General features: G+C 42.9%; 2 protein-coding genes and 1 long non-coding RNA gene across 13 annotated transcripts; all 3 read right to left on the bottom strand.

The window, feature by feature from the left end:
* Positions 1–42005: 42005 nt before the first annotated feature.
* LOC112263372 (transmembrane protein 161B) lies at positions 42006–81787 on the bottom strand. The gene is made up of 12 exons (XM_042330675.1): positions 81563–81787; positions 51371–51474; positions 50223–50306; positions 49094–49191; positions 48743–48899; positions 46674–46825; positions 46212–46272; positions 45930–46070; positions 44259–44372; positions 43732–43906; positions 43513–43609; positions 42006–43402 (listed from the first exon to the last, which is right to left on the bottom strand). Exons 1-12 carry the CDS (start codon positions 81563–81565, stop codon positions 43119–43121), a joined length of 1470 nt encoding a protein of 489 aa, XP_042186609.1. The 5' UTR covers positions 81566–81787; the 3' UTR covers positions 42006–43118.
* Positions 81788–107274: 25487 nt separating this feature from the next.
* Positions 107275–178207, bottom strand: LOC112263370. Of its 3 annotated transcripts, none has more exons than XR_002955482.2 (4): positions 178122–178207; positions 148256–148346; positions 117202–117279; positions 107275–107730 (listed from the first exon to the last, which is right to left on the bottom strand). It is a non-coding gene; the product is annotated as an uncharacterized LOC112263370 (long non-coding RNA). The 3 variants fall into 3 exon arrangements; XR_002955480.2 differs by lacking the exon at positions 178122–178207 and adding an exon at positions 176908–177411; XR_002955481.2 differs by lacking the exon at positions 178122–178207 and adding an exon at positions 173958–174216.
* Positions 178208–184104: 5897 nt separating this feature from the next.
* On the bottom strand, positions 184105–281198 carry mef2cb (myocyte enhancer factor 2cb). Of its 9 annotated transcripts, none has more exons than XM_042330672.1 (11): positions 280956–281198; positions 241293–241482; positions 224836–225039; positions 207148–207291; positions 206869–207006; positions 203176–203353; positions 202387–202434; positions 190294–190469; positions 188882–189011; positions 188084–188219; positions 184105–187851 (listed from the first exon to the last, which is right to left on the bottom strand). In XM_042330672.1, exons 2-11 carry the CDS (start codon positions 241344–241346, stop codon positions 187509–187511), a joined length of 1551 nt encoding a protein of 516 aa, XP_042186606.1. In that variant the 5' UTR covers positions 241347–241482; positions 280956–281198; the 3' UTR covers positions 184105–187508. The 9 variants fall into 9 exon arrangements, with proteins under 9 accessions (XP_042186606.1, XP_024295291.1, XP_024295290.1 ...); XM_024439523.2 differs by lacking the exon at positions 280956–281198 and adding an exon at positions 268867–269332 and having other exon boundaries at positions 203176–203350; XM_024439522.2 differs by lacking the exon at positions 280956–281198 and adding an exon at positions 268867–269331.
* Between the last annotated feature and the right edge of the window lie 7160 nt (positions 281199–288358).

Genomic DNA, 288358 nt, shown 5'->3' with positions numbered 1-288358 from the left:
ACTGAAATTGTGATACAGTGAATTATAAGTGAAATAATCTATCTGTAAACAATTGTTGGAATATTTACTTGTGTCATGCACAAAGTAGATGCCGTAACCGACTTGCCAAAACCATATTTTGTTAACAAGATATTTGTGAAGAGGTTGAAAAAATAGTTTTAATGACTCCAACGTAAGTGTATGTAAACTTCTGACTTCAACTGTACATAATATGACATTTGAAATGTCTTTATTCTTTTGGAACTTCTGTGAGTGTAATGTTTACTGTTCATTTCTTTATTGTTTCTTTCTCTCTTTTGTTTATTACTTCTACTTCACTTGCTTTGGCAATGTTAACATATGTTCCCCATGCCAATAAAGCCCCTGAACTAAACTGGAGAGAGAGAGAGAGAGAGAGAGAGAGAGAGAGAGAGAGAGAGAGAGAGAGAGAGAGAGAGAGAGAGAATTCAACCCTTTATAGTGGAGGGGTCACTATGGGCTGCCATTGTAAAGCTAAGAGCTGACCTGAAAATATTGTATCTGAAGACAGACTGTTCTATACATACATTTGGGCTTATACTGAAGAAGAAAAAACACAAGGGTCTAGTGGGGAAAATGAGGTGACAATTAGATTGAGCAGTAGGTGGTGGGCTGGAGTGGAAAGGCGTGAGGTGAGAGGGATGAAGGGCGGAGAGGACAGAGATGGGAAGGGGTGGGGCCCATGGAAACAGGTACACTTGACAGTTTGTGGTTTGGGCGAGGGATCAGCCGAGAGGTGCAACACGTGAGAGATGATGAAAGAAGATGAAAGGTTTGCGTCCGAGAGGTTCTCCTTTTAATCAGGGGCCCTGTGGAGAGAGCACTGCTGCCTGTGGTCCTGCGGCCGCTGCTACCCACTGTCATGCTAATGAAAGGGTCTTGGGGTGTGAATGGAGGGAGCTAGCTTGTTACCAGAGTGCAAATAAATGCATGCGATAGAGGTGTGAGGGGTTTTACTGGTTTATTCAGATCCTCACTAACTTTTGCTGAAGCAGCATAAAATACGAGATGTAACAAAACACTGATACACTGACAGACAAGAACACTCTACTCAGCCAACTGGATGCAGTCTATCACAGTGCCATCCGTTTTGTCACCAAAGCCCCATATACCACCCACCACTGCGACCTGTATGCGCTCGTCAACTGGCCCTCACTACATATCCGTCGCCAGACCCACTGGCTCCAGGTCATCTATAAGTCTTCGCTAGGTAAAGCTCCGCCTTATCTCAGCTCACTGGTCACGATAACAACACCCACCCGTAGCATGCGTTCCAGCAGGTACAGTATATCTCACTGGTCATCCCCAAAGCCAACACCCCCTTTGGCCGCCTTTCCTTCCAGTTCTCTGCTGCCAATGACTGGAACGAATTGCAAAAATCGCTGAAGTTAGAGACTTATATTCTCCCTCACTAACTTTAAACATCAGCTATCTGAGCAGCTAACCGATCGCTGCAGCTGTACACAGCCCATCTGTAAATAGCCCGTCCAATCTACCTACCTCATCCCCATGTTGTTTTTATGTGTGTGTGTGTGTGAGTGTGTGTGTGTGTGTGTGTGTGTGTGTGTGTGTGTGTGTGTGTGTGTGTGTGTGTGTGTGTGTGTGTGTGTGTGTGTGTGTGTGTGTGTGTGTGTGTGTGTGTGTGTGTGGGGGGTATGTGTGTGTGTGTGTGTGTGTGTGTAGCGGCAGGGTTTTGAAGCATGGGGATGAGTGGGATGTGAGGATTAGGTATGTAATAGTGGCCCAGCTGCAAAGTGTGATAAACCATGATGAATAAATATTCCTGTCTGATAGAGCGGTTGTTCATGTAATTGTTGACAAGCTGAGACACAACCTTCCACCATAAAAATAACCTTTGACCATCGTTAATAGGGCATATTTTTGGGATTCTTCAACCAATGTAATTGTCCTGGTTAAATTAGGATATTCTAGGGCGAAAATAACTATCATTATAGGGTTGAAATACTATGGTTGGCAGCTATTTTGTTCCATTATATAGCATTATGGCATCCTAGGGATTCATTGGAGTCATCCAATACATGTTCTTCACTACAATTCTTGATCAGTACAATGGGAAGGCACCTCCCCCTGACAAAAGTTAACCACCACTTCATAAAACCCTTACCAAAAAACAGCCCAGTACAGCCTGTCAGACAGATTCTCATGTCAGTAGTATTCACTGCAGCAAAAGGCTATTCTCATACCTCTAGGCTGGCAGGACGTTTGGCCGGAAGACACCTCTCTGGCCGCAGGCGCAGCATATGGCAAATTTGATCATACAGCAAATCTGACCATAACTCTATCCTCCGGATTCCTGCTTACAAGCAAAAACTCAATCAGGAAGTACCAGTGACGGGTTCAATACGGAAGTAGTCTGATGAAGTGGATGCTAAGCTACAGAATGTTTCGCTAACACATGTTCAAGGATTCGTCCGATAACATTGAGGAGTTTAACACATCCGTCACGGGCTTCGTTTGTGCTCCCAAGTGGTGCAACGGTCTAAGGTACTGCCTCTTAGTGATAGAGGTGTCACTACAGACCCTGGTTCAATTCCAGGCTGTATCACAACCGGCCGTGATTGGGAGACCCATACTGCCCTCCCAAGCAAAAAAGGCAGTAACTCCTCATAGTGTGGAACTGAGAAAAATGGCTTCAAAGTTTCTTAATTGTCCAGCCAAATTAATTCTAGGGATATCATTGGAGATGTAGTGATCTGTTGCCTTACTACGAGTAAATGTTTTATTCATGTTGACCCTGACCTCGGACATGACCTTTGACCCTTAAACGGCAGTTACTGCCTTCTTCCTTGGCATGATATGTTATAAATTGCAGGGTAATACCAAAGCAAAGGGCCGTATCTGCCATTTTCATTTGTTAGTTTACTATACTTCTCATTTATGCTATTAATAAAAGAGCAGTGTAATGACTGACAGTGTAACAGAGATGAAACTGCATCCTTTGTGTGTCTTCCACTAAGATACCAGTTGCATTTACATAGCGATGTAGGTTCTGCGTCAGTCACATCACATACGGTGTTTGACAAGTAGCCCATGTCTTGTTATAAGAATAAATGTGAAAAGCAGCCCTGCAATTGTTTGAATTACATGAAATGATTACCTGTCTTGTAATATATAATGATGGAACATGATAGAAGTATGACATAGGGTAATACCAATTATTTTAAAAATACCATGAGATTGCTAATAAAAATATTTTATTTTTATTTTTTCAAATGACACTTGAATAAATAAATAACAGCTTTAAGAAAACATTTTAAACATATTGACATGTTCATATTCATAAGAGGACACAAATGACATTCAGCTACAATTGCTAAAATGTGAAAAGCTACATTTAATTTTTCAGTAACATTTCACTTTTTAAGTAAAACTTCTTCAGTGCTCTTCCATATCACTCCTCATCCTCAGCAATGCTGTTCACACCCAAGGTGTGACCGGGATCAGAGGACACATCTTGGTGATTATGTCCATCTTCTTGGACTCTTCTATCCCTCTTGTGTATCTAACGTCGAGGGTGTCTCTAGAGTGACTTTCTTCATGATAAAGTCAAGCTCTGTGAAGTCCTTTTTTTCAGGGGAGATTTTGTAGAAGAGGCTCCTGGATCCACGCCTCACCTTGATCTCAGCCATCTCTGCCAGCTTTGGTGCCGCTGCCTTCTTCAGCTTGACGAATGAATGGCCAGCTTTCCATGCCAGGATGTTTTCCCTTTTAATTTCAACCACCTCCACCTTGCCTGGCGACCACATGGAGGAAGTCCCCAAAGTTGTTCCCCGAAGTCGTACACCACACCTCCAGGTCGAGATTTAATTTCCTGTTCCACACCATGATGAAAACTGTCTGCACTCATGAAGGTGTGTCCCGGCTCGAAAAACTTGAGGGTGATGTCCTGCATCAAATTTGAGTCAGCATTGACAACACTCACCAGTGATGTTAGGAGGCACCAGTTTTTGTTTTGAGAAGTGCAGTAATCCACCCAATACATGGCTTGCTTCACATCCCTCTCTCTCTCCAGTGCTGTTACGTAAGATGAAGTAATCTCCTCTGCCTCCAGAACAGCTGTTCCTTCATGCCATACAGCTGAGATTGTTTTCTTCTTCTTTTGAAACTTCTTTCCAACGGTGGCGATTCTTCTTGTGAACACTGCTGTTTTCACACCTGGCATGCGAGGGAGCATGGCGACTTTCTGCATATCAACGTTCCTCACAGACCAGTCCTCAGGCCAATCTTTCTATGCATCAGTCTGGTAATGGCTTCTGCTCTGCCCTGCAGACTTCTTATGTTCCTCATATTTCCTACATTGCATGCAATCGGGGTTGGTGATGGTGAATTCAGGTGCTGCATGGCTGTGGTCTTGGCAGGCTTGGGTTTCCATGGCCTCATTCTCCCTGTGCTCCATCTTCAGAAGATGACCCTGCACCAAACAGAGTTTGCACTCCTCCTCCCCAAGCTTCACAAGGCTGATGTCCTTTCCCTTTATTGCATTTCGATGCGTTTGTAACTGCAGCTGGCATCTTTGTTCTTCTCCTTGTGGTCATTGTGCATGAACCAAATATTGACATCATTTGGGAACGTGTGTGGCATGCTCTCGTCTGTAGTGGCTGATTTTGGGATGAAAGGACTCAACGTGTTGCAGGATTGGATTCATGTTCAATCAGAACCGCTCTGGTTTGGAAAGTGGTACCGAAACGACCTGCTGCGTCGACTGTCAGCGCCAGCAGTGATATTTGTCTTAGATTGCTGTGCCACCATGTGGAAGATCCATGACCTCTTCTCTTTATACTTCATCTCCCAATACCTTCCCATATTTCCTTTTGCCTACCCTCTGAAATATTCCTAGTACATTCCCTCTTGCATTTGGGACCACATGGCTTACCCATTGGTGGAATTTGGGATTTCTTGTTTTATAGTCGGTCTGGAGTTGTGTCCACGGGCTCAGCTGCCACTTGGAACATTGGAACATCCAACTCTGAACGTGGATGATAATCCTCATTATCATCATCGGCAATTGATTTCTCATCTACTAGACGGATGTCTGAACTTCCGGCGCCGACAGAGATGGCCGCCTCGCTTCGCGTTCCTAGGAAACTATGCAGTTTTTTTTTTTTTTTTACGTGTTATTTTTTACATTAGTACCCCAGGTCATCTTAGGTTTCATTACATACAGTCGAGAAGAACTACTGAATATAAGATCAGTGTCAACTCACCATCAGTATGACAAAGAATATGATTTTCACGAAGCGGATCCTGTGTTCTGCCTTTCAACCAGGACAACGGAATGGATCCCAGCCGGTGACCCAAAAAAACGACGCCGTAAAAGAGGGAAACGAGGCGGTCTTCTGGTCAGACTCCGGAGACGGGCACATCGTGCACCACTCCCTAGCATTCTTCTCGCCAATGTCCAGTCTCTTGACAACAAGGTTGATGAAATCCGAGCAAGGGTAGCATTCCAGAGGGACATCAGAGACTGTAACGTTCTTTAATTCACGGAAACATGGCTCACTGGAGAGACGCTATCGGAGGCGGTGCAGCCAGCGGGTTTCTCCACGCATCGCGCCGAAAGAAACAAACATCTTTCTGGTAAGAAGAGGGGCGGGGGCGTATGCCTTATGGCTAACGAGACGTGGTGTGATCACAGAAATATACAGGATGTCAAATCCTTCTGTTCACCTGATTTAGAATTCCTCACAATCAAATGTAGACCGCATTATCTACCAAGAGAATTCTCTTCGATTATAATCACAGCCGTATATATTCCCCCGTATATATTCCCCCAAGCAAACTGGAATCTCTACATCCTGAGGCTGCATTCATTGTAGCTGGGGATTTTCACAAGGCTAATCTGAAAACAAGACTCCCTAAATTGTATCAGCATATCGATTGCGCGACTAGGGCTGAAAAAACCTTGGATCATTGTTACTCTAACTTCCGCGACGCATATAAGGCCCTGCCCCGCCCTCCTTTCGGAAAAGCTGACCACGACTCCATTTTGCTGATCCCTGCCTACAGACAGAAACTAAAACAAGAAGCTCCCACGCTGAGGTCTGTCCAACGCTGGTCCGACCAAGCTGATTCCACACTCCAAGACTGCTTCCATCACGTGGACTGGGATATGTTTCGTATTGCGTCAGATAACAACATTGACGAATACGCTGATTCGGTGTGCGAGTTCATTAGAACGTGCGTTGAAGATATCGTTCCCATAGCAACGATTAAGACATTCCCTAACCAGAAACCGTGGATTGATGGCAGCATTCGCGTGAAACTGAAAGCGCGAACCACTGCTTTTAATCAGGGCAAGGTGACTGGTAACATGACCGAATACAAACAGTGCAGCTATTCCCTCCGCAAGGCTATCAAACAAGCTAAGCGTCAGTACAGAGACAAAGTAGAATCTCAATTTAACGGCTCAGACGCAAGAGGTATGTGGCAGGGTCTACAGTCAATCACGGACTACAAGAAGAAAACCAGCCCAGTCACGGACCAGGATGTCTTGCTCCCAGGCAGACTAAATAACTTTTTTGCCCGCTTTGAGGACAATACAGTGCCACTGACACGGCCTGCAACGAAAACATGCGAACTCTCCTTCACTGCAGCCGAGGTGAGTAAAACATTTAAACGTGTTAACCCTCGCAAGGCTGCAGGCCCAGACGGCATCCCCAGCCGCGCCCTCAGAGCATGCGCAGACCAGCTGGCCGGTGTGTTCACGGACATATTCAATCAATCCCTATACCAGTCTGCTGTTCCCACATGCTTCAAGAGGGCCATCATTGTTCCTGTTCCCAAGAAAGCTAAGGTAACTGAGCTAAACGACTACCGCCCGTAGCACTCACTTCCGTCATCATGAAGTGCTTTGAGAGACGAGTCAAGGACCATATCACCTCCACCCTACCTGACACCCTAGACCCACTCCAATTTGCTTACCGCCCAAATAGGTCCACAGACGATGCAATCTCAACCACACTGCACACTGCCCTAACCCATCTGGACAAGAGGAATACCTATGTGAGAATGCTGTTCATCGACTACAGCTCGGCATTCAACACCATAGTACCCTCCAAGCTCGTCATCAAGCTCGAGACCCTGGGTCTCGACCCCGCCCTGTGCAACTGGGTACTGGACTTCCTGACGGGCCGCCCCCAGGTGGTGAGGGTAGGCAACAACATCTCCACCCCGCTGATCCTCAACACTAGGGCCCCACAAGGGTGCGTTCTGAGCCCTCTCCTGTACTCCCTGTTCACCCACGACTGCGTGGCCACGCACGCCTCCAACTCAATCATCAAGTTTGCGGACGACACAACAGTGGTAGGCTTGATTACCAACAACGACGAGATGGCCTACAGGGAGGAGGTGAGGGCCCTCGGAGTGTGGTGTCAGGAAAATAACCTCACACTCAACGTCAACAAAACTAAGGAGATGATTGTGGACTTCAGGAAACAGCAGAGGGAACACCCCCCTATCCACATCGATGGAACAGTAGTGGAGAGGGTAGTAAGTTTTAAGTTCCTCGGCATACACATCACAGACAAACTGAATTGGTCCACTCACACAGACAGCATCGTGAAGAAGGCGCAGCAGCGCCTCTTCAACCTCAGGAGGCTGAAGAAATTCGGCTTGTCACCAAAAGCACTCACAAACTTCTACAGATGCACAATCGAGAGCATCCTGGCGGGCTGTATCACCGCCTGGTACGGCAACTGCTCCGCCCACAACTGCAAGGCTCTCCAGAGGGTAGTGAGGTCTGCACAACGCATCACCGGGGGCAAACTACCTGCCCTCCAGGACACCTACACCACCCGATGTTACAGGAAGGCCATAAAGATCATCAAGGACAACAACCACCCAAGCCACTGCCTGTTTACCCAGCTATCATCCAGAAGGCGAGGTCAGTACATGTGCATCAAAGCTGGGGCCGAGAGACTGAAAAACAGCTTCTATCTGAAGCCATCAGACTGCTAAATAGCCACCACTAACATTGAGTGGCTGCTGCCAACACACTGACTCAACTCCAGCCACTTTAAAAATGGGAATTGATGGGAAATGATGTAAAATATATCACTAGCCACTTTAAACAATGCTACCTAATATAATGTTTACATACCCTACATTATTCATCTCATATGTATACGTATATACTGTACACTATATCATCTACTGCATCCTTATGTAATACATGTATCACTAGCCACTTTAACTATGCCACTTTGTTTACATACTCATCTCATATGTATATACTGTACTCGATACCATCTACTGTATCTTGCCTAAGCTGCTCTGTACCATCACTCATTCATATATCTTTATGTACATATTCTTTATCTCCTTACACTGTGTATAAGACAGTAATTTTTTTTGTTGGAATTGTTAGTTAGATTACTTGTTGGATTATTACTGCATTGTCAGAACTAGAAGCACAAGCATTTCGCTACACTCGCATTAACATCTGCTAACCATGTGTATGTGACAAATACAATTTGATTTGATTTGATTTGATTTGAGGAGTCTATCTCTTCAGATAGTGTTGACACTGTGACTTCAGTTGAAGGGGGCAGATCAGGAATCTTTGTTGGGATGTGGCCCTCAAACTCGACTGCAATAAATAGAGCAAATAATCAGGGACGTGCATCCTAATGATTCTATTCTGAAACGGATGATAATAATTAATAGTGACATTTTGTGATGTGCAAACATACGATCATAATCCTTTTCAGGTATTCTATAATATAGGATATAATCAATGTTGATTTTATCTTGTGCAAACATTATCATAATCATTTTCACTGTCATAATTCAGTTCATCTATTAATTTCATACCTGCTCCCAAAAAGGCTCTTAAATTTGCATCTTTATTTCCAAATATATACAAATTGCATGGATGGACATTGACAGGAATAAAACCTAGTACTGACATGGTTGTACTGTCCTAATGCACCCTCACATGGCAGCTTTGATCCACATAGATACTAAATCATCCAGGGATTGGGACCACAGGGATTGGTGGAAGTCATTTTGGCTAAATGTTTTTTCCGCATTCATGTAATGATGGCACTGAAGCAGACACACTGAGCACACGTTTGGCATGCCAAAGCTTGTTGTACTAATTACATATGCCACCAACGAAGCTTATGGATACAATTTGGGATTTTAACTTTCCTGACCGGGACAGTCACGCAATACTGGAATATAAAAGAAAACCAGAAACCCTGAACATGTGAGTAGACATATTATTAATGAGCTAGCAATGCTGTGTGTGTGCTCAACCGGAAAACGAGTGTGCGTGGCTTTTCAGTATGGGGTGCACGTCCAACTGACCGTCAGCTGGCTAGAGATCGTGTGTGTGTGTGTGGTGTAATGTTACTGATTCAAATAACCCATGAATGTCAGAATACAATTATAGGGATTATATTAATTCTAGGTATAATAGATTGAATCTAGTATAAACTGCTACAGAGAGCGAAATCACACCGGAACAGCTGTTGATCTCATGCATGGTTCAGTGTTGCTTACCTCAAAGCAAGCAAAGAAGGCATTTAACTCGTCTTGTAGGCTTGCTTCACTGTTTGGCTCACGTTTCCCTTTGTAATCACATTTCCCTTAGTCAACACAGGACTAAGATCTAATCCTACTACGCCGGCTCTGATGCTTGTCGGATGTGGCAGGGCTTGCAAACTTTCACAGATTACAAAGGGAAACGTGAGCCACCCAGTGAAGCAAGCCTACAAGATGAGTTAAATGCCTTCTATGCTTGCTTTGAGGTAAGCAACACTGAACCATGCATGAGATCAATAGCTGTACCGGCCAACTGTGTGATTTCGCTCTCTGCAGCCGATGTGAGTAAGACCTTTAAACAGGTTAACACTCACAATGCTGCGGGGCCAAGTGGATTACCAAATCAAATCACATTTATTTGTCACATACACATGGTTAGCAGATGTTAATACGATTGTAGCGAAATGCTTGTGCTTCTAGTTCCAACAGTGAAGTAATGTCTAACAAGTAATCTAACAATTCCCCAACAACAACCTAATACACACAAATCTAAAGGGGTGAATGAGAATGTGTACATATAAGTATATGGATGAGCGATGGCCGAGCGGCATAGGCAAGGTGCAATAGATTGTATAAAATACAGTATATACATGTGATATGAGTAATGTAGGATATGTAAACTTTATTAAAGTGGCATTATTTAGAGTGGCATTGTATAAAGTGACTAGTGATCTATTTATTAAAGTGGCCAGTGACTGGGTCTCAATGTAGGCAGCAGCCTATCTGAGTTAGTGATTGCTTTTTAGTTGTCTGATGGCCTTGAGATAGAAGCTGTTTTTCAGTCTCTCAGTCCCAGCTTTGATGGACCTGTACTGACCTCACCTTCTGGATGGTAACGGTGTGAACAGGCAGTGGCTCGGGTGGTTGATGTCCTTGATGATCTTTTTGGCCTTCCTATGACATTGGGTGCGGTTGGTGTCCTGGAGGGGAGGTAGTTTTCCCCGGTGATGCGTTGTGCAGACCGCACCACCCTCTGGAGAGCTTTGTGGTTGAGGGTGGTGCAGTTGCCGTACCATGTTGTGACACAGCCCGACAGGATGCTCTCGATTGTGCATCTGTAAAAGTTAGTCAGGGTTTGGGGTGACAAGCCAAATTTCTTCAGCCTCCTGAGGTTAAAGAGGCACTGTTGCACCTTCTTCACCACACTGTGTGGGTGGGTGGACCATTTTAGTTAGTCTGTGATGTGTACGCCTAGGAACTTAAAAATTTCCACCATCTCCACTGCTGTCCCTTCGATGTGGATAGGGGGGTGCTCCATCTGAAGTCCATGATCACCTACATTGTTTTGTTGACATTGAGTGAGAGGTTGTTTTCCTGACACCACACTCCGAGTGCCCTCACCTCCTCCCTGTAGGCTGTCTTGTCGTTGTTGGTAATCAAGCCCACTACTGTTGTGTCGTCTGCAAACGTAATGATTGTGTTGGAGGTGTGCATGGCCACAAAGTCAAGGGTGAGCAGGGAGAACATGAGGGGGCTGAGCATGCAACCTTGTGGGGCCCCAGTGTTGAGGGTCAGCGAAGATATTGATGTTGTTTCCTACCATCACCACCTGGGGGTGGCCTGTCAGAAAGACCAGGACCCAATTGCACAGGGCAAGGTTGATACCCAGGGCCTCCAGCTTGATGATGAGCTATGATAAACTATGGTGTTGAATGCTGAGCTGTAGTCAATGAACAGCATACTTACATACTGTAGGTATTCCTTTTGTCCAGATGGGATAGGGCAGTGTGCAGTGTGATGGCGATTGCGTCGTCTGTGGACCTGTTGGGGCAGTATGCAAGTGCGCCTAAGGTGACCAATTAGGTGGAGGTGATATGATCCTTGACCAGTCTCTCAAAGCACTTCATGATGATAGAAGTGAGTGCTACGGGGAGGTAACAAGTTAGTTCAGTTATCTTTGCCTTCTTGGGTACAGGAGCAATAGTAGCCATCTTGAAGCATGTAGGGACAACAGACTGGGATAGGGAGCAATTAAATATGTCCGTAAACACACCAGCCAGCTGGTCTGTGCATGCTCTGAGGACACGGCTAGGGATGCCGTCTGTGCCAGTAGCCTTGCGAGGGTTAACACAGTTAAATGTTTTACTCACGTCAGCCATGAAGAAGGAGGGGGGCAGTCCTTGATAGAGGGCTGCGACGGTGGCACTGTGTTATCCTCAAAACGGACAAAAAGGTGTTTCGTTTGTCTATAATTGTGATGTCTGTGTCCGTGACTGGTTCTCTTTTTGTAGATTGTAATTTCCTGTAGACCATGCCACATAGGTCTCGTGTCTGAGCCGTTCAATTGCGACTCCACCTTGTCCCTGTACTGGCATTTCGCTTGTTTGTTTGTCTTGCTGAGGGAATAACTACATTGTTTATATTCAGTCGTATTCCCAGACCAGTAGGAGCAAGATAGTGGTCATGGTGGTCGGATTGCCAAAGGGAGGGCGGGGGAGGGCTTTGTATCCATCGCGGAGGTTAGAGTAGCAGTGGTCGAGGTTCTTGCCCGTGTGTTTAGCGCAATCAATATGCTGGTGGAATTTAGGTAGCCTTGTTCTCAAATTAGCTTTTTTTTAAATCCCTAGCTACAATAAATGCAGCCTCAGGATATATGGTTTCCAGTTTGCATATAGTACAGTTCCTTGATGACCGTCTTGGTGTCTGCTTGAGGGGGAATGCACAGCTGTGACTATAAATGACGAGAATTCTCTTGGTAGGTAAAATGGCCTGCAATTGATTGTAAGAAATTCTAGTTTGGGTGAGCAGAAGGAGTTGAGTTCCTGTATATTGTTATGATTACACCATGAGTTGCTAATCATAAAACATACACCCCGCCCTTCCTCTTCCTAGAGAGGTGTTTATCTCTGTTTGTGCTATGCATGTGGAAGCTCGGCGGCTGAACCGATTCCAACAACATATCCCGAGAGAGCTATGTTTCTGTAAAGCAGAGAATGTTACAATCCCTGATGTCTCACTGGAAGGCAACCCTTGCTTGAATTTCGTCTACCTTGTTGTCAAGAGACTGGACATTGGCTAGTTGTATACTCGGGAGTGGTGGGCGATGTGCCCATCTACGAAGCCTGACCAGGTGGCTGCTTCATCTGCCCCTTCTGCGGCGCTGTTGTTTTGGGTCGACAACTGGAATTAGATCCATTGTCTTGGTCAGTGGTCAGAACAGAGGATCCGCTTCGGGAAAGTCGTATTCCTGGTCATAATGTTGGTAAGTTGACGTTGACGCAAACTCAGGATAAAGGAGAGGTTGGAAATGTTAGTGAAGGCACTTGCCAGCCTATCAATGCATGCTCTGTCTGAAATACCTATATGTTTCAAGCAGACCACCATAGTTCCTGTGCCCAAGAATGGCAAGGTATCCTCTAAAAATGCCTATCGCCCCGTAGCACTCACATCTGTAGCCATGAAACACTGGTCATGGTTCACATCAACACTATCATTCCAGACACCCTGGACCCACTCCAATTCGCATACCACCCCAATAGATCCACAGATCTCTTTTACACCTATGTGGGAATATTGTTCATTGACTACAGCTTAGCATTCAACACCATAGTGCACTGCAAACTCATTTCTAAGCTCAGGACCCTGGGACTGAACACCTCCCTCTGCAACTGGATCCTGGACTTCCTGACGGGCCACCCCCAAGTGGTGAGGGTAGGCAACCTTTCCCTCAATGTCACTAAGACAAACAAGCTGATTGTGGACTACAGGAAACAGAGGACCGAGCATATCCCCATCCACATCAATGGGGCTGTAGTGGAGCTGGTCGAGAGCTTTAAGTTCCTCTGTGTCCACATCACTAAGGAATTAACATGGTCCACACACACCAGCACAGTTGTGAAGAAGGCACGACAACGTCTCTTCTCCTTCAGGAGGCTGAAAAGACTTGGCATGGGCCCTCAGATCCTCAAACAGTTCTAAAGCTGTTCTACAGCTGCACCATCACCGCTTGGTGGGGCAGCTACTTGGCATCCGACCACAAGGCGCTACAGAGGGTAATGTGTATGGCCCAGTACATTACTGGGGCTGAGGTCCCTGCCATCCAGGACCTCTATACCAGGAAGGCCCTAAAAATTGTCAAAGACTCCAGCCAGCCAAGTCATAGACTGTTTTCTCTGCTACCGCACGACAAGGAGTACCTACGCACCAAGTCGGGAACCAACAGGATACTGAACAGCTTCTACCCCCAAGCCATAAGACTGCTAAATAGCTAACCAAATATCTACCAGGACTTTCTGCATTGACCCCCCCCCCCTTTACACTAACTGTTTTGACTCATCTCATACGCTGCTGCTACTGCTTATTATATATATCTTTTTGCTTAGTCACTTTACCCCTACCTATATATACATATCTACCTCATTTACCTCGTACCCCTGCAAATCACCTCAGGACTTGTACCACGTGTATATAGCCAAGTTATCGTTACTCATTGTGTATTTATTGCTTGTGTTATAATCTTTTGATTATTGTTGTATTTTACAAATAAAATTAGTTTTGACTTGATTTTGATTTGGCCATAGGCCACACCATTGTCTGAGCCAGTCGTGTCGGGTTGGTCGAGTGGAGGGACAGCATTGTTGCACGTGTCATCCAGACTGAAAGGGTAAAAGAGAGGGCCAATGGGGTGCACAGCCTTCCAAACAGCCCGTGACTTCTCCCACAGACCTCTGTCTCATCTGTACCCTCCCACTCCACAAAAACATGGGTGTACGGAACTTGATCAATGTCACTAGCTTTCACAGGGAACATCTATATTTTGTTTTTTACTAGTATGCTATCGATCTCATTACCATGTCTAATGTGGTACGTGCGAATAGTGTTCATATAATGGTTCAAATATCTGGACATTTTTCTTGAAATGTCAAACTACTGCCTTTGATAAAAAGGAAATGATTTATAAAAGTTGACACTGCCACATCAAAATGAGTATGTCTCTCATAGGGAATTACACAGTGCACTGATGTTCTGTGCTACAAAATGATGTTCCTCTTTTCTATTTGGCAGTCCATACATGGAAACTGTTGCGCTATATTTATAAAACTGTCTTTTACTAATTGTGTCACAATATCAACAAACATACTGTCAAAAATATCTAATGCAGCTCTCTGAAAAATGTACTCAAATTTAGTTCTAGTTTTTACATCTCCACTCAACTGACTTTAATTTCCACCCCTTCTGCCTTCTTGGACCACAGAGATTTGTATCGCAAAAAAAATGCTATGAACATTTTTTATTTGCCATTTAGACATTTTAAATACATACATTTTCCCATAGTCTTAAACTGCGTAAGTATTGCATATTTAGTTATGTGGATGCCCATAACCATACAGGGTAGGGGCGGCTTTTTGCACCTGCATGTTTCGAAGGTCCATGTATGTTAAGGGGAAGCAAGTGTCCCCTCTGCATTCCCAACAACAAACTACAAAACACAAGCTATAAAATACAAAATAACAACCCCATCATAGGTCTCTGTTTTGGATAATGCTGAGCCATTTGAGGTCCCTACATTTTGTTCTTTCTCTACAACCTATATTCTCCGGTAAAGTGCCTCGAATGGTTGCACAGCCTTTGGCCAAGATAACTCCACAACAAATGATTATTGTAGCCATCAATGAGCTTGCTGCACCTTTCTACTGGCAATTTGGCAAACTTTTCAGCAGCAAACCGCTGCAATTCTTCAATGTTTTAAGGGGTGACCTCCACCAACTACGGTTTTCAGCTCTCACCATAGGTTATGCATGTGATTCAGATCTGAACTCTTAGATGCCCACTCCAGAACAGTCCAGCGCTTCCTATTTTTAACCATTCCAGTGGGCTTTGATGTATGTTTGGGGTTGTTGTCCTGTTGGAAGACCAACATCCTTCAACAGAGACACAGTTCTTGGAATCTGTGTTGAATATCCAAAACCCCTTGATAATCTGCTAATTTCATAATTCCTTGTGAACATTCAAGGCCTCCATTACTCCATTACCAGGGGCAGCAAAGCAACCCCACAGCATTATCTAACCTGCTTTGCTGCCCCTGATACTGGAGGTCTTGAACATCCGCAAGGTTGTGGGTCTTCCAGCAGGACAACGACCTCAAACACACATCAAAAGCACCCTGGAATAGTTCAAGAAGAAACACTGGATTGTTCTGGAGTGTCCAGGGAAGAGTCTAGATCTGAATCACATCAAAATACTATGGTGAGAGCTGAGAACAGCAGTTGGTGGAGGACACCCCTCAAACGTTGAAGAATGAGAGCAGTTGTGGTTGAAGAGTGGGTCAAATTGCTATAGAAAGGTGCAACAAGCTCACTGATGGCTACAAGAAGCATTTGTCTGCAGTTATCTTAGCCAAAGGCTGTGCAACCAAGTCTTGGCTCTACGATGCTAAAACTTTTGTCCTTGCCATTTGTCTTCTGTATTTTTTCAGTTTCAACTTCTTTTAGAAGAAATAGGGAATGATTTAAGAAAAGTGCAAGTGTAACAATATATTTGTACATACATTTATGAAATACAGTGAGTCATCTTTATTTGCCTTAGAAGGTCAAAACACTCAATTCACATAGGCTGATTGCATTAAGATGTTCATTATCAATGTTCAATAAGCGCTGTAGTATTTTTGGGAAAAGATGAAAAAAATTCTCAATCAGGTCCAACATTATTGGCACCCTTGATAAAGATGAGCAAAAAAGACTTGTATAAAATAAATAATACAAATACTGAGTTATATAGTATGCTCCAAAAGAAATAGGAAAAATAGGAAATTCTGCTTATAAAATTGCTCAGAGAATGACTTTTTGCTTAAGAGGATTTTCATCATTGATACCAGCCCTCACCATTATCACACTAAATATTCATATCGTAGCATTGACTTAATCTCTTTGAATTGCATTTTTAAATGCTTTTCACAGAGAATATTAGATAGAACCGCACATGTAACTACATTTTCTTAAACTCTCTCTCACTTTCATTGGCCTTAAGTTGTCTGTGTTTGAATCCAAATGTCAAAGAGATTTTGAGGTAAAAATGGAAATAGGGCGAGTGTGGGAGAAAGTGAGAGGGGGGACATAAGAGGGAAGATTAGACTGTTTAGAAGGTAGGCGTGAACCTGAAAAGCAGGTCAACCCTATAATGTGCCAATTTAGAGGGAGGATCATTAGAGGCATTTACCATGACTTTTCCCTACACTCTAGTCCTCTGGTAATTACACTGTAGGTCCCTCTCAAGTGCGTTGAAGAAAATGGTGGAGATCCTATAAAAGCCCACTTAGAATACAGTGCATCCAGAGAGGAAGCCAAGGTTGTTATTACATCACTTTGGGATGCATAAGGATCTCCATTATACCTGTAGAGTGAATAGATGGGTAGAGAAGAGGAGAGAAGAAGATGGAGATTTTCATACTGGCAGCCCTGAACCATATTTTATTCCATTGTTTCTTTCTCGGAACAGAAGTGCAGGATACGGTATGAATGACAGCATGGGTGATGAATGTTGACGTGAGGACCTGCTTTACATTTCCACTAATTGCTCTGCCTTGCTTGGTCCTGGCACGTTTGTAAAAGGTGGTGAAAGGCGCTTTTTTAGGGTCGAGCGAGGGGTCAGTGAATTGGGGGAAAGGTGGGGGTTGAAGAGGAGGAGGAGGAGGAGGAGGCGCCTCAGTGCTCTTGATAAACTCAAGTGAAGGACAGAGAGGTGAAGACCTAGCTTGTAGTTCTCTGTAGCTCGATGTCTTAAACACCCATAGTAAATCTGTCCACAGTTAAAGCATCATACATCGCTAGTATGTTTTTGGTGTGGATAGGACATCATCTGCATTCTATCAGGTAGTCCTGTCAATGACGCAAGCATAGAGAGATGGTTGAAGAAGACAAACTACGGCCATGTTAGAAATCGACAAAGAAGACAGGGAACAGGAACGGTATTATACACTGGCAGACGTGTCACGGATTTTGATTCACGTTGTGCTGGAAAGCCCTAAGACTGGAAAAAATCCTGGGTTAGGAAAAAAAAAAACTATCTTTGCTGATGCTATTTTAATTAAATAGTTGCTAGGTTACACAGAGAAAGACGACAGGGGTAGGTAGGTGGTGGGACAGGCGCCTGGTGAGGGGGGTGGGGGTAGTAGTGGTGGGGGAGAGGGAGGAGTTTGTTTGAGGAGGGGACATGTCCCTGAACCATGAACACACATCCCTTTGTCACACCCAGTCTATAATAAGGATTTCAAATGCGAGACGTATTGACATGAAGTACAGTGAGTGATTTTATGCTCTCTCTCTATTTCTCTCCCTCCTTTCTCCCTTTCGCTCTCTCCCCCATCTCTCTCTTTCTTTAATTTCTCTCACAGATCAGAGGAAGGGGGAATGCCCCCTTTTATCTTGGGGACAGTGGTTTTCACCTCCACCGGTGACTTACTGGGGGCTGATGCTCTCGTTTCACCCTGGGATACCAGACGATGGCGGATGCCTCTGGCCCACGTACCCTGGCAACCATTCCTGGAGCCAGACAAGCCTTGCCCACACAGCCCCCCTCTCCAGCCCTCTACCCCCTACCCCTTTAGTCGAGCAGTCCTCATCCCTCTAGCCAACCACCCAACGTCCCCAGTCTGCGTCCAGGGCTCTGGCCACACATAAACCCGAGACAGGTCTCTGATGGATGGGGCTGGCTGGAGAAAGGAGAGAGGCCCTTGATGTTGGAAATAAATCTGACAGGCCCTATTGGAAAGGGCCAGGCCTAATCTTTCCCAGCAACTCTGTAGACTAAGGCTTATTCCTTTTCTTGTTCTGTAGCCTTCCCTCTCTTTATTAACCCTCCCTCCCTCTGTCCATCCTTCTCTTCGTCCATGTCTACAGAGATAATGCTGTAATTTACTTTCAAGCATTGTGGAACATGAATGATAGTGGCTTTTTTCAACATAGTACACATTAGCCTTTAACAGATAATAGCCTACTGGTAAGAGGAATAAATAAAACATTTGTGGTCACAATTGCTAGGTGCTAAAAGTGAAATAATTCTTATTATTTCATAAGATTCCAAACAGATACTGATAAAAGGTGGTCTGGTCCATCTTCTTTTCAAAGGTACTTTGCTTTTATTTTTCATATTCATGGGTAAAGTATGGACGTATAAAGACAATTAAGCAACGCCTTTCCCATTACTCTGTATAGTGCCTTTAGAAAGTATTCATCTGCTTGACTTATTCCAAATTGTGTTGTGTTACAGCCTGAATTCAAAAATGGATTGAAGTTGACACAATAACACAAAATGACATTTTCTCAAATATATTGAAAATGAAATACAGAAATATCTCATTTACTAAACATTCACACCCCTGGGTCAATACTTTGTAGAAGTCTCTCTGGGTACGTCTCCAGGAGCTTTCCACACCTGTAATGTACAACATTTGCCCATTATTATTTTCAGAATTCTTCAAGCTCGGTGAAATGAGTTGTTCATTATTATTATTTTTATTTTTTTCACCTTTATTTAACCAGGTAGGCCAGTTGAGAACAAGTTCTGATTTACAACTGGGACCTGGCCAAGACAAAGCAAAGCAGTGCGACAAAAAACAACAACACAGAGTTACACGTGAGATAAACAAAAGTACAGGCAATAACACAATAGAAACATCTATATACAGTGTGTGCAAATGGAGTAAGGAGGTAAGGCAAAAATGAGTAATTACAATTTAGCAATTTAACACTGGAGTGATAGATGTGCAGATGATAATGTGCAAGTAGAAATACTGGTGAGCAAAAGAGCAAAAAAAATGTCAATTAAAAACAATATGGGGATGAGGTAGGTAGTTGGATGGGCTATTTAGAGATGGGCTGTGTTAATCATTGCTAGACAACCATTTTCAGGTCTTTCCATAGATTGTCAAGTAGATTTAAGTCAAAACTGTAACTTGGCCACTCAGGAACATTCACTGTGTAGATTTGACCTTGTGTTTTAGGTTATTGTCCTGCTGAAAGGTGATTTCATCCCCCAGTGTCTGAATCAGGATTTTACCTGTGCTCTATTACATATATTTTTAATCCTGAAAAACTTCCCAGTCCTTAACAATTACAAGCATACCCATAACATGATGCAGCCACCACTATGCTTGAAAATATAGAGTAGTACTCAGTAATGTGTTGTATTGGATTTGACCCCAAACATAACACTTTGTATTCAGGACAAAAAGTTTATTTCTTTGTCAAATGTTTAGCAGTTTTTCTTTAGAGCCTTGTTGCAAACAGGATGCATGTTTTGGGGTAGTTTTATTCTGTACCTGTGTCACGTTCACTGTCTTCAAACTCCCTGTTATAAATGAGCCAAGGCGCAGCGTGCATGTAATTCCACATCTTTAATAAAGTGAAACCTTCGCAAATAACAGGGACACAGAAACCGAACGTGACGCAACCGTGGCGCACACAAACACACACAGAGGTGGGAAAAGGCTGCCTAAGTATGATTCCCAATCAGAGACAACGATAGACAGCTGCCTCTGATTGGGAACCATACACGGCCAACAAAGAAACAGACAAACTAGAATGCCCACCCAAATCACACCCTGACCTAACCAAATAGAGAAATAAAAAGGCTCTCTACAGTCAGGATGTGACAACCTGCTTCCGTCTTTTCACTCTGTCAATTAGCTTAGCATTGTTGAGTAACTACAATGTTATTGATCCATCCTCAGTTTTCTCCAATCACAGCCAGTAAACTCTGTTTTTAAGTGACCATTGGCCTTATGGTGAAATCCCTGAGTGGTTTCCTTCTTCTCCTGCAACAAGGATCCCTGTGTCTTTGTAGTGACTAACCCCTTTGTAGTGACATTCACAAAGGGATATTCAATGTCTGCATTTTTTTTAAATCAACCAATAGGTGCCCTTTGCAAGGCATTGGAAAACCTCCCTGGTCTTTGTGGTTGAATCTGTGTTTGAAATTCACTGCTTGGCTGAGGGAAATTATAGATAATTGTATGTTCAAAAACATGTCATACACTATTATTGCACCCCGAGTGAGTCCATGCAACTTAATATGTGACTTGTCAAACAAATGTTTACTACTGAACGTATTTAGGCTTGCCATAACTAAGGGGTTGAATATATTTTTGACTCAAGCCATTTCAGCTTTTCATTATAATTTGTTTAAAAAAAATCAAAAACATAATTCCACTTTGAGAAATAAAGTGGGGCGGCAGTGTAGCCAAGCGTTGGACCAGTAACCGAAAGGTTGTAAGTTCAAATCCCCAAGCTGACAAGGTACAAATCTGTCGTTCTGCCCCTGAACAGGCAGTTAACCCACTGTTCCTAGGCCGTCATTGAAAATAAGAATTTGTTCTTAACTGACTCGCCTAGTTAAATACAGGTCAAATTGACATTATGGGGTATTGTGTGTAATCTATTTTAAATCCAGGCTGTAAAAAAATTTGAAAAAAAGTCAAGGGGTGTGAATACTTTCTGAAGGCACTGTAGGTAGGTCTCCTAAGTGTGTACACATGTGTAACTGACTGTAAAGAAACACATTGAATATAGTTATGACACACACACACCTGTCAACATTAAGTGCTTTGAGAGGCTGGTCATGGCCCACATCAAGGCCAGCTTGCCAGACAATATGGACCCATTCAAATTTGCCTACCATTCCAACAGATTCACGGAAGATGCCATCTCCATTGCTATTCATTGACTAGAGTTCAGCATTCAACATATTTTTTTCCCTCTAAACTTGTCACCAAGCTCAGGGCTCTGTGTCTCGAAATCACCGTCTGCAACTGAATCCTGGAATTATTGTCGGGCAGGCCACAAGCTGTGGGGATTGGCAACAACACCTCCCCCAGTCTTAGAAAAAAAGGTTCCAAAAGGGTTCTGCGGCTGTCTTCATAGGAGATCCTTTTTGTTTCCAGATAGAACCCTTTTGTGTTCCATGTAGAACCCTCTCTGGAAAGGGTATTACATGGAACCCAAAAGGGTTCAACCTGGAACCAAAAGGGGTTCTTAAAAGGATACTCCTATAGGGACAGAACCCTTTTTGGTTCTAGATATCGCCTTTTTATCTTCTTGAGAGTGTAACTCTCAAGACTGGTGCCCCGCATGGATGTGTCCTCAGCCCACTGCTGTACTCCCTGTTCACCCATGACTGCGTGGCAAAGCACAACACCAACTCCATCATCAAGTTTGTTGACAACACCACGGTCGTAGGACTTCAGGAACCAGGGAGGAGGACACGCCCCAATCCACATCGACGGGACTGCGGTGCAACATCATCAAGGACCCCGCTCACCCCAGCCACGGACTATTCACTCCGTTACCATCTGGCTGACAGACCTCCGGACTCAGAGACAGTTTTTACCCACAAGCCATCAGACTACTGAATTCTTGAACTGAGCTCCCTGCACCTTAACACACATGAACTAACTCACACACAAACACACACACACCCTACACACGCTCCATTATTGCTGCAACTGTACACCTATTCATATTACTGCAAAATGTCTATTTATTATTGCACAATCTATTGCACAATTCCCCGGCATATGTGTACATATCCTACTTTAATTAGTTTGAGTGCCTCCTTGTATTATATTTTAGCTACACTTGATCCTATTTCTCATTCATTCATTCATGTATTTTTTGTACCCTTTTATTAACTTAATCACTTTCCCTTTGTTGTCACTTATCAGTAGGGGAACATGTAAGTAAGCATTTTGTTGCATTGTGTACTCCATGTTTATCATGTGTACACCTTGTTCCTCAATTAAATGTTTTGAGCTTATGCCGCGACCGTTTGTGGTAGATTGTGGCAGGTTGTGGTAAATTGCGTCATTCTGTCATTGTACCACACTACACAAGGGGCAGTTAGAACGCTGATCTGTCGGTAGTCTAAACTGTGGCACAAATGAATGAATCGAGGTGTGAATGTTTCAGTCCGAGAGTCTCTCTTCTCTGGCACTATAGTCCTGCATCTGGCAAAAATTTAAATTAGCTGGCATGTGGTGCCGGAGTTGAGAGAAAACTTGGGTAAATAGAATTGCGCAATTACACTTGACATGATGATTTCTTTTTAAATAGACACGGTGGGCTTTTGGTTTTTCTCCCTCTAAAAACAGAAATAAATCATTCTAAATAACAAACTGGCTTTATTTACCACCGTGTGAAAGAGTGATAGCCCCTCTACATAAAGTGAGTTTCTGAAAGAGTCCTTCTTTGCTGATGTGAAGAAGAAACTGGGAAACAGGTTGCCCATATTTTCAAGACCAGAGCTACTATTTAGTAGGCTATTTCGCAGCATTAAGCTATATTTGTCAGCATAAAGCTGAGTAACTCGCTGATTTGTGGCTTTGAATCAAAATACCAACATTCTTTCTGATAGTTTTTAATAAAGAAATGTTTTGACAAAATTAACCTACTCATGTTGTGTATGTTCAATTATTTGTGACATTGTGGTTACAATGAAGAATGTAAACAAAATAAATGGAATAAATCCTATTCATAATGAATAATCAGATGCGTGTTGCAAACATATAATTTGTACTTATTTCATTTTTAGACAATACAAAACATACACATACAAACGACAATTGCATCACACCTGCCCATAACGAATAAACAAACTTGATCTTGAACACACATGGTCAACAGCATATCCACAGCAGTGGTTTGGTTTTGCATGCATCGTCCAACGTATTGCTATAGCAGAGGTTTAGCCTTGCGGGCAGTGCAGGAATCCGAGTGTCTGTCCGCTGGCCTGGCCAGACCCAGTCTCCCCTGGGAGCCTCCATTGATTCCACTGAATGGCCCTAATGACCTAAGTTACTCCCAGGCCGCCATTTGTCTAACAGGTAACATGAAGAGGTCAGAGGTCAGGTCAATGTGGATGTCAATATGTGACCTCTTAAGAGACAAAATCAAATCACAACAATAACTCTAAAGCAGGACCTTATTCACGCTCATCAAACAGACTCATTCATTCTCAACGATACTAACAACCTCTTCACAAGTTACATTTATATGTGTATATTTTGCTGCATAATTGCCCAGATTAATTCCATAATATACAGCTAACTGCCAAAATAAAGGAAACACCAACATAAAGAATCTCCCATAAGTGTTCAATTGGGTTGATATCTGGTAACTGAGATGGCGATGACATATGATTTAGATAATGTTCATGCTCATCAAGTCATTAAGTGACCACTCATGCCCTGTGGATGGGGGCATTGTCATTCTATTGGGCGAAATAGCCATGGTAGCCCAAATAATGGCCTGCCCAGCCAGCATTTCTATACATGACCCTAAGCATGATGGGATGTATATCGCTTAATTAACTCAGGAACCACACCTGTGTGGAAGCACCTGCTTTCAATATACTTTGTATCCATCATTTACTCAAGTATTTCCATTATTGTGCACTTAGCTGTATATTGATCCATGAAAGAGTTTATATGTGTTTAATATCCTCTATATGATGAGATTCTATTGTTCTCAATCTAATTTAAATGTAATTTCCTGATAGTATAGTATAAATTGTCTTAATGAGGAACATAGCTTGATTTTCAGGAACTGTGTGGAAGGGCTGGGGGTGTAGCACTCCGTGAATGTATTGTTCATCATCAGCCTTAATGAAATATTGTGATGCACAATAATGCAGATATCAGCTGAGTGTGTGTGTGTGTGTGTGTGTGTGTGTGTGTGTGTGTGTGTGTGTGTGTGTGTGTGTGTGTGTGTGTGTGTGTGTGTGTGTGTGTGTGTGTGTGTGTGTGTGTGTGTGTGTGTGTGTGTGTGTGTGTGTGTGAGGCCCAGGGTTTCGGAGGTTCAATTAGTGGTGTTGCACATTATATCAATCTATCACAGAGTCTAAATCTTATCAAACCAAAATGCAATCCAGGGACCAATATTTAATTGAATTGGGAAAGATTACTTATTGGGTAGACTTTTTTCCCCACTCTCTTCGATGCACAGCAATGTAATGATAGCACAACAGGCCAATGGATGAGGACAGCGGTCACAATCTGTCAGTCATGCTGATGTTCCATGTGTGACACTAATATCGTGTGATGCATTTCAAATCACAGACACCCTCATTGCACATCCCTATAAACTACAGCAGAATTTCAGGCTATTCCACCCCTTACTATCATGATTGGAACTTGAAAGAAATAGAAGTGCGGTACCATTGCTGAATAGAAACCATGATCTTACGCTTAAAAAATATAGATTTGCATTCGTCACCTGGTTCTGTTGGATATGAATGCTTTAATAAGCTGCTTTCTCACTGGACAATCCAGCGCAGTTCTCTCCATGGACACTAGGGGGAAGTCAACCCTGTTTCTTCATAAATGAGGAGATCCCTATAAGTGATCAAACCTGATGAAAAATATCAATTGATTGGCATTGACTTTGACGTTGTGTTTCCACTTGGTGCAACAATTCAGTGTCAATCTGATTTCCGGGTGATCCTTTGTAATATAAAAGTCTAATGTAAAGCCCTATGTTTGTCCTACTGTACTTACATTATCTGTATAAAATGTCCTGTACAGAAGGATAAACTACCAGATCTAACAGCTATCATGTTTTTATTTTGAAAACCACATTTGCTGTAGCTGTGTTTTATAATCTTTCATCATTTTATCACTTCACTGATTCCTCACACACACGCACGCTCACACGCACACACACACACACACAGATATGTTTTATACTTGTGAGGACTTTTGGGGATTAACAATTTATGCCCATTCAAAATCCTATTTTCCCTAAACCTAACCCTAACCCTTAACCTAACTTTAATTCTAATCCTAACCCTAACCCTAAACCAAACCTCTAAGCCTAAAATAGCCTTTTTCCTATGGGGACCGTAGAAATGTACCCACTTGCCAAAACCTAACAAATAAAACCTAAATCTAAACCCAACCCGACTAACCGTAAATTGAACCCTAAGCCTAAACCTAACCCCAAAGCCTAAAATAGCCTTTTTACAAGTGAGAACTGACACAATGTCCTCACTTCTCAGAATTTTTGTTGATTTACTATTCTTGTGGTACTCAAAAAGTATAGTAAAACTTGTACACACACACACACACACACACACACACGTTTGTTTTACTGTCCTTGTGGGGATCGAACAACTGATTCCCATTCAAAATCGTATTTTCTCTAACACCTAACCCTAACCTTAACACCACACCTCTAACTCTAAACTTAAGAAAAAAATTAAGTTTGGTGTGGCGATAAGAATAAAATGACATTCGGTGTGGTAATACAGAGATTCATACTTTTTTATAAACACTTAGCTATACGTTTGATATTTCCTGTCTCTGACCTGAGTATAAGCATGTCAAACTCCTCTATTTTGGAGTCGGATGTGGAAATGGATAGTAAAAGCCATAAAATGTGAGACCTGTGACATGTTCATTGCAGTCAAACAGGAAGAGGATACTTACCTATATACTTGTGATAAACGCAAACAGCTCCGTGCCTCAAAGGGCCAGGATCATTGAGCTACTAGAGGAGAACAGGGTCCTAAGAGAACATCACGCTCTGGCTAAGGAGACTTCAAGACTGCATGCTATTTTTGATGCGACAATTCTAAATGACCGAGGGGAAATTCTGGGTGCTCTACGAGATTGGGCTCCTCTGCAGTAGCTACTGTGGATACTACCTTGGACCACTTTCACATCCCACCGACAAGAACCAGAGATCTACTGCATTTTCTTCTACACCATCAGAAGTAAAGTGGAATCGAGTTAGAAGGAAGAGATGAGGACGATTCCAATGAATTTTCCCCCTCCCACTCGTTCAGACCTACGGCTCCCTAACCGTTTTTCGGCTCTGAGCCTCCTGACTTCACTGGGGCCCTCTGTCAAATGACCTACTCCGCCCCCCCACGCCCTTCCCACTCAACCTCTGATCCTGGGTTGCTGAGCCAACCACGCCCCCTTCATACATCAGCCATCCAGGATCTCTGGCTCTGGGAATCCACGACCCCTCCTCCCAAGGTAGCCATCGTCGGGAGTTCCATTGTCCGGGATGTGGTGGTTGTTGGGGCAAAGACTTTCTGCTTCCCTGAAGCCAGGGTGTGTGACATTACCGGGAGCTTACGGCCATCCTAGACTGAAATCCGGAGCTGCACACGGTGGTCATGCATGCCAGTACTAACAACATCAGGCTGCGGCAATGAGGGGAGTTGAGACAGGATTTCTAAAACCTGAGGGAAAGGCTATTGGCTACCGACAAGCTGATTATCTTTTCTGGCACTATCCCTACACACGATCGTTGAGTTGAAAGAGCGAATTTATTGTCAATTTCGACTTATTCTGAGAACGTCCTCAGTTCTTAAAAAAGGACAGCATGCACCCGAATAGGATAGGAGCTAGGATGCTGAGTGCTAATATTGAAGAAAACATTTATTATGGGATATCAGTCCTTACCCTCAACAGGTAACCCGAATTGACTCTTGTTCGAGGCATAGGCTTAAAGGTTCCGTTCTGGGCAATCTCTAAGTATCTATTCCAATTCAAGCCAACCGCATGGTATTAACTAGTAGGGGGTTACCTGCTGAACATGGCATGCTTGTATTAGAATATCCGTCTGATCTGAAATCCCACAGCTGCGGCCTTGAACTGATTCGTGTAAAAGCCAGAAGTTTGAATTCGAAAATGTATTTTATTGTAAACCAATAAGGACATTTTGGTTGTAACTGAATATTGGTTAAAGAAGTCTGTGCCAGACTCTGACGTGTATCTGACTGGTTATAATGTTTTGTGATCTGATACAGTCTGCAGAGGAGTGGGTGTCGCCTTATACATACAGAGCAACTTAAATGTGGTAATGGATACAGAAACCTCTGTCCCTAAGCAATTTGAATGTCTAGTCCTAAATGTGGGACCACCTGATGCTACCCGAATTTATCACCCTCCCTCGGACTCCATATGTGCTCTGAGTCTCGATTGGTTGATGACAGCATCTGGATGGGCTGAAAGATATTTGTACTGAGCTAAATCTAATTTAGCTGAGAACTAAACTAACTCACCCCAACTTTCAACACCCTGAAAAATCTAATCTTGTAGATATTATTCCAGCAAATGCCCCTCATAAGTTTACAGCCAATGGAATATTTGCCAATGAGTTCAGTGACCGTTGTCCCGTTGCCTTCATAAGAGGTGTTAAAATGCCTAAATCTCGCTCATTATTACAAAAATACATTTTAGGAATTTGAACCCTTTTACAAATATGATCACATGTTTGTGATCATTGTTGAGTATTCCATGCAGCGTACTATCGCAAATATGTGATTGGAACAGTAGCAAAAGAACGTATGATGCAACAGACGTATCTGAAAAGCATCTAAACAATGTTTTGTACTGATGTTAAATAAAGGCTTTATTCCTCAATTTCACATTTTATTGTAAAACATAAATGCAAACTTAACTTCATCATCCAAACAGCACACGGAACACAACCACAGCCAAACTCATTCCATAAACCTGTCTAAATAACAGGTTGCATTTAAAAAAAAAACTAAACATACAAGTATTCAGACCCATTGACTTTTTCCAAAATTTGTTACATTACAGCCTTATTCTAAAATTGAAAAAATATTTTTTCCCCCTCATCAATCTACAGACAATACCCCATAATGACAAAGTCAAAACATGAAATATCATATTTACATAATTATTCAGACCGTTTGCTATGAGACTCGAAAGGGAAGTGACCAAGAACCCGATGGTCACACTGAAAGAGCTCCAGAGTTCCTCTGTGGAGATGGGAGAACTATCCAGAAGGACAACCATCTCTGCAGCACTCCACCAATCAAGTCAAATGTATTTATTAAGCCCTTCGTACATCAGCTGATATCTCAAAGTGCTGTACAGAAACCCAGCCTAAAACCCCAAACAGCAAGCAATGCAGGTGTAGAAGCACGGTGGCTAGGAAAAACTCCCTAGAAAGGTCAAAACCTAGGAAGAAACCTAGAGAGGAACCAGGCTATGAGGGTTGGCCAGTCCTCTTCTGGCTGTGACGGGTGGAGATTATAACAGAACGTGGGCAAGATGTTCAAATGTTCATAAATGACCAGCATGGTCAAATAATTATAATCACAGTAGTTGTCGAGGGTGCAGCAAGTCAGCTCCTCAGGAGTAAATGTCAGTTGGCTTTTCATAGCCGATCATTAAGAGTATCTCTACCACTCCTGCTGTCTATAGAGAGTTGAAAAAAGCAGGTCTGGGACAGGTAGCACATCCGGTGAACAGGTCAGGGTTCCATAGCCGCAGGCAGAACAGTTGAAACTGGAGCAGCAGCACGGCCAGGTGGACTGAGGACAGCAAGGAGTCATCATGCCAGGTAGTCCTGAGGCATGGTCCTAGGGCTCAGGTCCTCCGAGAGAGAAATAAAGAGAGAAAGAGTATGAGAGAGAGCATACTTAAATTCACACAGGCCACCGGATATGACAGGAGAAGTACTCCAGATATAACAAACTGACCCTAGCCCCCCGACACATAAACTACTGCAGCATAAATACTGGAGGCTGAGACAGGAGGGGTCAGGAGACACTGTGGCCCCATCCGATGATACCCCCGGGCAGGGCCAAACAGGAAGGATATAACCCCACCCACTTTGCCAACGCACAGCCACCACACCACTAGAGGGAAAACTTCAACCACCCACTTACCATCCTGAGACAAGGCCGGGTATAGCCCACAAAGATCTCCGCCACAGCACAACCCAAGGCGGGGGGGCGCCAACCCAGACAGGAAGATCACATCAGTGACTCCACCCACTCAAGTGACGCACCGCTCCTAGGGACGGCATGAAAGAGCACCAGTAAGCCAGTGACTCAGCCCCTGTAATAGGGTTAGAGGCAGAGTCTCCCAGTGGTAAGGGGGGAACCGGACAGGCAGAGACAGCAAGGGCGGTTCGTTGCTCCAGAGCCTTTCCGTTCACCTTCACACTCCTGGGCCAGACTACACTCAATCATATGATCCACTGAATAGATGAGTCTTTAGTAAAGACTTAAAGGTTGAGACTGAGTCTGCGTCTCTCACATGGATAGGCAGACCATTCCATAAAAATGGAGCTCTATAGGAGAAAGCCCTGCCTCCAGCTGTTTGCTTAGAAATTCTAGGGACAATTAGGAGGCCTGTGTCTTGTGACCGTAGCGTACGTGTAGGTATGTACGGCAGGACCAAATCAGAGAGATAGGTAGGAGCAAGTCCATGTAATGCTTTGTAGGTTAGCAGTAAAACCTTGAAATCAGCCCTTGCCTTGACATGAAGCCAGTGTAGGGAGGCTAGCACTGGAGTAATATGATAAAAATGTTTGGTTCTAGTCAGGATGTATTTAGTGCTTTATCCGGGTAGCCGGAAAGTAGAGCATTGCAGTAGTCTAACCTAGAAGTAACAAAAGCATGGATTAATTTTTCTGCCTCATTTTTGGACAGAAAGTTTCTGATTAATTTCAATGTTACGTAGATGGAAAAAAGCTGTCCTTGAAACAGTCTTGATATGTTCGTCAAAAGAGAGATCATGGTCCAGAGTAACGCCGAGGTCCTTCAGTTTTATTTGAGACGACTGTACAACCATCAAGATTAATTGTCAGATTCAACAGAAGATCTCTTTGTTTCTTGGTGCCTAGAAAAGCATCTCTGTTTTGTCTGAGTTTAAAAGTAGAAAGTTTGCAGCCATCCACTTCCTTATGTCTGAAACACAGGCTTCTAGCGAGGGCAATTTTGGGGCTTCACCATGTTTCATTGAAATGTACAGCTGTGTGTCATCCGCATAGCAGTGAAAGTTAACATTATATTTTCGAATGACATCCCCAAGAGGTAAAATATATAGTGAAAACAATGGTGGTCCTAAAACGGAACCTTGAGGAACACAGAAATTTACAGTTGATTTGTCAGAGGACAAACCATTCACAGAGACAAACTGATATCTTTGCGACAGATAAGATCTAAACCAGGCCAGAACTCGTCCGTGTAGACCAATTTGGGTTTCCAATCTCTCCAAAAGAATGTGGTGATCGATGGTATCAAAAGCAGCACTAAGGTCTAGGAGCACGAAGACAGATGCAGAGCCTCGGTCTGATGCCATTAAAAAGTAATTTACCACCTTCACAAGTGCAGTCTCAGTGCTATGATGGGGTCTAAAACCAGACTGAAGCATTTCGTATACATTGTTTGTCTTCAGGAAGGCAGTAAGTTGCTGCGCAACAGCCTTTTCTAACATTTTTGAGAGGAATGGAAGATTCGATATAGGCCGATAGTTTTTTATATTTTCTGGGTCAAGGTTTGGGCTTTTTCAAGAGAGGCTTTATTACTGCCACTTTTAGTGAGTTTGGTACACATCCGGTGGATAGAGAGCCGTTTATTATGTTCAACATAGGAGGGCCAAGCACAGGAAGCAGCTATTTCAGTAGTTTAGTTGGAATAGGGTCCAGTATGCAGCTTGAAGGTTTAGAGGCCATGATTATTTTCATCATTGTGTCAAGAGATATAGTACTAAAACACTTGAGCGTCTCTCTTGATCCTAGGTCCTGGGAGAGTTGTGCAGACTCAGGACAACTGAGCTTTTAATAGCCATTCACTTTAGCTGGCCACCTGTTTGAAAGGATAAACTCTGAAAAGTCATCTCATCCCACTAGAGGGAGTCCTGTAGTCACCTCAGAGCAGATTGTAGAGAATGATGCACTAACAGACTCGGTTGCAACACTCACTACCGAGTTCCAAACTGCCTCTGGAAGCAACATCAGCACAAGAACTGTTTGTTGGGAGCTTCATGAAGTGGGTTTCCATGGCCGAGCAGCCACACACAAGCCTAAGATTACCATGCGCAATGCCAAGTGTCGGCTGAAGTGGTGTAAAGCTTGCCGCCATTGGACACTGGAGCAGTGGAAACACATTCTATGGAGTGATGAATCATGCTTCACCATCTGGCAGTCCGACAGATAAATCTGAGTTTAGCGGAAGCCAGGAGATTGCTACCTGCCCCAATGCATAGTACCAACTGTAAAGTTTGTTGGAGGAGAAGTAATGGTCTGGGGTGTTTTCCTGGTTCGGGCTAGTCCCTTTAGTTCCAGTGAAGAGAAATCTTAATGATACAGCATACAATTACATTCTAGACAATTCTGTGCTTCCAACTTTGTGGCGCTTTCCTGTTTTAGCATGACAATGCCCCCATGCAGAAAGTGACATCCATAAAGAAATGGTTTGTTTATATAGGTGTAGAAGAACTTGACTGGCCTGCACAGAGCCTTGACCTCAACCCCATCGAACACCTTTGTCATGAATTGTCATGACAAATTGATCTTGCCTCTCCCTAAATATCAAGGAGCCAGATTGTACAGTCAACTTTCCTGACAGTTCTTGACTATGGTGACACCATTTACCAGATTGCAGCAGCCCCTACTCTTAAACCTTTGGATACCGTCTACCATTGTATCACTGGTGACAGTTTAAATACTCACCACTATATCCTGTATCAAAAGTTTGGCTGGTCATCATTAAAGTCCCCTAGATTGATTCATTGCTCACTTTTTGTTAGCAAAGCCCTACTACAAGCTTCCAACTTAGCTAACTTTTAAAAAAAGGGGCGGGGTACTTACCTAAATTGGTTCTTAAAGTGTAAAAACAAAAAAGTGTAAAAACATGAGATACCAAACCTGCTCACAGAGTTGGTTAACTCTTGAGGTTCCTCGGGTCTCCACCAAACTAGGTAAATCTGCTTTTAGTTTTAATGCATCTCATTCCTGGAACCAACTGCAAAATACACTGCAATTGGATGCTCTGGTGCTGCTCGGGCATTTAAAAATATTGATAGCGCAACTACTTTCTGAGGAATGTGGCAGTTTTTTGTTTGTTTGTGTTTGCTGTATTTTAGTTTGTTTTTGCACAATATCTGATTTTGATGTGATTTTATCTTGTGAATTGTATATGCAGGTCTCCCTTGCAAAAGAGACCTTTGTCTCAATGGTGACTCTGTTTAAGTTAAATAAAGGTAAAATTAACCCTAACTCCTAACCCTAATTAGACTTTTTCCTGTGGGGACCGGCAAAATGTCCACACTTGTCCGAATTGTCCTTGCTTTATTATCCTTGTGAGGACTTCTGGTCCACACAAGGATAGTAAAACAAAAAACAAACACACACACACACACACACACACATTCAGAAAGGAAACGACTAATTAAAGGCTGTGCTAGAATGCACCATGGAGACCGCAGAGGAGCAATATTCATCTCAATGTGAATTGATGTAAGAGCACTGTTGATTACGAGGAGAGCAGCCAGCCATTTCATATCGCTATGAGGAGCCAGCACAACCCAAAATTCATTCATGACTAGATGTAGATTTATTTTGCCCGTGAAGGGAGAAAAATCGTTATTTTCCCATCTTTGCTTGTTTCTGACGGATCACACAGTGTCCTCTCACTGATGTTATGTGCCCCCCCTCACACAAACACATACCCACGCAGGGCCAGCAATAGCCTTTTGGGGGCCCCAACCAAAATCAATGGGGGCCACCTGGAGTTCAGGTCCCTGGGCACCTGCCATGCATAATCAGTTGGTATTCGGCTATGATAACAACAAGTTTAGATTGCTGGCTAGACTAACTGACCAATCTACAAACTGACATAACAAGAGAAAAACTGCTGTTCCGCAACCAAATGTCGAAATTCCACCTTCTGTATTCTAATATTTTAACTCGCAAAAGTTGGTTGAGACCCCGACTGAGTTTATTTTATTTTGTTGATGTTAGGGGGGCCCGTAGCGATCATGTACACATGACACACACACACACACACACACACACACAGAGAGCTCAACAATGACCACTGCACTTGACCATTAAAGAGAGTCTGACTGAGTGTCCCCCAAACGAACCCTTTGACTTCTGTTTGTCAGATAGGAATACACTCAAACAACAATTTCAGTGGACACATTAACGGAGGATAGTTTGGATAGGAGGACCTCATGATTCACAATATCAAAGGCCTTTATAAGATCCAATAAGAAAAGGTTTTGAAAGATCATACACAGCAAATCCCCAGGTCCTAAATTGCATTTTTGTGTGCATGTTCTGCAGACCAACATCCCCCTCCCTCCCCCACTTGCCTACTACATTTACTATGGACAAAGATGTTCTATTATCTTGACAAGATAGTCAAGTGACTGCTCTAACAATGGAAGTATATGTCCTCAAAGATGGAAGGCATGCAGGAGGAGGCGAGTTCAGGTGGGACCATTCTAGCCAAAGAGGGCAGATACGCCTGTGAGTTCCCGAAATGTCACGTGTGTCCACTTATATCAGAGCATTCGTAACAACCTCACCTTCACGAAACTTCTATCCGATCAAATAAGCTTTGTGGCAAATTAGCAATTATTTTTTGTTGTTGGCCATATTCGAAACTTTCTCAATGACATTCATACAAAATTTCCTCACTTCCTGGTCTTACTTTTGTGGATAGATTTTGACAGTAAACCCTCTCTCTTCGCCTCTTCCTCTCTGCTATGGAGCACTGTTTAAAACCACCATGCAGTATTTTTGTATGTCTAATGAATCACTGTTTGTTTATTTCATGAAAACATCTGTTTCCCTGAGCCTCCTATTGACATTGAAATTCTCAGTCTGATTGTGTGGGCGTGTCAATATGAATTTAAATACATTTACATACACAGCCCTGATTGGTGGATAGGATCGTCTAGACCAGGGCTGCCCAACCCTCTTCCTGTAGCGCTACCATCCTGTAGTGTTTCAGTCCAACCCTAATTTAACACACCTGATTCTACTAATTAGCTGCTCAATAAAACCTTAAATAGCTGATCAGAACTGCTAAATTAGGGTTGGACTGAAAACCTACAGGAAAGTAGATCTCCTAGAAGAGGGTTGGGCAGCCCTGATCTAGACTGTATTTTCCCCCACTTACCCTTCAAAGTAGGAGGATACAAATCAAAGATAACTGGTCATTGGTCAGAATAATCAGATCAGATTGTGACGTTTGGATCTGGGCTAACCAGACTGAAATTCAAGGCATTTTTTCAAATAGCTCTTACACAAAAAGGGCATTAGCATAATTTTCACAATTTCAGAGTGTTATTTCAACCTCATAGTGTGGATGTTTGATTTTTAAAACCTGGAAAAGCACATTTTTAACTGCACTGCCTCTTTATGGTCATGTTTGGTGTATATAAGCTTGTGGCTACTGGTGTTACTGACATTACCATACCATTCACAGATTGTTCAGACTGTAGTATTCCTTTTGATGTTCACTCTCAGTAGCACAATATGTTTTAGGAATCTTTTTTTGAAACATTGCAAATATTCTGGCCAAGATATTTTGTCTATCTTTAGTCAAATGTGATACAAGGGAGTATGTGGGTCTTATTTGTGTACATAACTTAGGTAAGATGAGATGGTAAGGTACACCAAATCAAACGAATTCAGTCTATACCCTGCTTCAAATGATAATGATTTTGCAAATAGACTACAGGTTTGAGAAAACAAAAGCTGTTGCTGGGCTCAAGCTATAAAAATGGTATGTGTGATCTGCCCTTGATTTCATTGACGGCCCTTTCGGCAGGCCACGTTTTTTCCTTGTCCCAAATCTGAAGTAGAATTGCTAATATTCTATAAAAACAGATCAGAGGCTTCCAGGGAAATGTTATGTCCTCTTTTGGGCCATTCAATCCGCAAGGTCAGGTCATTGATGGAGTAGCTCCTCTTCATTGCTACTAGTTCTCACAATCCCAATAACACAATGGTGGAATTCCTATTCTCCATCAGACAGAGAGCTAGCGATTAAAGGGACACCTCTCCAGAAGGTTCTGTCATTCTTGCTGCGGAATAGGGTGGTGGGGGTCTGGAGGGGTACGCCAAACCCCCCAAAGGGGTGCTCTGCGGCCCTCTGTAGAGAAACAGACTGGTCTGAATAGGCCCCTCTCAAGGGAAAGAAAGGAACCTCTCCAGAGGTTTGTTTTGAGATCCTGCCTCTGAAATGAATGTATTGGCCCAGTTTCTCCTGTTCTGTTCATATGGAATATGGACAATGGCACTCACAGGCTTTATTATAGCTCCTCTGCACTATCCAATGAATGCCTCATAATGCTTGAGTTGGATGAGAATGACCCCCCGGTCCTACAACACACCACCCCACCCCAACAACGGAGGACAGGCAAAGCAAATCAATAGATTGATTTAGCCAATTTCAGGTAATACAAGGACTTCCAATTAGTCTAACGTGACATTCTGGGCTAAATCAAAATATAGGATGACAAAACTATATTGAACACCATATCTTGAGCATCTGGTTTACAATGAAGTAGAACATGTGTTTCTCAAACGTGACTAGTTTGAGGCCTTGGAACACAAAGTAATCTAGAGTGAGAGGCTTATCAGACCAATGAATTTATCAATGTACTTGACAGGCTGGCGCTGACCTTGTGAGGACCAAACCTGGACTGAGCCAGAAGGGACCAAAACATCTTGAATAACAAGGCCACTTACTAAAGTACATTTCTTTATTTACTTCTGTTTAACTATGCAACAGTACAATGTTGTTGCTATTAACTGTGGCCAGGTTACACATGCTACTGTAACAGTAACAGTTGCAGAGTTGTCTCAGTTGGTTAAAGTCTGCCCCGCCATCTGGACAACCCCTGAGCTAAATAAAAGCAGGGGCGTAGTGTTATTATGCAAACTAACAGTAATTATACTGTATGTATTACACTGAAAAAAAATATAACATGTAGTGTTGGTCCCATGTTTCATGAGCTGAAATAAAAGATCCCAGAGATTTTCCATACACCAAAAAAAGCTTATTTCTCTCAGATTTTGAGCTCACTTTTGTTTACGTCAGTATTTCTCATTTGTCAAGATAATCCATCCACCTGACAGGTGTGGCATTTCTAAAATATGATTAAACAGCATGATCATTACACGGGTGCACCTTGTGCTGGAGACAATAAAAGGCCACTAAAATGGGCAGTTTTGTAACATTACACAATGCCACAGATGTCTCAAGTTGAGGGAGCGTGCAATTGGCATGCGGACTGCAAGAAAGTGCCCCATGGTAGCGGTGGGAATTTGGTATGGACAACGAACACAATTGCATTTTATTGACGCTAATTTGAATGCACAGAGATACCGTGGCAAGATCCTGAGGCCCATTGTCGCGCCATTCATCCACCGCAATCAACTCATGTTTCAGCATGATAATGCACAGCCCCATGTCACAAGGATCTGTACACAATTCCGTGAAGATGAAAATGTCCCAGTTCTTCCACGGCCTGCATACTCACCAGACATATCACTCTTTGAGCATGTGTGGGACGTTCTGGATCGACAGCGTTTTTCCAGTTCCCGCCAATATTCAGCAACTTCGCACAGCCTCTGAGTAGTGGAACAACATTCCACAATCAACTGCCTGATCAACTCTATGCGAAAGACATGTGTCATGCTGCATGAGGCAAAATGTGGTCACACCAGATACTGACTGGTTTTCTGATCCACTCAAATCAAATCAAATTTTATTTGTCACATACACATGGTTAGCAGATGTTAATGCGAGTGTAGCGAAATGCTTGTGCTTCTAGTTCCGACAATGCAGTAATAACGAGCAAGTAATCTAACTAACAATTCCAAAAAAACTACTGTCTTATACACAGTGTAAGGGGATAAAGAATATGTACATAAGGATATATGAATGAGTGATGGTACAGAGCAGCATAGGCAAGATACAGTAGATGATATCGAGTACAGTATATACATATGAGATGAGTATGTAAACCAAGTGGCGTAGTTAAAGTGGCTAGTGATACATGTATTACATAAGGATGCAGTCGATGATATAGAGTACAGTATCAACGTATGCATATGAGATGAACAATGTAGGGTAAGTAACATTATGTAAGGTAGCATTGTTTAAAGTGGCTAGTGATATATTTACATCATTTCCCATCAATTCCCATGATTAAAGTGGCTGGAGTAGAGTCAGTGTCATTGACAGTGTGTTGGCAGTAGCCACTCAATGTTAGTGGTGGCTGTTTAACAGTCTGATGGCCTTGAGATAGAAGCTGTTTTTCAGTCTCTCGGTCCCAGCTTTGATGCACCTCTACTGACCTCGCCTTCTGGATGACAGCGGGGTGAACAGGCAGTGGCTCGGGTGGTTGATGTCCTTGATGATCTTTATGGCCTTCCTGTAGCATCGGGTGGTGTAGGTGTCCTGGAGGGCAGGTAGTTTGCCCCGGTGATGCGTTGTGCAGACCTCACTACCCTCTGGAGAGCCTTACGGTTGAGGGCGGTGCAGTTGCCATACCAGGCGGTGATACAGCCCGCCAGGATGCTCTCGATTGTGCATCTGTAGAAGTTTGTGAGTGCTTTTGGTGACAAGCCAAATTTCTTCAGCCTCCTGAGGTTGAAGAGGCGCTGCTGCGCCTTCCTCACGATGCTGTCTGTGTGAGTGGACCAATTCAGTTTGTCTGTGATGTGTATGCCGAGGAACTTAAAACTTGCTACCCTCTCCACTACTGTTCCATCGATGTGGATGGGGGGGTGTTCCCTCTGCTGTTTCCTTAAGTCCACAATCATCTCCTTAGTTTTGTTGACGTTGAGTGTGAGGTTATTTTCCTGACACCACACTCCGAGGGCCCTCACCTCCTCCCTGTAGGCCGTCTCGTCGTTGTTGGTAATCAAGCCTACCACTGTTGTGTCGTCCGCAAACTTGATGATTGATTTGGAGGCGTGCATGGCCACGCAGTCGTGGGTGAACAGGGAGTACAGGAGAGGGCTCAGAACGCACCCTTGTGGGGCCCCAGTGTTGAGGATCAGCGGGGAGGAGATGTTGTTGCCTACCCTCACCACCTGGGGGCGGCCCGTCAGGAAGTCCAGTACCCAGTTGCACAGGGCGGGGTCGAGACCCAGGGTCTCGAGCTTGATGACGAGCTTGGAGGGTACTATGGTGTTGAATGCCTAGCTGTAGTCGATGAACAGCCTTCTCACATAGGTATTCCTCTTGTCCAGATGGGTTAGGGCAGTGTGCAGTGTGGTTGAGATTGCATCGTCTGTGGACCTATTTGGGCGGTAAGCAAATTGGAGTGGGTCAAGGGTGTCAGGTAGGGTGGAGGTGATATGGTCCTTGACTAGTCTCTCAAAGCACTTCATGATGACGGATGTGACCGGATGTGACTCCCTTACCTTTAAGGTATCTGTGACCAACAGATGCATATCTGTATTCCCAGTCATGTGAAATCCATAGATTAGGACCTAATGAATTTATTTCAATTGACCGATTTCCTTTTATGAACTGTAACTCAGTAAAATCTTACACATTGTTACATGTTGTGTTTATATTTTTGTTCAGAATATATTCATCTGGCACTTTTCATTATGGTTTTAAAAACACTCAAAATTGTATGGATGTAACTCATCCCATCCATGGCCAATGTTTAGGTCTACCTGGGTTGTGCACGGCAGCCTTTTTGGATTGACAATAACAGGGTGAGCCTTAACACATTGGGCACGTTCCACTGCCCAGGCATTGCTAATGAATAGATAGGCATTTTAAGTATCAGCTAACTACATCATACGTTATAGAACTCTGTCAATCGATGACGTGGCACACAACCATTGGTTGAGGGCTGCAACGTCTGAGCAGGGGAACACAACCATTGACTGACTGTCATCGCAATGCCTCGACAGAGGGGTTGACAGAGGGAGGGACAAGACAAGGACACATTACACAGTCTTTTGGAAGGCACCGTTTCTGAAGTTGTCCAACATGTGTGTTGTACTGAACACTACCTAACAATACTGAAAGACTAGGAGAAAATTAAAACTGTAGCTAATGTTTTGCACTGGTAACATATGGATTATTAGGAGTCTGGACACTATATTCTCATGTGGCCTCATTTTAACACTTGTCCATTGGCAAATTTCTGCATTAGCTGTCGAGAACAGGTGCCATATGCCATGCCTATGGTGGGTAAAGTGGGTCCTTCCTGCAATGTCCACACCTCTGATGCGGAAAGCTCAAGTGAACAGCAGTCTAAAAAGGTCCTCACTAATATTTCAGAACAAACCTGTTCAAAATGTTTTTAAAAAATTAGATAATAAAGACTTGAATGTAACCCTCAAGCTGAGTAACTATTTGTAACAGTCACGCAACCTATGGGGCCTCTGGGATAATAAGCCTCTGGGCCAATAAAATAGCTTTTCCTTGTGCAGTATTTCATCCCGGCCAATTATCAACCAGTAAGTCAGTAAATAAAAAGTATTGAGATCAAAACCAAATTCCAAAACACATGGTAATGATTGGAATTTATTAAAGACAAACTAAACCAGAAAAAAATAAATACATGGAGGAATAGTAATACTTAACTAAATAAAACACTAAAGTGGTGACAGACAAGGCAAACAACACCTTTTTGGCCAATGGATTGTAAAAGTATCCCAGCTACTTTTGACATATCAGGGGAAATATATATCTAAAAAAGATGTGATTTGTCTTGTACACATTTCTGAACTGATTGAAAACATCATAGTCCAATAATACAATGTTTGGTGTTAAGATTATAATATTTTTTACAGGCCCCCAAATATATTGAACTTAAAACCCAGTTTCCGAGTGGGTAGGGAGGATGTGGGCGGGTGGAGGGAGATGGGTCAGGGTTAGCTTTATATTCTTTTAGTTGATTGTTTTAGTGCTTGTAACCCCCCTCTGAAAAAGAAAAAATGACAAAACTAAATAAGTTGGTCACAAAAGAAAACATGGTGTTCAGAGGTAAAAAAAGAATCTTCTGTTGACCTAATCACGAGGCATAGGGCTAGGAATAGGAGCCAAGTGCAGTCATTAACCGTTGAGGGTACAAATTAAAATCACATACCAATAATTTATCACAAAGAAACATCTGAAATTAGGCAGGATTGATACATTCATAGTGTGCATACTCTCCACCTTTCAAATAAATAAGAACAAGTGAAGACTTTTGACCGCTCTTTAAAAGCTTGAAATGGGCACGGTCTAACGTACTCGACATCCAAAAACATACCGTACGAGTCAAAAGTTTGGACACGCCTACTCGTGGAATGGTTTTTCTGAAGTTTTGCTATTTTCTACATTGTAGAATGGCAAAGACATCAAAACTATGAAATAACACATGGAATCATGTAGTAAACAAAAAAGTGAGAAACAAATCAAAATATATTTTATATTTGAGATTCTTCAAAGTAGCCACCCTTTGCAGTGAACAGCTCAAATAAGCAAAGAGAAACGACAAGCCATCATTACTTTAAGACAAAGGTCAGTCAATCCGGGAACATTTCAAGAAAGCCTCTCCGAGTCCTTACAGGAGTTGCGGCGATGAGACAAGACTAACTACCAATTGAATACCACAAAATTGGGGAGAAAAAGGGGTAAAAGTGTTTTTTAAATATATACAAGGTTCCATTGCAAAAACTATCAAGCGCTATGATAAAACTGGCTCTCATGAGGATCGCCACAGGAATGGAAGACCCAGAGTTACCTCTGCTGCAGAGGATAAGTTCATTAGAGTTAACTGCACCTCGGATTGCAGCCAAAACAAATGCTTCACAGAGTTCAAGTAACAGACACATCTCAACATCAACTGTTCAGAGGAGACTGCGTGAATCAGGCCTTCATGGTCAAATTGCTGCAAACAAACCACTACTAAAAGGACACCAATAATAAGAAGAGACTTGCTTGGTCCAAGAAACATGAGCAACGGATATTAGAACGGTGGAAATCTGTCCTTGGTCTAATGAGTCCAAATTTGCATGGTAGGACTATCATTTGTTTTTGAACAGGACAATGACCCAACACACTTCCAGGCTGTGTAAGGGCCATTTGACCAAGAAGGAGTGATGGAGTGCTGCATCAGATGACCTGGCCTCCACAATCACCCAACCTCAACCCAATTGAGATGGTTTGGGATGAGTTGGACCACAGAGTGATGGAAAAGCAGCCAACAAGTGCTCAGCATATGTGGGAACTCCCTCTGGATGGTTGGAAAATCATTCCAGGTGAAGGTGGTTGAGAGAATGCCAAGAGTGTGCAAAGCTGTCATCAAAGCATGAGGTGGCGACCTTGAAGAATATGAAATATATTTTGATTTGTTTAACACTTATTTTGTTATTACATGATTCCATGTGTTATCTCATAGTTTTGATGTCGTCACTATTATTCTACAATGTAGAAAATTGTAAGAATAAAGAAAAACCCTTGAATGAGTAGGTGTGTCCAACTTTTCACTGGTACTGTATCTATGTTTAGCTTTCTTAATGAACCATTAAATGAACTGTTTGACAAAGTTCTGGCTAATTGACCGTGCTTTGTAGTATACCACTCTGTCCAGACAACTGTTCTTTACTCCTGAACGGGCTGGACAATTATCCCTGTGTTTGAGCTTGTGACTATGTGTGTGTGTGTGTGTGTGTGTGTGTGTGAGAGAGAGTGTCAGTAAGCCTATGAAAGTCTGTACATATACACTTGTGCATATCTTGTTCTGAGTACACACTTGTGCTCTATTGGTTCCTCATGGGGACTCTGAAGACAGAAGGCCGCATTGTTGCTGTAAAACTATCAGTCATCAAATCTTACAGCCCACTGGAGGGGTCACTCTTACTTGGCAGCTCTTTCAAATAAAAACACATTTCTAAATTCACAATTTGATCCATGAAACAAAAACAGAAGACCTAAAAATGGTAGTTTCCCTACTGGCTCTACAAGGGGTGGACGGGGACAGGGGAGGGTGGAGGAAAGAGGCTGTAGCTTACAATTGGCATTTGACTTGACACTTCTCCTATTGATCAAAATGCCCTTTTAGTTGTACACCAACCTAACAGCAGGGATCTTACTCACATTCACACGTACCATTCCCTTGACCAAGGCCTGTGTGTTGCTTCCCTCCCTGACTGTCGTCACAACTGGTCAGAAGGGGCACACGTTTCTCTCAGCTCTTCCAGTATGGCTCAGTTTGTACCAGGGACAGTAAAGGGGGGATAAAATATTTCAGAAATCATAAGGAACGTACATTTAAAAACCCATGTTCGTCCTTGGTAGCCAGTTAGACATATTTAAATTTAACAGTTTCAAGTGACGGGATCTCAGCAGGGACTCTCCCAGTGAGGTGTCCCCTCCTTCTCCAGTAGGACAAGCATCGCAGTGGTGACCTCTTATTGGCTGCTTTAGTTCACACATCCCTTTACAACATTCACAGCCCCCCACCACCACCACCGCAAGGTTCTCTGCTGCTCTGTTTAAGACTGTACGCACATAAATATTACCATTACTCTCATTTATATTAGTGTCTTTTTGTTAAGGATTTATGAATCCTGCTCTCAAAATAAAAAGGTAGTAAAAGTCAAGTTAAGAGTCATCCATGAAGGAAGCACTGGGGGGTGAACCAGGGGTTCTCTGCAGATATGGTCATGAGTGACGTGGCTGTGGGAGAGGAGAAGGGTTGTCCTTAGAGCCCTGCCCCACACAGTCGTTTCTGAACGGGGCTGGAACAGAGCCCAGTGGGACACCACCCTGACCCTGGGGGAATGCTGCTATGCCGCCATGAGATACTGGTGGTAGAAGAGGCCGAAGATGGAGGTGGAAAAGAGGCAGGCAGCGATCCACCAGGTGAGGAAGGAGAGGAGGCCACGGAAAAGCAGGGGGGTGAACACTGTTCGCAGGCCCCCGAGGGCCACCGACAGCTGGACCACCGATGCCTGGGCCACCACAGCCAGCCCTGGAGCTGCAGTTGCTACTGCAACCACAGCAGGGTCAGAGTTAATCTCCATTGGGCAGGGGAGGTCTTCCTCAGAGTACACCCCCCATGAGTGTCCACCTATAACACAAAGAGTAGGGTGCTACATTAGCAGTGGTGGACTAATGACGGCTGCTAAATGGTTCAATGTAATATATGAGCAATAATTTCTGATGATGTGCCAAACTCACCTAAGGTTTTTAGCAGGAAGGTTGTATGCAGCAACATCACCAAGGGTGCCACATACTGCAGTGCGATTACACATAGGTAGTAGAAAACACGGGCCACCTTGGGGGAAAAAAAAAAAAAAGTACTCCCTGTCAAGAGGTACTCTTAAAACCCCATTTGTTTTATCATACTCTGCCCATCTGTCAAGGCCAAATGATTGGCTGATTTGAGGCGCCACTCACCATCTTCTGCAGGTCAATGGTGCTGATGCGTCCCGCCTCCTTCTTCATCTGCTCCACGCCCTTCTGGGCCAGGTTGAGGTAGGCCTGGAGGTGGTGCCTCATCATGGCCAGGCGCAGCACACACAGCAGCAGGATGGCCCACAACCGCAACGTGTCATAGGTCTCCTCAGTCATCCTGGTGAGGAGTCAGACACAGCAAGTGTGTGTGTGTGTGTGTGTGAGGAGTCATACACAGCAATTGTGTGAGAGAGTGAGTGAGTGAGTGAGTGAGTGAGTGAGTGAGTGAGTGAGTGAGTGAGTGAGTGAGTGAGTGAGTGAGTGATGGGTGAAGGGAAAATAAGCCAACCCACGTCGATAATGTGAGAAGATGAGATGGTGTGTGAGAAAATGTGAGGGTATGAAAGCCAGGAGTGACCGGGAGAGGTGGAAAGAGATGTTACAGAGATGTGAAACTTTGGGAAGGCTTCATCCTTTGACCATGCATGTGGTTGAAAAATGTACTGACAAATAAAACAAGGTGAACTTACAAAGGCATACTCTCCTTCCCCAGGGCAGGATTCAGGAGGTAGTCCTTGGTTATAGGCTTCACCCACAGCAGTACCATAATAAGAGGGGAAAGGAAGTTGATATGAAGCAAAGTCCTGGAAAAGAAGAACAAAATAAATGGACACACATTCTTGTCAGTAAAACGCTTTGCTTATCCAGGAGTACAATGTGAATACTGTATGAGCACTATATGTTTATGGCATACTATCATCTACACTAGAGGTCGACCGATTATGATTTTATACCGATTATTGGAGGACCAAAAAATCTGATGCCGATTAACCGGCCGATTAATAAAAATAAAAAATGTATTTGTAATAATGACAATTACAACAATACTGAATTAACACTTATTTTAACTTAATATAATACATCAATAAAATCAATTTATCCTCAAGTAGATAATGAAACATGTTCAATTTGGCTTAAATAATGCAAAAACAAAGTGTTGGAGAAGAACGTAAAAGTGCAATACTTGCAATGTAAGAAAGCTAACATTTCAGTTCCTTGCTCAGAACATATGGAAGCTGGTGGTTCCTTTTAACATGAGTCTTCAATATTCCCAGGTAAGAAGATTTAGGTTGTAGTTATTATAGGACTTTTCCCCTCTATACCATTTGTATTTCATTAACCTTTGACTATTGGATGTTCTTATAGGCACTTTAGTATTGCCAGTGTAACAGTATAGCTTCAGTCACTCTCCTCGCTCCTCCCTGGGCTTGAACCAGCAACACAACATCAGCCACCACATCGAAGCAGCGTTACCCATGCAGAGCAAGGGAAACAACCACCCCAAGGCTCAGAGCGAGTGAAGTTTGAAACGCTATTAGCGCACAACGAAGAGCTGCTGGCAAAACGCACGAAAGTGCAGTTTAAATTAATGTTTACATGCCTGCTTCTGCCTACCACCGCTCAGTCAGATACTTAGATACTTGTATGCTCAGTCAGATTATATGCAACACAGGACACGCTTAATAATATCAACCATGTGTAGTTAACTAGTGATTATGATTGATTGTTTTTTATTAGATAAGTTTAATGCTAGCTAGCAACTTACCTTGGCTTACACCATTTGCGTAACAGGCAGTCTCATTGTGGAGTGCAACGAGAGAGAGGCAGGTCGTTATTGCGTTGGACGAGTTAACTGTGCAAGACTGGATCCCCCGAGCTGACAAGGTGAAAATCTGTCTTTCTGCCCCTGAACGAGGCAGTTAACCCACCGTTCCTAGGCCGTCATTGAAAATAAGAATGTATTCTTAACTGACTTGCCTAGTTCAATAAAGATTAAATGTGTAAAAAAAAATGTTAAAAAAATAAAATAATAATAAATACAAATCTGCGCCCAAAAATACCGATTTCCGATTGTTATGAAAACTTGAAAATCGGCCCTAATTAAAATAATTAATCGGCCATTTTGATTAATTGGTCGACCTCTAATCTACACTCATTGAGGACCAGCCAGTAGACCACATTACTTATTGGTTTATTCAGATCCCCATTAGCTTTTGCCGATGCAGCAGCTATTCTTCCTGGGGTCCACAAAAAACAATAATTTAAAAACTCACACCTACTTCAACCAGCCCATTTATAAATGGGACAACAGTGTAACTGTGGAGAGGGTGAGGAAGACAGGAGAGAAGAGAGGGACTCACTGTGTGACTTTGGCTGTGGTCAGGTTGAGGGCGTCCAGGTGCATTTGAGCCAATCGTAGACCGGGAAAGGTGAGGAATGCACCAATCAGAGAGCAGAGCAAGGCCAGGATCAGCTTAAAGGTGAGTTTAGATATGGGACCCCTGGAGAAAAGAACAGACCCAGTTGTACTGGGCTAAAGCGTACGCCACAGTCATCAAACTTGTGAAAACGCGCACACACACAGTCCACGAGTCAATTAGATTCAAGACCCATGCATACTGATAAAAAAAGCTCATACTTACTGGGACTCTAACCCCTGGTTTTCCAAAAACTGTGTGGCACTTTCAGAGAAATTTGCAAAACCTAGATTGAAATGAATACACGCTTAAATTTTTAAAATGCCCAGAAAAATAACAGTTACAGTACATTAGACAAAACAAATGGAATCTAGTAACAGATTTAATCTATTCCTCTAATGTAGTGTTCTTCCACCCTGGTCCTAGGGAAGCACAGAGTTTGCAGGCTTTTGTTCACTCTCATCACGAACACAGCTAGTTAGATATAACTTGATGTGTTAGTACTGGTCTGGAACAACAGCCTGTGGGTCCCAAGGGTTGTAATCACTAGGAAGCAAACGGGACGAAAAAGCTAGTTTTCTTTTTCCATTACAAAATGTTGTGCTATGTTTTGTACTAGGACCCATGTGCAGGACGGAAGAGCACTGTGGGCTAGCCGTACTGACAGATGGCTCATCGCCCACTCACCGGTCTCCAGGCCAAACTCCAGGTAGTTCTCAGTGACGATGAGGATGGCCATGGCTTTGACAAAAAAGAAGAAAGCGAAGGTGATGCAGAGCGAGCGCTCGCCACCTTCCTCCAGCTTGAAGTAGAAGGCCGTCAGGGAGAACAGGGTCTTACTGTGGGGCAGGGGAGTTAAGGAAAATGCCAGCAGAAACACACCACTCATGAAATATAGCCTACTAATCATATTGCTGTGAGCCATGGCCGTGTAGAGACGTTTCTGCAGTAATGGTGGTGGCTCATTAACATAATGGACTCGAAGGATCAGAAGCACGCAACAGTGACCCTGCAACAAGCATGCGCACACACAGTCTAGCTTCTCTCACTCTCTTAAGCAGTGGCTGTCACACATTACCATGAGGTTCAATGGGCCGGGCTTCCTCAGAACTAGAATGGTGTTTTCTGCGGTGCCTTGCTGCAGTGTTTCTAGGGTGCTAAGTAAGAACATAGCGTGCTTCTAGAGCGGCCTTGCATCTCCAAGGTGATGGAGCTCAGCCTTTATTCCACATAGCAATCTCTCAGGCCATTCTGAATGGGGAATCATGGTAATGTAGGCAAGCCAATGGATTTGCCTTTTCCTGGGGGTCACAACCAGGATACTAAAGGCTGCAATTTTAAAAAAGACAAAAAAAGGTATCCGACAACTTAAGAGCTAGTTTCTCTCAAAGGAGCAATGAAGCCCCATTATCAGAGCTCAGTGAGGCAGCTGCTAATGTAGCCCTAAATACACCTTGGGAAGCAGCCACAGAACGCAAGTGGCAAACTTCGATGCAGCATTTCAGCGAGAGTAGCTTTAGCCCACTCCGTTATACCATCACTGATTGTCAGGATAAATCTAGGCTAACCAACAGGCCACTCAATGGATGTCTACCTGTTGTGCATTCAACTTCATCAACGCTTATTGAAATCCCTTTCTGTTAGGTGGAAATCACAGAGCTTGGGAAGAATCCAATGTTCCAATACCTCATACTGTAACTTCACAAAAAATGCAATCTGCTAAATCAGTTTTAAGATTCCATTCCATGGCTGAGGTGTGTTAAGTCTAGGTTAACACAACAGTTTCCCGGCTGCAGCCTCTGGCTCTTTACTTCTCCAAGAGGGTCGCCCGAGACGGGAATATGAAATCAAGTGTGCCATTAACACACACACACACACACACACACACACACACACCATCTTCATCATCCACCTAGCCGTGCAACCCCTCCTCCACGTACCACCCCCTATCAGTCGCCTCTTTTCCCAAGCAAATCAGTCTGGTGGGCTGTGAAAAATTGGGCCTCCAATCTTCCTCAGCAGGCACGCAGGAAATGGCATGCCTTCTGACCGCACTCAGCCAGGGAGCGTGGGAAAGATTGATCCCCACGGACTGCGGCGGAGGATAATGCGTATGATTTGGTGACGCGTCGGCAGAAGAGAGTAGCAGGGAGGCATGTGGTGGCAGGCAGTGGCTGGAGCTGTGTGTCAGTTTATGGCTACTTACTGCCGTTTGCCTGCTGAAATGGAACCTGGGAACAATCAAGGCTCTCTCACATGTTTTTTTACGCTCTCGTAGACAAAGAGATGTTAACCGGCAACAGGTAGGGAACAAAAGGTAGGATTCTCCGTATGTGCACGGAGTGATTAAATTCAAGAACTGTAATGAAATCAAAGTCTTTTACTAGACCTTTTACAGCACCTATGTTATTTGTGGACGAAATAGGGGCGAGGTACGTTGAGCAGTGTGCAAATAAATAAATAGAACAGCAGAATTATGTACCATCGTGCATGTGATATTGTTGCCAGGGGAGAAAAAAAAACAGCGTTCACTGTTCGCAGTAACGTCTTTTTGTTATGTAATAGACGTTTCGCCATTAATGACTTGGCTTGTCAAACGTTGCCATTCGTTGGCAAGACTGGGGTTCCACTGAAACCCCGACAACCTCTAGACCTGGATCGCTGTTCAGCAGGACATTGTGACAGATGGATGTTATATAGAAGGAATGATCGAAAGAGAGAAAAAGGGATTGGACGATGTACTGACTGAAGGATGCATGACGAAGGCGAGGACGAGCAGGCACCACACCACGCTGATGTTCATCTCCCCAGAGGGCTGGGCCACTGTGTAGTACAGCTCTGTGATCAGATACACCACTGTGGCAGCCACCGTGAAGTCCACCAACCACTGGAACTCTGGGAAGTAGTGCAACGCTGCAGGAGGACGAAGAGGAGGATGACTGATTAACTGTTCTGTTACTTGGCTGATTTATGACAGTAATTCTGGACTGTGATGATGTGCTCAAATACTGAACGATGAAGATTTGTTGAGGTTTAAGAGGGGAAAACAAAACTGGTTATAAAGATAAGAGGATAACTGAATGGTGCCAGTAGATATGGCCTCATACCTAACGTGTCCACTTCTGTGATGCACTTGGTCTCCAGCTGCAGGTCTATGTCCTTGGGAATGGTCAGAGGCTTGTTCTCTATGTGGCCATTGTTCCTCCTGGGACAAAAGACAGAGCGCCAAATAAATACCAGACAGACATGGTGGAAGAGAGACAGACATGTCCTATGTTGCAGGTGTACTCTGTCATTTTTCTGGTCATTAGTCCACCTCTAAAACACAGGCACAGCAGAGTGTTAAATATAATTTGACTTCTATCGTGTCAATTTACTTGCTGTCCTAAAGAAAAACACATCATATCCCGGACTATATCAAACTTAATCTGTGTACAAGGTCATTTGGGCATCTGCGAGATGGCTAGCATCATGGAGGTCACGAAAAACGTGACAAAATATTATGTGCGCACATTGAGGAGGCAGAAGGCCGTGTTGTGTTTCTGAGCAGTCAGATAGTTAGCAACAATGACAAGAAGCTGCCATGTGGCCTCCCAGGTGGCGCAGTGTTTAAGGGCGCTGTACTGCTGCGCCAGCTGTGCCATCAGAGTCCCTGGGTTCGCAACCTGCCTCATGGAGGCCTAGGAATTGGACTAGAACTACGTAATGGCTCCAAGCAAGAATCTAGAAGATAAACTTCATGAGACTTAATTTTCAAATGTTTGAGGACATTTCACATTGCCAAACCTTGCTTTCTATTAGGCTAAAGGCATGAACACAAAATGGAGATGAGGAATAAATATCAACATAACGTAAGTCTTATTTCAGAACTCGCCATAGTATCGTCATGACTTCTACCTGAAACCATTACATGGGGTTGGCCCTAAAGCTTGTTTTGTTGGGAGCCTTAAACTACGGTTTATTCACCACTGAAAGATGTCACCTGCATGGCCAGGACTGACCAACCATTCAAGGTTCTCCCACCTTAACTCACTACCGTAAGACAGCCAGAGACCATTCTCGAAGGCAAGGCAAACAAAAAATATGTCAGTCCTCTCACTTCAAACAGGCCTTAAACAAGCCTCCTAAACACATCAGCTTAATCTCTCAAATGCCGCGCCCGTGTTCACCATCCATCTCACACGTCTGCCTTTCCTTCCTGCCTGATGAGAGGTGCCACTCGCTCCCCCCCCTTACCGGTCTTTCTTGCTCTTAGTTTTTTGTTGCTTTCCGGCAAGGCTCCTCAACTCATCTTCCGTAGGGTGCTGGTACCACCGCAGACTGGGAAAGGAGGAGACAAGTGAGTAATCAAGGTAGCTTTAGAACTACACCAGTGGTCCCATGTCCTGGAGGGATGAAGGGTGGACAGGCTTTTACACATCAATCAATTAACTTAACCAATACATCAGTTGGATTGTTGTTTTTTTTGTATTGTGCAAGAACAATATATTTACACAGGCTATGTATGGCCCACTAGGAGCAATATTGGTGACATTATACCTCACATACCCCAAAAAGTGAGCCCTTCCATTGTTTGTGGTTCCAGGCCTTCATGATTGAAAATTATTAGGACCATCAATTAGCGAACAATCTGGGTTTTGCGATAATTTACCTTAGAAAATACACACAAGACATCCCTCAAAGCATCAAAGCATATTCAATGTATTCAAGACAACTAATACACCCTTGACAAATACTTGCCAGAAGTTTACAAAGAGGGTAGTTATCGTGTCCTTTGAGGACTGTACTTAAAACAAGAGCTAATTTAAGAGCAGCCTTTTGAAGACATTTCACGCAAGCTCTAACTTTGTCACAAGCCCTGAGAGGCATAGGCGTGAGGGAGGAATGGAGGGCTTGTTTTCATTCATTCATCTTTATTTATTTATTAGGGGAAACTTAATTGCAGTTCTCTCTGAAGCAACACTGAGCCTCCTGTTTGGGCTAAAGTTTTTTTTATTTTTTTATGCATCAACAGCCCCCTAGAAAAAAAACAAGCACTGGTGAATTATTAAGCGTTTTCTGGGGAGCTGTTTACTCAAAAACACATATCGCACTAATTAGAGGAAACGAGACGGGTGCTTTATTTGTATTGCCCGTCCTCTCGGGTTCTCCCAATATTTGATGATGCCCTTTGGTCTATGCGACTTAAATTATTATTTTATTTTTATTCCCTTTCAGCAGACAATGAATAAAGAGACCGTGTACAAATTGAGCAAATACTATTTTCCCGCATTGTTAAGACTTGAAATGAATTGTTCTGATGGGAAAACTACTGAGGAGATTAAATCTTGGCTCTTAAATACACCACCAAAAACATTCATGTCAGGTACAGAGTTCTACATTACCTGCCACTGCAGAGTAGCCATCTTGCAAAGGAATAATGAGGAATGATCTTCTGAATTACACTGGCCATTACCATAGTAACCACCAGCTGCACACCAATCACCCCCTGAGGGAGGGAAAAACAAATCAAGTTATAATTTAATAGGAATTGGACAGATATGAAATGCATACAGTTGAAGTAGGAGGTTTACATACACCTTAGCCAAATACATTTACACTCCGTTTTTCACAATTCCTGAAATGTAATCCTTGTAAAAAAATTCCCCGTCTTAGGATCACCACTTTATTTTAAGAATGTGAAATGTCAGAATAACAGTAGAGAGATCTCTTTCTTTCATTACATTCCCAGTGGGTCAGAAGTTTACATACACTCAATTACTATTTGGTAACATTGCCTTTAAATTGTTAAACTTGGGTCAAATGTTTTGGGTAGCCTTACACAAACGTCCCACAATAAGGTTTGTGAATTTTGGCCCATTTCCACTGACAGAGCTGGTGTAAGTGAGTCAGGTTTGTCGGCCTCCTTACTCGCACACACTTTTTCAGTTCTGCCCACACATTTTTCATGGGATTGATGTCGGGGCTTTGTGATGGCCAATCCAATACCTTGACTTTGTTGTCCTTAAGCCATTTTGCCACAACTGTATGAAATATGCTTGTATGGTCCATTTGGAAGACCAATTTGCGACCAAGCTTAACTTCCTGACTGATGTCTTGAGATGTTGCTTCAATATATCCACAATTTTTCTTTCTCATGATGGTATCTATTTTGTGAAGTGCACCATTCCCTCCTGCAACAAACCACCCCCACAACATGATGCTGCCACCCCTGTGCTTCACGGATGGGATGGTGTTCTTTGGCTTGCAAGCCTCCCCCTTTTTCCTCCGAACATAATGATGGTCATTATGGCCAAACAGTTCCATTTTTGTTTCATCAGACCAGAGGACATTGCTCCAAAAAGTGCGATCTTGTCCCCATGTGCAGTTGCAAACCGTAGTCTGGCTTTTTTATGGCGGTTTTGGAGCAGTGGCTTCTTCCTTGCTAAGCGGCCTTTCAGGTTATGTCGATATAGGACTCGTTTTACTGTGGATATAGATACTTTTGTATCGGTTTCCTCCAGCATCTTCACAAGGTCCTTTGCTGTTGTTCTGGGATTGATTTGCACTTTTCGCACCAAAGTACGTTCATCTCTCCTTCCTGAGCGTTATGACGGCTGTGTGGTCCCATGGTGTTTCTACTATTGTTTGTACAGGTGAATGTGGTACCTTCAGGCGTTTGTAAATTGCTCCCAATGATGAACCAGACTTGTGGAGGTCTACAATTTTTTTCTGAGGTCTTGGCTGATTTCTTTTGATTTGCCCAAGATGTCAAGCAAAGAGGCACTGAGTTTGAAGGTAGACCTTGATATACATCCACAGGTACACCTCCATTTGACTCAAATGTCAATTAGCCTATCTGAAGCTTCTAAAGACATGACATAATTTTCTGGAATTTTCCAAGCAGTTTAAAAGGCACAGTCAACTTAGTGTATGTAAACTTCTGACCCACTGGAATTGTGGTACAGGGAACTAAATACAAGTGAAATAATAAGTCTGTACACAATTGTTGGAAAAATGCCTAGATGTCCTAATAAGCGACTTACCAAAACTATAGTTTGTTAACAAGAACTTTGTGGAGTGGTTGAAAAACGAGTTTTATCCATTATAATCGATCATTTCAATAAGCATTTTTCTACGGCTGGCCATGCTTTCCACCTGGCTACCCCTACCCCGATCAACAGCCCTCCACCCCCCACAGAAACTCGCCCAAGCCTCCCCCATTTCTCCTTCAACCAAATCCAGATAGCTGATGTTCTGAAAAAGCTGCAAAATCTGGACCCCTACAAATCAGCCGGGCTAGACAATCTGGAACCTCTTTCTAAAATTATCTGCCGAAATTGTTGCAACCCCTATTACGAGCCTGTTCAACCTGTTTCGTATCGTCTGAGATTCCCATAGATTGGAAAGCTGCCGCGGTCATCCCCCTCTTCAAAGGGGGAGACACTCTAGACTAGAGGTCGACCGATTAATCGGAATGGTCGATTAATTAGGGATGATTTCAAGTTTTCATAACAATCGGTAATCGGCATTTTTGGACACCGATCATGGCCGATTACATTGCACTCCACGAGTAGACTGCCTGGCAGGCTGACTACCTGTTATGCGAGTGCAGCATGGAACCAAGATAAGGTGCTAGCTAGCATTAAACATATCTTTTAAAAAACAATCAATCAATCTTAACATAATCACTAGTTAAACTAGTAATATCACCAACCATGTGTAGTTATCTAGCTTGTCCTGCGTTGCATAATCGATGCAGCGCCTGTTAACTTCTTGGATATAGGGGGCGCTCTTTTAATTTATGGATAAAAAAATGTGCCCGTTTTAAGCGCAATATTTTGTCACGAAAAGCTGCTCGACTATGCATATAATTGGCAGCTTTGGAAAGAAAACACTCTAAGGTTTGCAAAACTGCAAAGATATTATCTGTGAGTGCCACAGAACTCATGCTACAGGCAAAACCAAGATGATACTTTAACCATGAAATGGGCAGAATTTTCGAAGCTGTTTTCTATAGTCTCCTTATACGGCTGTGAATGCGCCGGGAATGAGCCTGCCCTTCCTATCATTTCTCCAAGGTGTCTGCAGCATTGTGACGTATTTGTAGGCATATCATTGGAAGATTGGCCATACAGACTACATTTACCACAGGTCCGCCCAGTGTCCTTTGTGTAAATTGGTGCGTAATCTTCAGCCACAGGCATTTTCTCCTGGGATTCAGAGGGGAAAGCACACTTCCACGAATGATATATCATCGAAGAGATATGTGAAAAACACCTTGAGGATTGGTCCTAAACAACGTTTGCCATGTTTCAGTCGATATTATGGAGTTAATTTGGAAAAAATGTAGACGTTTTGAAGACTGAATTTCCGTTTTTTTTTTTGGTAGCCAAACGTGACGCACCAAATGGAGCAATTTCTCCTAAACAAATCATCTTTCAGGAAAAACGGAGCATTTGCTATCTAACTGAGAGTCTCCTCATTGAAAACATCTGAAGTTCTTCAAAGGTAATGATTTTATTTTGAATGATTTTCTGGTTTTTGTAAAAATGTTGCCTGCTAATGCTAAATGCTACGCTAGCTGCGCTAGCTGTTACACAAATGCTTATTTTGCAATGGTTGAGAAGCATATTTTGAAAATCTGAGAGGACAGTGTTGTTAACAAAAGGCTAAGCTTGAGAGCTAGCATATTAATTTCATTTCATTTGCGATTTTCATGAATAGTTAACGTTGTGTTATGCTAATGAGCTGCGGGGATAATTACACTCCTGGATACAGGTTTTTTTCGTAGCTAAACGTGACGCACCAAACGGAGCGATTTCTCCTAAACAAATAATCTTTCAGGAAAAACTGAGCATTTGCTATCTAACTGAGAGTCTCCTCATTGAAAACATCTGAAGTTCTTCAAAAGGTAATGATTTTATTTGAATGATTTTCTGGTTTTTGTGAAAATATTGCCTGCTAATGCTAACGCTAAATGCTACGCTAGCTGTGCTAGCTGTTACACAAATGCTTATTTTGCAATGGTTGAGAAGCATATTTTGAAAATCTGAGATGACAGTGTTGTTAACAGAAGGCTAAGCTTGAGAGCTAGCATATTAATTTCATTTCATTTGAGATTTTCATGAATAGTTAACGTTGCGTTATGGTAATGAGCTTGAGGCTGTATTCACGATCCCGGATCCGGGATGGCTCGACGCAACAGGTTAATTTACCATTGAATCACAGCCTACTTCGCCAAACAGGTGATTCAACAAGGGCATTCACCAAAAAAAAGCACTGTCGTTGCACCAATGTGTACCTAACCATAAACATCAACGCCTTTCTTAAAATCAATACACAAGTATATATTTTTAAACCTGCATATTTAGTTAATATTGCCTGCTAACATTTCTTTCTTTTAACTAGGGAAATTGTTCTGTGCAACAGAGTCAGGGTATATGCAGGAGTTTGGGCCGCCTGGCTCGTTGTGAACTGTGTGAAGACTATTTTTTCCTAACAAAGACTGCCAACTTCACCAAAAGGGGGATGATTTAACAAAAGCGCATTTGTGAAAAAAGCAATCATTGCATGAATGCACCCAACCATAAACACCAATGCCTTTCTTAAAATCAATACACAGAAGTATATTTCTTTAAACCTGCATATTTAGTTCAGAAATTCATGTTAGCAGGCAATATTAAATAGGGAAATTGTGTCACTTCTCTTGCGTTCATTGCACGCAGAGTCAGGGTATATGCAGCCGTTTGGACCGCTTGGCTCATTGCAAACTAATTTGCCAGAATTTGACGTAATTATGACATAACATTGAAGGTTGTGCAATGTAACAGCAATATTTGGACTTATGCATGCCACCTGTTAGATAAAATACGGAACGGTACTGTATTTCTCTGAAAAAAACAAACATTAGGTTTTCTAAATGATAGTTTCTGGATTTGACCATATTAATGACCTATGGCTCGTATTTCTGTGTTATTATATTATAATTAAGTCAATGATTTGATAGAGCAGTCTGACTGAGCGGTGGTAGGCAGCAGCAGGCTCGTAAGCATTCAGTCAAACAGCACTTTCCTGCATTTACCAACAACTCTTCGCTGTGCTTCAAGCATTGAGCTGTTTATAACTTCAAGCCTATCAACTCCCGAGATTAGGCTGGCAATACTAAAGTACCTATTAGAACATCCAATAGTCAAAGGTATATAAAATACAAAATGGTATAGAAATAAATAGTCCTATAATAACTACAACTTCTTACCTGGGAATATTGAAGACTCATGTTAAAAGGAACCACCAGCTTTCATATGTTCTCATGTTTTGAGCAAGGAACTTAAACGTTAGCTTTTTTTTTTTTTACATGGTACATACTGCACTTTTACTTTTCAACACTTTGTTTTTGCATTATTTAAACCAAATTGAACATGTTTCATTATTTATTTGAGACTAAATTGGTTTTATTGATGTATTATATTAAGTTAAAATAAATTTTCATTGGTCATTCAGTATTGTTGTAATTGTCATTATTACAAATATATATATAAAAATCAACTGATTAATCAGTATCAGCTTATTTTGGTCCTCCAATAATTGGTATCGGCGTTGAAAATCGTGATCGGTCGACCTCTACTCTAGACCCAAACTGCTACAGACCTATATCTATCCTAACCTGCCTTTCTAAGGTCTTCGAAAGCCAAGTTAACAGATTACGAACCATTTCGAATCCCACCATACCTTCTCCGCTATGCAATCTGGTTTCAGAGATGGTCAAGGATGCACCTCAGCCACGCTCAAGGTCCTAAACGATATCATAACCGCCATTGATAAGAGACATTACTGAGCAGCCGTATTCATCGACCTGGCTAAGGCTTTCGACTCTGTCAATCACAACATTCTTATTGGCAGACTCAGAAGCCTTGGTTTCTCAAATGATTGACTCGCCTGGTTTACCAACTACTTCTCTGATAGAGCTCAGTGTGTCAAATCGGAGGGTCTGCTGTCCGGACCTCTGGCAGTCTCTATGGGGGTGCCACAGGGTTCAATTATCAGGTTGACTCTTCTCTGTATACATCAATGATGTCGCTCTTGCTGCTGGTGATTCTTTGGATCCCACCTCTACGCAGACGACACCATTCTGTTTACCTCTGGCCCTTCTTTGGACACTGTTAACTAACCTCCAGACGAGCTTCAATGCCATACAACTCTACTTCCGTGACCTCCAACTGCTCTTAAATGCAAGTAAAACTAAATGCATGCTCTTCAACCGATCGCTGCCCGCACCTGCCCGCCCGTCCAGCATCACTACTCTGGATGGTTCTGACTTAGGTATTTGTAGTTATTCACATATTCTAGGTGTCTGGTTAGACTAAACTCTCCTTCCAGACTCACATCTCCAATCCGAAATTAAATCTAGAATTGGCTTCCTTTTTCGCAACAAAGCATTTTTCACTCATGCTGCCAAACATACCCTCATAAAACTGACCATGCTACCGATCCTCAACATCGGCGATGTCATTTACAAAATAGCCTCCAACACTCTACTCAAGAAATTGGATGCAGTCTATCACAGTGCCATCAGTTTTGTCACCAAAGCCCCATATACTACCCACCACTGCAACCTGTACGCTCTCGTTGGCTGGCCCTTGCTTCATACTCGTTGCCAAACCCACTGGCTCCAGGTCATCTACAAGTCTCTGCTAGGTCCCCGCCTCATCTCAGCTCACTGGTCACCATAGCAGCACCCACCCGTAGCACACGCTCCAGCAGGTATATCTCACTGGTCACCCCCAAAGCCAATTCTTCCTTTGGCCGCCTTTCCTTCCAGTTTTCTGCTGCCAATGACTAGAAAAAAACTGCAAAAATTGCTGAAGCTAGAGACTCATATCTCCCTCACTAGCTTTAAGCACCAGCTGTCAGAGCAGCTCACAGATCACTGCACCTGTACATAGCCCATCCAACTACCTCATCCCCATACTGTATTATTTATGCATCTTGCTCCTCTGCACCCCAGTATCTCTACTTGCACATTCTACCATTCCAGTGTTTAATTGCTATATTGTAATTACTTTGCCACCATGGCCTATTTATTGACTTACCCTACCTCATTTGCACATGCTGTATATAGACTTTTTTCTACTGTATTATTGACTGTGTTTGTTTATTCCATGTAACTATGTTATTCTACATGTCGAACTGCTTTGCTTTATCTTGGCCAGGTCGCAGTTGCAAATGAGAACTTGTTCTCAACTAGCCTACTCGGTTAATTAAAAGGTTACACCAAGAGCATAACATTTCTACACCCTACTTTTCTAATTATAGTCCAACCAATTACACCTCACCTATGGGTCAGGTCTGTGCGCGGCTCTGCGGACCATCCAGTGCCCCTGCCCTCTTGCATTGAACCTTCGACCTTGAGCGCGTTCAATGGATGCAGCTGGAGAACTGCAAGGCAATCCCACTGTGCGCCACTCGGGAGCCATGACCAATATATATTGTCCTGCTAATAACAGGGTTAATAATATATCTGAGAATATCCAGCAGGCTTTTATATAATTCTAAATGAATAGTTATCACGGTTTAAAAAATAACAATATTTTAGATGATTTTGTTTTCAAATAATGTAAAATTGGTGAGAAAAAAGTGATTCTTGAACATGGGGTGAGACATTGCTACTAATTTGTAAATTAAGCCAGTTTGTTATTTAGAATGATTTATTTCTGTTTTTAGAGGGAGAGAAACCTACAATCATCTCATGGGTCTCCCAGTCAAGGGCGGCACGGGTATGGAACCAGCATCTGTAGCAATGCAGCTTGCACTGTTATGCAGCGTCTTAGACCGTTGCACCACTGTACAACGTGAACAGTCGTGAGTGGACTACAGTACTACAGTAAGAGCAAACTAATCCTAACAAAATAAAATAAAAACCTTAGTGTAACAGTTTTAGTAAGTAATAGTGAAGTCGTGCACAATTAGTTTCTATTTAGGTTTATGTCGCCCATTCACTGTCAGTTAGAGACACAGTAGGACCAAAAAGCATAATCAGTGCTCTCTCCCCCTTGCGATGGTCTGGAGCAACGAAGCAGTGACGCAGGGTACCGTACTAAACCACAAATTACCTAAATCAAACAGCATAATCTCAACATTTTCAGTTGAGCAACCACTGTACGTGCACACTAGACGGTCAAATTGGATTTATTTGCTCTCAAGTGGTTTTTAGTCTGTTTTTTTGCATATCTTGTTGCTTGCTAGTTAGCTACTCTATTGACCGTTTGACAAGAACATGTGGTAGCTAACTAGCTTGAGAATGGTTTACAAACAAATTAGTGAATGTACTCTAAAGCTAAACAGCTACCTAGTTAGCTAGTTTAACTGCTGTGGCTAGCCAAAAATAACTAATTTAAAAAGTTGGATCAGATTCTCCTTTGAGCCTTTAAAAAAAGTGTTCTTACACTGACTTTGAACATTCAAAACAACTGGGAAATGTTCATGACAGGCATTGTTGTCACGTTAGCTTGCTATACAACTTCTGAGTGATGTGACAGGACGCATGAGCACCACCAATCAGCCTACACCACCGTACACACACACGTCTTTACTATGACAACTAGCGTAGCCATGTCAGAAAATGGACTTCCGTCTGAACACAAATCCACATTTGGTCACTTGTAACTTGTTTGAACAGTCAGTATACCGAATGGGATTTGAAAAAGGCCTGCGGTGTGAACAAGGTAGATGCATTACCATGTGTATGGGATACAGTTACATATCACAATATTATTTTGAATAATATTACAGTGCATTTGGAAAGTATTCAGACCCCTTCACTTTGTCCAAATCTTGTTACATTACAGCCTTATTCTAAAATTGATTAAATTGTATTTTTTCCCCCTCATTCATCTTCACACAATACCCAATAACAAGGCAAAAACAGTTTAGAAATGCTAGCTAATTTATATAAAAAAATTAACTGAAATATCACATTTACATAGTGGGGCAAAAAAGTATTTAGTCAGCCACCAATTGTGCAAGTTCTCCCACTTGAAAAGATGAGGCCTGTAATTTTCATCATAGGTACACTTCAACTATGACAGACAAAATGAGAAAAAAAATCCAGAAAATCACATTGTAGGATTTTTTATGAATTTATTAGCAAATTATTTTCTCATTTTGTCTGTCATAGTTGAAGTGTACCTATGATGAAAATTACAGGCCTCGTCTTTTCAAGTGGGAGAACTTGCACAATTGGTGGCTGACTAAATACATTTTTGTCCCACTAAGTATTCAGATCGTTTACTCAGTACTTTGTTGAACCAACATTGGCAGCGATTACAGCCTTGTATCTTATTGGGTATGATGCTGCACATATGTATTTGGACAGTTTCGCCCTTTCTTCACTGCAGATCCTTCGAGCTCTGTCATGTTGGATAGGGAGCGTCGCTGCACAGCTATTTTCAAGCCGAGCTCTGGCTGTGCCACTCAAGGACATTGAGACTTGTCCCGAGGCCACTCCTGCGTTGTCTTGGATGTGTGCTTAGGGTCGTTGTCCTGTTGGAAGGTGAACCTTCACCCCTGTCTGAGGCCCTGCGCACTCTTGAGCAGGTTTCCATCAAGGATCTCTGTACTTTGCTCTGTTCATCTTTCCCTCAACCCTGACCCGTCTCCCAGTCCCTGTCGCTGAAAAACATCTCCACAGCATGATGCTGCCGCCACCATGCTCCACCGTAGGGATCGTGCCAGGTTTCCTCCAGACGTGACACTTGGCATTCAGGCTAAAGAGTTCAATCTTGGTTTCATCAGACCAGGCCTCGATTCTCATGGTCAGACTCCTTCAGGTGCTTTTTGGCAAATTCCAAGCGGGCGGTCATGTGCCATTTAATGAGTTGCTTCCGTCTGACCACTTTACCATAAAGGCCTGATTGGTGGAGTGCTGCAGAAATGGTTGTCCTTCTGGAAGGTTCTCCCATCTCCACAAAGGAACTCTGGAGCTCTGCCAGAGTGACCATCGGGTTCTTGGTCACCTACCTGACCAAGGCCCTTCTCCCCCAATTGCTCAGTTTGGCAAGGCAGCCAGCTCTAGGAAGAGTCTTGGTGGTTCAAAACTCCTTCCAAGAATGATGGAGGCCACTGTGTTCTTAGGGACCTTCAATGCTGCAGAAATGTTTTGGTACCCTTCCCCAGATCTGTGCCTTGACACAATCCTGCCTGAGTGCTACGGACAATTCCTTCGACCTCATGGCCTGGTTTTTGCTCTGTAATGCACTGTCAATTGTGGGACCTTATATAGACAGGTATCTGACTTTCGAAATCATGTCCAATCAGTTGAATTTACCACAGGTGGACTCCAATCAATTTGTAGAAACATCAAGGATGATCAATGGAAACAGGATGCACCTGAGCTCAATTTCCAATCTCATAGCAAAGGTCTGAACACTAGTAAATTAGGTATTTCTGTTTTAGTTTTATTATTATTATTGTTATTATTATTATTTGTAAAACCTGTTTTCGCTTTGTCATTATGAGGCATTGTGTGTACATCGATTACATGTTTACTTCATCAATTTTAGAATAAGGCTATAAGGTAAAAAAAAGAAAATTGGAATATTTGGAATAATAAAGAAAATAATATTTGACTACAAGTCCAGTGCTTTCCATAAGCACTGGTCCAGTATTTTCCACCTTATAAATTAACTAGACTTTTCATTTAAAAGTTTCATTTCGCTAGTCAGAAAAGTCTGTAAAGCCTTCTCCCGCTAGAATGAACAATATGCATCTTCTAGTGATCTATTGACAGGACATGTGCCTTTGTCACAAAGCGAGCGATGACAGGAAACTGCTAGTTTGTCAGTCTGTGGTTTGTCCAGCCTCTGTGTTGTTTTCTTTGCGATGTCGTTGCCTGCATTCACATTTATTTTCACGAATGGAGAGCATGATGCTTCTTCATCGTCTCCTGTGAGTGAATTTACACATCCCATGTAAGTGTTAACGATGAGTTCTAATCCACTTAATAATTAATCTTCTTTCACATGTATCATAGGTCTTTAACCAGCCACTGAGTCGGGGCACATAGGCTATTTACTGTTCCTTGATTGACGACCGAACTTGTGTTGACTAGTTTATAAAAGGTGCCAAACTGCCTGAATAAAAGGGGCCTCCAGCGTGGCGCAGAGGTGTCACTACAGACCATGAGGGGTGCACAATTGGTCTAGTGTCGTCCGGGTTTGGCTGGCCGGAATGTCCTTGTCCCATCGCGCTCGAGCAACTCCTGTGGCGGGCCGGGAGCATGCACATAGACTTCGGTCGCCAGTTGTACAGCGTTTCCTCAGACACATTGGTGTGGCTGGCTTCTGGGTAAAGCGACCAGTGTCCCACGAAGGAGTGTGGCTTGACAGCGTCGTGTTTCGGATGACGCATGGCTCTCGACCTTCGCCTCTCCAGAGTCCGTACGGGAGTTGCTGCTATGGCTTGCGAAGAAAATGGTACATTTTTTTTAAATTAACTGACTGAATAAAGTCAATCTCCAATATCCCTTTGCGAACTAGAAGCACAAGCATTTCGCTACACTCGCATTAACATCTGCTAACCATGTGTATGTGACAAATAAAATTTGATTTGATTTGATTTGATTTTGATTCATAAATCATATCTATACATTGTATGGCCATAGTGAAAAGTAAACCAAAGATTGTGTGTATTTTCCCAATATTCTAAGCCCATGTCGAGACTTGCCAGTGACCCCTAAAGTGACTCGTCAGTGTAGCAAAAGTAATGGGTTGTTCGCGACCGAACGGCTGTTTTAAAAAGCTTCTTTTAGGTGAACGGAATCAAATCATCGGTGAGAGAGACATTTATTTGGCTCCCTAATTTGCATACTAGGCTACTACTGCTTTTTTGCAATTATCTGCAGATAAATTATGAAAACATTTGATGAAGATGTTGAATATAAAAGAAAACAGATTGAGCATTATAAAAGCCAATGTCATGATACTTACAATGCCTTCAGAATGTACACACCCCTTGACTTATTCCACATTTTGTTGTGTTACAGCCTGAATTCAAAAATCAGCCATCTGTATACAATACCCCATAAAGACAGTGAAAACATGTTAGAAATGTGTGCACATTTTGACAGGAAATACAGAAAGACAAATTTACATAAGTATTCACAACCATGAGTCAATACATGTTAGAATCAACTTTGGCAGTGATTACAGCGGTTTGTCTTTCTAGATAAGTCTAACATGCTGACCAAACCGGACACGCGTCTCTGTGCACAGTGAACCTTTTTTTTGTGAGATACACAAGGCAATTCTAGGTCTTGTGGCATATTTTGGTTAACCTATCCCCAATTCAATGAAATTGCAACCCTCTGCATGAACAGCGCATTCTTCCATCACATGTGCAACTTATTCTCAAAATCTTGTACACTAATGAGATGCTATTGAGCCCAAACTACTACAGTGTCTGAGCCAAGGACTTACATGCTTTCTGGTAAGTTTTGATTACAATACTTGGTGGGGTGAATATTTTTATATGACATGCATGATTTGTTGTTTACTAGTAAATAGTAGCTTACAGCAAAGTGTGTTTAAATCATTTCTAACTTGTTAACAATTTCTGCTAGTTAGTTTTTGCTACCATGTGGATTTTAGCATGCTTGCGTCTGCTAACTGAGTGTTAATTCACCCATTTCCATACATGTTTCATTTTTAAACAACTCCTTTGTAAGATAAATGTTTTATCTAACTTGTGAACTATTTATCTGTACATGGAATTGTATATATATTTTTTTTTACTAATGTCTTTCTAATCTTTATAGGAAAATGCCCATGGGCACTATCTGATGTGTGAAGACATTTCACTGCAGCCAATGTAGAAGGAAAAGCAGTGTACATTTGTAAACACTGCCAAATCATATGTTGGACCACAGAAGGTATTTGCACTGGTGACAGACAATGCTGAGAACATGAAGGATGCTTGGTCTAAAGTGGAGGAGTCCTACCCATTGGCTGTGCTGCTCATGCATTGAATCTGCTCCTCAAGGACATCATGGCACTGAAAACACTCTACAAGAGAGCCAAGGAAATGGTTAGGTATTTGAAGGGTCATCAAGTTATAGCATCAATCTACCTCACTAAGCAAAGTGAGAAGAATAAGAGCACCACATTGAAGCTGCCCAGCAACACTCGTTGGGGTGGTGTCATCATGTTTGACAGTCTCCTGGTGGGGAAGGAGTCTCTCCAAGAAATGGCCATATCACAGTCTGCCGATATGGACAGTCACATCAAGATGATCCGGATGATGTATTTTGGGAGAGAGTGGAAAGCAGCCTGAAACCTATAGCAGTAGCCATTGCACGGATTGAAGGAGACAATGCCATCCTGTATGATGTTCAGACTCTGCTTGCAGATGTAAGAGAATAAATCCGTACTGCCCTACCCACTTCACTGTTACTCCAAGCAGAGGAAACTGCAGTTCTGAAACACATCAAAAAGCGTGAAGACTTCTACCTGAAGCTCGTACATGTTGGACACCAAGTATGCTGGCAAGAGCATCCTGTCTGGTGCAGATTAACAAGGCCTATGGTGTCATCACTAACTTGGCAGTCTGGCAAAGTACACTTCCAAGCAAGGGCTTTGGGATGGAGATGCAGTATGGCAGTCGTGCCAACATATTTCCTCAGCCACCTGGCGGAAGGAACTTTGGGGATCTTTGGGGAAGGCAACCAAAGCTTTTTGGGAGATGCAATGGATCATTGGGGATCATTCAATATTCCCTTTCTTTTGTTGTTCTGTGAAATCATCTCATGTGAAAAGTCAACTCATTTCATTGAAGTTCAATTCGTAAGTAAATTTTATTACTATTTTACATTTCCATGTATTTCTATTTTAATAATTTGCAATTGTCTACTTATGATAAGGTAAAAGGTTTATGTTTGTCTCCATATGATATGATACATATGTTCAATGCAAACATCTACATGTAAATGGTATTAATTTGCAAATAGTTCCATTAATTCCCAAGGAAAGTTTCCACCTATTGGATATTCCCCAAAATGTGCAATCCTAGGAGTAACTAACATTTTATTGATCCATCCTCAGTTCTCTTATCACAGCCATTAAACTCTGTAATTGTTTAAAAAGTCACCATTACCCACATGGCAAAATCCTTGAGCGGTTTCCTTCCTCTCCGGCAATGAAGTTCAGAAGGACGCCTGTATCTTTGTCGTGACTGGGTGTATTGACACACCATCCAAAGTGTATTTAATAACTTCACCATACTCAAAGGGATACTTAATGTCTGCTTTTTTGTTTTACTCATCCACCAATAGGTGCCCTTTTTTGCAAGGCATTTGAAGAAAAAAACATGTTCTTTGTGGTTGAATTTCCCTGCAATTCTTTATTGTTTCTCAACAGGGAATCAATGTTTATGACAGAATCCATGCTCTTGACAGAACACAACCTTTATTCTTAGGTTTTTGCAACAATACATTCAATTGAAAGAGTTGTTTTTCAGACTAGATTACTAATCTACCACCCTCCCTCAAAGTCCCTCCCACAGTGATTGACAGGTCTGAAACCCTTCCAATTCTGTGACTCAAACATCCTGCCCCCTCCCCTGACAATCCCACCCACAGTGAATGATTGACAGGCCAAACAGTTAAAAGGATTATTCCCCCAAATTACAAAACAAAATTAGTTTCCTTACCTTAAGTGTCCAGAGCAGCAGAGCCAATAAAATACATCATTTGAAGAACAAACATCAGTGTGGCAATTTATATCTTGCAGCAAAACAGTAACTATGGCTTTAATCTCAAAACAGATTTTATGTTTAAAAAGGTCACCTTACTTAGAAAATACCACCGATCATATAGGCGGTGTCCAAAACAACGCAACACACTGAATTCATACATGTTCAGTCATTTTAAAGTTGTCTCTCTACTCAACACACAACAAATCTTACAACGCTGGGAGGTAAAGTCGTTAAAGTATTTAATAATTTAGTTGTGTATTTCAGTTGGAAGAGAGGTAAGCAAAATACAGCTTCTTTAATAACTCGCTGGCTGGCTACTTTTTCGAGTTGGCTGGCTACTCCACGTACGCCTACTTACAGAAAACATTGTTAGGAAAGAGAAAGGGTTGTACAACTGAATGTATTCAACTTAAATGTCTTCCGCATTTAACCCACCCCCCTCTGTTAGTTGGCTGTACCTGCGCCAAAACCATAGCTTGTTCTCATCTTCTTTTTAAATAGTGAGCCAACATGTTTTCAGCACTTTGATTTCCCTGACGGACCAAAACTCGTTTCTCTGCAGCAGACATATGTTTGGAAAATCAAATCGCAGTACTGAATCGCAATACATATAGAATCATGAGAATAGCAATATCGCCGCCTAAGTAAAGTGATAATATCGTATAGTGAGGTGCGGGACCGTGCTGCTCAGTTGCTCAATGCGCTTGCAATGTCAGGGTTTTGGGTTGGATTCCCATGTGGGACCAGTGTAGGGGGAAAAAAACGTGTATGCACTCTCACTACTGTAAGTCAGTCTGGATAGGAGTGTCTGCTAAATTACTAAGATGTACAGTACTGGGCCTAGACTACGGTGTAGCTGTTCATTTAAAGAAAAATAGCCTACTATTTGTGCAATATGTCTCATTAAAACAGCGCAAAGCACTGAAAAATCACTGCAAAGTAAAGAATGGAAGTCTTGTTTACATTTGATTAGATTACATCAATTTGGGAACTTCTACAGTGACCTTCAACTGAGTTGAGATAGGGACAGTTAAGAGTGGGAAAATTGTTTAGTTGTCCCTCAATGTCATTTCACCTTCTTGTCCTTCCGACCAAAACACGAGAGTAAAGATAAGCTTTTTTTCCTAAAGACCCGCAGATATTGTAGGTCATAACCAATGTAAAAAAAGAAAATAGAAATCTGGCACTGAGCAAATTTCAGGTCTGCTGAGAGCAAAACTTGAACATCGTGAAAATTGTGTGCAACTTCCAGCACACATTTACTCAGAACACTGAGGCTGTACACACTTTAAGTTACAGTTTTAACAGAGGCCAAGTAGGCTACTGTGGCTATTTGATCATAATGTAGGCCTACCATAAAAAAATAATGGTGAAAAATGCAACCCATAACATTTTAACATGGAAATAGCTGTTCTATCATTCAGCCTACAGTAGCAGCAAATGTGTTCCAAAAGTCCATGAGACTTAAAAAAAAAAGGGCTACACATTAACCTGTTCATCCACTTGTCCTTCAGACAAGGTGACTGAAAATGTGTTGTTTGATGCAAGAAACTACTTTACAAAATAAAATTAATTATTATTCCCATACCATTATTAGAGAATCCAAAATTATGCGAGCCTCTGGCTATTGGCTACTTAGCTTATTCAAGACAGTCTCAATGCAACACTGCCCCTTTAAGACAAACAAAGCTCTTTACCTGACTTTTTTTAACCTTTATTTAACTAGGCAAGTCAGTTAAGAACAAATTCTTATTTTCAATGATGGCCTAGGAACAGTGGGTTTAACTGCCTGAAGTTCAAAGTGAATGGCACAAATCTGTCATTCTGCCCCTGAACAGGCAGTTAACCCACTGTTCCTAGGCCGTCATTGAAGATAAGAATTTGTTCTTAACTGACTTGCCTAGTTAAATAAAGGTAAAATAAATAAAAAAATTGATAGTGGCTAATATTGTGTTGATTCAAGCACAGTTCCCACAGTAAAGTGTAGCTTTGATAGTGTTAACTAAAGGGGAAAACTTGGTTGAAGTTAAACCTTGTGCTTCTCTGCGGGGGCTGATATTTAACCTGTGCGCAGCTTAGAGTGAACATTGGTAGTAACCGCTTTTACAGATATATGAAAGGGGAGTCAATGAACATCTCAAAATGCTTTTGAAATTGTGCTTTGAGAGTTCACGTCATCCACTTTCTCTTTAGTCCTTCCATCCTCAGATCCTCAAAAGGTTCTACAGCTGCACAAACGAGAGCATCCTGACGGGTTGCATCACTGCCTGGTATGGCAACTGCTCGGCCTCCGACCGCAAGGCACTACAGAGGGTAGTTTGTTTGGAGATCTTGATTGACGTCATTTCCGGTCACAACTTGCAGACTTGTTTACGTGTTGCTGTGCGTTTTGTTGCCAACCTATTTTGCTACCTGACAACTTTACGGTTTTTACTTTTTAATTACCGTTTATATTTTCGTTTTTCCCTCAACTTTTTCACTCCGGACGCTTTATCTGGACATGGTTCGTCAGGACCTCCAACAGCCGAAGCTAAGTAGTAACATTAACATGATGCCTTCTAATTGCAGTCGCTGTACTCATAATATACAGGAGAACGATCGCCTTACAGCAAGGATAGCTGTGCTACAAGCCCAGCTTTAGACGCAATCGTTAGGCATGGGTAATTTCAGTGTAGGAAAGGATGAAACAGCGTCTGTGCCACCAGTAAGTACAGATAGTAGTATAAATCCCCTGGCACAGTCCCCGCAGCCGGCCAACTTTCTCGCGGTTTCTGGAAGGAAATGCTGTAGGAATACTCAACCGGTGTCGCTCATTCAGCCGACAGAAACTGAAACCGGTTTTCCCCATTAAGCAGCGAGTCAGAGGCCGAGACTTCTCTTGTCTCTACTCCTCCCGTTACGGGGTCTGAGACGCCGAAGCTTCCCACCATTAGCTCTGACAAATTGAAAACTCTAGTCATTGGCGACTCCATTACCCGCAGTATTAGACTTAAAACGAATCATCCAGTGATCATACACTGTTTACCAGGGGGCAGGGCTACCGACGTTAAGGCTAATCTGAAGATGGTGCTGGCTAAAGCTAAAACTGGTGAATGTAGAGAGTATAGAGATATTGTTATCCACGTCGGCACCAACGATGTTAGGATGAAACAGTCAGAGATCACCAAGCGCAACATAGCTTCTGCGTGTAAATTAGCTAGAAAGATGTGTCGGCATCGAGTAATTGTCTCTGGCCCCCTCCCAGTTAGGGGGAGTGATGAGCTCTACAGCAGAGTCTCACAACTCAATCGCTGGTTGAAAACTGTTTTCTGCCCCTCCCAAAAGATAGAATTTGTAGATAATTGGCCCTCTTTCTGTGACTCACCCACAAACAGGACCAAGCCTGACCTGCTGAGGAGTGACGGACTCCATCCTAGCTGGAGGGGTGCTCTCATCTTATCTACCAACATAGACAGGGCTCTAACTCCTCTAGCTCCACAGGCTGTTAGCCAGCCTGCCAGCATAGTGGAGTCTGCCACTAGCACAGTCAGTGTAGTCAGCTCAGCTATCACCATTGAGACCGTGTCGGTGCCTCAACCTAGGTTGGGCAAAACTAAACATGGCGGTGTTCACCTTAGCAATCTCACTAGGATAAAGACCTCCTCCATTCCTGTCATTATTGAAAGAGATCATGATACCTCACATCTCAAAATAGGGCTACTTAATGTTAGATCCCTTACTTCAAAGGCAATTATAGTATATGAACTAATCACTGATCATAATATTGATGTGATTGGCTGGACTGAAACATGGTTTAAGCCTGATGAATTTACTGTGTTAAATGGAGGCCTCACCTCCTGGCTACACTAGTGACCATATCCCCCGTGCATCCCGCAAAGGCGGAGGTGTTGCTAACATTTACGATAGCAAATTTCAATTTACAAAAAAAAAAAAAGACGTTTTCGTCTTTTGAGCTTCTAGTCATGAAATCTATGTAGCCTACCTCAATCACTTTTATAGCAACTGTTTACAGGCCTCCTGGGCCATATACAGCGTTCCTCATTGAGTTCCCTGAATTCCTATCGGACCTTGTAGTCATAGCAGATAATATTCTAATCTTTGGTGGCTTTAATATTCACATGGAAAAGTCCACAGACCCACTCCAAAAGGCTTTCGGAGCCATCATCGATTTAGTGGGTTTTGTCCGACATGTCTCTGGACCCACTCACTGTCACAGTCATACTCTGGACCTAGTTTTGTCCCATGGAATAAATGTTGTGGATCTTAATGTTTTTCCTCATAATCCAGGACTATCGGACCACCATTTTATTACGTTTGCAATTGCAACAAATAATCTGCTCAGACCCCAACCAAGGAACATCAAAAGTCGTGCTATAAATTCACAGACAACACAAAGATTCCTTGATGTCCTTCCAGATTCCCTCTGTCTACCCAAGGACACCAGAGGACAAAAATCAGTTAACCACCTAACTGAGGAACTCAATTTAACCTTGCGCAATACCCTAGATGCAGTTGCTCCCCTAAAAACATTTCTCATAAGAAACTAGCTCCCTGGTACACAGAAAATACCCGAGCTCTGAAGCAAGCTTCCAGAAAATTGGAACGGAAATGGCGCCACACCAAACTGGAAGTCTTCCGACTAGCTTGGAAAGACAGTACCGTACCGTGCAGTACCGAAGAGCCCTTACTGCTGCTCGATCATCCTATTTTTCTAACTTAATTGAGGAAAATAAGTACAATCCAAAATTCCTTTTTGATATGATAAATTCATGAACTTCTTTGAGGAAAAGATCATGATTATTAGAAAGCAAATTACGGACTCCTCTTTAAATCTGCGTATTCCTTCAAAGCTCAGTTGTCCTGAGTCTGCACAACTCTGCCAGGACCTAGGATCAAGAGAGACACTCAAGTGTTTTAGTACTATATATCTTGACACAATTATGAAAATAATCATGGCCTCTAAACCTTCAAGCTGCATACTGGACCCTATTCCAACTAAACTACTGAAAGAGCTGCTTCCTGTGCTTGGCCCTCCTATGTTGAACATAATAAATGGCTCTCTATCCACCGGATGAGTACCAAACTCACTAAAAGTGGCAGTAATAAAGCCTCTCTTGAAAAAGCCAAACCTTGACCCAGAAAATATAAAAAAACTATCGGCATATATCGAATCTTCCATTCCTCTCAAAAATTTTAGAAAAGGCTGTTGCGCAGCAACTCACTGCCTTCCTGAAGACAAACAATGTATACGAAATGCTTCAGTCTGGTTTTAGACCCCATCATAGCACTGAGACTGCACTTGTGAAGGTGGAAAATGGCCTTTTAATGGCATCAGACCGAGTTAGTGCTGCTTTTGATACCATCGATCACCACATTCTTTTGGAGAGATTGGAAACCCAAATTGGTCTACACGGACAAGTTCTGGCCTGGTTTAGATCTTATCTGTCAGAAAGATATCAGTTTGTCTCTGTGAATGGTTTGTCCTCTGACAAATCAACTGTAAATTTCGGTGTTCCTCAAGGTTCCGTTTTAGGACCACTATTGTTTTCACTATATATTTTACCTCTTGGGGATGTCATTCGAAAACATAATGTTAACTTTCACTGCTATGCGGATGACACACAGCTGTACATTTCAATGAAACATGGTGAAGCCCCAAAATTGCCCTCGCTAGAAGCATGCGTTTCAGACACAAGGAAGTGGATGGCTGCAAACTTGCTACTTTTAAACTCGGACAAAACAGAGATGCTTGTTCTAGGTCCCAAGAAACAAAGAGATCTTCTATTGAATCTGACAATTAATCTTAATGGTTGTACAGTCATCTCAAATAAAACTGTGAAGGACCTCGGCATTACTCTGGACCCTGATCTCTCTTTTGAAGAACATATCAAGACCATTTCAATGACAGCTTTTTTCCATCTACGTAACATTGCAAAAATCTGAAACTTTCTGTCCAAAAATGATGCAGAAGAATTAATCCATGCTTTTGTCACTTCTAGGTTAGACTACTGCAATGCTCTACTTTCCAGCTACCCGGATAAAGCACTAAATAAACTTCAGTTAGTGCTAAATACGGCTGCTAGAATCCTGACTAGAACCCCAAAATTTGATCATATTACTCCAGTGCTAGCCTCCCTACACTGGCTTCCTGTCAAAGCAAGGGCTGATTTCAAGGTTTTACTGCTAACCTACAAAGCATTACATGGGCTTGCTCCTACCCATCTCTCTGATTTGGTCCTGCCGTACATACCTACGCGTACGCTATGGTCACAAGATGCATGCCTCCTAATTGTCCCTAGAATTTCTAAGCAAACAGCTGGAGGCAGGGCTTTCTCCTATAGAGCTCCATTTTTATGGAACGGTCTGCCTACCCATGTCAGAGACGCAAACTCGGTCTCAACCTTTAAGTCTTTACTGAAGACTCATCTCTTCAGTGGGTCATATGATTGAATGTAGTCTGGCCCAGGAGTGGGAAGGTGAACGGAAAGGCTCTGGAGCAACGAACCGCCCTTGCTATCTCTGCCTGGCCGGTTCCCCTCTTTCCACTGGGATTCTCTGCCTCTAACCCTATTACAGGGGCTGAGTCACTGGCTTACTGGGGCTCTCTCATGCCGTCCCTGGAAGGGGTGCGTCACCTGAGTGGGTTGAGTCACTGATGTGATCTTCCTGTCTGGGTTGGCGCCCCGCCCTTGGGTTGTGCCGTGGCGAGATCTTTGTGGGCTATACTCAGCCTTGTCTCAGGATGGTAAGTTGGTGGTTGAAGATATCCCTCTAGTGGTGTGGGAGCTGTGCTTTGGCAAAGTGGGTGGGGTTATATCCTTCCTGTTTGGCCCTGTCAGGGGGTATCATCGGATGGGGCCACAGTGTCTCCTGACACCTCCTGTCTCAGCCTCCAGTATTTATGCTGCAGTAGTTTGTGTCGGGGGGCTAGGGTCAGTTTGTTATATCTGGAGTACTTCTCCTGTCCTATTCGGTGTCCTGTGTGAATTTAATTATCTTTCTTTCTCTCGGAAGACCTGAGCCCTAGGACCATGCCTCAGGACTACCTGACATGATGACTCCTTGCTGTCCCCAGTCCACCTGGCCGTGCTGCTGCTCCAGTTTCAACTGTTCTGCCTTATTATTATTGGACCATGCTGGTCATTTATGAACATTTGAACATCTTGGCCATGTTCTGTTATAATCTCCACCCGGCACAGCCTGGTTCCTCTCTAGGTTTCTTCCTAGGTTTTGGCCTTTCTAGGGAGTTTTCCCTAGCCACCGTGCTTCTACACCTGCATTGTTTGCTGTTTGGGGTTTTAGGCTGGGTTTCTGTACAGCACTTTGAGATATCAGCTGATGTACGAAGGGCAAACTCCAGAACTGGTCTTACAACTGGTCTCTTGAATAATGTTTACATACTGCTTTACTCATCTCATATGTATATATTCTGTATTTTATTCTCCTGTATTTTAGACAATGCCACTCCCAACACTACTCGTTCTAATATTTATATATTTCTTAATTCCATTCTTTTACTTTTACTTTTAGATACTAAATAAATTTGATTTGAGTGTGTACGGCCCAGTACATCACCGGGGCCAAGCTTTCTGCCATCCAGGACCTCTATTCCAGGCGGTGTCAGAGGAAGGCCCTAAAAATTGACAAAGCCACCCTAGTCATAGACTGTTCTCTCTGCTATCGCGAGGTACCGGAGCACCAAGTCTAGGTCCAAGACGCTTCTAAACAGATTCTACCCCAAGCCCTTAGAGTCCTGAACAGCTAATCAGATGCCTACCCAGTCTATTTGCATTGTGCCCCCCCCTCCCCCGAGTTATTGTCAAACTGACAAAAACAGTGGGCCATTGTGGTCAACAAAATGCCCTTTCATGTGTCTCATTTTAGTCACACGCCACATTTGTATGCCTCATTAACCTATAGTGAATATAAAATCACTGACTTCTATGTGCAAACATACATAGCCTTGTTCGACCAACATATTTTTCTGCATAACATCCTATTGTCTTCCCAACAGCAGAAATCATACTACTCATTAAGGGGTTTTTCTTAGTTTGTTTTTACTATTTTCTTCATTGTATAATAATAGTGAAGACATCAAAACCATGAAATAACATATGGAATCATGTAGTAACCAAATAAAAGTGTTAAACAAATCAAAATATATTTTATATTTGAGATTCTTCAAAGTAGTCACAATTTGCCTTGATGACAGCGTCGCATACGCTTGGTATTCTCTCAAATCCAAATTAAAAATCAGTCACATACACATGTTTAGCTGTTATTGCGGGTGTAACGAAATGCTTGTGTTTCTAACTCCAACAGTGCAGTATTATCGAACAAGAAATATCAAAAACGTTACAACAACAACACACAAATCTAAAGTAAGGAATGGAATTAAGAATATATAAATATTTGGACAAGCAATGTCAGAGTTGCAAAGACTAAAATACAGTAGAATAGAATACAGTACATACAGTGAGGGGAAAAAGGTATTTGATCCTCTGCTGATTTTGTACATTTGCCCACTGACAAAGAAATTATTAGTCTATAATTTTAATGGTAGGTTTATTTGAACAGTGAGAGACAGAATAACAAAAAGAAAAACGCATGTCAAAAATGTTGTAAATTGATTTGTATTTTAATGAGGGAAATAAGTACTTGACCCCCTCTCAAATCAGAAAGATTTCTGGCTCCCAGGTGTCTTTTATAAAGGCAACGAGCTGAGATTAGGAGCACGCTCTTAAAGGGAGTGCTCCTAATCTCAGTTTGTTACCTATATAAAAGACACCTGTCCACAGAGGCAATCAATCAGATTCCAAACTCTCCACCATGGCCAAGACCAAAGAGCTCTCCAGGGATGTCAGGGACAAGATTGTAGACCTACACAAGGCTGGAATGGGCTACAAGACCATCGCCAAGCAGCTTGGTGAGAAGGTGACAACAGTTGGTGCGATTATTCACAAATGGAAGAAACACAAAAGAACTGCCAATCTCCCTCGGCCTGGGGCTCCATGCACGATCTCACCTCGCGGAGTTGCAATGATCATGAGAACAGTGAGGAATCAGAACTACACGGGAGGACCTTGCCAATAATCTCAAGGCAGCTGGGACCATAGTCACCAAGAAAACAATTGGTACTGAAATCCTGCAGGACCCGCAAGGTCCCCCTGCTCAAGAAAGCACATATACATGCCCGTCTGGAGTTTGCCAATGAACATCTGAATGATTCAGAGGACAACTGGGTGAAAGTGTTGTGGTCAGATGAGACCAAAATGGAGCTCTTTGGCATGAACTCAACTCGCCTTGTTTGGAGGATGAGGAATGCTGCCTATGACCCCAAGAACACCATCCCCACCATCAAACATGTAGGTGGAAACATTATGCTTTGGGGGTGTTTTTCTGCTAAGGGAACAGGACAACTTCACCGCATCAAAGGGACGATGGACGGGGCCATGTACCATCAAATCTTGGGTGAGAATCCCTCAGCCAGGGCATTGAAACTGGGTCATGGATGGGTATTCCAGCATGACAATGACCCAAAACACATGGCCAAGGTAACAAAGAAGTGACGCAAGAAGAAGCACATTAAGGTCATGGACCGGCCTAACCAGTCTCCAGACCTTATTCCCATAGAAAATCTGTGTAGGGAGCTGAAGGTTCGAGTTGTCAAACGTCAGCCTCGAAACCTTAATGGCTTGGAGAAGATCTGCAAAGAGGAGTGGGACAAAATCCCTCCTGAGATGTGTGCAAACCTGATGGCCAACTACAAGAACAATCTGACCTCTGTGATTGCCAACAAGGGTTTTGCCACAGAGTACCAAGTCATGTTTTGCAGAGGGGTCAAATACTTATTTCCCTCATTAAAATGCAAATCAATTTATAACATTTTTGACATGCGTTTTTCTGGAATCTTTGTTGTTATTCTGCCTCTCACTGTTCAAATAAACCTAACATTAAAATTATAGACTGATCATTTCTTTGTCAGTGGGCAAACGTACAAAATCAGCAGGGGATCAAATACTTTTCTCCCCCTCACTGTACATATGAGATGAGCAATGCAAAGTATGTAAACATTAACATGGCCAGTGATTTCAAGTCTATGCATATAGGGCAACAGCCTCTAATGTGCTAGTGATGGCTGTTTAGCAGTCTGATGGCCTTGAGATAGAAGCTGTTTCTCAGTCTCTGTCCCAGCATTGATGCACCTGTACTGACCTCGCCTTCTGGATGATAGCGGGGTAAACAGGCAGTGGCTCGGTTGGTTGTTGTCCTTGATGATCTTTTTGGCCTTCCTGTGACATTGGGTGCTTTAGGCATCCTGGAGGGCAGGTAGTTTGCCCAGTTGAGGTGTTGGGCAGACCGCACCACCCTCTGGAAAGCCCTGCAGTTGTGGGCAGTGCAGTTTCCATACCAGGCAGTGATACAGCCCGACAGGATGCGCTCAATTGTGCATCTTTAAAAATGTTTGAGGGTTTTAGGTGCCAAGCCAAATTTCTTCAGCCTCCTGGAGGTTGAATAAGAGCTGTTGCGCCTTCTTCACAATGCGGTCTGTGTGGGTGGACCATTTCAGTTTGTCAGTGATGTGTACACTGAGGAACTTTCCACCTTCTCCACTGCGGTTCAGTCGATGTGGATAGGGAGGTGCTTCCTCTGCTGTTTCCTGAAGTCCACGATCATCTCTTTTGTTTTGTTGACATTGAGTGAGAGGTAATTTTCCTGGCACCACACTCCCAGGGCCCTCACCTCCTCCCTGTAGGCTGTCTCATCATTGTTGGCAATCAGACCTACTACTGTTGTGTCTTATGCAAACTTGATTGAGTTGGAGGTGTGCGTGGTGAGGTAGTCACATGGAAGGTATTTCAATTAACAGGTGTGTCTAGTTAAAATGTAATTTGTGGAATTTCTTTCCGTAATGCGTTTGAGCGAATCAGTTGTGTTTTGACACGGTAGGGGTGGTATATAGAAGATAGCCCTATTTGGAAAAATACCAAGTCCATATTATGGCAAGAACAGCTCAAATACGCAAAGAGAATTGACAGTCCATCATTACCTTAAGACCGGAAGGTCAGGCAATCCGTAAAAAGGTTTCTACAAGTGCAGTCGCAAAAACCATTGAACGCTATGAGGAGGAGGAAGACCCAGAGTTACCTCTGCTTCGTTAGCGTTAACTGCACCTCAGATTGCAGTCCAAATAAATGCTTCAGAGTTCAAGTAACAGACACATCAACATCAACTGTTCAGGGGAGACTACGTGAATCAGGCTTTCATGGTCAAATTGCTGTAAAGAAACCACTACTAAAGGACACCAATAAGAAGAGACTTGCTGGGGCCAAGAAACATGAGCAATGGACATAAGACCGGTGGAAATTTGCCCTTTGGTCTGATGAGTCCAAATTTGAGATGTTTGGTTCCAACCGCCGTATCTTTTTTTAGACGCAGAGTAGGTGGATGGATGATCTCCGCATCTGTGGTTCCCATGGTAAAACATGGAAGAGGAGGTGTGATGGTGCTTTGCTGGTGACAGACTCAGTTATTTATTTAGAATTCAAGGCACACTTAACCAGCATGGCTACCACAGCATTCTGCAGCGATTAGCCATTCCATCTGTATTGATCTTAGTGGGACAATCATTTGTTTTTCAACAGAACAATGACCCAACAAACCTCCAGGCTGTGTAAGGGCTATTTGACCAAGCAGGAGAGTGATGGAGTACTGAATCAGCTGACCTGGCCTCCACAATCACCCGCCGACAATCACCCAATTGAGATGGTTTGGGATGAGTTGGACCAGAGTGAAGAGAAAGTAGCCAACAAGTGCTCAGCATATGTGGGAACTCCAAGACTGTTGAAAAAGCATTCCAGTTGGTTGAGAGAACGCCAAGAGTGTGCAAAGCTGTCATCAACACGAAGGGTGGCTACTTTGAAGAACCTCAAATATTTCCTAAATTTGTATTTATTTAACAGTTTTTTGGTTACTGCATGATTCCATAAAGTTTTATTTAAAAGTTTATATCTTCACTATTATTCTACAATGTAGAAAATAATTTGTTTCTTAAAATAATAACTTGAATGAGTAGGTGTCTCCAAACTTTTGACTGCTACTGTAAATAAAAGTACTATGGGTTTCACCTCCATCACTCGGTGGCATCATTGCCATTGTTATCAACATTCTACAGACCCCACAGCCACATTGGTGTCCAAAGTAGAACAGGGGCTCATTACTTTGAACAAGAGCTAATGACTTCCTGTGATATGGTCAAGTCACTAAACCTTTCGTCCGAATCGAGTCCCAAGTCCCCTGTGCTCGAGTCCAAGTCCGAGTCAACAATGGTCAAGTCACGAGTCGTGTCACAAGTCCCTTTGGCTGAAGTCCGAGTGCTCGAGTCCTGGTCCAAGTGCTCAAGTCTGAGTCACTAGGTCTACATTAATTTTATTAAGTTAAGTCCCTTTTCCATTTAGACACTGTTGCTATCCCTTTCCTTTCTTATGTGGCACCAAATGGTTGCATAAAGGCTAACGATGATGTTACCAGGGCCACGTTCCGTTGCAAAATTATCTTGAACTTGGCAGATAGACATTCCATGAATAGAGGTGATGTTATTCCTTATTCAAAAATGTCAGATACACGTTTGTTCTACATAGCATGTTTCGATCTGAACGTTCCAAAATGTTGCGTCCTACTGAAAACGCCCTAGGTTGTCATCTATAGCTAGCCAATGAGGTATCATGACTGAACAAGGTGCAGCCTAAGCAAATGGTTAACGGTCCGCAAGTACCCTAGTTTTAGAACAGCCCCGCCGCCAATTCATTTGAAAAAGAAACGTAGTGGAAAAAAACGTTGGGCTGTTATTATGGGTCATATCGTTTGAACGGCAAGGGCTAGAACCAAGATGTTTTCTCTGATGAAAATAAGGAGACTTGGCTGCATGGGCTACAGAACCTGGCTATGAAATGCAGTGGGGAAAGTGGGAGGGTTTAACGAGACAATTCCACAGACAGCCTACTTTTCTATACTGAAGGGAGAGAAAACATAGCTAAACTGTTGTTTTACTATGAAGCTCAATGCTGCTCGTTTTTTAATTTCGTAAAGCAGCTGGTGCTTCTTAACCAAGCAAAGGGTAGCTAACTAGAAGGCTGGTGGTGACTGAATAGCTACTGGGAAGCAAGAGTCGCCTGCGAGATGTATATAATCAGAGCCGGAGCGGAGACTGTCTGGTTTAGTTTTTTCTGGGTCCATTTGGTTAGCGATAGTCTGGTCAATTACCATGGAAAGATTGGTGTTAACGAATATTTTTGTCACTATTTCTGTTGACAAAATTAACACTGGCTCAGAATACATCGAGAAGCCTTGGACAACTGAGACTGCCTTTTCCATCAGCTGGGAGACTGCTACCATGAGAGAAAATTAGGTCATCATGTGGGGGAAGAAATGTGAGTGAAAGGGTGAATTTCATAGTGTTTCTACTGTGCATTTTTATGGCAAATGTTACCTCACTTTCCCCTCTAAGAGTACTCTACTGCAGAATATGCTGATGTAGCACCTTCATGAGGCTCTGTGAGCAGAAAATAAGAGAAAGTAAATGTTTTAAGTTCACTGGTTTCCTGATTCTGACCTGACCACTGACTATTACTGGATTTGAGAGAGGGAAGGGAGATGTGGGTAGAGAATGCGGAAGAGAAGATGGAGGGAATAGATGTGTGTGTGGGGGGGTTGACTGGAATTTGGGAGACCCTAGGCAGGCATCACACAGTGCAGCATGCACTCTTAAAGCCAAAGTCAATACCTCCACTAGAGTCACAGAGGGGGGGAGTAGGACCCATAATGTTGCAATTTACTCTTCATCTGACATCTTTAGAAATGTGACCTCTGGTATCTGACAATAACAGGCAGGATGGAATTTCTCAGACTCTTGGATGTACAGGGTATATAGGTCAAACACACACTAACACACAGTTGGGTCGGTCTTGAACATTCTCCATAGGGTCCTCTAGGACTCCCAAGCCTGGGGAAATTGAACATCAGCATGGGCTCTCTTATCTTCCCCAGTCCCCACGACCCCATCCACACAGGGGCCAATTGAAGGCCGGGGGGGGGACACAGGGGAGATAACAAACACCTCAGAGCTCAATCGCCCCCAACAGGCGGCCTGCCATCTTGCCCCTGAAACCAACTGGAGACCAGAGAGGGGAGCCCATCTCCACTGCCCCCTGGTTAAGCTGACAGTTGGTGAAAAGCTTCAAGGTTTCCCTGCCTGGAAATGGTACTCACTACTAGCTATATGGATTCACAGAGAAAACATGCAAGAATATCAAAGTCAGTCAAATAATTCTGTATAGACCAATATCACTTGTGAATAATAGACAATAATGGTGTGCTACACACGCACTGATTGATTATTGTTAAGCTATTATCCATATCTACTATTGAGCAGCCATAGTGCACCCCATTAAAAAAAGCTTACTACAGCCACCTTACCTGTGAATCGTGGGCCAATTGCATGAGAGCTGCAAGTACAGGTAAGGCAAATCAGTGACTTTCTGACTGTGTGTTGCACTGACCATCACACATGACAATGTAGCCTAATAGTTTATCTAACATGTCCAATCGGAATAGCCCAGGCATCATAAGGCATAAATGCCATTAAAAAAAGGTATCTCCATGATGTTATAAATGTGTTATAAACTGCTTATAATTGGCATATCAAAGACCACCCTCAGTGGGTGAGTGCATCCTTAAAACAACGAAGTATCCTAAATCTCACACCTGTGCTTCCATTATTCACAAATGAACCATGAGTGCTTTCAAGTCCCTTTTCGAAATTGCAATGAATTCCAGCACTAGCTGAAAAAGATAAGGCGCTTAGGTTATACCAAACTACTAAATTAAGAATTCTCCTTCTCCTATAGTTTAGGAGACCTTATGATAACACACAATTCACCTAAACATAAATGGACATCAATCGTAAATCTACATTTAGATCAGAGATGGTAGGCCAATCTTCCCATTCAGAATGTTTTAAATTGTAGTGTTTGGTTTTTGGTAGTACATTTCAATTTCAGAACATGGCAAGGGATTCTAAGGAATCTGATATTACTTTTATGTTACATCGTTTGTACATTCGGTGCCATACAAAGTATAACTTGAGAAGTTTAAAGTTATTCTTTACAGGTTGCCCTGAGGATTTAGCAAGCATTACCAGTACCATAATATTATAAGAGACAAAAGTACGAGGGCCATACAGTGTATGGCTGATAAAATGCAATATCAGAACATGGCAAGGTAGAAAATAACCCACAAGCATACCGCCTCGCGGAGGGCATTCTGAGGTCAAAACGAGTGTTCTATATAGAGGTGAGAAACACCTTTCCCTACCTGCACATTCTCAATGATTGACATAATTAAAATTGACATGGCAAGCTAGCAAGGTTCTAGCTGTTTGCTGAGCATCACGAGCGCCAAATTCTCCAGCAATCTAAGTAGTTGTCAGAATAAGATGGATAAAAACATTGGCTATCGAGTAATAGTAACTAATCGGAGTTCACTGCACAGGTGTCTGAGGTTCGATAGGTTAGGTTAGCAAGCTAGCTAGCTAGCTAACGGCATGTAGCTAACGTCAGCTACCTAGATATCGTTAGGTCGCTAGCGCAGGAACCGAATGCATGACTTGGAACTAAACATCCAATATTACATCTGGTTGTGAAACTTCAGTATATATTAGAAAGTTCTGCATTAAGAGCTAGTGCTGCAGCAGATGTGTAATATTATCCAGCTAGTTAGCTGGTTGCTCTCTGATATCAAGCTAACGGCTAACTGGTGTTAATGGTAAGCTTGCCGTGGCATAGAATACTCACCATGTTGATGCAGTTGTGCTGAAATGGACTTAACACCGACAACTGTCACACTAAGCTCCCCGAGTCGGAAATCGAGCGGCGCGGAGCACATAAGCCTTTCTGAAGTTGGTGATATTTAAGATTAATTAATTTATAAATCAAACTGCTGCAATTATATTTCAATGACCAATTCATTCAAGCTCGGTTCCCAAATGTTTTCAACTGCAGTAGAGGTCACGCTAAGACTCTGGGTATATAGGCGTCTCTGAATATGCCTGTTTACAGTGTGACTTATGTGGGCGTTACTTTCTTTTAAACAAAAGCCTGGCGCATTGCATTTGATACGGATATCTTTAATTTAAACCCATATTTACGGACAATGAAATATGGCATACTTTCTATTGTAATATGTGGATTTTATTTAGGCATTTTAGAACACAATAAATGTACCTAAGGACCCCTAGAACGGCTGAAGGTACACGTGACTTTTATTTTCACCAGTCTGTCAATGGATGAGAAACCCAGCGAGATCTGAATGTTAAAACTAAAGAAGAATGTGCAGTGTTTTAGAAATGTTTTATTTGGCAGGTGAAGATTTTCTAGTATTTGCCTATTGTGAATTTGAAATAGTCTCATGCGCTACAGTGGGTTGTACTACTTTAGTGAAGCCTATGGCCTAATTTGACATGATGCACCATTTCAATAAAAAAATAAGAAAAGAAAACATAAATGATTCTGTAGTAAGTGCAGTGGCGACCCGTCATTCTGTTATGTGACGCGTATTAACGCCAAAATAACAACATGCACAAATACAATTGAAAATACACCTGTTTAGCTAAACATAAATAATGTTGTGGTTTTTTGCATGTTTTGCATGTTATTGTAATTAAAACAGGCATGGAGCAGGTCTCGAATCCTCGACCTTCTAGCCCAAGGCCCTGCGCGCTATCGACTGTGCTGCAAAAGCATGCTCGTGCGGCAGAGTCGATTTCCGCGCTTATAAACCCGGGGTCGCTACACTACTCCCTCCTTTCAAAGAGCGCGTCCTCGCGCTAGCTTGCAACTCTACGTCTTACAGGGACGCGCTCACCGGCCAAGCACACGCACTGTCGTGGATGAAAGTTACGATCACTTCTGACACCAATGCAATGACCTGATTAGATCATAAAGGAACAATTGTTCAGAGGATTGAGTTTACGAATTGACGGTTTATTAACCCAACTTTACACAGGCTACTGTTTGGCCATAGCCCATGCCAAATAAATGAAAGATACCCCACAAGACAACCGTGACCGTCGTTTGTGAAGGCCAGACGTAAGAGAAAGAACAATGGCTAAACCTGGTCTTAACTTCCAATGCTCCATTCCCCTGCCCAACCCCCCTCCACGCCACTCCGCCAACCACCAGGATGCCCTGCATCAGAACATTCCAGGCATTCCCGTGATTGGCAGATAGCAGGTTGTTTGGCATGTCGGACCCTGCGAACACTGGTAAGCACAACACAACCCACTAATAGCCGAACACATAACACCGCTGTCTGTGCAGGTCGCTACACAGCCCCCCGACCACAAAGTCCCTCATCCCCGAGGGAACAAACAAAGTCTCTGAAGCGACCCGGAGGTCTCCTTTGCCTGCGTGGCCATGATGGTCACGGAGTGTCCAGATGTGAAACAGGGGGCTCCATCCGTGGCAGGGGGCTTCCCCTCTGGGACCCAGGGGATGAAGGAAGGGATATGGGTGACAAGGAAGCGGGAACGGGGAATACAATCCGTGGCTCCGGGGAACCACGCGGTGACACAGGGAGGGAGACAGAGGGAGTGGGCTGTCTGGAACCTTGTCAGCGGCACCTGGGGGTGGGTGCCTGGAGAATATCATTGCCAGAGTGGGGAATTTTGGGGGGCCCTGGGGTTTGGGGAGCAGAGGCCCCTCTGTATGGGGCTAACCTGTCCAGTGCAATGCCACCTTTCTCCCCCTGGGAGAAAGCTGCACCCGATAAACAACCCTCTCCAGGACGCTGCAGGGTCCCACCCAGTGACTGTCCAACTTGGGGCATCTGCCTTTTTTCCTTAGGGGGCTGTAGACCCAGACCAGCTCCCCAGACGCAAAGTGCCTTCCCCGGGTGTGCACGTCATAGTTCCTATTCTGCCTCACACCTGCATTCACCAGCTGCTCTCTGGTGAAGGTGTGGGCTGTCTCCAGGCGGTACTGGAGTCTCCGGGCATACTCCGGCCCCGAGGGAACATGAGGGCTATCCAGGGGCCGACCAAACGCCATCTCTGCATGGGTGCGAATCTCTCTCCCCAGCATGAGGAGGGCAGGCGTGCAGGAGGTGGAGTCTTGGACAGTGAAGCGGCATGCCATGAGGTGCTTGTCCCAGTCACGCTGGTGTTTGGAAGAGACGATGGCCAGCTGCTGTCCAAGCATTTTGTTGAAGCGCTCCACATGACCATCACTTTGAGGATGGAGAGGAGTAGTGCGGGTCTTGTGCATACCCAGCCTTTCACACATGGTGGCGAACACACGGGACTCAAATTTTCTGCCTTGGTCGAGGTGGATGGACTCCGCAACTCCAAACCTGCTGAACATCCCCGCTGCCAGGGCATCGACGATGGTCTCTGCCTCCTGGTCAGGCAGAGCATAGGCCTCTGGCCATTTTGTGAAATAGTCCATGGCCATGAGCACCCAGCGGTTTCCACTGTCTGTGGTGGGGAACGGCCCAACTACATCCACTCCCACCCTCTCCATGGGAGCCCCAACTGGGAACTGTTGGAGCTGAGCATGAAAACGGCCTGGGGGGCCCTTTCTCGCTGTGCAGTTGTCACAGCGGTGGCAAAAGTCCTCCACATCCCTCTTGTGCTGCCCCCAGTAAAAGCCCTGACGGAGGCAGCGCAGTGTTTTTGTGACCCCAAAGTGTCCAGTCCCCACCCCCCCAATGAGTACTCTGGAACGCAGCCTCCCGCAATGCTTTTGGGACCACCACCTGCCACCTCTCCTCTGCCATCAGCCAGCCGCAGTCTCTCAAACTTTAACCACAACCCTTTGGTCGTGAGTGAGAGCGCTATCACCTCTTCCCATGGTGGCCTCACCTGCGCCTCTACCCACTGTAGCACTGGCTGTAGGTCTGTGTCCCGTCTCTGCTGCTGCCCCCATTCAGTCACATCGACAGTCTGCAGCTCACAACAGACAGGCCTGCTCGCCCGACACACTGTGGCACAGACCCCTCCTCTGCATACAGCTCTCTCTCCCGTCCCTCTCTCCGCTCACAGTGGAGGCAGCCATCTGCAGAACTGGGCCGATGGGACATGGCGTCGGCGTTGGAGTGGCGTGCCCCTGCCCTGTGCACCACTGTGAAGTCATACGGCTGAAGCTCCTCCAACCAGTGTGACACCTGCCCCTCTGGCTCTCTGAAAGACATGGGCCACTGGAGAGCAGAGTGTTCAGTCCTTACAGTAAAGGGCAGGCCACCCAGGTACTACCTGAAGTGTGTGACGGAAGCCACAACAGCCAAGAGCTCCCGCCGGGTGACACAGTAGCAGCGCTCATGTTTGTCAAACGTTTTGTTGAAGTACGCCTTCACTCTCTCCCCCTCTGGCCCCACCTGGGCCAGCACCCCACCCATGCCCACATTGCTCGTGTCTGTTTCCAGGTTAAAGGGCAAGGTGAGGTCAGAGGGGGCGAGCACGGGGGCCTCAATCAGTGCACGTTTGAGGGTGTTGAAGGCCATGAGTCTCTGCAGCTTTAACTGTTGGAGTAAAGGGTTTGTTGGGTTGAGTGAATGTGACATTAGGGTGAATTCCGGCCATCCCTGGAAGCTCAGTGTGCCCCCATTTAGGTCTAACTGGCAGCCTGTGCTCCTAAGAAAGTCCAACCCCAGTATACAAGGGTCCTGCACAGCCTCCACCCACACAGGATGATGCACCGACCTGTCCCCACTGTCAGAGTCATTATTCCCTTCCCTTTCATGGGTGCCAGCTCACCTGTGACTGTGCAGAGCTGCACAGTTGTTGGCTCACACTGAGTCCAACCTGGCACAATATCTGGCCTCACCAGGGTAACTGTGGACCCAGTGTCCACCAGGGCAGAGCATGGCACCCCCTCCACAGTGACATGACAAATGTCCCCAACACAGGTCCGGCCCACCACAACAACAGGCTCCATCCGCTTGCCCTTGTCTGCTTCTGGGGGAAGTGGAGCCTTGCTTCCCCGTCTGTGCCGGTGGGCTCCTCCTGAAGAAGATGGTGGTTGGGGATAGAAAGCCAGGGGTCTGCACTACCCGGTCTATGCGGAACCCAAGCTGTATCCCTAAGTTCTGGGGGACATGGCGCAGATGGCCTGGCTGGCCACATCCCCAGCAGACCCTGGGATCAGGGTGTGTGTTTCGTGCCGCCTGTAGTGACACAGCACGAATTAGTTCTGTCATTTCAGCCACCCATGCAGGCTTTTCCAACTCCGGACTGCTCTGCCCCCCAGCTCGCACAGAGGGTCTGTTTCCCTGCACCCCCACCAAAGCCCCAGCCCACAACAGCTCCCTCTTCACAGCCATCTCCAAGGCTATCTGCAATGACTCAGGATGAGCCAGCTGGGTCTGTATGCGCAGCTCCGTAGGAGAGAGCACCTGTATGAACTGGTCCCGTGCTAGCTCGCTCTGCAAGGAGGGGGGGAAGTGAGCATATGCCCGCCGAGAGAGGCTCTCAATGTCATTAGCTAGCACCCGTAGAGGCTCTCCAGGCTGCCTGCGTCAATTACTCAGTTCGGAGCGCAGTAGTCCGGGCTGTACACACTGTCCATAGCACCTCCTCAGTGCTCCCACTAAAGCACCATAATCACGTCTGTCCTCGGGGCTAATCAATATCAAACAGGCCAGAGCATCATCCGTGAGGCATAAAGCCAACTGCAGTGCCCTATCTTCATTCGACCACCCGCTAAAATGAGCTAACAGTTCAAACTGAGCATGAAAAGCTTCCCAATCCGCATTACCGGAATACATCGGGGTCTTAACAGATACGGACGCAGCCGGGAACTGGGCGCCGCCACGTTTGTTTACATACTGAGCCCCAGATTCCTCGTCCCGCCGCGTCGACGTCACCCCTTCAGTCTGCCCACCAGAATCCGCTCAGTCGACGAAGGACTCATGCCCGCTTCGGCCACCATCACTCTAATGTCCTCCCTCAAGCGGCCTCTGGGCTCCGACGACCTTGTGATCTCCTCAGCCAGATCCTCCAACGTCCATGCACACGCACCTCCTTGGCCATAATCGTCCCCTACCTCCACCTTCACTTTCAGATTCCCTCAAAGCATTTTCAACCCCCGTTCTCACCTACGGTAGCTAGCCACAGAAGTCAGCTAGCTAGCTGGCTAACTTTTATCAACATTTTGACTTCTGACGCTAATGTAATGAACAGGCAGGGAGCAGGTCTTAATTCCGGGCCGAGGTTCGGCGCGCTATCGACTGTGCCGCAAAAGCATGCTCGTGCGGCAGAGTCGATTTCCGCGCTTATAAACCCAGGGTCATTACATTATTTTGGCATTAATACGCATCACATATCAGTTTGCAAACAATGTAAAAAATATATAATAATAATAATAATAATGAATCATTGAGTTAATAAAGAATACAAACATGGTCTATTTTTTTGCTTTCTTGAGTAAGGCAGCTCCAAAATACAGGTGTTTCATCCTAGTACTTTCTGTAGTGGTGGGGCAGACAGCGGAAAATATGGAGCGTTGGGGTTGGTAATGTATTCTAGTTGCACCGTGATTGTCTCAGTGTTCTGTCACTCATGGGGACAAAACATCACTGCAAAATCTACTGGAAGAGCTCGAAAATGGAAGCCCCTTGGGTGCTGCCATAGAGTTACATTAGAAAGGCCCATCCAAGAAGGCTCAAGGTCATTGGCCACAGATAAAAGGACATCAAATCACGTTATCGGCGATGTCATTTACAAAATAGCCTTCAACGCTCTACTCAACAAATTGGATGCAGTCTTTCACAGTGTCATCCGTTTTGTCACCAAAGCTCCATATACTACCCACCACTGCGACCTGTACAGTCTCGTTGGCTGGCCCTTGCTTCATACTCAACGCCAAACCCACTGGCTCCAGGTCATCTACAAGTCTCTGCTAGGTAAAGCCCCGGTCTATGTCAGCTCACTGGTCACCCTAGCAGCACAGTAGTACTGTGCGCCTCCGATAGTCTGTTCTGGACATGGGGATTGTGAAGAGACCTCTGGTGGCATGACTTGTGGGGTATGCATGGGTGTCCGAGCTGTGTGTTAGTAGTTTAAACAGACAGCTTGGTGCATTCAGCTTGTCAACACTTCTTACAAAAACAAGTCATGATGAAGTCAATCTCTCATCCACTTTGAGCCAGGAGAGATTGACATGCATATTATTAATGTTAGCTCTCCGTGTACATTTAATGGCCAGCCGTGCATCCCTGTTCTGAGCCAATTGTAATTTTCCTAAGTCCCTCTTTGTGGCTCCCAGAGTATGTGAGCAGAGTTGAGTGGTTGGAAGTCCCACTTATCGCTCTGGATGTGAAAAAACTGCAGCTCCGAATTCGCTCCATTCATTAAAATCATAATTTGACCAGCACCCATCTATTTTTGTGACTCCCTGGACTTACCATTTGGTTTTGAAGTATTGAAACCAAACCATATGATTTGAATGAAAAGTACAGTATTTGAATAAACAATGAAAGATGAATGTAAGAAGCACACATTATTTCAAATGGAATACATGTCATATTAAACAGCATATAAACACTCTAAATAGGTCAGGAGCCAGACAGGGAGCCTAAGAAGAAACAAAGATGAATTATTTAGACTATATTATTTCAATAATTTCAAGGCTATAGCCTACAAAGAAATACATTGTGAAGCATTTGCGAGTGTGACACAATAGGCTGGTAGGGACATAAAGTGCTCAGCATTTCAAATTAAGTCAAATTTATTTATATAGCCCTTCTTACATCAGCTGATATCTCAAAGTGTTGTACAGAAACCCAGCCTAAAACCCCAAACAGCAAGCAATGCAGGTGTAGAAGCACGGTAGCTAGGAGAACTCCCTAGAAAGGCCGAAACCAAGGAAGAAACCTAGAGAGGAACCAGGCTATGAGGGGTGGCCAGTCCTCTTCTGGCTGTTCCGGGTGAAGATTATAACAGAACATGGCAATGTTAAAATGTTCATAAATGACCAGCATGGTCAAATAATAATAATCACAGTAGTTGTCGAGGGTGCAACCTCAGGAGTAAATGTCAGTTGGCTTTTCATAGCCGATCATTCAGAGTATCTCTACCGCTCCTGCTGTCTCAAGAGAGTTGAAAACAGCAGGTCTGGGACAGGTAGCACGTCCGGTGAACAGGTCAGGGTTCCATAGCCGAACGGCAGAACAGTTGAAACTGGAGCAGCAGCACGGCCAGGTGGACTGGGGACAGCAAGGAGTCATCATGCCAGGTAGTCATGAGGCGTGGTCCTAGGGCTCAGGTCCTCCGAGAGAGAGAAAGAGAGAATTAGAGAGAGCAGCTCGGGGATTCGATCTAGCAATCTTTCATTTACTGGTCCAAAGCTACAACCACTAGGCTACCTGCAACCCCCTATATGAAAATATTAGGGAATTCCATGACAGTAGCTAAAGCAAGGGGCTACAGCAGCAATTAAATAGACTACAAATGCATGCTGGGCCGGGCATGCCCTGAGCACATGAAGCGAGAAGGCCGATGCTCCAGCCAAATTGGGCATGTTCTGCTCCTCACTCCAGCTCCTCTCCGCTCACATACCCTGGTGGCACCTGACCACACAACTGAATAGTAGTCCAGGTGCGACAAAACTATTTTCTGTGAAACCTTCCTTGTTGATAATGTTGTTAAGAAGGCAGAGTAGCCCTTTATTATGGACAGACTACTCCACATTTTAGCTACTGTTGTATCAACATGTTTTGACTATGACGGTTTACAATCCAGGGTTACTCCAAGCCATTTAGTCACCTCAACTTGCTCAATTTCCACATTATTCATTACACGACTTAGTTGAGGTTTAGGGTTTAGTGAATGATTTGTCCCAAATTTTGTCCCAAACCGATTCTGAAACTAACTGCATCTCTTTCTTAAGTAATGCAGTCATTTCAGTCGCTGCAGTAGCTGACGTGTATAGTGTTGAGTCATCCGCATACTCAAAGCCAGTGGAATGTCATTAATAAAGATTGAAATTATAAATGGGCCTAGACAGCTGCCCTGTGGAATTATTTATTCTACCTGGATTATGTTGGAGAGGCTTCCATTATAGAACAGCCTATGTGTTATGTTAGAGCGATAAGTCTTTGTCCACAATATGGCTGGGGGTGTACAGCCATAACACATACGTTTTTCCAGCAGAAGACTATGATCGTTAATGTCAAAACCTGCACTAAAGTCCCCACAATCTTTTATCATCAATTTCTCTCAGCTAATCATCAGTAATTTGTGTAAGTACTGTGCTTGTTGAAAGTCCTTCCCTATAAGCATGCTGAAAGTTTGTTGTCAATTTGTTTTCTGTAAAATAGTATCTGTTCACAACACAACTGACTAAGGGGTTGGTAACAGGCTGATTGGTTGGCTATTTGAGCCAGGAAAGGGGGCTTTGCTATTCTTGGGTAGCGGAATGACTTTTGCTTCCCTCCAGGCCTGAGGGCACACCCTTTCTAGTAGGCTTAGATTGAAGATATGGCAAATAGGAGTGGCAATATTGTCCGCTATTATCCTCAGTAATATTTTATCCAAATCAAGTCGAATGTTATTTGTTTCATACATGTGTTAAACAGATGTTATTGCGGGTGTAGCGAAATGCTTGTGTTTCTAGCAAGTAATCTCTAACAATACACACAATCTAAAGTAAAGGAATGGAATTAAGACTATATGAATATTTGGACGGGCAATGTCAGAGTGGCATAGACTGATACAGTAGAATAGGGTAGAATACAGTGTATACTGTACATATGAGATATAATGCAAAATATGTAAACATTATTAAAATGACTAGTGTTTATTTGCCATTCCTTTTGCCTCATCCCTCTCAACCTTACAACTGTTCAATTCCTCATCAATCCAAGAGGATTTCACAGTTTTTCCAGTCATTTTCTTAATGGGTGCATGCTTATTATTAACTGGAATAATCAATTTCATAAATGTGTCAAGTGCAGCGCCTGGTTGCTCCTCATTACACACCACAGACCAGAAAATATTCTTTACATCGTCAACATAAGAATCACTACATTGTCCAATCCACATTGTGTTAACCCTTCACAACTTTTTGAGTTGTGTATAGCGATGGTGAAAAGGGTTGACATTGTCCTTTGGGTGTGACTGATAGATGCTAATTTGTCCATAAACAGTTAGACAGGTTGAATGCCCCTCCCTATATAGTACATCAGAGATTGACCAAGAGTTTAAATGTCCATTCGCAGTAGGCTAAATTGTGTTTGTGTATTTCTGAATCATAATACATTTTACAGTGAAAAGGCCTTAATCAACAGTGTAAATAGGGAAATAGCCTATGGCCAATTAGATTATGTATGCTGCACAATGTTCAAGAGATGGCCTACTGCTTGGGTACTCAAATCTTTCCCTGGAGGTCCAAATTACTGCTGGTCTTCTGTTCCCTGATTACAGGGCAAGAATTTAAAAAAGCAGTGTTACTGGCTTCAAGGTCCAGATTTCAATTTGAAGGGCCTACTCGTATCCTTTCCATAATAAATAAATGGAAACATATGGCTCATGTTTAAGACTTAAGAAGCAACAGAATTACAATACTGTATTTTTCCAACAGTCTAGATCATTTATTTTGTAGATATGTTGCCCTAACAGTAGGGGAAGACAGTATACAGCCTAGTATAAGACTGTACGGAATGTTAGCCTAAACAATATGGTATAGTGTAGCTAAATTATAGATTGATACGCTGTAGCCTACAGTCAATGCGTATTGAGTTATCAACAAGTCTACATTGTCTACATTGTTTCTTAACTTCCTAATCTAAAAGCAATCTAAATATCTGCAGTGATTCATAGCAGGCCTACACTCAGTCTCAACATGTCTTGTGTCATGTATACTTACCATTGATATCAGAGGGTGGGAGATTGGGGGAAGTGTTGGGAGTGTGAATGTGCATCTGCATGGGTGTGGGCAACCAGCTTTAGGGCGTGTGCGAGTGTGTATGTATTTGCAGATGCAAAGGTGTTCATTCGCCAGTCTAGAGCCCTCCTCTCTTATTGCAGGGATCCCCACCCCCATTATGCATAACTGCAGCCCTCACACACACACACACACACTCACAGGAGTGTGTTTCTCCCCTGTTTCTCAATCTGCCATGTCACTCATTTCCCTTGTTAAGAAATCACACCTCAGGCCTGACTTGAGCTTAATGTGTTGTAATATAAAGCCAGCAGAGAATGCAATTAATTGTGGAAATATTATCATATGCGTACACCACAAGTTCTATACGTACGTATTTCATATATAGTGCATGGCTATTTAAAATGTGATACTTTTCTGACAGTACACTGTGACTTAGTGACAATAACATTTTGAATTAAATGAAAAGCAATGCTCTGTATTATATTGCGTCCATGTTGTAAGCCCCCATACAGTCAGCAGCTCTGTCATTGCTAGAACATGGACTGTATTCTCTGTGGAACAGAGGAGTTCTGTTCTTAACACAGCCCAGATATCAAGTGTAGGTTTATTTTTAGATGAAACATAGTAGTCGGCATCCAGTGCGTACTGTTGAGTTTCAAACTCGTTCCTGGTTTAATCCATGTGACATCTCCTCAGTGTCTCCTGCTCTTTTGAGTTCCCTCTCATGAGCCCTGCGAGATAAATAAAGCTGATAGAAATATTACAGTAAAACCTCTGCATAGTCAATCAAACACACTCATTGCGCAATGTCACACTTCATTTTTAATGACAGAGCTTTTTGGTATTTGAAAGCTGGTGAGCATTATAGATCATTTCCTTCTTTTATCATTCAACAGTTTGAAATGCATGCTACTAATCTCAGCAGTATACTGCCTCGGTGAGGAAGAAAATGGAACAAAAAACCCAGTCAATCCGGACACTGAAATGTTTCGGAGAGCAATTTTGAAGTCTCTTTGGTGTAGTGCCTCCTTCCCCATTCGCTCTAATCTACAAGAATGCAAATGAAAATGCAAATGAAAATACTACTGAATAATTTATGTATCGTATTCCTTAATGCAAACCAAGAGCTTTCCACTTTAATAGAATAATGTAGCTTTGGAGCATACATTTGTTTTCGCCAAAGCAATGCAGCATACAAACGGTTCTGTTTGACTATTTGGCAGAAGCTGCACATGTAAACATCTACTCTGGCTGTATTTTACAAGGATCATCAATACATGATTCTGAATCGTATTATTGTGTGACAAGCTGGGTTTTTGCTGTGCTGTAATCAACCTGACCTCCATAATCTCTACCATACCTGAATGCCAGTAGGCCTACTGGACATACTAGGGAGCTGATATACAGAACCTCTATTTCATGACTTTCTTGTGCAACATTTACCTGTATTTTAAATCCATTGTCATTGCTTGGAGGGAATGGCCATTGTTTTGAATATTACATACTTCATTTTTCCTCACAAATGATTTGTGAAATTTTCTGGAGCTATAGCAAATTAAACATTTGGGTTATTTTAATATTCTCTGCCTCTGCTATTGAATATGTCAATATGTAAACCACTGACGTTAGCTCCTCACCATCTGATGCTAATTCTGCGTGATACAACCCCGCAACTTGAACCTTTCAATGCCCTTCCTTGGACCCCGTGCTAAAATAATCCCAGTGTTTTTACAGTACAAGCTTTTCCCTCAATTATACACTGTTCCACCATACATCCACTATTCAGTAGGTTATATAGTTTCCCATTTCAGGAAATAAAAATATATTTTCCTTCAGAAAATACTCATACCCTTTCACTTATTCCACATTTTGTTGTTACAGCCTGAATTCAAAATGGATTAAATATATTTAATTTTTCTCCCATCTACACACAATACCCTTTAATGACAAAGTGAAAACATGTTTTTAGAATTTTATTGAAAATGAAATACAGAAATATCTAATTGACATAAGTATTCAACACCCCTGAGTCAATACATGTAAGAATCACCTTTGGCAGCGATTATGGCTATCTGTGAGCCTTTCTGGGTACGTCTCTAAAAGCTTTGCTCACTTGGATTGTGCAATATTTGCAGATTATTCTTTTAAAAATTCTTCAATCTCTGTCAAGTTGGTTGTTGATCATTGCTAGACAGCCATTTTCAAGTCTTGCCATAGATTTTCATGCCGATTTAAGTCAAAACTGTAACTAAGCCACTCAGGATCATTCAATGTTGTCTTGGTAAACAAGACAACTGTGTTTTAGGTTATTGTCCTGCTGGAAGGTGAATTTGTCTCCCTGTGTCTGTTGGGAAGCAGACTGAGTGAGGTTTTCCTCTATGATTTTGCCCGTGCTTAGCTCTATTAAGTTTATTGTTACCGATGACAAGCATACCCATAACGTGACGCAGACACCACCATACGTGGAAATATGACGAGTGGTACTCAGTGATATGTTGTGTTGGATTTGCCCCAAACCTAACACTTTATATTCAGGAAAAAACTTTTATTTCTTTGCCTTACTTTAGTGTCTTATTGCAAACAGGATGCATGTTTTGGAATAGTTTTATTCTGTACAGGATTCCTTATTTTCACTCTGTCATTTAGGATATGTATTGTGGAGTAACTACAATGTTGTTGGTCCAACTTCAGTTTTCTCCTATGACAGCCGTTGAACTCTGTAACTGTTTTAAAGTCACCATCAGTGGAGACCCGTCATTCAGGGCAAGTGAGGCAGAGCAAGCCGAGCCCCAACAGTTTTAAGCTCCACCTTTTTTTAGCTTAAACAATACAAAATACTTTTTGGGTTGCCTGATTTGCATGTTATTTTGGCATTGATATGTGTCACATATCAGTTTGCAAACAATGTAACATTTTTATAAATAACATTGAGTTAATAAAGCCGCATACAATCTTGGTTTCCTTTTTGTAGCTCTGAAATGCAGGTGTTTCAGCCTAGCGCAGTGCTTTCTGTGGTTATCGTTGTTGTTTTTTATTTAACCTTTATTTAACTAGGCAAGTCAGTTAAGAATAAATTCTTATTTACAATAACGGCCTATGGGACTCCCACTCACAGCCAGTTGTGATACAGCCTGGATTCAAACTAGTGTGTCTGTAGTGACGCCTCAAACGCTGAGATGCAGTGGCTTAGACCGCTACGCCACTCGGGTGGTGGGGCAGCCATCGGAAAATACAGAGCGGAGGGGTTGGTAATGTTCTCTAGTTGCGCCTTGATTGGCTCAGCATTCTGTCATTCGTGGGGACACTAAATCACCGCCAAATCTAAGGGTAGAACTCGAAAATTCAAGGCCCTTGAGGGCTGCCATAGATTTACATTAGAAGTGTCTATCCAATAAGGCTCAAGGTCATTGGCCACAGATAAAATGATGTCAAATCACGTTATATGTACAGTAGCTTTGATTGGACTGATCATGTCAACATCACACTTTCAAAATCTTAGCTAGCAGTCATCATCATGAATCAAGTTGACAATCTACTGGCTAATCCTTTTTAATCCTTGTCATATGAAGAGAAATAATTAAGAGAAATTATAGATATAACGTATCGGTATCAGAAACGAAGGTAAAACCCAGATGCAGACAACGTCGAATTAACAATGGTTTAATAATCCAACAGGGGCAGGCAATAGACAGGTCAAGGCAGGCAGGGGTCAGTAAACCAGAGGTCGGGCAACGGTACTGACGGCAGTCAGGGTCAGCAGAGGTCAATAATCCAGAGGTGGGGTAACTTTACAGGTCAGGGGCAGGCAGGCAGGCTCAGAGTCAGAACAGAAAGGGGCAAAACCAGGAGGGTGAGAAAAAGAGACTGGGAACAGCAGGAGCTGAGACACAAAACCAGTGGTTGACTTGACAAACAAGATGAACTGGCAATAGACAAAAAGAGAACACAGGTATAAATACACAGGGGATAATGGGAAAGATGGGCGACACCAGGAGGAGGGTGGAGACAATCACAAAGGTGAAACAGATCAGAGTGTGACAACCAGTGCTCATCGGCCATTGGACTTACACATTACACAACCATTTGGAAATCGCAAATTCAACAATGAGTGGTTTGAAAGGAATAAGTGGTAAACTGCAAGCATTGCAATGCAGTCACTAGCCTGCTATTAGCCTCATGGTGAAATCTCTGAGCGGTTTCTTTCCTGTCCGGCAACTAAGTTAGGAAGGATGCTTCTATCTTTGCAGTGACTGAGTGTATTGATGCACCATCCAAAGTGTAATTAATAACTTCACCAATGTTCAAAGGGATATGCAATGGGTGATTTTTCAAAGTGTTTTATCTACCAGTAGGTGCCCTTCTTTGCGAGGCATTGGAAAACCTCCCTGGTCTTTGTGGTTGAATCTGTGTTTGAAATGTTCATTTCAGCTTTTAATTTTTTTATTAATTTGTTTAATTAAAATTACTAAAAACATAATTCTACATTGACATGATGGGCTATTGTGTGTAGGCCAGTGACACAACATCTACATTTAATTAATTTGAATTTGAAGGTGTAACAACAAAATACGGAAAAGGTCAAGGTGTGTGAATACTTTCTGAAGGCACTATATATAGGGAATTTGGAAAGTATTCAGACCCCTTGACTTTTTGCCAGATTTAGTTACATTACAGCCTTATTCTAAAATTGATTAAATAGTTTTTTCCCTCATCAATCTACACACAATACCCCATAATGACAAAGCCTTGAGTCTTCTTGGGTATGACGCTACAAGCTTGGCACACCTGTATTTGGGGAGTTTCTCACTTTCTTTTCTTCAGATCCTCTCAAGTTCTGTCCGGTTGGATGGGGATTGTCGCTGCACAGGTATTTTCAGGTCTCGCCAGTGATATTAGATCGGGTTCATGTCTGGCTGAGCCACTCAAGGACATTCAGAGACCTGAGGCCACTCTGGAGCAGGTTTTCATCAAGGATCTCTCTGTACTTTGCTCCGTTCATCTTTCCCTCAATCCTGACTAGGCTCCCAGTCCCTACCAGTCCCTGCCGCTGAAAAACATCCCCACTGGATGATGCTGCCACCACCATGCTTCACCGTAGGGATGGTGCCAGAGTTCAATCTTGGTTTCATCAGACCAGAGAATCTTGTTTCTCATGGTCTGAGAGTCCTTTAGGTGCCTTTTTGAAAACTCATGTTCCTTTAACTGAGGATTGGCTTCCAACTGGCCACAAGACCATAAAGACCTGATTGGTGGAGTGCTGCAGACATGGTTGTCCTTCTGGAAGGTTCTCCCATCTCTACAGAGGAACTCTGGAGCTCTGTCAGAGTGACCATCGGACCAAGGCCCTTCTCCCCCGATTGCTCAGTTTGGCCGGGTGGCTAGATCTATGAAGAGTCTTGGTGGTTCCAAACTGCTTCCTTTAAGACCTTCAATGCTTTGGAAACCTTCCCCAGATCTATCAAAACATATTTTATATTTGAGATTCTTCAAAGTAGCCACTCTTTGCCTTGATGACAGCTTTGCACACTCTTGCTATTCTCTCAACCAGCTTCACCTGGAATGCTTTTCTAACATTCTTGAAGCAGTTCAGCGTGAGTAAGGAGGGGATGGAGGGAGGGAGGGAGAGAAATGCTTATTTTAATCAGGTAATTACGCCAGTGGAATTAGAAGTATCCTTATTTTCTCAGGCGGCAGTCAGAGTATAGAGACGTTGAAGTGATTCCAGACTTAATCCTTGGATAGAGGAAACTCTCTGGGATAATGTGGAGTGGCTGTAGGCTCGTGGAAGACAACAGAATTTAAGGTGAGGCCTGGGAGCGCCTGGTCGCAGTGTTCCCCAGGTTCTGGGAAGTCATTTGTATTGATGAGGATTTTCTTCATGCTTTAGCTCTTCATAACCACAGCACAGTGAGAGGGGCCCAGCATCCTTCTCACCAAGGTCTCTGGCCTCACTGGATGGAACTTACAAACCCACCCAGTTACCAATTGATAAGATATTTTGTATATTTGTGCATACTTTTGTTATTCAATGTAATAGTATATCCTCTGTGTTGTTTTATGAATATAAACAATATGTATGTACAGTGTCCATATATGTCTAATATGTACAAGCTGGCCTATTCAAATATAGTAAACCATGAATTGCGTCAATAATGAATGTAGGATAATACCTGCCACTAAATTAACTTATTGCTGGTTTGTGAGATGTGACGTGTGTGTTTGTCAAGTGTCCTGCCAGTCAAATTAATTTGTTTAATGTAAATTATAAATTTAACTTAGAAACTGCTTTAAAGAATGCTAGATCATATTTTTCTGTTGTTGTGCCTATTTTATCAAGATATCTTTCTTATCATTTCAATGTGAAAGAAGCACAGTTTTGCATTAGGCTTATAATATTGGCAATTTGCTTCTCCACAACAGTCAATTTTCATTGCTCTCAATGAAAACGAATGGTAAGCAATCTTTTTTTTATGTAGATATATAATTATGCAATCTTTTTGTATGTATTTAATACATTTAATGAACACATTTGCATTTGATAGGTTATTGCAGCCTAATACAAAAAATGACTTGAAAAGCACCAGCAGTTTATTGAGAAGTGAGTCTATTGTAAGATAATAACAATATATGTTTCCGTGCAAGACTTTGACCTTGGGGTTAAGGGTGTTTGACCATCATTTGACCTCACATATGTTACCTTATCAACCCCTGCTTGTTAACCGCTATTGATCACCTCTCCCCAGAGACATCACACAATAATGATACAAAAGAACAAAACATTATTGATACTGTACAGGTTTGGTACATGTTTGTTTTGATTCTTGTTACTTGCAAATTGGATTTTTCCTACTTTGAATTAAATTATTGAATATTCACTGGATATTTTCATTTTATAAAGGTAAGTAATAACTATCTACCTAACAACAAAAATGAAATACTTAATTGTATAAATTAATACCCCCTTTCCTTTCCTTTCCACCCCATACAGCATTTTATTTTTCTTCAGTCAATGCTAGGCCAAATCAATCTGGAACATTAATTATGTGTAGATTTCCAGTGTTTATATTAATTATTGATGTCAATTCTTGTGCTTTGTTGCTCATATAATTTGGGAAATTTCTCCATGCCTTGTTTAAATGAGTTTTGAGGTATAGATATCAATCCTTTGTAGAGAACAATAGGGTGCATTGCAGTCGATCTGACTGTATAAACGAATAGAAAAGTAGACTCCAAATGCTCATATATAGTGATACGCTTTTGGACACGAATGTGAAAAATCACTGTTCTGTAGGCTTATACTTCAAAATCAAATGGCCAATTCATGAAAACGTCTGTCATGTAGCTGGCAGTGTCAAAAACATTGACATTAAATGAGCTGATGCCGATTGAAACATGCGCTAATAGGCTTACATACATCTTGACGCACTGACTCACCAAGCAGGGGTAAAAGTATATTTTCAATAATATATTAACAACAACATTATTATTGTTATTATTATTAGGCTATTTTGTCCCAGTTGTAAGATGATCAAATAGTGATCATTTGATGCATTTGCTCATCATTTTAGCATACACACACACACACACACACACACACACACACACACACACACACACACACACACACACACACACACACACACACACAAACACATGAATGCACACATCCATAAAAAAAGGTCCCCAGTATTTGGGCAGGGGGGAGGAGTGGGGGGAAAGGCACGCAGTGGAATGACAACTCCCTGAAAGTTCTCAGGGAAGTGTTTGTGTCTGGCCATGGAGCAGGCAGCTGATTTTGGATTGAGCGTTAGCATAACAAAGCGCCTGAGCCTGTGAACTTGGGGCACCTTTCGACCCTGGTGCTGTGGCGATGAATAGCCCCCAGGCCTCCCCATAGAGTGCCCCCACGGCTCGCCTGTTCCTTGCTAAATTGTTAATCAGGGTAATTTAATATAGTTTTCAATATGCCTCATCTCTCATCGGGAAAGCATTCACAGGCCCCTCGCACTCCTGCCCAAGAAAAGCCCCCCCTATTCAGCCAGGCGAGACGGGCAGCTGCAGGCCTTCTAGCCCCCTGAATTGAAATGTTCAAACATCAACAACATGGAGACCTGAGAGCCTGTGTGTGTGTGTGTGGTGAGGAGGGGTGATGGGAGGAGTGCTGGTGTGAACTAGTTCTCTGTCTGTCCTCCAAACTTGAACGTGAACAGCCATTCATCCTTGTCTAAATCAACACACACACCTTAACTTGGCTGCGGACAAATGGCAGTGACAATAGTAGCAGAACTCGTTTATGAAAATTGTTGCGCACAAAATGTAAGTTCTGATATTGGATTGCGTGCCGTACAATATCATGAAAGCAATTTGGATGAGAATGTGACTTTGGTAAATAGAAGTAGATGTAGATACCAATTGTCAAACAAATGTATCAACTGAGTAAATATATTCACCTTTATTGTTGTGTGACTAATAGTATGAAAATACAACCCAGGATATTTGGACCATTATTATAACATTTCTACAGTTCTTAATCTGAATGACTCTTCATCGGCCACCCTGTGTGTTCAGAGTCCTTGGTCAGAGGGAAATCACGTCAATCACGCTACGGCAGCACCTCCTTGATTGGTTGGGCTGGACCCTTTTCCTATTCTTCTCCAGATGAGGCAGCCTCATTGCGGTCTACTCTGACATGACACATACTGTAAGCGCAGGCCCTATTTCATCCTGGCCCAGAGTGATGTCATCTCTCCGGGCAGTAACTCTGTGTGTTCGTCTCATCCTGGGGATGTCATCGCTGGGCTGGCGTGTTCAGTGTAGATGGTGAGTCACTGGACCCCGGACTGCTGAGTTTGACTTACTGTGTGTAGAGGAGAAACCCAGGGCCTACTCTTGACTCTAGCATCTATAAATACTACAGTAATTGAGGATGACTCAGGCCCTCCCTTGACTCTGTGTGTGAAGGACTGGGACAGAGACTGGACAATGACGGGCCCTTTTGTAGCTGGATAGGTGTGGGTGTGTGTGTGTGTGTGTGTGTGTGTGTGTGTGTGTGCGTGCTGCCTGTGGGCTTCTGATAATAATAGAGAGGGGTGCATATTTTGCTGGATTCCATAGAATTTCTGTGAGGATGTGTTACCGGGTCTCATTGGGTATAGAATACTGTATCACCTTTACTCATTGGAAACAGCTATAATGATCTCAGGTGTTTTTCTCCACACTGTTAAAATGTTGTGCTTTGTAACACCAAACTGAGCTGCCACCAATGCTGAAGAAGATGAAACCTTAACGGTTTTATACCCGTTCAATATGATCCATTACACCTCATGGCACAACAAGCTTAATTCTAATGTTGAAATGTACTTTTCTTTATATAAACATGTATGTAACATTGTGTGAAATAATCAAAAGGTCAAAAGATGTTTTAATTAATTAACCTTTAATTAACCTTCCTTTAAAATCACAGTCCTCTAAAATCTGGCAAGATATGTTGATTTAAACCTTCCAATGATCAATCACTCAATTTTCTCTCTCTTTGTTTAACGTCATGAAAAATACTTACATTTTTAGCCACATATTCAGTTGGATCTATTCTTTGATCATTTTGGTAAAAGGAAATGAACAAATCATTGAAACAACTTGCATAAGTTTTGACACTTCATTGAGACAGTTATGAATTGACAGAGGGGATACAGATAGGTGGGAGAAACAGATTGAAGGGTCGGAGCAGGGAATTTAACCCCGGTCTTCGGTGGGGAGAGGGATGACGTGTCCAAGCCGGGTGCTTTATTGTTAGACCACAGGCTTTGCATGACTTGCATACATTTTTATTAAGTATATGTTGGTTGTTTGTTTTTTTGTTTTTTTGTAAATTGCCATTCACCCAAGAATAATTTCTTACCAGTGGTTGAGTGGGTAAAATTCAAACAAAATGTACCATCTTACTGCCCCTTCCTGTTTTCTAAACTTTTCAAATAAAATAACAAAGTGGAATTCCCCAAAAATATTTTCCATAGGCCCTTATCATAAATCAGTGTTTAGGCAAAAAAACAAACATTTGCATGTATAAACCATTGATTGTATGAGAAACACCGTTTTTGTGTTTTGATGCTGCATACCTTCAAAAAGTGTTTTCACAACACTCTTAAAAACACCAACGTTAAGGTTGAAGAACCACTTTGGGTGTACTTGGGAGTACTTCATTTATGTTGTGAAACACATTCTGTGCATTAAAACACTTACATTAAACACCCTCCAAACACCAGACCTACTTTTCGTGGTTTGATTACACAATCATGGTGTTTTGAGACGTTCTATTTTTACAGTGCAGGTGATAAGGAGAGAAAAGGGAATACACGATTCACTAATGAGACGATGGGCCTTAATCTATTTGGTTCATCATATTTTACCATTGTTATTACTACTATACTTTCCCCTCGTTGCACATTTACTATAAACACTTCCACTTTGGTTATGGACACTGTCATTGTAGCGTATCAAAAACAAGGATAGTGTACAGCACGTGTCAAACTCATTCCACGGAGGGTGTCTGCGGGTTTGCGCTCCACCCTTGTACTTGATTGATGAATTAAGGTCACTAATTAGTAAGTAAATCCCCTCACCTGTTTGTCTAGTTCTTAATTAAAAGGAAAAAACAAAAACCAGCACACTCGGCCCTCCGTGGAATGAGTTTGACACCCCTGGTGTGCGGCTACGCTATTCAGGCTATTGAAAACACTGTTATATTATTAGAGACCTTTCTAATTTATCTGTCTTCGAAGAGTTTGACATGGGCCCATATCTCAAGAGTGAAAATATAGCATCTGTGAATTTACTGAGATCAAATCAGAGGCAGACTGTCTATTATTGACACACAAAAGGATTCCGCACCCGCTAGACGGCAGCTCATTTTGACAGCCATAAATAGTAATGTTGTATATCAATAAAAACATCTAAGCAAGAGGGAGAAGCAACAGTAGAGAGGCAGATAAGTAGATTGAGAGGAACAGGCAGAGGAACAGAGAGAATGAGAGAGGGGCAGAGATGGAGGACGAAAGAAAAAAGGTAGAGAGAGGATTGTTTGTCTGTTTCGGCCCTGTGGTCTCGTGCCTCATGGGATACCCGGACACTCCGTCAAGATTCTACACTTCATAATCAATCACTATCTACCGGTTTAAACACACACATTCTCTCTCACACACACACCGAATGTGTTTGAGAATGTCTTGTCCAGCTCCACCTGAGCAGTCTCAGTATGTCATGTCAGTGTGATAACATGAGATGTGATTCTGTGAAGACAGAGAGGTCTGGTGTCTGGGCTGGCCATGTCCTACAGGCTGTCCACTGTCCACTCATACATGCATTTCAGAGACACTGAGCAAATACAAGAGGACAAATGAGGACATTAAATGGTAGTAAAGATATACATATATTTTTTTTAAAATCTAGTTTCAGTAGAAAGTATTCAATACAATTAATTTACACTTCAGTAATTTAGCCCTCCGTGGAATAAGTTCGGCACATGCTGTACACTATCCTTGTTTTTGATACTTACAGTTAGTGCATTCAACTTAAGATAGCTGGGTGGGACAATCACATCACCGGCATAGTAAGTACACTTGTCCTCAATAAAGTAGTTATCAGCAGAGTCAGTGCCAGAAAGCGGGGATGGGGGGGCGAAGTGAGGAGGGGGATTATTTAAGATATTCTTTGAAGATGTCGAGTTTCAGATACTTTCGGAAGATGGGCAGGGTTGGGGTGGAGGGTTTGAGTGAGGGTCCTAAAATGTATAAATAGAGCAGGGCCTATACGTTCCAATGTTATGTTCCGTCATATGCATCACACTGCCTGTAAGATAGTACAGTATGTCTGTTTACCTTTCTACCATTCTACAAGCATGCTACTTCACATTACCTCTTCCTACAGTTTCTCCTCTTCTGCCTAGTTAAATAAAGGTTAAATATTTCTTATTTTTTTAAATACAAAAAAACGTTTCTCCTAACAGCCCTGCTTTACTTCTCTTTCTCCTGGGGGAGAATTGTGTGGAAAACACTACAGTATATACAGTTATATGTCATTTTTCTTGCAGAGAAGTTTCCAAACTTAAAGAATTGGGTTTATTATCTGGCCACCTGTTGGGATCATGAGGTGGATGGTACTTGGGAGTGTTCTCCCAAACCAAATAAGATAACAAAAGTCCTGTTAACTGCAGATAAAAGTGAAATACTGTGACTTTAAAAAAAGAGAGGAAAAAAAGCCTCTCTCTCAGACATAATGGAGTTCAGAAGTTAGATACTCCTCGCCTGCCCTACCAAGGTCAAAAGAAACTCTTCTGAACATTTTTCCTTCAAATGACGTGTCAACAGTGAAATTCTTCACTGTTTACTGGGGATCAATCCTAAGTGACTCCAGAGCAAGGCCGGGCAGTGCTTTTTGTGGTTCCCAAATGCTCCTGGCTCAATTCAATTGTGCTGAAAAATGTAGAGCCCAGCATTACGATTCCAGGAAGAATGGTTTACCCCGTCATCCATGACTTCAAATGTTGCATCAGTCTTCATTGGATTTCAATAGACATTCGTCAAACAATCAGGCGTATAGAATTTGATCCCTGGCATCCATTTTTCATTGCTAATGCTGGATTACATATGACAAGAAATACTTAATCTGAATGTTTACACTAAACCATTTCTGATGAATAATCTAATTATATTCTCGTCAACTATAGAGTAGTCCACGCAGGGCTATTCAACTCTTACTCTACGAGGCCCGAAGCCTGCGGGTTTTCTATTCTAACTGAAAATGAATTGCCCCCACCTGGTGTGCCAGGTCTAAATCAGTCCCCGATTAGAGAGGAACAATGAAAACAAGCAGTGGAGCTGGCTTCAAGGTCCTGAGTTGAGATTGATGGGAGGTTACATTTTGTATTCTCTGCTCTGTCTTTATACTGGTAATAGTAAAAGTCATGACACATGTCTGGGTCAAATATTTGAAAAAGTTGGTAACGGACAAAACATACATAATACTAATATACATAAAGTATATTTAAATCTGAGAGAATGTGTTGTGTACTGCGGGCGGAAACCTTGTGTCCCCACTGCCAAGGTGTTATGGGTAGTGTAGTTTCATTTTCAGTATGGCCACTTTCCTCACTTTTTACATCAGTTATGGGCAACTCCAGTCCTCGGGGGCCGGAGTGGTGTCACATTTTTGCCCGAGCCCCAGCTAACACACCTGACTCCAATAATCAACTAATCATGATCTTCAGTTTATAATTCAATTAGTTTAATCTGCTGTGTTTGCTAGGGATAGGGGAAAAGTGTGACACCATTCAGGCCCTCGAGGACTGGAGTTACCAGTCCCTGCGTACACTCATAGAAAAAAAGGTGCCATCTAGAACCTAAAGGGGGTTATTTGGCTGTCCCCAATGCAGAACCAGGTAGAACCCTGTTGGGTTCCATGTACAACCCTTTCCACAGAGGGTTCTACATGGACCCCAAAATGGTTGTACCTGATACCAAAAAGGGTTCTATCTGGAACCAAAAAGTGTTCTCCTATGGGGACAGCCAAATAACTATTTTGGAACAATTTACTCTAAGAGTGTACCTACTATATGTAACAGTCTCAAGCATATGTTTTGCTTGTGTTGCAACATTGTAGGCTTGGGCAATATATGTTAAAAAAAAAGGTTAAATTAAATTAAAATAAACAATTTATTACGTATAGCGGGGTATTTCGAAATACTGACGGTATGATTTTCAATACTGTAAAAATAACAGAAAAATAATATTAGTACAATAAAAATACATTTTGTAATGCAGAAAAGAGAGACTATATGTGTGGCTGTTTTAATGAAAATCTGTGAATATGTGGCCATGTAAACATTTCTGGTGTGTCTCAGGGAACTGTTAGGAAGGGAGACTTTTGAAACAGGATTGAATGAATTGGCAGTATATAGAGTATGTTGAATGAGAAACTAATGAACATTGAGAGCTTCACAAGTTTTACGATATCTTTCACTCTACCAAGGCTATTTACTTACTTTTGTAGCTAGCTCTTCGTCAGAAGCACACTTTTTGTAAGTAGTTATACATTTAGCTGGAATTTAGGATTTGAGAAATGTGATTGGTTAACGATAGGCCTACGCCATTGGCCTACGTCTCATCTTGTGCTGCGCCAAATATCAGATCTCAACAACAATTGGAGAAGTGTTTAACATCACCAGTACCACATCCTTATGATATATATATATATATATATATTTTCATAAGCTCAACGGGACTGCAAGAGACAGATTGGATTGTCTGACTGAAATACGGTACATAGGACCTTTAAAAAAATAATTGTACTGTTTGAATTTGTTAATAAAATATGGGACATAACGACAGTTTATCGCAGCTCCACTCTAGCTTGGTTAGCACACACCGGTGGAGGCTGGTGGGAGGAGCTAAAGGAGGACAGGCTCATTGTAATAGCTGGAATGGAATCAATGGAACGGTATCAGACAGATCAAACCATATGGAAACCACATATTTGACGCCGTTCCATTGATTCCAGCCATTACAATGAGCATGTCCTCCTATAGCTCCTCCCACCAGCCTCCACTGGCACACACACTGGTGTGTGTGTGTGTGTGTGTGTGTGTGTGTGTGTGTGTGTGTGTGTGTGTGTGTGTGTGTGTGTGTGTGTGTGTGTGTGTAAGGGAAAGATTGAAGCCATCTTTCATCTCCTGCAGCGTCCAGGTACTCTACATGATATGATGATACAGGCCCAATTAAGGGATGGGGCTGCGTGAAAAATGTGATGACAGGGCGAATAGGAAGACTAGACTCTGATCTACCATCTGAAAGAGAGTGAAAAGAGGGGAGGGAGAGAGAGAGAGTTGATAAGGGAAATGAAAAGGAGGGAGAGGGTGAGGAAGGAGAAAGAGGGAGAAGGGGAAGAGAGAGAGAGAAGAGGTGTATCCAGAGTGACTTACAGTCGTGAATGCATACATTTTTCTTACTTTTTCCGTACTACTATGGTGAGATACACTTCTCTCTCTCCTTTCCTCCTCGTGGACTGTTGCGGCGTGGCCTTTCAAACCTTGACCTCTCTCTCTCTTCCTCTCTGATGACACCTAGATTATGAATGCTTTGTTAATGCCAGTGTTGCCTTAAGCGTATGCCTTGTGTGTAATTTAAGTGTATGCTTTGTATGTGAATTCATTCATTTTGAAATGTAATTAAATCTATTTGCATGTAGTATTCCATGTCACATGCGGGGTATGTAGGAGAAACGTAGAAGATTCAAACACTAACCTGACATGTGGCTATGCTACAACGTTTTCTCTGGTTGACAAGGTGCTTTGGGTAATGAGCATAGCTAGTATCTTATCCATTTTAGATTTTACAGTTGTGTCTAATTTGACATATGCTAACACATTGACAATGTAGGAATACATACTGTCTTTGTACTGTATGCAAACTGTATGTTTCTCAGCATTGTCAGGGGCCATCAGAAACAACTACAGCCATGTCAGCAACCTTTCTCCTTTGATCCCACAGAGGACCTAATTATGTCAAAGGTATACAGACAAGGCTTACTGTAGACAGAAATCATGTGGGGAAAATTAATACTTCTCAAAAATATTATTGAATATACTTTATTCCATTTATTGAGAAAATACAGTGATTTGAGAACGTACAAAAATATTGTCTTGATGTACTGTTTCAATCAATTCATATTTCAGATGAAGAGCAAGTGCACTGTGGGTTCCATTTGGGTTCACTTATACTCAATTCTAAGGACAGATTCACCTGAAATCCAGTACAACAACAAAGACTTTTACAATTCAGAATAAATTATGTTGTACTTTTACAGCCCAGTAGAAGGTAAACAGTTTTGCAACTGATTTTTAAATCACAATGATACAGACATGACTGAGTGCTGATTATCTATGCATGCTGATAAGAAATAGTAGTTTGCTGTATCCTTCTTCATCAGCATACTGTATCTTGACTGTTGTTGATGATCAGATGGAAATGAGAGTCCATGCCTCTCTCTCCACTCGAGACAGCTGTAGAGAGTCACCCAGATAGATGCTCCACCTAGACAAGACAAACACACACTATTAGTTTAACAATATAATCTCTGTCCAAGTGATCATTCTCTTCATGTTAAACTCTTGTGTCTTGGGTGAACTTGGAACTTTGAACTTGGAGGGGCACTACTTTCATACCCCAGGCAATGAATAGTATTTTTTGTATTCACCCCCTTTGCTATGAAGTCCCTAAATAAGATCTGGTGCAACCAATTACCTTCAGAAGTCACATAATTAGTTAAATAAACCTGTGTGCAATCTAAGTGTCACATGATCTCAGTGTATATATACACCTGTTCTGAAAGGCACCAGAGTCTGCAACACCACTAAGCAAGGGGCACCACCAAGCAAGCGGCACCATGAACACCAAGGAGCTCTCCAAACAGGTCAGGGACAAAGTTGTGGAGAAGTACAGATCAGGGTTGGGTTATACAAAAATATACAAGAACATCCCATGAAGCACCATTAAATCCATTATTCAAAAATGGCACCACAACAAACCTGCCAAGAGAGGGCTGCCCACCAAAACTCATGGACCAGGCAAGTAGGGCATTAATCAGAGAGGCAACAAAAATACCAAAGATAACCCTGAAGGAGCTGCAAAGCTCCACAGAGGAGATTGGAGTATCTGTCCATAGGACCACTTTAAGTCGTATAATCCACAAAGCTGGGCTTTACAGAAGAGTGGGCAGAAAAAAGCCATTGCTTAAAGAAAAATATAAGCAAACACATTTAGTGTTCACCAAACGACACGTGGGAGACTCCCCAAACATATGGAAGAAGGTACTCTGGTTAGATGAGACTAAAATTGATGTTTTTGGCCATCAAGGAAAACGCTATGTCTGGCGCAAACCCAACACCTCTCATCACCCCGAGAACACCATCTCCACAGTGAAGCATGATGGTGGCAGCATCATGCTGTGGGGATGATTTTCATCGGCAGGGACTGTGAAACTGGTCAGGATTGAAGGAATGATCGATGGTGCCTAATTCAGGGAAATTCTTGAGGGAAACCTGTTTCAGTCTTCAAGAGATTTGAGAGTGGGACGGAGGTTCACCCTTCAGCAGGACATTGACCCTAACCATACTGCTAAAGCAACATTTGAGTGGTTTAAGGGGAAACATTTAAATGTCTTGGAATAGTCCAGTCAAAGCCCAGATCTCAAGTTTGCTGTACACCAGCGGAACCCATCCAATTTGAAGGAGCTGGATCAGTTTTGCCTTGAAGAATGGGCAAAAATCCCAGTGTCTAGATGTGCCAAGCTTATAGAGACATACTGTGAATAGTTATGCACGCTCAAATTGTCCGTTTTTTGTCCTATTTCTTGGTTGTTTCACAATAAAATATATTTTGCATCTTCAAAGTGGTAGGCGTGTTATGTAAATCAAATGATAAACACCCCAAAAATCCATATTAATTCCAGGTTGTAAGGCAACAAAATAGGAAAAATGCCAAGGGAGTGAATACTTTCGCAAGCCACTGTATGTTACTATACAGTTTATATTTTGATTCAAACCAACTGTTCATCCAAACATATGACTTACAAGTACAGCACAACAAACACACATGCTGTAGCTACTGTCAAAAACACGAGGAATAGCACCTTTTTTTCTAAGAATTTACCATCTAGAACCTAAAATGGTTCTTCAGCCGTCCACATAGGAGAACCCTGTGACTAACTCTTTATGGTTCCAGCTAGAACTATTTTGGGTTCCAGGTAGAACCCTTTCCACAGATCCAAAAAGGGTTATCTTGTGGGGACTGCAGAATAACCCTAAAATAAATAAATCTTAGCTTTTTTTTTGAGTGCTCCAACTCCTTTCTACCTTGAATTAGTCATTTTGGAATTTTTTATTGTTAAGCCCTTCTCGTGATTTTTGTCATTGTTGTTGAACACCCCTACTGTCTTTTGTTTGCTGAAGCATGAATTCCCACCTAAACCCTTTTGGAACCTTTTTTCTAAGAGTGAACTTTCTACTATACATTTTGCATACATTTCACCACATACAAACTCCAGGCCTGCAGATGAAGAGGACTCTGAGTTCAAAGTTCCCAAGGTACTCGACGGCAACAAAGGGCCACAACAATGGCTCCTGACATGAGTCTCCCTCATATCACACTGCACTTTCCACGCATTGTTCCCCTGGCCTTCTCACATGTATTGCCTTACATTATGTTCTTAGAAGTGGATAAGACAGCCAGGTTTTGTGCTGGGGACACAAGGCCTGGGAGTGTCTATGTGTTACAGACGCTTATTATTCTCTCATAGGGCGATGGGGCGATGGAGCTGGGGAACGCCTTATCAGATCCCCCTTACACTCACCCCAACCTGGGTTCAGATCCTCTGTACACCCCCCCCCACCACCACCACCACTCTCTCACCAGACACTCCCTCCAACAAGGTATTATGCTATCACGTTTCTCGAAACTATAGAGGCTGCTGACAAGCATGGAGACTCTGGTAGCCTTTATGGGGCATTATGAAAGTATAAATCAAATCAAATCAAATCAAATTTTATTTGTGACATACACATGGTTAGCAGATGTTAATGCGAGTGTTATTGCGAAATGCTTGTGCTTCTAGTTCCGACAATGCAGTAATAACCAACAAGTAATCTAACAATTTCAAAACTACTCTTATAAGCAGTGTAAGGGGATAAAGAATATGTACATAAAGATATATGAATGAGTGATGGTACAGAGCAGCATAGGCAAGATACAGTAGATGGTATCAAGTACAGTATATACATATGAGATGAGTATGTAAACAAAGTGGCATAGTTAAAGTGGCTAGTGATACATGTATTACATAAGGATGCAGTAGATGATATAGAGTACAGTATATACGTATGCATATGAGATGAATAATGTAGGGTATGTAACATTATATTAGGTAGCATTGTTTAAAGTGGCAAGTGATATATTTTACATAATTTCCCATCAATTCCCATTATTAAAGTGGCTGGAGTTGAGTCAGTGTCAGTGTCAGTGTGTTGGCAGCAGCCACTCAATGTTAGTGGTGGCTGTTTAACAGTCTGATGGCCTTGAGATAGAAGCTGTTTTTCAGTCTCTCGGTCCCAGCTTTGATGCACCTGTACTGACCTCGCCTTCTGGATGATAGCGGGGTGAACAGGCAGTGGCTCGGGTGGTTGTTGTCCTTGATGATCTTTATGGCCTTCCTGTAACATCGGGGGGTGGTGTAGGTGTCCTGGAGGGCAGGTAGTTTGCCCCCGGTGATGCGTTGTGCAGACCTCACTACCCTCTGGAGAGCCTTACGGTTGTGGGCGGAGCAGTTGCCGTACCAGGCGGTGATGCAGCCCGCCAGGATGCTCTCGATTGTGCATCTGTAGAAGTTTGTGAGTGCTTTTGGTGACAAGCCAAATTTCTTCAGCCTCCTGAGGTTGAAGAGGCGCTGCTGCGCCTTCTTCACGATGCTGTCTGTGTGAGTGGACCAATTCAGTTTGTCTGTGATGTGTATGCAGAGGAACTTAAAACTTGCTACCCTCTCCACTACTGTTCCATCGATGTGGATAGGGGGTGTTTCCTCTGCTGTTTCCTGAAGTCCACAATCATCTCCTTAGTTTTGTTGACGTTGAGTGTGAGGTTATTTTCCTGACACCACACTCCGAGGGCCCTCACCTCCTCCCTGTAGGCCGTCTCGTCGTTGTTGGTAATCAAGCCTACCACTGTTGTGTCGTCGCAAACTTGATGATTGAGTTGGAGGCGTGCGTGGCCACGCAGTCGTGGGTGAACAGGGAGTACAGGAGAGGGCTCAGAACGCACCCTTGTAGGGCCCCAGTGTTGAGGATCAGCGGGGTGGAGATGTTGTTGCCTACCCTCACCACCTGGGGGCGGCCCGTCATGCCGAGCTGTAGTCGATGAACAGCATTCTCACATAGGTATTCCTCTTGTCCAGATGGGTTAGGGCAGTGTGCAGTGTGGTTGAGATTGCATCGTCTGTGGACCTATTTGGGCGGTAAGCAAATTGGAGTGGGTCTAGGGTGTCAGGTAGGGTGGAGGTGATATGTTCCTTGACTAGTCTCTCAAAGCACTTCATGATGACGGAAGTGAGTGCTACGGGGCGGTAGTCGTTTAGCTCAGTTACCTTAGCTTTCTTGGGAACAGGAACAATGGTGGCCCTCTTGAAGCATGTGGGAACAGCAGACTGGTATAGGGATTGATTGAATATGTCTGTAAACACACCGGCCAGCTGGTCTGCGCATGCTCTAAGGGCGCGGCTGGGGATGCCGCCTGGGCCTGCAGCCTTGCGAGGGTTAACACGTTTAAATGTCCTACTCACCTCGGCTGCAGTGAAGGAGAGTCCGCATGTTTTCGTTGCAGGCCGTGTCAGTGGCACTGTATTGTCCTCAAAGCGGGCAAAAAAGTTATTTAGTCTGCCTGGGAGCAAGACATCCTGGTCCGTGACTGGGCTGGTTTTCTTCTTGTAGTCCGTGATTGACTGTAGACCCTGCCACATACCTCTTGTGTCTGAGCCGTTGAATTGAGATTCTACTTTGTCTCTGTACTGGCGCTTAGCTTGTTTGATAGCCTTGCGGAGGGAATAGCTGCACTGTTTGTATTCGGTCATGTTACCAGTCACCTTGCCCTGATTAAAAGCAGTGGTTCGCGCTTTCAGTTTCACGCGAATGCTGCCATCAATCCACGGTTTCTGGTTAGGGAATGTTTTAATCGTTACTATGGGAATGACATCTTCAACGCACGTTCTAATGAACTCGCACACCGAATCAGAGTATTCGTCAATGTTGTTATCTGACGCAATACGAAACATCTCCCAGTCCACGTGATGGAATTAGTCTTGGAGTGTGGAGTCAGCTTGGTCAGACCAGCGTTGAACAGACCTCAGCGTGGGAGCTTCTTTTTTTAGTTTCTGTCTGTAGGCAGGGATCAACAAAATGGAGTCGTGGTCAGCTTTTCCGAAAGGAGGGCGGGGCAGGGCCTTATATGCGTCGCGGAAGTTAGAGTAACAATGATCCAAGGTTTTTCCACCCCTGGTTGCGCAATCGATATGCTGATAAAATTTAGGGAGTCTTGTTTTCAGATTAGCCTTGTTAAAATCCCCAGCTACAATGAATGCAGCCTCCGGATAAATGGATTCCAGTTTGCAAAGAGTCAAATAAAGTTTGTTCAGAGCCATAGATGTGTCTGCTTGGGGGATATATACGGCTGTGATTATAATCGAAGAGAATTCTCTTGGTAGATAATGTGGTCGACATTTGATTGTGAGGAATTCTAAATCAGGTGAACAGAAGGATTTGAGTTCCTGTATGTTTCTTTCATCACACCATGTCTCGTTAGCCATAAGGCATACGCCCCCGCCCCTCTTCTTACCAGAAAGATGTTTGTTTCTGTCGGCGCGATGCGTGGAGAAACCCGCTGGCTGCACCGCCTCCGATAGCGTCTCTCCAGTGAGCCATGTTTCCGTGAAGCAAAGAACGTTACAGTCTCTGATGTCCCTCTGGAATGCTACCCTTGCTCGGATTTCATCAACCTTGTTGTCAAGAGACTGGACATTGGCGGAGAAGAATGCTAGGGAGTGGTGCACGATGTGCCCGTCTCCGGAGTCTGACCAGAAGACCGCCTCGTTTCCCTCTTTTACGGAGTCGTTTTTTTTGGGTCGCCGCATAGGATCCATTCCGTTGTCCTGGTTGAAAGGCAGAACACAGGATCCGCTTCGTGAAAATCATATTCTTGGTCGTACTGATGGTGAGTTGACGCTGATCTTATATTCAGTAGTTCTTCTCGACTGTATGTAATGAAACCTAAGATGACCTGGGGTACTAATGTAAGAAATAAAACGTAAAAAAACAAAAAACTGCATAGTTTCCTAGGAACGCGAAGCGAGGCGGCCATCTCTGTCGGCAGCTGGAGCTACTGGAGTTTCAACAGAGATACGGCTGGTTATTGCTTTAAATAGTGTAAAAATGATTCAGGATAAATACATTTTCTATCATCTTTATACATTGCTGTCCAGCAGTTGACATTTTTGGGGGTAAGCACAGCAGTGTATATTACAAGGTACTTTATGTTTTGTGCAGGTATTTGGAGAGCACTAAAATATATACTGTAGCTGCTAATACGCAACTGGTTTTCAATGGATGGGGCCCCACTGCATTCAACTTTGCATCTCTCCTTGCCTCGAACAAAACAAAACCCAAACGGAAGAAAGAACAGAGCAGAGTTCAAAGGGCACACCTCCTTGCTTGCACAGAGCACCTTAAGGGCACTCCCTGCCTGCCTGCCTGTCACCCTCCCTCCCTCCCTTCTTGCCTGCCTGCCTCCCTCCCTTCTTGCCTGCCTGCCTCCCTCCCTCCCTCCCTTCTCGCATGCCTGTCTTCTGGCCGTTTGTGGCAAGCAGGTTCTTTTTTTTCTTTCTTACATCCTACTCTCTGCATCCTACTCCCTTTGAGTCTGCACATTTACACATCTATCTGGAGCTAAAGCCGCGTCAAACTACACACATGTTTCACGCACGTGTGTGACTGTCTGTGTGTGGGCGTGTACTTTTTTGTGTGTTAAACACATCTCTATCCCACCACTGAGTGACTAGGCGTTGCTTATACCTATCCCAGAGTGCTCAGTTACCTCGGACGGGCCCTGTGGCTTTCTATGGTGGTACAGGCGACACAGCCAGATGGAGGGGGCTAATGGTTGACTACACACACACACACACACACACACACACACACACACACACACACACACACACAGCTTTGTTCCTTTTTCTGGAATGCACATCCATTTAAGCAGTACCTTTGTCCTCCAAAAAGCAACTCGAAAGGTACATTCTTGATTTAAATGACTTTTGAAGGTATTTTAAAAGCAAAGACAAGTATTTAACATATTTCAAAACTCCTTTAAAGAATGAGATCTATAAATGCAATCCATTGTCCAGATTGTACAGTGAAAACCAGTAGAGATATTTCGGTAGAACATTACACTGAGTATACAAAACATTAAGAACACCTGCTCTTTCTATGACATACAGTGGGGCAAAAAAGGTTTTAGTCAGCCACCAATTGTGCAAGTTCTCTCACTTAAAAAGATGAGAGAGGCCTGTAATTTTCATCATAGGTACACTTCAACTATGACAGACAAAATGAGAAATAAAATCCAGAAAAATCACATTGTAGGATTTTTTATGAATTTATTTGCAAATAATGGTGGAAAATAAGTATTTGGTCAATAACAAAAGTTTATCTCAATACTTTGTTATATACCCTTTGTTGGCAATGACAGAGGTCAAACGTTTTCTGTAAGTCTTCACAAGGTTTTCACACACTGTTGCTGGGAAGACTGAATTTGCAATAGGTAAGCAGCTTGGTTTGAAGAAATCAACTGTGGGAGCAATTATTAGGAAATGGAAGACATACAAGACCAAGCTGCTTACCTATTGCAAATTCAAAATGATCACAAGAACAGTGAGCAAAAATTCCAGAACCACACGGGGGGACCTAGTGAATGACCTGCAGAGAGCTGGGACCAAAGTAACAAAGCCTACCATCAGTAACACACTATGCCGCCAGGGACTCAAATCCTGCAGTGCCAGACGTGTCCCCCTGCTTAAGCCAGTACATGTCCAGGCCCATCTGAAGTTTGCTAGAGAGCATTTGGATGATCCAGAAGAAGATTGGGAGAATGTCATATTGTCAGATGAAACCAAAATATAACTTTTTGGTAAAAACTCAACTCGTCGTGTTTGGAGGACAAAGAATGCTGAGTTGCATCCAAAGAACACCATACCTACTGTGAAGCATGGGGGTGGAAACATCATGCTTTGGGGCTGTTTTTCTGCAAAGGGACCAGGACGACTGATCTGTGTAAAGGAAAGAATGAATGGGGCCATGTATTGTGAGATTTTGAGTGAAATCCTCCTTCCATCAGCAAGGGCATTGAAGATGAAACGTGGCTGGGTCTTTCAGCATGACGATGATCCCAAACACACCGCCCGGGCAATGAAGGAGTAGCTTCATAAGAAGCATTTCAAGGTCCTGGAGTGGCCTAGCCAGTCTCCAGATCTCAACCCCATAGAAAATCTTTGGAGGGAGTTGAAAGTCTGTGTTGCCCAGCAACAGCCCCAAAACATCACTGCTCTAGAGGAGATCTGCATGGAGGAATGGGCCAAAATACCAGCAACAGTGTGTGAAAACCTTGTGAAGACTTACAGAAAACGTTTGACCTCTGTCATTGCCAACAAAGGGTATATAACAAAGTATTGAGATAAACTTTTGTTATTGACCAAATACTTATTTTCCACCATTATTTGCAAATAAATTCATTAAAAATCCTACAATGTGATTTTTCTGGATTTTATTTCTCATTGTGTCTGTCATAGTTGAATTGTACCTATGATGAAAATTACAGGCCTCTCTCATCTTTTTAAGTGGGAGAACTTGCACAATTGGTGGCTGACTAAATACTTTTTTGCCCCACTGTAGGTTGACCAGGTGAATCCAGGTGAAAGTTATGATCCCTTACTGATGTCACTTGTTAAATCCACTTCAATCAGTGTAGATGAAGGGGAGGAGACACGTTAAAGAAGCCTTGAGACAAATGTGACTTGGACTGTGTATGTGTGCCATTCAGAGGGTGACTGGGCAAGACAAAATATTTAAGTGCCAAAGGACATCCAGCCAACTTGACACAACTGTGGGAATCATTGGAGCCAACATGGGCCAGAAACCCTGTGGAACGCTTTCGACACCTTGTAGAATCCATGCCTCTATGAATTGAGTCTGTTTTGAGGGCAAAATGGGGGAGGGATTCAACTAAATTATTTTAAGCAACATATTGCGATTGATTTATTCTGAACTGTTTTGGTCAAATGTAATTAACAAAAATTTCAACAACTTACATACATTTTTATTAAGTATGTGTTATTGTTAAAAAAATTGTTATCAATTTCAATTCACCACAGAATATTTTTTTTTACAGTACAGGACTATAGAAACCTTAAGGAGACATACTTTTGCATATGTCAGGTTGGATGGGAAACAGACATGATCAAAACGCACAAGAAAAGCCTTTCCACCAGAGGAGGCTATTTGTTTTGGATGCTTGACACATTGCATGATCTCCTTCAGTGTTGCAGTCAAAGAGTAAATAATGTATAGTCTCTCCTGCACTGTGAAAAAGACCAGTCTTCACTTCTGGGATCATCCAAGGTTTACTTTTATAAATGGGCTTTCAGGGTCTTCAGAGAAATGGATAACACCACAGAATGTGGGTCAGACCATTTCATTTGCACAGCGTTTCTCTTTGTCTCATTCAATCAGTGTTTGACAGATGCAATGTCACTCATCACATCTTAGGGACATCTGGGGCCAAAACTATTTCAGACTATGAATTGGTTCAGGTAAGGATTATTTGATCCATGATAAGAGGTTATTGAGACAGATATGGCCCAGCTAACGAGAGGACAAGAACAGACCTATGTGAAATGCCAGATCTCACACTCACCTCTTCGATCTGTGGGCCATACTTAACACATGGACAAATCAGAAGCTATCCTCTTTCTCTCTGTCTGGCTCCTCTCACCTGAAACAGAATAACATAATGGGATGTTAGAAGTTTTTCCCACTGACAATACAGGGGAAAGTGTTCAGACCACTTGATTTTTTTCACATTTTGTTACATTATAGCCATATATTAAAATTGATTAAATAAATATTTCTCATCAATCTACACACAATACCACATAATGACAAAGCGAAAACAGGTTTATAGAAATACCTTATTTACATAAATATTCAGACCCTTTGCTATGAGAAATTGAACTCAGGTGCATCTTGTTTCCATTGATCATCCTTGAGATGTCTTTTCAATTCATTGGACATGATTTGGAAAGGCACACACCTGTCTATATAAGGTCCCACAGATGACAGTGCATGTCAGAGCAAAAACCAAGCCATGAGGTCAAAGGAATTGTCTGCAGAGCTTCCGAGACAGGATTGTGTCGAGGCACAGATCTGGGGAAGGGTATCAAAAAATGTCTGTAGCACTGAAGGTCCCCAGGAACACAGTGGCCTCCATCATTCTTAAATGGAAGACGCTTGGAAACACCAAGACTCTTCCTAGAGCTAGCCGCCCGTCCAAACTGAGCAATCGGGGGAGAAGGGCTTTGGTCAGGGAGGTGACCAAGAACCTGATGGTCACTCTGACAGAGCTCCTGAGTTCCTCTGTGGAGATGGAAGAACCTTCCAGAAGGACAACGATCTCTGGAGCACCCCACCAATCAGGTCTTTATGGTAGAGCGGCTTGATGGAAGCCACTCCTCAGTAAAAGGCACATGACAGCCCGCTTGGAGTTTGCCAAATGGCACCTAAAGGACTCTCAGGCAATGAGAAACAATATTATCTTGTCTGATGAAACCAAGATTGAACTCTTTGGCCTGAATACCAAGTGTAACATCTGGAGGAAATCTGGCACCATCCCTACGGTGAAGCATGGTGGTGGCAACATCATGCTGTGGGGATGTTTTCAGTGTCAGGGACTGGGAGACTAGCCAGGATCAAGGGAAAGATGAACAGATTAAAGTACAGAGAGATCCTTGATGAAAACCTACTCCAGAGCGCTCAGAACCTCAGACCGGGCGAAGGTTCACCTTCCAACAGGGCAATGACCCAAGCACACGGCGATGACAACACAGTAGTGGCTTCGGGACAAGTCTTAATGTCCTTGAGTGGCCCAGCCAGAGCCCGGACTTGAACCTGATCGAACATCTCTGGAGAGACCTGAACATAGCTGTGCAGCAACGCTCCCCATCCAACCTGACAGAGCTTGAGAGGATCTGCAGAGGATAATAGGAGAAACTCCCGACATACAGGTGTGCCAAGCTTGTAGCGTCATTCCTAAGAAGTCTCGAGGCTGTAATCGCTGCCAAAGGTGCTTCAACAAAGTACTGAGTAAAGGGTCTGAATACTGTTTTTGCTTTATCATTATGGGGTGTGTGGATTGATGAGGGGGAAAAAAAAAATTCATCAAATTTTTTGCATAAGGCTGTAACGTAACAAAATGTGGAAAAGGTAAGGGGTCTGAATACTTTCCTAATCACTATGTTTCATGAGCGGACCACAGTGACACAGACTTGACTTGTCTTCATATGACTTTGGGTTTGGGATTTTTGACCAATTTTTATGTCCCTGTTTGGTTCTCTTGTAGAAGCCTTTGACAGTAGAGTCGCATCTTAAGTCTGGCTATTGTGGCACCACGACATAACTCTCTTTGGCTCCCTTCCCCCTCTTTCCCACCAGTTGGAGGTACATTGAAAGAGTTTCAAAAACTCTCAATTATTTATTTGATTTTCTGTTCTTACCTTTAACCCCTCAGCAAATGTGCAGGCTGTTTGTGTTAAAAATATACCCCCCGGGGCTCTGTGTATTTATGCGGCATAACATACATACTTGTGCCTGCGAACACATATACTGTACTTGTACTAAACTGGGAGTTTAGTACACATGTATGTGTTCGCAGGCACAGGTGTGTATGTTATGTCACATACATATTTTTTTGCAATACTTTTGTAAACAAAACAAAAAAATTCTGTGCTGCGGCTTGGTCCGCTAATATAGCAAAGGATCTGTGCACTACTTATGTGAAGACACAATGAGGTCCCAGATGGTATTATTATAACACAGTTTGATCTGTGTGTGTGTGTGTGTTTTGTGTGTAGTGTATTGGAAAGAGAAGGATATGTATTCACCTGCCCTGTCCTATGTTCTGTACTCTTTGTCCTGACTGAATGTGTGTCTGTCTGAGTATACATGGTGTTAGTACAGTCACAAAACTTCGCAAAGCAAGCCATTAGCAGCAACCATTGTTGGGGCTACAACTGTATAAAACCCCTAAAACACAGCTGAATACATGCCCCCCCATCCCACGCGCACACACACACACGCACACACACACCACTACCTCCACCACCCCTTAAACTCAAAATAGACGCTAAAACAAAGACACGACAATGTGCTGATGTTCTAGCAACAATTACATTCTGGGTGAGTGTGAATAGATTGGACCAAATCCGTGTTGAACTGATGAATCAAAGAGCAGTGCGGCAGATGAAAGGTGTGGGTAATATATGTATGTCTGTACACAGCTAACTGGCTCTGGCTTTAGTCTACTGTGTGTGAGTGAATATTAATGTCACTGAGATATGTGGTTCTTAAAGGATCTCCATGCTCCCCCCTGTCTACCCCCTCTGCCCTTGGCCATGTCGCCGTGGTATCTCCCTGGCATGCTGAAGGGTTGTCATGGATACCACCAGACACATCCGCCATACCATGAGCGGGGACGCTGAGCGCTTCGGTGGGGCCGGCGCCGAGACTTTCCCCCTCCACCTCCCATCCCCCAAACCCTTCCCCCTCAACCCATCAACCTCCACCCAATCCCCTCTTTCCCCTTCACATATCACAGCCCAAACCCCCTCTCTATGGCTCTTTTCCCCATTTTTTTTTTTGCTGGCTAGGCCTGAGACTAACAGCAGCTATCCATACCCCATACCAAGGTCCTGTCTGCCTTTCAGTATAATGAATTCATGGCATTCTGAGTAGGAGGTACAGGAGACACAGACACATGGCTGAACCAGGAGTAACACAATAATTAAATAAGACACCACAAACCTGCACAGATGTATCTCCGGGGCCAACTCCTTGAATGAGCTGAATGCGACAATGAAATGTGTGTGTGTGTGTGTGTGTGTGTGTGTGTGTGTCTGTCTGTTTGCTTGAGGCCTGGATTCAACTTGAGGTTCATCCTGAAGAGATCCTTTTCATAAGCCACTGTCAATTATTCAACAGTGCACTTGCTTAAATGCTCTGTGTCCAAACTCTCCACTCTGCCTAACATTCGCCACTTATGATCTGTACACTTTTCTATTGAGGTGAACATAGGTGTGTTGATCGGTTCAAATGTTCACAACCAAGTCTTAGAACTTTTTTTTTTTTTTAACTATGAACATTTAATACCATTGCTGACACTCAAAATGGTTATGCACAGTCATAGTTGGGTTAAATATTACACCAAATAAAATATTGTCCCGCTAAAAAAAGGCATAAAATCCAGTCTCGCAAACAGAAGTAAAGGAGTTCATATTTTATGACACCTCCTCTCGCTCACCCTGCCCTCGCTTTAATATTTTCCAATATGACAGCGCTCTCTTCTTCCACGTATGCTCAGGAAAGATAATCCTCTGTGATTGAAAAGCTAATTTTAAGTGTCAATTATTCTTATGCAAATGCATGTGCAGTTTCTCATGTCTGAAAAGGTTTGAAAAGGTTGGGAGCACAGATGGGTGCAGACACAAATCTCCTTCCAAAAAAACACAGTGTCTTCCCGTCTGCCTCTTTATTTGTACCTCCAGGACAAGAAAGCTCCCAGACAAAGAAAGCTTGCATAATGGGACCGTGATATTTGCATGCTTGTTGTCCATGCTGAACACCAAACATATCGTAAATTGACGATACAATACTGGAACTCTAACTGTGACCTAGAAGGGCCTTTCAACACCAAAACAGTAAAGATATTGTAGGCCATGCAATACTATGGTATTATCATTGTTATGTAAACAATGCCACATTGTATCACTGGGGATAATGTGGACTAAAACAACCATGGTGAATCATCTAGCCAACCTCAGAGTGGCTGTGCCATTTCATAATTCGTATAACTCACCATATTAACTAGTAGTTGTGTTCTATGTAGTTGACACCTTATTTGAGCCAGAGCCTCCACCAGAGACAGAGAGGCCGAGGGCGAAAGGGAGGGCTAGAGAGAGTGAGAGACAGAGAGAAAAAAAGAACGAAAGAAAGAGAGAGAAAGAGATCAGCGGTAGCGCAATACAGGGGGTAGAGTCTTGTTCCCTGACCCTCTCAGCTGATGTGACTTTTAAAAAAAAGAAGCCTTTTCAGGCCCAAACAGGATCAAACAACCTGCTGTAGAGTCCGTTTACACCACAACAATGGTCTCCATTCACCCTCCGCCTCAACACAACAGCTTTTTCCACAAGTAATCTTTTTCTGTATTATTAGCTCAAAGGGTGTAGAGAGAGAGTGGGTTGAGTAGGACGAAGGGGGAGGAAAAGGGAGGGGGGGCTGTGTGGAGATATCTTAGACGATAATGGTGTTTCGCAGATTAGATGATATCGGTGAGCAGTGTTTGTTTTGAACTGTCTGCCTCCAGCCACTGAGATCTATACCTAGAGCCGCGCTAATTCACACTCAACAAAAACACAAGAGAAACTTAGGTTGCCCTTTACACTCGTACAGGTTGAACATTTGGGCACTGATAAATGGCTACATTTGGAATCCATCGGCTGTACAGTAACATGCTACACATGACATCAGAGATTTACAGCGCTGTATGGGTTTTGACTGACAGACGATCTAAACACCTCGCGTGACAAGAAGTTGCCCCCATCCCTCCGCTAATTGGGCAAATGGTTTGTTGTCTGAGTGAGGGAAATGCTGTAAATTAAGAGGACTCTATGTATTTTGAAAAAGGAGATGTTGAGGACTGTAATAAATACCGCTTCAATGTCATACAAGCAAGCCAAACACCCATGAGTCCAAATGTGCACTTTTTTATTTTATTCTTACCTTTATTTAACTAGGCAAGTCAGTTAAGAACAAATTCTTATTTTCAATGACGGCCTAGGAGCAGTGGGTTATTCCGGTTGTCTTCCAGTTACTAGTCCAACGCTCTAACCACTAGGCTACCCTGCCACCCCGCCCTGCCACTTCACATTTCCATATCATAAAAACACAGTCTCAACATTTATGATCACGATCTTTGATGTACAGTTCCAAGATGACATGGTGTCATAACCTGGGTAGTTCTGAGCTTATGTTTGTCTATTGTGAAGAACATTGATGCGTCACATACACCTGAATATACTCGCGACTCCTTTCTATGCTCACCAAAATGATGATCTGTTTCCCTGAATTGCATTGTGAAAGTGCAACACCGTAAGATTGTATGTTATAACTCAGTTAGTCATGTTGGCAATGGAACAGGCTTTCAAATTTTGCCCACCTGACCCAGATTGAGATTTGTAATGGACTGTTTTTGGATTGTGTAAACAACAACAGTAAATTGTGTGATGGCATGGACGCGGGGCTGTGTTCCAAACTAAACAATTGCAAGTGTGCTTGCTCTAGTTCCTGTAAAATGCACATGAAATCAACATTGTAATGCTTGGATTCCGTCTTGTGTCAGTTGAACTGTTGTATCCTCCCCTTTGGTCTAATATGTTTCCCATAATCTCCAAACTGTTCCCTTTCAATTGCTACAATGGTTATGCATATGCTTTTCATATTTCTTCTGTAAGACATTTTTCAATGTAGCCCTGTCGATATAGGCCAATTCACACAAGTGTAGAGGGTTAAAGCCCTCAGATAGCTGAAGCTGCCAATATAAACTGGTGAAGAAATATATATTGAGGACAAGTGAATTAGTGTCTACACAAAGTACTCAAATGAGTGAAAATACCAAAAACCTGAAAAGGTGTGCTTTTAAGTGTACTGTATGTATGGCTACTACATCTCTTTTATGATAGGGTTCAGCTTGGTTTGTTATTGGGGATTATACATTGAGTGTACAACATTTTAGGAGCACCTTCCTAATATTGAGTTGTACCCCGTTTTGCCCTCAGAACAGCCTCACTTCTTTGGGGCATGGACTCTACAAGGTGTCAAAAGCCTACCAAAGGGATCCTGGCCCATATTGACTCCAATGCTTCCCACAGTTGTGTCAAGTTGGCTGGAAGTCCTTCTGGTGGTCACCTATTCTTGATACACACACGAAACTGTTGAGCGTTGAAAACCTTTTAACAGGTGACATCAATGAGGGATCATTGCTTTCACCTGGATTCACCTGGTCAGTCAGTCTATGTCATGGAAAGACAGTGTAGATCTCCTAGTCTTCTAGAGATTAGTCCTTGGTTTTCTCTGGCTGTTCAACATGATAGTGAACTACATCAGCACTATAAGCAGTCCACAACAGAAAATCTGATAAAAAAATTGCCCTACAAAAGACAGCCAACACCAAACCCTCAGTAGCTCTCGTCAGATGAAAGAATAAGTACATCACATTGTAGAGGGTTGTCAGGAAAATTAGAGAAACCTCGTTGGACGCATTAGGTGGATCTAAAATCATGAACAACTTTGACAAGGAACTCGATGTAAAGACAAGGAGCAAACAAAATGGCCGTCCATATCCCATCGCAAACAGTAGTTCAACAAATCATGAATGACAGCTGATAACAGACAGGCACTTTTCCTCTCCTTTTTCTTTCTCATTCTCTCTCTTCCTGAAGTGTGTGTCATGGATGTCAAAATGGTAAGGGGAGTCTTTTTGAACAGGCAGGCAGCCTGCTGGACCACAGAGCGAATAAACATCCATGTGAGGAGAAAGCGATCCGGGCCCTCTCACACTGAGCCTCTCCTGGGTAAAACACTGCTCATACAATTGATAGAAGAGGCCTTTTATTGAGTCCCTGTGGGGCTAGCTCCGGATCAAACACACACACATACGCACACACACATATATAAGAACTCTACACACATGCGCTAGCGCACAAACACAGGCATTTTACATCTGCCCAAACTAGGTGTGACTGAGTTAACATCTTCACCCCTTCATAGGTGGTGAGGAGAGGATTTTTTTAAATTAGAAAAATAGATTAGGTGTCTAAAACAGTTGTGACTGTATGGGTTAGGGTCCGGCTGGTTACCCACAAGGACAAACTTACAACCCTGTCTAAAACAGATATGTGTGTGTGTGTGCGCGCATGTGTGTGTGTGTGAAGGTACACTGTATGTTGGTGTTGTGTCACCGCTGTCCCAGCACTGTGCTTATGACGGCACAATATGGGGAATCTAGGCACAAGAAGAAGAAAAAACTGCAACACCTTTTTCCTTCCCAAGAAACAATTTTAATAAATGTACATCCCATTGACTGCCTCACTCCAGGCCGGCAGCCCCTCATGTAGAATCTATGGGAATCCTCCTCCTAAATGAGCTCACACGGCTTTGCCTATTCTTCCCCTGTCAGAGACCCCTGCTTTCTCTGGGACACCCCCTTTTCCAGTCCCCCATGTTCCGTCAGACCCCTCTGTCCCCCCCACTCCCTCCCCCAGCTCTTCACTCCCTCTACTCCCTCACTTTCAACTCCAATTTGGGCACAATGAAGTTGTTCTGGCTGACAGTTTGGCCAGGAGAATAGGTGAAGTTTGAGCCTGCTGTGTGGCCCTGGAGTGGGCCCATTCTCCCCCTCGCCGGCTCAGTTACCTAGGGTCTGGCTGCCGGGACACATACAGCCCCATCCCCATGCTCCCACCCTGACCCAAACAATTAGCCTCAAACTACAAGGAGGCAAATAGAGACTCCCCCTCCTACCAAACAACCAGCTCCTACCAAACAACCAAAACACCCTCTAGTCCACCTCACACACCCCACTGCACATTATCCCAAATCCCCAAACGTGTAGTGTGTGTGTGTGTGTGTGTGAGCGCGTGCGCACAGCCAGGTCGATCAAGATAGACTGCGAAATGTAACGGCCATCCAGGTAAGCAGAAAGTTGGGGGATGAATCAGGGGCAATGGTGAGCGCTATTACTTACCATCAAGTAGGCTTGGGTTTTGCTAGGGCGTTGTGGGATGGGGATGGGGGATTGGCATAAACCGCAAGCTCCAGCTCTAAGGGTCGTATCTTCAATGTTAGGCACTTGTTAAACTTTTTTTTTGTTGTAACTGTGGCTGTCAAGGTTAACGTGTTAATCGGCATACGTTTCTTTGCCGCTTTTAATCGCGTCTCCAATACTTCAACACACGGAACCTTTTAAGCGCACGTTTCCATGAGAACACAACACAAAAACGTATGCCCAGTATTATCGGAGCTATGTTTTTTTCCTTTCTGCCGCGGATTCATGCGCATGTCGTGGGCTGTTTTAAACTACTCGCAATCCGCTATTTTGGTTTGATAACAAACAACATTGTTTAGCTAGCTAGTCATGTTACCTAACTAGCTAGCAACCTGATAACTTGACCACTTACTAGGCTATGCACATATTTGGATGGTACAGGAAGAACAGAATAGGAATAGGCTACTCAGAGATGCCTCAAAGGTAGGATGCATATGCAAGAGTGGGGTGTGAATCATTGTGTGTGTGAGAGGATGCATATGAGAGCGGGAGTAAGTGGGCAGGTTCGTTTTGCATGGCCCGGTTCCCGTATGGGTGGAGATTTCACATATGGACCAATGAAATAGCCTAAACTGTGCAACACCCGGGGCAAAACGAACTTGCCCGGTGATAGTGTGTGGGAGGGAGGGAGAGTGTGTAGACCTATGTGTGTAAAGTTATCTGAACAGTACAGACGGTCACACTGTTTTTATAACATTGTTGGACAAGTTTAAAAGCTCCTTGTTCTTTGTATCCATAGAGCTGATTATTTTTTCCTATAGCCACAGTCATTTAGAATGCCGGAAGCTTTAAACAGTACTTAAGCACATAAAGTGTGTGTGTGTGTTTAACTATTCTTGTGTGAACCAGAAGTCCCCACAAGAATAGTAAACAACAACAAAAAAATTGACCAATGGGGACATTTTGTTGGTCCCCACAAGGTCAAATGCTATTTCTAGGGAGTTTAGGGTTAAGGTTAGAATTAGTGTTAGGGAGAGCGAGAGAAAAAGAGAGAAAGTGTGTGTGTGTGCTGTGCGCAAGTGTTAAAGTTCAAGAAAATTGATACAAGGGAGTAGGCCTACTTAAACATTGATAAGAGGGAGTAGGCCTACTTAAACATTGATAAGAGGGAGTAGGCCTACTTAAACCTTGATAAGAGGGAGTAGGCCTACTTAAACATTGATAAGAGGGAGTAGGCCTATTTAAACATTGATAAGAGGGAGTAGGCCTATTTAAACATTGAGAGCATTAATTGTTTATGGTGAAAATGCTATTAAAACATTCCAATGTAGAGCAATGTATGTTTCCGTCCCTTACAATCAAAGCATAGTATACTGTAACGCATATTTCAATGGAATAAGCTTTCTTGGGGCCAAATTTGAGCAAATAATTAACTAATGCCATTAATTACTTTAGTCTTTTGACAGTCCTTTTAACCATATCCCAAACGCTAACCTTAAAGGGAAGATTCATCCATTTTGAATTTGATCATGTGATGCAGAACTAGTCATTTTTTAAATTTATTTAACTAGGCAAGTCAGTTAAGAACAAATTCTTATTTTCAATGACAGCCTAGGAACAGTGGGTTAACTGTCTGTTCAGGGGCAGAATGACAGATTTGTCACTTGTCAGCTCGGGGGTTTGAACTTGCAACCTTCCAGTTACTAGTCCAATGCTCTAAGCACTAGTCCAACGCTCTAACAAACGCTATAACCACTAGGCTACTCTGCCGCCATACTGGCTCTATTTCTGCCTGCTTGAACGGCAATAGCTCAGATACACATGAAATCATCAAAACTACCCAGGAATGGATAGAACATTGCTTAGAGATGCACAAAAAAAATGGGCGAATCTTTCCTTTAACCATTTGGAAGTAATGCCTAAACTTAACCATGGAATTTTGAAGTTTATGGAGAAACGTCGGATTCTGCAGTGAGACTGTGAGAGCTTGTGTGTGTGTGTGCACGCACGCGTGTGTGTGTGTGTGTGTGTGTGCGCGTGTGAGTAACAAGCTAATCTGGCTGTAACTTTTCATTGTGTATCAGTTATTTCTGTGTCTGACCGCAGCTTGCCGGATTTTCAGTTATTTGTTTGTGAACATATGTGTCAGACATGATTCTGTTTTGTTGAGAGAGGTATAGAGACAAAGCCTCCAGCTCTCTTTTCAGCCCTGTGAGAAGGCTTATGTCGCTTTTACTGAGCATCATGCAGGATACACCAAAATATGCACCTCTGGACACAAATAGAAACACATACAGTACACACACACAAAACAACACACACACACACACACACACACACACACACACTGCAAAGTGCACGTGAGAAAGTGTCTGGGAGAGGTCCTGATGGGGAGGGCACCATATGTCCAGGCGTTGTATATCACCCTGCCAGCCCCCCAGCGCTCCGCCGGACCACCATAACTTAGTTTGTCTTCTGCACAAAGTTTGGGACAAGCTTGGCTGGGCTCATTAGGAGGCCTTTCTTTGGAGCCAATGAAGCACGACAGACCTCCAACAAAGGAGCTAATCACAGGGGCTCCCTGCCTCTCTCTCCCCCTCTCTCTCTCCCCCTCTCTCTCTCTCTCTCTCTCTCTCTCTCTCTCGCTTTTTCCTCCGACTGGACCTAGACTTACTCAATATTTTCCCCAACCACCTCCCACATCAGGCCCCTGCAATCTGACTGGCTAGCAGAGCAGCTAGCGGAGAGGCTAGCTTGGAGAGTAATTTGCTATGACCAGTTAGTTATCTATGTTTATGTATTGTAAAACAAAGGTCAAATTATTGTATGTGTTCAGATAAAGGCATGCATTAGATATAGACACATTTAAAAAAACAGCTTGGGCACACAATGTACAGGACAATTTACATATGTCAATGTCTTACAATCACACATATAAATACAGGCTACTAATAATGAAAATAGAGAGTTATATTCCATTATTTTATTGTTTTATGATTTAACATCTGATGTTTGTAGACCTATACTGCAGGTGTGTATAAATGAGTGAGGATGTACGGAAGAAGGTGTTCACACCAATGATTGTGTGTTTTGAGCTTGTGTTATCACCTGATAGACAGTGTACTGTCTCTGTTTAGGCTCTTTAGAGAGAGAGAGAGAGAGAGAGAGAGAGAATGAGAAGGCAACAGAGGGGGAGGGAGCTAGGTATGTGCATGTGGTGTGAATCTGCCCACCTAAGTGTGTGAGGATGTGTGTGATGGGGATGTTGTGCACAGACAATGAAGAGCCCAAGGCAGCTGAATACTAGCAATGACCTTGAACCTCAGCATTCTCGATTCCCATGGCTGCAGGGACAGTGTGTGCGTGCGTGTGCATGTGCATGTGTGTGTGTGTGTGTGAGATACTTTATAATGTACTGTATCTCAGAATAAACATGATAGGCAGATAAAAGTTAAATAAATCAAGGGGAACCAGTGAAGAATGTCTACGGACAGAGCTACTCTGCCCTCACATCTTAGCTTCCCGTTCAGAAAGTCCACTACAGCACATCAGAAGGAGACTACTGATTGGTGAGTGGGACTATTTGTTCGCCAGTGGTTGACTGGAGCGAGAGTTTGCCTAGGCTTGCTCCACAGCGTGTATCCTGCTGTGTAACAGGCTAGAGCAGAGCTGAACATGGACACAGCCAGGATAAAGGGGCTGTAGCTGGGGGGGATGGGGTTGAGGATCCCAGCTGGGAGATCGGGGAGAGCGCCAGGGCCCAGCAGGAGGTGGTAAAGGCCATGTCAGTGGGACCTGCACAGCCACAAATGTCACCAGCATGGCCACCTTCAAGTGGACCTATCAGTGTGAGGCCCTAAGACAATCAGGGATGTAATGAGCCAAAGGATCCTAATGATTCACATGGAGACATACCCTCAGTGTTAGTTACAGCTATATGACCAAAATGATTGTTCAGACTACAAGAAGCTAATGGACATTAACTAACAGAGCAACAGAGAGCACATTTTGCAGATACAGTAAGAAGTCAATTAGAAACATTATGACCGAACACATGCAAGTAGGTTGTTCTCCAAAGCTAAAGGCTTTTCTAGAAGGGTTTCTGTCACTGAACTATATTCAGCTGGCTGATCCCATACTGGGAGTCTCCAGTCACACATAATCATTAATACACACCAAACCCCCACTCCTGCTCCCACTTGATGAAATATTGAACATTTCAAGTTTCAAGTGCAGAGACTGACAAAGCATTTAGTATTTCGTATTTTATTAGGATCCCCATTAACCACAGCCAAAGCTGCAGCTACTCTTCCTGCGGTCCACACAAACAAACAAAAAACATGACATAATACATACAATTAGTAGACATTTACAGCTGAAGGACATAACTACATGGAATGACATAATACATAACATTAAACAGGTACAGAACTACATACAGCACATTTCAAATAAGAATACACACGTTCATATTCTTATGCCTTAGCAAACCATGAAACATGTACTCAGAATAACGGCTACACTGCGGTCATCCATTTTGTTACAGTTGCTTACTGTTGCAGGTCCTGATCCTAATCCTAATCTCTCAGAACCAGTTGTTCTGTAAACACTAGCGAGAATCTCACAACATTAGGAACCTTTCGTGTCCTTGGTTCTCCCGTTTGACGTCGATACTATTCATAATAATAATGTGATTATGTGATTACAATGAATAATGTTTACAATTAATTACAATTAATAATGTGATTACAATGAAAATGTAACAATTCCTTCTGCCACACTCAAACACAGACACACATGCACACGTGCATGGGTGCGCACGCACCTGCACACACGTGCACAAACGCACACACACACTATGGTCGTCCTGCCTTAAGATGGTTGGAGCAAAACATGGAGTGCTAAGAAAATGATGGCTAAATGCTGGGTTGTGGTGGAGATGTGAGGCAAGTAAACAACACTAATGCAAACAACACAAATATAGTGTAAATAGTTGCAGAAATGCTCTTATACACTATAGGAGAGAAGCAGAGTATGATTCGGGGGTGACAATGAGGGAGATTCAATACATTATAGATCGCTGTAAGGAAACAAAGGCACAAATAAAGAATACATTTGATTATTTTCTAGCTCAAGGGCTATATATAAAAACCTCTCGTCTGGGGATCCAGAAGCGGCTCTCCTAGTGAACAGGGACTTTAATGCAGGGAAACTTAAATCAGTTTTACCTCATTTCTACCAGCACTTTAAATGTGCAACCAGAGGGAAAAGAACTTGAGACAACCTTTACTCTACACACAGAGATGCGTACAAAGCTCTCCCTTGCCCTCCATTTGGCGAATCTGACCATAATTCTATCCTCCTGATTCCTGCTTACAAGCAAAAATTAAAGCAGGAAGCACCAGTGACTCTGTCAATAAAAAGAAGTGCAGATAAAGCAGATGCTAAGCTACAGAACTGTTTTGCTAGAATAGGATCTGGGATTCTTCCGATGGCATTGAGGAGTACACCACATCAGTCACTGGCTTCATCAATAAGTGCATCGATGACATCGTCCCCATAGTGACTGTACATACATACCCCAACCAGAAGCCATGGATTACAGGCAACATACGCACTGAGCTACAGGATAGAGCTGCCGCTTTCAAGGAGCAGGACTCTAACCCGGAAGCTTATAAGAAATCACGCCATGGTCTCCGACGAACCATCAAACAGGCAAAGCGTCAATACAGAACCAAGTTCGAATCGTACTACACCAATAACACAAGCCTACCAGATGAGCTAAATTACTTCTATGCTCGCTTCGAGGCAAGTAACACTGAAAAATGCACGAGAGCATCAGCTGTTCCGGACGACTCTGTGATCACATTCTCCGCAGTCAATGTGAGTAAGACCTTTAAACAGGTCAACATTCAGAAGGCCGCAGGGCCAGACGGATTACCAGAACGTGTACTCCAAGCACGCGCTGACCAATGGGCAGTGTCTTTACTGACATTTTCAACCTCTCCCTGGAAGAGTCTGTAATACCAACATGTTTCAAGTGCCATAGGCCCTGTGCCCAAGAACACTAAGGTAACCTGCCTAAATGACTACCGACCCGTAGCACTCACGTCTGTAGCCAAGTGCTTTGAAAGGCTGGTCATGGCTTACATCAACACCATTATCCCAGAAACCCAAGACCAACTCCAGTTTGCATACCGCCCCACCATATCCACAGATGATGCAATCTCTATTGCACTCCACACTGCCCTTTCACACCTGGACAAAAATAACACCTATGTGAGAATGCTATTCATTGACTACAGCCCAGTGTTCAACACCATAGTGCCTTCAAAGCTCATCACTAAGCTAAGGACCTAGGAACTAAACACCTCCCTCTGCAACTGGATCCTGGACTTCCTGACGGGCTGCATGGGAAGGTAACAACACATCTGCCACGTTGATTCTCAAAACAGGGCCCCTCAGCAGTGTGTGCTCAGTCCCCTCCTGTACTCCCTGTTCACTGATGACTGCACGGCCAGGCACGACTCCAACACCATCATTAAGTTTGCCGATGACACAACAGTGGTAGGCCTGATCACCAACAACGACGAGACACCATATAGGGAGGAGGTCAGAGACCTGGCCGTATGGTGCCAGGACAACAACCTCTCCCTCAACGTGATCAAGACTAAGGAGATGATTGTGGATTACAGGAAAAGTAGGACCGAGCACACCCCTATTCTCACCGATGGGGCTGTAGTGGAGCAGGTTGAGAGATTCAAGTTCTTTGGTGTCCACATCACCAACAAACTAACATGGTCCAAGCACACCAAGACAGTTGTGAAGAGGGCATGACAAAACCTATTCCCCCTCAGGAGACTGAAAAGATTTGGCATGGGTCCTCAGATCCTCAAAAGGTTCTATAGCTGCACCATCGAGAGCAACCTGACCGGTTGCATCACTGCCTGGTATGGCAACTGCTCGGCCACCGACCGCAAGGCACAACAGTGGGTAGTGTGTACAGCCCAGTACATCGCTGGGACCAAGCTTCCTGCCATCCAGGACCTCTATATCACGCAGTGTCAGAGGAAGATCCTAAAAATTGTCCAGCCACCCTAGTCATAGACTGTTCTCTCTGCTACCACACGGCAAGCGGTACCGGAGCGCCAAGTCTAGGTCCAAGAGGCTTCTAAACAGCTTCTACCCCCAAGCCATAAGACTATTTGCATTGCCGCCCGCCCTCCTCTTTTACGCTGCTGCTACTCTCTGTTATTATCTATGCATAAGTCACTTTAAAAACTCTACCTACACTACCTGTCAAAAGTTTGGGATCACTTAGAAATGTCCTTGTTTTTGAAAGAAAAGCATCCCGGAGTCGCCTCTTCACTGTTGACGTTGAGACTGGTGTTTTGTGGGTTCTATTTAATGAAGTTGCCAGTTGAGGACTTGTGAGGCATCTGTTTCTCAAACTAGACACTGTAATGTACTTGTCCTCTTGCTCAGTTGTGCACCGTGGCCTCCCACTCCTCTTTCTATTCTAGTTAGGGCCAGTTTGCACTGTTCTGTGAAGGGAGTAGTACCCAGCGTTGCACGAGATCTTCCGTTTCTTGGCAATTTCTCGCATGGAATAGCCTTAATTCCTCAGAACAAGAATAGACTGATCAGTTTCAGAAGAAAGTCTTTTGATTCTGGCCATTTTGAGCCTGTAATCGAACCCACAAATGCCGATGCTCCAGATGCTCAACTAGTCTGAAGACGGACAGTTTTATTGCTTCTTTAATCAGCTGTGCTAACATAATTACAAAAGGGTTTCCTAATGATCAATTAGCCTTTTAAAATTATACACTTGGCACAACGTGCCATTGGAACACAGGAGTGATGGTTGCTGATAATGGGCCTCTGTACGCCTACATAGATTTTCCATACAATTCTGCTGTTTCCAGCTACAATAGTCATTTACAACGTTAACAATGTCGACACTGTATTTATGATCAATTTGATGTTATATTAATGGACAAAAAAAATGTGCTTTTCTTTCAAAAAGAAGGAAATGTCTAAGTGACCCCAAACTTTTGAACTGTAGTGTACATGTATATATTACCTCGACTAACTGGGGCCCCCGCACATTGACTCTGTACCGGCACCCTCTGTATGTAGCCTCGCTATTGTTATTTTACTGCTGCTCTTTAATTATTTGTTGATTTTATTTCTTATTTTTCTTAAAACTGCATTGCTGGTTAACGGCTTGTAAGTAAGCATTTCACCTGTTGTATTCGGCTCATGTGAGAAATGCATTTGAATTTGATTTGATTTTAGGAATCTGTAAGTTCATAGGGAGTTCAAGTGCACTGATGGAACAATTGCTACAGTATATACTGTACAGATATATATTTCTTGAATTATTCCGTTTCTGATTGGCTTGAAGGGCATTCTAGAGAGCATAATTCAATGGCTATAGTGTATTCTTACATGTCCTATGTTTGAGCTGCTTCTGAAAGCAACAGTCTTGTTGAATTAGATTTTCATAATAGCGAGCTAGGACTGATAGTTTGGATGGCTAAAACTAGCAAGTCTGTTTGTTTGGTTACCAAGGCAACTAACTACTGTAGCTATCTATTGAACCTGCTAGCTACTTCAGTGGATGTTGAACACATTTCTACCTGCAAATGAAGACATTTCTAGCAGCAGATGTGTTAAATTATAGCCATGGTATAAAAGGGATAATCAACTCGGGGCTCTATGCGTTCTAAGGGAAATAATTCAACTCTGTGGAAGGTCAGTTCCAATCCGCTAACACGCCGTGGAACACACCTTCCATGTCGTTCATTATTTTCCATAGAAAGCATAGCCCCTCGTTGATTATCCCTTACATAATTTGAGTTTTTTTCATAATCTTCTATAGAAGGCACACACATGCAAATGCACACGCACACACATGCAGCCACATTTAAATGAGTCCCTCTCTGTGCTGCATATGGGCATATCAGAGACCTGGAGCCATAGCAACCCAGCCTCCTGCCCTTGAACAGGAGGCCATCTCTCTCACTGTATTAATTGTATTTTCTCTCTTTCTTCTTTCTTCCTTTCTTTTGTCTCATTGAACTTCTAAAAAAAACACTTAGATCACAGAGTTCCTTTCGTGAAAGTCTATATGTTATACTGATTGCCAACATCCTCTCAAATCCTCCAGACAGACATGATTTGTGCCTGTGTTGGAGCTGAAATGCCCCTTGCCTTTCTGGGTACAGATTGCTACCATTACCGGGGGCCATTTCTCTGCATGGCGGTCAAAAAAAAGAAAAACATGAAAGAAGACAGAGGAATTTCTCCAAACTCTGTATGAATCGCTGATGGGACTTGAATGACAATTTTGTATGCAATTGTCATTGTCACTCAGCGACATTGTCAGGCCGGATTCTCATCTCCTTAAACCACAGACATTCTTTAGAAGTGTCAGAATACAGTTGGAATCCAGGGAAACCAGCCATCTTCGCTTTTCCCCTTTCCTTTGCATAGTTCTGGAGAGCAAGTGAGGGTTTACTAAATAGATTATGGTTGTGTTATTTATTTTGTTCATATGGGTAAGCCTCAACCATATGGACAAAACTAATAATAAGTATAAAACATAATAAGTATAAAAGTTTAAAAAAATACATGTCATCTGTTTAATCTGCCAACATTTGTTTGCATGCTCATGCAGCGTTCACACACGCACGTACATGCAGGCATGCACACAGGCACGCACACGTACACACACACGCACTTCCAAACCATTTGTTGTAGAGGAACATGACTCATATTTCCGGGAATATGGAATGAATGAATGAATGAAGGAAGGAAAATGCATATGCAACACTATGTCCTCCTTCACATTAAAGAATCAAATCTGATCTTTTGTGGCCATTGGGCATTGAGGGTGGGAAAGTGGCCATGCGGAAGCATTGGTTTAAGGTGTGAAAAATATGGTTCCCAAGTGAAGTCGGATGGTGTGCTGTCCCCTAATTGATTGCCTAGGCTAACAAGAGCGTAATGTATCCTATTATGCTCATCATTCGTCCATGTTCATTAAGGCAGGAAACAACATGATCTTTTTTGTTTTGACCCTTTCTCTCCCCACTCCCCCCCCCACCCCCTCACTCTCTCTTTCTGCCTCTTTCTCTCTTAGTGGTTGGGGGATATGACAGGCAAGGCATCCTCTACCGCCCCAAATGGCACAGCCAGGATAACAATGGGAGGATGAGAGGAAGAAAAGAGAAAAGGAGGAAATAAGAAAGTGGGGCAAAGAGGGTGAGAGGAGGTAGCCTAGCGGTTAAGAGCGATGAGCCAGTAACCGAAAGGTTGCTGGTTTGTAATCCCAGAGCCGACTAGATGAAAATCTGTATTTGTGCCCCTGAGCAAGGCACCTAACCCTAAGAATGTGAAATGTCAGAATAATAGTAGAGAGAATGATTTATTTCAGCTTTTATTTCTTTCATCACATTCCCAGTGGGTCAGAAGTTTACATACACTCAATTAGTATTTGGTAGCATTGCTTTTAAATTGTTTAACTTGGGTCAAACGTTTCGGGTAGCCTTCCACAAGCTTCCCACAATAAGTTGGGTGAATTTTGGCCCATTCCTCCTGACAGAGCTGGTGTAACTGAGTCAGGTTTGTAGGCTTCCTTGCTCGCACACACTTTTTCAGTTCTGCCCTCAAATTTTCTATGGGATTGAGGTCAGGGCTTTGTGATGGCCACTCCATTACCTTGACTTTGTTGTCCTTAAGCCATTTTGCCACAACTTTGGAAGTATGCGTGGGGTCATTGTCCATTTGGAAGACCTATTTGCGACCAAGCTTTGACTTCCTGACTGATGTCTTGAGATGTTGTTTCAATATATCCACATAATTTTCCTTCCTCATGAGGCTGTCTATTTTGTGAAGTGCACCAGTCCCTCCTGCAGCAAAGCACCCCCACAACCTGATGCTGTCACCCCCGTGTTTACGGTTGGGATGGTGTTCTTCGGCTTGCATGAATCCCCCTTTTTTCTCCAAACATAACGATGGTCATTATGGCCGAACAGAACTATTTTTGTTTCATCAGACCAGAGGACATTTCTCCAAAAAGTACGATCTTTGTCCGCATGTGCAGTTTGCAAACCGTAATCTGGCTTTTTTATGGAGGTTTTGGAGCAGTGGCTTCTTCCTTGCTGAGCGGCCTTTCAGGTTATGTCGATATAGGACTCGTTTTACTGTGGCTATGGATACTTTTGTACCTGTTTCCTCCAGCATCTCCACAAGGTCCTTTGCTGTTGTTCTGGGATTGATTTTGCCCTTTTCGTACCAAAGTACGCTCATCTCTAAGAGACAGAATGCGTCTCCTTCCTGAGCGGTATGACAGCTGCGGTGTCCCATGGTGTTTATACTTGCGTACTATTGTTTCAGGCGTTTGGAAAATGCTCCCAAGGATGAACCAGACTTGTGGAGGTCTCCAATTTTTTTTCTGAGGTCTTGGCTAATTTATTTTGATTTTCCCATGATGAAGAGGCACTGAGGTTGAAGGTAGTCCTTGAAATACATCCACAGGTACACCTCCAATTGACTCAAATTATGTCAATTAGCCTACCAGAAGCTTCTAAAGCCATGACTTAATTTTCTGGAATTTTCCAAGCTGTTTAAAGGCACAGTCAACTTAGTGTATGTAAACTTTTGACCCACTGGAATTGTGATACAGTGAATTATAAGTGAAATAATCTGTCTGTAAACAATTGTTGGAAAAATTACTTGTGTCATGCACAAAGAAGATGTCCTAACTGACTTGCCAAAACTATAGTTTGTGAACAAGAAATTTGTGGAGTGGTTGAAAAACCTGTTTTAATGACTCCAACCTAAGTGTACGTGGACTTCCGACTTCAACTTTATAAGAGAACGAGAGGAAGCTAGAGAGTGAGAGAGAGGGAAAGGATGATGCCTCTACCCCCCCCCCACTCCCTGTTCCTGTCAGCTTCCTAGTCTCTCCATCTACCCCAACCACCCCTCCTCTCGCCCTACTATCTTTGCCCCTCTTGCCACTGGTTCTCTCCCTAATGAGAGCTGGCGGGACAATGGTGCCATTGTTGAAAGTGTTTGGAACCCCGCGCTGAGAACAATCGCTGTTTACCCAAGCAGTGGCACAGCCCCAAACCCTGTCCTCTGATTAAGTCTGCGCCCTCCGCTATGCAAGCTGCTATAAAGGGCCATTGAGCCAACCACTAGGACCCTTCATCTCCTCCTCTCCTCTCTTTCCATCCCCTTGTTCCCATCTTTCTCCCGATATCATCACTCTTTCCTCCATCTTGGTTTGTTTCTCATTTGCTCGGTCTCATCCTCGTCCCCATTTCTGATGTGAACAGCATTCCCTCTCTGATTTGCATATGGTTCATCGAGGTCAGCAAGGTTCATCAATGTCCATGCATTAACCACACTCATGAGATTGTAGAGGAAGAATGAGAGAGAGGTAGATAGAGAGAGACGGGGAGGAAAAAAGAGGGAGTGCAACAAAAAAAATGGCTAAAAGAGAGTTAGTGGATATGAAAAATCCCCTCTTTCAGAATGACCTTGATAATCCAGCAAAAAGCGAATTTCTTTAATCCAGATTAAATGTTGCGGGCATGTAGAGGCTATACAACCACATGCAAAAAGGCTTTCCAAGCGCTCTCGAATCATAATAAAATGTACATGAATGAAGGGAGTGTTATCCAACCTATGCTTGTGAGGAGACACAGTGAACCAGTGGATTCCGAGCCTTTTGCTCTGACACATCGCTGGATCGCGGTGCCTCGCTACAGACCATAATACCTGCGCCATGCAAAGCAGCATCATGAATATGTGTAATTAGGTGGGACTGGTGTAATTTTTCTGGGTTATGGGATGTGACATTTGTGGGGCAGGAGCATACATCAGCGAAAGCACACATGACAAATGGATAATCCATTTCTCCACATTACAGCGTTTTACAGGGCTGTCGCAATACGCAATTACACATTCATAGACTCTTAGAAAAAAAGGGTTCCAAAGGGGTTCTTCGGCTGTCCCCATAGAAGAACCCTTTTTAAAGCCCCGGTAGAACCCTTTTTGGTTCCAGATAGAACCCTTTTGGGTTCCTCTGTGGAAAGGGTTTGACATGGAACCCAAAAGGGTTCTACCTGGAACAAAAAGGGTTTAACCTGGAACCAAAAAGGATTCTTCAAAGGGTTCTCCTATGGGGACAGCCAAATAACCATTTTAGGTTCTAGATAGCACCTTATTGTACACTCATAGACACTGGAATGATGGCTGTCACAACACATGCACATTTCAAATGAGTGTGGCAGTTGACATTAAAATACTAATACTGCATGATTTTCTATAATTGTATTTATTTCATATTAAAATATTGTGTCACTAACTCCAGCATTACAATATTGACAGATCATATAAAATATATACAAATAGTGTGTTGATTGTTTCTCAAAAAACAACCGTATTTGTTTCTTTTCACACAAAGAATACAAAAAAAAGATGCACCTCGTAAATGAAAGGGACACGTACACTAGACATGAGGATTGTCAGAAGCACCCAATTACTCAATGCAAATAGGGGGGACTGGGAAAGAAAATCAACAAAACCTCAATGAATATAGCAAGAGTCCACAGTGTCAGAAAGAGACAAAGACTGCCATCAGAAGGCAACACAGAAGATAGAAATGCTACACGAGAAGCGTTATTGAATATAATAATAGGGCATAAGCATGTCTGAAAGAACAAATGTGATGAGTGACATTAGTGATAGGGTTATGTTTTAAATCAGTTTACAGATAGGACACCGCTGATGAGAAAATGCACTCTAAACTGCACATTGCTCTAACACACACTCATGGACACATACGCACAGAGAGACTCACACAGACAGACACACAGAGGTCTTTGTGGTCGAGTATGAAGATGAGAGGCTGTGATAATGATGGAACAGTGAGATATCATTAGTTAATGGCCAGGGCCCATGGGTCAGCTCCCTCTAGCTGAAATATAGAAAGATAGCATTCTGATTGGTCGTGTCATAAGGGGACTATTCTCCTTAATGAGGGTGGAATGTGCTCCACATGATACCATAACAGGTTAGTTTTGTGATATCATTGGCTGTAGGTGTAGAATTCCAATTGGAAAACACACTTGAAATGATTATTGAAAATAATAATGCTGATAACTTGATAACTTCAAACAGAAAATCCATAAATAACAAATTAATCATGTGGAATAGCATCAGACTGAAGCAAGTACACCTGCAAATACTTTCACGTCCAGAAACAGTTTTAGAAATATAAGTGTTCGATGTGTATGCATGCATACACATACATACACACTCAATGAACACCAAAAACACAACCAGTTACTCTTTGTACGTACACACATACACACAACCCGCCACTCCGGCGCTTCAGAGAGAGCCAATTTACAAACACTAGTATACTGTACTCGCCACCGCCTCCACACCTCTCCTCGCCGCTCTCCTTTCCTCGCAGTGCCCCCTTCCCCCACTCACATCCTCGGTGCTGCCACACACACCCAAGGGGAGGACACACCGCTCATGGCACACAGGAAATTAACTTGACATTTGATTCAGAAACACAAAATACATATTTCGAGTAGGGAAAAAACAAAGTGTACCCAGGCAGAGATAGGGTCTAGTAGGCTATAAACCAAGGCCCCCTCACCAAAGCCCGGAAACGCATTCGGGGGGAATTCAGTGATCTGCAATCCAGATGCCACGGGTGCCCACAGAAAATGACCTTCATTTTTGCCAGTCCTCGTCTGGAGACACTGCCTGTCTTTCCCCATCTCCGTTTTGTATCACTTCCTTCAGTTTTGATATCTAATCCATTATCTTCTGTGTTTATGTATCGTTCTACGTGATGGGCGGTTTAGAGAGATAATAGACATCGGTGGAGAACTTGGTGATGTGTATGCTTACACTCATAATTAAGCCCCACCCCTCCTGACACACTCTTAGTAAATATTTAAATGAGATTAAATGAAGGATTTATTCGTAGAAATGCAACCTATTCGGTTTTTACTGTGGATGTCATATAGCTTCCAGCGCATTGGTTTTGTTTGGACACACCTACTCATTCCAGGGTTTTTCTCTATTTTTACTATTTATTATTTCCTACATTGTAGAATAATAGAGGAGACATCAAAAGTATGAAATAACATGTGGAATCATGTAGTAACCAAAAAAGTGTTCTTCAAAGTAGCCACCCTTTGCCTTGATGACAGCTTTGCATTCTCTCAACCAGCTTCATGAGGTAGTCACCTGGAATGCATTTCAATTACCAGGTGTGCCTTGTTGAAAGTTAAGGTGGGGTTGGTATACAGAAGAAAGCCCTATTTGGTAAAAGACAAGTCCATATTATGCCAAGAACAGCTCAAATAAGCAAAGAGAGACTCTATCATTACAGTCTATCATTACTTATCCTCTGCTGTAGAGGATAAGTTCATTAGAGTTAACTGCACCTCAGATTGTAGCCCAAATAAATGCTTCACAGAGTTCAAGTAACAGACACATTTCAACATCAACTGAAACCACTATGAAAGGACACCAATGAGAAGAATAGAATTGCTTGGTCCCAGAAACATGAGCAATGGACATTAGACCGGTGAAAATCTGTCCTTTGGTCTGATGGGTCCAAATTTTAGATTTTGGGTTCCAACCGCTGAGTCTTTGTGAGATGCAGAGTAGGTTAACGGATGATCTCCGCATGTGTGGTTCCCGCCGTGAAGCATGGAGGAGGAGGTGTGATGGTGTGGAGGTGCTTTGCTGGTGACACTGTCAGTGATTTATTTAGAATTCAAGGCACACTTAAAATCAGCATGGCTACCACAGCATTTTGCAGCGATGCGCCATCCCATCTGGTTTGCGCTTAGCGGGACTTTCATTTGTTTTTCAACAGGACAATGATCCAAAACAGACCTCCAGGCTGTGTAAGGGCTATTTTACCAAGATGGATAGTGATGGAGTGCTGCATCAGATGATCTGGTCTCCACAATCACCCGACCTCAACCCAATTGAGATTGTTTGGGATGAGTTGCACCGCAGAGTGAAGGAAAAGCAGCCAACAAGTGCTCAGCATATAGGGAACTCCTTCAAGATGGTTGGAAAAGCATTCCAGTTGAAGCTGGTTGAGAGAATGCCAAGAGTGTGCAAAGCTGTCATGAAGGCAAACAGTGGCTACTTTGAAGAATCTCAAATCTCAAATATATTTTGATGTGTTTAACACTTTTTTGGTTACTATATGATTCCATGTCTTATTTCATAGTTTTAATGACATTCTACAATGCAGAAAATAGTAAAAAATAAAGAAAAACCCTTGAAAAACCCTCTGTCCAAACTTTTGACTGATACTGTATATTCATAAACATGCTTAGTTAACAGACCCAAACATGCTCATGCACACACATGCAATATCTTCCATAATTTTTGATTGGATTAATGCTTTAGCCAAAATTTCTCAGTCACTTCAGCATGGCACCCAACAAACATGAGCAATACTTCTGTAGTACACCCACCAGGCCACAATTAATTCATCTTCATTAACTGTTGCCAGACATACACATGCATCACCACATCACCCACACACACACACCAAGACGACGGCCTAGCCATTGTCTGTCTCAGTCCCGCCTCTATTAGACATGCAGGAATGTTAACATCATTATGCATTATTGTAAGTGTCTGTCTATGCCTTCCCCCTCTTCTCTCACTCGCCATATTGTGGCTGAAGAGTAGTCCAGTGTGTGTGTGTGTGTGTGTGTGTGTGTGTGTGTGTGCGTGCGTGCGTGCGTGCGTGTGCGTGTGTGTGTGTGCGAGATGTAATTATTCCAGTGTTCTTTTATATGCTACTGCACACAAATCACTGATCATTGTTTAAATATGGGCAGCTCAGAGCACTATGTAGACATATACACACACACACACACACACACACACACAGTCTATGCCTTTTTCACAGTTCTAAAGACTAAGCTATATTAAACTACAAAATACTGTTCAAAATTAAAGTCGTCAAAGTTATCTTAAATGTGTGAATTATATTGGAATTAAGTTGAAGGTTGAGTACACCATCCCTGGTTAGATGTACACTGAATAGCATACCTGTAATCTCCCATTTGAAAACACTGAGCAGTCGAAAAGCAAATTGTATTTCAAATTTTTGCTGTAAAAATGTTATTGAAAATGTTTTTACACATACAACCTGCATGACCAGAGTACAATTTCCTCATCCCAAGTACATATAATACATTACAAACAAATCTCAATGTGCATGGTGTACACTGATTTGAATATCCAGGAATATAATGTGAATATGTGATTTGTGAAAAGGGCTAAGGGCAAGAAAAGGGCGGGGGTGGTTGTCAATCCCTAATCCCCCTCGCTTGGGCTTAATGAACGTACTCAGGAAAATGTCACATTTTTGATAAGGTTGAAGTGTCGGCTGGTTTTTAGTGAGCGGATGGGGGGTAAGGGGGAGACTTTCATTAGCTGTGGTGTTAGTAATATATGTTTTGCATTTCTCTGATGCTGTATCAGGCCATAGCAGCGTTGCATCAGCCAACACACAAAGTACTGCCCTGCCCTCCCTAACCTGGTCTCTTCCATTAAAACACAAGAGACACATTTTCATTTCAATTCACTGCATTCAGCAGATGAAAAAAAGGATTGAGAATAGATTATGTAATTCTCAAAAAACATTTATGCAAAATGTTGCTAAGGAGTGAAGGGAGGAGAATAAGGAGTAACTGAGGGAAATGACACATGCAAGATGTATCTTGTTTGGGCTTTGCATTGTCTTGCAACTTCGAAATTGGCATTTGGAAAATCTGAATTCAAATTAGTCCATCCAGGCCCAAATGAGGGATATTCAAAAACACTTCTGTACAAATCTACAACTAAAAAGAAGGGTTTGGAATAAGACAGAGACAAATGAAGCAATATTTTTTGGCCATCTACCCCTTTTGTCAAAAAAGCGATATCTTAAATTGTGCAGGGCATGAGGTTTGCCTAGCGAGGGTAAGTACCAAGCCCTACCACTCCTCTTGGCTTCTGCATCTCCCCTCCCTCCTTCCACCTTCCCTCTCCTCCTTGCTGCCAGCGATTTGCATTCATTTGCATGATTGTATTATGCGCATATTCTTTGTTCTCGCTGTAAAATGATGATGCAGAAGAAACCCTACCTACGCAGTGCTATTACACACTCCACTGACGGCTACTTGGATATTAAATGGAGAAAAAAACTGCAGTTTTATTCCTTTTAATTATAAATTGATAACTGATGTCGTCAACCCCCCACCCCCCACCCCCAAATGCCCTACTCCTGGTAATTCCGCGAATCAAAATGAGAAAAAATATGGAAATGTTACGGTTTTGTGGGGGGGAAAATGCCGGAAAGAATGTGCTATCGCTAAGAGGCACAAGCCTCAGCAATATATAGCATGGTGGAAGGATCGCACCCAGGCATGAAATATGGAATTACATGATGAATAGGAAATAGGAAAATTATAGATGGGAAAAAAATAATTTTAATGACATAGCAGCTTTCATATAAATACATTTAGCAAATGACCTATTTTCTTTGGTTAATGCTTTAACCTTGCTGCTTTATTACCACTATCTATTATTTGTTTATTACGCATTTATTGCATTATAATAAAGACTTAATTCATATTGTAGATGTTTGCTTATGGACTTCCGAAAGCCGTGTTGTACGCTGGCACCTAATGTCATCTGTGTGCCAAAGCAAACGCACAAAAATGAACACAAACAGATGCACACGCACACACACACACACACACACACACACACACACACACACACACACACACACACACACACACACACACACACACACACACACACACACACTGTACCTCTCTTTAATCATGCAAACACATGCAGGGGACTTCATTATGTCCTGTGGCCTAGTGTTAATGACATGGAGGCTGCATGCGGTTATATTCTGAAAGGTCTACTCCAGGCAAACATGGGCTGTGCCTTGTGAACAGCAACACCTAACTACCGCTCTCTGTCATATTTCCACAGGTTCTATTTTAGATAAGCATTAATGCTAAATTGTACAAGTAATGCTGTGTCATATAAAAGCAATAGGATAGAAACATGTGTGATATTTTGCATTTTCATGGTTGCTATTCTATGAATAGAATGTGTGTGTGTGTGTGTGTGTGTGTGTGTGTGTGTGTGTGTGTACGTGTGTATGTGTGTGTGTATGTATGTGTATATATATATATATATATATATATATATATATATATATATATATATATATATTAGAATTAAGAATAATAGTGAAGACATCAAAACAAAGAAAAAACACATATGGAATAATTTAGTAACCAAGAAAGTGTAAAACAAATCTAAATATATTTTATTCTTCAAATAACCACCCTTTGCCTGCATGACAGCTTTGCATACTCTTGGCATTCTCTCAACCAGATTCACCTGGAATGCTTTTCCAACCATTTTGAAGGAGTTCCCAAATGTGCTGAGCACTTGTTGGCTGCTTTTTCTTCACTCTGCGGACCGACTCATCCCAAACCATCCCAATTTGGTTGGAGGATTGTGGAGGCCAGGTCGTCTGATGCGGCGGATAGTCCCACTAAGCCCAAACCAGGTGGGATGACGTATCGCTGCAGCAGAATGCTGTGATAGCCATGCTGGTTAAGTGTGTCTTGAATTCTAAATAAATCACAGACAGTGTCACCAGCAAAGCACCCCCACACCATAACACCTCCTCCTCCATGCTTTATGGTGGGAAATACACATACAGAGATCATCTGTTCACCCACATTGCGTCTCACAAAGACATGGCGGTTGGAACAAAAAATCTCCAATTTGGACTCCAGACCAAAGGACAAATTTCCACCGGTCTAATGTCAATTGCTTGTTTCTTGGCCCAAGCAAATCCCTTCTTATTATTGGTGTCCTTTAGTAGTGGTTTCTTTGCAGCAATTCGACCACGAAGGCCTGATTCACAGTCTCCTCTGAATAGTTGATGTTTAGATGAGTCTGTTGCTGAAGCATTTATCTGGGCTGCAATTTCTGCGGCTGGTAACTCTAATGAACTTATCCTCTACATCAGAGGTAACTCTGGGTCTTCCATTCCTGTGGCTACTGCACTTGAAGAAACTTTCAAAGTTCTTGAAATTTTCCATATTGACTGACCTTCATGTCTTAAAGTAATGATGGACTCTCGCTTCTCTTTGCTTATTTGAGTTGTTCTTGCCATAATATGGGCATCTTATACCAAATAGGGCTATCTTCTGTATACCCCCCCTACCTTGTGACAACACAACTGATTAGCTAAAATGCATTAAAAAGGAAATAAATTCCACAAATTAACTTTTAAGAAGGCACCCCTGTTAATTGAAATGCATTCCAGGTGACTACCTCATGAAGCTGGTTGAGAGAATGCCAAGAGTGTGCAAAAATGTCATCAACGCAAAGGGTAGCTACTTTGAAGAATATGAAATATAAATCATATTTTCTGATTTGTTTAACACTTTTTTGGTTACTACAGGATTCCATATGTGTTATTTCGTAGTTTTGATGTCTTCATTGTTATTCTACAATGTAGAAAATAGTACAACTAAATAAAAACCCTTGAATGAGTAGGTGTTCTAAAACTTTTGACTTGTAGTGTGTGTATCTATACATAAGTCATATGAATTTCAGAACATGTACCCACTGCCCACAGCGCATGCAGCACATTTAAACACAAAAGCAATTATTGTCATTTGGATATGGTCAGGGGAGTATAACAGGGAGAGAGAAATGATAGGCTGCATTAGACCTGTTTCCAGGGGAATGTTTTAGGAGTGTCACTGCACATCTTTATCTGAGAGTTGAAAATAGCCATCTCTTCCTGTTTGGGCTTTAACTCCATGACCCCAACCATGCGCTTACACAGGCAATGGCTGATGGGAGGTTAGACACCACTCTGACTCTTAAAAAGCGTAGTGTGCCAGTTATCTTCCATTGCAGTCTACCTAAATGCAACAGTGGATATAGTGGTCTAATGACTAACACACTGCTTTTAGGATGGTGACATGGATGCTATGGTATTGTTGTAAAAACATCATAAACAAGGTGGATTTAGTGTTTTGGAGAGGACCATGGTTAAAGCCCGCATTCACATTTGATAAGCATTTGAAATATAGAATGAACTCAAACCAATGGCCCGATACTGAAGACTCCAGTTAACAATATCCATCTACCTTCCTCCTGACTTACAAGTTCACAGCACAACGCGTTCCTGAAGACACATATAGTAACATTTACCCACATAATGGACTGGAGTTTTTTTGTTTAGTTTCAATGGAACACCAACCAGACGGACAATAGCGTATGATCTTGTCAACAGCCAACACTGGCTACAGCGTAAATTGCATCCTTCCAGAGAGAGGTATAGTTAGATTTGAATTACAATACACACAATATTACCATGCCAGGGTGCTTCTTGCTATTTAATACCAAAACTCGAAACCACATTCTCAGTCTGAGAAATGTGTATTTTTGGTATTTTTTCACAAATCTTTGGCCTTGACTGTATCAATGGTTTAAAAATAAACTAATGATTTGATAACAGTGCTCCTCTCTATGACGGCTAAAGGTCTTGGAGTTTAAATGGCGGGTAGTGACTCTGCTGCTGACTCTCCTGCCCGGCGACTCGGGCTGCCCTCCCTAATTGGCCCTTCAGAGCACTCCACCAATTGACAGAGAGTAGAGGGAGTAATTACAGTGGGTACACTACCAGACGCTGAGGCCCATGGGTGCTGACATCACTCTCACTCTCTTGAACCCTTGATTTCCACAACATCACACAAGAAATCAGCTTTACTGGAATACCAATACATACAAACAGCCTTTTAGAGTTGCCAGAACATTCGGTCAGAATGGTACTAGGGGTAAGCTCTTGGTACTCTTGGTAGCTATTGGTACTGATTTGAGAGTGAGTGAGAGGTCGGTATTTTTAGCTATCGGAATATTTTTGCTGACAGAGTTGTATGTCTACTGATTTAGCATATTGTGCACAGCACACACATTCAATATCCCAGGAAACTAACATCCTGTCAATCTCTCCAGCTGTGTCTGAGATAGTTATACTAAGGTTAAGGTCAAAGGTCCAATCAAGGATAAAACAAATGCTGAGGAAATAGGCCATAAAAATACCACGAAATAAGACCTTCTGCGACACATCACTAAAGCAAGCTAATTGTGTCGTCCCCTGTCATATTAAATGGCATAGATCAACCAATATGGCAGTACAACTACAATGCTACATCCACACATCATGCACAGATCATGTGCTGAATAATAAGGGGATGTTCCATATAACCTCCCCAAGAACCTTGCCTGTTTGTACATAATTTGCAATGACTATAGCCAATTGTATTACCTTTTTATGGGTTCCACCTTTTAGACTGTGAGGTTGTGCTGATGGCAAACAGTCAACGCTAGCCTCTGCCCCCCTTTGACTCATGTCTTTGGTACGGACCAGAGGGCAGAGGAACGGGTCATTGGATTTGATATTGCCTATGGCCACGTTGCATGAGTTCCCCTCAAACCAGTGTTTTTTTCTTCTGTTTACTGCGTTCCCTGGACCGCTACTAATATCCAAGGGTTTACTCAACACAGAGGCTAACTTTGCTGCGGGCATGCAGAGACACACGCTCAAGCACACATGTACAGACGCTCACATGAACAAGAACAGAGTGCATGCACATGCGCGCACACACACACAAACACACACACACACACACAGCATGGCCAGTTGAGAATTTGCTTCTTTGTGTCATTTGGGCCCTTTGGCTTTCTAACCTGAGCTCACCTCATGTTGGTTTAGCAGTAGGCCAAGTCCCAGACATCTCCATTAGGCCTCTCTCCGACAGCAGGGGAATCAGGGCCATATTCCTCCAACCCTAAAACACAAGGGAACACACACACAGAGGCAAAAGTGTAAGTGTAATGCTTTTCCATGCAGCCAGTAACCTTTACATGTCAAATATAGTTTCTAGAGTAAATCACAATTAACATGTTCCAGAGGAGAGGCAGATGGGTGATCACATGACGCTTGCGAGCAGAGGTAGCATTTACAAGCGCTAAGTTTGCTCTACAGAATTCAAATTGGTAATAACTTCACGCTGCTGAACCTTTACACACAGCCACAAATAGCAGCTCTAACACCTTGATGTCATATAACTGCTTCGCTCCACTTAGAAACATTTTCTTTTATATTTCTTTGACTGAAGATATCCACTATGTGTGATGAAATTAACCCACAATAGCCTACCCTGATATGTTCAACATTGTTCTTTAGAATGGCGGATGAAAATGAATAGCAGCAGCAATGGTATATGTATAAGAAATAGCTAAATACTGTATGGCATGAATTGTAGCCCAGACTGCCTTGTCTAGAGCTGCTTGTAGAGGTGTTTCAGTGCATACCGATGCTCCATGAGCTGCCATGTCTCCCTGAACCCTGACCCCACTCTGTGGACAGAAGGGGGCTGTGGTGGGAGAGTGGGGTCTAGACCCTGTTCTTGGGAGGACATGGCCCTCTGGGGTCAAGGGTTAACTCTGCAACCCACCAAGAAGAATCTAATGTACTTTTCAGAGACAACAGCATCACTAGTGATGGCCTCCACATCACAGAGAATGGATTAGTCCACAACCAATGGAGAACAATATATGAAGCCTTCCAATCCATATCTCTGTAATAGCGCTCCATAGAGAAGGTCACCATTGACAACTGTATCCAGTCAACCAAATGTGTTGACCTTCATATTACAATTGAGTGAAGCCAGAGTAACCTAACTGGTCCCCTTACTCTTGCAAAGTTCATTTGAGTGGCTACCAATGTTCTGGTTGATCAAGGGACGTGATTGATGAGAAACTGTATAATGACAACACATACAGTGCCTTGCAAAAGTATTCATCCCCCTTGGTGTTTTTCCTATTGTTGCATTACAACCTGTAATTTAAATTGGATTTTTATTCGGATTTCATGTAATGGACATACACAAAATTGTTCAAATTGGGGAAGTGAAATGGAAATAATTACTTGTTTAAAACCTCTCTGGGATAGGAGGCAGTATTTTCACATCCGGATGAAAAGCCCAAAGTAAACTGCCTGCTACTCAGGCCCAGAAGCTAGGATATGCATACAATTACTAGATTTGGATAGAAAACACTCTGAGGTTTCTAAAACTGTTAGAATAATGTCTCTGAGTATAACAGAACTGATTTGGCAGGCGAAACCCAGAGCACAATCCATCCAGGAGGTCACTGTGTTTTTTCCAATGTGTTTCTATGGGAGGCCTGATTTATTAGGGCCCAGATTGCAGTTCCTATGGCTTCCACTAGATGTCAACAGTCTTTAGAAATTGTTCGATGTTTTTCTTTTGAGAAATGAAGAAGTAGGGCTGTTCTTTGTAGGTGTCACTCTGAAGAGCTTTAGTCTTTTGTTGCGCGTGAACTGGAGTGCGCTTCAAGTTGTTTTTATCCAGTATTAGAAACAATTTATTCCGTCTTAAATTTTATTGTTTATTTACATTTTAGGATACCTGAGGTTGGATTAGGAACGTTGTTTGAAATGTTTGGACCAAGTTTACAGGTAACTTATTAGATACTTTGTAGTCATGTTGGAACCGGTGAGTTTCTGAATCAAACGCGCCAAATAAATGAACATTTTGGGGATATAAAGAAGGAATTTATCGAACAAAACGACCATTCATTGTGTCACTGAGACATTTGAGATTGCAAAAAGAAGAAGATCTTCATAGGTAAGGCATTTATTATATGGCTATTTCTGACTTTCGTGTCGCACCTGCATGGTTGAAAAATGATTTTCATGTGATTGTATGCCCGGCGCTGTCCTCAGATAATCGCATGGTTTGCTTTTGCTGTAAAGCCTTTTTGGAATCTGACACAGCGGCTGGATAAACAAGAAGTTAAGCTTTATTTTGATATATTACATTTATATTTCCGTGAAGGTTGAATATTGATATTTCTGTAGTTTGAATTTGGCGCTCTACAATTTCACTGGATGTTGTCAAATCAATCCCGCGCTTAGGGATCCCTAAGAGGTTCATTTTAAAAAATGGAAAAAATGGAAAAGTGGTGCCTTCCGAGAGAGGCGTTACAATGTGTGTTATCTTTATATCAAGTATCTTTCCAATGTCTCAGAGAGTTTCTGTTGTGTGCCCATGTTAGGTCGTGGCCTTCCTGATAGACGTCAACAGGAGACTGACAGCTGCCAGTTCTTATTAAGCCTCCATGTCAAACTAGGATGAACGCACACACATGCACAAATACATGTACGCTCGACCGTACACGCTTAGATTGTTGACAACTTGTACTATATTTAGTCTCCAAATGTTTATTGAAAACATAAATACATTTGCACAATGAGCACTTGTCTCTGAAATACTGTTATCTAGCGAGTTTTAGCCATATTAGCATTGACATGATGTCAATACCAAGATAAAACTAGCTGAAACGAGCCACCTTTGATTCCCCACATTGCAGCTTCTTGCCATTGATGCAAGCTATGTCACCATTTAGAATCATAACAAAGTACTGCTTCTGGCCCTATCGATGCATGCACATTTTTTTCGTGAAGTTGTCTGCCAACCAGTCTACAATAGGACCAATAAAAGTGTGAAAGAGTACTACATCCCTGCATCATTGAGTGCACTGAAATTGCTGAATAAAGCATGTAATTTCAGAAAATATATCAAAGGACTGAATCTACACTGAACAAAAATATCAACGTAACATGTAAAGTGTTGGTCCCATGTTTCATGAGCTGAAATAAAAAATTCCAGAAATGTTCTATATGCACAAAAAGCTAATTTCGCAAAAATGTGTTTACATCCTGGTTAGTAAGCATTTCTCCTTTGCCAAGATAATCCACCTGACAGGTGTCGCATATAAAGAAGCTGATTAAACAGCATGATCATTACACAGATGCACCTTGTTCTGGGGACAATAACACACCTCTCTATTGTGTTGTATGTTTTGTCATACAACACAATACCACAGATGTCTCATGTTTTGTGGGAGCGTGCAATTGGCATGTTGACTGCAGGATTGACCACCAGAGCTATTGCCAGATAATTGAATGTTAATTTCTCCACCATAAGCCACATCCAACGTCATTTTAGAGAATTTGGCAGTACGTCCAACCAGCCTCACAACTACAGACCACGTGTAACCAAGCAAGCCCAGGACCTCTACATCCGGCTTCTTCACCTGCAGGATCATCAGAGACAAGCCACCCAGGAAGCTGATGAAACTGTGGGTTTGCACAACCGTAGAATTTCTGCACAAACTGTCAGAAACGGTCTCATCTGTGTGCTCATTGTCCTCAACGGGGTCTTGACCTGACTGCAGTTTGGCGTCGTAACCAACTTCATTGGGCAAATACTCACCTTCATTGGCCACTGTCCGGGGAAGTGTGCTCTTCAAGGATTAATCCCGGTTTCAACAATACAGTGCAGATGGCAGACAGCATGTATGGTGTCGTTGGGGCGAGCGATATGCTTTGTTGTGAACAGAGTGCCCCCATGGTGTCAGTGGGGTTATGGTATGGGCAGGCATAAGCTATGGACAACGAACACAATTGCATTTTATCGAAGGCAATTTGAACGCACAGAGATACCTTAACGAGATCCTGAGGCCCATTGTCATGCCATTTATTCGCCGCCATCACCTCTTGTTTCAGCATGATAATGCATGGCACCATGTCGCAAGGATCTGTGCACAATTCCTGGAAGCTGAACATTTCCTAGTTCTTCCATGGCCTGCATACTCACCAGACCTGATGTCAACCATTGAACATGTTTGGGATGCTCTGGGTCGACGTGTCTGACAGCGTGTTCCGTTCCGGTCAATATCCAGCAGCTTCGCACAGCCTTTGAAGAGGAGTGGGACAACATTCCACAGGACACAATCAACAGCCTGATCAACTCTATGCAAAGGAGATGTGTCGCGCTGAGGAAAATGGTGGTCGCACCAGATACTGACTGGTTTTCTGATCCACGCCCTACCTTGTTTTTTAAGGTATCTTTGACAAACAAATGCATTTCTGTATTCCCAGTCATATGAAATCCATAGATTAGGGGCTAATGAATACATTTCAATTGACTGATTTCCATACATCAACTATAACTCAGTAAAATCTTGGAAATTGTTGTATGTTGCATTTATATATTTTTTCAATATAGGTAGGTGATTTCACGCTATGATTCATTAAAAACGTATTCGACATGCACACATGCTGTAGATTCTCTCTCTCTCTCTCTCTCTCACCCTCTTTGTATGTGCACTTGTATGTTCTTGTGGTTCTGTGGTTAACCAAGTCTGTCTGTTCCTAGCCCTACGGCAGGGTTTAGGGTAGCTGTTTGGTACCCCCCACTCTGTTCCCTTTGAGGCTTGTGTGGCTTGTCTCATCGCATCTCTCTCCTGTGCACCCCATCCCCCCATCCCCCTCCTCTCGCTCTGTGGCTTCTGGCCTACATGCAGATAATCACTGTGCCACAGAAGCTCAAGTACCAAGTCTCAACCACTACAGACACAGAGCACAACGGCACAGGTAGACACAAGAGCTTGAATACAAAACTCAAAGCTCAATTCAATCTGTAATGCTGAAGTGTTACAGATTCTGCAATAGAAATGTACAGATCATTTCCAATAAAGGTGACATAAAGCTAAAACGCTGAATTTCCACAATGCGGATTGAATAGAGCCCAGTCACATTAAAACTGTTTGTTCTGTGGCCACTAATAATTAACTTCAATTAACTTTCCTAATATGTTGTGTAAATGCTAGTAACACAGCAGTAATGTTATCAGAGTGTGACTTGTGTTGGCTGTCTCACTTCCTGTCTCACTTCAATCCATTATCAGAGGCCAGGCTCAAACACGCAGTTGTTTAATTATCCAGACTTCTCTAGGAGTACGCTGGGGTATACCATGCATCACCAGGAAGAAGGGTGACAGGAAGGAACTGGCTGTATATCTGCCTAGCTCATATGAGTATGTTCATATTGTGGACTAGATCACAAGTGATTACTGTTCTGGGAGCACACACACACACATGTGCACACTATGAGAGAGAGAGAGAGAGAGAGAGAGAGAGAGAGAGAGAGAAAGAGAGAGAGAGAGAGAGAGAGAGAGAGAGAGAGAGAGAGAGAGAGAGAGAACAATTGTTTTGACATCTAAGTTGTGCAATTTTACATATAACTAAGATGTTTGGTGCAGTATTTCTCAAGTGGAAAAATGTGCACGGAAACTAGTCGTCTCTCGTTGAATGACAACAAACACTTTATTGAAGAATCCCGTACATAGTTCCCACTTCTACTAGGAGGAGTACTGTTGACCAATCACCGACAAAAGGGAGAAGACTTTTCCTGACGAACTTTGACTTGTCTCAAGTCTTGTGCGAACAGCTGAATAAAAAAACACACACAAAAATGAACAAAAACGTAATGACATTTCGTGATAATATACAGTGCCTTCGGAAAACATTCACACCCCTTGACTTTTTCCACATTCTATTCTATTACAAAGTGGAATTAAAATAGATTTAATTGTTATTCTGGGTCAATGTTCTACACAAAATACTCTGTAATATCAAAGTGGAAGGATTTAAAAAAATTTAAATGAGAAATTAATGAAAATGAAAACACTAATATATATTGATTAGATAAGTATTCACCCCCCTGAAACACATTTGGCATTGAATATAGCTGTGAGTCTTTGTGGGTAAGTCTCTAAGAGCTTTGCACAGCTGGATTGTACAATATTTGCACATTATTCTTCAAGCGCTGTCAAGTTGGTTGTTCAAGCTGATGTAAGTAAAATCTCTAACTAGGCCACATAAAGAAACATGTCATCTTGGCAGTGGTGGAAGAGGACTCAAAAGTAAATATAACTTAATAGAAAATGACTCAAGTAAAAGTGAGTGTCACGCAGTAAACTACTACTTGAGTAAAACTCTAAAAGTATTTGGTTTTAAATATACTTAAGTATCAAAAGTAAAAGTATAAATAATTTTAAATTCCTTATATTAAGCAACCAGATGGCACAATTGTCTTGTTCTGTATTTATTTATGGATAGCCTGGGGCAAACTACCAACACTCAGACATCCACCAGATCAGAGGCAGTAGGGATGACCAGGGATGTTCTCTTGATAAGTGTTCGAATTGGACAATTTTCCTGTCAAAATGTAATGAGTACTTTTCGGTGTCAAGGAAAAGTCTTTTGGAATGTAGTGAAGTAAAAGTAAAAGTTGGAAAAATATAAATAGTAAAGTACAGAATAAGTTGGGTGAATTTTGGCCCGTTCCTCCTGACAGAGCTGGTGTAACTGAGTCAGGTTTGTAGACTTCCTTGCTCGCAAATGCTTTTTCAGTTCTGCCCACAAATTTTCTATGGGATTGAGGTCTTTGTGACTCCAATACCTTGACTTTATTAGGCCATTTTGCCACAACTTTGTAAGTATGCTTGGGGTCATTGTCCATTTAGAAGACCCATTTGCGACCAAGCTTTAACTACTTAAAGGTTGTCTTGAGATGTTGCTTCAATATAGCCTCCCTCATGATGCCATCTATTTTGTGAAATGCACCAGTCCCTCCTGCAGCAAAGCCCTCCCACAACATGATGCTGCCACCCCTGTGCTTCATGGTTGGGATGGTGTTCATCAGCTTGCAAGCCTCCCCCTTTTTCCTCCAAAAATAACGATGGTCATAATGGCCAAACAACAGTTCTATTTTTGTTTCATCAGATCAGAGGACATTTCTCCAAAAAGTATGTTGGTACCTGTTTATGGTACCTGTTTCCTCCAGCATCTTCACAGGGTCCCTTGCTGTTGTTCTGCGATTGATTTGCACTTTTCGCACCAAAGTACGTTTATCTCTAGGAGACAGAACACGTCTCCTTCCTGAGCAGTATGACGGCTGCGTGGTCCCATGGTGTTTATACTTACGTACTATTGTATGTACAGATGAACATGGTACCTTCAGGCGTTTGAAAATTGCTCCCAAGGATAAACCAGACTTGTGGAGGTCTACAATTGTTTTTCTGAGGTCCTGGCTGAATTCATTTGATTTTCCCACGATGTCAAGCAAAGAGGCACTGAGGTTGAAGGTAGGCCTTGAAATACATCCACAGGTACACCTCAAATTGACTCAAATTATGTCAATTATCCTATCTGAAGCCTCTAAAGCCATGCCATAATTTTCTGGAATTTTCCAAGCTGTTTAAGGACACAATCAACTTAGTTTATGTAAACTTCTGACCCACTGGAATTGTCTTACAATGAATTATAAGTGAAATAATCTGTCTGTAAACAATTGTTGGAAAAATGAATTGTGTTATGCACAAAGTAGATGTCCTAACCGACTTGCCAAAACTATAGTTTGTTAACAATAAATTTGTGGAGTGGTTGAAAAAATAGTTTTAAGGACTCTAGCCTAAGTGTATGTAAACTTCCGACTTCAACTGTAAGTAGTACTTTAAATTATTTTTACCGCAGTACTTTACACCACTGCATCTTGGTAAGCAACTAAATTTGGCTTTGTGTTTTAGGTTATTGTCCTGCTGAAAGGTGAGTTAGTCTCCCAGTGTCTATCAGACATACGACTGAACCAGGTTTTCCTCTAGGATTTTGCCTGTGCTTAGCTGTATTCCGTTTATTTTTATCCTAAAAACCTCCCTAGTCCTTGTCGATGACAAGCATACCCACAACATGATGCAGCCACCACAATGATTGATAATGTGAAGTTGCTTGAAATTCACTGCTCGTTAGAGGGACCTTACAGATAATTGTATGTGTTGGGAACAGAGATGAGGTAGTCATTCAAAAATCATGTTAACCATTATTATTGAACACATAATGAGTCTGTGCAACTTATTATGGGATTTGTTAAGCACATTTTTACTCCTGAACTTATTTAGGCTTCCCATAACAAAGGGGTTGAATTATTATTGATTTAAGACATTTTAGCTTGTCATTAAACATTTGTTTTTTATGTTCTCCCAACAAAAATCCACTTTGACATTATGGGGCATTGTGTGCAGATCTGTAACACAACATCTCAATGTAATACATGTTAAATTCAGGCTGTAACACAACACTTATGTGGAAAAAGTTAAGGGATGTGAATACTTTCTGAAGGCACTATATGCATGAAATGTTTCGACTGGGAAGCATGTGACAGGCTTAAAACCTCTTAAATGTAACGTCCCCATATTTGGGGACCCTATTTGATTGTTTTTATTCAATTCAGTTTGGTATGAAAACGGTAGCCCCTATCTGCAAAAGCAGGGTGTCTGCGGAAGCTGAGTATCTTGGCTATTGATCGGTGCCTTCAAATCTTTGGTATGACTTACTACCATATATGGGCATACAAATTTATAAGGGCAGGCCGAGCCGATGACCTAATTTCAAGATGTCTCCTACTTACATTCTGGTTAGCATTGTAAAGCATAAACGGAATAAACACAGAACACGTTGATACACACTGAAACACTGATACACACTGACTTCACACATCATGAGTATAACTTATTTGTCTGCCTGTGACCTATCTTTATTGATCCCCAGCCCTGAGAGTCAAAATGTTTATTTTACTAAACATTTTCACCAAACATCTTACAAGGTAAGCTTCGATTTGGTTTGTGTTATAGCTACATGGGGGGTGTCAAATGAATCCTTACGTTGGTAGGAACAAATCTTGCCTATTGCCAATGTTATCTGATGACGTATGACTTAATGGCAACATCGAATGTCCACTGAGTGACTATATCTTTGCGTATCAAAAATATGATGTTGCCTGCTTATGTTACGGTTTTCTTCCGTCGAAGGAGAGTCGAACCAAAATGCAGCGTGGTATTTTTGATACATGTTTAATTAACGAATAAACACGAACAATACAAAAACAACAAACGTAACGCGAAAACCTAAACAGTCTATCTTGTGCTAACACACACAGAGACATGAACAATCACCCACGAAACACTCAAAGAATATGGCTGCCTAAATATGGTTCCCAATCAGAGACAACGAGAAACACCTGCCTCTGATTGAGAACCGCCTCAGGCAACCATAGACCTTGCTAGAACACCCCACTAAGCCACAATCCCAAAACCTACGAAAAAAAACCATACTTAAACACAACACAAAATAAACCCATATCACACCCTGGCCTGACCAAATAAATATAGAAAACACAAAATACTAAGACCAGGGCGTGACAGCTTATGTGTTGTAGGCATCCATATCCCCTGTTTGTCCCCTGACACCACCACAATGTTTGAGAGAGGTTAGTGTTGTAGAAATGTCGTTTTTATAGTGAACAATAACTTTTAGGCACTTCCAGTGTGCAAAAATAGCTTAATTACCACATTCGGACACTTTGGAGAGGTTGAAAGGACACTTGAATGTACCCTGGATACCCCATAACACCCCCACAACCCCACAATGTTTGAGTGAGGTTGATATGGTAGAAATTCTGTTTTTTTACTGAGGAAATAGCATTTAGGGATTGCAAATATGTAATAGCACTGGAATTAACTAATTTTCAGACATATGCCACTTTGGAGAAGTTTAGAGACACTTGGAAATGTCCCGTGACCACACCTGACAACACTTACTAAAACATCTGCTCATCTCTTGTTGTTAGATCTATCAATCCTAGTTTGTTCTGATATTGTTCACATGTTGTGGAAGCCATCTGATGTGTTTCCAGCTCTAGTCATCAATAATTCACTTATAGCTTGTCAATGAAATTTGTTTTTTTTGTGTGTGTATGCTTCAGCTTGTGTATTCTGAACTATGTACCTTCTATCTATCTTGTAAACATTTCATAACCTTCCAGATGTCTTCTTTCCAAATATACCAAGTTTTTGCATGTCAGAATCATGTAATTACACATGAATAGCAGTTACTTGTGGGTATGACTATTTAGGGGAAATCTACATTTCGCCATTACATTTTAAGAGGTTTTGAAAGGGTAGGAAACACGAGTTTTTACTCACCAATGTAACAACACACTGTGGTCTAAAACGTAGTAACTTAGTTGTAGTCACGATCTGGTTACCTTTCAGTCCAAAGACAGTTATGTTTTTGGTTATTACATATTTATTAGCTAATTTCCGTATATCTTTTAAACTACCCACAATGCACTAGTTCTCAACCTTATACGGAGGATCTACTCTGCTACCGAGTCCGTATGCTAGCTCGATAGTTAGCTCAAACTGACTACTGCTAGCCACTACCCATGCTAACATGTAATTGCATTCCAGACTAAGTGTTGGCGGTAGTGAGCTACAACCCACCAATCACAGGAAGTGGGATGTAAACAAGAAGTGGGATGTAAACAATGTAAGGCCATGCAGTATGCTCTTCAGACTTTATGGCGGTGTTATCTAGTTGGAACCCATTAGCACAGCAGGCTCTGGTTCCTTCTTCCCGTGGACTCAAAACTAAAGAGAAAATCATACCTGCTCAAGTGTTCTAGTACCTCACTTGTTCTCCTTTTTGTTTTGTGAACTTTTCAGCATGTTATTTGTGATGTAGGCTATGGGAGTTTTGTAACGTTTTCCACCGTGGCTTACTGCTAGTGTGCTAGCTGACGGACATCTGGAATCTATCTATTTAGGATATCCCTGACTCTTCATCGACCGGTGAAGAGCCCACCTCCCCCTGGCTTTGGTAGCTAACTCAGACTGCATGCTTTTAAAAGTTTTACTATCCGATGGGCACAACCATCAATCTGTAAGTCTCTGCTCTGACTTGTGATTATGTTTTGGTTGTGTTATAGCTGGTCTCCAGTAGTTCAGCTCTAGCTTGCTGACTATAAGCAAGGTACGTGGCTAGGCTGGCTAGGCTAATAGCTATTTGGCTAAATAACTAATGTTAGCTGGTCTTGCTAGCTTGCTAGGATAACTGCATATAACTAACATTAATTTATAGCTGGTTGGTTGGTGTAATGTATTTCCCAAACTTTGGTTTACTTGAAAGTATCTGCAAGCTAGATGTTGATAGCACCTGGCTGACTCATGTAGTACTAACGTAACATTAATAGGCTGGTAGGGCTAGCGTTAGCAGGCTAGTAGGGCTAACGTTAGCAGGCTAGTTGGCTATCAACCTTGCAAGTTTTTGCTTGATGTTTGGCAGAAACTATAATTGAAACTATGAGTGAGTCATGAGTGCAAACAATTTGGTTTAATTCGAAGTTATTCATTTTAAGTTATTTCTGTTGGAGCTTACATTGTAGGGAATAGGCTGGCTTGCCAAGTTCTCCATATTACATCAACCCTAGTAAAAAAAAACATAATTCTTCGGAATTCTGATCGGTTTTATAACTCTAAAAATAAAAATGTGAGGTGTAACTTTGCATTGGAAATTGCGTATATTAATGCAAGTCCATATGTTACAAGTGGTTATGTTTATGCTACCTCCTCTTTGAGTGTGAAATATATTGAAACTGTTTGTTACCCGCCTTCCTTTTTCCTCCAGCATTGGGTAATAGAAAATTAGTGCTTTGATTCTTTGTTGTCTATATGTCTTATGTATATTTTTTACATTTCTAACAACAATACATATAAGCATGAATAATATAGTTTTTTAGCATCTTTATTGCTGTTTGGAATATATACCGTGAGGAGCAAGTATTTGATACACTGACGATTTTGCAGGTTTTTCTACTTACAAAGCATGTAGAGGTCTGTAATTTTTATCATAGGTACACTTCAACTGTGAGAGACAGAATCTAAAACAAAAATCCAGAAAATCACATTGTATGACTTTTAAGTAATTAATTTGCATTTTATTGCGTGACATAAGTATTTGATACATCAGAGAAGCAGAACTTAGTATTTGGTACATAAACCTTTGTTTGCAATTACAGAGATCATACGTTTCCTGTAGTTCTTGACCAGGTTTGCACACACTGTAGCAGGGATTTTAGCCCACTCCTCCATACAGACCTTCTCCAGATCTTTCAGGTTTCGGGGCTGTCGCTGGGCAATACGGACTTTCAGCTCCCTCCAAAGATTGTCTATTGGGTTCAGGTCTGGAGACTGGCTAGGCCACTCCAGGACCTTGAGATGCTTCTTACGGAGCCACTCCTTAGTTGCCCTGGCTGTGTGTTTCGGGTCGTTGTCATGCTGGAAGACCCAGCCACGACCCAATGCTCTTACTGAGAGAAGGAGGTTGTTGGCCAAGATCTCGCGATACATGGCCCCATCCATCCTCCCCTCAATAGGGTGCAGTCGTCCTGTCCCCTTTGCAGAAAAGCATCCCCAAAGAATGATGTTTCCACCTCCATGCTTCACGGTTGGGATGGTGTTCTTGGGGTTGTACTCATCCTTCTTCTTCTTCCAAACACGGCGAGTGGAGTTTATACCAAAAAGCTCTATTTTTGTCTCATCAGACCACATGACCTTCTCCCATTCCTCGTCTGGATCATCCAGATGGTCATTGGCAAACTTCAGACGGGCCTGGACATGCGCTGGCTTGAGCAGGGGGACCTTGCGTGCGCTGCAGGATTTTAATCCATCACGGCATAGTGTGTTACTAATGGTTTTCTTTGATACTGTGGTCCCAGCTCTCATCAGGTCATTGACGAGGTCCTGCCATGTAGTTCTGGGCTGATCCCTCACCTTCATCATGATCATTGATGCCCCACAAGGTGAGATCTTGCATGGAGCCCCAGACAGAGGGTGATTGACCGTCATCTTGAACTTCTTCCATTTTCTAATAATTGCGCCAACAGTTGTTGCCTTCTCACCAAGCTGCTTGCCTATTGTCCTGTAGCCCATCCCAGCCTTGTGCAGGTCTACAATTGTATCCCTGATGTCCTTACACAGTTCTTTGGCCTGATCCATTGTGGAGAGGTTGACGTCTGTTTGATTGAGTATGTGGACAGGTGTCTTTTATACAGGTAACGAGTTCAAACAGGTGCAGTTAATACAGGTAATGAGTGGAGAACAGGATGGCTTCTTAAAGAAAAACTAACTGGTCTGTGAGAGCCAGGAATTCTTACTGGTTGGTAGGTGATCAAATACTTATGTCATGCAATAAAATGCAAATAATTACTTAAAAATCATACAATGTGATTTTCCGGATTTTTGTTTTAGATTCCGTCTCTCACAGTTGAAGTGTACCTATGATAAAAAATTACAGACCTCTACATGCTTTGTAAGTACGAAAACCTGCATAATCGGCAGTGTATCAAATACTTGTTCTCCCCACTGTAACTGTAGCTATGTTATTTCAGATATAAGGTGAAATTATGTTTTGTTTCTTTGATGTGTAGTGGTTGAGGCTAATGATAGCAGAAATGGGGAATGGCATTTGGACGTGCTTTACATACTTTGCAATGGCTTCCTGTCTTATCTTTGTCTCATGGACTTTAGTAAATTAATCCATCTTTCAGTTTTGCTTTTGGCCTGCAAGCGAACTTTGCCAACACTTGAATTGTTTAAAAGAATTCCCAAGAGAGAATAAAAATGTTCACATGCAATGTGACACAAATATCTTCTTTGGCTATAGCCAGGAATTTCTTTAAAAATGTTAAACTCTAATCCATTCAATATTAACAAATACAGTTCACACTTTGCCGGTGTGACAGTTACAGTCAATACAGTGTGGGAGACCAACATTGGAAAGCAAGACACGCGAAAATCACAAAGGTGACAGTAATCAAAGGACTAATGTATGCAAACGAGATGTTTGGCAGGCATGGCTGGTGATGCCGCTAATTGAATAATTGGCTTCAGAGCACCACACGCACCAACCACACTGCGTGTGTGTGTGTGTGTGTGTGTGTGTGTGTGTGTGCGTGTGTGTGTGCGTGTGTGTGTGTGTGTGTGTGTGTGTGTGTGTGTGTGTGTGTGTGTGTGTGTGTGCGCGCGCATGTGTGTGCCAGCGGACATTTTAGGTCTACCTTCCTCATGCGCTCACCACTGCCAAACGCCTTAAGATGGTGGCACCTTGAGGGAGAGAGACACCAGGCACCTCCTCCTCTCTCTCCTCCTCCTCTATCACAGGTCTTCACAACAACACTGGGCAGGCACCCCTCCCTAACCCCTGCCCTCCTAATAAATATTTAATTCCCCCTTTCTAATAAGGATATAAGGCGCCGGCTCTGGTGCCGGCTCTTGAAATTTGCATAAAAGGTCCAGATGCTAATGCAACTGTGGCGACTACTAGCAGTGCTTACTGCTCTATATGCAGCGTTGCCATCTCCCTAGACAAGCCAAGATCCCACATAATTGAATTGCGAAACAGTACACCGTCTTCAATTGGCTCGCTGTATTCAAAACACATTAAGGTACCAAGGAGAACGACTGTCCTGTTTTAATTGTAGCAGCGCTACAGCTGTTTATGCGCATTTCATGTCTCCTATAACCCCCCACCATTGTAAAAACGGCAGATAAAGTAGTTGGCATCATGCATTATATAAAACATTCTATACTTATTTGAGCCATACGAATTGGTAGGTGGGTACTACAACTATTGCTTAAAAATGTATAAATATGTTCACATTGAAAGACACCTTGAACTATTAATATTAGATACTGAAAAATTACTGTATTTTCAGAGTATGTATGAGCAAATGAAAGAATGCAAGGGAAAATCTACAATTACATTGTGATCTACCACTGCCTTAACATACCAGAGCAAAATTATATATTTGGCAACATTTAAGGAAAAGTACAGTCAGTGTCACCATAATGTATGTCAGAACAGTAACGGCACAAGGACTCACTTTTGGTTATTTTTAATTAATTGAGAATGAATAAGGCAGTAACATGAAATACATTATTTACAATCTTTCATCTTACTAGAGGATTCGAAGCGTATTTCAGATGCAATTATTTATAGCAGGGCTATTTGCATAATCAAAAGCCAGTGGAGCACAGAGATATCGAAAAGGAAAGGCAGGCAGTCAGCTTGGTTTAGCCGTATACTGTAAAGCTACCATTCATGCGTATGCAGCCAGCCTAGCTGTTGTTAACGCCAATGCTCACAACATCAGTCATACTAATCTTGTGGCCGCCAGAATTTCTGCTGCGTGTTGTTAGCATCAATGGCATTAGCCATTAAGATGACATAAGTGCAATGTAGCTAGCTAGCATTAGCATCTTTGTGGAAGTCTGCTGAACATTATATGGGATGGTTAGAGAGATATGTTGGAAAAATGCAAATCAATAAATGTTTACTATTTTGTCCTTTATATGTTTGAGCCTATATGTTTTTAAAATATGTATTTTATACATGTAGGCTACTGTATGTATTATCTACGCCCATTATCTGTGTGTAAGTAACAATGTGTGGTTATGAGACAAACTCAAATGTTTAATGTAAGTTTGTAGGATGTTACTGTACAATAGGCTTTGTTCCTCATTCATTTTAGTGCCCTTCAATTAATTCAATGTTTTGCTCAAGCAATACCATAATTATCAATGTCCCATTCACACTTCCCATTAACAAACAAACCCATCATAAAAACACATTTGGTGTGGGAGCTTACAGTACACTGACTGTCATTAATGTCCGATTAAGCCGACATTGATCCAGTCGTGTTCAGAAGGTAATGGCATGGACAGTGAGACATGGAGGTAGCTAATGTACTGGTAGGAGTGAGACCATGTCTGTGACCACCTCCACGCAGGCTGCTAAAGGGAGGGGCACTGTGTCAGAGCACAGCATGTCCACTGCTCCTCACAACGACGCTCAAGTGGCAATGCATGATTTCATTAAAAAGGGCCCAACCATGACATCCAACAATGGATTATTAGCCCATATTATGGCTGGTTGATCGTTTATAAGCAAGGATGCAGGAGGCTGACCCCATCCTTATAAATGGTGAACCAGTGGAAAGATGAGTCAATAGTTATTTGGTGTGTGTATGTGTGTGAGATGCCAAAAATCAGGAGATGCACTGAAAGGCACTGCAATGTCATATGTTTGATGCAGATTGAAAGAGCATCTACAGTGGCAAGGCTGTCGTCATTGTGTAAGATGAGCAGCCATACCTACTGATGTGGTCTACATAGCTTTGGTTACCCTGTGCACTGCTAATAATATCCATCACACCACTGTTAATGGAGAAGTCACCTGACAGGAAATACAATGCAACACCTCAATGTGTGGGATGAATCTAAATTGAGCCCAGGAGACAAGGAGAGAGTGGCATTTTAGTCAGTTACACACACACACACACACACACAGACACACACAATAAAACCAGGAACCTGTCCTGCTCCAGCGGTGCTGATGCCGGCATGCACACCGTGAGCTCACCTCTCGTTGCCACGGCGACACCAACCAGAGGGAAAATCCTGGTGTGTGTGTGTGTGTGTGTGTGTGTGTGACAGATGCCTGAGCGGGAGTAAGGAGGGCCTGAGGAATTCACACAGCGCTAGGGCTTGTTTAAGCACTAGCGCCTCATTCAGTTACCAGGCCTTAGTTATTAGGGAAACACTAAACCGGCCCTTTCAATTATCAAGGCAATGACTTTAGCACGGCAGCCTGTTTATAATGGCTGGCCTGGGATTTGAAATGAGATTACTTAGAAATAGTCGGCCGACAAGGTGGAAAATAGACATTTACAAACACACACACACACACACACAAATATGTGTATTATCATGATTATGTAGATTGAACAGGTATGCACACAAACATATAGAAAATCACAGTCATGAACACACTTACAGGTATGACCACCACATTAAACACACACACACACACACACAAACACCCACGCCTACTTTTATTTCCCAAAACATAAAAATGGGACAAACAGCTGAATTGGTGACTGGGTTCTATAAGTGGTGAAAAGCTAACTCAGTCTGAGGGTCCTCTGCTCATCAATGGTGGCGCTCCACCTCCATTGAATGCCCTGAATTCATTAGCCATCGAGCACAGATGGCGTCTGGCTGCTTGTCTCAAGTTCAAGTTCATGTCCAGAAGAGACAGAGAGAGACATGGTGAAGCCAGACAGAACAGACGCTACTGAGACACAACCATTGTTCCTCGTCTACAGGCATCTCCCAACGTCCTTGGGACCTGGACGAACGTTGAATACTGCATTGGATCTGGTATGACCTGTCTCTGCTTGACATAGCTTGATATTTTAGCAAATCAAGCTGAAGGATTTGTGTGATGTTTTTCGTGCTTAAGTAAGTATTTACCACGACTATGTAACTGCTACAGACAAATGACAAAAAAAGGACGTGCTAGGTCTGAACACCCGTCCGTATGCAATTAAATCCCAGTGTAAAACACATTGTGTTATGACAATACAATACTATAATAACAGATGCAACAACATGGTGACTATTTTAAATCCTTTGTCTAGCATAGAAATGACCCAGACGGACCTCATCATAAGGTCACTGCCTGCCAGATTGCACTTGTATTATTACAACATGAGCCCTCTGCACAGAAAGAAGGCACATAAAAAAAAACTGGCAAGCTGGGCTGGTGTAAAATATGCTGATTGCTCGTCCAATGAATATGAAAAACCTGCCATGGTCGCCATGGTTATGTTACTCAGCCAATCACATGACAACAATGGCTGCAGAGGACTGTAAGTGTGGGTGGGGAGGGAGTGGACAGCAGAGCCAGAGTTACTGAGCAGAGAAAGGTGCTGTCACCACCCATCTCTATACACATAGTCAAATCACACGTCTATATTTCTCTGTGAAAATGGGTCTTTTGAAATGGATGGCAAGGCCTCTCCTCTCCTTCCCATACCCTGCCTGTATGGCAGTTTCATAAATAACCACATGTATCCTCAGAGCCAGGGGCAGACTGGCCATCTGGCATTTCAGGCAATTGTCAGATGGGCTGAACCATTTTTAGCTGAGTGGGCCTGTCTAACTAGGTTTTTTTTGTTGCAAAAAATGATCATTATTTGGCTAATAATGTGGGCCTCAAGGGAAAATTGAGCCGTTGTGGAGGCCTTGAGGAAAAGAATGGGCCAGTGTGGGGACCTCAGCAAAAAGAAATTGGCCGGTGTGTTAGAAATGCCAGGGCGGATTTCTGGTCCCAGTCCGCCCTTGCTCACAGCCACTCCAAGCACTTCCTACTGTGAGATACACTACTCAGCCAACAAAGATGAGCTAGAGAAAAAGTATGTAGGACTATCTGCTGTCGGGTATTAGATTAATTGTAGCTAAATATTCAGCTTGATAGAGTATTTACTATATTACCACAGACTCATGCATGATTTGGCAGTGTTCGCAAGAGGACAAAATATTAATGTGATATACACTAATGCTCTGGAGACAGTGCACGCCCAATGCAAACCGGTGCCAGCCAATATCACTGTTACAGTATGCACAGCAGGAATAGTGAGAGTGACTAAGAGAGAGAGAGATGCAAGTGTGACTTGCAACAGTTTCAGGCATGTGATACTGTTCTCTCTCCTGGCAACACTGGGCTACATCTAGCATTGCATTGTGATGCTGCACTTTTTGAGGAGAATGACTGAGGTTAACATCCTCTGTTTGATACAGTGCTACAATATGGGGAAACATAGTGTATGACAGCCTAGAAAGGACATGAAAGTAGGCTACTGCAAAGCAATAAGACACAAAATAAAAGACACAAAATAAAATAGGCTACCATATGATATAGCCTACTGGTTTTGTATTTCAGGCTAAATAAAAAATAATTACACTGGATGAATAAAATAAGAATGTCTCCACCAATATCAATTGGCGGAGGAATAATTTGGTGAAATGGTAGACAATTTTTTGGGTCAAAAGTATCAAATTGAATTTAGGTAAGTTTCACACCATAAAACATTTTCAGACTTCCAATGATGAAGAAATCTTTTCATTCAGTCAGTTTAGTGTAGTGGCCTTTTATGCTATGGCGAATCAACTGATTTATATTTGCTGGTTTACTTACAGACTACAAGTTTTTCTTTACACTGTGTTGACATTTAGTACGAAGCCAGAGTAGAAAACAATGCAGCCATTCATGAGTCTAGATGGTGATTTCAATCGACTTAACCAGGGACAATGAAACGTGGTTATTCACTGCTTTCCCAAATTGTGTTCTCAAATAAAAAATTTGGGCTAACGTATAATGACCCAGTATTGTATACACTCTTTGATAAGGGTCAGCACAAGACACACCAGTTTTGTCTGATGGTGTGAGAAAAGTCGGCCAGAGACCCTTTCAGCAAGACCATGTTGAATTCAGCCACTGTGAGCCTATTTAACATTGAACTTGAATAATACCATGTGCACTAGCCTACCACTGCATACACTGATGGTTTAGGCCTAGAACTCTGGCGCTTCCACATCAGCCTATCAATTAAAAATAAATTTAGGCCAGCACTTGTCAAAAAAAAAAAAAAGCAATTTCATCAGTTAGGCTACAGCTAATCAATCTTTTAATAGACTTTTAAGTAATCATAAGACATTACACAATGTACACAAAAAAATACATCCATATGAAAAGGCCTACTATTAATAATAATATACTATCTGAAATGTTTTTAAAAATCACAAAAGAAAAATGTAGGCTATGACTCAATTAAAAGCAGTTTAAGAACAAGTGTAGATAATAAAGATCCCCTCATCTCCAGACAATAGACTCTTGTAACATCCATGAAGAAAACGAACAGCCTAGGTTACAACTGACACCATGCAGAGGCTATTCTCAAATATAAATAGATCTTGTTGGAATGCTATCGTTTAGAAACAATGGTTTTTACAACTCTATTGGGTTGACAACAAAGCATTTCATGTTCATGGTGTTTGTACCATTCTATCCAACTGTGCTACCATCAATAAAGAAACAAGACAACTATCCCGCTAGTCACCATGTGCCTAATGCATGCCACGTGCTCCCTTGGTTGTTATAAACAAATCCACTGGTGGCTAATATAAGCCTAATGGCCTGTAGCCTATAGCTAATAGCATCCAACATGCAGAATTACCAGGCCAGAAGCTATGCCTGCACTATTAAGCTATTTCTTTAAAACGAATTTTATTCGGATGTACTATATATATCAGAATAAAATAAATATGTTGGCTTTAGCTAATTCTATAAACATTCATTTATATTAATCAGGGCATGTCTTGCAATTAAAGGTAAAACAAAAAAATCCTGGTCAAGTTCAAATACAGCACATGAAGTGATATCATCTATTCAATTTGGCAGACTTCTCTAGGCCTTTATTGCATTGTCAAATTCATTCTCATGAGACAAACAATAGATCAGTGTTAGAGCGCTAGGCCATTATAAGTCCTACAATTCCATAATTATATAACATCGTTGATTGGATGTATAAACGCGTCCAGGTTTAAGATAATTGGCAATGCATTACGCATTCAAAACCGTTGCTACTCAAGTTTTGAGGCCGCGTCGGCTGGGTGGGAAACGTCGCCTCTTTCTATGGGGATGCAGATGAGTCTGGCGCACTTGACATCTTTTCATCACCCATGGACCCCCCAACCCCCGTTCCTGTCTGTCATATTCGGACTGAGCATGGCATTGCCACTTGCCCCGAGCGTGGGAATGGGAGCGTCCAGTCGTTCACATCTCCAGCACTGCGGTTAACGGAATCAATTAAGCAGGGCCGACCCCCACTTACACAAACCCCTCCCACCTCCCCATCCTTCTTAGCCTATACCCCAAACCCCCCTCTCCGTTTTTGTCAGCTCTGTATACGTTCTAATTATTGCTGTTTGGGAAGCCAGCGCCGTTTCCTGGTTGGAGTCGATCATGCTGAAATAAAAAAATGGGGAGGGCGCGCATCCTAAATGTCAATCTCATTCTCAATGCTATAGCCTACATTAGCCAAACAGATGGAGCATGCATTCTAGCCTAGGCTATATTCATTTGCCACATTTAATTATAGATAATAACGTATTTCAAGAAAGAATATAGCAAGAAGCATGAACAAGATAGATACAAAATCAGAACTCTCACACTGAATCTGTCAAAGGCCTATAATAGCCTAAGCATATACTTAAAAAGTGTGTGGGCGTGTGTGTGAATGCAACATTTACTCATGCTATGATTAGTTATAGTCTAGGCTACCTGAAGTTTTCAAAAGTAATTGCCTGCCACAAACATAAATAAGTAATACATAAATACAACTATTTCCCATTTCCAATAAGTGAAAATGTCCCGTCAATGCTAGCTGAAACAGCAATTATTTCAAATGTTAAGACTTTTTCAATAGTATATTTTAACGTCAGGTTATTATTTTGTGCATAGAGTAGGTTTATTGGTCTTGTTATTTCCCGTTTATATTTCCAAGGTCCTCGATGAGTCTGGAAGTAGTTTTTACTTTCGGTTATCTAGCTTTATGACGGCCATCACACTCATACAGCTAGATAACCAAAGATAACAACCCACTTCCCATTCTTCAACAATATTCCATAATAGTCTTCTGTTCTCCGGGCGTTGGATTATGCACCTGCTTTCAGAAGTCGTCACCCATACTTTGAGGCAAATAAACCAAAATATAGAAGTACACCTAATATTACTCCCATTCATAATCCTATTTTATTTCCATAAAGGCCACTTCTGTGGAACGAGTCCCCCAAACTTCCACACACCAGTTGTTAAAAAATATAATATCCAAAAAATATAATATAATGTGTTTAGATTGTCATATTCAGATGACATTAGCCAACATTACTGAGTTGAAGTAAGGTGGAGAACTGTATGGTGCAGTCATCCTTGCACAGGCCCTGATTTGCAATGCAAATTAATTCAATTCCACAAAAGGCTCTTTCGCCTATTAAATCGTTGTGGCAGGCGCAATAGATATCCTGTGAGGCCAGCAAAGAAGATACGGAGGAGGTGGAAAATCCGTTTCCTGGAGAAAGTGCGAAAATGACACAGGATAAACGTCGCGATTGTTTCGGAATATGGAGAGGACCTTGTATGTGACCAAAAAAATATCAAGTTGTCCGCACGTATCCAGCGTGCTAGAGGAAAGAGATGCCGAGGACTCTAAACCAAGGGTTCCGTTATGTTGGCTAGCCTCTGCCAACCGTCTGAAAGGAGTGGGAAAAGGGCCATCCCCAAGGAAAGGGGGGAAACGGGGAGGAGGGCTGGGCTTCCAATGCCAAAATCTGGACCAACCCGGCGAGGTCAAAGGCCTCAGACCACGGGAGTGTAAAGTAATGATGATGATGTCATGAAAAATCACAAATGCACGCTGATATTCATGCACGAGCAAGTGGCAAATCTCCTTGCGTCATTACCAAGGCACCGGAATAATTGCGTTTTCCGCTAGCGGTCTGCACGCGTTTTGTGGAATGACAAAAAAAAGGACGGAAAGACAAAATGATTTTGCTATGGTATGAGCACGATCATCTTGATACATTTTTAAGCCAGTAAGGGTATAATAGCCAGCAGTTTAAACCACAAAATAAAAGAGCTCAAATCAATGGAGGACATATGGCAGCATTCCAGGGCTGAGTAGAGCATTGTCCTTGTATTTTCGTCGCAGCTAGTACCGAGTAGGGTCTTTGCTGTAGCATGGAACTGGGCCAGGTTGATCGAATATACGGGTGTGAGAGAGAATGCGAGTCAAGCCACTTTCATTGACTCGATTTGAGTCGAAATCCTATTGGCTTCATGTGTTTTTTTTCATCGTCGTGACCGATGTAAACGCTACAATGGTTTCCAGGTAGGCTATACTGGCGATGTCGCATTATCCAACACGCGTTCATTTTTCTACACAGTGACACACCTAAAACGTTTCATTTTGTCTGTATCAAACATTCAATAATGATATATTAATATGTATCAGACTTAGTAGGAAATATAAATAGTCAATAACCTAACTATTAACGATATGTGTTCATGCGCCCGGACGTTTTTTAAATTTTTAATTTATTTTTAGTATGAGTTTAGGATGTATGCCAGGGCTATTACCCATACTATAGGGTAGGTTACTGTATACGTATTGTTAGCAAGAATTCTCCAAATTTGGCACAAAAAAAGCAAGATAGTTGTGTGCTTTGTGTGTGTCTCTGTGTGTGTGTGTGTCAAATGAGAGAGAGCGAGGGGAGGGCGAAAGCAGTGAGGTCCAATTAAGGTATTGGGCTACATGATACACCAATATTGCGATTAATAGGCCAACTAAACAAGATCGATATTTCCGTGCTATACTAATTGTGGTTCCAAACTTGGCTTATTTTTACAACGCAGAGATGATCCGCACAAAATGTGACTTTGTAGTCCTTTTTCAGGCTTATTTAATTATCTGTATTTTACAAACAACGGGTAGGCCTAATTAACTGCATATACACCCTATAGCCTACGATATTGCCTAATCTTTGCACGTTAACTGAAATGTTTTGCGTTTCCATCTATGTCGCGACATGCACCTGTTCACTTGTGTTTTTGCTGCGCGCTATATTAATGTATTGGCCCTATTAAAACATGTCGTTCGGGTGCTAACATGAAAGGCCCAAATAGGTTGGAAGGCATCCAATTGCTCAGCCAAAACACATCTAAATTCAACGTTTATATGATCACGACACCCGGCCCTGTGCAATTATTAAGCCCAGTTATTATTCGGAACGCGGTTCAAATCTGACTGCAAGTTAAAGTATTCATAAGTGGTAGCCTTGATATTAAAATTCCTTCGAAGTGACACCGGTTGATCCAACTGACAGAGATCCCATTTGAAGGCTAATGCACTAATACAATGTCCCTCCAAGAATGCGCCATGCACGTCTCTATCCAATTCTGTATAATTTCAGAGTCACCCATTTATTAAAGTCCATTTTTTATACTTTTTAATCATGTATTTGCAAGTTAGGGTAAACCCTAAGCTCTGAACATAGGGAACACAGGCCTCAACCACGCATTTGTTGTATCATACAACCCCACATAGGCCTACAATTGTAACAGTAGGCTACCAAAGCGATATATTCAGTTAAGTGAAATTTCCCAATGGTTCTGACATAATATTATAATCTATATGACTACTATTTCTCAATTTCAACAGAAGTGAGTTTTAAACATAAAAAGCAAGCATTTCTCGCACCTTGGCCTTTTTGCGCGCCATACAGCATGGAACATTTGCCCTGCAGCATATAGACTAGCCTGCAACCGTGATCCTATACTGTAGGTTTTATATGTTGTCATTCTATCACTTTAAACATCAGTAATGCCTTGATTATGCTACACAGAGTATGTCGTGGTTATTTCGGTACCCAATTTATGACAGTATACCGTGAATGTCTGACACTGTATAACACTGTGTGACATTCTAATAGACCATCTGTATAACATTGACTGTTTTTTATACAGTATGTAGGCTAAATAAACTCATTCAAACCAATAATTTTTACTTTGTAAATAGTGGTTTTCTTTTCTTTCTTTCTTTTATTGAGTTCTCGTCCTCATTAAAGGGGCAATCAAACAAGTTCAAACAATGACACAGTTGCCAATCCACCACTGTGTTGGTAAATAGCTGGGGTATGTGGCTGGAGCTCTCGAATTCATAGACAGAGCAATGCATGCAAAGACTGACGATCCATGATATCCCAATTATGGTTATACATTGAGTTATTTACAAACAATGTAGTTAAACAAGCTTATATGTTGGTCTTTATGGAGCTACGACAGTTGAATTAAGCTCATTAGGCAATTATAATGTATATTCTTCAAGAATCAATAAGTATAATTCATTAATTTTAAAAGTAAAAAAAAAAAAAGATGTGACAATCGCAAACTGTCCCTTTAAGGATTGGAGCAGTAAGTAGGTTAACTAACTGTGCACAAAACCCCATAAGTACTTTTTCACAACTAACCCAACAACCGAGACTGGTCTGCACCATAGGCGTGAAATGAAGTATTGTTTACACCATACGATACGGAGGTAGCCTACACAATTTTCATCATGAGTCGATGTGCAACCCAATCTTTACGCATACGTTGTAGCCTACATTCAATTTTACCCGGCAAAGCACACTATAAACTGATGTTCGGAGCAATTGAAGACATTCTCCGCTGGCCGTTTTGACTTATTGCACAAACCATCTACCAATAATTGAACGTGTCATTGCGCTAAGTCTGCACTTTGGCTCAATGCATGGAGAGGCGTTGGCTACTTTTGCACTGTGCTTGTGACTGTGGTTGCCACAAGCTCATGCAAACAGTCTGAACAATGCTCAGAGTTTTCGTCATGATTATTTATTTCAGCGAATTAAGTAGGCCTACAACATCTCCAAATGTGACAAAATGTAAATGTATTTAAGTGCGAGGGAAGAGCACTACAGCCCTACGAAGCGGTATGAACTGCAACTGCTCAAATATATATGAAAGCTAATCGTAGCCTACATGGTCCTCTTCAACTAAAACAAATCATCTCTATACATTACGTCCACTAGCCAATAAGAACCAATGAATATAGTCTATTATTCACCGAGTCATTCAACTTTACTGTAACTTTTACGCACATCAAGCTACATAAACTTTACGCACGGTCAATGGATTATCACCAAAATTGAACTTACTTCCTCAAATTGCGCAAGAAGCATCACAGCAATCAGACACAGAAATCAGAAATTATCCCAGATAGGAGATATGTTCTGTGGGATCCCGTGGACAGTCCCCCAAATATCCAGCCGTCCTCGGCCGTCACTTCATTTAAAATTGCCGCTAATACTCAGTTCATTATGTGTGCTTCAGTTGCTCTGAGTAAAAGCCTGAGCATATTCCAAGCACATGATAGAGGGAGGGGAGAGGGAGACCGAACTTTCCCATAACGTCTGCGGCACCAAATAGAAAGTGCACAGTTGAAGCTGTGAGAGTCTGCAAGTTCTTTTTTTTTTTGGGGGGGGGGTCCATCCTTTCTCTGTGAGAAAGGACGTGCTCTGAAATTCAAACAAGTTCTCTCGCTCTGTTGTTGGGCACGAACTGAAGAGGCATTGTTCGTCTTTTGACCTGGACTCCCCCATTCCCAGACCAGGTTACGGAGTGATGGCGGTCGGTAATGAATTTGCTGCAGGCCCTCCTTTAACGCGTTATGACAAACGGAACATACTTACAGTCGTTCAGACAAAAGCGTGAACAAATGTGTTTGATACAATCCCAAACCAAGACTGAAGGAGGCCAGTAATACATCATAGTCTTTGTGGGAAAAACATTTTATAATTCCACTCAAAATGTTTTTGGTCGGTCTTTTTGCCTTCACCTAAGCATTTAGTTCATTTGTATACACCCCCCCACACGCACACACACACACAAACACACACACCGTGATGAGTGGATTTATACAATGTAAAAATGATGTACCAATTGAACTTGTGATAAATTAATTTCAGAAGACAGCAAAAAGTAGTTAGCTATAAGATGGAAGCAATGTGTGGCCCTAACTTCTTCTTTAGCCTGTGTTGTGCAGGCAGAGGCGTAGTGCCCATAGGGGGCACACAGACCCCCTCAGATGTGTCCCAGCAATTTTATGAATTTGGCTTTAGCTAGCCCAGATCCCAATCTTCCAACCTCATAACTAGCTCCTGTACCAGGAAGACATTTCAGCCTACCAATCAAGTTAGATAGCTTGTCTAACTATCTTAGCTGGCCTGTCTACTTGCAAGGTTGGTAGACTTTAAAAAAGCAAGCAATTACTAAAAGTACTCAGTAAGACTCACATTCCTTTAAATCTTTTACCAAGATTTTAGCAGATATGCAGAGAACCACATTTAGTTTCTTTAAAATAACCACCAGTCAGTAGGATACTTACAGCTCAAGAGGTATGCTTAGATATACAGAAAAATATATATATTTTTTTTATATAGAATTAAGCATAGTGATTATGTCTCTAGATTACAGGAAAAAGCTATTTCAAGTGTTTGACAAATGCTACATTCCCTAACTTCCACCCCCCAGCCATCCTCAGGTACTTTGTGCCCCCTTAGATTGTAGGGGTGCATGACACCCCTGTGTGCAAGGACCATGTGACATGATATGCTTGGGCTGTTACATATCTAGCCTATAGACAATGGAAATATTGGTATTGTTACTAACAAGTTACAATAGGTAATACAGGTAATGTAATGAATTGCAATTCTTATTGTTATTAGTATTATTACTACAACTATTATCACCTATTTGTTATTACACTATCAACATAGCTACGCTTACTACAGGTTCAAATGCCTTGTTAATAGTTTGGAGGAGATAAAGTATGTCCTTTTTTTGTGAAACACTACATTTATATCAGGGCAAAGTCATTTCCTACAGCTCTCTTTCTTAGTCTTTTCCCTGTTTAATTACAGGCATATCCATGTGATTTAACCAGATTCACGTTTTGGTTTAACAGCGAGGTCACGTTCAATGACGTAGACAAGCATATCATCTACGTGCAGCCATATTTAAATACATCAAGAAAATTAGTGCATCAAAATATGCAAATCCAGTTTACATAGTCTGTCTAGCCGCTGCCAGAGCAATTTCCCCCAACCGGTTCTTGGGTATTTGATTACCGTTTGGAAAGCGAACATTGTCCTGTTTGTTTTTGACAAAGCTCCGATGGTTGTGTGAGCGGTGTGCTTTGGAGACATCAAGTGAAGAAACCAAGGGTTCTGCCTGGGAAATCGCCCATGCATAATGAGATGAGCCACTTTGCCATTCACAGTGCTCCGATGCTGTTGGTTCCAGCGTGCGTATTATTTTTTATATTGTTGCATATGTAAAAGATAGATTTGCATTGCTTTACTTTTCTATATTCTTCGTTTTCCATGCTATTACTTTTGGTTTAGGTTGTAGTGATTGCAATGGATATTTATGGATGATGACGCGCACCTACAAGCGTTAACCTACAGTATTTCGAATTTCACATAGCCTATCAGCTGAAAAAAAGGACTATTCCGAAAATAATGGGTTAAAATAAGGCAATAGGCCTATAGAAAGTTTGTTAGTTGACTAATGATGTAAAACTGTAAAATATAATATTATTATTGTTCTCGACAGAAATATGTATAAGATTCTAATGGCCAAACAATAGAAGAAGGGATTCAGTGCTATAATAATGCTGAGGATCCTGGATTTATATTTAGCCTATATTCCAGGAAAGGTGTTCGAGATTGTGCTTTACAACAACAACAAAAATATTTGGGATACATGTAGCCTATGGTCATTTGAATAATCTGAATAATGTTAAGTGTTAACCCACCTTAGAGTATGTTTCTCTATTGGCTATGTAAAGGCGACATTTCCTCTGTATTGGCTAATGATGCGCACACAGGCCGCATTTGTGGGAGCGCGCGAGCACATACACACTGAATGAAACACTGACTTATTAACCATTGTCTTGAAGTAGCTAATTGTTGAATTTTTAGTAGATATGATCGTTTTTTAAATCACAAACAATGATTGGTTTAGAATGAGCGTTTTGCTTTATAAAATCGAATTGCAACACATTATATATAGTAGGCTAGGCTAAATGAGATACGTTTAACTTACCCTTATATTTTACATCACCATTCAAATCTTCCTGCTGGGCTATGCACGCGCTCTCAATCAAGTCGTCGCCAATTTCCCAGCCCAATTTATTTGTGCGAGCTGTTGGGAGATTCCGTAGTCCCTACTCGTAACTCAGCCTCCTCGTCAAGTGAACCTTTTTCCCGAACTGCTCCTCTTATGTGTCACCCAATAGAAGTGGTCAGACGGGCACACGTAAAGATTTTTCCCTCCAAACAGGGTACATGCTGTCATCGACCTGCAAGTTGTTTGTTTTGACAAACACGCATGGGGTTTGCATGCATAGGCTACAGCATTCTAAGATTATTGCACATCAATTGCTCTTGCCACTTGTAAAACCAAACCACCCTTTTTCGAATTTGTAACATGGAATAGTGTGACGCACTTTAACCAATATGTCAAGTGAGGCATGTCAGCTATGTGAACTAGATAAATATGCAGTTCCAATCACACTGTAGCACCTATTGACGGTTAGGCTAAAGCAAGATACAGACCCAAACAAGGTCTACAGCAAAGTGGAATAAAAAGAGAACTGCGTGAACATAAACACTTTTTTTTTACAAACGCAATGACGTATTAATAATTTGCATTTGAATTGTCACGGATATTTCAAAATAGATAGCCATTGCACTTATTATATCAGTGACATATGTAACAGGGACGAATTTGACGATAGAGAAGAAACTGCGACATTTTCCCAATTAGGCTATAGGCTATATGGCTTGCTTTTCTGCAAACGATAGAAAAAGATACAAGCTATTATAATCTTAATGTGGTCATCAATCAATTATAGAATACATATTTATGCCCGACACAGACTTCATATTGGAACTAGATCATTGGTAATACACCGACTGGTGATACCCGTCTTCCATGTCGTGGTCAACATGGACTATCTTCATTACATATCTCTATATACGTTTAATGAAACATGCACGGTCAGCCTATAATGAGAATGAGAGGACAATCGTTTCTAGTCACTCGGTCTCTTTTACATCTTACCCCTTCCAGTCATATGGCGAATAACCAATTATTTATGTTTTCGCCTGCTTTCAAATGTAGGAATACGTTACGATTTTGCAGTTCATGCTCTCAGTTTCGAACAAAACTCATAAATAGGCCTACAACGTAAACGCGTCCTTTATTGTAAATTATCTTTAAATCTTTAGAAAAAAATACATCTTAAAGCATCTCACCATGACGAAACAGGCCTTGGATAAGAAGAGCCAATAGTTCCTTGGTGTGTGTGTGTGCGCGCGAGCGTGTGTGAGTGTGTGACACACACACACAGAGAGAGAGAGAGAGAGAGAGAGAGAGAGAGAGAGAGAGAGAGAGAGAGAGAGAGAGAGAAAAGAGAGAGAGAGAGAGAGAGAGAGTGGTTGAGTGCGTGCCTTTGTGCAATTTGATTTATGATTAAAAAAATGTGTAGGGCTATACAATATATATATATATATATACAAAATGTGAGCTATATAGTTTCAATGTCGCTGCAACTTAACGTCAATCAGAAAAACAAATAGTCTGTTATTATTTATATTTGCATTATGATCATTATGATTATGATTTTGATTATCACAAGTGTTTCAGTAGGCTATTATTTATTTAGTTATTACTATTAAACCCAGGCATAGGCTACTCTGTTTTATCAGTATAGGCCACCTGAATTCGACATTGATTAACAAAATATGTCCAGCGTCATTATTTAGCGAAAACGAATCGATAGTTACCAGGCTGATTGAGATTTGTGGCTTTGATGATACAGCATCTGTGAATATTAGTGTCTGTTGAGATAGTAGAGGTTTGGACTGAGGATGGGAGAGTGTATGTACTATGCACCTTAGCTAATAAACGGCGACATCTAGTGGTTACTGTGGAGAAAGTATAACGTGCCACGTAGTTATATTGAGGGTCACCAGTTTTTGGAACGTTTCGATTATTTCTCGTTTAGGAACAAACGAGATCATGTCAGCAAAATGTCATGCAAACCACAAAGTCGGTAGCCTAAATAACGAACGAATTATTACAAAAATAATGCCTATGGATTGACAAAAGACCATACACGTCTAAAGAAAGCGATGTCTAGTCAATAACACATCCTTCAAATTTTACATTAGGTGGAATGTTTTTTCTTCTTAAATTGAAGGGTAAATACAACGAACATGTTTTGAAATAAACTGCAATGGAATTGCATAGCCTGCTATTCCTCAATTTAATTGTCATTCTTCTTCTCATGTCTGATGTTTAGCCATATGCCTATGCTTTTATTGAATTTATTTCTAAACATGGCTCTGTGTTTTCATACTATTATTATTAGGATACACTATTATTCGATTTAACACGCTTTGAATTAGCCTACAATTATTTTTTCTGTCGTGTGATGTATTTTTACAATTTCAATTAATGGTGAAGTATCAATGAACTGTCTAAAATAACAACAGTACACTTCTTTCAGCATTGCATGCACTAGGGTCAAATGATTTTATTCGATTCGTTATTCCGGTGAGTAACATTTTCATTAGCTTACATGTATATAAAGTGAAAGTAATTCCACATATTATACTTCAGATCTTCTCGCTCTTGTTTATCATATGAAGAAAATGCTTATTTTAGCTCCAGACTTGAGCGGCTGTGTTTGCCTTTCCAACTTGCTCTCCTTGCACCACTGCACACGCTGTGGCCGCAGCAATCCCGGTTCGAATCTAGGTCACGGCAGTTTTTATGTTACATAATCCATGTGCTTTCAATATCGAATTGTCTTATATGATTTCACTCAGTCTTGATTTATGTGAATTTAACGAGGTTACCAATTCAATGTACTAAAACAAATAAATAGGTTATGATGCAATGGGATTCAAATAGGCTTACGTCTGGATCTGTCCTTATTTTTTTAATTGATACATTCGATTTATGATAGCATGTTATTGTATTATTGTAACCTACTCTAAGAGTTTATATTATGAAAATTGGGGAGAAAAAAAAGACATGGCGATTGGGGGCGCAGTTAACAGGAATAGTTGCTTGTAGCAATACTTTCCCACTGGGCACAGACCTCAGTTCAAGGTCCAGTTTTGATTTACATTTGGTTGGATTAACTCATGTAAATTCAGCGCGATATCAACAAAAAATGTCACCCTTTCATTGGATGTAGGGTAAAAGTTGGATGAAAAAATACGAAATTCTCTCAATCCAATCAGTTTTCCACGTTCATTCAATATCATCACGTTTTTTTGATGTTGTTGAAATGACATGGAAATAACTTTGATTCAACCAGTTTTTGCCTAGTCGGTTGCGCAATTGTATTTCAACTGTTTTGTCCAAATGTCATTTAAGTTTAGTTCTCTGCTTCAAATTGCGCACAGGTTGCTTAATCGTTTCGTAGCAAATAACCCAATGACTCTTTCCTAGGTATTGGTTTCACATGTTTCAAATTTCACACATTTGCATCCATTTTAGATCTAGTTTTTCAGGATAAAACCCCCCACATTAATTCTACCAGTTAATTCATCTTCAGCTAAAATGTGTCTTCCTGAAATGTCTTGTTCTTGATATCAAGTTTTCCCCAACCATTTATGGACATATGTTCTTGTTTGTCAGGCTGATAGGTAAAGGGTGAAATCGTACATTATTAAGCTACACCAGGACAATTGAAGGTTCGAGCGGCCTATACTAGTCTACAAGCGTTCCACAACCATAATAGCTACAACCATTCTCAATGTAAGACGAACATGATGAAGCACCTTCAATACACGTTTTTTCTTCTTCTTTTCAATGAACCGCTCACGCTGTCTGGGATTTTTAGTACTCTGTGACCATTGTTCCATTGAGTTTGATGGGGGAATTATTATCAGTCTTTCCGAAATGTGGATAATGCTTTTTTTATTTTATTGCATATGCTCAGAATAAATGTATGTTTACTGGCAAAATGTATCACTGAATGTGAAGTGAAATAAACCTTAGCTGTAAATGTCAAATAAAAGTCTGCCATTTGAGTTCCCATGACTCAATGCCATGATTTGGTAACCTTACTACGCTACAGTTGGAAGAAATAAAGCAAAAAATGCCATTGCCGTGTCTCAATGTGGTGTCATCCATATTATGTTATATTACAGGTAACTGCCAAAATAAGGGAAACAGTTGAGTAAATGAGGGATACAAAGTATATTGAAAGCAGATGCTTCCACACAGGTGTGGAATATCCCATCATGCATGTATAAAAATGCCTGGCAAGCCATTATTTTGGCTACCATGGCTATGCCCCACAATCCACAGGGCACAAGTGGTCACTGAGTGGTTTCACCGGCAGTCACCAGATTTCAACCCAATTGAAAACTTGGGGAAGATTCTGGAGCAGCGCCAACAACAAAACGTCAAATTACGGAATTTCTCCTGGAAGATTGGTGTCGCATCCCCCGATAGACTTCCAGATACTTGTAGAATCTGTGCCAAGGTATATTGAAGCTGTACTGGCTTGTTTTGGCCCAACGCCTTGTTAAGACACTTTATGTTGCTGTTTCCTTTATTTTCGCAGTGCAGTACAGTACCTTGCAAAAGTATTCATCCCCATTGGTGTTTTTCCTATTTTCTTGCATTACAACCTGTAATTTAAACAGAGTTTTATTTGCATTTCATGTAATGGACATACACAAAATAGTCCAAATTGGTGAAGTGGAAAAAAATAAATAAAAAAATGGTAAAGTGGTGCGTGCATATGTATTCACCCCTTTTGCTATGAAGCCCCTAAATAAGAAATGGTGCAACCAATTACCTTCAGAAGTCACATAATTAGTTAGTTTGCACACAGGTGGACTTTATATAAGTGTCACATGATCTGTCACATGATCTCAGTATATATACAGCTGTTCTGAAAGGCCCCAGAGTCTGCAATACCACAAAGCAAGCAACACCACTAAGCAATCAACACAATGAAGACCAATGAGCTCTCCAAACAGGTCACGGACAAAGTTGTGGAAAAGTACAGATCAGGGTTGGGTTATACAAAAATATCCAAAACTTTGAACATCCCATGGAGCACCATTAAATCCATTATACATTTTTTTGAAAGAGTATGGCACCACAACAAACCTGCAGAGAGGGCCACCCACCAAAACTTACAGACCAGGCAAGGAGGGCATTATTCAGAGAGGTAAAAAAGGGACCAAAGATAACCCTGAAGTAGCTGCAAAGCTCCACAGCGGAGATTGGAGTATCTGTCCATAGGACGACTTTAAGCCGTACACTCCACAGAGCTGGGCTTTACGGAAGAGTGGCCAGAAAAAAGCCATTACTTAAAGAAAAATATAAGCAAACACATTTGGTGTTCACCAAAAGGCATGTGGGAGACTCCCCAAACATATGGAAGAAGGTACTCGGGTCAGATGAGACTAAAATTTATGTTTTGGCCATCAAGGAAAATGCTATGTCTGGTGCAAACCCAACACCCCTCATCACCCCGAGAACAACATCCCCACAGTGAAGTATGGTGGTGGCAGCATCATGCTGTGGGGATGTTTTTCATTGGCAGGGACTGGGAAACTGGTCAGAATTTAAGGAATGATGGATGACGCTAACTACAGGGAAATTCTTGAGGAAAATCTGTTTCAGTCTTCCAGAAATTTGAGACTGGGACAGGGGTTCCCCTTCCAGCAGGACAATGACCCTAAGCATACTGCTGAAGCAACACTCAAGTGGTGGGGAAACATTTAAATGTCTTGGAATGGCCTAGTCAATAGTTATGCACGCTCAAGTTTTCTGTTTTCTTGGCTTATTTCTTGTATGTTTCACAATAAAACATATTTTTTCATCTTCAAAGTGGCAGGCATGTTGTGTAAATCAAATGATACAACCCCCCCCCAAAAAAATTATTTTAATTTCAGGTTGTAAGGCAACACAATAGGAAAAATGCCAAGGGGGGTGAATACTTTTGCAAGCCACTGTAGCTCAATGACACCAGACATTAATTGAGACTCTCGCAGTCATTGTCTGGGGACCGTTGGTTAATTTTATGTAAATATACAGTACAAGTGAAAAGTTTGGACACACCTACTCATTCAAGGGTTATTCTTTATTTTTACTATTTTCGAGAATAATAGTGAAGACATCAAAATTGTGAAATAACACTCATGAAATCATGTAGTAACCAAAAAAGTGTTACATAAATTGAAATATGATCTCAGCAAACCATTTCTGTATGGACCTCGTTTTGTGCCTGAGGGCATTGTCATGCTGAAACAGGAAAGGGCCTTCCCCAAACTGTTGCCACAAAGTTGGAAGTACAGAATCGCCTAGAATGTCATTGTATTTTGTAGCGTTAAAATGACCCTTTACTGGAACTAAGGGGCCTGGCACAAAACATAAACACAACCCCATATCATTATTCCTCATCCACCAAACTTTACAGTTGGCACTATGCATTATGGCAGGTAGTGTTCTCCTGGCATCCGCCAAACCCAGATTAATTTGTCGGACTGCCAGATGGTGAAGCGTGATTCATCGCTCCAGAGGACGCGTTTAAACTGCTCCAGAGTCCAATGGCAGCGAGCTTTACATCATTCCAGCCTACGCTTGGCATTGTGCATGGTGATCTTAGGCTTGTGTGTGGCTGCTCGGCGATGGAAACCCATTTCATGAAGCTCCTGACGAACAGTTATTGTGCTGATGTTGCTTCCAGAGGCAGTTTGCAACTCAGTAGTGAGTGTTGCAACCGAGGACAGACAAGTGTTACGTGCTATACTCTTCAGGACTCAGTGTTCCCGTTCTGTGAGCTTGTGTGGCATACCGCTGAGCCTTTGTTGCTCCTAGACGTTTCCACTTCACAATAACAGCACTTACAATTGACCGGGGTAGCTCAAGCAGGGCAGACATTTCACAAACTGACTTGTTGGAAAGGTGGCATTCTTTGATGATGCCACGTTAAAAGTCATTGAGCTCTTCAATAAGGCCATTCTACTGTCAATGTTTGTCTATGGAGATTGCATGGCGGTGTGCTTGATTTTATACACCCGTCTGCAAAAGTAGTGGCTGAAATAGCCAAATTCATTCATTTGTAGGGCTGTCCACACACTTTTGTATATATAGTGTATCCGTTTTTTATATTGGGTCTAACGTGTTCAGTTATCAAGGTGAAGGGCATACATGGAGAGAAATTGACAAACACAATAAAGTCACACCAGAACATCAGGGTAACTAAGAAAGCCAGTCATTTTACTGAATTCTCTGCAAAATACAAATATCTTTTCCCCAGCAGAAGAAACTTTGATTTTAGGATCCAGACTTTTTCACTACATACAGCTGAATTAAGTCCCATGAGATACAGAGATGTGGCTTTAATTGAATAATATCTTATCTTCAAGTGGCAACAAAGGCCAGCTTATGCCGCTGAAAGCCGCTTTCGCTTTCCAAACACTAACTTCAGACCTCTCCAACGTTTAGATTTCTAGAAGCTACATAAGTTATTACAGACTGTTAAGCATTTTTAGCTACTCATTTCCCCCCAAACTTTTTTAATGTATAAAACTAAAATAAAGAAAACGCAAACATGGTGGAGCAATCCAATAATCCCAAGTGAATAGTTGGTATTAGTTGGCAATGGTATACCACATGACTGTACAAGTGTATGTATACCACATGACTGTACAAGTGTATGGTCTCCCCTTTGCACTAGACGTGACCGATCAAACGGTAGCTGAGGTACTGGGGTGAGTCAATTAGAGGGACTAGTATAGAGGCTAATACAGAATAATGGCATTTTACAACTGATCAACAGGTGAAGAAATACAGATGCTTCAAATCCATAACCAAAATGAAATATGAAATAAATCAAGCATGCTCAATGTCTTTGCTTACACAATATCAATAAATGCCACCTACACCTCAAAAAACACACCACAGCTCAAATGAAGGGAGCTCTTGGTGTTGTGTTTTCCGTAATTCATTAGTGAGCAGGTGGCAGAAAACAGCAAAGTAACTCAATCAGCTAAATTAACACAAGTGGGATTTGGAAAACATACTTTTCCATGATACTCAACGACTCAATGAATATACAAAAAAAAATGGACTTTTGTTTTGTGATTTTAGCCGCAGTTCACAAGGAAATGCATTCTGATAACACGACACCATAGCTACTAAGTACTAGCTACTATACCTGCCGTGTCTCAAGGAGGACATGTGATGGTATTCTCAACCTCTATCAACTATGAACAGTATGACCAAATCCAATTGAAATGGGAAACCAATTCTACATTTTGAGCAAATGCTTTTATTAATGTTTTTTTTTTTTCAATGCTTGCAATAACCATAAATGAATGTGAAAATAAAAGTTGAATAATATTACAACACAGAAATGCCACTGGCTTTGGTTTTCCACACATATGCTGCCTGAAATATCATGTGTTTTTTTTCAACCATTTGTATTGAATAAAAAAGAAAGAAAGAACACAGTAGGGGCTCTGCCCCTGTTTCTGACTACACAGACTGTATACAGCAACAACATAGTGAACTTGCATGAAATATGCACATAGAAATACCATAACACTTGAGTGACAACAGACTGAGGAGTGAGAGGCAGAGAGAAATGTGACTAGTTTCATGTAAAAAAAAAAAGACATATATATATATATATATATATTTGTCTGAAATCAACTGTTGTACTTCTCCCAAACCAGCATTTTCCTACAACATCTTGTTTGAATGCTTCATGTTACACTGCTGAGGAGGTTGTGGAACACTGCGCTGGTGATTGGACTGAGTAGGGTCAAATATGACACAACTCCTTGTGATTAACAATAGACCACCGATATACTCAACAGCTTGATCATTTGACACAAATACAATTTGGAACTATCAAATAAATATTGTAATCTGGATTTATGTGGTGTCCTGCACACAAGTTTGGGTCTCATTGTAATAATTGGCAAAGGATTTGCAGTGAAAAGATTAAATAAAATGTTCAAAATATACAGAATACATGGGCCAAAGGTCCCATCAAAGAGGATTTTGTTGGATATTGTTGTAGAAACTGACACATGCACAAATGGGCCATCATGGGTGATGTCCAAAATGTTCATTTGGCATGACGCATGTCATCTGCATGGGCATTAACCCCAAGTTCCAATCCCCACACAGTTTCCACAAATATGTTGTTTGTCAGCAAAGAGATCTATCTTTCTGAATTTACTCACAAACACAACTCTGTTCAACTGGTTCTCAAGGTTAGACTAAATACGCCTCTGAACAGCACTGTCCCAGGTGCAAATAAAACAAAAAACAGACAATATGTGCAATTGCACATAGAAAACTCCACTAAGAAAAAAAAGAAAAAACATTATTATATATATTTATATATTAGAAAGCTATACACAAGCATGTTAATTCACAGATTTTTTTTTTTTAAAGATTCTTAATATTATCATTATTATATATAATTAGAAACACGTTTAAAAACGAAACCTCTAGAAAGAGAAAACAGTTCAGCTAAGCAATGGGTTCTCAGTCTGTTTTCATGGCTTAGGGTTTTTTAATTTCTCATCGGACTATCCATCTTATATTAGCAAAGCTATCAAAAAACACATTCTGGCTTATAGAAACTACAAAAAGCCACAAAATTGCTTTGCATTGTATACCTTTCATATGAAAATATAAGCAAGTCTATCGTACAACAGTTTTTTTTTTTTACTGAATATTTCATACAAGACCCAGGGTTTCTTGATTCAACTAACATGGCTCTTGGGTAAAAGGATGGTCCTATCAATGTGCTCCATGTTTGATGAGGAGCTTTATGTTTAGCATGGGTTCTCTCATCTTGGTTCCTCACATCTACCAATGGGCCTGTGGGGTATACCTGTACAATCCTTCAAATGTTGCATATTAGCTTTCATTTTGTATATGAATAATCTGTAATGTATAGCCACGTTTGACCCCTCCCCTTTGCCCCTGCCCCCTCTATTTACATAAATACGTTGAACCTGCAACATGACATCATCTATCGTAACATACATTTTGCAAGGGAGAACTACGGAGAAAGTTAGCAATGAAATTGACTCTGTACACATGTATTGGTTGACCAACTCAAGTGCTAGGCTGTTCGCTCAGCAACATATGCTCTCAATTTTCCTCCAGTCACTGATTATCATTGAGGCAAGTTGTAAGTACTTTTACAAAACAGAGTACCTGACTTTTTTGTTGTTTATTTGTCGATATGCATATATTTACACATACACACACGTGTAAATATCTATGCATCATTTTTTTCCACACGGCACAAATAATGCATAGCTCCCCACCAAAACTATCCCTAACCCCAACCAACACCCATTTTTTTGTATCTTGGATCACCAGGCCCATCCCCACTGCTTTATAGAACTTCAATATGTATAGCACACATACTCCGCAAAAAGAAAAAAAGAAAACATTACAGTTAAATTTAGAAAAGCGTGCCCCCCTTCCTCCAATGAAACAGAAAGAGAGAGAAAAAGAGAGAGAGAGCACGGGGTCTGGGGGTGAGTGACGTGTCGCGTGTTGATATAGAGGGCGATGGTGTCGAGGCATCATTACGTCGCAGGGCTTGGGCAACGGCCAACGCTGGGCTATCATGTGGCCCACCCTTCAGACAGGCGCACGCGTTTGACCGAGGGACTCTCGCGCTCGTCCATGGCGGGCCGAGACAGTCCCAGTGGAGAGTGGAACTCGTTCCTGTGCTCGTCCCGGTCGCTGCCCTCATGGGAGCTGCTGCAGCTGCTCAGGCTGTCGACAGGGGAGTGGCCCGAGTCCTGGCGGGACGACGGGTTATGTTGCTGATGGATGCCGTAGCACAACGGTGTGCTACTGGTGCGATCTCTAGGAGGAGAAACAGGTTCGGACTTGATGTGCAGGCTTTGAGCAGAAGGCAGGGAGAGATTTGAACTCTGACATAAGTGATTGCTATTGCAATTTCTGTAGGAAGGAAAGGAAACACAAGGGGTTACAGAGTAAAGAAACATGATCATGCACCCGCAGTTACACAGGCACACACGTTTACTCCAAATCGCCCCATTCATATATCATATCTAGTCAAAAAATATCAATATGTATCAGTATTTTCACTATAGTTTCACCAACAAGCTTCATTTCAAGCTTCACTTCTCTTTGATTTATCTACTGCTTGTTTGTATTTTCATATACTCACCCTAGCTGACTGAGGGCCGAATGCTGCATGTTCTGGAGGTGTTGTTGTTGCCAACCGCTCATGGAGCCCAGGTGGAGGGAGCTACCACTGTTAAAGCCGGACAAGGAGGATAGGTCTGCACTGCTCAGCGAGTATTCTACACAGATATACACAGAGAGAGAAGGCAACCAGTCAAAACCAGTTCAGGCCAGTTCAACCAGGTTTGTAAAGTACATTTGTTTTGAATTATGGCTACTGAAATGAATAGTATAACAGTCAATTTCTTTCTCCTTATACATTGTTTCCTGCTGGGCCAACACAGGTGCCAATGAGTCACAAAGTGGGTGTGGGAGTGTTGCATTGAGGGATATATGTGTAGGAACAGCACCACCTGCTGTTAGGTTTTTGAAATTAAATGTTTTTAACATCACATTACGATGAGGCCATGTTTCAGGGCCGAACAACTTATTGTTGGCTGATTTTGCATTAAAATGCTATATTTATTTGATAATGAGCATGCTTGCAATAACTATCATATCTGTGAAGTCATGCAAATCTGTATGTGTGAGATATAGATCTTATCAAATCAATAAGAATCAAATGAATCCTCAAACAAAAATATAAATAGCGGGGCGAGTGTGTGCCATGTATAGTTCACTTTCCAGACTCATTGATACCCTGAAAGTAGTAACAAGGACACACACACTGAGGTAGAGTTTATATGTGACAAAAGACTGTGTTTGTGTGTATGTGCATGTGTGTTTGTGTGTATGTGCATGTGTGTTTGTGTAGAACATGTGTAGAAGCAGTGGTACATACCAGTACCGTATGAAGTGGAGATGGCTGATGGGTAACCGCCCATGCCTTGTCCTGGTAGGGTGGGCGTTGCTACTGAAACCACAGGGGTGGCCAATGACTGTGCTGACTGGGAGTTGTTTATTCTCTGGTTCTATGAGGGGAAGAGAAAAAGAGAGAGACGGAAAAGCATGAGTGCCATCACAAATAAAGTCAGCACCAAAGGGAAAAAAAAAGAGAATAAAAATAGACTTAGTTGTTTTTTTTTTTTGCTCCGCAGATGCTAGAAGAATGAACAAGATGCCAGCTTCTTGGAAATTAATCACTTGACACGCGGCACTGCTGAACCCTGCCAACCCTATCATTTACCACCCCTTCTGAGGTTCCGCTGTCTCTATAGTAACCCTGCTGGTCTCCACGGCAACAGAAACAGCGACGGCTGGGAGAGGCACTTTATTGTGGCAGGGTGGTGCAGAAATTATGGCGGTTTAATGCTATATAAAAGTGTTCCTTTTGTTGCCTTTCATTTCCTGGTTCTGAGAGAGGGGAAGCATATATGCTAAGGTGCTATGCAACGCCCCTCAAGCAGACATAGAAGGAAAGAATGAGGGAGGGGGTTGAAATGAGGGGGATGAGAGAGGAAAGATGATAGGATACAATAACTCAGAAATACCACTAGGTGTCACCCTAGGCCCTGGCTAAACACCCCCCCCCCTCATCCCAACATGTACAAGGCATGCCGCAGATCATGGAGGTTGCCCCTTTGTGGACAACGAGGATCATCTGACTCTTTACTTCAATCCTAACCTTAAATTTGTAAAAAGTAATCACTGACCTTTGAGCAGCTGACCTTTGAGCAGCACAATTACACCCATAGAACTATAAGGCACTTGTTCAGTTAGGGTTGATGTACTTCTATTGTTAAAGCATAATGACTGGTCTCCCGTCTATCTAACTGAGGATGGTGGATGACATCTGTGTTTGGAGATTGTTATTATTTTTGGTTGCTAGTTTGAGTGACGGGCCAACTTACCAATAGCAGATTGACATCCTCAGACTGACGGCATTAGAGGGGAGGGCGATACATTCAAATTAGTTTCATTGGATGGAGGTAGCAGGCGGGTGTGGTTCTAAGGATGGAACTGCTAGTAGTGAGGCTACTAAACAGAAGCTCATTTTAAAAAAGGAAATGTATTATTACTGCTGTACTCCACTAACAGCCTATCTATCTTATTAAAATCATAACTTATGACAGCACATATATTGGACAGCCTCAGCCACTTAAAAGAAACACTCAAGAAGACAATAGAACATATAGAAAGAAAATCAACTGAAGAGACACATGTAAAAAAAAAAGATGAAGGACAAACAGGGGTGAGGGGGGATGGGATCAGTACTGGAACTGGGCCTGGGGGTAAAGTGAATGAGCAACTCACCATGGAGGGCATGTTGTTCTTGGCTCCAGGGGGGATGAGCACGCGCAGGTCCGGCTTGCGGTTGTTCATGCCCAGGTTCATGGGTGGGGGAGACTTGGCCTGCATGCTCTTGTTCATGCTACCCGGAGAGGCCAGCAGACCGGGCGAGTTACGGTGGTGGTTCCCGTAGCCGTTGCCTAATGAGAAGAGAGGGAGACGAGAGAGAGAGAGGGAGCCATCAGTTATACTGTTCAAAAGACCATCATTACTGTCTGATTACTGTCTGATTGTCCTCAGACAACAGTAGCATGTTAAAGCATGTTTGCCGTATTCAGCGCTGCTAAAGACGGCGCCGAAGAGGATGGCTGACGTATTACATGCCCGTAACTGGCACTAAGACCGCACTGAACCAACTCTATAAGGCCATAAGCAAACAAGAAAATGCTCACCCAGAAGCAGCGCTTCTAGTGGCCGGGGAGTTAAATGCAGACAAACTTAAATCAGTTTTACCACATTTTTACCAGCATGTCACATGTGCAACCAGAGGGGAAAAAACTCTAGACCATCTTTACTCCACACACAGAGATGCATACAAAGCTCTCCCCCGCTCTCCATTTGGTAAATCTGACCATAATTCTATCCTCCTGATTCCTGCTTACAAGCAAAAACTAAAGCAGGAAGTACCAGTGACTCGCTCAATAAGGAAGTGGTCAGATGAAGTGGTCAGGACTGTTTTGCTAGCACAGACTAGAATATGTTCTGGGATTCATCCAATGGCACTGAGGAGTATACCACCTCAGTCATTGGCATCATCAATAAGTGCATTGACGACGTCGTCCCCACAGTGACCCTATCCCAACCAGATGCCATGGATTACAGGCAACATCCGCATTGAGCTAAAGGCTAGAGCTGCCGCTTTCAAGGAGCGGGGACACTAATCCAGATGCATATAAGAAATCCCGCTATGCACTCAGACGAACCATCAAACAAGCAAGTGTCAATACAGGATTAAGATTGAATCCTACTACACCGGCTCTGATGCTCGTCGGATGTGTCAGGGCTTGAAAACTATTACAGACTACAAAGGGTAACCCAGATGCGAGCTGCCCAGTGATGCGAGCCTACCAGATGAGCTAAATGCCTTTCATGCTCGCTTCGAGCCATGCAACGCTGAAGCATTCACGAGAGCACCAGCTGTTCTGGATGACTGTGTGATAACGGTCTCATTAGAGAATGTGAGCAAGACCTTTAAACATGTCAACATTCACAAGGCCGCGGGGCCAGATGGATTACCAGGACGTGTACTCAAAGCATGCACGGACCAACTGGCAAGTGTCTTCACTGACATTTTAAACCTCTCCCTGACTGACTCTGTAATATCTACATGTTTCAAGCAGACAACCATTGTCCCTGGCCAAAGGAAGCGAAGATAACCTGCCTAAATTCGCATACCGCCCCAACAGATCCACAGATGACGCAATCTCAATCGCACACCTGGACAAAATAAACACCTATGTGAAAATAATGGTCATTGACTAGAGCTCAGCGTTCAACACCATAGTGCCCATGACCCTGGGACTACACACCTCCCTCTGCAACTGGATCCTGGACTTCCTGACGGGCCACCCCCAAGTGGTAAGGGTAGGCAACAACACATCTGCCACGCTGATCCTCAACATTGGGGCCCCTCAGGGGTGGGTACTTAGTCCCCTCCTGTACTCCCTGTTTCCCCCTCGACTGTGTGGCCAAACACGACTCCAACACCATCATTAAGTTTGTTGACAACACAACAGTGGTAGGCCTGATCACTGACACCGATGAGACAGCCTATAGGGAGGAGGTAAGAGAACTGGCAGTGTGGTGCCAGGCAAACAACCTCTCCCTCAATGTGAGCAAGACAAAGGAGCTGATCGTGCACTACAGGAAAAGCCCGAACAGGCCCCCATTAACATTAACGGGGCTGTAGTGGAGCGGGTTGAGAGTTTCAAGTTCCTTGGTGTCCACATCACCAACGATGGTCCAAATACACCAAGACAGTCGTGAAGAGGGCACAACAAAACCTTTTCCCGCTCAGGAGACTGAAGAGATTTGGTATGGGTCCCCAGATCCTCAAAAAGTTCTACAGCTGCACCATCGAGAGCATCCTGACCGGTTGCATCACCACGCTACAGAGGCGCTACAGAGGGTAGTGTGTACGGCCCAGTACACCACTGGGGCCAAAGTTCCTGCAATCCAGGACCTATATATTAGGCGGTGTCAGAGGGAAGCCCATAAAATTGAGAGAGCTTCCAGTCACCTAAATCATAGACTGTTTTCGTCAAGTAGTACCAGACCTCCAAGTCTAGGACCAAAAGGCTCCTTTACAGCTTCTACCCCCAAGCCATAAGACTGCTGAATTTTTAATAAAATGGCCACCGGACTATTTACATTGACCCCCCCTCCATTTGTTTTGTACACTGCTGCTAGTCATTGTTTATTATCTATGCATAGTCACTTCATCCCTACCTAAATGTACAAATTATCTCTAACCTGTACCCCTGCACTGACTCGGTACCAGTACCCCCTGTATAAAGCCTCGTTATTGTTATGATATTGTGTTACTACGTTATCGTTCGCTAAAAGTCTGTGTTTCAGACATAAGGAAGTGGATGGCTGCAAACTTTCTACTTTTAAACTCGGACAAAACAGAGATGCTTGTTCTAGGTCCCAAGAAACAAAAATATATTCTGTTGAATCTGACAATTAATCTTAATGGTTGTACAGTTGTCTCAAATAAAACTGTGGAGGACCTCGGCGTTACTCTGGACCCTGATCTCTCTTTTGACGAACATATCAAGACTGTTTCAAGGACAGCCTTTTTCCATCTACATAACATTGCAAAAATCAGAAACTTTCTGACAAAAAATGATGCAGAAAAATTAATCCATGCTTTTGTTACTTCTAGGTTAGACTACTGCAATGCTCTACTTTCCGGCTACCCAGATAAAGCACTAAATAAACTTCAGTTAGTGCTAAATACGGCTGCTAGAATCCTGACTAGAACCAAAAAATTTGATAATATCACTCCAGTGCTAGCCTACCTACACTCGCTTCCTGTTAAGGCAAGGGCTGATTTCAAGGTTTTACTGCTAACCTACAAAGCATTACATGGGCTTTCTCCTACCTATCTCTCTGATTTGGTCCTGCCGTACATACCTACACGTACGCTACGTTCATAAGACACAGGCCTCCTAATTGTCCCTAGAATTTCTAAGCAAACAGCTGGAGGCAGGGCCTTCTCCTATAGAGCTCAATTTTTATGGAATGGTCTGCCTATCCATGTGAGAGACGCAGACTCGGTCTCAACCTTTAACTCTTTACTAAAGACTCATCTCTTCAGTGGATCATATGATTGAGTGTAGTCTGGCCCAGGAGTGTGAAGGTGAACGGAAAGGCTCTGGAGCAACGAACCGCCCTTGCTGTCTCTGCCTGTCCGGTTCCCCTCTTACCACTGGGAGACTCTGCCTCTAACCCTATTACAGGGGCTGAGTCACTGGCTTACTGGTGCTCTTTCATGCCGTCCCTAGGAGGGGTGCGTCACTTGAGTGGGTTGAGTCACTGATGTGATCTTCCTGTCTGGGTTGGCGCCCCCCCCCCCCTTGGGTTGTGCCGTGGCAGAGATCTTTGTGGGCTATACTCGGCCTTGTCTCAGGATGGTAAGTTGGTGGTTAAAGATATCCCTCTAGTGGTGTGGGGGCTGTGCTTTGGCAAAGTGGGTGAGGTTATATCCTTCCTGTTTGGCCCTGTCCGGGGGTATCATCGGATGGGGCCACAGTGTCTCCTGACCCCTCTTGTCTCAGCCTCCAGTATTTATGCTGCAGTAGTTTATGTGTCGGGGGCTAGGGTCAGTTTGTTATATCTGGAGTACTTTTCCTGTCTTACCCGGTGTCCTGTGTGAATTGAAGTATACTCTCTCTAATTCTCTCTTTCTCTCTCTCGGAGGACCTGAGCCCTAGGACCATGCCTCAGGACTACCTGGCATGAGGACTCCTTGCTGTCCCCAGTCCACCTGGCCGTGCTGCTGCTCCAGTTTCAACTGTTCAGCACCTGAGGTGCTGACTTGCTGCATCCTCGACAACTACTGTGATTATTATTATTTGACCATGCTGGTCATTTATGAACATTTGAACATCTTGGCCATGTTCTGTTATAATCGCCACCCGGCACAGCCAGAAGAGGACTGGCCACCCCTCATAGCCTGCTTCCTCTCTACTTAAAAAAAATATGTTTTACTTTAGTTTATTTGGTAAATATTTTCTTAAACAACAGTTTAGAGTTAAGAAGAGTTAAAGGCTTGTAAGTAAGCATTTCACGGTACTTGTTGTATTCGGCGCATGTGGCAAGCAAAGTTTGATTTGACATTGTACTGCGGAAACCATTACTTCAAATATTAAAATGATTCAACTAGTGGAGGAGTGGAGATGCTACTGTCCTAGAGCCAGAGAGAGAGGTCATTTTCACCCAGTGATCCCACACAATTCTCCCATATCCGCCTGATTTGGCTGGTTTGTGAGGACATATTCTTTCCTTTCTTCGAGAAATGTCCATTTTACCTCTGTCACTGTCATTTACCCTGCATCTAGCCAGTGAGTCGTGTTAAAAACATCAAATTATGGCCTTGGAGACCACAGAGGGACAGGACCCATCATTTGGCCATCAGCACTAAACACGTGTTGCCTCTTCTAGACAAAGACCCTGCTTTGGGGTAGACACCCAATCCACATTCCTCCTCCGACAGACTGACTGGAGGACTGAGTTTAGCACCCACGCCACACACAAACCAGTGGGGCACCCTCCCAGCAACATCCCATTAAAAACGAGAGAGAGAGTGAGCAGTGTATATGCTTTGTTTCTAACCCAATCCCGCAGCCTGCTTTTTCCCCCATTCCTAGGGGTAGAACAGAGAGCGCAGTATGGACGTTTCCCACTTGAAAGAGGGGCAGGAATTATACGTTAGACATAAATGAATTTCCTAATCATATACTCCAGGGGAAAATGAGTCGCAGATGTCTTCCTGGGCAATTTCCCCCCGCTGATCTTTGTTTAATTTGAGAGTGAGGTTTTTGTTGTTTGGAAATGAAAAGTCTCGAAAGCTCAATTTGAACAATCTGAAGAGTAAACGACCGCTAGCGGTGAAAGAAAATGAGGCTGTGACAAAAAACAACAACTAGAAAAACAGTGTGTGCATCCATGTATGAGTTATTGTGTGTGTGCGTGTGCGTGTGCGTGTGTCTGCATGCTTGGGTCCATGTGCAAAATTGTGTTAATATAGTGTCAGAGTTTATGTGTGAGTGTGTGTGTGTGTGTATCAGATAGTACTTGTCTGTGTGTGTGACTTTGAATGTGTCTATTACTGTACATGTCAATGATGAATGCTTGTGTCCATTGAGGTGTGTCTGTGCATGACAGTGTACGTGTGCACAGAGCACGTGTATGGATGCACCTGTGTGTTTTGTATGGGAGCCTCTCCTAGAGCCACTCCATCCAGCTGCCTCATCAGCTCTGCTTGCCTCTCGCTCATCCTCATCGCTGGACTATTGTGCTGTGGAGTGAGCCCACGTGGAGAGAAATGAATAGCGAATCAAAACAGCCGGGAAAAGACTAGAAAATATCGGGGAATTACGTGTAGAAAAACTGAGACTGTCCAAAACATCCCAGACTAAAAAACTTGAACGTGACAGCTATCAACGTATGTCAGGTCAAGTCAAGGTAAGGCTGTTACTGTACAGCCCATCTGATTCATAGCTCCCGGCCCAGAGGCTGAGTGTACGGTGAGGAAGGGATTTCAGGCAGCCATTTTACAGCTCAGGCTCTAAATATGACTGGAGACTGGCTATAGCCCAGGAGATGGGATTTATTACCTAAGGCAGGCAATTGGCAAGCGATGTGGATGCTAGAGGTTCTCTACAGCTGCTAGTGACTGGTTTACAGTAGGTTGATCTGAACTGAAGACACTTGGATTATAACATGGATTGGGTACGGATCTTAACAACTTGGCTACAGATAGGCAAATACAGTAGCAAGCATCTGACTACAGACATGCAGCAGCTCTGTGAGTCCAAGACATCAAGACATGATCGTTCCCGACACTGAAACTGACAGTCAAACCTTTCTTCTTCTACCGCTACCACCTCACGCTGCAGAATAGAGCAGTGAGTTGAGGCAGACAAGAAGCAACCGTTTTGAGGAAGTACCCAAATGAAAACTTGCTGTCCAGATAAGAGTCAGCGACATCATCCGATTTGAAGTGGAGATGCAAAGGTGAAGGCTATTTATGTAGGCAGAGGAAGTCTGGGGATGCCACACTGTGACTGTACTCTAACACACTGGCTGCCTTGCCTAAAGGTGCAACTTTCCACATTTGCCTATTGGGCCTCATGCACACACACACTCACACAGACAGACAGACAGACAGACAGACAGACAGACAGACAGACAGACAGACAGACAGACAGACAGACAGACAGACAGACAGACAGACAGACAGACAGACAGACAGACAGACAGACAGACAGACAGACAGACAGACAGACAGACAGACAGACAGACAGACAGACAGACAGACAGACAGACAGACAGACAGACAGACGACACAAGACACACACATGGCTGGTGTGGTTAAACCAATGTACATTTAACTGTTACTGAACAATTTCTGATGTCCTGTTGTGGTCTAACGGGTGTGTTCCATCCCACTTTCGATACGCAGGCACTTCCGTTGAGGTTTGGCCTAACGTGCATTGAAATCTGAATCCACCAACTGAACTGTGGCGCCATGCTAGTTAGCTAACTACCACCTTCTACTGTATCTATGCAGACTATGGACCAAGATATAGGGATCATTGAGCTTTTTTTTGTAAGAATAGGCCTTGTGTCTTCGTCTCAAGGCTCTTGTCTTGGACGAGAGGATTGGCAAACAGGACAGAGTGCATCTATGTTTCTGTTGAGCTGTGCCAGGGTCTATTCTGTGTACTGTATATCTACACTGTACAAAACATTGTTATTTCCATGACATAGACTGACCAGGTGAATCCAGGTGAATGCTATGATCCCTTATTGATGTTACTCGTTAAATCCACTTCAATAAGTGTACAGTCGTGGCCAAAAGTTTTGAGAATGACACAAATACTCATTTTCACAAAGTCTGCTGCCTCATTTTGTATGATGGCAATTTGCATATATTCCAGAATGTTATGAAGAGTGATCAGATGAACTGCAATTAATTGCAAAGTCCCTCTTTGCCATGCAAATGAACTGAATCCCCCAAAACATGTCCACTGCATTTCAGCCCTGCCACAAAAGGACCAGCTGACATCACGTCAGTGATTCTCTCGTTAACACAGGTATGAGTGTTGACGAGGACAAGGCTGGAGATTACTCTGTCATGTTGATTGAGTTCGAATAACAAACTGGAAGCTTCAAAAGGAGGGTGGTGCTTGGAATCATTGTTCTTCCTCTGTCAACCATGGTTAGCTGCAAGGAAACACGTGCTGTCATCATTGCTTTGCACAAAAAGGGCTTCACAGACAAGGATATTGCTGCCAGTAAGATTGCACCTAAATCAACCATTTATCGGATCATCAAGAACTTCAAGGAGAGCGGTTCAATTGTTGTGAAGAAGGCTTCAGGGCGCCCAAGAAAGTCCAGCAAGCGCCAGGACCGTCTCCTAAAGTTAATTCAGCTGCGGGATCGGCAGTACAGAGCTTGCTCAGGAATGGCAGCAGCGGGATCACCAGTACAGAGCTTGCTCAGGAATGGCAGCAGGCAGGTGTGTGTGCATCTGCACGCACAGTGAGGCGAATGGCCTGGTGTCAAGAAGGGCTGCAAAGAAGCCAATTCTCTCCAGGAAAAACATCAGGGACAGACTGATATTATGCAAAAGGTACAGGGATTGAACTTTTTGAACTGATGAATCCCCTTTCCGATTGTTTGGGGCATCCGGAAAAAAGCTTGTCTGGAGAAGACAAGGTGAGCACTACCATCAGTCCTGTGTCATGCCAACAGCAAAGCATCCTGAGACCATTAATGTGTGGGGTTGCTTCTCAGCCAAGGGAGGAGGCTCACTCACAATTTTGCCTAAGAACACAGACATGAATAAAGAATGGTACCAACACATCCTCCGAGAGCAACTTCTCCCAACCATCCAGGAACAGTTTGGTGACAAACAATGCCTTTTCCAGCATGATGGAGCACCTTGCCATAAGGCAAAAGTGATAACTAACAAAACATTGATATTTTGGGTTCATGACCAAGAAACTCCCCAGACCTTAATTCCATTGAGAACTTGTGGTCAATACTCAAGAGGCAGGTGGACAAACAAAAACCCACAAATTCTGACAAACTCCAAGCATTGATTATGCAAGTATGGACTGCCATCAGTCAGGATGTGGCCCAGGTCGGATTGCAGAGGTTTTGAAAAGGAAGGGTCAACACTGAAAATATTGACTCTCTGCATCAACTTCATGTAATTGTCAATAAAATCATTTGACACTTATGAAATGCTTGTAATTATACTTCAGTATTCCATAGTAACATCTGACAAAAATATGTAAAGACACTGAAGCAGCAAACTTTGTGGAAATTAATATTTGTGTCATTCTCAAAACTTTTGGCCACGACTGTAGATGAGGGGGAGGAGATAGGTTAAAGAAGGATTTTTAAGCCTTGAGACAATTGAGACATGGATTGATTGTGTGTGTGTGCCATACAGATGGTAAATGGGCAAGACAAAATATTTAAGTGCCTTTGTACAGGGTATGGTAGTAAGTGCCAGGCGCACCGGTTTGTGTCAAGAACTGCAACGCTGCTGGGTTTTTCACGCTCAACAGTTTCCCGTGAGTATCAAGAATGGTCCACCACCCAAATTACATCTAGCCAACTTGATACAACTGTTGGAAGCATTTGGAGTCAACATGAGCCAACATCCCTGTGGAACGGTTTCGACATCTTGTAGAGTATATGCCCTGACAAATTGGGGCTGTTCTGAGGGCAAAATTAGGAAGGTATTCCTAATGTTTTCTACACTCAGTGTGTGTGTGTGTGTCAAGCCTGTGTGCATGTGACTGTGACCTATGGAGATATAGAGAGAGACAATGAGAGCAGGTCGATGAAGGGTGTCCCACTCACAGCTTTAGAACACCTTCCATGTCCATTTGTGTATTTGCAGTATGTAGCTGTCAGCAGCGGTTTGATCTCTGCTCTGCCTGCTTGTTTCACCGTGTAGGAGAATGAACCAGCCCCTGTCACCTCTCTGTAAAAACACTGTCACCAAGCTGTAAAACACACACACACACACACACACACACACACACACACACACACACACACACACACACACACACACACACACACACACACACACACACACACACACACACACACACACAGTCCCTGCCACACCGCTTTTACACCAAGGAGGTGACAACTCGACCTTCCAGTATCAAACTGTGTCATGTGTTGCTTATCAATCAAATCTGTCTAACAATGTTGGCACCCGTGGCATGAGTGGCACAAGGGGCTGTGTGTGTGTTTCTCTAAGAACGAGGGACATTTGATAAGAAAATCAAACATCTGCAGCAAACACTAGGTCAAAACACTCACCACTGACAATTTGCTTTTCAAAGCAAAAGTGAACAAATAACCTCTGGAACAGCGGCCACCTCACACTGAGTCACACACAACCCAGAACATCATTAAAACCTATGACCGGCTTCACAGAACGCTTCCATCTGTGTCTCTCCCTGTTTCTCCCCCTGCACACATGAATGGCTGAATATTCATCATGGGGTTTTTCCCCCTGTAAGATTTAAGAGGGACTTTAATGGAATATTTTTTAGTTCCACATGAATCTCTCTCCATGGCGTGTTTTCACCGCGGCTGAGCGCACTGGGTCCTCACAGAGTGCCTCTATTCATTGCCGCGGTGACACAAAGGCTACATTTGAAGCACGCTCCGGAGCACGCTGCCGACGGAACACACACTACAACAAACGACTCTGTTGTGTGTGTGAGTGTGTGAGGGGCCAGACAGAGGGACCGGGCTCTGACCCCTACCAGGGGGCCCTGGGGACCAGACAGGGCTGCCCAGCTGTGCTCCCTTGACCCCCCCTACCCCTTACTGAGAAACTAACCCCCCCAGACACAGTCTAATACTCTCCCCTCTCCTTCTGCTGTCTGTGCCCTATCTGTGAGGGCTTCTCCAATTGCCTATTAGCTGACTATAAGACAAACCGTTGAATATAATCTGTACAGCAAATTGTGACCACATATGACCCCACAAACACACATGTAAATCCATTCAAACTCATGCAAATAAATGCAGACACACACACAAACACATGGCCTGATTTACTTTCCACATGAACATTATGGCATGGCGAGCCCCGCCCATGTTAAATGTATTTTGCTCAAGACATATGATAGTAGATAGCCTATGAATGACTTAAAATATCCAAACAAAATGAGACGTATGTGTGTTGTCAGGATAGAGGAAATAAACAGTGGTTAAAGGGTCGTATAATGCAGTGTGATGATGCTCGGCTCATTAAGACATAATGCGCACACGTGCACACACTCACACACACACACACACACACACACACACACACACACACACACACACACACACACACACACACACACACACACACACACACACACACACACACACACACACACACACACACACACATTACACATTATTGTGCCCTCAAAGCTCATCAATAAGCTAAGGACCCTGGGACTAAACACCTCCCTTTGCAACTGGATCCTGGACTTCCTGACGGGCCGCCTCCAGGTGGTAAGGGTAGGTAACAACACATCCGCCATGCTGATCCTCAACACAGGGGCCCCTCAGGGGTGCGTGCTCAGCCCCCTTCTGTACTCCCTGTTCACTCATGACTGCACGTCCAGGCACGACTCCAACACCATCATTACATTTTCCGATGACACAACAGTGGTAGGATTGATCACCGACAACAACGAGACAGCCTATAGGGAGGAGGTCAGAGACCTGGCTGTGTGGTGCCAGGTCAACAACCGCTCCCTCGATGTGATCAAGACAAAGGAGAAGATTGTGGACTACAGGAAAAGGAGGACCGAGCACGCCCCAATTCTCATTGACGGGGCTGCTGTGGAGCAGGTTGAGAGCTTCAAGTTCCTTGGTGTCCACATCACCAACAAACTAACATGGTCCAAGCACACCATGACAGTCGTGAAGCGGGCATGACAAAACCTATTCTCCCTCAGGAGACTGAAAAGATTTGGCATGGGTCCTCAGATCCTCAAAAGGTTCTACAGCTGCACCATCGAGAGCATCCTGACCGGTTGCATCACTGCCTGGTATGGCAACTGCTCAGCCTCTGACCGCAAGGCACTACAGAGGGTGGTGTGAACGGCCCAGTACATCACTGGGGCTAAGCTTTCTGCCATCCAGGACTTCTGTACCAGGCGGTGTCAGAGGAAGGCCCTGAAAATTGTCAAAGACTCCAGCTACCCTAGTCATAGACTGTTCTCTCGGCTACCAAACGGCAAGCGGTACCGCAGCACCAAGTCTAGAGCCAAGAGGCTCTTATTCTTATCCATATTTTTTTAAACTGCACTGTTAGGGGCTTGTAAGTAAGCATTTCACTGTAAGGTCTACACCTGTTGTATTCGGCGCATGTGACTAATACAATTTGATTTGATTTGATTTGACACATAGAAAGAGAGTGCAGAAGACAGAAGGATAAATAAAAGCATAGGTATAACACCTCTGATCCCTAAGATCCCTAAAACTCACATACACAGCACCTTCCCTTTTGTGATTGAATGTCTTCCTAGCCACTCTAATATTATTTTCTTTCCTTTTTCCACTTGTTAGAGAATTGCTGAGCCGAGACCAGGATGTACCATGGACCCAGAACTGGACAAACATTCCCTAAGGAACTCCAAGACCATTAAAATCAACACGTCAAGGACAGGAACTCAATTTTAGTTTAGGTTGGTATTAGTCATGCGTTTTATGGTCTGGGTGGGAGAGTGGGTGCCCTGTGTGTGTGTTTATCTGTGTGTGTGAAAAGGAGGATGCCATCCTTACCAGCACTGCTAACCGCACCAGTGGTGAGGTCAGCACCCATGAGGCCACCTGAAAGATGAAAGAGGGATGAGAGGAAAAGAGGAAAACATTAGAGGAGAGGCCTCCCTCCTTCACACCCACATCCCATCAGCTCCCTCCTCCTCTCTCGCCTTTCAGTGACACTCTGTCTAAGTTACTTTAACCATCAGCCCCTTCTTCTTTTGTGCCAGGGCTGATGTGTGTGTGTGTGTGTGTGTGTGTGTGTGTGTGTAAACCCAAATGCCACAGCTTTCCAACAAACCATAAGTTCTAGTCAAACGGACGCTGCGAGTGGATACTGGACGATAGCGTCCCCCAAAAAATGACACATTTGTATTTTTAAGTCGTGCGAGGTGGAGGAGTGGGAGGAGCGTGAGCGTGTGTGGTTAGTGTGGTGGCGGCAGCGCCAAAACTCATATTTACTTTGTGCCGGTGCGCGGTGCATCCAGGCCTAATGACAGGGTGAGGGTGTGGGCAGCAGGCTACTGCCCAGAGGGACAAAATAGAGCCTTCAGACAACAATAACAAACCGACAGGCCTCATGTGCTTATGTCACCAGCAACTTAAAACCTATACATAGGGCCTGACATCCCCAGGACAGTGCCTCACAGTAAATGGAGGGGATTGCTGACTTGGTTTGAATGTAATATTGAGTCACCTTCCCTTAAATGAACTATCAATCAGTAGAGCTGACCTTATTTCCTCTGTGCGTTCCCCTGAATGGTTATGGAGGGCTTCTCTTTAAAGAGTTTGTGTTTGTTTGTGTGTTACCTGCACTGGCAGGTCTGTGTGTGACACCGGGGGACATGCTGTTCCTCTGCATGTGGTGTGCCAGGGGCAACAGGTTGTGGTTGCCTAGGGAACCTCCTGGGTGGCTGTAGATGAGACTGTTCTGGTTGCTAACGGGGATGGACACCGGCATCTCGTAGTTGGAGGGGGCCACGCCCTGCTGAGAGAGAGAGAGAGAGAGAGAGAGAGAGAGAGAGAGAGAGAGGAGAGAGAGAGAGAGAAAAGAGGAAGAACGCATTATTAAACACAATAGAGAGACAAAACAAAAGAACACAACAATAGAATACACAGGCATAGAGATAACTGTTAAAGATTACAGTGGAAGAGAGAACCAAAAGAATCCAACGCTAAAGAAATATCACAGCTCGAATGAAACCGTGAGCGAGAGAAAGAAAGCGATAAAAGGAGATAGAAAGAACAGTCATACAAAAAAAAGGGTCAACGGCCAGATTAACGTCACAACTAAAAGGGACTTTTACTTGTCACCCAGGAATGAGAGAAAATAATGTGTTTGTGGAATGTGGACTGTCTCTTCCCACAGTGGCATCTTTAAAGGGTCAGCCACCGGCTACAATGTGAATATACTTGTCTCTCTACGTCCCCATCGTTGACTCTCGGTGCCTGTTTCACCCTTTGATTAACATGGTGACCTCCTAACGTAGCTGACTTCCAGGGAAAAGAACATGTGAATCTCAGAAAACACAACAACCACAATTTTTCATTGGGTGGTCATTGTTTCTCATTCCAATACACAGATCCTTTTGAAGCAGATAGGGAACCTGATATCGTCTACTACAAATGTACTCGTTCTGAATTTGCTCAATTTTGTGGAGCACGATGTTGGAAATCTATATATGATTTTGGTAAATGTATATTATATAAACACCATTCTCAGGTTTTTACTAAATTAGAGGTATGTCTCTGTCATGTCGAGATCAAGTGTTTTTTAAGTGGCAGGTAAGACTAGCAGCATGTGGATGAGGTTGCTTGGTAGCTAGGCCCCTAGGCCCCAAGCGACAGATTCGTCATGTTTATCGTGTCACTCCACCATAGGGCTTAACCTTGGGAGTGCCCTGGAAGTGGTCGCTCCTGGATGTTAGCTTAAAGAAGTAGAAAATATAGCCCTAATTGTAGCCATGTGTCCCAGAGCGATGGAAGGGCTCATCAGTGAGAGCATCAGCCAGGGGAAATCGGATATGAGCTCTACCTCGTCTTCTTTTTCAATTTTCTCTCCCCTGTAACTTTTCCCTTTTAGCCACACAAATAGAATTTTGTGGGGTCCAAAAGCCTTGACTTTCACCTCGTCTTCATTGCCATCTCTCCCTCTCTCTCACACTCTTTTGGGGCTTTTGCTGGTTAGCCAGCAGTCTTGGGTATCTGGTTGATTTCTTAAATTGCTCAAAAGTGAGCACCTCCTATTCTATTTCACGTTTAAATATTTTCATAGTGTGTGTGTGTGTGTGTGTGTGTGGGTGGGTGGGTGTGCGTACAGTGGGCCCCCTCTGCAAGCTGTCATTTCAGTGGTGCCATCCTTCCTGTTTTCACTCATCCTCCCCTGTGACCCAGAGGCCCTATGCTAGGCAGACGTCATGACCACATACTGAACTGCCACTTGTGTGCAGACACCCTTACTGCCACTGCCCCCCCCCATCCAAACCCCAACCCTAACCTAACCTCACCCCGACCCGGCCTCTAACCACAACACCCCCTCCACCCTCTCTACAGTACTCTGCCAGAGGTTACTGTTCCCTTTCAATGATCTACTGTGGAATCATCTCTTTCTCCATGGCTATAATGCTAACCATTCCAATATGGGTGTTTGTATGGAGAGCGGAGCACACTTGGCTTCCATTGAGAGTGGCATTCATTTTGTGGTTGTTTGGGACTGACTAACTAAGACCTTTATTTACTCTGTGCAGTTGAAGTTATAGTCGACACTGGTCCATCTCTACAGTCACAACTGAGTGATCATTGAATGACAGCGAGGTAATATATCGCTACTGATTAGATGTGATTTTCACCACCTTCATTATTACAACTGCACTCCTCGCCATCCCCACTGTAAAAAAATAAATACAAATGTTGTATCAAATAAACATTATTAAGTTACTGGTTCCACTGCCTTAAAAATATTTTGTTGGCCCAAACAATGAGAAAACATAGTCAAAAATGATGTCAACTTAAAAGTGATATGTTTGTTCAAATTGTCTCATGTGTTCAATCAACTAGAAATGTATATTTGGGCATCTTACCTAAAAAAAAGGCCAAAGTGCTTTTAACATACAATGTTTTCAACTTACGTATTTGACATAAATAATTGCATTGTGCATGTTCTTTTGTACAGTAATTATTGATCATGTCGCACCTGGGATTTGAACTCACAACTTCTTGGTTCACAGCATTCCAATATTCCTGCTACGCCTCCATCTCTGTGTCAATAACTGATTTCATCTGTATTGCTACACTTTGCTCTTCAAAGTAAATCTCGGCTCTGTTAAAAGTACACTCAAGGAAAACTGTTTTATTTATCATAGTGTTTAAGGAGTAACATTAAAACAGAATAATATGCCATACAAAAATTTGACAACTATCTAGAAAAAAACTAAAATTGCTTAAATAAGTAAAACAAAGCAATGATGAGAGAATAACTGATAATGAACTGATAATTGACACAAACATGGTGGCGTGGCAGTAATGCCATGAAGAAGTAGTTGTGTGTTCAAATCCCAGGTGTGACATGACCAATAATTACTGTACAAAAGAACATGCACAATGCAATTATGTATGTCCACGTGTGTCAAATACTGCATGTATGTTGAAAACATTGTATATTAAAAGCACTGTTTGTGTAACTAGTTTCACAGCTTTTATTTTTGAGGTAAGATGCCCAAATAATCATTTGTGGTTGAAAGAATGTATGAGACAAGTTGAGCAAACACGTAAGTTGACAGAATTTCTACCAATGTTTTCTCAAGTTGGAGCCAGATTTGGGCCAACAATTTTTGTTGTTGTTCTGGGAACACTTTGACCAAAAGTTGAGTAAACAAAAGAAGTCTGGAACCAGTTACTTATTAGTAATGAGTTGAATCAACTAGACTTGTGGGTTTTACAGTAAGGGAGGGCCTTCAATTTAATGTTTTATTCACATTTATGTAATGAGGGCTACAGTAGGGTGTGAATTTGCGTATGTGTTTGTGTGTGCGCATGCGCACGTCTGCACAGGTGTGTGTGCCTATGTGCCTGTTGTTTTCGAGCCTTAGCATCTGTCCCTCTGTTGTTTCGGGTGACTGAGCTGTGTATAGCGTGGGCGCAGGAGAAGAGGAACTGCATGCAAACCACACCACTCCTGAGAGCCAGGCAAGGGATCATGGGTAAAGGGTTAAAGGTGTGATGTCACAAATGGAGCCAGAGGTTAAAGAGTGTGAGAGGCGAAGCGCGCACTATACTTGAACTAAACCACTAAGGTAACGACGCTTAGATGAGTTAGCTGCTATGAATACACGCATGTATAGGTGCTTCAAAGTATGAGGAAGCCTTATCTCGTGTTTTTTTCTCCAGACGTGCAATGCAGTGTCACACAATGCTGGGCTAATAGGGGGTTAATTTGGATGCTTGTTACTCAGCGTTCGCCATTTAGCCAGCTGAGACTGCATGCTGTGTAAGTCCAGTACTTACAGGTATCTTATGAGTTTTGATCATATGATCAAACTCCTCGTTTATCTGTTTGTATTTCTCCTCAGTGCGCGGGGTGAGGGTGAGAGCAGACTCGAGCTCCGGGCTCTCGCCACCTTTGTTCTCCTTCTTGCTTAATGCCTGCCGGGTCCCACCAAAAAAAAACCATCATATGGACAGCAGACGCACGGATGGAGGAAGGGAGAAAGAAAGAAAAGAAAGAGAGAGAGAGGGGGAGAGAAGGGTGAGAAGAAGGCTCAGGGAGTGTCGGGCGGTACTTACACACAGTCTCTGTCTGCTGATCATCAGATCAATGTCCTCATTTATTTTCCTGTACTTGTCCTCAGACTCGGGGCTGTGGCCGACCGAGTCGTCTGCGTCGGGGTCGGGGCTGTCACAGCCGTTTAGACCCTTCTTTCTCAACGTCTGCAAACAGAGCAGTCGCACAACACAGTTGAAGGGCAGGGGAACAGGGCCCAGAGTAGAGCAGGGGAGAGGAAATGTGAATTACGCCCTTGTTAGAATGGATCCTGAGAATGGACTCAACTGACCGAAGGAATGAATGAGATGTGTAAAAAAAATTTAAAGTGTGTGTGTGCCTAATGTGTCACAGAGGTTAAAGTGGGTACTGACAGGCTAAATGGGATGTGGTCCTTGGTGTGGCATAAAGTGCTTTGACAGGATCTATTCCCATGTCCATCAATGTGGGATGGGATGGAGTGGGGTGGGGACATAGCGGTGTCCTTGTCAACAAGTTAACATGTAGCTAAACACTCAGAAGAACATAAATGATTTAATAGCATTCACTAACAATACATGACATCCACACTCCTCTCTCAAATGAGGCGCCATGGGGACTATATACATTGTAATCACACAGAGACACAGTCAGTGATGAACATCGAAATAAAACATATTGCTGACGTTGGCAGCTGAGGAGGCCGGAATGGGACTGTTATGGTTACAGATGTATGTGTGCGTTGGGTTTGTGTGTGGCAGGTCTGTGGTAGTGTAAGAGTGTGTGTTTGACAGACTGTGTATACAGGCAGCAATCTCTCTCTTGGCCACCTGATGGCCACCTGATCCTGTTTCTGTGGCCACAGCACGCCCCCCCCACCCCCTTTCTCTCAATGCCACCGAAGGAGGAAAGGGAAGAGAAGAGCTGTCTCTCTATCCCTCGTTAGACCAAGATATACAGTATCTCACTAAAGTGGTAGTGATACAATTATATCTAACATCGTTTCTCTGCACGTGTTGTTTTTGTGTATCTACAGCACGTGTGTTTTAATTTGTGTGTTTAGGTATGTAAGCAACAAACTCTCACAGTCTCACTGCAGAATTAGACGACGTTTATCCACATTTCTCCAAAACAACGCATTTCAAAGTTGCTCCAAACACCACATTTTGAAAGGTAAGGGTTAAGGTTTTAGATAGGGTTAAAACATAACGTTTAGGCACTCATTCTGAATGGATAAGGTAAGAGTTACGGTTTAGGATAGGGTTAAAACTAAAAAACTAAAAACACGCAACCTTCTGATCCAGGTTTTGGATAGGGTTAAAACATTACATTCAGGCACTCATTCCGATTGGTTAAGGTAAGGGTTAAAGTTTGGGATAGGGTTAAAACACTTTTTTTTTAAACGAGTGTCCTCTAGGAAGAAAAAAACCACAAATAATTTATTAATAGACAATATAGCATTCATTTGTTATATCTGTGTCCATATTGTCCATGAGTTTTGAGTAGATAGACCATATGGTTCAAGAAAATAGCCTAATTAATGGACAAAGCATCTAATCAGCAATGGCATTATTTTCAATTAACTCTGCAACTCTTCCAACTATTGACTTTATTCACAACTGCTGCCAGTTTGATGCCAAAACATTGACAACAAATACATATTCATATAGTAAAATAAATACAGTTTGTAAAAACAAATCTATAAAGGAAATGTCATGCTGAAACACCAATGGTATTCACTAAGTTGATGGTTTATATTTCAGATAATGTTTTACAGCTTTGTCATTCTATATTTTATTTTTAAATAATCTTATTCAATTATTTCATATATTTTACATATGATGATGCCACACAGAGGGCCAGAGATAATTACAGACACCTGTGATAATCTGAAGTACCCAAAAAGGCCACGAGATGTCTTGTAATAGATTACATGAAATCCTTGAAAGATACCAAAATTCTGGTAGTTTACTGGTAAACTTCTAAAGTTTCCAGTAAAATACCCTCCCTTTGCAACCCTACTCTTGAGCGATCTGCATATGCTTGTGTGTTTGTTTATGTGTGTGTGTGTACATACACACACACTGCAGTGTTGAGTGCAGAGATGTGTCCCATATTGTGTCGATTAGATTTACAGTGAGTGAAGTAGTGAAATGAAAGGTGTAGCAACTGATAGTTAGAGCTTCCATCAAAGACCCACTTCCCTCCCCTCCCTCCCTTCCCCTCGCTCTCTCCTCCACAGAGGCCGGCTTTAATAAAAGGAGATTAGTCTACAGGAGGAGTATCACAGACCCGCTCCTGTCTGAGCAGACGACGGCGCTTCACGCTGTTTTCATCTGGGCTTCCCTATCACACCCACCACTGTAACTACATTATCTTTAATGCAGCTTAGATTTGATGGTGATCATATGTGTGTGTGTGTGTGTCTCAATGCTAGAGACAAATAGAGAGAGTGAGATAATGGGAGAGAGAGATGCTAAAATAAGTTAATCTCACCATTTTATTCTCCTCATTTGTGTGACACTCTGCTTGTCGTCGCAAGCAGAGAAGCGCACTACTGTAAATTGATAGAAGTGACTAAGAGTGAGCCGCCTGTTTCTAAAACAAATAACACTCCAGTCATCTCTGATGTCAGGAGAATAAAGCTATTTTTAAAGTGTGGTTTTAGTGAACTGAGGGCTTCGTTTGTGAGATCGCTGTTTGATGCCGGAGGCGTCTCGTGGTGAGGTAGCGTGTCAAGATTCACTAGCCTCTCTGTCCCTCTCTCTGTGTCTCTGTCTCTCTCTGTGTCTCTCTCTGTGTCTCTCTCTGTCCCTTTTTCAAATATTTGGGTACTTTGCTCTGGTCTTTAGTGTAGTTGTGTAGTACAGTAACAAACTGTACTACAAACTTGAGACCCATATGGCGTGACTGATATGGGGCAGTGGGCCTGTCTGGGGGTGTTGATGAGGTAGTGGGATGGAGGGTGGGAGTGTCATATGACTTTGAGGCATGTGGCCCTGGCTTAGCTTTCCACCGGGGCTCAGCAGTTTAAGGGTGCCATGCAAGGTCACTGTGCCACTCATCCCAGACATGCCCACCTGTCAGGGACATCACACCTGTTGCCAAGTGCTGCCATCCAGCCCAGCAGCCAATCAGAGGCAATGCAGCCATGACATGGCCATAGAAGGCCTCTCTCTCTCTCTCTCTCTCTCTCTCTCTGGAAGTGTCTCGCTTCCCTCTGTCGTTGTGGCCCATTGACCTCTCCTTAGTTCCCTGCCTCTCTTACCCAGTCTACTCCGTCATCCACTGCTGCTCCAATCGTGGCCTGCTGTTTTAGATCCACTGACATCATCTCAAAAGCGAGAAAATAAGTGGCCAGTGTATCAAAACGATAAATAAAAGTACAAATATACATTTTCCCGCTAATGTAGTCATAGTCGATATAGAAAGAAAGATAAATACACCATGTCAAGAAATGGTAGGAAAATAAACAACTGTTCAGGGGATATGTAGATAATGCAAACATAGTGATAAAACACCTCACTCACGTCAAATGCTCAAATCGACGCTGTTTTATTCCCACATATTTTCACTGACATCAAATGTTTCCCGTCTGTCTATCTAAAAATAATAATTGTGAGGGGAGAAAAATACCTCGGTACGAAGACCAAGATGCTGACATCTTAAATAGCAGTTGGAGATAAAAGCTCCGTGATACACAGTCCAAAGCTATATTGATGAGTGGAGATCAATCTAACAAAGCAGACAATAGGCCATCCTGGACACACTTTGAAGTGAGAGAAAGAGAGAGAGATGAGGAACAGAGGAAGCAAGACAGGAGGAAAAGAGAGAGAGAGAGAGAGAGAGAGAGATGCAGAAAGAAAGCAAGGACGCGAGGGAGGAAAGACTACTCGTCTGCTTGGCTCTGTGTCTCTGTCCCCGTCTCTCCCTTTCTGGAGGCGTGCTCCTAATTAAACTCCTTCCTCATGATGTTCCCTCCTGGCTCGGCCTGTCAGGGGGCCTGTGTGCAGAAGGAGGAGTGTAGACACTGTGTCCTACATACCATACCCTCTTCATCTGTACCCTTCGCATCCACACCCCACCTCAGACACCCTAAGCTGAGAATATATGCTTTTTGAAGGTACATTACAAAACCACGAATGCAATACACACTTATGTAATGCATAATTATATTTCTTGGAACATGCTATTTTGTAATCAGGTTGATATTGGGTGGGTATTTCAAGGGGTATACTACAGGTTATTTTGGTTTCTAGTTTTACGCAGCGTGAGGGACAGCTGACGCTAGAGCCCATGCCATACCAGGGTTCGGCTGTTGGTAACTCTGCCACCCAGACCATCTCTCTCTCTCTCGTTTGCTTGTTGGAGACAACCTTTTCCCAGGTGGGGGCTTTGGCTCGTATTTTGGGAGTGTTAACTGGTTATCATTCCAGTGGCCTCATCCCTGGGTTATCTTGGCAGTGGGGTATGACGGCTAAGGCGTACATTCAATAATGTGTTTATGACCAATGGTGACAGATGGGGGGGATGATGTTTCGCAAGGTCCTCAAGACCAACGACATTAACTGCATAGATTTTGGGTGAGAGCAGAGCATACAAAATGATGGACAATGACTATGGCCTTATCTAATAAAGATCAGTGAAAACTGAAAGAATTATACTTTTCTTGTAAATACAGTACATTCGGAAAGTGTTAGCCTGATTCTAAAATCGATTAAATAAATAATTTTCCTCATCAATCTACACACAATACCCCATAATGACAAAGTGCAAACAGAGTTATAGAAATGTTTTCAAATATAAATACAGAAATACCTTATTTACATAAGTATTTAGACCCTTTACTATGAGACTCGAAATTGAGCGCAGGTGCATCCTGTTTCATTTGATCATCTTTGAGATGTCTCTACAACTTGATTGGAGCCCACCTGTGGTAAATTCAAATGGTTAGACATGATTTGGAGAAGGCACACACCTGTCTATATATGGTCCCACAGTTGACAGTGCATGTCAGAGTAAAAACCAAGTCATGAAGTCAAAGGAATTGTCCGTAGAGCTCCGAGACAGGATTGTGTCGCACGGCCAAACGGAGCAATCGGGGGAGAAGGGCCTTGGTCAGGGAAGTGACCAAGAACCCGATGGTCACTCTGACAGAGCTCCAGAGCTCATCTGTGGAGATGGCAGAACCTTCCAGAGGAACAACCATCTCTGCAACACTCAACCAATCAGGCCTTTATGGTAGAGTGGCCAGACAGAAGCCACTACTCAGTAAAAGGCACATGACAACCCGCTTGGAGTTTGCCAAAAAGCACCTAAATGACTCTGACCATGAGAAACAATATTTTTGGTCTGATGAAACCAAGATTGAACTTTTTGGCCTGAATGCCAAGCGTCAGGTCTCGAGGAAACCTGTCACCATCCCTATGGTGAAGCATGGTGGTGGCAACATCATGCGGTGGGGATGTTTTTCAGCTGCAGGGACTGGGAGACTAGTCAGGATCGAGGGAAAGATGAACGGAGCAGTACAGAGATCCTTGATAAAAAACCTGCCCCAGAGCGCTCAGGACTGCAGACTGGGTTGAAAGTTCACCTTCCAATCGGACAATGACCCTAAGCAAACAGCCAAGACAACGCAGGAGTGGCTTCAAGACAAGTTTCAATGTCGTTGAGTGGCCCAGCCAGAGCCTTGACTTGAACCTGATCAAACATCTCTGGAGAGACCTGAAAATAGCTGTGCAGCGACGTTCCCCATCCAACCTGGCAGAGCTTGAGAGGATCTGCAGACAAGAACGGGAGAAACTCCCCAAATACAGGTGTACCAAGCTTGTAGCGTCCTACCCAAGAAGATTCGAGGCTGTACTTGCTGCCAAAGGTGCTTCAACAAAGTACTGAGTAAAGGGTCTGAATAGTTATTTAAATGTGATATTTCAGTTATTATAATTTTTTGCTCAAAAATGTATAAAAACCTGTTTTTGCTTTGTTGTTATGGAGTATTTGTGTGAACATTGATGAGGGGAAAAAAAGTAAAGGAGTCTGAATACTTTCCGAATGCACTGTATGTCTTCTTGTACTTTTGTGGTCAAATTCAGCACTTGCTGGTGGAAAAACACTTGGCCAAATAAGCACATTAAAGGGTTTTAATAACAGGGTAACTTGTGGTTAATCATGTTTGGTGTGTGGAAGAAAGGGAAAATCATGAGGGATTGTTATGTGAGATAAACAACTTCTTACTGGTCACGTTTCTGACTGAGCCTAGAGAGTGTCATTGTCTGGGTCTAATATGGTGCACACACACACACACACACACACACACACACACACACACACACACACACACACACACACACACACACACACACACACACAACACACACACACACACACACACACATACACACACCATCATACCAGTGTGTGGCAACCTCTCATCCATGTGTGCAAAAGTGTGTGGGGTGAGGCCATGGGGTGGAGAACAGAGCTCCCTCACCATTACAAAGTACCATGCTCAATTTCACCCGAGCAGATTGGTGAGAGCAGCCCATTGTGAATGACTAGGAGCTATGGGGAGAAACAATGTCCTTTCCCATCACAGCTAACAAGATAGCAGGGGCCCACTGTGGATTCATGCCCCATCGTCATGTTACCGCACTCTAAGCACATTCACAGATGCCTTGTTGGTGGCAGCCAGCGGTGGGATACAGCAATAGAGTGCTCGGACTGCTAGCTCCCCCTCTCTCTATTTCTCTCTTCTCTCTCTATTTCTCTCTCTCTCTCTCTCTCTCAGCCACTTGTACAAGTGGGGGAACATCAGAGGGATCAGCCTGGCTTAGCTTATTGGAAGCAGATGGCAGACCAAAGACAGGAAGGCCACAGTTTCATGAAGCGTGGTCTGAACATGCCAGTACCATGTAGAGAGAGAGGATATGCCCAGAGATAGGTGGTGTGTGTGTGTGTGTGTGTGTGTGTGTGTGTGTGTGTGTGTGTGTGTGTGTGTGTGTGTGTGTGTGTGTGTGTGTGTGTGTGTGTGTGTGTGTGTGTGTGTGTGTGTGTGTGCGTGTGCATCTGCGTGTGCATTTTTGGCAATCTATCGGACCCCGAATTCAGAATACTTTTTGGTTATAATTTGTGAATCCCACTGCAATGGGGTTGAGGCGACGTTTAAAAAATGAATAAATGCATCAATGACTTCTCAGTGATTTGGCTGCTTTGAAGCCCCCTGGTCCTGGTATTCTGGAACACTATAATCAGGAATCAAAGGCTAGCAGTTAGAATCCGTTTGGTAATATCGCTCTCCAAAGTGTGCAATTACAGCTGTCTGGGATCACCATACTGGAGGATGAGTTAAACGAAAAGCAGAATGCGAAATGGACAGAGTGTGTTTTCATGCGTGTCCTCTGTCAATTCATTTTCATCCCATTCAAACTGGGAAAGGGGACATGGATGTGGTGCTTCTGGTGGAGTAGTCATGGAGTCCAAAGAGAAACAGGAGTGTTTCAGAGACAAGTCTCAGCCACTGTACAAGAGGACTGTGCTGTCCATAAAGAAGAAGCACTCGCGGCCCAAATCATGTCAATATCAGACTGTATCAGACTGTTAGCAGAAGCAGCATCCTCAGTCAGGAGGACAGTGTGACCATTCACAGTGAATCACTCATAATGAGCCAGCCACTATAAAGGCACAATGCCAGCACAGTGAAGAAGGATAAAGAGGACATTTGTACCCCGATCTCTAATCCTCCCCTCCTAGCCCTCAGTGTTTAAAAAAAAACTCTGCAGGGGACACCAAGAACATGTATTTGACCAGTAATGCTAGGAGAATAACTGTACTTACTGTAGCCCCCCTGGCTACATAAGGGCTGGTCATGAATGATTGGTTCTGGCTGTAATGAGTGAGTCTACTCCCTGTCGTCTTGATCCCCACCCCGTTCGGTCCCCTCGGTGGCCCACCAATCTTCAGTTATCGTCTTTTGTCTCTGTGTCGCTTATCGCTTTTTGCCACAACAGGAAAGAGGCCTGGAGGCCCTGAGTAACAATGACCGGCCGTTTGACCTCCACGCTGTGACCTTGAGTTTCCACACCCTCCCTGCCTCCCTCCCTCCCTCCCTGTCCACAGCCACCATGGGAGGGGCATGGCAGGAAACACCAGCTATAAGAATAGATATTCAATATTCAAAAGTTTTCCACAAATAGTTTCAAAGAATAAGGCATCATTTCATCTTAATGACTGGTGTGAAGTGTTTTTGGGCTGTGTAGTGAAAGAGCCTGCGCTTGGCAGTGTGGCCTTAGAAGTGGCCTGCCACTGCACTACTACACCACACCACAGGGACAAAATATTGACACATTTCAAAAGGTCTATTTTAAAAGGCCTTTTTGTTGTTGTGAGTACCTCAGACTTCCGCTTGTATGTTAGAATGTTTGCAATGATCAAAACGCTACTTGTAGTTCCTAGTCAGGAGTTCTGCTTTTCTGGACTGTCTGTCTGTCTGTCTGTCTGATGTGGAACAAAATGCTGAGCTAAGGACTGTAATCAGCATGCGCACACCGCCATGTTGTCTTGTGCTTCTCCCAAAAGAGGAATCTAAAAGCAAGCGAGACTTTTATTGTTGTCTTGTGTGTGTCCCCTCACAGTCCCTGCCATTCCATAAGACGTTGTTTAATCTCTTTTTTTTAAAGGTAATTTTGCAGTTTGCTTGAGCAATTGGAGATGGAAGGGAGCTCCATGCGATCATGGCTCTGTACAATACCGTGCGCTGCCGTGAACTCATGGTGAGGAGAGGTTTTAGCTTATCTTTAGCATGCAGGCCTCATTATGGTTCCACCAGACAGGTTGCCTTGGCCGTGGGGGTGGGTGACATCTCTCAGATTTGTAACTCCTGCTAGGGGTGATTACCTGCCAATTAACTTGTGTGAAAACGACTTGACATTTTCAAGCCCCAATGGAGGTGAAGCTGCCGTTAGTTCCCTTCTCAACCCTTGTGACAAATGTCATTAAGCCTTACTCCCAACAGGACTTTAACTACCCCTTGAACATTTGACTACCTGAAACCTGATGAACAAATAATAGAGATTTGTCTACGTGTGACATAATGCGGCAGCCTAGCGGTTATAGTGTTGGGCCGGTAACTGAAAGGCTGCTAGTTCAAATCCTTGAGCTGACTAGGTGAAACATCTGCCAATGTGCCCTTGAACAGGACACTTACTTGCTCTGGATAAGAGTGTCTGCTAAATGACTCAAACGTCTGATGCATAGGAGTGTGTGTGTTATTTTCAGTCTGTACGGGTTGAAACAAGGCTGCTCATAAAGCATGATAAACTTCAAGAAAGCTGTGCCTTTCATTTCTCTGAGAGGAGAAGAAAAAGACAGGGAGTCTAAGAGAGAAAGAAAAAAGCTGTGAATGAAATCCTTTATCCCCAGGATCAAATGTCTATTGGCACCACTGGGTCTCTGACCACCCGGGTCATGTGCATGTGGTCTCTGGAGGCAAGTGTTCACTGTCGTGAGAGAGGGAGACTGAATGAACAACCTGGCGCTTTGCGCGCACACACACACAGCTATTCCATGCCTATTCTTCTCCACTCTCATAGCCAGCCCCGCCAACCAAGCACTATATTTAGCTCCGCCACAATCTATTTATAGACCACTACCGGTTTTTGAGGCATTTATTGGGGAAAAGAATGACACAAATAGAGAGGGAGGGAGAAGGGAGAGGAGTGGGAGCTCCCAGTTTGGACATCTGAAACATACACATTTTAACGTGGCACTGCTTGAACTCTGCAGCTGTTTATAATCGCAGGGAAGTGCGAGGAAAACACAGACTGGAGTGGGGGGGAAAGAGAGAGAAAAAAACATACGCAAATGCTCTTGGGACAGGGTGTTTAGGGAGGGCTGACTGGAAGAGTACAAAGAAATGCCTCAAAGTTGGTGGAATTCATGACGCGAAACCCTGGGAAGATGTTTCACAAGCATGTAATATGTGGCAGAGAAAGATGAAATGGCATGCCAGTCTTTGTTTTGACCTATCCCTATGCCGTTAGCATGCCAAGGTCAGAAGGTTAATTGACTTAGGCAGTCTAAGCAGCTTCCGTCCTTTAATCCTCAACTCAGGTTGAAAAACAAGCAGCGTGGCTGATCTATCCACAGCCTCTTGCTGTCTGTCTGTCTGTCTGTCTGTCTGTCTGTCTGTCTGTCTGTCTGTCTGTCTGTCTGTCTGTCTGTCTGTCTGTCTGTCTGTCTGTCTGTCTGCCTGCCTGCCTGCCTGCCTGCCTGCCTGCCTGCCTGCCTGCCTGCCTGCCTGCCTGCCTGCCTGCCTGTCTGTCTGTCTGCCTGCCTGCCTGTCTGCCTGCCTGTCTGTCTGTCACAGCACCTCAAACACAAGCCCAACATCAACCTGGACAAATGTAAGACAGCGTATCATAACTTCCTTATTTCTCCTGGACGTTGATATGTGTAGAAATGGGGGAGGTAAATTAGTGCAGGCATTTAAACTGGAGGAGTTTACAGCAACTGGAGGAGTTGACAGCAGGGCTCTTTGTTAGGCAGAAGAAGCAGTCATTGAGCAGCAATCCACAGAGAAAACCCCTTAAGGCCAATGTTCTCTCTGCTGTTTAGAATCCAAATAAGTACATAGAATAGCACACATGCTTGAAAATATTTTCACAAGAAATAAGGCAAGAGCACACTGGCACTTTGAAAGGGATATCACATGCTCGGAGTCTGTTGACGTGCAAGAACACGATGGAGAAAAAATGCTTTAATTAAGTCGTAAGGAAAAGTTTGGAGGCAAATTAGACTGAACGCAGATAATTAGTCTCCCTGGTATTTATAAATGTGGGAGAAAAAAAAATCACGTTTCTTTGCCAAATTAAATGTTGTGCGAGGCATATAATAAATGTGTGTGGATGTTGGTACATTTCTCTTTTTCTCTCTCACGCTCATGCCCTCCCACCTCCATTCTCTCCTGCTCTCTTCTCTCCTCCCTCCCTCCGATGGACTGACGCTGGGCTGCAGTCACACCTGTGCTTCTCCTCACACTTCTCGGCACACGGGCGAAACATACGCCAGCGAAACATCGTGAGTGAGCTTTACTGAATCTCATTAGCCAAGCAGGTAGTCATTAACAGAATGACCTTTGGAAATAATTACCAGCCTGCCTCCCTCCCTCCCTCCTCTCACCATCCCTCTGCTCCCCCTCCCCCTCTCATTCAGAAGTTCCCGCTAGGTGAGGATAGAGAGTGAGAGAGAGAGAGAGATAAAGGAGAGGGGAGAGGGAGGGAGGGTGGTCAGGTAGGTTCTCGCTGCTGCTCTTTAAGATTAAAGGGTGAAGTGAACTCTCAGATTAGGTTAATCTGGGGTGGAATGGGATTGGCCACTTTGCCCTCCTCCTCTCCCTCCTCTCCTGGCTGAGGGCTGTGCCACGTGCCTGTGTGGCGCCCCCCATGTGAAGCCGTGGCCACTGCTTCGGCGCGTGGGGCGCTAAACTAGGCTGAGGTTATGACCATCATCACGGCCACACCTCCTACTATCCCCTATCAAGCCAAACCCCACCCTCCCCTCTAGGCTGGTACTCAATCTACACCCTCCAGCGCCATCTGAAACGTGTGCTCTTTGTTTCACAGAGGAAAAACAAACACGTTGTGGAATGGGGATTTGGCAGAGGCTGCACAGAGAGTGTGTCGTCGGACTGGGGCTGTTCGATTGCACTGAGCGCCAGCCACATTTGGCTTGGCTCTGTCTACCCACTAGAAGTAAAAGGTCTTTCATGTGCACTGGCAATTAAGAATCCCCATATTCATGTCATAAATCTCCAATGAGAACTCGGAGAAGACTCTTGGTGAGAAGGTATAAAAAAAGGAAAGGATGGATCCATTCTCCTGTCATTTCCCAACACGGCTTCCCATTTCTCCACTAATGCTGCTCACATGTCCAGGAAACCGCCCTGGCAGCTGGAGAGTATAGGAAATCTATCTGTGTGTTGGAGCTTTTCATCTGGAGCCAGTGGTAAACTGCACTATAGACCTGCCAAGAGGAGACTCAGAGGGCCGTTCGGACAACAACACAACCAGATAGCCTAGCTGTGTGTACACTACGCGTGTTTTTTTTTAAAAACATTGATTAAATTAATGAATTCAATAAATTAAATATTAATGTCTTTAACTTTAATTATGTGGACCTTCCCAACTTTTGTCTAGCATCTGATGCTCTCATGTAGGACTATTTAAATGAGAATCTAAAGAGATAGTTTAAGAATACTAGAGTCCACCTAAATCCTTCAATGGAGGCAACTAGAAAATACTCAGAAACAGATGGGGCCTATCATGTTCCAATTGAACATCCATTTTCCATTGGATTGGATCATTAATCTCTTGTTACCCTGGCTGCTGTGCTCCAATCACAGTAATTGGCAAAGAGCTGGTTTCCCTTGCTTAGACTTTGGTGGCCATCTTGATTCAATTTTCCGCAGTGCTTGTTCATGATATTACAGTTTGAAAGAGTTTTTCGCTCCCTCCAATTGATGGTGTCAAAAAGGTTCAAAACGCAGAACGTCGCTGAGAACAACATTGGTATCTTGGTCTCTTTGGTTGTACATATATTTGTGGTCGTGTCATACTCAGCTGAGACAGTTTTCCCTAAGTGAGTCATCGAGCCCATTCACAACCTCCTTCTCTATCTCCCTCTACTCTTTCTTTCCCTTTTCCCTTCCTCTCTCTCTTCTCTCTCCCTCTTCTGTCTATTTCAATCTTCTCCCTCGTGGATTAGCATCAGGCACATGCACAGATAGGGCTCTACTTGTGTAGAGCACATGTCCCTTTGACTTTCCAGTCTCAAAAGTGCCCTTTTCGGTGGTGGTATAATTGTAAATAATCTCCGCCTTTGTGGGATCAAGGGATCAAGTGAGTCGGCCTTTACCTTGATCTTCAGTAAGGCACTTGTACATCATGGACATCAAATGACTTAAATTAAAGTTAGGAATGTGTACCTGGGATTGTATCATTCTCTGCGACCTGACTTCAGGCGAGTCAACTCCCTCTGCTGGAATCAGAGTTTTCAGAAGCAATTTGATCAAATAGATGGCCCGCTGAGGCAAATTGGTTGTTAAAAGCACCACAGATGTCCATCTTATCTGTTATGGGACCAGAGGCTGTCATAACCTGCTGAGGTAATGAGGGGTTTGAGTTTTTTTTTTTAGAGAGAGATTTGACTATCTTCCAGAAGTCATCTGGATTCCCACCATTCTCAGATACACAGTTCAAGAAGGATACCAATTTTGCCTTTCTAACCAGGGATAGACATCTATTTCTCAAGCACCTGAAGGACTACCAGTCAGATGTAGAATCTGTCGGCTAAATTTCTCTCTGAAGATTATTTGATAGTTCTTGCGTGAACCGAGGATTAGCTCTATCCCTTGTCCTTTGTTTTTTTTAACAGAGCATGCTTATCTGCAATAGAGTTGAGCAAAAAAGTAAAACAATTTAGGGCCTGATCCAAGTCAGTGATATCTGACACAACCCCCTTTCACACAATTCCAGATCAGACAAGAATTGTATCTCATTGAAATTCCTATACTTTCTCTTTGTAATAATGTGAGGGTGAGATTTAGGTAGTTTTGCATCTCTTATGCAGGCAATGGGACAATGGTCACTCAACTCATGAGCAAAAATTCCATTGGCTGTATACTTACAGGAGTATTTGTCAAAATATATCTAATATTGTAGAATTTTCAGGGTGTTCAAAGTTGGGCCGAGTTGGTTCAGTTATCAACTGAGCTAGATTTAGCGTAACACAGATATCTTTCAGCCTATCAGAAGCTGGCATCAACCAATCCAGATTAAGATCACCCAAAAGTAATAGTTCAGATTTAGCATAGTTAGATAGCAAGTCAGACAATTGGCTAAGGGCACATGTTGAGGCAGAGGGAAGGCGATAAATTCCCACTGGCGTAAGTTGGGAATTATTATAATTTATTAAATATTTTTTTTATAGAGGGTAGAGGAGTTTTAATATTGCAGATAGATTGTGGCTTCTATCAATTTAATTGTCTGCATCATTTCCAATGCCCCATATCATTTTAAAATTAAATATATATTATTTTAAATATATATTGTAAAAATATATTTATCTTCTTTATTATTTTCCACTAATCCTACCACCCCTCCCCTAATTGGAGTTGGGCATTATTACCACGGCCCACATTTAGGACTAGATAAACAAATTGCTTAGGGACAGGGATACAGACACATTTACGTTGTCTTTTTTAAATATGGAAACACCTCCACCTCTGCCCACTCTGTAAAAAAAAAACAGTATAGCCAGCCAGAGACACATCAGTACCCGGCACAGTCAGATTATTATTTAGCCAAGTTTCAGACATTACCAGAATGTCCAGATTGGTTTGAGAGGCCAGAGTTAGAAGAATATGTAAGAGAATATAACACATTAGATCTGGTAAAATATTATACAAAGAAAGAAACGTGTTTTCTATGTATTGTTTGTTCCATCATCTTTGAAATGCAAGAGAAAGGCCATTATATCACTTAGGAGTCTAGGCACAATTTAGATTTTGGTCATCTAGATGTGTGAAGGTTAGTGTCTTTTCTGTAGGGAAGCTAATTATCCATCATTTATGACATTTTTGGGAGTGTGTAAACTTACATTTTTTTATTACCATATCAGTTTTGTATGTTCTCTGTAATTATGTATATTCTCTGTAGTTATACAAATGTATCAATTGACCAATACGGCACATTTGGGGAGACTTGATGCATTTTGAATTGTAATGCAATGGTTCATTGGATCAGTCTAAAACTTTGCACATACACTGCAGCATCTAGTGGCCAAAATCTAAATTGCGCCCAGACTCCTAAGTGATTTGAGCCTGTTTGCTACAGCAGGAAAAATATCCTGCTACAAAAGGAAATGTTAATGATACACTTTTCGTAAGGGAAAATCAAGTCTGAAATTTCTAAGTGGAAACTACAAACTTCAGAAGCTTCTTTAAACCTCAAAATACACTACATTTTCTACTGCAACAGGGTGATCAAATGAATATCTTAAATCTGTACAGTATTTCTTATTTTTTTTTATTTTGACTGGAATTGTGTTGGTCATTGTTAACATGTCCAGCATTTATTCCAGTTCAAAGTAGTTTTGCAGAATAGTTTACTGAACAGATTGTCCCCCTCTTCTTGTATTAATTGCTCAATGAGTCTGTGACCGTGGTTGTGGGAATTTTGTTTTGGGGGGGTGGTGCCCTTTTTTTTGTTTAATCACACGCACCCCAAAAGGTCTGTGCACAGCCCTGATTAGCTTGATAGCAGCTACTGAACAAAGTTACGACCAGATGAATGAAGAATAGAGAGGAGGAAAAAAACAGAGAGTGAGAGAGAGGGCCCTGGAGTCCCTTTTAAACATACTGTAGCTGGAGAGGCTGTGCAACACGCTCAGTGCCACTCTCCCAACAACGCTAATTATCAACCAAAGACATGATAATTACATAGAGCTTTATTGCTAATGTAGCAGGCCTGTCTGCCAGCCGCCCACACGCTGCACTGTGCTCCTCTACCACTGCCTCTCCTCCCACTACACCTCCAGGCACAGCAGCCCATCGCAAAACAATGAGATGCTCTGTTTGTGTGTGTGTGTGTGTGTGTTTGTGTTTATATCTGAGGAGTTGCAGATCTATAGTCATACACTAATATCAACTACATCACATGGTAGTCTATTGCTATCTGGTCTTTGGCCTACACCCTCCTGCTACGACCAGCCTTCCTTGTCCTACTGTCCTCCTGTCCCCATGCGCTGCTCTTCCTACCCAACAGGAAGTCTCCTTTGTCCCACCCCCCCTTTCACACCCACCCACATCCTCCACCTGTGACGTAACTTAGCAGCGGCACACAAGGCTTGGCAGGAGAGATCCACCCACCCACCTCCCACGTTAAACGTGCTCGTGGGTGCCCTGTGGCCAATCCCTTTAGCACGCCGCGGCTTAAGGCTATGGCCTCTTCAGATCGATTTCTCCTGCTGCGAGTCCGGTCTGAGCGAGCGGAACCCATGTCCGCCTCGGGATCACAGAAGCCAGCGCCACAGCACTCCCCCGCTAGACTCTTTAGCGTGCTCCTCAGACACAGCTGTTTACGCGTTAGCCATCCTCCACTCGGCTAATAGAGAGCTTCAAAGCCCCTGCAGGTCTGGTCACGGGCGCTTGTTGAAACATGTGACGGCTCTCTTCACGGTCTCTGTAGGAGAGACTAATACACCGACTACAGTTGCCGAAGGGCTTATATGCAGAGACTGGATATGTAGGCTATGATATGGATAAGAGTGTCTGCTAAATTTGTAAATGTAAAATGAATGACACGGAGAGCAGGCTTGTTATCTTTCTGCGTGTAGTTGGACATGAATTACATGCCGCTGCATGGTAGGGGAATTAGGGTATTTCATAAGGACACAAGGAGGCCTTGGGGGTACTACATACAGTACATTATATGTAAATACTATATTATAGATGGGCCGTATCTAGGCCTACTGGATAAAATGTGTTTTTAAAATAAATTCCACTGAAATGTATAATTTTCCAGTAATTAATTATATAGCAATGCATATGCCCAATGCATTTAACCAACATAATCTAATGCATCTGGTACAGTTGCATTTGCAAAGTAAGAGTACGTTTCAAATAGCAAGCAGAGCACATCTTAAGGCTACCAACATGATATATGGTACATGCCTCCTTAAATGCATTCTATGCTAATGAATACGGTCTGGTGTGTCTATGTTTTCATCATTAATGTGGAGAATGCTTTGAGTGCACTGTCTTTTGATAGAAGCTACTCCAAGTAGGAGATGTTCCTTTTTTACTTGAAATGGTAAGTATATCAACAACAACAATGGAGCATGCATTCATTATTCTGTGTAATCTTTAATACTTTTGGAGCGGTCAGTAAACTTCACTAAGAAATAACCCTCATCTTCTCTTTTATGTCTCCCTAAAACATAATGATCCTGTACTTCTGTCTCAAGGGTCCGTCTTGCATGTTATCTTTGCGTGGCTGAGTGTGCAGCCTGGTATGTATGTTTGTGTGTTTGGGTGCCTGTGTCGGTTTAAGAGGGAACCTTTGTGTAATCTACAGTCACTGTGTGTGTGTGTTTGTGTGTGTGAGTGTGTGTGTGTGTGTGCGCACTTGTGTGTGTGTGTGTGTGCGTGCGTGCGTGCATATGTGTTTGTATGTGGGCCACCAGGTTCAGGCAGATCAGCATGGTGACAGTTGTGTAACCAGGGTCACGTTGATCACGTTGGAGCATGTTGGCCTGTCCCCGCGGCCTGGTGTGCAGCTCACCTGACACAGCCATTTAACGTCCTCCTGAGCCAGGCTTACATCACCCATGTCCACGCCACAGCGACCTAGGATAACACATCCCCTGGAGCGCGAGTCACAACAATGCCAAGGGGACACTAACTATGGGCTAAATCTCACAGGGGCTGTAGGGCCTTACCGATGCCATGGGCTATAGGGGCCTGTCTCTATAAGACATAGCCCAAGGGATAGTTGTCTGTACACTTTGGATGGATGCCTTACTCTTTTGTAGTCTATGGTCATTGAGTATCAATGCGTGCGTGTGTGTGTGTGTGTGTGTGTGTGTGTGCGCGTGTGTGCGTGCATGTGTGTGTGTATATGTGTGAGTGTGTGTATATGTGTGAACATGTGTGGTGTGTACGGTGTCCGGGAACTCACCTCCACGATATCAGAGTTGGTCCTGCTCTCGTGGGGCTCGTTGTACTCCGTGTACTTGAGCAACACCTTGTCCATGTCGGTGCTGGCATACTGGAACAGCTTGTTGGTGCTGTTGAAGATGATGAGGGCGATCTCACAGTCACACAGCACGCTCAGCTCATACGCCTTCTTCATCAGGCCAAACTTCCTCTTCGTAAATGTCACCTAGGGAGAGAAAGACAGAGGGAGAAAGAAGAGAGGAGGAGAGAGAATGAGAGAGGTTACAGGGTGAACGTCTGAGGGTGAATTTAGGGGGAGGCAGGTTTTCAGCACTGGAATGTGTGTTGTGTTTTCCTTGTTGGGGGTTGGATTGGGGGGATTTCAGTTCTTGTACACCTGACCGGACCAGACCCCACTGTGTCAACACCAAACTGGATTTTCCCACATCTGATCCTACATTTTAATATTAACACATTTCATAAATACATCTAATTATTTTGTATTATAGAATAAAACACCATCCTTGACCTCTGTTTTCCTTCATAATGTGTGAAGAAAGAGAAATCTGGCGCAATCATAGCTTTTCCACTCATAAATCATGAAACTGAAGCTGCATGAGAGAATTTCTCAACAGTCAGGGCTGTTCTCGACTGCGACCTCCCACTGAGAGGTTACTGTAACAGTCCATCTACTCAGGCAAGAAAAAAAAGAAGCTGAATAGAATTTGAAGGAACCGAGAGTGATCTGTCTTAAAGAGATAATGAGCCAGATCAGTTTATCATCTGTGGGCGACATCAAAGCATACTGCACTTTATTATAGAACATCTGAGTCTTTATATTGGCCCCTCATATGATTGGAGCTTATCAACCGCTCGCTCACAAACACACACACACACACACACGCACGCACACTAACTCCATTGTGCGCTTGTGAGAGTACAGCTAAGACTTCTAACAGTCTTAGAGATACAACTTTGTATTGGTAAAAATAGCCCAGGGGTTTGCTCGCTGAGCTTTGTTTTATATAGCGCCTGAAGCACCAGGTAGATATAAATGTTGCTCCACAGAAACCATGCAGGCAGTCTTCACATATAGGAACCTTTGTGTGTGTGTGTGTGTGTGTGTGTGTGTGTGTGTGTGTGTGTGTGTGTGTGTGTGTGTGTGTGTGTGTGTGTGTGTGTGTGTGTGTGTGTGCGCGTGCGTGCGTGCATGCATGTTTGAGGCCCAGTGCCTCGGCACATCATCTTGAAACACACGCACGCACCATGCAAGTTGTTTAAAATTCATGTGTCTGTTACCATCCGTGATGGGATAACACTGCTCAAATCAAATGAAATTGTATTAGTCATACGCCGAATACAACAGGTGAAGACTTTATACCGTGAAATGCTTAATTACGAGCCCTTTCCAAACATGAATGATTCATGGGGCCCTAGCCTGGTAGGGTCCCTACATTTTTTGAAAATGATTTGTTTATCGTTTAAAAAATGTTAGACAAGAAAAATCTGGGATGAAAATTAAAACGTATAACCATAATCAGATCAGGCATCTTTCTGCTTGACAGCTTGCTAGCTACAGGTAGCTAGCTGCCTACAGTGGACTCACTCGGCTCAGTCAGAGCAGTAATTATTAACATGATGATGATGAGCTACCAGCTATGGCTAGCTAATTAGCTATTATTTAGATATTATTATAACTGTATTCCCCAATATTTGCGTGACATTTGTTAGCTAGCTAGACTAAAATGAAAAACTAAAATGTAGCCTACCTACCCAGACTGTAGATGCTACTACTACTACTGCTGTAGACACAAATCCCAACGTGTGCCGGCTACATGATGTTGAAACAGCGGACTTTGGAGGTGAGGCAGTTGTTTTGTAGCAACAGCAGCAGCAGCAGCAGCAGCATAACTAGACCATTTTTACATTGTAAAGTAAGGCACATGATGACTTAGACAGACTTAAATACGTACTTCTATTTGATATATATACTGTTAAAAAGTATTTTCTTTCCGTAGTAGATTTTTAGTATGGTAACCTTTTTGTAGGAGCGAACATGAAACCTAGCATTCCCTTTGTGTACTCACTTCCTAGTGCCCAGAGAGCCCCAGGTAGGCAGGATCTCAGCAGAAAGCTGTCAGACAGACTCTGATGCAGAGGAGAGCAGGGAGGAGGAAGAGGAGCTAAAGAGTAGCAGCAGTGCCAGTGAAGGAGTGACAGACGAGATTGAACAAGCAAACAATAAAAGAAAGGAAGAGTATGGACGGTTTCGAAGTGAGGAAGACAAGGTTTTAGATGATCCAAGCACTGTGGCCAGAGAAGGCAATCTTCCTGCTCACTTTCTGGGTAAACGTTTAGCAGTGTATTGAGAATGGAAGCCTAATTCTTCAGTCAGGAAATATTTCTCTGGACACTGAAGCAGCTCACACTCAAGGCAAAGAAATACAGGCTCTGCGTATAATCAATGGGGACGCTCTTCTGGCAGAAGCCTCCACGGTGGCAAATGAAATGGGTGTAACTACTCAGTTTCACCACGAACAGAGGAGCAGCCAGAAAAAGAAGAAGAAAACGTTTCCCTGATGAGACTGAAGATGACATAGCAGGTGAACAGAAGTCAGACACTGGATTTCGCAACACAGTGTTTTATGTGGCTCTGGATAGTATAATCAAATCAAATCCAATTGTATTTGTCACATAACACATGGTTAGCAGATGGTAATGCGAGTGTAGCGAAATGCTTGTGTTTCTAGTTCCGACAATGCAGTAATAACCAACGAGTAATCTAACCTGACAATCAGTCATTTGGACATGCGGTTCCACACGGTTGCAGCAGTATGCGAGGAGTTTTCACCAACACTTACATTTAGGAAAATTACTGAAAACAGGCATTGAAAATGACTGAAAACAGGCATTGAAAATGACTGAAAACAGGCATTGAAAATGACTGAAAACCAAATTAGTTTATCTTGCCACAAATTGAGAAGCAAGTACTCCAAAAGATCTCACAGATGGATTTGAAAATGAAGTGCGACATATAAAGACGATACACGGTGCCACTTTTTTTCAGAATGGTATTTTGTCCTGTAGAGCCCCTAAATGCCATCCACGAGATGCAGCGACAGAGCATTTATGGAGAGGTGTGCGTTGCACCGCGAATCTTCTGCACAATGCCTGTAACAGTTGCTGGAGGGGAACGTGCCTTCAGTAAGCTGAAACTTGTAAAGAACTATCTAAGATCTACAATGAGCCAAGACGGGTTGAACAGCCTTGCGATGCAGTTAGCTGCAAAACCAGTTAGCTTAGTAAATGAAACTTTAAAGACATTGTAAACGAGTCTGCTCACAAGAAGGCTCGACGCTGGGCTCTTGGTGCAGTGTAGCCTCGGAGTTTTGTTTACAGGGAACAAACACAAGGACAAATGCCTTAACCTGTTCTACCCAAGCCTGCCCGGGGATGGGCAAAATACTGTCATTTTCCGCTATGGTTTATCTCCTGCTGAACTTACTCAGGAATGCCCACCTAATGTCTTGACACTACAGTTGCAGTCTCACAGAAGCGTGTTCTCTGTAGGTACCACTTATAGTCCACATAGCTCAGGATTATTTTTAAATTTAGGGTACGTTATTTAGGCATATTTTTTAATGAATTATGCATAGGGCAGAAGAGGGTTAGCCTTGTTTATAAGAATTGGTAATACATTCTTCATCTGAAACATGGATCATTGGTAATTTCTTCATGAAAACTGACGACAATACCATATACAAAAAAATAAGTCACCAATTGTGTAGTTATTTAGAATAAAGCACCATATAAATATCACGACACACAGCTTCTGTTAACATTAGGAACCAAACATGTTTGCAATACTGTTAATATAGGCAAAGGATGAAGGTGGAAACTAGAAATCTGCACAATTGTAGTATAGAGCAGCAGCAGCTTATAGTTAGCACATTTAATAACACATATTGTTCAGTACGTTATTTTAACCTGAAACATTCTGATTTCTATGTTAGGGGCACGGTTGTTTTTTTCCCATGTAGATATGGGTAAAAGTGACTAAGCAATCAGGATAGATAATAAACAGAGTAGCAGCAGCGTATGTGAAGAGTGTGAAAGTGTGTCTATGTGTGAGTTGTGTGTGTGTTTGTGTTTTGTGTGTGTGTGTGTGTGTGTGTGTGAGCGTATGTAGTGTGTGTGTATGTGTGTGTATATGTGTGTTGGAGTAGAGTATGTGTGAGTGTGTGGGTAGAGTCCAGTGAGTTTGCATAGAGCTAGTGCAAGAGAGTTAGTGCAAATAAAAAGGGGATTAATGCAAATAGTCACGGTAGCCATTTGATTAACTCTTCAGCAGTCGTATGGCATGTGGGTAGAAGCTTTAAAAGACTTTTGGTCACAGACTTGGCTCTCCGGTACCCCTTGCCGTGCGGTAGCAGAGAGAAGTTGGGTGGCTGGAGTCATTGACAATTTTTAGGGCCTCACGACCCATACCAGCGCAGTAAGTGAAACCTACTAGGTGTAGGTGAAACCCACTAGGTGTCTGCTTCATAAACACTATCCCGTGCTTTTACATTGGTTCTCTGCATGGAGGAGGAATCGGATTGGTTCACGACCCTGTGATAACATGATAATTACCTGGGGTCTAATAGGACAATAAGAAACATTCAAGTGTCGACTTTTCTGGCACCTCTCCAGATCACCAAGACTATAGATACTCAATTACATCTCTCCCTCTTCCTCTTCCTCTCTCTCTCTCTCTCTCTCTCTCTCTTCTCTCTCTCTCTCTCTCTCTCTCTCTCTCTCTCTCTCTCTCTCTCTCTCTCTCTCTTCCTTCTCTCCTTTATATTTGACTGGAGCAGGAAGCTGATGAGAGTGGAGCGAGAGAGAGAGATCTCCAGAACAGTGCCCAGCTGGTTGGTAATGATCGAGGCATGTTGATTAACTGAAGCGTTTGTCTCTTCTGTTCTCTACCGACACCTTACATGAGCCAAAAACACAAGAGCTAAACCTCCCCAATAACAAACCAATTACACTCGTCCTGAATACAAATGACTAGGAAGAGATTAGGAGCACTGCCAACTGTTTCGGTCTACTAGTGTGAAAGTTCTGGAGTCAAAAACTTCAGATATGGTTGGACCAGATCAATGTACCAGTGAAGGAATTAATGTATCAATACAGATCTTTCCTACAGTGTCCTTCAGTGTATCATTGAGGTCTTCAGCAGCTGAGAATCTCTCAGGACTGAAAGAGGAGAAGAAGACGGATAGATATCAATAGAGTTTTGCCTTTCCTTTCCTGAAATGAAATCTGACAGGATGCACCACGGAAATCGAATATCAAACGACATCCTCTTCTCTACGATGATATGAGCAGCGCCATTCTGTATAGGCCAACCTCAGATGAACTACAGACCCTGTTCCAGCCTTCCCTCTGAGTTGGGGAATGATGTCACCACACCACAATGAGCTCCATATCGAATGGCCACCAAGGCTCAAGACAACAGAGGTTGAAAGAAGAGACAGGACACGCTTTCAACTCCCCTTCCCATGACGTATGGAAAAAGGCTCTAGACTTCAGTACAACTCAAATGATTCACCACAGAATGGCTCCGTTGGGCTTTAAATACCATGGTGACATTTACAGTCATACCAAAATGCTAAAAAAAACAAACCCCCGTTCAGACGCAAGGACCAAAGGCAGGTAGCGACTGGATGATTAACTGTCATAACAAGCCCACTGGAATCTATAATGCAGTGGGACAGAAATACAAACACCAAGGCTTAACTAGGCCTGCTGGCTGCTGGCTACTTGCTACATGACAAACTCAACAAGACACCACTCGAAGGTCATGTGAGGCTAGTTTGGAACACATCCTAAGTGGTGTCTTCCTCAGGTGGCAGGAAGTTGAAGGAACTTACAGGAAGTTGAAGTTCTGGTGCCAGAGGCTTTAGGGAAAGGTACATTCTACCGGAAGAACAGTAGCTGAGCGAACATGCAGGCTCAGAGGAGGCATCACCCACTCACTTTAAACTTTTCTTTTTTAAGTGGTTGGTAGCACACATGGCACAGTGGGGGTCTGTGTCTCCAGCTCATATTATATCCTAGAAAGAAAAAAAAAATCACCTAGTAACACCTACATAAAAAATAACAACCCTAACCCATACCATAATCTTAACACCTATACTGTACCTAAAAAAAAACACACACACGTATAAACAGTACACACTGACACCCTTTCAAAGTCACATGCACCACAGCCTCACACCTCACAAGGAACAATGTTTGTTTTGTTTTTCACATAGAAATAGAAAATACAAGTAATGCATCTGATCAACCATATGTGCATGTGAATGTATCTACTACAACATGGAGTGGGTAGGCCTAGTTAGTGGTGGTGCATTTCACTGGTTAGCTTGCGAAACACTGCACTGTGAGTCACTGACCTCACATAATGCCCACATGTGAACGCAATTAACTATCTGACACGACCTTTGTGCCGGTGATGTCACCGTAGGCACTTCCTGTCGCTATGGGATCTCTAACCAATGTTCTGGTCTCCCTTTCCACTCTGTAATCAAATGTAGTCAGTTACGTTTGCCTTGAATGGAGTGTCCAGTGGAGGACTAGCAATATCTCCTATCCCATTGTCAGCAATATCAACATGCTAATAACAGAGCATTGTTGTAGCACCTTTGCTGCTATCAGGGCTGGAGGTTTGGTGGGGAGAACAGTGTAAGCCAAACAAACTGTGAATGAGTGTGTTTTCACAGCAGAATTCTCAGGGGCCCTAGAGTTAGAAACCTATTGTTGCACAGAATGGTTCATGGTCTTAGGATGCACAGTGAGAATATACCGTGTGCATTAAAACCACCAAAGGCCTCACGATTTGGCATTGTCTGCTAGAGGACTTCAACGGGTCAGAGGCTGAACATCCTGCCTCCTCACATACTATACACCCTCCTTCCCTGTCCCCTCGTGACGGATAGCATCAACAAATAGGACAAACATGTTTACCACAAGGAGCTCCATTTACCTACATGTACAAATTACCTCAACTAACCTGTACCCCAGCACATCGATTCGGTACCAGTACCCAATGTATATAGCCTCGTTATTGTTATTTTATTGTGTTACTTTTTTATTGTTTTTTACTTTAATTTATTTGGTAAATATTTTCTCAACTCTTCTGCAATGTTGGTTAAGGGTTTGTAAGTAAGCATTTCACTTATTGTATTCGGCGCGTGTGATAAATAAAGTTTGATTTGATTTGATTTGAGTGGCTGATTCTCTGCCGCATACGGGGGAGGATGAAGAGAGAGGGGGGGCACAGGAAACACATTTGTATGCATTTCCTCTCATAACAGGAAGAGCCCGGTGGCTTCCCCTTCACAATGGCTTCGCTTCTGCTTCCCACCTCCTGCCTGCACTTCCCTGGGGGAGGAGGAGAAAGACAGGGACCGAGAGCAAGCATTTAACAAAGCAAACACACACACAACATTTTGTTAAGACTCATGCATGCCAGCACTCATTACCATGGCCCTCCTGGGGCTGTTGCGGTGACCGTATTACCGCCACACATGAGTCATGACAGCAGTAAAAAGTTCACGTGACCGTTGAGTCACGGTAATCTCCTCTTATGCCCTCAGGACATGTTTTGGAAGTACCCTAACAACCATTCGGTCCCTAACGGCCTGGTAGTCAGGGCTCTATAGTCCCTCTAACCACTTTGACGTCAATGCAAATACAATCGAAAATCACATCAAACACTGATCATCAAAAGAGTACACGCCTATCATACTTTTAAAACTCGCCTCACTCTGACGATCGATTTGAAGAAAGATGGTCATTGTGGATGTTGTTTCAAAGTCTAACACGACAAGATGGACAGCGCTTTCTAAGGTGATGATTAATTCAAACACCCATATGCATATTTGAACTTATACATATGCACAGGCTTATGAGTCCAAGCCCGAAAAAAATACCTGAATTCAAATTACGATTGCAATACAATACAATACATAGCCTACCGCATATTATGCATTGCTGAGAAACAAAGTAAACTGATTGAAGATCAGATTTTGAGTAATCGCCTTTGAGTGTGGACTATATTACTATGCATACTGGACGGACTGGGTTACCTTATGCTGTGCTTCAAAATGTCTATCCACGAGTCTGGGAGAGAATGTAATGCCATCGATGATGCTGTTGGTTCATTGATTGTGCAGGGCGGCTTACAATTCTGTTGAATTTGTATATGATTTTGGATAGCCAAGTAATAGGGATTATTTTATTTTTTTTCATCATTAATAGGCTGAAACATTACCTTTAGCAATACAGAATATCTCACCGTCATACGTTTTCATCTCCTCCTCTCTCTGTCCTTTATTCCTTTCTCAAGTGTGCAGAGGGGCTGTCAACAGTTTAGTGAAATATGTTTCGTTGTGAAAACTGCCAATGTTCCCGAACCGATTTCCCTTGGTTTCTCAAATTAAGCACTGGGTAGCTAGCTGCAGGAACAGGGTTGGAGAGCCCATGGCACACCGGGTTTTGGCGGAATTATCACCTGTCGCATAGCGAGAGCCTGCTCTGCAAAACAGTGGTTGATGGGTGGAGTAAAATAAGTGTTGTTATATTTATTTCTCAGCTGCTCTTACACTTAACATAGCCACTTCATATGCACACTTGCTCCGGAATGGGAAAAATTATCTTTCTATGTTATTCAGCTAAGTTAAATTATATTCTTCTGATTATAAAATTATATAATATAAAATAATGTAATGGGACTAATAAGCATGTCTGGTCTGCTAAAAGAACAAACCTACAGACTATGGCATGGAGCATAGTCAGATAACATACAGTAGGCTAACACATATTCTGTTCTTCAGACATACATTTTCTTCATATCACAATGTTTCTTTAGACCTGACTAAAATAAATAATGGGTTTATTGTGTTGGTGTTGTTACATTTATTTATTCAACTTTTTAATTGTAGACGCTCCAAAAGGCGCACGTCAGCGGCTTGAATGCAGCTTATATGCGTGGAAGCCTGGAGATGCTACATTTCATGACCGCCACAGCCCTATGCCCTCCACACAGACACTCATTGTCAGAAGCCAAAGCAGGAAGAGATGGACTCCTCACACAAAAGGATTAAGGAGAGGAGACCCGAGACCTGGGCTTGAACTCTCCTTCTGGGCCAAACAGGCTTCTGGAGATGCATGATGACAACAGGAGCTTTGTTCCAGCTCACATCTCTAATATATGCTTACTCTACTCCCCTGCACCACCCAGCACCCATCCTAATAGCCTGTCCTAGACTTTCAGAGTACAGCAAAAACAAAGGTCCTGTGCAAGAGATCACATTTGAACATTACAATTGAAGTTAATCAATTGAAGTCTATCAATAAGTAATGTCAGAATTTGTTTTGTTGACATTACAATGTGAAGAATGGCGAATGCAGAGACTGCATTGGCTTTTATTTTCCCAGAGGCACCGAGTTCTGAGAAAAGCACTCCTGTCCGAGTATGGTCGTGCTCTGTATGTCCCTGCTTATTCTGTAAAACCACAAGTGGAAAGTCATATATCCACTGCCTGCTGGGCCGTGCAAGGGCCGCGTTGGTGGCGAGATTCACCAAAATAGCTTTTCCTTTTCACTCATTTGTGAGGATGAAAATGCCTCGTGGCACAGAGCTCAAGTTGAACGATAGAGGGGAAAGAAGGAAAAAGGGAAACACCAATAATTCTATTTTGACTTTCGTGTGAATCGTCGAGAAACAAAAATGCACGAAAAGAGGACAAAGTAGAGAATGGCAGCACAAGAGGAGCACAAAAGAGGCAGATAAAAGAGATAAGAAGACAAAAGAGGGCATGAAGTGGAGGAAAGGTGAGGTATTTTTGCGAGCGCTCTCTGGGTTGAGCAGGCGGGCACGGAGGAGCCTGGCTCGCATAGGTAACGATCACTAAAAGAAGGAGAAGAGAAAAGGTGGGAAACTGGGGAAGAGGAGTGCAGGGGTGACGAAATACCCTGAGGGCCTCATTATTTTCCTGCTGTTAATTTACCTTGCAAGCTTCCTCACCACACCACTGTTGATTGGAGACACGGCACAATTGTCGTGAGTGAAAGAACCGTGTCTCGTTCTGCGGTGCTTTGGTTGTCTCGATAAGAGAAAAATAAGAAAGAAGATATATCATTGTGTTCGCTTCTCTCTGAGTGGGGGGGATGTGATTGGGGAGGGATGTGATTGCTGGGGTTCAGCGGTCTACTTCCTGTGACTGATGACCTCATCCATGTTTAACCTATGACCCCTCCAAAGGGGCTCTTCCCCTTTGCAACCCACCACCCCCACTGTCACACAAGCACGCACGCGCGCGCGCGCACACACACACACGTCTGAACTGTCACTCTGCATTACCCTCAATTATACCCAATTAGCTGGAATCCATGATGGCTGACCCTGGATATTAACGACAAGACGAACGGTAGATGTGTTTACCTCAGTGTTTCTACTTAAATGTACATGTGCTTGTGTGTGTTAAATACAAATGTATGTAAGTGTGTGTGTGTGTGTGTGTGTGTGTGTGTGTGTGTGTGTGTGTCTGCTCTCTGTCTGCGGCCCATGCGTTTATGGCACAGGGGGCTCTTTCATGTGCCCAGGGCTGGGAGAGGGTCTGAGTGGCCGGGGGGGTGGGAGCCAGGGCTCAAACACTGCTGCCCTCTGTCCAGAGCTCTGGGCAGGCATTCAACGCCAGGGAGGCCTGGCCGTGGTGCCCCTGCTCAGGGGAAGTGTTTCGGGGCCTGGGGGTGGCAGGCCAAAGTGGCCGCCCAGAGAGACGGAGGTTCCGTGCCCGCGATGATGGCGCCATGGTGGGCTACGGAGCCCGGTGGGTGGCAGGGTGGTGCTGACAGCCCTAACAGAATGGTGCCACTCAATAAAAGGCAGGGAGAGCAGGGGAGCGGACGCTTCTAGTGAGTAGAGGTGAAAGGCTCCCTTAATGTCTACATTGCGCCGCAATAGCAACGATAGTATGAAATGAGAGCTCAAATGTCGACAGCCACATCGGCCTGATTGCCACATACCAGTCAGAGTGAAACTAAGATCTACCTCTTCAAAGTAATTTCGATCTATTCCTTCATGTGTGTGGATTGATTGTGATTTAGAGAGTGTTAAGTAGATTTTAAGTCATACGAGTTTTGTTCAGGGCAGGCTGAGAGCTCGTTTGCATGAAAATAACACAAACATGCGAAGAATGTGGAGGCTAAAGATAACACCTCTGATGTTTATTTGGCTGAAGCGCACAGAGGTTTCCTCAAAGGGGAAGTGAAAATATGCAAAGGCCAGGCAGCCATTTCGACAAAAAAAAAAAAAGTTTCTGTGTGCCAAAGGCCTCTGTCTGTCTTGTGACGGTCACCTTCATATCCTTATTGCTAGGCTCAGACATAAGAGAACTGATGTCATTTTACCACCATTGCCATGTACAGCAAAAAGCAAAAGAGCTTATTCAAAAGTTGATTAAAAGGTTTACATCAGGATTTTGTATCAATATGAATGCAAAGGAATGTGTAAAAAGGCTTGTGTAAAATGACTTACATGAGACCTCAGGTATAAACTGTTATATGCTTGTTCACTTTCTTTCTCTCTCTACCCCCTCCTCTTTCTCCCTCCTTCCCTCTCTCTCTGTAAGCGAAACCCGGATATCTGTGGTATCGATTCCCCTCAGGTGTCCTTCCTGTCTCCCTCTCTCCCCTCCTCATCCTCGGGAGCCGGAGTGCCTGGTGCGACCGGTGAGCCCGGTCTGCGGTGGGACAGGGAGGGAGGGAAAGGAGACTGAGATAACAGCAGACAGGAAGTGGGCACTGGTGCAACGTGATAGCCTTCTCCACTGAAACTCCCTGACCTCCTCCACACTCCCTCTCTCTCTCTCTCTCCTCCTTTTGACTACAACACACTGACTCCAATGACCTGTCACTGATGTCTGGGAACAACTGTAGATCTCCCAGAAAGTCAAGTAGGAAATAACAGTTTATGACAGCTCCACTCCCCTCCTCCTATTTTCACCAATCTTTTCTCTTTTTCTCTTATTTCTTTTGTCTCACTAATGAGCACTCAGTCCACCCAGCTGCAACAGCCACTTCAGGGGAGTCCAATTGATTTCTAGCACATTTTTATGTCAAGTCACAATTGCAGTGTGAAGAGAGCCCAATGACAGTGTTTATGTGGAGATATCATACTGTCAGAGGTTAGAGGGCTCAGTGAGCAACTCTGTTAGATGTTAGCCCATTCAGAATGACAAGCACAGTAGAAGGATCTAAGATAGTCTTTCAACAACTGTGCTGGATGTAATAACCATTGAATATTGTGACAGTAAGTTGCATGGGATAATGGTTCACAGAGTGGTGAGGACTGGGGAGGGAGGGACAGCCTGGGTGTGTGTGACCTGTGAGGGGAGGGGGCACGTTAGCAGCATATGGATCGAATTGGACTGACAGGGAGCTGACAGAGTGGCGGTGGTCACTGGTGCCACAGGAAGTGATGGATTGTGGGCCTGGAGAGGGCAGAGAGAGAGAGAAGTTTTTCTCCATCCATTTCCTGGGTTGTGTGGCTAATGTTTTGTCGCTTTATATTTAAATTAACTGTCCATTGAAAATCTCACCTTTAAAATAATGTTGTTGACTCATCTTATATTGGTTTGTGGCAAAAGCATAAATTGGAGAAAAAAACACTTAAAAAACCGCAAACTTACTTTAAGATCTGGCCACAAATGAAGCCAGCTGTGTGATATTGATGGTAAATACTTTGCCTTTATCTACATGTTTGCCTCATATTCTAAAATGTATTAAACATTAAATCTAGAATCTTGAGTTTTACATACATTTTTGGACTTATAAATTAAAGCTATATACCCATTTATTCTTAAAAAATACAACTTGAAAATGCCTCATGAGCTTAGTTCAACTCTCATACCCCATCAGAAATTAAAACATAAGCTCGTTTTACTCCAATGGTTGGAAACAAAGTACATTTAGTCAAACACTGTGTAGCCTCAAAACATGTTAAAATGATCATTTTGATATCATGGATGGTCAGTCCTTGTATCCATAGCTCTGTCTATGAATTTGAGAGTTGTTACATTTCTCTAGGTCCATCCCTCAGACCTTTGCCAAAACAGAGGTGGGGTGACCCTTTGTTATCACAAAGTATAGACTACCGATTGCTGTCCATGGTGCTGAAATTGCGACATATCTATGTGGCTGCTTGCCTGTTGAATCGATTATAGGTTTTCTGTGGTACCAGGGTATGTATAGCATTGCATTAGCTAATAGCCATAAAATTATTGGTGGGCATATTTTATCGTCATTTTCTCAAGTCTTAACATTTCACGAAGCTAAACACAGTGTTGCAATGCTGCCACGTTTTGCCTGCTGGCTGGTGGCAGTATTGCAATTACGTGTTCTGTAATTAAAGTTGGAAATTCAAACATTGCAGATGGTTAAATATATGATTGATGCAACAGCATACTAATCAGCTACAATAGATGTGTTAGAATATACAACTGTCCTGTATAGACAACATGAACCTGCAGGACATGAGCCGTCCTCGCGTTCTCTCCCAGCTTGGATAGAAAGTTGTTGTGCGTAAAACCAGCCTAGTGCCAAACAATACAGTCAGTCCACCCTTAAAACACTCGCTTACTAGGGATTATTTCATTATGCAGTGTACTATCTATATGCCGTATTTAGCTGCTATTTAGTTGCTATTCATAAACTTTTTTAAATAAAAAATGACACATCAAATAGCTTAATTTTTTAAAATGTTTAAGTAGTCAGCTTGAGGATAAATTCACCCACTATTTATTGTTGAACTCAGCAGGTTTTGTCTGGCCAATACCCTGGTCTTCTTAAGTCCTCCATTTTTGTTTGTAAATGTTTTCACCACGGTCTGTATGTAGGTCCAGGTTGCAGGCCTGACTGTTTTCTCTACTGAGTATTTCCAACCCGGACAGTCTTTCCAGAGACATTGTGCATAATATTTCCATTGTGCTGCACACAATTTAAACTTGAAACTGAATGATGCATTCTAAGATATACCAGAGATAAGGGACTGTTCATATTGCAACCAAGCAACTCAAAAGTCGGTTCACCAGTATGAACAAAATCGGAAACAGCTTTTTTTGTTCAAGCCCCCATGGAACTTTTAAAGATGATAATCCATTTGCATCTGCCAATTTATTGGGATGTCCGGTATCCAAACAACCTGTCCCCAGAGCTTCCTATACATTTAATCTCTTTACGTAATGTGTTGTGAACGGCAATTAAGGAGAATGAGAGGCTCAATTAAAGATGTTGTAGAACTGCTTATTTGAAGCACCACTTCCTTCTTCCCAATTTCCCTGACGTTGCTATGGAAATCAAGCTGTTTTTTTTAACCATCCCTGTAACTGTCGCTTCGCATAAAGAACTACCTAAGAAGCATTAGGCTCTTGGTCTGATTAGGACTTTTGAACACCTGAGGAAGCTCCACTCATTGCACTGGTGCCGTCGTAGTCTCGACCACGGCATTTGTTCCCTGATATCCCCTTATACCTTCAATCAGTAAAAATTGTTATTTTTCAAGACCTGAGTCACATTCCTGAAGCCAAAGAAACAAACACTTAGCTTCATAGTACACATGGAAATGAAAAAGGTTTATGAATGACTTTTTGGAGGGTTACTGTCCAAATGATTTAGAGCTTGTGCCCGCCCTCCTGAACATTTCAACTCACCACGCTATTAAAAAAAGGCCTTCTTCAATCGTGCTAGGGGCGACACTTCAGTTGTGAGTTTCACAGATCCCCCATCTGCTACACTAGTGCACGTTGTCAAGATCCAGCAAGGTTACACGCGTGGTTTGGTGATCCAGGCTTATGTGACGAGAACCTTGCCTGAGACATGAAGACGTGTTAGTTTGATGTGTCAGTTTGTGTTTGACATAGTCTAGTTTCAAGCAGGGGCGGACTGGCCATCTGGCACTTAGGGCAACTCGCGACCAGCTGTGATCATCATAGAGGGGAGCACATCCATGCTCCAGAGAGTCTTAGCTTTCAGGAATGGGGTCATAATAGCTTAAAGTCAAAGCGGTTCAAATGCTAGAGCCAAATTCATAGAAGGTAAATAAATTCAAAATAGCTTCAGAAACCGCCTGAAGCTTCTATTTACCACAGAGAGCATTTGAATCTATTTCTTCTCCTTTCCTAGCTGGCAAAGTACCAGGATGTTGTCACTGGTTTTGAATCTGAATTTAGAGAACTGAATTCGTAAACTGAATCTGAATGCATCTGAGAAGCTGAATATCTTAAACTTTGGTTTACTTGAAATTATGGTTTGTAAACTTGATACATAGACAATTAATGCAATATGTATGTATGTATACCATTTTGAAAATGTATGTTTAAATATTGAATTTGAATATTCAATTAAATAGACATTTAATTTTAAAACTGAATGCAAATATTCATTCAATTCAGTTGAAATCATGAAATACAAGTTAAAATTGTGACTTCAATGATTCAATTTGTGCATTAAACATTCCAAAATATTACATTCCAATTCAATATCCTAATAGAAATTCCAAATTATACATTTCAAATTCACTTTTGGTTGGCACTGAAATTGCTCAGTAGATTATTTACCTGCTGTGAAAAACGGATCAAATTAAGATAGTGCATCTCTACCGGGAGAGGAAAACTGCAGAAGCCCCAATAACTAGCTCAGCCACAGAGGGAGCATGTCCGCCTCTCAGTGCTCTCTCAGCTCCACCCACCTCTCTCAGCTCCACCCACCTCTCTCGGGCTCTGCAGTGTGTGGCAAGTAAATGCCACCTCGGACCAGCCCGTCTCTGTTTGGTTGTTTGTTTGTGTTTTCTACCACCCTTCCCCTCCCTTCCCACCCCCATGTAGAGTAATATTAAACTGCCATGGCCTAAAGCGGGTGGCATGGTGTGATAGGGTATGAAAGGGTGTCACCAGTGTTTGTTGCCCGTTAGCCTCAGAGTGGGCCGCTAGATTTAACAAAAACAAGACCCACTACTACCCCCAGGGTACCCATAGCAATCATCCTGCTATTTATTTTTACCTTTATTTAACTAGGCAAGTCAGGTAAGAACAAATTCAAATGTTCAATGACAGCCTAGGAACAGTGGGTTAACTGCCTGTTCAGGGGCAGAACGACAGATTTGTACCTTGTCAGCTTGGGGATTTGAACTTGCAACCTTCTGGTTGCTAGGCCAACACTCTAACCACTAGGCTACCCTGCTATCCCACCTACACCCTTCTGCCTCCCCCCACCACCACCACTAAGACACCATCCAGACTCCCGAAGACTTCAGTCAGCACACCTACCGTCCTCTCTCCCAGGCCCACAATAAGGTGTTTCCCCACCCCCTCCTATACTCCTCCTCCTATCCACCCCTCCACTCATCCATCCTCCCTTCTCCATGGGGCTTACCTGTCTGTTGCGTTCATCCATAATCCGCGTGATCTGAATCTTTTTCCTCCCCATCGTCCCGTCCTTTTCTTCTCTCCTCTCCCTAAAGAACGTTGCGCTTTCTCTCCTTGCTCTTCTTCTGCCTTTCCTCAAACTGCTCCTTCTTCTTCTTTACTTGCTCCGATCAATTCAAAGATTCCAGCATCCGTACCTGCATGAGAGAAAGAGACAGATAGAGAGAGGGAGAGAAAAGGAGAGAGAGAAGGCGAGAGAGAGGATAAACATTAAGTGAAATGAAATATGGCAAAAAAAAAAAACAGGGGGATTGGGGGGGGAAAAGTCACATCATCGCAGCCACAGGGGAGGGTGAAGAAAGACAAAGAATCCGTCAACATGTTGTGAAAGCAGCGCTGTGTTTTTCACTGTTGATATCATGCAAATCAGGTTTGTTGCATTTCCGTGCCGACTATGAGGAGAGACAGTGCTGTCAGGCTCTCGCCTCGTTCACAGAGAGTTTGACAGTGTTTTGAAAGTGCTGCTAACTTAAACGCTCTAATCACCTACGGTGTAACATTACCTCCAGCCTAAGAAATACAGTTTGTTCCTCCCGAAAAACAGCAGTTTGTTGACAGAACGACAGCAAGGTATGACTAGTCTCGTCTACCTCCAATACGGTTCCAAAATGGGTACCATGGAGAATGGCTTGGATGCTGATATAAAACCTAGCCTTGCCTTGTTCAGACAAAAACACTATCGATTTTACCTTTAAAATCACAGCAATAGAGAACAGAACTTAAACCACCTGGACACAGTGTGTGTGTGTGTGTGTGTGTGTGTGTGTGTGTGTGTGTGTGTGTGTGTGTGTGTGTGTGTGTGTGTGTGTGTGTGTGTGTGTGTGTGTGTGTGTGTGTGTGTGTGTGTGTGCGAGTGTGTGCGAGTGTGTGCGAGTGTGTGCATGAGTGTGTGCATGAGTGTGTGCGAGTGTGTTGTTCCAAAGTCTGGGATATATGTGGTGGATTTTTCTATCTACTGTCATACTTGAGTAAAAGTAAAGCTTCCTTAATAGAAAATTGCCCAAGTAAAAGTGAAAGTCACCCAGTAAAATACTACTGAAGTTCTGTCACTCTCCTTGAAAAGCATCTACGCAAGAAGTGGTATATCTGTTCTATGTACTCTATTTCTATGCGTCCCATTTTTTAATTTAGTTTCTGCATCTTTTACTTTTTGGTTTTGAACACCAGTTACGAACAGCTGAAAATACAATAGTTTGGGAATGGAAAATATATTTAACAGTGGTTTAGATGGTACAATGATTCTCTACACTATACTTGCTTGTTTCGTCACATAAAGTGAAATACTATTATCATTTTAGCTCCCAGGAAATGGCAGAGTGATTTCTGCCCAGTGTATCTTTAGGCACACCAGACGGCGCAATTTTTTGTGTTTTTTTAAAAATTGTATGCACAGACAGGGGCACACTCCAACCTCATTTACAAATGCAGTTTTTGTGTTTAGTGAGTCCACCAGATCAGAGGCAGTAGCGATGACAACGGGTTATAATGATAGTTACATAAATTGGACATCAATGAGTGTCAGGGAAAACGTATGGGAGTGTAGTGGAATAAAACAAAAAAAATTGAAATAGTAAAGTAAAGTAAAGTACAAATACCCCAAGTGGTACTTTAAAGTATTTTTACTTCAGTACTTTACACCACTGTCTGTGAGTGTGTGTGTGTATGAGCGTGCGTGCATGTGTGTCTGTCTGTTTGTGCGTGCGCGTCTGTTTGTGTTTGAGCGTGTGCAGTGCATGCACTCGCATTTGTGTGTGGGCTGAGCTGGACCGATGGTGTGTGTGAGAGTGAAATAGCTGACTTCCAAAGAGGTTGTGCATATATGTGTGTGTGTGCGCTTGGGTAAGCCAGATCTCTGGTGCTTCTCTCCAGAGTGCTAAAGTAGGCCAACCCAATCTATCTCAGGGAAGAGCAGAAGAGCTGTTGTTGTGTTTTCTTTTGACAGTAGAGGTGATAACGTCCCTCGTTATGCAAATGAGCATCCCATTATTTAAGCTCAGTGCAATGCAGGGAGCTGTCAGAGCCGTCGTATTAAAAACCCTCCATCTACCTTGCTTTTTTTTCTCCCCCTTTCCCTCTTCTCTTTTCTCTCCTTTCTGAACCAGATTTCCAGCACCTGGCAGCATGAGGCGGATACATTGATGTGGAAGACAACACCGCTTCACCAAAAGACATGTCAGTCTTTCTCTCTCTCTCTCTCTCTCTCTCTCTCTACTGCTCACACACACACACACATGTGTATGCATGCACACATACGCACACACGCATGCGCACACGCACACATGCACACACACACACACACACACGCACACATGCACACACACACACACGTATGCATGCACACATACGCACACACGCACACATGCACACACACACACACACACACACACACACACACACACACACACACACACACACACACACACACACACACACACACACACACACACACACACACACACACACACACTTCCCTCCCCCTATCTTTCCTTTCCTGTTTGATCTCCCTGTAACCTGAATCCATGTGTTTACTAAGTGACATAAAGCACAGGAAAGCCCCTCCAAACCCCCATAGTGAACACACTGCTGCGTGTTTGACCCTTCACTTGAGTGGAAACACGAGTCTTCCCTGTAACACTCCCATCTGATCTTGCTTTAGGAGCACAAGTGAGAATTATCCTCAGCATTGGAGAGCACAGGTTCAAAACACCTGTCCTTCTGCATGCCACTGGTGTGGCCATCTCTCCTGAGAGGTGGCGCGAGCGATAATCTAGCCAGTTAGACATAGCCCATAGCCTGATGACTCCTAATGGTCTCCAGGTCGACAGTTTCTCAGGCTTCACATGCTCATTCCAACATGGCGATCAAGCTTGTCCCCTTGAGTCAATTGGCGTGCCGAAAGGAAACTGTCAGACCAGGAGACATCCCGAAAATCGGTCTTGTCACGAAAACAATCGGCAGAGTCCAAACGGTTTGTGCTAGAAACTATGAACCCACTATGGAGAGCTGAGACTCTCATGAACACGACGGTGTTCTCTGTTTTGCTCTACGACCCCCACAAGTGTCACTGGACTTTTCTGAAGCCGGTCCAACAGGTGTGCCAACGAGTCGAACGGTTTGAGCTAAAAAAAAAAAAGAAAAGCTGAGACTCTCACGAACACGTACATGTTGGTTGTTTTGCTCTACGGCATCCACAAGCTTCACAAGACTTGTCTAAAGATAACCCGTTATGGGGCTGTAAAATACATGGAAGTGAACGGGGGTAGTTCCACATCAAATGTATACACATCATTCCATGGTAAAATTACTATGAAACCATTTCCTGAGCTTTCTTATATTTTGTTGATATGTCTGTCTCTCTCTCTCAATTCAATTCAAGGGGCTTTATTGGCATGGGAAACATGTGTTAACATTGCCAAAGCAAGTGAGGTAGATAATATACAAAAGTGAAATAAGCAATAAAAAATTAACAGTAAACAGTAAACATTATACATATATATATGTGTACAGTGTTGTAACAATGTACAAATGGTTCAAGTACACAAGGGAAAATAAATGAGCATAAATATGGGTTGTATTTACAATGGTGTTTGTTCTTTACTGGTTGCCCTTTTCTTGCGGCAACAGGTCACAAATCTTGCTGCTGTGATGGCACACTGTGGAATTTCACTCAGTAGTTTATCAAAATTGGATTTGTTTTTGAATTCTTGGTGGATCTGTGTAATCTGAGGGAAATATGTCTCTCTAATATGGTCATACATTGGGCAGGAGGTTAGGAAGTGCAACTCAGTTCCCACCTCATTTTGTGGGCAGTGAGCACATAGCATGTCTTCTCTTGAGAGCCATGTCTGTCTACGGCGGCCTTTCTCAATAGCAAGGCTATGCTCACTAAGTCTGTACATAGTCAAAGCTTTCCTTAAGTTTGGGTCAGTCACAGTAGTTAGGTTTTCTGCCACTGTGTACTCTCTGTTTAGGGCCAAATAGCATTCTAGTTTGCTCTGTTTTTTTGTTAATTCTTTCCAATGTGTCAAGTAATTATCTTTTTGTTTTCTCATGATTTGGTTGGGTCTAATTGTGCTGCTGTCCTGGGGCTCTGTGGGGTATGTTTGTGCCCCAGGACCAGCTTGCTTAGGGGACTCTTCTCCAGGTTCATCTCTCTGTAGGTGCATTATTTGGTGCTCTACGTTCTACACTGAGGATATTTTTGCAGAATCCTGCATGCAGAGTCTCTCTCTCTCTCTCTCTCTCTCTCTCTCTGCATAATGATCCCATTAACGCCTCAACAAAGGCGTGCTCTTCTTTCGCACCCTTGTGACAAAACCACACTCATGTGATGATGGTTTGGAGCACCACTGCGAATGACACGATCACGGAGCACCGGAAACAAGACCACTGACTGCATTAGCAACCATAGGAAACAACGGCACTAAAGATAAAAGCATCAAAAATCAGACAGTGGTTCATTCTTCCAAGACACTTTCTATGGTTACACTGAACAAATCTTAAGGAGTCTTCACAGTAAAAACAACAACGTGCTTTCAGGAAGACGAAAGTGTCATCAGACAAACTAACACTAGAGCCTAACAGTGGTGCTCAACACTCCACAGACACAGACACAACAACTACAGTACATGTACAACGACATATAAATCCCCCAGTCAGGCCAGCATACCTCAATCAGAACCTGACAGTGTCTTGAACATTTAATTTGGGCTTTGAGTCCAGCAACCAACATGCCTGATGTGAGGTACGGCTGCTTAGCCCCACGCCGGTGATCCCCCTTCCTCCCTTTTCCTTCCCCTCAAACACGAGATCCCCCCAGCTCCTTAACGCTCCCTCAACCCTCAACCCCCTTTCCCACACACCTGCTACCATCCCATTTGAGTGCAAGGCAACTCAGTCCTCCCTGAGATCGCACACTGCCTCCCAAACATCAACTCCCTCTCTCTGTCCCTCCCTTCTACCTCCTCCAGGGCTGGCGAGGGAGGGATGGCTGGTGACAGTAATCACCCACCACCCTGACAGATTATCACAGAGCAGCTCAATCCGATTTACCCCTCTGATGCCCTCCCACCATGAGACGCTGCGGCCAGAACGAGAGAGAGAGAGAGAGAGAGAGAGAGAGAGAGAGAGAGAAAGAGAGGGAGGGAGAAAGAGAGAGAGGGGGAGAGAGAGAAATCCACCCCAACAAGGTAGAACTAAACTCAGCAAAAAATGAAACGTCCTCTCACTGTCAACTGCGTTTATTTTCAGCAAATTCAACATGTGTAAATATTTGCATGAACATAACAAGATTCAACAACTGAGACATAAACTGAACAAGTTCCACAGACATGTGACTAACAGAAATGGAATAATGTGTCCCGGAACAAAGGGGGGGTCATAATCAAAAGAAACAGTCAGTATCTGGTGTGGCCACCAGCTGCATTAAGTACTGCAGTGCATCTCCTCCTCATGGACTGCACCAGATTTGCCCGTTCTTGCTGTGAGATGTCACCCCACTCTTCCACCAAGGCACCTGCAAGTTCCCAGACATTTCTGGGGGGAATGGCCCTAGCCCTCACCCTCCGATCCAACAAGTCCCAGACGTGCTCAATGCGATTGAGATCCAGGCTCTTCGCTGGCCATGACAGAACACTGACATTCCTGTCTAGCAGGAAATCACACACAGAACGAGCAGTATGGCTGGTGGCATTGTCATGCTGGAGGGTCATGTCAGCAAGAGCCTGCAGGAAGGTTACCACATGAGGGAGGAGGATGTCTTCCCTGTAACGCACAGCGTTGAGATTGCCTGCAATGACAACAAGCTCAGTGCGATGATGCTATGACACACCGCCCCAGACCACGACGGACCCTCCACCTCCAAATCGATGCCGTTCCAAAGTACAGGCCTGGGTGTAAGGCTCATTCCTTCGACGATAAATGCAAATCCGACCATCACCCCTGGTGAGACAAAACCGTGACTCGTCAGTGAAGAGCACTTTTTGCCAGCCCTGTCTGGTCCAGTGACGGTGGGTTTGTGCCCATAGGCAACGTTGTTGCCGGTGATGTCTGGTGAGGCCCTGCCTTACAACAGGCCTACAAGCCCTCAGTCCAGCCTCTCTCAGCCTATTGCGGACAGTCTGAGCACTGATGGAGGGATTGTGCATTCCTGGTGTAACTCAGGCAGTTATGGTTGCCATCCTGAACCTGCCCCACAGGTGTGATGTTCGGATGCACCGATCCTGTGCAGGTGTTGTTACACGTGGTCTGCAACTGCGAGGACAATCAGCTGTCCGTCCTGTCTCCCTGTAGCGCTGTCTTAGGCGTCTCACAGTACGGACACTCACATAGATGAGTAGGGACACTGGGCATCTTTCGTTTGGTGTTTTTCAGTAGCAAGTCAGTAGAAAGGCCTCTTTAGTGTCCTAAGTTTTCATAACTGTGACCTTAATTGCCTACCGTCTGTAAGCTGTTAGTGTCTTAACGCCTGTTCCACAGGTTCATTAATTGTTTATGGTTCATTGAACAAGCATGGGAAAGAGAGTGTCAAAACCCTTTGCAATGAAGATCTGTGAAATTATTTGGATTTTTATGAATTCTCCTTGAAAGATAGGGTCCTGAAAAAGGGACATTTCTTTTTTGCTGAGGTTATTGGCCATTTATGCACTCAAAGAGTACTCCACAGAAGAATGAGACTGACACTTTTGAGGGCAGAGTGAAAAGAGAGGAAGAGAGAAGACCTACAAGACTAACACGTTTTCTACGCCACACTAAGCCAATTCACTAATCCAAAACCAAACCATATTGGGAGAGGACAGAGCAGACAAAATAAAGAGATTGGGAAGGAGAGACCGAAGGATTTTGTTTCTCTCTCTCCTTAACAAAGTGAGACGGATGGCATGTTCGCATCCCAGCACAACTGGGGGAGGAGGGCCAGTGTGGGTAAATGCTAAAGTCATTGTGGACATTGGGAAATCAATTATGGGCTGAGGGAGCGAGAGAGCGGGATAAAGAATGGTGGCCATACCTATACAGAATAGTCTGGACTCAAAAGTAGCAGAGTCTAGAGAGAGCTGACAGAGGGAAAGAGAGAGAGGAGAGAAAATGAGAGAATAGCCGAAAGAGGGATCTATGAACAGGCACCAGACCTCTCAGGGGGGAGGGGAAGAGCTCTAACCACAACCCTCCCATCTGTTAGGCAGACGGAGGGAGAGAGAAAGGGAGGGAGAGAGGGAGATTCAGCACATAGATCTAATGAACACTAATTAACACTCTTTCTGTTTTCACCAACTCTCTCTCTCTCTCTCCCTCTTTCAGAAGTGGAGCTGGGAGGGTGATGGGAACACATACACTCAGTACACCATGAGGCTTGATTCTAGGTCACTTCACTCCCAAGTGTTTAGTCACCAAAAAACAATATACAGCACGTCGGCAGCGTTTCTTCTCGCCTCAATAGACACAGTATCCACTGAGTGTACAAAACATTAAGAACACCTGCTCTTTCCATGACATGGACTGACCAGGTGAGTCCAGGTGAAAAACTATCCCTTCTTGATGTCACTTGTTAAGTCCACTTCAATCAGTGTAGATGAAGGGGAGGAGCCGTGTGTATCAAGAATGGTGGGGGGTGCAACTCCATATTAGGAAGGTTATTCTTCGTGTTCTGTCGTTGAGGACTGCACCAGAGATAATCAAAGAGTGAAGAGAAAAAAAGAGGAACATTATCTAGGCTGGTCCTCAGCTCTAATTCCTCCCTTTGATAGGAATGTACACGGTGCAAAACAAGGCTTTTGGTAGAGGGAGCGGGAAGACAGAAAGAGAGAGAGAGAGAGAGAGAGAGAGAGAGAGAGACATGTCGAGAACATATACTGAATGATGAGGGACCACAACTCTGAAACCCAGGTCCTCTTCACGAAGAACACATACACCAACATATGCTGACATTTTACATTGTTCAACCGTACTCGAGGTAGGCCTATGATGCCGAGAATTGGAGAAATACATTTATCATGACAGGATTGGTGAGTGCTTTTCCTAGAACCCCACCTCGGTGGCGAAGCTGCTCTCTCCCCATTGCACATCTGATACACGTTTGCTAATAGCATGTGCATTGAAGAAAAACTGCAGTATCCTCTATCCTCATAGGACATTAGGTTGTGAGGATTTGAAATAACATATTACACTGCAGTAAGTAAACCTTTTAGGAGGTGTGTGCTACATTAAATAAACCCCCTCTCTTTTAAAATAAACTCCCATTTCCTCGAAGAGGAGGGAAAAACTGCTTTAATGCAGTTTCCGAACAATCTGGATATGAGTACACACACACATACTCTCTTGGCTCTGTTTCGCTTAAGAATCCCTGTCATATATCTTCTCTTAATCCCCCCCCCCAAAAAAAAAAATGTCATACTGTACGCAGGGCTAGTGTTTAGAGTTGTATACTGTTTGTGGAGGTGCAGCTGTTTATCTGTGTGTTGCCTGGGTGTGGGAGGGAGAGGGGAGACAGTGGCCAGGGGACTGTGTATTGCCTCTCTCATTGTGTCTCTAATGTCATTACAGGCAGTGACTCCTCTGTGTGGCACATCAAGCAGCGGAGAGCTCTCCGCCTGTCAGGCCCAGATAGGCACGGTGACGAATGGCTATCAATTCCTCTCCCTCCCTCCACGTCCCCATGTCCTTTAGGAACACACATGAGAGAATGACCTAAACCTGGGCTGTCGCCCGTGCGTAGGTGGGCCTCTGTGCTGGTGGTGAATCACACCAAATATTAGGGCTAATTTAACGCGTTAGCAGCTAAAGAGATTAGCAGAATGTACATCTGGGATTAGCTTGATAGCAGTGTATCATGGTGTAATGTGTTCAAGCGTTCTTCCAATTCAGAGGCTGTGTAGATTGTGTGTGTGTGTGTGTGTGTGTGTGTGTGTGTGTGTGTAAATGCCTCTTTCTATTAACTCATGTTACAGTTGGATCATTAGCAGACAGAGATGTTTTTGAGGAGAGAGAACTGTCTATTGTTAAAGGTGCAATATGCAGAAATTGCTCCGCCATTTCCTGGATGGAAAAATTTGAATAGTTTGCCTAATTTCAGTGTATGTGACAAAACAAGCACTTATAGTGTAGAGAGTCATTTTACCATCTAAACCACAATGAAATATATTTTCCATTACCAAAAATATTGTATTTTCAGCTGTTTGAAGCTGGGGTACAAAACCAAAAGTTAAAGACGCAAAAACAAAACTTAGAAATAGCTCACATAGAAGAGATCTACCACTTCTTAGACTTGCTTTCAATGAGAATGACAGATCTATAACTCACATTTCTGTGTGAATTTGGTCAGGTCGCCCAAAAGTTACGTATTGCAGCTTTAAGGAGAGAAGGGAGGCAAGTTGCCTCTTCATTTTCACAAAGTCTATTCTATCTGACATTGATTGGATTAGCAGGTGAACTGGATCTAGGCGTATCATTAAAGGCTAACGGCATATTATACTCCAATTCCACGGCCCTGTATCCACTCTAAACCCACCCCGAACCCCAAACCCAAAGACTCGCCTCATGGCACACCCCAACCCACCATTACCCCCTGTTCACTCCCCCTACCCCACCCCAGTCACCCCCAGGACCTCAGTGGACAGAAAGGCAGGAAACACACACGCAAGCACACTCAGCGGAAGGATGTGACATCAGCAGCCACAGACAATTAAAGGTGTAAAGGTGCTTCCTTCCCTAAACTCCCTGCGCTTCCCAAGCCCTCCGCCCGGAGAAAAAGAGATGTCTGAGTCTTCTGCCCACCTCAACCAGTCAGCGTTTTACCCTTGGGAAGACCATTGGGAAGACCAACAGAGGTTCCCTCCATATCCCATGTCATGAAACAAGGCACGTCTAGTGGCAAAAATACTTCTGGAAGAAATCTCTCCAGCTTTTAGCCATCAAGAGAAACAAATCACCACAACCGCACTGCCCGCCATCAGATCTGTATTTCCTTATGATGCAACAAGACACATCGTTGTGATTGTGAAACCTGAACCGAGAGGACTAAAGCCCTTTTTTTCTACTGTATAAAAGGTTTCTCAAAACACCCGTTAGGCCTTCTCTAAATGTCCTTTAGAAAAAAACACAGGAGGGAAAAAAGAGTAAACTAAAGGCTTTATAAGCGATCGTGTGACATTGTGGATGAAGTGCATATTTGTGTGGCGGTGTTAGGTGAATAGAGGCCTTTTGAGTTACTACGCTAGATTAAACCCTTATAGGAGAGAGGAGCATTTGTATTTGTGCATTACAGAGCATCCTTTCAGCACCTCAAACTGCAATTGCTTTGCTCCACAAAAACTGCATCAAGTGGAAATTGGTTTTGCAGCTCCAAACAGTACCCTGCCCGCCCACGATGAGTTGTGAGTAGAAAAAAGACCTGAAGCTTTCAAATGGCTTTAAACAGAAAACAAAACATATAAGAGGAGGTTGATGATGTGTCTTTAGTTTGTTTCTGATGTACAGTGGACAATAAGTCTGTTTTTTTCAGTCAGACAATATTTCTGTACTTTTATTAACACACAATAATAAAGTGGCATATGCAAGTAATTATGTTCAAATGATAGAGGCTTGGTTATTGAAAAGCTACAAGATGTCTATTGCGAAACCTCATCCAATCAATGAACCTCTGCATTTCCAACTAGCCTTCTGTTGCCATGCATTTTTATTAGACCAATGGAAATCCATTCAGCACACAGTGGTCCCCTCTTTCATCTATTTGTGCTTTGAGAGACAAATAAACACCTTTTAAACTCCTCTCAACTCCTCTCTCAGTGGAGAGGCTGTGAGGTAACAGGGGCTTTTAAGTCCAGCGCTGACTACTACAGTATTGTGTTCTGACCTGGTAGAGCAGGGGGGAGAGGAGGAGGAGGAGGCAGAGGGAAACAGGGCCCGAATGGCGGACAGGTAGCCATCTGTCAGAGCCAAAATGGAGACAGGTGAGAGCTGTCTTTCCATAGCCCATTGCTGACTCCCCCAAGGATGAGGGGACTTGACACAATACGTCAACCACCCTTTGAAAGCAGGCCAATAGCTGTATAACTGCAGCTGCTTCATGGGCCCAATGGAAGCAGTGAGTGAGAGGGAGAGCTGCCGGACAGCTGAATACTGCTCCCTGTCGCCTGCCTGCTGGCCTGCCTGCCTGCCTGTTGGCTTTTGCTGCATCAGGACTAGTGACGTGACTTGGGGACACTAGCTACAGTTCATGCATGCAATAGCTGATAAGGTTATCATGGATTGAGCGGGTTTATGGGATTGTGGTTTGATTAAAACCACAATCAAAGCATTCACAATACCCCAAATGGACAATATGGTGGGTTTAGAGGCCAATGATATTATTTGGAAGAGCGTTGCGCAATAATGGAATGTTGTGAATGATAAAGTGTTCACGTAGAAGCTGGTTCTCTGTGTGCTGTGGCAGATTATTGGATGAACAGTAGCTACTCATCAGAGTGAAGTAAGTGGGCAGACTGGCGAATCTGACACACCAATGTCCGTGTGCCACGGTGGACCAAAGCGCAGCAGCGAAGAGCAGAAAAAGCAGAAGTAGCGGTAACCATGATTTGGGAAGGCCCCAGAAAGGCTCTGATGAATCACCGCTGTGGTGTGAGCCTTTAGTTTTTCCATGGCCATGAGTAAAGATGAAGAGGGCGATGGACTGAGTAAAACAGACATCAGGGTGGACAGGGTCCAGGGGCCTCATTTATCAACCCGTGCATAAATGTCTTATTCAATTCTGCCGCGTGTGTAGATTCAAGGGTTTGCGTGTGCCACAAATGTTTGGGATTTATCAAACTGTTGCATGCAACATATATACACGTTTCCATGAAAAAAAAAATTAGAGCCGTATCTGTGCGCTCGTGAACTAGAGCTACAACCTTGCTTGGAAAACGCCCTCCATTCACCTTTTATGGTAACAAAAAAATGGCCTCATTTGCTGTATGATTTTGAGATATTTGAACAGGGCCATTATAGTTTCTGGATAAATGGTAGCCTAATATTTGTTGTGTAGCGGGAATAAACCAGTCTTGTCAGAAAAGGAGAGACATGTCCTGTAATATGATTATGATTTAGGCCTATATAACAAAAGTTCAATAAATATATTCGGCGAAACATGCTGCTATGCGATCTTCTCACCATTGGCAAAGGCATCTGTTTAATCGTCAAGTCTACATTGGAATGTTATCATTAGCCTACCGTTATTATAATTCCAACGCATCCAAACACCTCCATTTCCCCCAAAAGCTTGCAATGCAGGTGATCAACCAATAGTAATTGGTCGTACGCATGGTCTGAGATTTGTGTGGAGATACAGACACGTTCCCAGTTAAAAATGTATAAATGCTAACCTTGCCGTACGCAAGGCACAGTCTTTTTTTTTTTGTGTACCTTTGATAAACGAGACTCCAGGTGGGGGATGATGGCAGGAGGATGAAGGTGTACAAGAGTGAGGTGGTAGGGGTGGTGCAATGGTTAGGGACATGAAAGCGATGTCATGTGTGGTGGAGAAAGCAACCATTGTTCAACGCTGAATCACATTGCTTTAGTTTCAGCTGATCACCGCAGCTTCCCCTTCTTCCTCTCTCGCTCTCCACCTGTCTCTCTCGTTGTTTTCCCCACAGTCTGTGCAGTACGTTCACCTCAAGCATACACATCTGAGAAGGGGTAATGTTTTTCAGTATGCGTCCAACCACTGCCTAACATCACATGGTGCTACGTAGGTCTGTAGGCCCCAGGTGCAACCACCATTTAGGCACAGACTGCTGGACTGGAACATAAAAAATAAAATAAAAACACAGACTCTCGTTTCTCACACACGCACATGCACACGCACACACACACACACACACACACACACACACACACACACACACACACACACACACACACACACACACTTTATCCTTACAGTCACTAAAGATTTTTGACTTGTTTCAACTCATATAGATGCTGATGAAGTAAACCAACACCATTTACGAAACTATCTTATCGTACTAAGACAGAAAAAGGAGGAGGGAAAGCAAGCCATAAAGAATAAAAGCATTTCCCTTCAATAACTACTACCCCACCCCCATGATAACAGCCCACGGCCATGTCACTAAGAACACAGAAATCACTGACATATTCCCCCAATTATGTTCTCAGCCAAGGATGACAATGTCTGTTGATATAGTTAACAATGTTCAGCATCTCGGGGTGGGGGTTGGGGTTGGGGTTGGGGTAGGGCGAGGGGATAGGGGGTGGGGCCCGCTTTGTCTCCTTTTCAAACGCTGCAAACTTCCGTGACGTCTCGTGGCGGCGGCGTCTTCTAACACCCGACAACGTTGTTAGACGACGACGATCCGCCGATGATTCCATCGCACTTTCTTTCTCTATTTTTTTGCTCATTCTAAATCAGCCTAATTAAAAGCTTTGTTCATTTCGAAATCTCTGATGACAATTTGTTTCACTCTACCCTACAGCAGTGACTGTGAAGAAGAGAATAAAATGTGATCTTCTGACAGCAATTACTAAATGCTCCCTCCTGGCCCCAATTAGAGACACAAGCTAAAGCTAACATGGCTAACACTCCTGCGTGGGTGCCAGCTTATTTTCTATTCACTTTTCACCACCTTCTTTTAGCACTTTCTGTCTTGTATGCGGTATTGTGTTATCGTGTACAGTAATCTATTTTGCATACTCCATTATGGGACTAACTTTCCAAAGTTGCTTCCTTTTTCTCCCCCTCTGTTCGCCTTGGCCGATCCAGAAAGACAGACACAGAGAAAAATATGGGGAAGTTGAGGGTTATATTTATATATATATATATATGTTGGGATCCATCAGCACACAAAAGTTGCATCATGAGCTGTCTTGGTGTCTATACTAAGTTCTATATGCAAGTGTTTATAGACAATAGACCTATTAGCAGAGTCTATGAGGAAACACTAAAACAAGTCATAGCTGCTACTGAAGTGTGACCTGTTTATAACCTCTTCTTTTTTGGTTACTACATGATTCCATATGTGTTATTTCATAGGTTTGATGTCTTCACTATTATTCTACAATGTACAAAATAGTAAAAATAAAGAAAAACCCTTTAATGAGTAGGTATGTCTAAACTTTTGACTGGTACTGTATGTTGGTTATGCTATGAAAGGGGATGGGGTGTTTGGAGGCAACGACGTAGGCCCGGATTGGATCTGATCGCAGACTCTGACTGTGGAGTGTGTGTGTGTGTGTGTGTGTGTGTGTGTGTGTGTGTGTGTGTGTGTGTGTGTATGTGTGTGTGTGTATGTGTGTGTGTGTGCGTGTGTGTGTGAATGTGTGTATGCGATTGGGGAGTGGTTTCGGGTATACTAGGTCAAGTCAGCCTTAAAAAAAACTGGCATGGCAACCCTTCACATCAGGCTCCATGGTAACATTTAGGCCACTAGAAGCTAAATGCTGAGTATATCTACCAGAATAGGCCGGCTAGACTGCTACTGTAAAATGGTCCAGGATATTTTTACCAACCTCCTTAACGGACAGAGCCTTGAGCCAAAAAGCATCCTCTCTGTGACTTCGGATCGAGGCTTGATGATTACCTGTTGCTTGTATTGTATTGTATTACCCTAAATGAGGTATAAATACGTCAACCATTCTTTGCAAGAGTAATGTGGTATTATTTTAACACGCTTTGCTCAAACTACAGCAATGATGAACAACAATGCTTTGCATTCCTATTTGTGTAACATTACAGTGGTATTATGTATCTCTCTCTAACAGTCTGGCTGATCTAAAGCGAGAGCCACAGCCTTGAACTGAGACTGTGCACAGCGTGGAGGTAATTTGCAAAGAAGTAGAAGGTTGCACACTTCAACAAGGATGTCCTTCATAAATTCAACCTTCTGTTGTTTTTTTTAAAGTCCCTGTGCTCCATAAGAAACCGAGTAACCTAGATCGCAGAGTGGAGAGAGAGAGAGAGAGAGAGAGAGAGAGAGAGAGAGAGAGAGAGAGAGAGTCGAGCAGAGAGAGAGGAAGAGGGTAGAGAGTCAAGCAGAGAGAGCTCTGAAGAAAATACTGATTCTGATACCCCACCCCTCTGATCCCTTGTTCCCTCCCTGGCTTATCGGAAAATATGTGATCCAGTCTGCTAGCATGATGTCACAGTTCCTCTTATTTTTTCTGCCTACCGCAAGCTGATTGGGTTGATTATTGGTCAGCATTGTTGCCCTGTTGACGTTGCACATCATTAAACTGCGAGTGTTCCAGTTAGTGTCTGTTTAAACAAGACTGGTGTAATGTTTCCCGGTAGTATCTCTGTAACACACACACACACACACACACACACACACACACACACACACACACACACACACACACACACACACACACACACACACACACACACACACACACACACACACACACACACAAAGAGTTTGAATGTCCCCACATCAGTAATTTAGGTTGTACTACAACACATTGTTTCAATTCAGAGTTGGCCAGAATATAGAGTAAAACATACAGAGAAACAAATACAAAATGGACACTTTTAGCTTATCTAATTGAATGAGTATGTGTATACGTATATTTAACTCTACCCACAATCATATCAATTACATCATAAACAGGGTGGATCGAGCCCTGAATGGTGATTGGCTGAAAGCCGTGGTATATCAGACTGTATACCATGGGTATGACAAAACATTTATTTTTACTGTTCTAATTACCTTGGTAACCAATTTATAATAGCGATAAGGCACCCAGGTGGTTTATGGTATATAGCCAATATACCATTTCTAAGGGCTGTATACATGCACTCCGCATTACGTTGTGCATTAGCACAGCCCTTAGCATTGGTATATTGACCAAACACCACACCCCCTCGTGCCTTATTGCTTAAGTATATCAATGGTATATCAACAGAGTTTGAAAGAAAAAATCAATCCATGCCCAGTAGCTGAGCTGCAGCCTGCTCCTACAGCCCTCTAAGCAACAGTGGGGTGTGTCTGTGAGGGAGGGAGGGTAAAGTTTGTGTTGAGTGTGGAGAGCGAGCGGGCAGGCGGCGTACCTACAGATCACACATTGTTAGTGGAGCTGAATGAGGCTGGGGGGCGGCCCCTCCAAGCCCAGACCCGTGCCAGAGCCAGGCCAAGCCTCTCATTAGACGGCGGCTGGGTGCCGCGCTTCTGTTTGGAGTGGTTAGGGGGACCAGCGAGGGGCTGGCAGCTCCACCGTACTCCACTCCCCGCACCATCACAACCCAACCTCATCAAAGACAGCGCTCGTAATTTGTCACAGAAAGCAGCGAATTAACATATGTTAGGGGAGGAGGGAGGACAAGAAGAAGAAGGGATGAGAGGAGAGCAAGTGAAAAATGATAGCGTATGATTAAAGAGCCCGCACAGCTGCACAAAATCAAAAAGGCAAAAAGAGGTTTGAAAGAGACCTCAGCCCGGGTGATCTGACAAAGCTTACTGCTACTTAACCCCTTCTAGAGAGGAGGAGGAAGAGAGAGAGAGAGAGAGAGAGAGAGAGAGAGAGAGAGAGAGAGAGAGAGAAAATGAAAAGAGACAAACAAATAATAAATTACTGCCGCATGGCTACACGTCTTGGCAGAGGCACTCGTCTCCTCTCTGTACGTGACTATAGCAAAGGCCACTGTATCACACAAAGATGGCCCCTCTTGCCAAAAACCCTACTGCCGCTTTGGCCAAGCCCTATTTTTAGCCCACCGCGCACCATGAGAAAATCTGTCAAGGTACTCCCCCTCCTTTTTGCCTCACCAAGTGATACTGTGTATGCTGTGCCATGTAAGCAAGGCAATTTTTTTGTTAACTCTTTGCTCTCAACATACAAGAGAATTTTCTTTCTCTTTTAATTTCCCCGCCAGAAACTTCCATACAACTTCTTTCACATTATATCCTCCTTGCTTGCTTTCAACTCCTCGGGTTCTTGAGCTAGGTTCCTTTCTGTGTGTGTCGTTGTTGTTGGAGTAGCGTGTGATGTGAAGATGTGTGATATTTTGCCTTGTTGTCGGATACCGTGGCAGGCTGTATGCATTAGCACAGCACAGTGAGGCTTTGCTCTGTTCTCTCCCCCTCTCCCTCTCTTGTCTCACTGTCGCCGCGCTGGTCCTGTTTCTGTAGCATGTGATCAGAAATGGTGTCAGAGACGTTTGGTCTTTATCTGACGATCCGCTGACGATCTGTAGATTCGACCATATCAAACTAAAAAGGAAACATTTAGTAGTGCTTTCAGAAACGTTCGTTCATGTATTTTGACTGTTATTCTGGTCCTAATTTCCATCTGCACTGAATGAAAACTGTTTCTTGAGACCAGAGATAAAAAGAGATAAGAAAACAGCAAATGCCTAGAGAGGCATATATAAATCATGTCTGTGTTTTTTTTCACTTCTGCAGTCTTATCCTTGCCATCAACATTTATTTGTTTCTTATTTGGGAAGTGAAGAGCTAGCTGAGTAGGGGGGATTTGGTTCACAAGGCTCAGCTCTGGTCCGACCGTACAGTACAGTGAAGAACCTGGCTGCTTAGCTGGAGTTCCCCCCTCAAATCCCTCAGCTCGGAGCACAGCTGCTCCGTTCACATAACCTCGCTCCCCCCACCCTCGGATAATGATAGCAAAGCACGTCCCCTTCGCTAACCAACGGCTTTTTCCACTTCACACACTCACACTGGTGGGCACATATCTCTCCCTCCCTCACTCGCTCCCTCTCCTTCTCTATCTCCGTTCCCTCCCTTCATTTTCTCATAGTTTCACGTTTTTTTTCTCCAGCCTGAGAAACATTTCCAGGCCACATGACCTCAAGAATGGGCTGAGAATGACGAAGGACCCTCCTCCCCCTCTTCTCCCCCTGACCCACCCAGTCCAGTAAGCGACCTGTCCCAGGGCTGTGTGTGTGTGTGTTTGTAGGGGGGAAAGGCAACTCTGGGCCCCTGCCGCTTCTGCTGCGCATTATCCCAAATAAACAACTCATTACATGTGTACTTAACCGAGGGGAGCTAGCGAGCATCGGAAGCTAATCCCTGTTATCGTTCCCAGCGTTTCTCTTCCGATTAGACTAGAGGGAAGAGGAGCCCAGGAAGGTAGGCAGCTAACCCGTAGAGGAGGAGGAGGAGAAGTAAAAATATGGAGGAAGGGGAGGAGGGGAGTCAGAAAAGGATTATGAATTTACTTCCGGCAAATATTAACAAGAGCTTTTCCTTCTTACTCTTTCTCTTTTCCCACCTCTCCCTCGTTCTCTTCCGCTCTATCTCTCTCTCTCTCTCTCTTCCTATCTCCCTGTGGAGTTTCGCTCTTCCTTGTTTTCGACCATCTGAGAAGTGGGTCATCGACAGGCATCCTTTTGAAGAACATTAAAAAAAAACGGTCTGTTCTCTGAGAATAATCATAGCCCCATTATCATATTAAGCTGTCAAAAGCACATTAATAACAGTCAGTACTATTCCCTTCAGAAAAGAAAACACTGCTCTATTACTTGATTATTACTAGTGAGGCTTGCCAGCCCTGGCTCTCTCTCTCCCTTCTCTCTCTCTCTCTCTCTCTCTCTCTCTCTCTCCCTCCTATCTCTCTCTCCGTCCCTCCCTCTCTCTCCTTCCCTCCCTCTATCTCTTCACAAGGATGCCCTAGTTAATATAATAATGGGCCCACCATTAAGAGGACCACAGTGCACGGTGCTGCTCATTTAGAAAGAGAACAATAAGCCGAGGTAAGATGCCAAAGGCAGGGATGGTATGTGTAATGGAATTACTCGCATTGCGTGTGTGTTGTCTATCTAGATCTCTACCCTCCCTCAGAACTGAGTTAATTACTCAGAGGAAGCCAATTCGCTTCTCTAAAAGACGTACTATGGATGCCCTTTGCAGCCGGGACAGGGTGAAGCCCGGGCCCCTCTCTCTGGAGCCAGGGGGGTTCAAGGCCTCCTTCCCTGTATCCTAGGGAGGCTATGATGGGTGCATGAGGGAAGGACCTCGGACCTCCGGGGATAACTGAGAGGCAGCAGGAAAAACCAACAGAACTAGTATTTGTCCAATCAGCTCAGTTCACTCGACATCATTAATTCAAATTACGCGAGGGTGCATGCAGCCCTGCTCTTCCTTCCACCTTGGCTGCTGCATAACCAAACTGAACATCACCGGCAGTTAACAGAAGTGTGATAAATATGACTCAAATCAATTCAAAGATTGATTCCATGCGTGTCCTATACATGGGAGGACCTGATCACCCAACGACTGAGTGCAGTGTGAAAACAACTATTTCTAAAGGGAGGCAAAAGAGTGTCTGTGAAATGAAATTAACATGACAGGTCTGCATATAGATGGCAAAGAACAGTGAGGACATCGCGCCTCCAGTTTACACACGCAGACGCAGTGGGTGTCAGAAAAGACATCTCCAGCGCAACCCATTTTACACTCCTTTCACAACACCAACCTCACAGCCCAAGGCTGTCATCACTGCTGATAGTCTCAACAATCAGAGAGACATGCAATTATCACCAGTTCACTAGCCTCATTTTCCAAAATGTCACCTCATTCGACCACGCTCAAATCTACACTCCAAGACGACAACAGCAACATCTCCAACTGTAGAGGAATTCCTCATTGGCTTGACTTTTCTCACACCCTCTATGTGAGTCCTATCCTGTTTGGTAGTCCCCCATGGGGGCTGAAGTGGAGTAGCCCAGCGAAAGAGCACTGTAATGGGGTCGGGATGTGACGTAGAAGCCCTCAGAGGGCCTGTGGAGGAGGACGACCAGCACGGTAGGTATCCCCCCCCACACTTCCTCAACTATTTATAAACCACGAGCCCAGCACAGTGCCAAAAAAAAGACTGGGGCCATTTTTAGCCCAAACAATACCGCTCACTCACACACACAAAAAAACATAAACACGCTGTATAGAAAGATAGGTAGGTACAACGATGCCAAAATCAAGAGAATATAACACTATGACCCTAAATGTTAGACCATTAAACAGCGCGATACACCCCCCCCACCCCCCAGCCAAAAGTCAATAACAAATAACAAGGCAAGGCTGTTTCTGTAGAGAACACTAGTGTGAGCTGGGTGCCAGTATTCTCCTTAGTGGAGCCTGGGTGTCACTGCAGCTCTGTTCCTATACAAGCACTCATTGCTCTTCACCTCTGGCCCTCCCTCTTCCCTCATCCCTTGTCTTATTGTCTGAGCTGACGCACACAGATACACAAAGGCACCGTTATCTATCCCGTTGCCTAGTCATTTTTACCCCTACCCATATATACATAGCTACTTCAATGACCTCGTACACCTGCACATTGACTCCCTGAATATGGCCATGTTATTTTGAATCTTTATCTTTAACTCTGCATCGTTGGAAAAGGACCCGTAAGTCAGTATTTCCTTGTTAGTCTACACCTGCTGCTTACGAAGCGTGTCACAAATCAAATTTGATACACACGCACGCACGCACACACACACACACACACACATAGAGGAGTTATTTGTTTTTCCACTGGGCTGGTCCACAGTGGCAGCCAGGTGAAAGCATCCATCAGCAGAGCACAGAGGGAGTTTGGTGTTGAGCACAAGGCCCCACTCTGCCCAGCAAAGCTTGAAGTGAAGCGCCAGGCTGAAGTTTCAAACAAAGTGGCCCCTCATTCATTATACATGAAACACCGCACTGCAAATCTCCTCTCCGCAACGCTCTCTCTTTCCATCCATCTTTTCTGGTCTCTCCTTCTTTCCTTGTCTCCTTTCTGTCGCTGTCACTTTCTCACTTTCTCCAGACATTGCATCTGCAAAGTGTGAATAAAACGAATGACATCACGAGTTGCACTTTGGAAGAGCCACTGTAGGAAAAGTCGATGTATCAAAGCAAACAGCGAGCCGGACAGAAAACCCTTAAAAAGTGAATAGATATAGAGAGAGACACAGAGAGAGAGAGAGAGAAAGAGCAAGAGAGAGAGAGATACTGTATTTTTTATAAGTCATTTTCCCTGTCCGTTCCTACCCCTCCATGCCAGGCGGTGACACCTATACATGTTTCTCTGTAGACTTGCACAGGAAAGTTACACATTTCATATGATGGAGCACACTTATCCTAAATGCATATTTCAGTGGCACAAGTTCCTATTTGGCACGAAGTTTAGCTGATAAAGTAGATTTATTAAATGTTAACTAAAGCTTCTAAACATATTGTTGAATTCAAGAATTATTACCAAGGTATAGAAAATAATAAAATAAAACTTGTTTCATTTAATAAAGAAAATGAAAAACATTATTAATGAACCTTATAGCATTCTGGAATATTGACTTGTTGAAATCCTCATTTCACTCTGAACCAAATTAGTTTCTGAATATGTACCTTTCAGTGTGGCACAGCTCAATAAGTTATATTTACCTGTTATTATCAATATGCTGTGAAGTTTTTTTTCTTCATTTTTTTTCTTCAAATGCAACAAAAATCTACCTGGAAACATCCTGAATGATTTCAGACAATGAAAGCGTTGAACTCCTTTTAAAAAATGAAAACACGTTACCAATTGTTTAGAACATGGCAGTAGAAAGGGTAGATTCTTCAAGACGGTCAGTGTTGTCTAACATTGAGCAACACAAACAGACGGCCCTTCACAGCCATATAACACCCAGATGAAGTCAGCTTTAGGAACGTGTCTGTCGCTCTCTTTGATTCTCTCCCCCTCTCAGTCGCTCTGCGTCTCTCCTTCCCTGTTCCTCTTTTTTCTCACCCCGGCACTGAGTGTTCGAGACAGCCCTGTACGAAACATTCTTTCAAGGCCCGGATCCTGGTCTGGGGAATGGCACCGATGACAGTGGAAAGCAACAGTGTTGTGGACTTTGGCAAGGACACGGCCTGGGTAAAGCTGTGTGCTCTGCAGAACAGAGGACTCGGACGGAGTACTTCCTGCTTAGAGATCTAGTGGATACGGAGCTGTGGCTTGGGGGACATAAAATAACCTGGAGCATTAAAAAAAATCAGCTTGGATCCAATATTATTAACATTTATACATCAGTCAACGATTACAAAATCAACTATTATAACAACATCTATTTTTTTTTGTAACAGCACAGGGTGCATATAAGGGCCTACACCTCTGGCTCCATTGTGAACACTGAATCTTCAAAAAAAAATACCCATTAGTGAGCTGTGAAGCATTGCGGCAGGCAGAAGGCAGTGGCGGCAGGCAGGCAGCATTGGTGGCAGCGGTGGGCTTTCAGACGGATGTTAGATTATGTGAGGCCAGGGCACAGAGGAACCTCTGTGTGTCTTACCGGACCATGTTTCAGAGTGACTCGGCTATATTGCAGGGGTGACAAAGATAAATTACAGCCACGGGAAAATATTTGTGCACTTTTTTTTAACCCCTCCTCTTTTTTTTCTTGTCATTGGTTGAATTCCAACAGCATGCCACACCAAAGGGGGAGGTGGGACTTGCGTCTGAACAGTGAGGGAGAAGTCGTCCCTCGCTACGCCACACCACACCACGGCAGAGACACAGGTCAGCCACTGTGTTTTATCATGGAACATGCCTTCCATCTCAGAGTTTATGTGCACCAAGAGCAAACAACTCACCCCTCTGACCCACCCCCCCAAAAAAGGATTTGGAGTTAATTCCAGTTTTATTTCACACCACGTTTAGGGCAGGTCAAATAGACCCTTCCAGATCCAGGCAGGCTATATTTGTTTTTTTGGGAGACTAGCTTCCCACGTACAGTACGAGGTGTCTGGATTTCGTCTGCAATAAGTCAGCTATTAAAAAAAAAATGTACCACAGGGAATCTTTTATTGAAAGTAAACATATAGAATCAAAAATAAAATGTGAAGTCTTATGTCTGGCTTTTCTAATAGCTGAAGACTACATTTGACTGACAATCCTTACATACATGAATACAGTAAAAGCCATTCATATCTTCTCTACACGAATACCACCCAGGCTCATAATATAATTGTCAAACTTACTGGATGCATCGCGTACTGTTTAAATAAATTCCCGGTCCTTCTCTAAATGTTTCTCTCCCTCTTATCACATCCATCCCTCCTTTCTCTGTTGTCTCCTGTCCTCCTCTCTCAATCCAAATATTCAAGGGTGGAGGTCTATATGGTGAGCTCCATATGTGGGTGTTTAAGGTGTATCTTAGCCTGGCCTGTATGCAGTTAAAAGCTAGAGCTGGTGACATGATTAGTGTACATGGTCAGTAGCGCTAAGGTCTGTCCATCCTGGTCCTGTCCTGCCCAGACCACCCAACGAGCAGCTGCCATGATGACCAGGCCTGACAGGAAACAGGAAACAGGAAGAAGCAGGCCGGAAGTCCTGTTAATCTAGTCTAGTTGACCGCTTGGATCCCAACACAACATCTCTCTCACACGTTATGAGATGAATCTACTGACATATTTCTGCCCAACAGACAGAAACACTTATTCTTTCCCTCTCTCCCACACGCTCTTCAATCGTGACAATCTCTTAAGTATTTAAATTCTGTCTCCTTACTTTCTCTTCACAACTGTTTGTTTTTCCTCAGTTTATCTTTCCAGCCCTCACAACGACACTTTCTTCTATACCATTCCATCTTTCCAGACATCAATTCCTCCATGTGAGAATGAAAGAAAACCCGAAATACATAAATTTTTATTTAAATGTGTACCAACAGACAAAAGAAAACTTAGACAAACAAACAAACACACACACACACACACACACACACACAAAAGGAACAACACAAAAGGAACACCAAACACAAAGCACAGCACAGCACAGCTAGAATTCTACTTTATGCCGAAATATTCTAAAATGTGTTTTACAATACAATTAAACATCAAAGCATGAGCTATTCCTCTGTGATCTTTAACACCCTAGTGAACAAACCCCACACACCCTCTTCCACTTACAGTGCTGAGGAAAAGTTGCTGAACGTCATGGCTAATTACTAGATAGAGACAGAAGACTGCATCGTTATGTGAACCAGGACACACTCATATCTGCATTCAAATACATCATAAACCATTCAAGGACTACATTATTTTCTTGTGCTTATTTCTTAACTGTATTAGTAATTGCATCTTAATAAAGATACGGAGACAATGTTTGCAAAAAAAACACAAACACCAGGGAAAATAAGTCTAACACATACAGCAGTTAGGAAAATAAAAGTGAGATTGCACTAAATTACTAAATAAACAGATGCTGAGGTCGGCTCGGATACTTTTCATGAGCTATAAAAATGGTGCAAAAAGGGAAAAGAGAACACTATTCCTTCCATACCTAGCTATAGAGGGAACACCTGCTGTAAAATAAACACGGGCTCATACTGAAACCCCGGCGAGTTACCCGGCGAGTCCTGTGTACTGTACGATTGAGTTCCTAGGTGTATGATCGTTACGTTTAGAGTGGGAAAAGCAACCAAAAATACAAAGTCATTTGTGAGAATATGATGTAAACTTTAATGTGCCCTCCACATCTGAAATATAATTGCTTCGCATATCACTCACTTCTTTAAGCCTAAGGGTTTAAAGAGTACTTACAGTATCTACCACCAGATCTTGCAAACCTGCAATCTGCAAATGAAAGTGTTTTACTGATGTTTAACTGAGCAAACTCTGCAAACCCCTTCCAAAACATTTGCAACCATTGCAACAAAAAGAAATACAACTTTAAAGTACACCAATACGGGCTATTAAACTATTTGCTTAAACGTAAACGCATGTGATGTTTCTATTTTTATATATTTTTTCATGGATTTACTTTTTCCTTCGTTAGGATGGTAGCCTATTTTGAACCATGCTTTATATAGCATATGCTCATAGGTATCAACGTCGAGACCATTCCCTTCAAACCTAAGCGGACAAATTTAGCAGTCCTTTTTAGAGTTTATGGAGCATGCTAGTGTACGCCTTAAATCAAGCACTCTTTGACAGATGAATGCCAACAGGGAGCTGAACTCTCTCAGGTCATGCTGTTGAATATCAACCAGTAAATCTTCTCTTTATTCATAAATTACTACTACAAATTCTAACTACACTGGCCACTCAGAGGAGGCTGAAGCTACTTTTTGGGATTATTGCAAAAGCATTGATCCTGGCTCAAAAGGTGTCCCTTCACTTGAATAAAGCTTTAATGAGGCCCTGGTGTACGGCAACGTGCCCCGACAATTGGCTCAATGCGCTGGCCAATCAGAGTGACACGTGACCCCCTAATCCCTCTTTATGAGAAGGATAAGAGTGTGTTGTCGCTGTTGGTTTTGTGAATCGGCAGCCAAAATCCCCAATGATTTGTTAGGAAGGACAGATCTGAGGAGAGTAAGAGAAACAAAGCAGCGCTGGGGAAAGAGTGAAAAAGAGAGGGAGCGAGAGAGGGGGAGAGAGAGAGAGGGAGAGTATGTGTGTGTGTCTCTGAGATGACAGAGCTTGGCTGAGAGAGTCCTCTGTGTGTAATCGTGTGTCCACATGCGAGCGCTCACCTTCCCTCTGAGCAGATTAACCTAACGCTCAATCCCGAGAGAGCAACAGGCGAGCGACACACAGAACAACTTCATTGATGGTGGGGGGTGGGAAAGAGTAGAGTATAGGCGTGAGCGTACGTCCTTTGCTCCTTGCCAAAGGCAATTTCACCTCTGTTATTTCACAGCAGAACGTCAAGAACACTGAGTAATCCAGAAATACAACGACGCCTCAAATCAAGCAAACAAATCACACTTTACTGAAATCTTACTAAGCTAATAGAACTTATAAAATCAGAGACATTAGCCTTGCACTGAGCTGTGCTTGTATTTACAGTAGTCACAAAACAACCCAGAGATGGTCGCAACACCAAATGCCCCTGGATGTGGCTGTACTTTTCCAGGATGTCTTCACAATCACGGCCTTTACTCAATTACCTTTCGCCAAAAAAAAGGTAGTTAAATAAAGTTGAATCATTTGCAGAAATCATGACATTGAGTAAATAGTTCATTTGCATCTCGAATGATGGCACTAATTTACAGGTAGCGTATAACAAGTTGTATTATATATATATAATATATAATATATATATTATATACAATTATAGTGTGCACACGATCTGCATTTGACACACTCAGTCTTAGCTATAGCCTCTACCCACTGTTTCCCTATGGTAACAGAAATTAAAAGTACAGAGCCACAATCTAATATGTGAAACAAGCCTTACTCCATGTGCAAATATCGATAAGGGGTTCGATGACAAAATATGAATGCAAATGTATTTGACATTTCTTAAAAGCAATGGCAATTGCCACAGGTTATTTGAGGTAGTGTTCCTTGTCCCACCCTTTATGACAAACTCAAATTAGCCTGGTAAAAAAGACACACACATTTTAAGAAAACGGTCAGAAAAAAAAGTGAACAGAACATTGTCTACTGTACCAAAAGCTATCAATATCGATATGTTATGTATAATATATATTTTAAATATGTTTATTCAATGAATATAGAGCCCTGATTTACAAGCACCATCTACACTATACACATAGCTGAATAAGTACTTATCTTTCTGATGGGTAGAAACGGCCACCTACTAGATCTTCCTTAACCCCCAAGAAAACAGACAAGCTTCAGTTTGTCAGAATAGTCATCACCAAGCTATCTTTCCTCCACAATTTGGCTACATGGCTTGAGCGCCTTACTTTGCACCAATAATTAATTTGCAGAGACTGAGTATAATTCCACATGGACATTGTACTATAAATACAGTAGGGAAGCTGAACCATTTGGCCTGGCAGTAATGTAAGTTAACGGGTGTGAATGTGACTTATTGTACACTGTATAAAACAGTAAGGTATAATAACTAACCCTCATCTTGATAATATGCCAGAAAAACATGTGATGTTGAGTTGGATTCATTCAGAATTTTTTGGAAAACTTTGTCGAATTGTAAAACGTGTTTATCTAATACGAGCCTAACTTTTGACAAGTTGAATTCAACCTAGAAAATGAGCCGCTCATATAAGCCTACAATTATTTAATTATTAACAGTCCATACTTTCCTCATTTGTGGGACCCGCAGAAATTGTGAATGTTATTCTGGGTTGTGACCCGTTATAAATGCATAGGCTTCAGTAGATTCACACGCGACTACCGGTACATATATTGAAACGAATAGGCCTATACGAATATTTCAGAGTAATCATTTTTAAATACTACATAATACAAGTCATATACCGAGAATATGAGTCGCCCTAGTAGCCCATTGTGCGCCTGTTGATACGGTGTTGCGATATTGTGGGAAATAAACACTTCAAGGTCAAAGCACACATTAACAATACCACAAGACAAACCTTGACTCTCGTAAATAGACTCCGCAAAACGCTACTTTGCTGCGTTTAGCCTATAGGTCTGGAGATACAATGATCATGGCTACGTTGTATAGTTTGTTGGAAGGCAACGCGCTTCAAAATCGCGCTCAAGTATACCGGTGATGTCAAACTGACACATACAATTAAAAATAAAGAGACCTCTCTGCTCGAGATACAACGTGTCCTCTGGATATGACAAAAATAATTATAGATGTAGGAGCACGCTACTCACTTTATTATGCATGAAATCTGTCCGGTAAGTGTGAGATACCACAGGCAGTCTCCGGCTGTGTCGTCCGGCCGAATGACAGCGTAGAGGAAGCCGTTGCGTGCCAGGGATGGACTTCGCAAAGACGCACTTAAATCCAGCACAGGCAGGAACGCAACATGAAAAAGAACCGTGCCGAAAAGTCGCCTATGTGTGTCTAAAATGACAACAACAAAAAAACAAGTCGGTCTCTCGTCTGAAAGTGTGTTTGAGGACAGTGAGGATGGTTGCTTGGTCTCCAGTGATGTGTCGGCGAAGGGAATGGGACGGTTAAAGCCGTGGACGTCTGTAGCTGATGATGTTGTGAGGGCTGTTTCTGATCGCTCCCACAATCCCGGTCGAGTCTCTCACTCGCCCTCTCTTAGCGCGAGGAGAAATAATCGGTTTTACTCCTGAAAGGGGGCGGGCTCACATTTCCCAACTACTTTAATGAAAGAGGCATAGCAATAATGCATTACTATCTCAAACCCGATCAAGAGGACAGACAATTAAGCACCGTGAAAGGACTGTCAGTGTATGATTATGCGATCTAAATAACCGTGGAGGGTGCGTTTTCAACTACATCAAATTCAAGTTACCAAACTGTTGTTGTTGTCCTTGTAATATATTCTATTAACTTTACGCACTGACATTCATTAAGCGCTAAATATAGTTGACTTTAATCTGTTTTTTATTTATTTATCGGATGCAGCATAGCCTATAGGCCTATATGAAACAACCACAATACTACCTCTACTACTACTAATAATAATAGTAATAATAATAATATATAGTTTCAATTGGTCAAAGGATATTTTCTAAAAACATTCAAGATCTTTGCATAAGTAAGATGTTTCTGTGAGAAAATGCAATGTTCCGGATCTACAAGAGCTGTCCTGCATCTGCCAATCATTCTCCAGTCCCCAGTTATCTCACAAGATAAGGCCTGACACAGACAGTAAGCATGAGGAAATTAGCAAGTGTTATCCCCCAACCAAATGATTTGAAAACATCCACTCTATTAGTGTGAAGATAACAATAAAAACAGCAAGCATGCCTCTTCAGATAAGACAGAGGAGCCAAACCTATTTGTGAGATGATCCCAGATAGGCCTGGTAATACCAGGACTCTATTATATTCAAATGATATGCATCTCAGCCTCAAGTTTCTTGAATAGTAGTTGGAAAAATAACAATCTTAATTTCCCCTTTTTGTCAAACAGTATTCCTGGCCATAGACTCGCTTAACATTATTTTAACCCCTGTACAGGCCTTTCACCTCAGTACAATACAAGGCAAGTCCGAGAAAAAGGGGAAACATGAAATCAGACGTAAATAAATCACGCTTGCTAATCTGCTTGACGGGCGGACATTACTGCCTGCAACTGAAGCCTGTGGTGTCCGATAACTCGGGATACCACCTTTACATCACGTGACCCTTTCATCTTCAATCGCATTTCCTCTGACTAAACCCCAGAATAATTGATAGGCTAGAATGTGTTAGACATAGTAGGCCCATCACAAAACATGACAGTTATCAATGGCAGGCCGTGAAGCTCAGCATGCCCCCCCCCACACACACACAGGTCACATAGTAACTCATATCATATCACTTTGTATAGGATAGTTGAATCTGAGTGTTATGATGATCATTTGTGGAGCCTTGCTCACAGGGTGGTGCTGTGTATTTTTATTATGTCGTGTGTTGGGGGTTGCTATGGATTGACAGACTGTACAATTTATGGGAGATTGTACCCACCACATTCACTATTCCTTCGTTTTCAGTCGTCAAAATCCATGCCCTTTGTGGTGTGTGTGTTGTTTGTAGTCTGTCAGTGATTCATCCGAATTCATCAGTGTTTGAGGTCGTCTTCAAATGGTTGGCACTTGGAGAGATCAGAGGATGGTAATCAGACTGGGAGAATGCTGGGTAAACCAGTCACTTATAGAAGAGTGTGTGAGATGCAATGGCTATATTGAAAGTATACAACTATTGGGAAAGTTGTTCTGAAGTGGCGAGGATCTAGAGGGAGGAGTCTACGGTAAAGAGACTTGCTCAGTCAACGCACACAAATGACTGAACTTACTCGAAGGAGTTGCAAATTAGATGCCACTATGGCTGCACAATGTATAACTCAGTATGAACAGTATGAAAATAGTAATAAAGTAGTCCGTGCTCTGCATCATGGGCAAACACTATGTGTATGTAACGTTATCATATAATTTATATTGGATAACTTTATATAGGGATTGAGTTATTATAGCACTTGATCGTATTGCAGAGAGGCGTGAGACTGATCGGGTCAGCACATCTAACTGAGTCTGTTTTGTCTTGTGGGTATACGGTTACTGACAAAATGTTACAAATCTGAAGACATTGTTGTGCCACTCTCTTTTCATGTGAACAGCCATTCCAGGACATTGTTACATCTTCTCGTCTTGCATTCTCCTCATAGCCTTTGTCCTGCCTTGTAAATAGATTGACTTGCTAGTTTCCTAAACTAGCCTGACATATCATTATAACCCCTACGCCCTCTTTTATCTTGCCACAATATATAATGTTGAATGTTGTCCGTTAATCAACTAACCATATTTAAGTAAATCTAATTCCCCTAGCAATGCGTAACGTCGTCTAATTGAAGCAGGGTCACGGAGCATAATATACAACATACCTTTGCTTTTAACATGGCCCGACATAGAAGATTTGGCTAGTTTACTATATTGTGTACAACAGCATATAGACCTATATTTCCCATAAAACAACATTTAGCCCACCCCTGGATCCCACTGCCCCCCCATTATGAAAAATTCCCAACCTGTACATGTTTAGCACTTTAAGGGAATTGACAGTCACATGCATATAATGTACTGTTTACCAGAATGATTATGCAGTTTGAAATATGTCACTCTGTATATACACACGGTAGGCTTTTGGTCGAATGCAATTTCATGAGGTTTGGCATGAATTGTGCATGGAGGAGATGAGGAAAACGATGACTGGTTGTGAGTCAAACGCACAAGTGCGGTTACGGATATTGATCTTACTCAGATAGTCTTTAAAGAATTCTCTGGCAGTGACTTTATAGCATGTGACACATAATAGGCTGCCTGATGTGTGTGTGTTTTTGTAATGGGTAGAAAAAAAGGGAGCCGGTCTGCCTTTCATAAGAGCACTGTAAACACCAATACATTTCCTGGGTAAACAGGAACAGCCCAGGCCAGGTGTAATCTGTTGTCGATCATGCTCATGTGAAAACACAATCTGCCTGTCACAGTTGATAAGGTTGTCAAGCACTCAGTCCCACCCCGGAGAATCAGCTTAGCGCTGCAGTGACATATTTGAAGAGGCTTCCCATTGTTGGTGTGTAGCAGTCTCTCTCTGTCTCCTATTCCGTAATGAGTTGGAGAGAGACAGGTGTTATTTTGACATTGGCTTGATTTTACATGATGAGGCCAAATGCATTGTAGTGACCTACAGGCTAACTTCACACAGGATCCATAGGTCTATAGATTGTGTGTGTGTGTGTGTGTGTGTGTGTGTGTGTGTGTGTGTGTGTGCGAGTGCTTATGCCTGTGTGTGTGTGTGTGTGTGCGTGCGTGCGTGTGCGTGTGTGTGTGCGCGTGTCTCTGCGTACCACACTACAATCTCCGTTACTGTGCTTAAACACTAGCGGAAGTGCCAGAGATCTCTAGATCAGTCCACCATATGTATTGGCTTATTGATCTCATGGAAGATACACCAATACAATACTCACTGCACGGTGCACAGGAGAATATTCAGAGACAAAGATATACACTGTGGGATCTTTCTCTTCCCCTCTTCTGCAGTATTTGTGTAAGTGATCCAAAGCATTACATTACATATAATTTTGTCTGCCTTATTAATAAAGCCCATAATGAAACTCTGAAGGCAATATCATTAGTAATTACAGTTGTAGAATGATACCACTGTACAGTATAATTAGAAAAGCAACGGCAAGAGAGCCACTTTTTAATTAACAGATGCCATATGCCCTTATGCAAGACAATTGTGTTTAATATATACTTCTGTACACAATGACACAATAGTTTCCCACATTTCAAGGGTGAGATTCTGACAACATCGTGCAACGAAGTGCATTTGCATGTGGTGAATTATGAAAAGGTTGTGTAGCGCTCACTATATACACTGTAGGAATTGAAAAGTCAGAAAAGTCAAGTATCAGAAAAATATCTAAATATGTTTTGTTTTGGGTTTTTCACCTCTCTACAGGAAGTGAGAAATGGTTCAGTACTACTAATGGTTCAGAACTACCAATGATTCAGTGATACTAATGGTTCAGTACGGCCTAGTGGTTTTCCAGTCACCCTGTCTGGCCTGAGCCACTGAATTCACCCATAAAAGCAGTGTAACTGTCACGGACGTCCTCCTCTTCATCTCAAGAGGAGTTGCGAGAAGGATCGGAGGACCAAAATGCGGCGTGGTATGTGTTCATCATGAATTTTAATAAAGAAAACACTGAAACACACTATACAAAAACAATAAACGAAATAACGACCGTGAAGCTAATGAGAACTGTGCTGACACAAGCAATCAACATAGACAATCACCCACAAACAAACAGTGCAACCCAGGCTACCTAAGTATGATTCTCAATTAGAGAGAACTAATGACACCTGCCTCTGATTGAGAACTAGGCCGAAATATACAAATCCCCAAATCATAGAAAAACAAACAGACTGCCCACCCCAACTCACGCCCTGACCATAGTAAATAAATACAAAACAAAGGAAATAAACGTCAGAACGTGACAGTACCCCCCCAAAAGGTGCGGACTCCGGCCACAAAACCTTAACCTATAGAGGAGGGTCTGGGTGGGCGTCTGTCCACGGTGGCGGCTCTGGCGCGGGACGTGGACCCCACTTCACCATAGACTTAATCCGCCTCATTGTCCGCCTCTGTGGCTTCCTAACCACGGCGACCCTTCTAAATGACCCCACTGGACAGAGGGGCGGCTCGGGACAGAGGGGCAGCTCGGGACAGAGGGGCTCTGGTGCCTCTGGACTGAGGGGCTCCGGCAGCGCCGGACAGGTGGGAGGCTCCGGCAGCGCCGGACAGGCGGGAGGCTCCGGCAGCGCCGGACAGGCGGGAGACTCCGGCAGCGCTGGACAGGCGGGAACACCTGTAGGGAGGAGACAGAGAGACAGCCTGGTGCGTGGGGCTGCCACAGGACCCACCAGGCTGGGGAGACCCCCAGGAGGCTTGGTGTTAGGAGGAGGCACCTGAAGGACCGGGCTGTGGGGGAGCGCTGGAGCTCTGGTGCGCAGCCTTGGCACCACTCCCCCAGGCTGGATCACTACTCTAGCCCGGACCCTCCAGAGTGCAGGCACAGGTTGAACCGGGCTGTGGGTAAGCACGGGAGATCTAGTGCCTACTACGCGCACCTCTCCCTTAGGCTCCACTCCCACATTTGCCCGGCACGAGAGGAGCGCAGGCATAGGATGCACTGCACCCTCCCAGCGCCCCGGAGACACAGTACACAGAGCCGGCGCAGGATACCCTGGACCAAAACTGCATACCGGCGACCAGACACGCTGAGCAGGCCCCATACGCTCTGGCTCGATGCCCACACTCGCATGACACTTTTGGGGGGCTGCCCTATAGCGCACCGGGCTATGGGCATGTACTGGCGACACCATGCGCTTAACCGCATAACGCGGTGCCTGACCAGTAACACGCTGCTTATAATAAGCACGAGGAGTGAGCTCAGGTCTGCTACCTGGCTTAGCCCCACAGCTCGTGTGCCCCCCCCAAATTCTTTTTTGGGGGGGCTGCCTCTCGTACCTGTCGCGCTGCCGTGCTGCCTCCTCATATCGCCGCCGCTCAGCTTTCGCTGCCTCCAGCTCTGCTTTGGGGCGGCAATATTCACCAGCCTGTGCCCAGGGTCCCTCTCCGTTCAATATCTCCTCCCATGTCCAGGAGTCCTGTGATGCTGGCCGCTGTTGCTGCTGCTGCTGTCGTCGCTGTGCTTTACCACGCCGCTTGGTCCTTGGTTGGTGGGTGATTCTGTCACGGTCGTCCTCTTCATCTGAAGAGGAGAGGCGAGAAGGATCGGAGGACCAAAATGCGGCGTGGTATGTGTTCATCATGAATTTTAATAAAGAAAACACTGAAACACACTATACAAAAACAATAAACAATATAACGACCGTGAAGCTAATGAGAACTGTGCTGACACAAGCAATCAACATAGACAATCACCCACAAACAAACAGTGAAACCCAGGCTACCTAAGTATGATTCTCAATCAGAGACAACTAATGACACCTGCCTCTGATTGAGAACCGTACTAGGCCGAAACATACAAATCCCCAAATCATAGAAAAACAAACAAAGACTGCCCACCCCAACTCACGCCCTGACCATACTAAATAAATACAAAACAAAGGAAATAAACGTCAGAACGTGACAGTAACGTTAGCAGGAGACACATGGGGATATTACTGTACTGTAAAACCCCCAGACCTACAGTCCAATATGGGGCTCAACTAGCATTACTATCTTTCTTTTAATTGCCCGACCCCCTCACTATTCCCCCCACCAGCAGTGGATCAAGAGCACTGTAAAATATTCCTCCATACAATGCAGAGATCCAGCCTTTTCACTATTCATTGTGGCAGTACTTTATATGATTTCCACCATAAAGTCCTAAAGAGCTTTCATTTAGCTAGAGGCGATTTTCTGGGTGAGGCATGTATAATTAAAAATTTTTGTAGGCCCGAAAGCTACATTACCACGACGCAATGCACATACAGTGGTAGCATGTTCACAATTGTACTTCTCGATGCTAAAAGCTTATTAGATGTCGAATTAATTTGATATCGTCGACGGACTATCGTAACTGCACGTTGAAGGTTTTTCCACAACTTTTGCTTGATGACTGGTGAAGTAGTGGTGAAGTCGTCACAGAGCTTTGCCACGTGAGAGATGCTTTTGATAACTTGCGTGTTGTCTTGTTCAAACAGCGTCCGAACACTACACCTCTGATACATTATGGATGAGGCACAAGCAGCAGGACAAGCTCTCCCTTTATTCTGCCTGCCACCTCTGTTACCCCACAGGAAAAGGCCCATGGTCGTGTGACTGTGTTCGCTGGCTGAACTACTGCTATTGGTAACGAAGGGTGAGGCCACCATTGGGGACGTGTTGGGTCTTCCCCTTGAGGTAACCACCTCCTACCCTGCTCTGCCAAAACGGTTCACGACTAAACATACGCCCCCAAGACAAGACTTGGCTGGTCATTATATAGATAAACTCATTCATTATTCAAATAATGATACGATAATCACATGGCTTTCCCAGGGTTTGATGTTGAAAGCTCAAAGTATTGTTATGTCCTCCGTGTGGAGACCAATGCACGGCATGTTGAGTTGTTATGCAGTTATAGGTGCTGTCTATAGGGGAGCCATAGACCCTTGTCAAAGCTGGTTCAATTGGCTTAGCAAATGAGCTATGCGTGGCATTGGCCAGTGAAACGTATGACGACTCATTGTTCAACTATCTAACAAGAAACTGCAAATGATAGTATCCTACACAGTTTTCTTGTTAATGGAAAGTATACATGTCATTGCTACATCTTTGTTTCAATGGGTCGTAAAATATTAAGAATTGCCATTCCTTTGTAGATAGCATCCCACAGCCTCATTAATAGTGCTGAATATTTAATCAATACATGAAGAGTTTTAATATTCACATAAACTTCCATTTGCTGTAGCCCCTCAAGCTGCTAAAAATCGCAAACGCTGACAGGGACAGTCGTCTCCGCTTCCTAAACTCCCTCTTTTCTTCTCTTCAGAGAACGCAGGATGGCTGTGGTTTCGCTCTACACGTCAGTCTTTCACTCAACGTTCCCTTTGTCTCCAGATGACTTCATGGGAGAAAAAAAGAATGGCTTCTCCTTCGTTAATGATTTTTCCTCCTTTTGAACGGCTGGAAAGTAATTCGCTCCCGACTGCTCAGAAACAGGCGTAGTTATTTTATCGTTTCAGCCCCTCTATAACAGAGCCTGTGTAGTGGGGATGCCAATGTAACATTTTCTTTTCTCCAGTGGAGGGGTGCCAACCAGTGTTTCCTGAGGCTGAGCAGAGGCTGTACCTGACAGATGTTGTGTGTTACCCTGTGGCATTGGAAAGATCACACACGTGATTTGACATTTCAGCAGTCATGGTCATAATGTGAATATTTAAACCGATCAAGGTAGAGCATCGTCGTTGTTAACATAAATCCCACTGCCGTCAGGTAAATCATATTTAAGAATCTGACATGATCATCATTTGTAGTTTTGAGCTGTTATTATACAGCATATACAAGACATTTACACAGTCTGAATGCACTTCACCAGCTGCTGAATTCATATAAAATGATATATTTGCCCCTGAAGTATACATGCAATTAGGCATGCTGCACGCACACACACGTACACACACGTGTGTACAGTACATGTATACACTTACATAACACAAGTGCACAACTTGCTTTAGAACCGTAAGAGCTGGTATATTGGTCAGAAGAAGAGTGGTGTAACAGAATTGGTTGATAGGTTAGGGGGTGTACAGTGCAGTATGTGTGTGAGTGGGGATGGGCCCTGTGGCGATATTGCCCTACTCCTTTGGCACGCTACAGGGGGAAAGAAATCCAATCATAAATTATTCAAATGAGATCTGAGAGTCCAGGCCACTTGCGTGACAAGGATGTCCTTCCACCTAGGTCTTGTTCAGCCTGGTCCCCAGGACCTCTCAATACTGTGCCCAGACCTGATCTAGGGTCAGTCCATACGCAAGGCTTTGGGCCTTTCAGACACCTGCATGGCTTGTAAACCACCAGGTTAATGTGGTACAGCTGTTTGTGCATCAGTAAGGCTGGGGCCTAAAATGAGGGCATGAGGTCTGGGGACGGGAGAATAGAACTGATGATTCCCATGACAACCACTACAGCAGCGGTGACCTCCACCCATTCTCCTGACTACTTAACATCACTCGGCAGAACTATGCAGCATGTGTCTCCCACATACAGCAACTGACTCTGATAACATCTAGCTGAGAAGCAAAGCAAATGGAAGTCGTTGTGCTTTAATGTGAAACGCAGCCCTAACATGATCCAGTAGGCCCCGCGACCCCCGGCAAAGGGAGACACAGTGTGGCAGACGTGAGGCGGCGTCTAATCTCTCCGTGCCTCCAGCATCACACTTATTCTTATTCAGACGCCATCAGACAGGAGGCAAGCCACTGAGATTAGCTGCAGATCAAAAGGCTTGCTGCCTCGCGGAGTGCGAGCACCATTAATGTTTTGTAGATTTAGGCAGCCCCAGTGCACTGGCACTCTGTAGGGGCGGCAGAGAAACCGAGCGGCGTACTGTACAAACGGCACCGACACTGCTCAGGGGGGTAGACTTAGACTGGAAAGGTATTTTTCATAAACGAGGCCTGACTGCCGCTGGGACGTGGAAATTTGAAATGAAATAATAAAACGAGTAGAAGAGAAAGGGGGTGGGGGAAAAAATACTAGGCCCGTTACTGCAAGCAATTACAGTGGAACAAAGATACTTGTCCTTTCTATGCCTTTGCGATGAAACTGCTTCCATGTGTATAATACGTCTTGGTTAAGTGATCATTTATTTTGAATATGAATTGCACTTTCTACGATAACATGGCTTGTGTATCCAAAGATCATGGCGTCTGGATCAGCAATATCCAGCATAACCATGACAACTACTGCCAAGCCTTATAACAAGAGCAATTAAAACACAACAGTATCTATGGATGCCTATAGATCCTGCTTTCTCCGCAATCTACTTTCTACGTAAGGCTTAATGTAAATCCAAACAAGCATATCGATTGCACCAGACTTATAAAATGACCAGGACAATGTGCTCAAGTCTAATCTCTGTAATTAAGGTAGCCAAGTTTAGATACAAACAAAGACCTAAACACATGGTTATCTTTTTCCTGTGATTGTCAGGTGTACTACTGACCCCACAATAAGCGTAATTTGTCATTACAGATAGAAGGTAAATTTGGAGTGGATCAAGACTGTGAGAAGCTTCCAAGAGGATGGGTAGGTACAGGAAAGTGACACAGGAAATGGTACAAAGTGGTAGCGAAGCGACAGGATGGGGGTGGTGGTTGGAGGTTCAAAGGGAGAGAGATGCCTGCGTAAGAGAGCTCGCCACCCTGCAGAGGGTTTCCTCAACTCCGCTTCCGATCAAAGCGGTGGAATTTGGTGGCAAAAAGTTTGTAAGTGAAGAGAGATCTTTTGTAAACTGGTTTGAAGAGATGTCTCCTCTTTTCAGGGGTAATGTTAAGAGGTAAAAAAAAGGTTGTGCCTTACAATGTATGCCTGAACCTACCACTAAGCTATATGAAATTGTTTTAAGAAGGTCATACCAATGATCATTTTTCTATTTGATTTAGAATTTTAAGATCCCTTGAAGTATCAAAACAATATATGAAAAAAGTATTTGATGGAAAATCATCTGTACCAACTTCAGACGAGTCCCAAGACGTTTTTGAGGGGATCACCACATAGTGTTCATGAGAGTCTCATATTTCCATAGAGGGAGAGTCTCATCTTTCTTTGTAGGCCAAACCTTTCGGACACTACAGACAGTTTTGTGGTCTGACAAACACCGCTCTATCTCTGTCACCTTTCACTGCCGATGCGGAAATGCGATGTCCTAAAACAGTTGATTGATGCAAAAGAAAAACAGATATGTCTCGCTTAAAACTGACCGATTTTTGTGGGGATTTTTATATTATGCTAATTCGATTTCCGAGGGGGCACGGACAACGACTCTGGGTTAACCCAATCATCTTGGTGGGAGAAATAAGAATGGTACAATGTATACCATTATACAAATGTACATTTGTTCATTTGCAGTAACTCTGTTATTATTATTATTATTGTTATTATGGATATTATTCAATTGTTATAATAGATATTACTGCTACTGAATTGCCTGCTGATGGGCCATCAACAGTTGTCTTTAAACTGGTTGCTAAATTAGGCTCCCAGAACATTCCCACATGCCCAATCGGCAATACAAAAATGACTTCCTTAAATCAAATGTCTGAAGAGAAAGTTTAACAAAGCCATTCAGCATCCATACAAATCTAACTAAACTTTTGTTTGGATATGGAATTCTTCCTGGTTGTTTTAGGACGTTTGCCTGTTATTGAGTACATTTGTCTACCCCTGCCTTCATATAGGCAGTTGGTTCAATATCAACTCCCTTCAGTTGGTGGAATATGACACATTTCCTCTTTGTTTCACAGCTCAGCGTGTAATATCTTACTTAGCGTTAATCTGTGTGACAAAAAATGATATTGATGTCTGCAGCAGCCATTTAGGTAGCTACCTTGCAGGTGTAAGCCATTTGTACAGAAAACAGCATGTTGAAGCCAGGCGCTTTTCACTCACAGAGGATTTCAGATTGCGCAATGAGGTGTTATTAGCAATTAACCTTAGGAAGATCAATAACCCAAACTGACTGAACACACAATACAGTATTATTATTATTAAGTTCTTCTTTAGATAGTCAAACCTTTCGTCATGCCTTAGAGAAGTAAAAAGGTAGACACATGTAGCTACAGGAGCCTCGATTGGCCATTCACTCGAACAGAAGTGATTGGCAACAGCTGTTAGTGACTGCCCGATCTCCAGCTTCAGCATAGCTCAACCCTTAAGATTTTCGATCCACTTGGTTCTCTGTCACGCACTAAGTGTAAGTACCTAAGGTAAAACAACCTAGCGTCAATTATCTGCCCTTGTCCGTCCATATGGGTTCGATAACACAACAAAATTATTGTTTCACTTTTCAATAAAGTCAAAATGAATAATTTACTAACAATATTGCGAATACTATATTACAAGAGAGTTAGTTGTTTGACAGATTTATTGCCATTGGCTTGGAACATGCCATCATCCACTCTATGGCAAAAAGAGCTCCACTGCCAGAACCTGATTTTTCCACATGCAGAAAGTCACAGTACACCATGGAGAGGAAAAGGGGAAGGTGGGATTGTGCTCTGTAAACTCACCCGTGCCGTTCTTTGCTTCTCCTGGAAGTATCACCCTACAGAACCAATTGAAGGCCAGCTCAATCAAACAGTCACAAGTGGGGAAAAAAAGAGATACATGTTAGAGATAAAAGTAAAAGAAGAGTAAAAAGTAAAACTGAAAAACAAAACAAAAAATGTCCTGCATGTATAAAAGCCAGGCCAGCTGGCTTTGAACAGAAACCCCAGTTTTGGGTTGTGTTTAGCCTCCGATCTCTTTCCACACTGAACTCAGGAGTTGTTCTGGCCAACCACCCACCCACCCCCACCCCATGTCCCCCTCTCCCCTCCAGCCGGTCCACCTGCCTCAGTCACTCCTGAGTATATTTAGTCCTCTGAGGGATCAGTGACACCCAGACCTTTGTCAGAGGTGGCATATATTCGCTAGATTATTGCCCCCCAAATAATATTGCCGTCCAATAAGGGGCACAAAAAAATAAAACAAATTACAGTCTTGTATTTTTAAAAATAACCACAATATTCAGGAAATAGTTAAATGAATACCTGATAAAATCATCCAAAGCAGCTAGAAGAAGGTTGAATAAATGAAATAAGCCTTAGTATCAACTAAATAATCACAAAAGAAGAGTTCAGAAGAGGAAGAGTTCAGAAGAGGAACTTCTTTTTACATGGTTATTTTCCAGTGACGATATATGACAATCTCAAAATCTAACAATATTGAATGGTACTCCTATATTATTTCATGCTTCCACTGAAATGAATAAAACTGATGTACAGATGGATAATATTATATGAGGGGTGATATGTTGGAAATATGAGTGAAATATGGATGAATATTCTTCCTAAACAGAAAAGGGGGACACTGTTATTAAAGATTGGGTTGGAGCACTGGCATCCTCTGATGTTTAGGGAATCACGCTGTTGTCTTTGTGCAAACACATTAGTATTGATCTGATCCTGTTATATTGTTTACATGGTTCTGGACAATGGAAATTCACTTATCGGTTTTTTTTAAGTGAGGGGGATCTCTTTGTCTACAATCTTTATACTAATGTATGATAGAGTCCATAACAATACCACTACAGGACATTGAATCATCATAGGAATTCAACAATATTATTTACAAACTTTTACAAGCTTCTCTGTGTTCAAGAGTGTATGCTCTCTCCATTGGTCTGCAAGGCAAAGCATACTCCCAGAGAGTACAAAACACACACATGCCTTTACACACGCAAACACTAACTGGTGTCCTGCCGTCTTGATTTTGGCTGGGGCTTCCCGCCCAGCGTGATTGGGCCAGGCTTTGGAGGCCTGATTCCTGAGCTCTCTCCCCTGTCTCTCTCCCCACAGGAGTCTGCTCCAATGAGGGGAGACTGAGCCCCGGAGCCTGGCTGTCTGTCTGTTGGTCTGGGCAAGGTGGAGGAGGAGGAAGAGGGATTGGCACTCTATGGCAGTTTTGCCTGGTACAGTGTACAGTACTGGACCGCAGGAGCTAGTAGGGGTACCAGCAAACGTACTGTCCCTCTTAAACAAGGACCGATCTGGCCTGTCTGAAGACTCTGTCTGTCCACACCATGGCCCTATGTGTGAGAATGTGTTTCTTTGAGTATTTTTGTGTTTTATAGTGTGTGTGTGTGTGTGTGTTTAAGTTATACTATCATTGTGGGGACAAGAAGTCCTCTCAAGGAACGTAAAACAACAAACATTCTGACAAGTAGGGACATTTCGCCAGTCCCCACAAGGAAAAGGCTATTTTAGACTTAGCGGTTAGGTTTAGTGTTACAGTTAGGGTTAGAATTAGAATTAGGGTTAGGGGTTAGGTTTAGGTGTTACATGTTGGGTTAGGGTTTGGGGTTTAAGTTATGGTTCGGTTAAGGTGAGGGAAACTAGGATTTTGAGTGGGAATCAATTGTTTGGTTCCCACAAGGATAGTGTGTGTGTATGCATGCATGTATGTGTGTGTGTGTGTGTGTGTGTGTGTGTGAGACAGAGGGTGTGGCTGGATGTACGTGCCACTGCTCTAGAGACTGCAGGCTGCGCCAGAGGTGGAACACAAAGCGTTCTGTCGAAGACAAGGTGACAGAAGATCGATAGGAAACTCGGCATGGCGCTTCCCCTGAAAACTCCTTTCATTGTTTTCTTTCCCATTTTTTCTGTTGCTTTATCGTTAAATCATCAACAGCAAATTATGGTAATTATGAACAATAATAGTGAAACCACTGACAGATTTGTGGAAGGCCGGCTGGATTTATGCATGTTTTTATAACATCACTACTGCTGTCGGCCGGCCGGGCTGAGAGCTACTGATTCACCGTCACCTGATTAATTTGTACTTCTACTTCTCTTTTTGTCTGTGTTTATGTTTCTCTCCATCACTTCTGGTTTGTGGGTTCATGAGTGACTAATGCATGTGAGTAAATATTGTATAATGCTGATTGGCATGATACATGCCACATGCACTTGCCACATTTTGTTACGTTGCAGCCTTATTCTAAAATGTATTAAATAGTCCCCCATCCCCGCATCAATCTACACACAATACCTCATAATGACAAAGCAAAAATGGGTTTTTGACATTTTTGCAAATGTATAAAATTGAAAAAATGTAAATAAAACAATTACATAAGTATTCAGAGCCTTTACTCAGTACTTTGTTGAAGCACCTTTGGCAGCGATTACAGCCTCAAGTCTTATTGGGTATGATGCTACAAGCTTGGCACACCTGTATTTGGGGAGTTTCTCCCATTCCTCTCTGCAGATTCTCTCAAGCTCTGTCAGGTTGGGTGGGGAGCACTGGAAGGTGAAACTTCGACCCAGTCTGAGGTCCTGAGCACTCTGGAGCAGGTTTTCATCAAGGATCTCTCTGTACTTAACTCTGTTAATCTTTGCCTTGATCCTGACTAGTCTCCCAGTCCCTACCCCTGAAAAACATCCCCACAGCATGATGCTGCCACCACCATGCTTCACCGATGGTACCATGTTTCCTCCAGATGTGATGCTTGGAGTTCAATGTTGGTTTCATCAGACCACAGAATCTTGTTTCTCATGGTCTGAGAGTCTTTAGGTGCTTTTTGGCAGGCTGTAAAGCGGGCTGTCATGTGCCTTTTACAGAGGAGTGGCTTCAGTCTGGCCACTCTACCATAAAGGCCTGATTGGTGGAGTATTGCAGAGATGGTTGTCCTTCTGGAAGGTTCTCCCATCTCCACAGAGCAACTCTAGAGCTCTGTCATAGTGAACATCGGGTTCTTGGTCACCTCCCTGACCAAGGCCTTTCTCTCCCAGTTGCTCAGTTTGGCCGGGCAGTCAGCTCTCGGAAGAGTCTTAGTGGTTCCAAACAACTTCAATTTAACAATGATGGAGGCCACTGTGTTCTTGGGGTTCATCAATGCTGCAGACATTCTCTTGTACCTTCCCCAGATCTGTGCCTCGACACAATCCTGTCTCGGAGCTCTACGGACAATTCCTTCAACCTGATGGCTTGGTTTTTGCTCTGACATGCACTGTCAACTTTGGGACCTTATATAGACTGATGAGTGTTTTTCCAAATCATGTCCAATCAATTGAATTTACCACAGCTGGACTCCAATCAAGTTGTAAAAACATCTCAAGGATGATCAATGGAAACAGGATGCACCTGAGATCAATTTGAGCCTCATAACAAAGGGTCTTAATACTTATGAAAATAAGGTATTTCTGTTTTTTATTTTGAATACATTTGCAAACATTTAAAAAAAAAAATGTTTTCGCTTTGTCATTATGGGGTATTGTGTGTAGATTGCGGAGAAAAAATAATCATATTCAATCCATTTTAGAACAATTCTGTAACTTAACAAAATGTGGGAAAAGTCAAGATGTCTGAATACTTTTTTGAAAGCACTGTAGCTGTAACATAAAGTATTACCTTACCTTAGGTGACGTGTGTGTTTCTGTGTGTGTGTGTGTGTGTGTGTGTGTGTGTCTGCACGTCTGCGTATATACAGTGTGTGTGAAAGACAGGGGGGGGTCAGCGGTGGCGGTGTGTTTTTCCTGCGTTTGTGCTCTGTGTGGCGTGAGCTGACTTCAGCGTGTCTTCTCAGCCCTCTGCTTCACACAAAGTCTCTCTGTGTGTGTTCGGCCCTGGAGACAGAGGGCAGACCGCAGCTCACAATCACCACCTAGCACATACCTCTTCCCCGCAGACAGCCCCAACAGCCCGGCCTGGCTCAACATGGACCAACCAGACCCCTCCTCAGAAGACTTATTCTGATGAGCACTGTTGGTTTTCTAAGAAGGCCCCTGTGACATTGGCTGATAAAACACAGCACAGGAAAAGCAAAAGAATGATATATATAGATATAGATATATTTATATATATAGAGAGAGACATAGAGAGTGAGAGAAAGAAAGAAATACAGAAAGAAAAAAAAAGGAAAGAAAGAAAGAACGAACAAAAAAGAAGACAGAGATGAAGTGGGAGGGTAAGAGGGAGTGTGCACACCTCAGTCCAAAAACAATATTTTGACTGAAACTTTATCCTTTCCATTTGGCTCTTTTGAAAGATGGATTATGACTGGTGCCATGGCTAACTCTTTATTCAGCACCTACAGTACACACGACATGAATCGAATGCTATGGGTTTCTTTTGCCTGTTGAACTTGCGGTAGAAGTGTGAGACTGATGCTAAACTGACGTATGCTGACTAATAAAATGTACCCATTTTAAAGTTATAAAAAATACTGCAGCAAAAAATACAACATTTCTAATTGTTTTAATAAAAACGATCAATATTTAGTTGTTAAATATGAAATATATATATGTAAATTAAAATAAACATTCAGGCATCAAAATGTATGTTTTCTACAGTTCAGGGGAGTTGGCAGTCACTCTGAAGGGCTCTCCCCCTCTCTCGATCTCCAGAACCCTCTTTCTTCTTCTCCTACATTCGCTACCCCATTTTTCTCTCTTAGTGTGAGCTCTTATTTTCTAATTGTCCAAGAGGCCCACTGCCTCAGGTAGGGGGGAAGAAGGAGGATCCATATTGCCCCTGTTTATTACTACGGCAAATTCTAACATTAACTTTTGCAAAGAGTGTGTCAGAAATGTTATTGATAATGTCATAATCCCAGTTCTCTGATAATATGAGCCAGATGTATGACATTGGGATATGCTTAGAATCACTACTCGGGGAAGAATCAATCACAAAACGTCTGTTGGAGAAAGACAGGTTGAGTGGCAAGTGAGGTGAGTCCATCCCCTACTTATAAGGCACCACTGCCCGCCCTCTGCTTATTCTCGAACGTGCTTCTCTTCCTTGCGTTCCTGCAAGCAGGGAAATGCGGTGATACATCTCACTCATATTATCAGAGAATCAGGGTTAAGGCAGTAACACTAAGTTCTCTTTTAAATACTTGCTTCAATGTATCGCATTGGCATATGGCCAAGTCCCGTATCGCAGACATGCTCTCCGAAGCCAGGGCAATCCCAACATAAGCAACTCTCACTGGCTTCGACATTGAGGCCAGTATGCAACAACGAAGGTGCAGGGACATCTAGTCATTAAAAAACTCATAAATGTATGCGGGGAGGCCCAACATGTCGCATCGCAAATCTCTTGTAAAGAGACGCAGTGCCCAGAAGGTAGCCACACCTCTGATGGAGTGAGCCCTCAGGCCATCCAAGGGCTGTAAAACCCCTGCTATTATAAACCAACATAAAAGCCTCCACTATCCATCAGGAGAGTCGTTGACGAGGGAGGGGCATACCCTTGCAGGGAGGTGCCCAAGAAACAAAGAGTTGGTAGCTCTTGCGTAAATCTCTTGTTTGATCCATATAAATGTGGAACGGTGGAGACGCTGTTCTTTTGTAGTAGTAAAGGGCGGAGTAGGGCCTAGTGTTTAGAGCTTTGGGCCAGTAGCTGAAAGGTTGCTAGATCAAATCCCTGACCTGACAAGGTAAAATAAATCTGTCGTTCTGCCCCTGATCAAGGCAGTTAACCCACTGTTCCTAGGCCGTCATTGTAAATAAGAATTTGTCCTTTAACTGACTTGCCTAGTTAAAAATAAAGGTACAAAAAAAGAAATGGGGGCTGTGGTGGTCATGACATTTTGTCAGCCAGTTATTTTCATGCAAAATACTGATGGTCTCACGGCAATTGACCGTGAACATAAACACGTTTAACATCTCCAGGCCTACATTCAAACAAGCTGAATACATGCCACTGATGCACACCTTTGGACATTTACATTTGAAAAAAATTGAACAAATAAATGTAATATAGACAATCGCAATAAATAAATTCGTTATTTTGGTCAGGTCTAAAGAAACATTATGATACGAAGAAAATCAATTTCAGAAAAACATAATATGAGTTGGCCTACTGTATGTTATCTGACTATGCTAGGCAAGATATATTCATAAGTCCCTTGCCATTATTTTATATTATAAACTGTGTGGTTCTAGCCCTGAATGCTGATTGGCTGACAGCCATGGTATATCATACCGTATACCACGGTATGCCCCCCAAAATGTTTTTAGAACCTTTGATCTAAAATTGACCCTAGAAATCGTACTGTTCGCAGATCTGGAGAGTCAGACACCCTGTTAACGAAAATGTTTAGCTCCAATAGGAGACACGTCCATCCATTATAAATATGGGTAAGAAACATGGCTTTCTATATAAATCAGGCAGACAAGCATCGAGGCATTCTGTAACTGTTCAATTGAGTGTTAGAATGGGCAAAACTAGTAACCTAAGCAACTTTTAGTGTGCCATAATCATCTGTGCCATGCGCCGGTTCCATTATTTCAGAAACGGATGGCCTCCTGTGCTTTTCACGCATGACAGTGTGTAGGGTTTAACAAGAATAGTGTGACAAACTAAAAACATCCAGTCAGTGGCAGTCCTGTGGGCGAAAACAGCTTGTTGATGAGAGGTTGAAGGAGAATGGCAAGAATTGTGCAAGCTAACAGGCGGGACACAAACAGGCAAATAGCGGCGCAGTACAACAGTGGTGTGCAGAACCTTTTCGGACCCTTGATACCAGTTGACCCTTGATACCAATTAAACAACATTTCTATGACTCTAAGAATTCAGGCTGTTCTGGAAGCAAAAATGTGTCTGACCCGGTACTCGATGGGTGTACCTAATAAACTGTTCGCTGAGTGTATATTTCCACACAATGAGGTTGTAATAATACTATAAAATTCAGAAAATTATAATAATGCCTTTTAGTGTAAAATGTCAGCCTGCTTTGGTGGGATGAAGTTTTGGCCTTCCATGGTGACATCACCATACGGTAAGTTATTTAATAGACTAATAAGAAAGAGAGTTCCAAGTCTCTCTGCCAGTAACAGCTAATTTTCCCCTCCCCACTCAGACCACTCTTGCTTGAGAAATTGCTCTTTCCTAAGAAGCCATTTAAAAAAATATATTTTTGTACATTTTA

The sequence above is a fragment of the Oncorhynchus tshawytscha genome, linkage group LG12 (assembly GCF_018296145.1).
Source record: "Oncorhynchus tshawytscha isolate Ot180627B linkage group LG12, Otsh_v2.0, whole genome shotgun sequence".
Classification (NCBI taxonomy): domain Eukaryota; kingdom Metazoa; phylum Chordata; class Actinopteri; order Salmoniformes; family Salmonidae; genus Oncorhynchus; species Oncorhynchus tshawytscha.
The sequence above is the reverse complement of the archived record's forward strand: the minus strand, read 5'-3'. Positions and strand labels throughout refer to the sequence as shown.

Coding starts and splice junctions, on each gene's coding strand:
- mef2cb (XM_042330672.1), bottom strand. CDS start 241,346: ATGGGGAGGAAAAAGATTCAGATCACGCGGATTATGGATGAACGCAAC. Junction 203,354..206,868: donor TCAAAACTCATAAGATACCT/GTAAGTACTGGA, acceptor TCTCTCTCTCAG/CAGGGCGTGGCCCCCTCCAA. Junction 189,012..190,293: donor AGAACAACATGCCCTCCATG/GTGAGTTGCTCA, acceptor TTCCCCTCATAG/AACCAGAGAATAAACAACTC.
- LOC112263372 (XM_042330675.1), bottom strand. Junction 44,373..45,929: donor ACCACAGCCAAAGTCACACA/GTGAGTCCCTCT, acceptor CTTCTTTTCCAG/GACTTTGCTTCATATCAACT. Junction 43,610..43,731: donor CCATTGACCTGCAGAAGATG/GTGAGTGGCGCC, acceptor TTTTCCCCCAAG/GTGGCCCGTGTTTTCTACTA.